This window comes from Patagioenas fasciata, chromosome 5 (genome assembly GCF_037038585.1).
Source record: "Patagioenas fasciata isolate bPatFas1 chromosome 5, bPatFas1.hap1, whole genome shotgun sequence".
NCBI classification, from domain to species: domain Eukaryota; kingdom Metazoa; phylum Chordata; class Aves; order Columbiformes; family Columbidae; genus Patagioenas; species Patagioenas fasciata.
Genome location: NC_092524.1, coordinates 70,399,750 through 70,682,531, shown reverse-complemented (window position 1 = coordinate 70,682,531; position 282,782 = coordinate 70,399,750). Strand labels below are relative to the sequence as shown.

The following is a 282,782-nucleotide window of genomic DNA, read 5'->3' as shown; positions in this document are numbered from 1 at the left end:
CGTGTTTCCCGAGGCGAGGACACGCCAAGCCCTCCCAGCTGTACCCTGCTTGGGGACACGGTCCCCAGGCCACCTACCGACTCTTAGTGAAGGGACACCCAGAATCATGGTACCCGGGGGGGTCTCCTGCCGTGGTCCTGGGGACTCCCCTCCGTTTATTTCCACAGAACAAACCATCGCAAGGACCACCTGAAGAAATCGCACCACGCTCCTACCAGAGCATGGAAAACACAAGTGCCACCAGAAACTCCACGAGACCCAGGGTGGAACAGGCTCCCCACAACATCAACGCGACCCCTGCAGGTCCTGGTTGAGGTGCTACAACATCTGAGGGCCTGGGCTCCAGCAGAAGGTTCCTGCAGAACCCCAGCACCACCAACCTGCCCCAGCACATCAGAGCAGGCACAGGAGCTGCAAAACACCTGAAGCTCAGCAGAAAGAGCCACGAGCTGCCACGGGAAATAACTGTCAAGCAGCACGGGAAACCAGCCTGTAGGCACACGAGTCGAACGCCGGTAGCGACTGCAGCATCTTTGTGAGCAGTTCTGTTAACACAGGGACAGTTCAGCTTTAGAAATGGGGAGTCTTTTCACCCAATGCAATGAATAGGAAAATAATTTGTCACAGAAATTAGATTTTCACGTGCAGCGATACAGACAGCTATTGGAATACACTTAAATGCTAAACAATCACTTCGAAAATTTAAATAAAGCTCCGACAGCAGTGAGCAAAGTCCATTTTACACAGGCCTTTATTACGCTGAGTAGCCTGCAACTGCTTTGTTCTCAAGCCCCCTACACAAACAAGAGGATGATGTTTTCCCTTGCAAAACATTCTTAAAGTGGTGTTGCTGGATCTACCTTTCATCAGACGAATCAAAGCACCAGGTTAAACTAGAAAGTACAAAGATTCAAGTTCTCAGAGTATAAAAAACGTGCAAAATGTGAACAAAAACATTCTGTCCGCATTACTTTTTTTTTTGCAGTTTTCCCTTAAAATTAACCTCCTGTTGAAGTATGAGCCCTATAAGCTCCTTCGCAAGATGCTGAGGTTTCAGACAGCACAGGACACGAGGCGATGCCAACCTCGGTCTGCAAGAACCGCAGTGGGTTCCCGGTGGCCATTGCTGGGGACAGGGCAGAGCTGGGGTCCCCAGAGGGGACACTCTGGGGTGCACACACAGGCAGGACCAGCAAGGACGGCTGAAAACCAGACACAAGTCATGGATCCTCCAAAAATTCAAATCTTGTGCTTTCAAACCCCCGATGAATCTGCGTGGGGACAGGACGTGCAGAATCGCCAGCTGCAACAGGCGCAAGCCGGGTCCACTCTATAGCCCCAGGGTCCCAGGAATGCAACTTTTATTCGTGAACAACCAGTCCTCATGCCAATTATTTCAAAGTACACATGAACTGTCCTGTACCCAAACCAGCGTGGTCAGCAGAACAAGGGCAGTGATCCTTCCCCTGTGCTCTGCATTGGGGAGGCCACACCTGGAGTGTTGTGTTCAGTTCTGGGCCCCTCAGGTCAGGAAAGAGATTGAAGTGCTGGAGCGGGTCCAGAGAAGAGCAACAAGACTGGGGAAGGGACTTGAGCACAAGCCCTATGGGGAGAGGCTGAGGGAGCTGGGCTTGTTCAGTCTGGAGCAGAGGAGGCTTAGAGCTGAGCTCAGCACTCTCTAGAACGACCTGAAGGGCAGTTCTAGCCAGGGGGGATTGGGCTCTTCTCCCAGGCACTCAGCAATAGGACAAGGGGGCAGGGGCTTCAACTCTGCCAGGGGAAATTGAGGCTGGAGATGAGAAAGCAATTCTGTGCAGAGAGAGTGGTCAGCATTGGAATGGCTGCCCAGGGAGGTGCTGGACTCACCAGCCCTAGAGGTTTGTAAACTGAGACTGGCCATGGCACTTAGTGCCGTGATCTGGTCAATGGGCTGGAGTTGGACCAAGGGTTGGACTGGATGATCTCTGAGGGCTTTTCCAACCCAGCCCATGCTGTGATTCTGTGAACACACCAGACCCTCATTAGCAGTGGGTTTTGTGCTGCCTTACCCAAGCGAGCTGCTCCAGGAGGGGAGCCCCGGGCTGCTCCTGCGCCGCACGCGAGGCCACGCTCCCCTCCAGCAGGAATCCGCAGCCCGTGTGCCGTCAGGATCAGTTCTGTTCTGCTCAAGCACTACTTCTCACTGCCATGAAAACTGAGCTGGCAGCATGAGGAAAAAAAACCCACCCAAAACACATTAGCTGCTAGAAAGGCTGTTGCATTCCTTATTTTCTGTCAGTCTTTTTTATTATGAATAATCCTTGGAGGGCTGCAGAGCCAGTCATATAACAGAAATATATTTATAAATCATCAATACATCAGCTGACAGGGGAGCGAAAAAAAATGTCCATCTATTTGCGGACATTATTCAAACCAGCTTGAGCAGAGCCTGGGGATGTCACCGTGCCCGTGCCACGGTCCCCAGCCCCATGCACAGCCCCACCACGGGCACCACGGGCCTGCGCCACTGCCCACCAGCAAAGCCAAACCAGCACTTTGGCTCGTGCTGAGGTCCAGCCCGTGCACTCTGTTTTTCTATCAGTTCCCAGTTTTGCCCCTGCCTTCTTCACCGTGCCCCAGGAACAGGCTGCTGCCCGCTCCTGGATGCTCAGGGTTGCTGCGACCCTGCGGAGCAGCAATGAACCCAGCGCGCTCCCTGTGTCTGAACGCTCCTGACCGAAGGGACATCACTGCAGGCAAAGGCTGCAGCATCGTCCTCCTGGCCCTGGCACAGAGCCCCGTGCCCCGTTGTGCCGAGCCAGGGGTCGGCAGGAGGAGGTGGCAGCACAGGGGTGAGGGTGGGATCTGGCAGCGGTGGGACGGCACGCTCAGGCAGGACCGAGCCCATGGTGGCATTGGTGCTGTTCCGTCACTTGCCTTTACTTCTTCCCAGGGAAGAAGTTGTTTGTAAATTCCAGTTTAACAGCCTGCTTGGCTACTGAAAACCACGTTAAAACAGGTCAGTTTGATGGTCCAGACTATTTCAGGGTTGACAAAAACCTCCACCAACCTCCACTTCTGTTTCGAAGCCCGGTAATCAGGACGAATTAAACCGGGGAGTAAGGCTGCCTGGACACCATGCCCTCTGCAGAAAGGGATGTTCCTCCTTTTCCTCCCCACGTGCTGATTTTCAGCCCACAGCCTTCTCAGGACCCACCGTCCCTTCAGGTGGCCCTGGCCATGGCCTTTGCTATGAGCAGAGACACGCTCAGGGCACACCAGCCCATCCCAGCCACCGGAACCTCAGCAGCGAGAGGGGCCATGGGCTGCGCCAGGACCTGCCCTGTGTGCAGCTCAGCCCAGGGGCTGCTCAGCAGAAACTCTCTGGTTCTGCCCCAAAACAGCTGACAGTGGCTGCCGTGGGAAGGGGGTCCTGGGGGAGGCGGTTGGACGGGCTGTACGGCACACAGACAGCTCACAGCGCCTCACTGCTCCAGCGCAGCACAGCGCAGCACAGCCTCCTCTACACATCACACGGCTGCGGTTAAAACGGCCAGATGCAAAGGAGCAGTGAACTGGGCTCACTGTCTTTGAAAAAGGGAAATCACAGGTTTGAGTGGCAATTTAAATGAACAATGCACATGGTGACTGCATTCCCATGAATGCTGCATGCTTAAAGGGGAAGACAGTAACGGCATTTCGGGGGGTACAGGACCATTTCTGGCTCTGCCACTGTTTCCGTGATCCTCCAATTCACCGTGCTGCTTTGCAATGTCACCGCCAGCTCCGGCCGTGCTGCTTCAGAAGGCGTCTGCCACCTGCCTCTTGCTTCATTTTCACTGTGAAATTCCAGGAGTTTCGGCAATCGCTATGAAAAACCCCCTCCCTCCAGCGCTGCCACATCCAAAGGCGCTGGAGCAGATGCCTTGTCAAGGTTGAACTCTCCAAAAGCAGCTGCTTACAGTCTGAGGCATCGCTTTGGAAGCAAAGCTGTCATTAGCAAGGCACTAGCAAAGCCCTCTCCTCTTTCATTTGGTGTTCGTGGGCGTTGAGGAAGGTGGGGGCAAGGGCTTGGAGGACACCTTCCTTTCCCAGAGCCACCTATTTGTTTTGCTTTCTCGAGAGAAGAATAAGAAGAACTGCACTTCCAAAAAAGCCTGCCAAAAGCTCATTACAGTAATTACACTACTCTTGACAGAGACTGAAGCTGTCTGCTTCCAAGAAAGCCAAGTATCATACATTTTGCAACAGTAATCTGTTAAGAGGTTTATTTCTCATCCTAGATAATGATTTCTAATGCACAGCATGAGAACGGGTAGCCCTTGTAATTATAAAGCCATCAGAAAGTCTGCAGTACCCAGCTCAGCCGGGCTGCACGCTGACGTGCACCAGGACGCTGGAGCTTTTGGGTTTGTCCCCGCGGTCTCCCTGGTGGCACCAACCTGGGACACGGCAGCTTTTCTCCAGTTTAAGGCTGTGCCAGACCCCGGTTCTCACCCACAGCAGCCGAAGTGGGGGGGAAATGAAAGACTTACAAGCAAATGAGAAAATCTGCTCTGGCTGAGCGACGGAGAGCATCCACGGGACGGGCCTGCACCGCTGTGACCTGCAGGTGACATTCAGCACCTGCCGGGCGAGGGGCGGGAGGGCAGCCCCAAAAAGTGTGGGGGAAGAGATGTGGACAATTTTAGCCCCACTTTTTACCCTTGTCCCCTGGAGCCTCCCAAACAACGCTTACATCCCGCTCTCAAATGCACTACACATCTCTGGGTAAAACAGATGTGACAGGCACAGATGTTTCCAGAGCGCGGCACAGCCCATGACAAACACTGTCACCACCAGCCAGGTTGCCAACGTACTTGAGGCATTAGGAGACGAAAAATCTCCTTTCTCTTTCCATTTCACAATTCAGCCAATCCCTGTGGCAATCGAGCCTTTAGAAAAGAACAGGAGTTTTTAGCTTGCAAACCAATTTACTATGTTTTAATAACCACGAGTTTCCAGTGATTGGAAGCCTGCTGCTGTTAGGAAAGAGAAACACAGTAAATGCCATTCAGATAAGCTATTTATAAATGGCACACTTCAATTAAAAAAATTAAAATTAATATTACAATAATTCCATTTACAGCAGGTGCTGCTGCGATTTTTCTCTGCAGAAAACAAGATGCACCTGTGCAGCACGGGAACAGAAGCAAATGCCTTGGCACAACCCGCCTCGCCAGGTTTAATTGCACTTTTGCTCAGATCACAGCCAAAAGCAGTCAGAGCAAAACAAGGACAGCCCGTTATCAAGGTGGAGGAGCACTTATGGACATTTTTAATATCTAGAATAAAAATGAAAACCCGAAGTGACAACACGTCTCGCTGAGCTGAGGTGAGCTGCCCTGCGCCAGCACCGCGCGGCCGGGCACCGCTCTCCTCCCGCAGCATCGCCTTGCTTCTCGCCCGGGGAAAAAACCCTTCCATTCCGCTTGTCTGTGCGGAAAACAACCCCTCAGAGCAGCGCTTGGTGACAGGGCAGCCCCAGCACAGCTCGGCTCCAGCAGAACCATGGCAGGGATGGCGCTGGGATGTCCCCAAGCAGCCACCGAGCTCCTGCAGAGCGTGGGTCCCTGTGCCTCCCGCCTCGCAGGGGAACTGCTCATGAACAACGCTGTTAGCTGCAAGCCCTTCATCCCGACGCCTTTTGCCAGGAGAGGAGGAGTTGGGAAGGCACCCCTGAGGCAGGACATGGGGACACTTAGAGCTGGACCTGACCTCCCTGGAGAGGAGCACCAGCCAGTCCTGTCACCTGCTGCCCTAAACCCGGAGAAGGTTTTAGACTGGTTTCAGGGCAGAGCGCTGGTCCTGCGCTGTCATAGAACCCCAGAACGTGAGGGGTTGAAGGGCCCTGTAAAGCTCATCCAGTGCAATCCCCCCATGGAGCAGGAACACCCAGCTGAGGTTCCACAGGAAGGTGTCCAGGCGGGTTTGAATGGCTGCACAGAAGGAGACTCCACAACCTCCCTGGGCAGCCTGGGCCAGGCTCTGCCACCCTCACCCCCAACAAGTTTCTTCTCAAATTTAAGTGGAACCTCCTGTGTTCCAGTTTGCACCCATTGCCCCTTGTCCTGTCACTGGTTGTCACCCAGAAGAGCCTGGCTCCATCCTCCTGACACTGCCCCTTTCCATATTGATCCCCATGAATGAGTCCCCCCTCAGTCTCCTCTTCTCCAGCTCCAGAGCCCCAGCTCCCTCAGCCTTTCCTCACACGGGAGATGCTCCACTCCCTTCAGCATCTTGGTGGCTGCGCTGGACTCTCTGCAGCAGTTCCCTGTCCTTCTGGAACTGAGGGGCCCACCTCCCTCAGGGTCAGACCTGCACGTACAGCCACCTGAAGACAAGGCAGAGCTGCTCACGTGGTAGCATTTTCAGGTTTTTAAGATTTTTTTCTACTTCTTTCCACACTAGAAGGAAGTGTTTTGAACGCCAGAAAACCCAGTCCAGGAAGGATCCGAGAGTCAAACCTCACTGCATCGCAGAGAAAAGCACATGCTAAATGCAACTTCACTCAGATATTTGGTAGGAACTGTCTCCTTGCAGCACCCACAGCTGCTCCCAGCGCTGGCAGAGAGAAGACAGAGAGAACAGTACCACCAAGTGGAGGCGAACGTGCAGGTGGAGCCATGGGAGCCGGGGAAGGTAACGCAGCACAGGCCTTGTAAATCCCTGAATGCTTCCTGGGATTTACTCAGGAAGAAAAGCACCACGTTAGATTTTCTGGTTATCTTCAACATGCAAGAGAAACGTTCCCTGCAGGGATTTTCCCTGTGCCTTGGAGATGCTCCTGGGCTCAGGATTACACACGGAGCACAGTGCTCGCCTGTACATACACGGGGATGGATGGATTTACGGAGCAGCTGGTGCGGAGAAGCATTTGTCTGCCGCAAGGTATTTTCCTCAGTCAGTTTGCCAGATGTCAGCTGCTGCTCCAGTGTTCTGGCTCCTCTGCCTGGACATTTCCAGGGAAAGCAATATTAGAGATTATTTCTCAAGGAGATAACAGGCTCTGCCATCACAGAGTGGGAACGTCCTGCAGCACTGGAAACGCAGCACAGAGCGGCACAGCCCCGGGGTCCTGCTGGAGCCGCTGCCCCACAGCACATTCCTGACTGGCACCCAGAACTTTGGTTTGTTTTCCAAAGCTGGCTTGTGATTTCAACTCTTGTGTTCAATAACAGAACCTTTCAGATATTTTTTAATACAGATGAAGTCAATGGGATGCGAGCTAAAAATGGTATTATTATTCTTCAAATATACTTATATAGAATATATACAGAAAAGATATATATACAATCTTCAAGAGATTATAAGAACCTGGACTATGCGAATGACCAAATTAACAGTGCTCAGATTCTTTCTTTTTCTTTGTGACTTTTCTCCCCCCCAAGGATTCCACGCACTCCTAAGAACAAAGGGCAGCGCTGGCTGCGGCGGCACCGTTGGAGAGCCCTGCTCACCACGGGTGCCACGAGCTGAGCTGGAGGAGCGGAGAAGGCACCGTGCCCCAAAGGGGTCGATACACTGACTGGGGAGCTCACCCCTGAACTGCCGCTGCGAAGCAGCACCAATTCTGCACAAAAAACAGGTTGCATGCTAGTTATTGCAAGCCAGAGATTTCAAAGACCTCACCTACCACCTAGGCAATTAAATGAGCTGTTGATATTTTTCAAACACACCTATCCTGCATCACTAATTATTGCACCAGATAAACACTTTTTCCCTGACTTGTTTATTAGACGCTGCTCTAAAACGCAGGAAGGCTGAGGTGTGAGCAGAGACCCAGATGTAAAAGGATAAACCATTCGAGAATGCAGAGAAGAAAGGCACCGCAGGCTGGGGGCTGGGACAGGTCCAGAGCCCCGCCAGATGATGGGGACCATCAGCAGGACTAGAGACGTGCCGGAGTTTGGAGATGGAGAGGATGGGGCACGAGCTGAGGGGGCTGCTTGTAATCGAGTCAATTAACGCTCGCTGGGACCTGGGGGACCCATTTGCAGCGGGCAGGAGGAGACGGTGAGGCTGGGCCCCCCCGGGCTGCTTCTGCAGCTCCTCTGCAAAGGTCTCCAGATTCCTCTCTGCCTAAATAATTCTGACAAAATGTCTGTCGCTATGGCAACAAGGGAAAACAAATTGATTCAAGAGGTGTCTGATATTCCTAACACAGAAATTATTGTTACCATGGCAACGTGCTTTACAAATGAATTGGAATATTTAGGAAACAATTAGCAATCGAAAGCGTGCCGAGGCCTCTCACCGCCCAGCTTCACAGTCCTCGGGCACCGAGTCCCAGGAGGTCTAAACTCGGTGGACTTCTCAGAATGGGTGACTCAGGAATTCGTCATGGACTTCAGGGAAAACAGCAAACAAGGCAAAGGGCAGTGACACGGCACCGGTGGCAGCTCTGCCGCCCAGGCACGGTCCCCTGGGGGTTACCACCGCCGCCGTGGTCCAGCTCTACTGCTTTTGGGCTTGAGCAAAACTGACTTTGGTTCTTCAGCTTGAGCAGCACAGCTTCGTGGCTGGAGGGGACCAAAGGGATGATGGGGAACACGTAACCCAGCCCTGGGGGAACACATAACCCTCCTGGGGACACGGGCGAGCAGTGCAGAGATCCGCCGGGGCCCAAAGCTTGTGTGACGTATTGTCATGGAGGCACCCCAAAACAAATAATAAGCTTAAACCAACTTCAACTCAGAACTGAAACCAAACCCTTGTTTGCCTCAATGTTGAAGAATCCCTCAGATGCCAAGAAACATCTCACTGGGGAGACTGATCTTTCACATCTGGGTTGGTCTGGATCCTTGTAGGAGGTGCATGTCTCAGCTGAACGTAGTCAGAGAGGAGCTGGACAATGAACACCTACTTTCCTTAAAAGGATAATTAGGTTCAAAATGCAATTAGGTAAATTCACTGAAGAACAACATACCAAGAACTTTTAAATACAAAAATATTCACCTGACTCAAGAAGCCCCCGAGCTGTAGAAACAGGGATGCTGGTACTGCCTACCAGCAAACATCACCATTCCCCATCCCCATCCTCATACTCTTCCTTCGGCATCTGCTGTGGCTGCTGCCCGGATCAGGTCCGAGCCCTGCTGTCACGGTGCTGGTGGAGACCTCCAGAAAACCGTATTTGAATTACAGATCTGCAGTACAGCAACAGCTACGAAACAAGATCCCTTCCCCGGCCGTCGTTGAGCGGCTGGTGTGTGGACGATGCAGCTACAGGATTCACACTGCAATTTGTTTCCTTTCATTTCACCTTTACCTCCTATCTGCTCTCGAGACAAGGCAGGTGAGCTGGCACATAACATCTTTCTCACACCGTTCCTACAACAGCCTAATGAAAAGCTTCACCTGCTAAAAGTAGGGGCCTTCACCACAAGCCAAACACAGCCAAATGACCAGTATTGTTCTGCTTTCATAGAAGGCGGCCAGAAAAGCACTTAGCAGAATTGACCACGGTAAATGTATTTAAATGCACTTCTAAACTGCCTTGGGAAGCACTTTGGGGACTTAGGAATCTAATAACTGGAGGGAATCCACATAGCAATTAGCCAGTGCTGCTGACACTGAGTGACAGGGCCTTGTCCCCACCCGAGCGGGTACCAATTCTGCAAAAAAATTCCAGTTTCCGACCCTCCAGGTTTTAAATCAACCCAATTAATCCAATACTCCATAGGCGTAATTGCAAGGAGCGGAGCATTGGCATGTTTCCTGGGGAGAACCATGGTCCTTGTCCCCGCGCCAGGGACACGGTGGGGTGGCTCAGCACCACCTCGGCAAAGCCATTCTGGTGGGTACACAAGGCTGGAAATGAGGGTTAACCAACCACCAGCTAAACCTGCAAGGGAGACACGGAGATAAACCAGAAATCACCGCTACTCCCGGTTCGTGGTACTGGTCTGGGGAAGACCCGACCCGCAGAAGATTCCCGTGGATATACAGATCAGCAGCCTTGCACCGTGATATCATGTTAAATTACAAATAGATAACCTTTTTTAGATTATTAACTTCATTTCATAGGCAGCAATATCTGACAATTGGGGACCTAATGCCACAGAGAAAAACTGAAAGCAATTTTGTAGAATATGATATAAAATAAAGCTAAACTGACATGACTAAGGTATAAGTCCCCAATATGAACTTTTTAATGCATCAGTAAGCAAACAGGACTCTCCTTCACATAATTAAGATTTCTGTGTTCATGATCTTCCCTGCTATCTTTGCTTAACAGCATGAAATTTCAAAGAAAGCTTCAGGCTCATAGAAGCACAGAAAACACACAGGTTTTTATTCACAGGAGCAGCAGCAGAAGAGCTGATAATCCCACTTCAATTTCCAATCCCTCGTACCCCTGAAACTCCCTTCCCATTTTGGTTTCTCTTCCCAGACCCGAGCAGACCTTCTGCAGCCACAGCTTTTTCCATTTGAAAGTTAAATTTCCTCTTTTTTTTCCAGAAAAATAAATATTCATTTTAACATTCAAAAGTCACCGCTACCAATGACCCAAAGAAACCCTCTGGCAATATTTAGACAGAAAGCAGCCATTCAATCATGGCACAAATTTCAGACCTGTTATCAAATTGTGCATATATACATACATGATCAGACCTATTAGAGCAACCGGTTTATACCAAGCAACTCAATGACTCTGGTTTGTCTGCTCGCTGAATATCCATGATCATGGCAAAATGTATTTTTAACAACTTACCAATTGTTATGCTGTAGATGAGCATTTGAAATGTATGCTTTGCTCTCTGGCTGGAGATACGTTACGTGGTACTTGCTGGAATGACTGGACAAACTGATAAACTCTTTTGACATAAGCGGTTGTGCATACGCATTTAGAAACCCATTTTCACAATCTTTTTGCATAGTCGTATCATTTGTTTTCTGAGTGAAATTTATTGTTGCGTGCAAAACCTATTGCCGAAGCAGTTAGAGAGGGCTTGGTTGAATTTAAACACCACCCAGCAGATAAAAAAACTCTGCACTTGCAAAAATCGGCAAACCCAGAGTGATAACAGATTATTTGATCCAGGAAGATGGATTAAAGTATGCTAATGCAGTTACAGTTTGGCATTCTTTTAATAGAAATTAGCAACACTTTTGTTCATCCACAGACATAAGGACGTTTCTTTATCAAACCAATCTTGCTTTCGGGCATGTTGCCCCACAGAAAACTGCTGGAGTAGGTAAGAGATTAAAAACTACAAAGAGTATCTCTGGTGGTGAAGAACAGCCTACTGCAACCCCGAGGACAGCATCAGCACCCTGATATCAGGAACGCTGAGCAGAAATCAGAACCAAAATCAAGATGTCCGATGTGAGACGAGGTGTTGGTCCTGAAACCACCCTGCCCTGGATCCTTGCAGGCAATTAAACCTTTGATAAGCTTTCCTTGCATAAATTCTGACTCACCTGCAGCACTCTTGGTGCGAGAGGGAAAAGGCAAAACCCTGTGTGGATCTTCCCAAACACATCCGAATGGGTTACTAGATCCTCCACCCTGAAGTCGCTGCGACCTCTTTGGTCCCCTGGGCTGTAAAGAAATCAACATTAAATTACCGCATCCTAGTCCTTCCATGTGCCATTTATCTACCTAAAATAGTCCAACTTGTCTGCTAAGGCATTAAATACTTTTGAAATGCAAGCAGGCAGCAAATGGATCTGGTGCGGGTTGCGCCACTTGCGGGCTTTGTTTGCACAAGGACCATATTGGCGGCGTCAGTCTCCACAACGCAAGGGCTGACACCAAGCTCGCTTCCCAGCTTGCATTCCAAGACGTTTGCATGCTAACGAGCCTTCTGAGCAGACAAAACGCCGGGAGGCAGCGGAGATCTGAGCCTGTGCTGGCACCGCCATTGCTGCCACCGCTGCTGTCACTGCCACCGCTGCTGTCACTGCCACCGCTGCTGTCACTGCCACCGCTGCTGTCCTGACGGAGCCGGGACGCGGACGGGAGTTCTGCTGCAGATGTTTCCTGCATCCAGAACACCACTGGGAGCAAATAAGAACACGGTCTGTCCCAAAACCAGCACAAATTCCCGGCATTTCTCAGAAAGCAACAAGAGCTTCAGGTGCAGTATCTTCTTACCCATCCACAAATCTTGATAGTTTTCTACTAATAAGACAAATTCTCTGTATGCAGAGCAGTGAGACCTGATTCTCCTGAGGTGGTTTCTAGGAAAGGGCTGCAAAGACATTAGAAAGAGGGCCTGGGGCAGTTGTAGTGCCAGGATTACGAAGCACGTGCTAAGTTTGGCACGCCTGCTCAACAAAAAGCGCTGCTGAAATGCTGGGAATTACAGCACGGGAGAGCGGACTGACGTCTCCCAGGCGGTTTGGAGCTCATCGAGGTGACAGACTGGATTACAAGGAGCAATCGACGCCATCGCAGGCGACAAGGCACGCATCTGGGGACTGTGCGCTGACAGGCCACGCCATCAGGGTTTCCTGCTGCCACATTATCTAAGGGTGCTTTTGCGGTTTTCCTGGTTGAATCAGAGACGCAAACATCAAACTGAATACAAATATATTCTGAAAGAGTACAATTGTTTCTTTCTCTAAGCGTCCTTCCTTGTGTATTCCCTGCTAATCCTATTAGCACACAAATAAGCTCTCTGAAGATGCTTTAAGTATTAACTAATCCGTGCCTGAGAGAAGAAACCTGTCCCTGACACCGGGATGGGGCAGAGCCGCTCGCTGAGCAGGAGCCCAGCCGGGATGCGCCAGGGAAACCCACCTGGCCACGGGTGGTTGAGCATGGAGAGACAAGGCAAGGCGGAGATGGAGAGCCTGTCACCGAGAGGAGGACCTGGCACAGGGTGCAGTGCAAGGTGGAGATGCAGAGCCTGTCTCCGAGAGGAGGACCTGGCACAGGGTGCAGTGCAAGGTGGAGATGGAGAGCCTGTCACCGAGAGGAGGACCTGGCACAGGGTGCAGTGCAAGGTGGAGATGCAGGGCCTGTCACCGAGAGGAGGACCTGGCACAGGGTGCAGTGCAAGGTGGAGATGCAGAGCCTGTCTCCGAGAGGAGGACCTGGCACAGGGTGCAGTGCAAGGTGGAGATGGAGAGCCTGTCTCCGAGAGGAGGACCTGGCACAGGGTGCAGTGCAAGGTGGAGATGCAGGGCCTGTCACCGAGAGGAGGACCTGGCACAGGGTGCAGTGCAAGGTGGAGATGCAGAGCCTGTCACCGAGAGGAGGACCTGGCACAGGGTGCAGTGCAAGGTGGAGATGCAGAGCCTGTCACCGAGAGGAGGACCTGGCACAGGGTGCAGTGCAAGGTGGAGATGCAGGGCCTGTCACCGAGAGAAGGACCTGGCACAGGGTGCAGTGCAAGGTGGAGATGCAGAGCCTGTCACCGAGAGGAGGACCTGGCACAGGGTGCAGTGCAAGGTGGAGATGCAGAGCCTGTCTCCGAGAGGAGGACCTGGCACAGGGTGCAGTGGGACTTGCAGCTCACTCACCACTCCTTGCAGAGGTTTCTGGAAGCCTAAAAATTGTCTGACAATGAGACTTCTCGGAGAGTCCTCATCCTTGTACAATGGAGAAAATAACCTCTGACAGCTAATGATTTAGACGAGGGAATTGAGTGTACTATCAGCAAGTTTGCTGATGACACTAAGCTGGGAGGAGTGGCTGACACGCCAGAAGGCTGTGCTGCCATCCAGCGGGACCTGGACAGGCTGGAGAGTTGGGCGGGGGATAACCTGATGGAATTTAACAAGGGAAAGTGTAGAGTCCTGCATCTGGGCAGGAACAATCCCAAGTTCCAGTATAGGTTGGGCCATGACCTATTAGAGAGCAGTGTAGGGGAAAGGGACCTGGGGGTCCTGGTGGACAACAGGATGACCATGAGCCAGCACTGTGCCCTTGTGGCCAGGAAGGCCAATGGCATCCTTGGGTGTATTACAAGGGGGGTGGTCAGTAGATCGAGAGAGGTCCTCCTTCCCCTCTACTCCGCCCTGGTGAGACCCCATCTGGAATATTGTGTCCAGTTCTGGGCCCCTCAGTTCAAGAAGGACAGGGAACTGCTGGAGAGGGTCCAGCGTAGGGCAACAAAGATGATTAAGGGAGTGGAGCATCTCCCTTATGAAGAAAGGCTGAGGGAGCTGGGGCTCTTTAGTTTGGAGAAGAGGAGACTGAGGGGTGACCTTATTAATGTTTATAAATATATAAAGGGTGAGTGCCACGAGGATGGAGTCAGGCTCTTCTCAGTGGCAAACAATGATAGGACAAGGGGCAATGGGATCAAGCTGGAACACAAGAGGTTCCACTTAAATTTGAGAAAGAACTTCTTCTTAGTGAGGGTAACAGAGCACTGGAACAGGCTGCCCAGGGAGGTTGTGGAGTCTCCTTCCCTGGAGACATTCAAACCCGCCTGGACACCTTCCTGTGCGACCTCACCTAGGCGTTCCTGCTCCAGCAGGGGGATTGGACTAGATGATCTTTTGAGGTCCCTTCCAATCCCAAACATACTGTGATACTGTGAAACAAAAGATCCTTGAGTCAGGTTTCAGGAGGACCTGTTGGGCTCGGATCTCTACCTGGAGTGAGTCCAAGGACACTGAAGGAGAGAATATCTTCCCAGCAGAGAACACACTGATCTCCTCGCCGAAAGGGCAGGATCTAGGTGGGAGAAGAGCGGACATCCTTGGGCCACTGGAGAGCAGCTGGGCCGTGTACCAGGGCATGTTCTCCTCTGTGGGGCGGGCAGGCCAAGAGGGGTGAGAAGACTGATCCCAAGCTGAGGCAGACCCTGAGGAAGAAGCCCAGCTCCCTTCAGTCAACAAGCCATGGAGGAAGGTGACAGATGGCTTTTCTTTTGTGACGGGATCCTCTCATGATGGGTGCCACAGGCCACTTGGGGCTGAGGGATCACACAAGAGGCAGCAACAGAGATGCAGAAGCCACCTTCTTCTACTGCCCCAGAGAGAAGCCTCTTCTGGAATTGCAGTCATGGCCAAAAGACTCTCACCTCCTTCCAGAAAGGATCTGGATCTAACACATAGAGGCATCCCCAAAATTGAAGATTTCCCAGATCCAAGGCAGAAACATGGGACAGCCTTGCAAACAAGAACACAGCCTCTCCTCCTCCTTGCTGCAGGCCTGAGGATTAGAGCCCTGCAAAGGGTGCATTTTCAGGCTCTCTCTGCTCCCTCCCAAGGCAATGAAGTCTTCTTGTACAGACTTCTTTGGATGAGAGAGATGCGCCTCTTTTAGATCAGAAAACATGTCTCTTGAAAGAGACAGAGTTTGAAGACCATCTGCTTCAAGGAATTCATTAAAGGAGCGAAGGAGCAGGAAAAACAAAACACAAACAAAGAGAGGAACTGAAACATCTCAAGGGGTTTCAAGGCAAACGAGGGCTGGAAGCAAGGCTTGAGAAGGGACCCGAGTTGCAGGTGGAAGCTCCCATTGAGCACGGTGGAGAGAAGCTGAAAAAGGGAGACTTGGCACACGCGCTGCGTGTGGAGAGGTGGGAGATGGGCGATCCCCAGGGTGCTGGTGGGGCTGAAGGTGTCTGGGCTCAGCACCTGCACCAGCATGCAGGACAATCTATCTCAGAGGACACCACCTCGAGCGATCCTCACCAGTGGGGATGAGCTTTGCACGGGGGTCTCTGTGCTTTGGACATCCCAAGTCAGGAGCGCCGTGACTCTGGCACCGGCTCGGTTACCGCGGGGCGGCCCGGAGCACGTCGGTGCATCAGTGACACTGGGTGGGAGCATCCACCCCCTCAGCGATGCCCGGTGTGGTTTGTCTGATGATGTGCAAACAACAGAACTCCCAACCCAAATAAGTAATCCTCTGCACCAAAGTAATCCTTTCATTACACTGAATTTCTTGTAAACCACAAAGGCTTAGGTAAAGCTGGTTTTGTTGCCTTAAGTTTCAGTCGTGGTCTAACATTTTCCCTTGGTCTTTCTGATTCTATTCAGAATTAGCTTCCCAGCCTGGCTGTTGAAATGCTTCAACCTTTCCACCAGTTCCTGCCGATTCCGTGATAAAACACCACGTAAAGGTGACCGGGGTGACACCGGGTGCTGCGCTGAGCACCCAGCAGAGATCTCACAGCTAGGGATGAGGTTCAGTTTTGCTGAAATATCTTGAAACGTGAAAATACACTAATTCGTCTAAGAGTAGTATTCAGAAAAAGTGTTAATTTGGAGCTAGGGAAAGACAAATTGGAACTTTGTTTCGGTAAAATGTGTATATTGTAAAAATCCCATGAATTTTTTATTAAAAAGTGTTTCAAAGGTATCAAACCAGAAAACTGATCCTGACTCAATTTGTCTGCTGGTTTTCTTCCAAAATGAAATCTACTTAGTTTCACATTTCTGATTAATTTAGAAATGCATATGCAAACGTAATCTCATTCTGCTGCTTTTTCCAGAAGAACCATCAGATTACCCCACAATCAGAGAGAGACCCAATGATTCCTCTTTCCTTTTGTTAGGTTCACACCTGACCCACCAAACTGAAACTATTTCCCAAAAGTCACAAGTTTGCTGTGACCAACACCAAGCAGCAAGGTTTACTTTGGGAATTACTGAAACCAAGTCAGTACTTTGTTTTCAATTTCGAAACCTCCGTTACACCGGTGATCCTTCGGTCTTGCAAAGGAGCAGGATGAGCCCTTGGTACGAGCGTGACTGCGGGGGAAGCTCTGAATCGCTCTTTTATCTCTCAAATTGTTTTCCTTCTGTATTCATTTAAATCCATATGTGGTCACAAATCCATGTAGGATACTTAATTCCATTTATCCACTTTTCATCTCCCCCCTATTAAGAAGAAGTCATTACCAGCAGGCTCTCGGGGATTTTACAAGTATCTCAGAAAAATGATGGGTGTTATTACAGCTGTCATCCCCCTGACTAATATCAGAAAATCTGCAACATTCAATCTTGCACATCCAAGCCCAACAATGAACATGTACTTCACTGCCTCTACTCAATTAACAGCAGCAAACGCTCCGTCCTGTGACAGACACCCCGTTCTGGCGGGTCGGCTGCACAACGGCAGCGAAGTCCCCAGCTCCAGCCTCCTGCTCACATCATTACAAAAACCTGTAGACCGTTGCAAGCTGCAATACTGATGTGCTTTCACCACACTGCTTCCTCCAGCCTTTATCTAAGAGCTCCATCAATCCATCAGGCGTTCATTTCATTAAGAAAAAGACCACAAGGCTATATTACTCCTCTCTTTTTTCTCTCCTGTAACTAATACAAAAATATATTGTATGCTAGGAGCACAATGATTGAGCATTAGTAACAGGAACAAAATGTAGCTGAAAGAGAACTTGAGAACCACCTTTAATTCACCAATTCCCTTCTCTACTCACTCTATAAATAAACTGGGGGGGTCGGTTTGTGTTTTTTATAAAGAATCACAGAATCCCAGAATGTGAGGGATTGAAGGGCCCTGGAAAGCTCATCCAGTGCAATCCCCCATGGAGCAGGAACACCCAGCTGAGGTTCCACAGGAAGGTGTCCAGGCGGGTTTGAATGGCTGCAGAGAAGGAGACTCCACAGCCTCCCTGGGCAGCCTGGGCCAGGCTCTGACACCCTCACCCCAAACAAGTTTCTTCTCCTCTTTCAGTGGAACCTCCTGTGTTCCAGTTTGCACCCATTGCCCCTTGTCCTGTCACTGGTTGTCACCAGAAGAGCCTGGCTCCATCCTCCTGACACTGCCCCTTTCCATATTGATCCCCAGGAATGAGTCCCCCCTCAGTCTCCTCTTCTCCAGCTCCAGAGCCCCAGCTCCCTCAGCCTTTCCTCACACGGGAGATGCTCCACTCCCTTCAGCATCTTGGTGGCTGCGCTGGACTCTCTGCAGCAGTTCCCTGTCCTTCTGGAGCTGAGGGGCCACAACTGGACACAAGATTCCAGGTGTGGTCTCCCCAGGGTGAAGGGTGCCTAGATGCACAAAGGTTGGCGATTTTCCAAGGTGCATTAATGACTGCCTCACAACCACCAAACACTGAGATTTGATTCACAAGAGCTGCACCTCAGTGTGGACTGAGATGGGCTTGGTGGAACCCGCAATGTGGCTTCTCCATTCTTCACAGGAGGATCCCACGGGTGGACGCACAGCCCTTCTGGCACCCACAGCCAACCTGACCCAAGGTCCAGTCACAAACAATTAACTGATTAACTTCATGATTCATTAAACACTAATGACTCCAGAGGTTCAGCCGCCTTCCCTACATGGAGCAACAGATGAACATCCACACAAAACATGCGTTTAAAATCCACAGACGTCACATTTGTCGCAGCAAGAGACCCCAGTGCTGACACTGGCTGTGACACCCAGGGGCAGCCCCAGACTAAGACCCTGACATCAGCACCCAGAGCCTTTGGGACAAAACCATCTTAACTTAAACAGTTTAACTGCCTTTTTTTCTTATTTTTCCTGTAACAGTTAGATCTAAATTAACAATGATTAGACTCCTAAGACTTAAATTATAAAAACATTACATTCTTGGCTCTACTTACATAGGTGTTCATCCTCTTTGTCCCAAACCAAGACTCCCTTACGCATGTGAATGGAAAGCGAGGCTAAAGCTCCTCTCTGCTTTAGTCTCCCCCTCCCAGGCCAGACCCAGGCACAGACGTTTGGTGTTGAAGTCGGTCTGTCCCCATCTGTCCCCATCAGGGTCCGTGTGCTGAGCAGGGGATGGGAACCATGTCTGGGGACTCTTCTGATGCAAAAGGCCTTCAAACTCCTGGGTCATGGGAAAGTTGAGAGTTCTACCTAAGTTTCTATCCCAAAAGCATTGGCAAGAAAATCCTTAAATCAAAGAAACCCCCAACGTTTCCAATATTTCTGCATGCAACAGAAATCCAATTTTAAAATGTTAGGCGCATCCCTGGAGGTTGTTGTTATACTAAAGTGTTTGAATAGATACTGTACGCTAATAACTCACAACTCTTCATACCAGTAACTTCACTGTTTTTGTGATCCCACTCAGGTAACCTCTGGTGCAAGAGAAAAAGGAGCAAATTACAAAAAGGGAGAAGAAACCCCCAAGGTTTATCAAGACTATCGGATCAATAGATTCAGTAAATATACAAAGAAATTTTTGGTTTATGCCATATGGTGCAGTAACCAGCACAAGCAGAGGGTCCTTACAAGCTGCAGAAAGTTGAGCTCTGCACTTCTTGCACATGGAGACCCAGGACAACTCCCACCTCTGAGGTTTAAATGGGGCAAACCAGCCCTGAGGTCCCATCACCCGCAGTAAAGCTGTAGGAGAAGCTGCCCCTGCTCCTATCCAGAGCCCTCGTTCTGCCGCAACATACCCCGAACCATCCCACGAGGGCTGGGATGCCAGACGTGCTCCTGCCTTGCCAGAGCTTCTACATTTTAAGTTAAAGGAAACGATTTGTGGTTTCAACATATGGTATTTTTGAATATTTTCAACTAAGCACAGACTATGGCATCAGGGAGCCAGCGTCATGTTTTATCTGTGAAACGTTTAGGGTATGAAAGCACACACTGCACAAAGGAGATGTGCTCTTGTCTCGTCTATTTTTTTTATTATTATTATTTTCAGTTCAGAAAACTCTTTCAAAAAGAATTCCTAGTGAAGCGAAACACCCAAGGGGCATGTAAATCTGCACTGAGATACAGCTGCCAGCGGGTTTCACTCCAGATATCCCGGTTATAACGTACTGCAAAACTGGATGTATAGAGATTGTGACGGGGAAGGCACTGCAGGTAAACATTTAAAATCGGCTTAGAAAATACACGTTTAGCTACAGTGAATATGTGATTTCATCCTGCTAAGATAGTTACAGTCCCAAACTAACACTGTCTCCTAATTAGAAAAGCACTGCAGAGCATTATAATAAGTAGTTTTCCAGATCTGAAGCGTTCCGGATTGTTTCTATTAGAAGAAAAATTGAGGTCATCAACTGTATCATTGAAAACATCCTTAAACAAACCAGATTCCGCCAAAGAGTAAAAATTAAATAAAAGAAAATCCTGTTTGACTTCAATACCAAGTCACTCTCAAGCAGCCAACTTCTAGATTTCCCGTCATTTTTTCCTGGAGAGCGGAAAACTGATTTTGTGGTGTATCCACACAGGTAGGCACATACTCCTTACCACACAACAGAAATAACCTGAGTTACCACCTGCTCACACAGACCTGAATCTTCGTGAAATGCAACCCACTGCATCAGGTTTTTGTGACGGACAGAAGTAATTCCTCTGCTTGTGCGGCTGAACCAATATTCATGATTAACGCCAACTTCCCTTGAGCTGTAGGCACTGATTTCTCCAAACGCTGCCGTGGTTACCACTGGGTGCGGGGTCCCCGTGCACACCCAGCTCCCTCTGCCCAGGGGGGTCCATCTGGCTCCTCCAGCCCCAATCCCCTACCTTCTGCTCCCACGCTGCTCCTTGGGCAACCTCACCGGTCTCTAAACCCTTTGGAGACCACAGTTCTCGTCCATCTCCCGTTGTGGTGCATGCACAGGACACCAGGTGATGGGACAGGTCCTTGACACCCATGGCTGATGGGCAGCAGAACAGCACAGAGACATCACAGGTGTCCCCCAAGCACGGTACCAACAGCGATGTCCTCCAGCCTGGCTGAGCGTTTTGGGGACACTTGAGAGGTAGAATGCCATGAGCTGCTTCCCCTCGCTTCTGGTGACCAACGGGTTGGAAACTGCAGAGCAAAGAGGCAGGAAAAGGGACAGACAGACGATGCGAGTGCATGGCGAAGTGTTAAAACAACCCAAAACAAACAGAACAACCCCAGCCCAGACCTGCATGCCTAGCAGCACAGACCTCTCAAACACCATCCTCCAGAATTTGGAGCTCTCCTAATCAGGTCTGCGTTAGCAGAACGTTATTTTTCTAGTGTGTTGGGGTTTGAGGAGCCTGCAGGCACCTGCACATTGTGCAGCAGTGTCAAGACTCTCATTCAATAGCCACGGGACCATTGAACAAGCAGCACAGCTCCTGCCCAGGTCACCTCTGAGCACCTGGGGGAGCAGGGGGTCCCCCAGCACCCGCTGGGCATCATGTCTCCATCCCTCGTAGCTGCCAGATAAACGAGCAGGGCCCAGAGGACACTGTCTCACCTCCTTTTATTACCTCTGCAGCTCCAATTTGCAAACATTTCCCACAAATTACATTTAAAATGTATGAAATGTCACCGCTCGTGCATTTAACTGTCTCGGAGTGACTCGGTGACAGATGGGATGCGTAAGACTGAATTAGATGTGTTGACCAAAAGCATTAATCGCTTTTTTCCTGCTAATAAATAGGGCCTGTATTCATATGTGGAAGTTATTTAAAGTTCATAGATTTCCAGCAGCATTTGCTAAGCTGGGTCTGACAATTTTCTCTGAGTTAAATATTTATGCACCAGGCTCTGTTTTGATTAGAAGCAGCGCTCACTGTTATATACCAGACAATTACGCCATTAAGCCAACCCATGCAGATAACGAGGTTTGCTCCAAAATGGCAGCGGCAGGCTGGTGGGGGTGGCCGGGACGGTCCTGGCTGGAGCATCCTGCACCGCCATGCCCAGCGGGGCCGCAGCGCAGCCAGCAGCCGCTTTCCTCCTGCTCATCGCTCCAGAGCAAACACCCGCAGCGCCGCAGAGCTGCGTCTTTATTGTGGAAACCATCCCGGGCAGCCAAGAACTGTTTTTTATCCGGGTGAGGAGACAGAAATACTTGGCAGCCCGTCCTACACGTGGCAGAGAGCTGTCACGAGCGTGAAAGAAAATACGGTCCCACCTCAGCTGTGTCTGATATGAGCCAGAAAAGCATGAGAAGCACATTGCAGCACACTGAAAGCGGCGCTTTTTCCTATCTGAAATGTTTATCTCCATTTCCACACCACAAACTGAGCTCCCCATGACCGGCATGTTGACGAGAGGCTGAGCAGGATGATTTTACAGATGGGGAAAGGAGACAGAGTGAGACCATCTCACCCAGCAACACACACGGCTGCTGTAAGAAACAGCCCCAGGTTTCCCATGGCCCCAAACAAGGTCCTGCCCCCCAGATGGTTCTTCTTCATTGATTGAGGGTACACACAGATGAAGTCATGCAATCAGCTTCTCCTCCCAGCTCATGGTTCCAACATTTAGGGGGTCAGCTCCCCACGGCCAACACAATCAGATTTTAGAGGGTTTCATTCACTCACTTCCCACAAGACGTTATTAGCAGCATGTAGAGTTAATTTATCCTCCATGGTTGTGCTCGATGGGTATTTAATCGCACGCAATTTCGGCACGGCAGCGTTTGGCGTCGTGCTGCACCGCTCAGCTCCGCACAAACCATTGCCCCAGTCAGCCGTTTTCAAGAGAAAAAACAGAAAAAATCATCTCCTCTTGACTTATTTCCACCCATTTCACTAACAATGAGAAATTATTACTGAAATAAAACATTAACATTAAACTCTTGCCTGCAGTATCTCTCCCCATTGAGTCTATTTTCCATTTTTTAATTGAATGGAAACCACTAAAGTTGCTGTTTTTCAGTTTGAAACCGAAATTACTTTAAAAAGAACAGTAAGTTGGTGACCTAAGGTTGATGATTCAAGTGATGAGGAGTCACTTGAAGGGGACGGACGCACATCTTTAGACACAGTTAATTCAACGTTCTCCACTCAACACCTGAAGCTGTGGCCGCAGCAGGTGAAGGCACAAGTTCACTGCAAGGTCTTGGCACTGGTGCCGGAGAAGCAGTGGAAGCAGCTCGGTGTTCTGCTCAGCAAACTGGGGTGCAATGGTCAGAATCCAGTTTTGCTTGCAGGACCAGCTGCTGTGGGGACTTGCACAGAATCCCAGAACGGACTGGGTTGGAAAAGCCCTCAGAGATCATCCAGTCCAACCCTTGGTCCAACTCCAGTCCATTGACCAGATCACGGCACTAAGTGCCATGGCCAATCTCAGTTTAAAACCCTCCAGGGCCGGTGAGTCCAGCACCTCCCTGGGCAGCCATTCCAATGCTGACCACTCTCTCTGCACAGAATTGCTTTCTCATCTCCAGCCTCAATTTCCCCTGGCAGAGTTGAAGCCCCTGCCCCCTTGTCCTATTGCTGAGTGCCTGGGAGAAGAGCCCAATCCCCCCTGGCTAGAACTGCCCTTCAGGTCGTTCTAGAGAGTGCTGAGCTCACCTCTAAGCCTCCTCTGCTCCAGACTGAACAAGCCCAGCTCCCTCAGCCTCTCCCCATAGGGTTTGTGTTCCAGTCCCTTCCCCAGTCTTGTTGCTCTTCTCTGGACCCGCTCCAGCACTTCAATCTCTTTCCTGAGCTGAGGGGCCCAGAACTGAACACAACACTCCAGGTGTGGCCTCCCCAATGCAGAGCACAGGGGAAGGATCACTGCCCTTGTCCTGCTGACCACGCTGGTTTGGGTACAGGACAGGACACCATTGGCCTTCTTGGCCACCTGGGCACATTGTTGGCTCATGTTGAGCTTCCTGTCCATTAAAAACCCTGCAGCAGAAACACGGTGTCTGTGCAGGTCCCTGCTTCTCTGCCTGCGAGCACATATTTCCCTGTGCTGAGAGAAACAGGGAAGGCAGAAAAGTTGTCTATGAGGCCCCAGAGACCGCTGTGTGGGTTTGTGCTCAACATCTTCAGGGAGCAGAAGGCTTTGCTTCACCAAAAGAGATGATTTTCTGCGCACACAGAAGCCGCGGTGACCGGGCAGCGGGACAGAGCAGGCGCTTGCACCGAGCTCAGCTCACACCTGCAGCCGCAGGGCTCGAGGACTAAGGATGGGCTGCAATTGAAATGCAGAGCACAGGAGCAGCCTGCAGCCTTCCCACCACCTCCCCAGAGCCAGCGAGCTCACAGAAACACGGTTTGAAACCACCCCTCTTGCAAATCAGGCTTTTTCTTTCAGATTTGAAACTCTGAATGTTTCCTTTGCAAGTCACAGTCCCCTGGCTGCTCTGGCAGTTTTTATTCTCCATTGGGAATTTCCTCTGTGACAGAGTGAGACAAATTAAGCCCGTACACATCACGTGGGGAGCAAGAGGCTTGGAGAGGCATCGCCATGCAGTTTGCATTACCTTTCCATTTATATAAGAGACTGACAGGCTGAACCAGGCCAGCCATCCACCCACGGGCGCAGGGTGATCCCGGGAGGAGTGGGGTCCGTGTCCCCACGCCACCCACGCGACGCTGCGGGGGACACGGCCCCTGCGCCGCCCCACGCATCCCCAGCACCACAGCGCCGGGAGAGCCACGAGCAGCGCCGGGAGAGCCACGAGCAGCGCCGGGAGAGCCACGAGCAGCGCCGGGAGAGCCACGAGCAGCGCCAGACCAGGCAGAGAGCACCTTGCACGCAAAAATATGAAGCCTGGCACAGCAGAGCTTCCATTAAGGAAAAGCTCTGTGTCACCCAGGGGCTTTAACGGGCTGTGAAAGTGGCTGCAGCTGCTCACCTGTGTCCAGCTGTGCCTGAGACGGAGCTGAGAACACACATTTCCCAAAGACAGCAGCACCGCCAGCCTCCCTTCAGGAACGGCTTCCTGGCAGGTGTCCTCAGATCATGGCGTTGCCAGGAGGTGCCACACACAGAGGAGAAAAGTCCTTTGGAAATGGAGAGAGAGCAGCTCACTGCCATCCCCAGCCCCACATTTCGGAGAGAGCCCCAGCATCCTACAGAATCACAGAATGACAGAAGCGACTGGGTTGGAAAAAGCCTCAGAGATCATCCAGTCCAACCCTTGGTCCAACTCCAGCCCACTGACCAGATCATGGCACTGAGTGCCATGGCCAATCTCAGTTTAAAAACTGCATACAGAACCAACATTGCAGACATGATACATCATACATGCCGCTTTCACCCATGGACAGCAGAGCCTGTCCCCAGCCCAGGGACCAGGCAGACAGGTCACTGCACACACCGTCCTGACCCCACAGCCCTCGGGGCCCCCTTGGCACCCCTCAAACCCACCTGGAGAGAGAGCAACAGCAGGACTTGACACCCTGGCTCGGGTTGTGAGAGGGCTTGTGCCTGAGGAAAACACCACAGAGGTGCTAAGGACATAAAGGGACACTTGCCAGCCTGTGTAAAGGGGGAATGACTGAAAGAAAGGTCGGGGTCCCTCATCCATGTGTAGCAACCCCACAAGCACCAGCTGGCCCAGCAGGACCTGCTGAAGAGTCTCAAAGATTAAAAACAAAGCTCACATACCTCAATTTCTCTTCCTCTGCAGACAGTTAATGGGAATGGCCATAGAAAGACATCTCTTCCCCAGTGCTTACTTGCACAAAGGCTTTTTGGCAAAATCTTGAAGTGCTTTAGCAACGTCTGATTCACACCAGGGTGCGGGTGCAGTCGCTGCACAGACCCACACGCGGAGTCACGTCCCTGATCGGGCTCTTTGCCCATTGCCTGATGAAGACCAGCTCATCTTCTCCAGCACGACCTGGGAATCTGAACTCTTGTGATCCCAAACCTTGCTGACACTTACACAGCCATCAAAAACATTCTTCAGAGTATTCAAACTGCTTAGCAGATACATAACCCGCTTACTCCTTGTGGCTACAAATCAGGTCTCCATTACTTTTATATTTCTAACAGAGCTTTCTGAAATCTGCATCCATTCTTAAAATCCCTTTTTGACCTTTATTATTTTCCATTATTTCTGCCAAAATAGTATTTCATACTTCACTTTACATGTCCCCTTGTATGATAGCATTTGCTGGATGATTTTTGCGAATGCGACTGTAAGAATTTTCACCAAATGGTGATAGAAAGAACGAAGCAACACTTTTAAACCGAAGTTATAGACTGGCCTAAGTGTTTCTCCAGTGCTCGCTGCTCTGAAGTGAGGTGAGGATACACGACCTGTTACCCACGTGCCCCTTCCCAACCTCCATCCCCTGGGAGCTGCAGACATCCGGGATGGCTTCAAGCAAATAGCAAGAGTTGCTGATACAACCAAGTGAGCAGCAGAATGTGCTTCAGCAGATGGACTACGGGCAGCAAACGGGAAACGCTGCACCTTTGGGAAGCAGCAGAAACGTGTTCAAACAGACCAATTGTTATCAACAACACAAGGGGAATTATCTCTCTTAACGTAGAACCACATGCATAACTGTCTGCAATTATAAAAGACTGAAATATAGCAGTAATCTATAGCCATAAGGTGAGATTTCCATCTTCATATGACATGAAAAATGCACCAGACTCAGGTTTGCCCATAAACAAAATTGTTTTTTTCAGCTCTCCCTTTAGTGTGAAATATCAATCTTTTTGTGGCTTTTATTACACAGAATTTAGCTTTTGTTCTTGACAGATGGCTCACATCCAGTCTGAAGCACAACTGTATATCATCCCCATTATATACACATCTGAATTTCAGAACATATATTTTAAAAAGACAGTAATAAATGGCAAAGATCACCTGGTGAGGTGAGGCCGGTCAGAGAGCCCGCTTGACTGGGGATTTAAAGTGAAAGGTTTGCCACCCGCAGCCTCTCACGATGCTTTGTGTCCGCATCACCGCGTCTGCTCCTTTGGCAACCGGACACTGCCCCACCACCGCACAACACAACGGGAAAGAAACCTTATTGAAAGCCAGCTTGCAAGTACCAGGGCTGGGCAGGGGGAAACTGCACAAATTGAGAGGGTCACTGATTCTCTTCAATTTTTGCCAGTTTTACTGACGTTTTCCAAACGCCACATGCATTCTGGTGAAGCAACACTCTGCAGGGGCAGAGACCGCAGGGTCCCATCTCCATGTCACAGAGGAAAGGTGCAGGTACATCCCAACCACCCAGCACACCCGCCTCCCACCAGCACATCCCTGTTCCCAGGCTGGCATGGAACAGGATCATTCTGGTTGGAAAAGACCTTTCAGTCCAACCATAATCGTCCCCACCCCGTCCCTGCTCCATGTCCTGAGAACCTCATGTCCGTCTGTCCAACCCCCCAGGATGGTGACTCCAGCACTGCCCTGGGCAGCCTGTTCCATCACCCTTCGGTGAGCCCAACCTGCCTCATCCTTCCCCACTCTCCCCTTAATTTTGTATAAGACCTTTGAAACAAGTTACTGAAACGTTTGATCTATTGTTCTTTCACAACAAGAAATAAGTTACATCATGAAAATATATCTGTTAATCAGATTTTTCCATCCAATTTAATTCACCTGCCTCTTTAGTTACACTCCCCTTCTTGTACTACCCACTGCAGAGGTCAGACGTTCGACTCGATATCACCTGGACCTTGCTTCCCCCCAGGACCTGTGGGTGATGTGTTGCCTACACCCGGTTGTACTCCTTTGTACCATATATCCCATTTCAGACCTCCAACACCTGTCAGATCCACAGTATGTTCTGCCTTGCCATCTGCAGATGTGCTCAGGCCAGCTGGCACAAGGAACACGGGCAGACGTGTTGATCTGCTTTAACTTTAAGGCAGGTCAGGCGTCACATCATCGCCACGCGTGACAAGATTGGTATTAATAACTAACCCCTATTTGAAAGAGTTGATCAATGCCCTACCTTCCAACAGCAAACACCGTCATTTAGGAAATGCTGCACAAAGGCAGCTGTGCAGGGCACCCAGCTCCTGGGTCTTGTGCACCAGGACCAACATAAATCATTGTCTTGAGGTTTATTGTTCTGGGGACAGACAAAATGAAGAATGTAAATTTGCCAGGCTCAGTCAATAAAATTATCGATTCAAGAGAAAAGACAAATTGGAGCTGTAGCTGCCAGATCTACTCTTGTGTTGGTTCAGTATCCCACAGCAAAACCCCTTCCTCACGCATCGGAGCACTCCAGAAACCCCTATTCTGACACCATTCTCTGCTGCTGCAATGAAATACAATGATTACATTAGAGCAGCTTCCATAATCAGTCACAGAATGTGTGATTTCCCAAGCACCTGCACAAAAATAGCAAATTTATCTATGGCTGTATTTCAAATAACAAAGCAAGCAGCTTTTAAAAAAATGGCATTTCAAACCTTTACAATTCTCATGCAACCTGAGGAATCTATGGTGGAGAAAGTATTTACAACATAAACGGCTATGATGAATCCATCAAGAATTATTCATCCCTTCTATTCAGAACTAAGTTTCAGTTCCCTAAATTAAAATAAAATGGCACCCATTTCATGTATTACAAGCTGCCCATCTTTCCATACTAGCGCAGTTGTACATTCAGGTTGTTTTTAAATTTTAAAGCTCCTGTTTTGTGTTAATAACCTGGACAGAACGCTCGACATCGCGTGCATGTAGCAAGGTCTCCTACGTTTCAGTAAGCATTTCCCACAGCAAATATCCTGCCCACGTGCCTCAGAACACACGAGAGACGCCCAGAGCACAAAGCAGGGTGGTTGTTCTCGGTGCCGACTTGTGCAGGTGGGACAGAGCTGTCCCCATGAAGGGTGACGTGGGGCAGGGACCGCAGCCCTGCCTGCCAGAGTTACCCAGACACCATGAGACGGGACTCACTGCAATCTCTAATTTGCAAAGAAAAAGTAAGAGCTTGAAGTCTATGAGAGAGGAAAAATAAATGCTGCCAGGATGAGCAGGGCTTGAGAAATTTGCTCTCCAAGCAAGTTGCCCAAGTGCCCATATCAGAGCCAACACCCAAATGCAACGCCACAGACAGCCCGTGCCTCACCCCATGGAGGTCTGGGATTAAGGTGCAGATTGAACTTCTGATCAAACAGATTCACCCACAGAATCGCAGAATGGACTGGGTGGGAAAAGCCCTCAGAGATCATCCAGTCCAACCCTTGGTCCAACTCCAGCCCATTGACCAGATCATGGCACTGAGTGCCATGGCCAATCTCAGTTTACAAACCTCCAGGGCCAGTGAGTCCAGCACCTCCCTGGGCAGCCATTCCAATGCTGACCACTCTCTCTGCACAGAATTGCTTTCTCATCTCCAGCCTCAATTTCCCCTGGCAGAGTTGAAGCCCCTGCCCCCTTGTCCTGTTGCTGACTGCAGACCCATCAGTAATAACAAACCCCACTACTTTATGCCGCTTCCTTTCACTGTTTCTTCAGCCACTGTTTTTAAGCATTTTCTCAGTCATTGAAGACATAGGATTATTCTTTGGCAAAAGAGATGTGCAAAGAAAAATAGGTACTTAATGCACATAGGGGAAACTTACAGGGCAGCCGGGAGCACCGTCCGTCGCACTGACTCCTTCTCTGCAGCCATTCAAACCCGCCTGGACACCTTCCTGTGGAACCTCAGCTGGGTGTTCCTGCTCCATGGGGGGATTTCCAGGGCCCTTCAACCCCCAACACTCTGTGACCTGCTGGAGGAGGCTTCACGCTGGCACAACCGCTCAGGTACCCACGGGGCCTTTCCCAGGTGCAGATGTGGCTCCGGGCTGGGCTCCTCCGCCAATCTCCTCAAAACCACCCTGAAATGGGTAAAACACAGGTGTCCCCACAAATCCACTTAGTACTGCTGCAGGTCCTGCAGCACAAGCACAGCGTGCATGCAGGGATATTTATTTTCCCCATATATAATTTACATTATTCTCTAACCTGTTTAATTTATTTAGCAGTTGTCTGAAATTTAAAGCAGGCTGTAGTTTCCAAGCTATCCCATTCTTCATTTTCTGAATGCACACACCACAGCTGCTCTGTCTTTACCTTTTGGCGAACACAGAGTTTTTCATTAAGAAGTGGAAATTTTAACAATACTCTCAAAGTAATCCTCCTTCATAACCCAAGACCCTGCTACCACTTCCTTTCCCATGCCCTTAACACTCGGCCTAAAATTAAGGTACTCAGGTTTTAGCCCATGCATCACAGCTATTTGGTTAAGCCATGGACAAGTTATCTCATGGATCCCAAGACCCAGCAGATGATGTGTTGTGTTTTGTGAACATCTCGGGGATGCAGGGCCAGAAACCCGGGGTCCCGGGGTGCAGCCGGCAGGGGATGCCAAGACAGCCCTTGGCAGAGCACCGAGTGCTGCAAACCCCATCCCAGAGCAGGACCCCTCCTGCACGAGGTCCCGAGCTGCCAGCAGACACGTTTCCAGTCTGATTTCAGACAAAGAGCCAGGGAGCCCTGCAAGGGAACGGCAGATCCACCACTCTACTTGGAAGCCTCAATTTTTTGTGAGAAACAGCCCTGCGTATAGAACTGGAATTTGTGCTCCGCTTGTGACCTTTCAGCGTTCGGTATGTCTTGTCTTTATTTTACCTGAGGGTTATGTCGTCATTACAGGCACCTCCATCCAGGCGGCTTCCAGCACTGATGCCTCTGCACCTGCCTCGGAGGGGACAGGAGCAGGAACCCGCTCCTGCAACCGGCTCTTGGCACCGGTTTCATCTGCAGGCTCCAGGACTCTCCCGCACCCCATGTCCCAGGTTGGGCAGCCTCCCAGTTACCTGCATTTCTGCTCCGCTCCCGTGGTGCTGGTGCTGGCTGGGGAGCAGCTCACGCTCCTGCAACACCCAGCAGTTATTTGCATTAACGCCCCTCGGAAGATGTGCCTGTCCTGAGCTCCTGACTTCCAAAATCTTATACAATGATGCTTTAGCAATGCAGAAACCCAGTTGTGACAGGGGGGTGTCCCTTCCTTCAGCAGCAGAGGAGGAGCACGCATCCCCATGGGGCAGAGGGGGACCCAAGGATGGGGCGGTCAGTTTGGGAGGGCACCTCCTAGCTCCACACTGTACTCATGCATCACACATTATTCACTTCATTAGTCTGGTTTGTATGCCTCATTTCACATGTATGAAATAGTAAATGGACTCCCGGAAAATCTCTGATTAATGTATGTCCTGGTTTTTTGCGTGGTGGGTTTATGATTATATAGCACAGGATTATCACAGAGAAACAGATGTCAGGGTGTCACCCCTTGACTGAACCCACCTCTGTTGTTCTGTGGGTGTGGGAGGACACAGGGGCAGCCCCTCCAGCCCCAAACCCATCAGTCCTGCCCAGCTGAAAACCAGAAACCAGGAGGGCTTTGCCAAAACCACCTCGATGCTTTCCATGTGCTGACCTACAACGTAGTGCGATCCTGGCTGGAAGCAGCCTATACCAACTGAGACATAAGTCCTTTCATATGGAGACTGATTTAGTTCCACAATAAATTACAACAGAATGCTTCCTCTGTCTCTCCCTGGGCTGCCAGGGAGAGGTAATTGAATTTCAGCTCTACATAGTGGACATTCAGCAAAGGCTTCAGCAGAGAAAGGAAATCATTGCTGGATAAAAATTTAAATTATGTGGTATGATCCTGGGTTTAATGAGTGGAAAGGCCAACATATATTATGCAGGAAAAAAAAATAAGTTCTAGATTATCGTTAACTTCAAGGGAACAGCATAGAATTGAAAAAAATCTATATTCGGAAATGATTTGAAGAGGGTTAATTAAGCTGGTTGGTGCCCTAAGCCTCTCTGCAGCGCTCAGCCCTGACCACTCACCCAGACAGGCACTTTCAGGCAGGAAATTACTCTTTTCCACTTATAACGTTACCCAAAGCCTCCCCACTGGCTTAGCAGTTGCTTCCTCTCAATTGTTATTTAAATGCATCACGCACCTTCAAATTATTTCTTCCCTTAATGAAGGAGATGCATCTGCTTCCTCCTCGAACATTCAAACCCAATTTTTCTGTTGCGCTTTCCAAACCTGTAATTTCAGCAGCTGTGGCAACTCTCCAGCCTACAAACAGAACCAAACAGGAATTAGAGGCGTCTCCAAGAGCAGGGGGTTTGCTGCCAGACAGCGAGGATGGGCTGGGCATGGATTGGGGTAAACGAGATTACCTGCTGTCCCAGTTTAATTAAAGAAGGTGCTTTCTCCGGGCCAGGAGGCTCCTCTCAGAGCAGTCTGGGATGCTGAAGCTGTCCATCCCACCCCGTCTCACCCCAGTGCCGCTGGCTGCAGCGCCCTGCTCAGCATCACTGAGCCCTGGGCACTGTGCCCCAGCACCCCCAGCCCCAGGGCCTGAGGCAGAGCTGCCCAGAGCCACCACTCATTGGGAGAACAGATGTGGTGGGAACAGCTGGAGCCCGCGGCATCATCCTCGGGCATCTCGCAAAAATAAGTCAAATTGAATGTGAAACGGAAAGTTTGATCAAAGCGAAGCAGGTCCTGAGCTGTGCTGCACTGACACGCGGTAAACAGAGAGAACGCGGGACTGAAAACCTCTGCAGGGAGCTGAGGTGTCAACAATCTTAATTTAATTGGTGGAGGAAAAAAGCAACGGGATGCAGCACTCCATCCGAGCTCTCAGGGTTGTTAGCAGGTATAACACCAGAGGATGGCTGGGGAGGATTAGTCTTCACATTGTAGTTGTTTGTCCTATTACAGTTGGAGATCTACAAACCTAACACGACATTAGTTGGGTGTTCAAAGCGAGGAGATGTTCCAGTGACAATGGCTTGTCTGGTGTCACCACCCGCACTGCTACAGGTGACATGCGCCCCACTGCCTATTTTCATACTCCTCTTCATATTGACTTCCCTGACTCCAATTCTTTTTCTCTATTTTTTTACAAAGCTTTGCCTATAAGGCAACAAAATGCAGATTCATTCCCACACATCCGTGGCACCAAAAGCAGACAAGCATCTCGCTATCTGTAGAGCAGACCTGGGACATATCTTCTAATTTGGAATGGTCACTGTGATTGCTTACTGCCATCATTCTGCTTCAGGAGGAAACCAAACAACAGCTGGCAGCTATCAGAGAACTAGAGATGCAGCTGTTTGAGGGGAAAAGCCTGGCTTTGCCAGCAGCACCTTTTTTTAACCCTTTGCATTTCCAATGCTTTTACTGTTCATCTGTATTTCATAAAAGTGTTTATTTTTCTTCTAGCCTTTCCCGCACAATTAATCACTCCAAGGGTCTGTAGTTGAAGCCTGAAACCATACATACCTGTCCATCCTTGCACGTGACATTGCCGGTCTCTGCTGTCAAGAGCTTTCATTTTGTGGGCCAAGCTCTTTCCCAAAATTAAGAAAATAGAGCTCAATGGGGCTCCCAAAACAAGGACATACAAAGGAAGAAGCAATAAACATGAAAAAGACAATTTTGTTGTGCACAGGGCACCACACCGAGCATTTGTCTCCCCAGAGCCCTCATTTCAAAGGGATGGGGGCAACGTGCAAAGGTGCAGAAAAGAGCTGGAGAAGCATTTGCTGGAGAAATGTCCATAAATGAAAGAAGGCAGAGCTGCAGATAGGAGAGAGTCCTGGGGATCACTGTTCTTCACCCCGAGGAGAAAGGCAGAGCAGGGAATGGGAAATCCCAAGGGGAACTCGGGTATCATTGCTACCCGTGAGTACCATTAACCCTGTTCCATGTGTCAGGCTGGAGCCCTGTGAACCCCAATGTACACACACAGGTTAGGGGCTTAACACTTATTAGAAAGATAGTACGCTTGGTTTGGTAACCAATTATATTAATGTTATTTGCACTGCTTAGTTTTTCTAGATATTTTCCCAGCTCTATGTTTACCTGAAGCCACAGTTTGTCAGTTTATGCTAATTTTTCTCAAAACTACCTTGCCACAATATATGTGTGTGTGTATTTCTTTTTTCCAAAGATCATATGGTGACATAACAGCGTGCAAATCCAGTCAGGAGTGAGGGATAACACGATAAAAACGTGATGTTTGAACTTAATGTCTTCCCTACCTACCTGTGCTGCAACTTGTTCAGATTTAACTCTGCTGCTCTCCCAATCTCTTCTACACTCCATTTCTCTATATTGTGAAGTTTATCCTGTGGGAGTCTCAGAGGAGGATACATGAAATTATGTGATCTACACACATCGGCTATTCCTGGCACTGACAACTTCTGATTCCATAAAATATCTACGCCGCAAAAGAGAAAACTGAGTCTTTCTGCTCAAAAGAAGGAACAGCGGGAAAGAAAATACTGAGGCTGGGTTTCAGCAGAGACGGAGCCGGACACGGGTCCTTGACCTCGGAGAACAGATGATTCATAATTCAATACAAATAAACAGGACAATCAAGAACTCAAGGAAGGGTCAATCTACCTCCTGAATCTGAACATCTACGACCCATCTTGTGTTTCTTCCCTGCCCTTTTCTCAGCCACCTTACCTTCAGGATTGATGTAATTAAGAGTGAAAAATCACCAAGAGCAAAGGGGCAGGGCTGCCTTGGAGGAGTCACCTTTGCCATCGTCACCCACCGCTGCCCTGACCATGCCAAACACATGATGGGTTTTCCCACAGCAGAAAAAGTGAGATTATGGGAAGAAAGAGGAGCAGGAAAATAAAAGCTTTGAGCCTGGAAAGAATCTGGGTGGCTTCGACCATGAAAGAAAATGCCTGCTAGATCCAAATAACAGCAGCTCCCTATCTCAGCAGCCAGCATACACAGCAATTAACCCAGCTGGAGATGCCCCAAAGTGGGCTGGAGAGAGGGGCTGTGGGGACAGCGCGGTGACACCAGCTGCCACCAGGCAAAACACACCATGGTAGCTTGAGGGGAAACAGCTATTTCCCTGTCACGGGGACCGTTACCCACTTTTTGACAAAACCCTTCTCTTTGCCACCCGTGACCCAAATTCGCGCCTTTCAGCACACGAGCGCTGCAGCAGGACCCCAAACCAGGCAGCTCACACCAAATATCCCAGGCGAATTCTGCTGTACTTGCGAGAACCCCAGCGCCGTGCAGCTCCCACGAGGGTGCCGCAGAGCCCGTGGCAGCCGGGCTGCCCGGACACCACGCGTAACACGCGGGCAGAGGTCTCTCTGGTGGGATGTAGGGGTGCTGAGGTCCCTCAGCCCAAGGAGACCCCGGCAGGTCCCAGGAGGCCACGTGCCGCGGCTCCGTGTGCAGCATCCTCTCCATGACATCCAACGAGCTCTCACACCCTGGCTCGCAGCCCTGCACACCGCTGACCGGGACCTGCATCTTCTGCCTTTCGAGTCTCTGAGCCTGCACGTATTTTGGCCCGATATGAGAATTTACTGATGCATTTTTACCTTTCGTCTTCAGCCCCTTGGCTTCTTTCAGTTTGGCCAAAAAAATCCCATTTGACAATTCCTTCAATCAAGAACCTGATCGCTCCCCCCATGCATTTCTCCTACCTGGTAGTCCCTATTTCTACCTAAACCAGACTCGGCTCCACCGACCAGCCCAGCACAAGCCCAGCGTCCCGCAGCCTGAATCCACCAACCCCTCTGTATTTGAGGCATTCCCCGTGGGTCAGACCACACATTTCTTCACTAATGACCTCACCCCTGACCCGAGCCCCCAGGGAAGCCCCCAGCACCAACACCATTCGCAGGTGTTGCTTAGTTTTTAATGAGAAGTTGGGCTAGGCTCTGTATTTGAGGCACAGCCTTGTCCTTATATTGGTTATTTCAAAGGCACCCACCAAGCAGGGCAGCAGCAGCAGGATAACCTGTGCTTTACGTGTGCATTGCACACCAAGCAATGGGCTGAGCACCCCCAGCACAGCAGCACCGGCCCTGACCTGGCACAGAATGTGTATTTTCACAGCATATTCTTAAACCTGACAGAAGAAAAACAAAAAAAAAGTAGTGTGTAAACAGCCAAATCAAAAATATATGTACTTATGAACTAACAAGCTGGAGTGATGAGAACTGGGATGGTTTTAATTTTTTCAGAGATATGTAAATATATTTATATATGCCATTGCCCTTTCTCCTTCCCCCACCAGACTTTGAAGCTCTAAGTGATGTTTGATTTTTTTAATAATATGACTTAATACTCTAGCTCAATACTTGGAGGGTTTTTTTAAAGTCGTGTAATCCTCTCAGCTTAGCTTTTTAATTAAAAAAAAAAAAAGAAAGCAAACATCTGAGCTGGAATAGGTTAGTGACTCCAGCGACTCTGCAGAAAGGGTATCGCCTTTGAGCAAGGCAGGAAATTCTTCAGATTGCTCAGGTTTCCATTTGAAACACTTCACCTCCTGCCACGCGCCCCCTTCTCTCCTCTTCTTAATGGAAAAGCACTTTGACTAAAATGTTTTCAAAGATGACCACGGCCAACGCCAAGCACCACGCCACGGCCAACGCCAAGCACCACGCCACGGCCAACGCCAAGCACCACGCCACGGCCAACTTCTAAATTGTGGATCTGCTTTTCTTGACCACCACTACGACTCCAACCAGCTCACCACTAAGTTATCTCAGGCCAGGGCCCCCTGCTCCCCGCCAGGTGCCCAGCCGGGTCACCTCGTGCCATGGACTGTTACTGACCAAGCTTGACCATGGACAGACACCTGTGGGGACAGAACTAGTGACTCTGTTTAGATCCCCAAGCCCAGCCTGCTGACAGCCAGCTCCATGGCTCACACGGCATTTGGGAACATTTTGGGCGAAAGAGGGGTGGGACAACAAGGAAAAGACAAAAAAATCTCCTTCCTTCTTGTCCATAAAGCAGAAACACAGCAGGCAGGAGGTTGGGTCACTCATCCACCGGCACTTTCTCACATGTCCAGCTTCATCCAGGACACGAGTTATAAAACATCAAGGAAAGTAATACTTAAAAATGAACACTCTTACTACACTGAAATTTAAAGTGTTCCTGTTAGATGAATATAATATTAAGGTTGCAAAAGGCATTTGGACTTCTATAACAGCTGTTATCTGTATAGACTTGAGGTCAGCAGTGGCCACGCAGTATATGGGTAATGTCATGATACAAGTCACTCTGTCTGTTCTTTGGCAGTAATGAAAAACAAAATGCATAGAACTGGCAATTGATCTGCTCGTTTCCATTACAACTAGCATTTCTTCAAATGAGATGGCTGGAATTACGGTACCTACCAAGCTTCAAGGACTAGAGTTTTCTGTGCCTAAAAATGGGGCTGAAGAATGTATTTCCAATTATAAGCCACCAGCTTGCGAAGTAAAGATGGTTTAGTGACCTTGGGGGTTCTCTGTGAGGGTCTTCAAGCTCTGTCAACCTGAGAAGACCAGGCTTTTATTTAGTTAGTTATTTTTCCCCTCTTTAAATCCTTGCCTTACTTTTGGGGATCACATCTGGGTCAGAAGCAGTGAGAATGGGAATCCCAGCAGGAGCAGCTGAGCCAGGACCACTTGGTCTCACTCTGCCTGAGGAGAGGAAGGTCCTGAGGCTCAGCTGGCCCAGAGGCCCTAACGTTTGGATCAAAGAGAATAGGACTGATGCACCTACAAGGGACTTGCACCACTTTCTCCTGTTGCTCCCCAGTTTTGGCAGGAGCTCTGCCCCATGGAGGGCGCTTGACCCGCACCCCACAGCGGGACCCACCAGAGGAGGGGTCAATGCTGGACAAACTCTCCAGGTGTGAGTCCTAAAGCTTCTCCCTCCTCACAAAGTCTTACTCCACAATTCTCACATGAGACACAGCACAGGTCTGGAAGAAATTAATAGCTCAGCATCCTAACGAATAGTTGGATCCACTGCTCCCACAGCAGAGAAAAGCGATCATAATTCCCACCTGAAAAGCACTCTAAAAGTCATTGAATGCATCATTTCTGCTCCCCGAATACCAGGAAAAGCTCTTGGATCCAGATGAAACATGAGCAGGAATGGTGGGCTCCATGATTTATCTTCGGAGCATACAGAACAGCAGCAGCACCCTGACCTCATCAACCTCGACCACGTTGGCCACGAGCTGCTGGCTGCTCCATCTCCCAGAGGTGCTGCCACACTGAGAGCTTCTCATCACCATCCCATATGAACATCTCCGATTAATTACTCTCCTGGGAAGAGCCAGTCCCAGCAACAATAGCCAGAAAGCACCGAGATGACCAGCTACACCACCCAGTTTTAAACATCACTGGCTCTAGCGTGAACATGGCCCCGCTGCCTCCAGCACACCTCCCTAGCTACACCAAAAGTACTATATCTTTCAGCCAAGTATTGCCAAAGTGTGGCAAACAGAAAAATGCTAAAACTTAAAAATAATATAGCATAGTTAATTATTAATAGTTGTTTATGAGTTTTGTCTGCGGTCCCAAGAGTCAGCTCATTTCTCTGAGTACCAGCTGATGGACTGCTGAAGTCTGTCTGCCAGCACTGGGTCCTTGTGGCCAGGAAGCCAATGGTACCTGGGGTGGGTTAGAAGGGGGTGGTCAGTAGGTCAGAGAGGTTCTCCTGCCCCTCTGCTCTGCCCTGGGGAGACCACCCCTGGAATATTGTGTCCAGTTGTGGCCCCTCAGTTCCAGAAGGACACGGAACTGCTGGAGAGAGTCCAGCGCAGCCACCAAGATGCTGAAGGGAGTGGAGCATCTCCCATGTGAGGAAAGGCTGAGGGAGCTGGGGCTCTGGAGCTGGACAAGAGGAGACTGAGGGGGGACTCATTCCTGGGGATCAATATGGAAAGGGGCAGTGTCAGGAGGATGGAGCCAGGCTCTTCTGGTGACAACCAGTGACAGGACAAGGGGTAGTGGGTGCAAACCAGAACACAGGAGGTTCTACTTAAATATGAGAAGAAACTTGTTGGGGGTGAGGGTGTCAGAGCCTGGCCCAGGCTGCCCAGGGAGGTTGTGGAGTCTCCTTCTCTGCAGCCATTCAAACCCGCCTGGACCCCTTCCTGTGGAACCTCAGCTGGGTGTTCCTGCTCCATGGGGGGATTGCACTGGATGAGCTTTCCAGGGCCCTTCAACCCCTCACATTCTGGGATTCTGTGATTTTTTTGGATCTGCTGTGTTCTGCAATGCCTGTTTGCTCACCCTTGTTTCTGAGAGGAGTCACTTGTCCCTGCAGGATCACTGGTGTTTGACACAGATTTTAACCCAGGGCCACATTCTGATTTCGCAGCAGAACCACATGTAAGCACCAGCTCCAAGGAGAGCTCGGTGAACACAGTGCCAAGCAAAGCACAGAATGAAAGCTCCAGTTAAAACACCAGTGATGCAGAACGCTCAGAACACAACAACTGCATGCAGGTTTGCCTTTTTTTTTTTTTAATTTTCCCAGGCATTTTCTAAGTCTTGAAGTTTAGAAACACCCACCCTGTAGCTCTCAATATTACCTGCTGTTTGTGTTCATGTCAGTTTTTCCGCTCTTCTTCCCTCCCCCAGGGCTCGGAGACAAGTAAAAGTTTGGATGAATCAGTTACCAGCCCAGCTCCTGATATCAAAAGTCTCCTACAAAGGCTGCTCCCTCACAGGGGACCCCTCATCCCTTCTTGGCCAGCAGCTCTGATTCGCATTGAAACACAGGTAGTAAAAAGAAAACTGCCTTAGCTGTCATCTCGCTGAAAACACCCACCAGCAGAGTCAGAAAGAGCCGCGTTCCGCCCTACTTCTGGACCTAAAAGCAGCAGGTGAAGAGAAACAGCAAGGAAAGCATGAAAGCCTGTCTCTCGAGCCAGGCTGAGCTGTCTCCTCCGACTGTTAGAAGATACAACCAAAGAGGCTGCTACACGTTTGCACCCAAGGCCGGTGGTTTAGACAAGCTCAAAGCACGACCTCCAGTGTTTAGGGTGCCAAAAAAGTCATGCAAGTGACCTAAAAGTTCAAACCTCTTGACACCTGGAAGGCAGGTTTGGATGAGTTTGGGGTTTTCTTAGTTTTGAGTTGTTGCAGTAAAAGTCCTACCAGCATAGAAAGCCTGCTGGATGTTGGACAAATGCAAACCACCACTACACCCTGGAAGCCAGGCTTGTTCCTTCATCTTTCAACAAACTGACCCTGTGAGCATCAGCAGCAACACCGAGCAGGCACCAGCAAAAGCCCTCTGTCACCCAAAGCTCTAGGACAGTTGCCATCAAGTTACTTACGGCACCACAGAAAGGGATATTTTAGCGTATAAATATAATTGGACTCCACAAAAGGATGGCAAGTTGCAAACAGGCTCTTGTAGCAAAGTGCTCACAAAAGCTGCCAAGAATTCCCCAAAAAGACAACACGTGCTTTTCCTTGCCATCTTTTAGCAATGTGCACACCAGTGCTGGAACCATCAATTGGATTAGCAAGAAACCAAAAACCCAGGAGCCTAGCAATAGGACACAACTCAGAGCAGGGCGAGAGCCAGCCTGCTCAGCCCACACTGAGCAAGGGCTCCCAGGGCGTGGGACATGGCACACCAGCACGGGAAGAAGCACACAGGGCCTCGCAGAGGTGGAACAGAGCAGGAACAAGTCACAAGGCTTTGAGCAATTGTCCTTCCTCTTGTCACCAAGAGCAGGGCTGCTCCACAGGGGACAGCGGGCCAGGGGCTCTGGGTGACCACAGCACAAGCAGAGCCCTCACCAACCTGGTGCATCCAGCAGCATCCCAGCCAGGACAGACTGCAGAGACATCCCCAGAGCTGGCCGTCCTCAGGCAAGGTAGGGGACCAGCCAGATCTAGAACCCAGGGCAGCAGAAGACAGAGCAACAGGTCTGGGCTCAATCAGAAGACCAGGAACACCAACAGCAAACACCAGCCAGGGCACAGGCTGGAGCTTAAATAGAGCTCGGCTCATGGCCAGGGCAGGTGAGGATGCAGGGTGGTGAGGACCCAGGTGGAGCTGGTGAGGACCCAGGTGGGGGTGGTCAGGACAATGATGACCTACAAGGGCCACGCACACGTGCTGAGGGTTTGGCGTTGCTGCCATCAGCTGTGTGCATCGTGCCCCAAAACAATCAGAAAGGTGATGGGAGTGTTGGGGAACAAACAAACTCGTGACTTTGGTACTGAACTCATATCACAACCTTCCCCAGAACCCTTTATTTCCAGCAGCGAGTAATAAACATGCAGTCACCTTATAGTAAAAGCCAGAAATTAAGAACTTCTCAGTGGCTCTGGGAAAGAACATTTCAGAGCCTGTACCACAGACCTTACTGTTGCACCTACACTGAGCATCTGCTACATCTGGCTTCTTGTTTTTCCGAGCCTCCTGAGATGGCCAGACAGGGCAGAGCCTGGTGAGATGGCACCCAGGGGTCCCTGCGGAGGGTGACACGATGAGACGGGTGATGAACGGTTGGTCACGAGGAGTCAGCGTGAGCAGGGAGGGTTCAAGGATCGGCTGTGACCCAATGGCAGCCGCATCCCAAACTGTGCGTTGTCTCTGCGGGGGCTGCATCCACCCCTGCAGATTTCGGCTGCTGCCACCCTGTCCCTGGACAGTGAGGGACACCTGCGGTCCCCTGCCCCCACAGCCTGCTGTCACATCCCCTGTGGCCAGTGCAGCGTGACCGACTGCTCGCCATTTCGGGTCTTGCTGGGAAACTCGTCTGCTCACCGTTATTTGGCACATGTAATTAGTCTTACTGATTACTCAGGAACTGTGGGCACAGCTCGTGCAACTTCAACCGGTGCGGTTAATGTTGCCATCCATGTCCCATGAGCCATCGCCTCACGACTGTGACCCCCGAGAGACAAAACCTGCGCATCATCAGGCATCTCTGTAGCAGCGCTGCTGTTTGCCAGCCGCGATGGCAGGGGTGCTGTATTGTTTGTAAGAGGAAGAAAGCACAGGGGAAGCAGAGCCAGGACCCATCGCAGGGTCTGAAACCTGCCCCGGGCAGCTGGACAAGCCCCAGCACCCATGGGTGCTGAGCACCCCTGTCCCAAGGGCCGGAGGAAAAGGCTTCTCCGTGTTTAGCCAGCCCGGCTCCTCCACAATTTACCCGCGCGGTCTGGGGGAGCTCAGAGCAGACCTTCTATGGGTGATCAACACTTCGGGTGCTCACCCCAGGACGTGAGCCAGCCCCCAGCTGCCTGCAGTTACTCCAATGCGTTTCAAATCTCCTACCCGTAGCCTTCATATGTGACAGAATTCATATCTGGAAATGTCCAAATGCATTTGGAAGCAAACACAGCCTAGCACTTTCTCTGATGCTTTTGTCATGAATTATCTGCCTCGTGCAGACAAAAATTGCACGCACGCTAATGCATAAATTCCTTAAACTATAACCCCATTGTATCATCAGCTTGATGTTTCTGAATCTATATATCCACCTAAAGGCCAACCCATTTCCAGGATTAAAGAGGAAAACAAAAATAACTCAGCAGCTTCCAGCCAGAAGAAAAATATATTCCTCACTTCATTAATCAAAATGTAGGTCACTTGCCAAATACACACACTATTAAGAAAGACGAATTAAAATTTTCTCTTAATAAAAGCCACAATTTCAGAAACTTGGTTTCATGCTTGAAAGCTGGTCTGCAAAAATTTCAGTACAGTCAGGCGACTCTGATGCATTGCGAAGAATTAAAGCCTCTTCCCGTCCTTTTAATGGGGATGTAAGGATGGGAAAAGCCTTTTCACGGGACATGCCCCGTACCGCGATGCTCTCCTAGGGATGGAACAGGGGAAGAGCTGCGCTCAGCTCCTGGGACATCGTGGCGGGCACGGAACAGAGCTGAGATGGGAGCAGGAGGAGTGAGGGCAGGGCAAGGGGGAGGAGAGCATCTCCCACCATGGAGGGCAACGCTGTGCCCACCTGGTACCTCTGAGCATCTCCCACCATGGAGGGCAACGCTGTGCCCGCCTGGTACCGCTGAGCATCTCCCGCCATGGAGGGCAACGCTGTGCCCGCCTGGTACCGCTGAGCATCTCCCACCATGGAGGGCAACGCTGTGCCCGCCTGGTACCGCTGAGCATCTCCCACCATGGAGGGCAACGCTGTGCCCGCCTGGTACCGCTGAGCATCTCCCACCATGGAGGGCAACGCTGTGCCCGCCTGGTACCGCTGAGCATCTCCCACCATGGAGGGCAACGCTGTGCCCACCTGGTACCTCTGAGCATCTCCCACCATGGAGGGCAACGCTGTGCCCGCCTGGTACCGCTGAGCATCTCCCGCCATGGAGGGCAACGCTGTGCCCGCCTGGTACCTCTGAGCATCTCCCGCCATGGAGGGCAACGCTGTGCCCACCTGGTACCGCTGAGCATCTCCCACCATGGAGGGCAACGCTGTGCCCACCTGGTACCGCTGAGCATCTCCCACCATGCAGGGCAACGCTGTGCCCACCTGGTACCGCTGAGCATCTCCCACCATGCAGGGCAACGCTGTGCCCATCTGGTACCTCTGAGCATCTCCCACCATGGAGGGCAACGCTGTGCCCACCTGGTACCGCTGAGCATCTCCCACCATGGAGGGCAACGCTGTGCCCATCTGGTACCTCTGAGCATCTCCCACCATGGAGGGCAACGCTGTGCCCACCTGGTACCTCTGAGCATCTCCCACCATGGAGGGCAACGCTGTGCCCACCTGGTACCGCTGAGCATCTCCCACCATGGAGGGCAACGCTGTGCCCATCTGGTACCTCTGAGCATCTCCCACCATGGAGGGCAACGCTGTGCCCACCTGGTACCGCTGAGCATCTCCCACCATGGAGGGCAACGCTGTGCCCATCTGGTACCTCTGAGCATCTCCCACCATGGAGGGCAACGCTGTGCCCGCCTGGTACCTCTGAGCATCTCCCACCATGGAGGGCAACGCTGTGCCCATCTGGTACCTCTGAGCATCTCCCACCATGGAGGGCAACGCTGTGCCCGCCTGGTACCTCTGAGCATCTCCCACCATGGAGGGCAACGCTGTGCCCATCTGGTACCTCTGAGCATCTCCCACCATGGAGGGCAACGCTGTGCCCGCCTGGTACCTCTGAGCATCTCCCACCATGGAGGGCAACGCTGTGCCCGCCTGGTACCGCTGAGCATCTCCCACCATGGAGGGCAACGCTGTGCCCGCCTGGTACCGCTGAGCATCTCCCGCCCTGGCCAAGCCACTTCAACACACATAGAGCTCAAAAGGTGATGAAAACCCCAATCAGGTGCTCTGCTGCCATCCAAGAATCCTTCTCCCTGATTTGCTTTGATGAATTTGAAACATTGTGCTACTAATCTTAATTAAAGTTGCATTTCTCAATATTCAAGTATGTTGCCAGAAAATGTTCAGCTGGGTCCTTCCAGGGGAGCATGGAGAAGCTTTTTAAGTGTTTAGGACTTGTCTTCCTATTTTCATTCTTAAAAGGGCCTTTGTGTTGTTCACTCTTTCAGATCTAGACTCCAGGCACTCAGCTTTTGCAACTTGTGCATTTTTGTTTTCCATCATAACTGACACAGTCTTAAAAAAATGGTTATAATTCAAAAGTTTCTGGTTTTCACTCATCCCTTGTTTTTCTGAGCTGTCTCCTGGGTTGGCTATACTTTCAATGCAAATTTTCTGTGGTTATGCAAAAGGATCTAATTAGATTGATTGATATTGTCATATCAACAAAACCCAGACCTACTTTCAAATCCCCATGACATACGAGTACCAGGCAGTATTATCACTGCAGGTTTTTCCTTTGGGGACTCTGCTGTGCACTCGTTATTGTTTCAGAAACGGTGGCTGCTCCTCACGCCACCTTGCTTGGGGATCCTATTTCTTTAATCAGAGCTTTCGCTTGTGGTGCTAATAACTCAGTTTTTGTGCAGCTGCCCTTGCTGCTGCCGAGGTAGGAGAGCGGTGCTGTGCCCACAGGCAGCAGCAATGCCCACACTGCTGCCACGGCCAGAGAGCAGCGCCTGCTACATCTTCCTTCAATATACAAATTTGGGAGGTTACACGCCGAGATCGGTCCCGATTCCCAGAGACGCAGGAGCCGGCTGGTCCCCAGGTCGGACCATTGCCTGCCCCTCCCTGAGCGAGGGTCTGACCCCCAGCATCCAGAACTGCCTTCGCTGCAGTTACGTGACACGGAATTTGGTGTGGGGTCAACATCTGGAGTGCGGCGGGGTCAGAGGGTGCGAGGGAGCAGCGTCCCAGCGGAGAGCAGCGGTGCTCTGCTGCATTCGGCCACGCAAAGGGAGCAGGACAGCAGCCTCATCTCCTCCTCATCCTCACCCCCGGCTCTCACCGGGGCGATGTGGAGCTGGGCTGTGTGCTCTGCTCCCTGCAAAATCCACTTGGGTAATTGGGTGGTGGGAGGGAGGTAAGAGGAGCGCAGCAAGCTCTGTGGATTTTCAAACAATGCAAGCCCCTGTGAAACAGCCCGGCAGTGCCTACGAGCCACAGCCCCCGCGCCACGGGACCCCACGGGGACAGGACCGCGGGCCTTGGGTGATGATGGGGATGGGACCACAGACATCAGGTGGTGCTGGGGACGGGACCACAGACATCAGGTGGTGCTGGGGACAGGACCGCAGACATCAGGTGGTGCTGGGGATGGGACCACAGACATCAGGTGGTGCTGGGGACGGGACCGCAGACATCAGGTGGTGCTGGGAATGGGACCGCAGACATCAGGTGGTGCTGGGGATGGGACCGGAGACATCAGGTGATGCTGGGGACGGGACCGCAGACATCAGGTGGTGCTGGGGACGGGACCGCAGACATCAGGTGGTGCTGGGAACGGGACCACAGTGTGGGAAAGTACAGTGGGTCTGTGGAATCCTTGACAGAGAGTATGGAAACAGAGATCAGCCTTGAAGATATTAAGGTTTACCCTTGAGAAGGGTGGGAGTAAAGGAGTATCCGGAGATATTAAGTTGTACCCGTGAAAGAGAAAGGAGTAGAAGAGTAACATGGATGACAGCAAAATTAGCCAAGGAGATGTTACTGTTGTAACTTGTAACCAATAGTGAAGAGACACATGAATTGGTAGAACTGTATAAAAATGCACTTGTGGCAATAAATGACATCTACTACTTTCATCCTGGAAGAACTTGGTCCATGTCGTTTGTCCGTCTCAACTGCAACAACACAAACCTCAGGTGATGCTGGGGATGGGACCACGGGCATCAGGTGATGCTGGGGACGGGACTGTGGGCATCAGGTGATGCTGGGGACAGGACCACAAATATCAGGTGATGCTGGGGACAGGACTGTGGGCATCAGGTGATGCTGGGGACAGGACCACAAATATCAGGTGATGCTGGGGACGGGACTGTGGGCATCAGGTGATGCTGTGCCTGGAGCTGCCCCTGTCCCACTGTTGCAACGGGGTCTCTCCTGCTGCAGGGCAGCTGCAGGAACAGGCACTGCCAGGATTTCACACAACTAATTAATGGCTGCACAGGTATTAAGCAGCTAAGAACACAGACTGTTGTTAACTCAATTTGCTCCACACCACTGAGCTTGGACAGAGAAAGCAACCAGTGTAATTTTCACAGCAGGAGATGTGGTACCTCTTGCAAGTGGGAACCAGCTGCTTCAAGGGAGGCTGGTTAAGCCCAGCCTATCATCTAGGCATACAAGATATGGTATTATTTATTTTTTATGCGATAGGAAAGTGCAACTGGACACCAACAGAGGTTAGGAAATGATCTCCTCAGTTGCACTCACCTCTGGGCTGCACGGCGACGTGGTTCACAACGGGACAGAATCCGTGGGCTCACGCTCCAAGATCCCCACTGCCCGTGGGGGACGAGCGCTGGGCAGAATAATAAATAACCTCATCCATCCACCCCAAACAACCCCCTCACTTTGCTGGAGTTTGTGAATTCTCCGAGGACCTCCCAGGGCATTTTTCTCCGCGCAGTTTCTCGAGGGCTGTGTTTCAGCCTCTGCCTTAGATCAGCACTGGTAAGCCCAGCTTCCTCCTCTCCAAAATGCAAAATGCAGCCCGTGCTCGGGACCTGATGTTGTGGTCACTGTGAAGGCGGCAGGGACAGCAGGTGACTTATTTTACCGGAGGGTCCATGCTGAGAGGAGCAGCGGACCTGGCCGCTGTCCCCAACCCTGCCACCAACACCACGTCACTGACAGCTCTGCACCCTCTTCCCCCTCTGCAAGAGAAGGGAGAGGGATGCTCTTATTCACAAAACTTTGCAGAGAGGCTTGGGAACTCATGCATAGAACTCCAACCTATCAGCGGAACTATGGAGGTAAATACTTGTCTGACAACAAAAAGAAGTGCCCAGATTAAAGAGTGCTAAATAAGTTATCATCTCAGCTCTGTTTTGCTCAGATGTGAGACCGGAGGAGGCGTGGGGACATATGTGACATGTGTGGGGACACACATGACATGTGGGGATACATGTGACACCCGTGGGGACATGTGATGCCCAGGGGTCTTCACAACAGATGAGGGGAAAGGACTGATCAGTGCTGATAAATGAGGTTAAGAGAGAAAGCTCTAATTTCCAGTGAGAATAAGAAGCACCGAAGCCTAAAGAAATAAGCAGAATAAAATATTACCCGGTTTGGGAAGCTGCTGGTCACCCACCTGAGGAAATCAAGAGAATAAAGATAAATATACTGCATAAGAAAAGCATCCAGCCTTAGGAGAGCTGGCATTCTCCCAGCACGAAGCATGAGGAAAAGCTCAAGAAAAAGGAGCAGGTAACTGTCCAGTTAAAAGTGCCTCTAGCTCAAAGCTGTGTTTCTTATTACTTCTTATTATTACTGCTTGAGATCTTCGTATTTTACCCCATTTCTGCTGTCCCAGTGCCAAAGATCATCCAGCATCTCTACGAGAGGGATGTTTCCCAGCCCATTGCTACCAGCACATGCCCTGGGCGTGTTCCTGACTGTTGTACCAGCAATGCCTGCAAAAGCCTGAAGTAAAACCGGTCCTGGCTCTTGTCTTCCTGAAAATCCACCTGTAACTCCCCTCAGCCCACAGCTCCCACTAACACTGTTGCTTCTCATCTCTCCTCAAGGCAATTATTCATCGCCTTGGTCATTTATGGCTTTTCATTATCATCCATCCTCTCCTATTTAAGCAGTAATATCCCATCTGGTATGGTGGCAAATGGTTTGTTCCCTTAGTCTCTATGTTTAACATGAGCCATCCTTATTGAAAAGAGATAGTATGGGTAACTTGCTTCGGCCAGTGTGCAAATGAACTTTAAACTCTGTCCATCCTCTGCGCTTCTTTATTTACTTTTTTTTACTTATATGAACTTCTTATTTTGTGTTTCCCATTGCCCTGATGAGCCCGTCTTGAGGTACTCGGTATTTCTCTGTGCATTTCCTGACCTGCTGCTGAATTTCACTGTTGTTTTCTATCTTCATTTGTTGAAGACTTAATCTCTTACTGAGGTGGATTTGCATTCGTTACCTCGAGAGCCAATTCTGCACGGTTTTGCCGCTGGGGACTCAAATAGACTGGAGTTTATTCCACATTCAACTACCTGAGTTCTCGCAACCACGTAACTCAGTGACAAACTCGGCGTTTCTCAGGTTGTCGCTTTGCAATCCAAAGCTTGGTTGTGAGCCCGGTCCCTTTGTAAACAGCACCGCTCCGATCCGCCTTTGTAATCCTTTCCAACGCTATGATTTGAACTGAAGTGACTTTCGAGTGTTCGGTTCAGGGCCGGCTTTTTCTCAAAAAAGACACCAATTTTACAATGTTTTTCTCCCTGCTTACCCAAACACTCAAAATACCATTAGCTCATATTGATCAACTGACCGCCTGCTAAATAAATCATTTGACTACTATGCTCTGAAGTATTATTGACTTGCCATTATCGCTGCAACTTCTTTTGTCTTATTTAGCCCTGAGAAGATAGTCTCTTCTACTTATTTGATTCTTATTACCCATATGAGGGCAATAAACGTGCGTACTTCACCGCCCCCATGCCCTCCCCCAGTTTCCTGCCACTCCACAGAATCATTTGATTCACTTTTACCTTTTCTATAGTTTTTAACCTCATCAGCCACCTGTTCCCCCTCTGTTCTCCAGCCCTCGCTGGTCATTATTGCCATTTGATTATGGTCTCAGGACCATGAAATCATAATACCATACCAATGAGAAATGTCACCAGGGAATGTCAAAAAATAAAGTGTCTAATTCTCCTTAAATATTTTGAAAATACTATTCCAAATGGAGGGAGCAGCGGCTGTTGGCAAAGCTCCTCTGAATTAACACTGCTTAAATATGCCAAATTTTGCTTTGATCTTATTAATTCCAATCGCTACCGAAGCATAGCTTTCACTCTCTTGGGTTTTTTCTCCCCAAAAAAAGATCAAAATACATCTTGTGACCAGCAATTAAACAGTTTGTTTCTGAACTCCACCAAGTTTAATATTCTCCTTGAAATGTAAAGGTGGGGAGCCTACTAACAGCAAGTGCATTATCCATGATTTCTGCTGAGCTTAAACTTTGTGCGGCGGCACATTAATGGGATTTTGACTTATTTAAAGGTTTCTGAGAAGGGAAAAGGCAGAGCAATGTTGTCCCTAGGAGAGGTGATGTGACTTTTAGAGCTTCCAGCAGAATGGTCTGTGGGATGGTCCTGAAATTTTAAGAAACCCAAGAAGACAGCAAATAGAGCATCGCAATGTTGCTCTGCTTCCGTGGCATTTACCCGCGCTTTAATTGTGCAGCAGGTGCTCTGTGCAGCTATAGACCCTGTATTATGGAAATGCTTCATTACAAACCCACTATGCGGGATTTCCCAGGCTCCAGCTCAGCCCCAGACCCCCCAGCCGCCGCTTGCCTTGGACTTTCTCTTTAGAAAATAACAAGTTGAGCGCTTTGTATGTAGTTAGAACATCAAATCGAAGAATATTAGTTTACCTTCCAGACTCAAAGCCAGAAGGGAACGTTGGGTAATTTATTCCTGCTCCCTTCACAGCAGCACTGGGGGCTGTGGTTTGTGTTTTTCCTGGAGCTCTTTGATAAGCCGAGCTGAAGCGGCTCGCTCCGAGGGCGGCCGCGCTCCGTGTGCATCGCACCGGAGATGGAGCCGCTGCCCGCGTTATCAGGGGCTCGTCCCAACAGCTCAGCAGCAGGGGCTCAGCAAGCGAAACAGCGCCTTGATCCAGAGATCCCTTATCTGCCCATGGGGAAGGCATTCTGCGCTTCGCACAGCTCCTCAAAGCACCGTTCCTCAGACGGCAATGGCCTGGCAGCAGCGCCCATGAGGAGCTCAGGCGCTTTCTCAGGGGAGTTTGTGCTATTGCGCAGGGAAAAGCATATTCAGGTGTCTCCCGCTGTTCTCCTGAAGCACCAGGCTGGAGCGTCCCACTGGGTGCAGACCTGTGGGACCACGGTGGGTCCGTGGATCCCCGACGGAGGGCATGGGAACAGAAATTAGCCTTGAAGATATTAAGACCTACCCGTGAGAAAGATGGGAGTAAAGGAGTATCTGGAGATGTTAAGGATGTACCCATGAGAGAGAAGGGAGTGAAAGAGTGACATTGATGACAGCAAAAATAGCCAATGAGATGTTACTGCTGTAACTTGTAACCAATAGTGAAGAGACACATGAATTGGTAGAACTGTATAAAAATGCACTTGCGGCAATAAATGGCATCTACTACTTTCATCCCGGAAGAACTTGGTCCATGTCGTTTGTCCGTCTCAACCACGACACAGACCTGTGCTCATCCCCCGGCTCCTGCCCAGCCCACCCCAGTGCCCGTGTCTCCAGCTGTCACCACACTGTCCCCCCAGCTCCATCAGCCAGCTCGGTCGCCCCCGCAGAGCCGCTCTGATCTGTCCATGAGATGATCGCCCTCTGAAAGGAGCTTGGAGCCAGGGGGGTCGGGCTCTGCTCCCCAGGAACAAGCGCCAGGAGCAGAGGAAACGGCCTCAAGTTGCACCAGGGGAGGTTGAGGTTGGATCTGGGAACAATTTCTTCCCCAAAGGGCTGTGGGGCATTGAACAGGCTGCCCAGGGCAGTGCTGGAGCCACCATCCCTGGAGGGCTGGACAGACGGACATGAGGTTCTCAGGACATGGGGCAGTGCTGGGGTGGGTTATGGTTGGACTCGATGATCTTGAGGGTCTCTTCCAACCAAACCGATTCTATGATCCTGTGCTCAACAACATGCATTTATTCTCTAATAACGTTCAGAAACGTTCTGTTTTGGTGTTTCATCTCGCTGCTGACTTTTACGGCATTCTCATAAAGCTTAAAAGCTTATCTTGTGGTGTAATCAAGCTAAAAAGTCATGTTATCACAACAATGTGATTGCTTATGCAATATGTTAGAGGCATTTAAAAAAAAAAACACATATGTTCGGTCTGCTATAGAAGAGCAACAGGATGCTGTAAAGCTGATGCCTGTTGTTAAATCTGTCGTAAACTATAATATTTTATTTAACTCGGAGTAAAACTCAGCTGACAAAAATACTTTACGGTTGCCTATTAATGCGAATAGGAGCCATGCATCATCACTAATGCAGGAAACAAATCATGAGGGCCAGCTGTTTAATAAGAAATATCTTTGGTACTGTATTTATCTTCGCCATCCCCCCAACAGCTTTATCTTGTGTAAAGATTCTTCCCTCGTCTTGTTTGTACTGAATATTTGATGTCACCGCCAAATGTATTGATTTCTGCTGAAGAGACAAGTAATATTTCCCCAAGTTTAGTCTGGTGTCAGAGTACAAACAAAATGGGTAAAACTTATGCACTTACTTAAGGATCATTAGACTCAGTACTTACACACATGCACGCTCACAGGTATATGTATGTAGTCATATAGAAACCCACTTACAGCAAAGGAAGGGCTACGTTTTCAAACTATGTTTCACAAGAACATGAAGTTAAATTCCTACATCAGCAACAGCAGGGAAGTGTTCGCAGTGCGAAGAGGAGCCGAACGCGCACCCGGTGTGGGGCAGGTTTCAACCCAACCCTCCCAGCACAGCGCCTGTTTGAAGCATTGGTGTCCCCCCGCGGGAGAGCAAACGGTCCCGGAGCACTTCGATTAGAACACCTGGGGACCCAGCAGGACCTGCGCGCTGGGCCCCAGAGAGGACATGGGAACAGAAAAGAGTTCATTAAGGCTGTTTGGGGCGGGAGGAGGTGGGAGGACGGGGCTGCCAGGGATGCGGGGGTGGATGCTCCACCAGCCCCCTGTACAGATCCCCCTCGTCTGCAGCAAGCAGAACTCCTGCCACATTTCCTCGCAGCACAGGGCAGCACTAGGATTTCTCCTTCCCTCCCTGCATTCTCCTCCCTCTCCCGTCGGCATCGTCGGTCGGGCTGGAGGGACTCGAGCTCACACAGCCTGTTCCATACCCGACCTTCGGGCCCTCCCTCGCTGCAGTTCCCCGAAAGCAGAGCTGCAGCAGAGCCGAGGGCTGTGCAAGGACACAGAACGACAGGTCCCCTCCCAGGGCTGCCTTTGCCAGGGGGCTGGGGGAGAATGACGCTGGGAGATGCCATGGAGTGGTGGGCAAGGAGGACGCCAGCCAAGGATGCCAGAAACGAGGGACCGGCGCCCCGGGGTGTGCACGGGCTGGTTGTCACCGATGGGAGGTGAAAGGGGAGCCCATACCCACACCCACCTGTCAGAAACCGCCAGGCTCAAGGGACTCAAGCTGGCAACTTCCATCTCTCCCCAGAGACTGAAAAGGTCACTGCACATCAGCTGCTCCGTCGTCTTCCGTGCTGCTGCGGTGGGGGAGCATCGGGTCTTGTGATGCAAATGCAACCTGTGGAGGTTGCCAGCAAAAACTGATGGGATTTGTGCACGTCTGAAGGGGAAGCTGTCCAGACAAGCAATGAGCATCTCTCCTCCCAGCGCCCGGCTGGCTCAGTACTCACAGCACAGGCAATTCCTCTGACCAGTATATCAGAAATAACCACAGGTTAACCCAGAAACAAAGCGGCAGCTAAACGGAGCAGCTGCCTCTGACCTCAAGGCCTGATCTTTCCGCCCAAGCTATGTAATCTGAACAAAACGATGATCATTTATTATTCTTCGTGATCTCATGCATAACATCGTACCAAAGTGTCTTCAGCAGGCTGTAACAGAGAAAAGCAGATGGAAGCCAGAGATGTGCTAATTAAGCTTGATAATAGAAATGTTAATTAAAAAACACTGAAGAGGAAAGGACATTCTGTAATCTCCTGGTGCTTTTAAGCGATGTGAAAACGTCCAGCTGGAAGAAGCCAAGTCTGTAGGAACCGGCAGGGCAGGACCCGCAGGGATGGGCTCTGCGCTGAGCTCTGACCACACCGAGGGGCAGAAGGTGGGACCCGTCCTGGGGACACAAAGCACTTGTGCATTGGGGACACTCTGGGAAGGAAAACTATCAGAGTGGCTCCACCTCAGCCCTGCATGTCCCTCAGTGCCATCCCCCTGTGCCACCAGTGTCACTGTGACCATGCCACAGTCTGGTAACCTGCCCAAGGGCTGGGATCATTACAGGACCTGTCTGAAGGCACAAAAACCCCACCGCTAGGCTCTCGTTTCCGTGTCCTGGTGTTTCGGATGTAGAAAGCAGTTTGGTATTTGTTCTGGCCTCAATCCACGGAGCACAGAGCTGCAGCCGGGCAGGTTCGGGGCCAGGGAAGATTGATGGTGTTCGCTGGACAAATTACTCAGCTCCACGCAAGGCAACTTGGTTATGGTGCTTATTAGCTGAAGGCGAGCACGGCGCCGCCTGAGAGGCATATCAATTAGCAGGGACGAGAGATATTTCAAAGATCCTCTATAATTTATCTGCGAGCTGGATTAAATCAGGGCGCAGAATTTTGCCGAGTCAGCAAGTCCCTGTGTTATCTCGGTGCCTCTCCAAGATGAATATCGAAACCTTTCCTGGGCTGCTTCAAAATGAGTTCAGCTCAGGCACAACTTAATGAAACCAAATTGTCAATGGGAACGTACTCATCAGGGTAACCCTTTGATCCTGTAAAAAGCTGCTGTGCTAACCGCAGGTAATTAAAGCAGGGCGCCTTGGCCACTGGCACGGCTGGGAGGGGGATGCTCTGGCAGGAGAGCGATGGGGTACGCGCTGCAGAGGCTGCAGCCCCAGCTGGATGCACAGGTGGGTGGGATCCCAAGCCTTCCAGCCTCCCTTTTCCATGCTTTCCCTTCCTGCTGCACCTCTCTGTGAGTCACGTCAGGGCGCAAGAAGCTCCCCTGCTTGACCAAGGCCACAGCAAATGGAGACCATGTTCACCTTCCTCGCTGCCCCTCCTCTCCCTCACCCTCCTGTCCCTGCACGGCATCCCCCTCCATCTCCCACCCGTTCTCCTGGTGCAGCTCAGAGGTGCAGAGCCGCTGAGGTGTTCAGAGACCCCGTCCAGCCCCCTCCCACCCGCCTGCACCCCCTCACACCCAGACTTGGCACCCGGGTGCTTGATGAGCCCCTGGAGAACACACAGTGTGTTCTATAGTGTGGGAAACACAGCTAAACTGCAGTGCCCAGAGGAGCACGTGTAACACAATCCATACAGCCTCCCTCAGTTAATCCTCATGTAGCTTTTAAGAAAGCATCCAGTCTTGATTTTATTAATTTCCAGTGTCAGACAATCCATTACAACTCCTGTTACGATGGTGCAGTCCTTTGTTACCTGCAGTGATTTCCTGCTTCCCAGCTGAAATTGTCTTGTTTCAGCTTCCGTCACCAGATCTCATTAGGTGAAAATGTTCTGTATCAGTAGCAATCCTACACTTATGTAGGTACCTGGGGCAAGGATCAGGTTGTCTCTTAACTCTCTTGAACAAACTATCCTTTCCTAGGAGACATGCACCCTCTTTCCTTCTGCTGGCTCTCCCCTGAGCCAATGTCTCTCCTGACTTCCCTGATAACAAAGCTGAACATCACAAGCCAGAAACACCACTGCTCAGCACAAGGTAAAACCATTCCCCCCACTTGCTTCTCAGGTGCTTCAGACTGAAACCAAGCGACACAAACCAACGCAATGCACGGGGGAGTAATCCAAAATTACTGAGCGCTCAGGCAGCATTTCCCAAATGCAGGTTCCCTGTACCCGCTGGGACATTGTCCGTCCCAGCACACAGAACAATGACCCCCAGCACACAGAACAATGACCCCAGCACACAGAACAGTGACCCCAGCACACAGAACAGTGACCCCAGCACACAGAACAATGACCCCAGCACACAGAACAATGACCCCAGCACACAGAACAATGACCCCAGCACACAGAACAGTGACCCCAGCACACAGAACAGTGACCCCAGCACACAGAACAATGACCCCAGCACACAGAACAGTGACCCCCAGCACACAGAACAGTGACCCCCAGCACACAGAACAGTGACCCCCAGCACACAGAACAGTGACCCCAGCACACAGAACAATGACCCCCAGCACACAGAACAATGACCCCCAGCACACAGAACAATGACCCCCAGCACACAGAACAATGACCCCAGCACACAGAACAGTGACCCCAGCACACAGAACAGTGACCCCCAGCACACAGAACAATGACCCCAGCACACAGAACAGTGACCCCCAGCACACAGAACAGTGACCCCAGCACACAGAACAGTGACCCCAGCACACAGAACAATGACCCCCAGCACACAGAACAATGACCCCAGCACACAGAACAGTGACCCCCAGCACACAGAACAGTGACCCCCAGCACACAGAACAATGACCCCCAGCACACAGAACAATGACCCCAGCACACAGAACAGTGACCCCCAGCACACAGAACAGTGACCCCAGCACACAGAACAATGACCCCCAGCACACAGAACAGTGACCCCAGCACACAGAACAGTGACCCCCAGCACACAGAACAGTGACCCCCAGCACACAGAACAGTGACCCCCAGCACACAGAACAGTGACCCCCAGCACACAGAACAGTGACCCCAGCACACAGAACAGTGACCCCAGCACACAGAACAGTGACCCCCAGCACACAGAACAGTGACCCCCAGCACACAGAACAGTGACCCCCAGCACACAGAACAATGACCCCCAGCACACAGAACAATGACCCCAGCACACAGAACAGTGACCCCCAGCACACAGAACAATGACCCCCAGCACACAGAACAATGACCCCAGCACACAGAACAGTGACCCCCAGCACACAGAACAGTGACCCCAGCACACAGAACAGTGACCCCAGCACACAGAACAGTGACCCCAGCACACAGAACAGTGACCCCAGCACACAGAACAGTGACCCCAGCACACAGAACAGTGACCCCCAGCACACAGAACAATGACCCCAGCACACAGAACAATGACCCCAGCACACAGAACAGTGACCCCAGCACACAGAACAATGACCCCCAGCACACAGAACAGTGACCCCAGCACACAGAACAGTGACCCCCAGCACACAGAACAGTGACCCCAGCACACAGAACAATGACCCCCAGCACACAGAACAGTGACCCCCAGCACACAGAACAGTGACCCCCAGCACACAGAACAGTGACCCCAGCACACAGAACAATGACCCCCAGCACACAGAACAGTGACCCCCAGCACACAGAACAGTGACCCCCAGCACACAGAACAGTGACCCCAGCACACAGAACAGTGACCCCCAGCACACAGAACAATGACCCCCAGCACACAGAACAGTGACCCCAGCACACAGAACAATGACCCCAGCACACAGAACAATGACCCCAGCACACAGAACAGTGACCCCAGCACACAGAACAATGACCCCCAGCACACAGAACAGTGACCCCCAGCACACAGAACAGTGACCCCAGCACACAGAACAGTGACCCCAGCACACAGAACAATGACCCCCAGCCGCAGCCCTCACGCCCAGAGCAGCCGCTCTCACCGGGCACCCAGCAGAAAGAATCGACGTGCGGGGCCAAGGGCTCCTCGGTTCCCCCCCAGAAATGATCCCTCCCCACGGAGCAGGGGAGGCTCCATCCCGGGAAGTCTCCTCCGCTCTCCCTGAGCTCAGGGGAGGCTCCGCTCACAGTCCCGCTGTCCCAGACCCCCCCAGGGGCTCCGGCCCCGTTTCCAGCCCGGCCGGGTCTGGCTGTGGCCATGACGAGCTGGGCCAGGAGCTGAGCTGGGCCTGGGCCCCTGGGCTGAGCACCCGGCTGTGACCGGGGTCCTGGCCCTCCTGTCCCCTCCTGTCCCCAGCCGGGGTGGGGAACGGGGGAGTCAGCAGGGCGGGGGGACATGATGGTGCATAGTGAGGACAGGGACAGTGTGGCACAAAAGGTGCTAACAAGCCACCAACCGCCCAACTGACAGTTCTGGAGCTCATCTGGGGAGTTGTGGGGCACAATGGCCACACAAAGACTTGCAGAGACAGAGGAAGAAAATATAGCAGTCTTCCTACCCATTAAAACTGGGAAAAATGCCAACAGAGACTTGTGGGATGTTCCCCAGGTCAAAATCCAACATTTCTTTTTAGCTTTCAAAGCAAACAGCTTAGCTCATCTTCTATATTTGGAAAAAGTGGGATGGAGATGCCAGACGAAAACTCCTACTGTCACCTAGCACACAGTTCGGCTGGGTGACATCTCCTTGTTACCAAGTCACCGAGGCAGACACCAGCACACCCGCACCCGTCCCACCCGCTGCGCAGGGTCCTCGCATGCAAAATCAAGCTCTGTCTCTGCAGGGGGAGCTTCTGGACTGCACCAGAGCGCGAGCATCCCCGGAGCTCTGCCAGGTCTCCCCCAGCTCGCCTCCCACGCTGCACATTCACCGGAGTCCTCACTTCTTTCCTTCCCTTTGCTGCAACCAATATTCTACGTAAGGAACGTTTAACGAGGAACTGATGTTTTTACATCATTGAGGACCTGGAGCCTGAGCCCAGCAGAGGGGAAGGACCAAGAGACATCGGACTATGAATCCTCAATGTAACACAGTCTCTTCCCGGAATGTATACTGACACCTGTATACATACTGATACCTGTATTTACAAGTTAATTTAGGGGGAAGGGTATTGTATGTAAACTGAGGCAGGGTTGGGTGGTCTGTAAACCCTGCAGTACCACCCAATGGGCAACAGGGGAGGGAAACTGCAGCCAGGATTTTTGGGGGATATAAGCAGGGCTATTATGTGTGCCTGTCTTTAGGCAGAACACCTGGTCTTGCAAAATCGTTATTAAAATACGCTTTGCTGAGAGATACCGCCTGAGCCTTTTATATTTGCAAAAGAATTGTTTCCTACATTCTAGATGTTTCTGGCAGCCGAGCATGCTCTGCTGCTCACAGGCACAGCCCCGTCCGCATGGCATCGTTCCTCTGATGTGACTTAACTGTCATTAAGACAACGCATGCATGGATGGAAAGCAAGCAAAACAGAGCTTTAGAAGAGACCACTGGGATGACAGCCGCTAAATGGAAAAATCTGGTCTGATCAGGAGTGCAAACCCCGGCTGGCGGGATTTACTGAAGGACCGGCAGCCCAGAGCGAGGAGCTGTGCTGCTGCCTGACCTCTGCCATGGAGCACAGAGGATGCTCTGCCCCACAAATTCACACCCAGACACCAGGAGGGACGCTTGTGATGTGCCCCATGGGACACCGGAGGGTAAGAACGACCCACTGCACACCCACAGTGTTCTTGTAGACATGGGCTGGCAGCAGAAAATAGAACAAACCCTGCACTCCCGTGCTCCCCCTTCTCTTCCTCGGTGTCTCAGTGAGCACGGATGCTGCTACCTGCTTAGCCAGGTCTCCATGGCAACCGGCCAGGCTCCAATTAGCTAATGGCAGAGATAAGCCAGAGAATACTTAGGAAATTCTTATCAAATCATTACCGCTATTCCAGTTTGCTTCATTTCACAACGTACAAATATCGTCCTCCTTGTGCAGAAATTACATGAGGACGCACTGCAAAGTGTTTGGTTTGTGGCTTGGTTGATTTCCCTATAACCAACCTGAACAAATCAGAAAAATTACAGAGTGCTTACGGGCACAAGAAATTGAAGTTTCATTTAGGTCATTACAAAAAGTCCCTATTAACTCACCTTGAGAAGAGCGCATATTAAAATGGAAATGCGTCTCTTCCTTCGCTGCCTGTATCTGCTCACTAAACAGGCTATTTTTCATGCCACACGCTATTGTAAGTGCAATAAGTTGGTTACCGTGTGTGTTACTGTTCACTGCTTGTTCTGTGGCTCCGGGAGGAGCAGACTCAGCGTGTCCCATCACACGCCGTGTGGCTTGTGGCCAGCGGCTGGTGCTGCTGCAGCCGCCCGGCTCCCGGCCCTGCCGCCTGTGCTTTGCCACGTCGCTCTGCTCCTACAAAGCCATTGCAGCTGTTCTGGTGGTATTTTCCATTTTCCAAATATTGCTACTTGAAGCAGCCAAGCCACAGAATTTTCCCTCATATCTCCTCATCTGCTGGGTAGTTGCTGTGTCCCCGTGGCTGGTGGCCTTTCCTGGAAGCAGATGCGATGCTGCCTCACATCGATGTCCTGGCCACCAATCCATCTCAGGCTCCTCCTCTTGCTCGTGTGAACTGAAACCCGGCAGCCCCAAAGCAGACAAATCTGAAATCAATTTTCTATTTACTGGCGCCTTGCTTAGCTTGATTTGTACTTTGCCGAGGTAATTGAGAACCAGTGATTTTCTCCACTTTTGGAACAGTTAGTGGGTGCAGGACAAGAGCGGGCAACACATGCCAGTGGCGCAGCTGTGGGAAAGTCTGCCCTCAGCAAGGTGGCTACGTGTCCGTCTTCCAAATCAACCCTCTGCAAGTTCCAAACACCCAGAAGCTGGCTGAAGAAACTAAATATCTGTTCACAGTCTGCCGTTTGGGAAGGGATGTGAACTGCCGCTCTGAATTCGCTCCTGTGCAAGGAGGACGAGGCTCGTCTCGAGCTGCCGCACTGGCCCCCTTCGTGTTTCAGACATGGAACCAGCATCAGAAGAGGAGAAACACACAAGTGTCAGGTACTGCAAGGATGATTTCTGTGGGATGTCACCGGAGCTTTGCTGAAGGTGACGCCTGTGCCCGGCTGGGCCCTGGAGCAGTGACACGCGAGGATGCTCCCCAGGTCCAGCTGCGGTGTTTGGAGCAGACTCTGTCCCACCAAAACGCAGCGTGGGGATTAACTAGGAACAGTCCTGGGCTCGGATGGAGAGCTGAGCCCCGCAAGCCTGGTGCAGCCCGGTGGGTCGTTCCGCCCGCTGTGGGAGACGGGAGATGTTTCCCTGCTGCAGAGCAGCTCCAGCCCTGCAGCGGTGACTCCAGGGGAGAAAAAGCACTGCCCAGGTATCTTTTTGCTGTCACAGCAAAAAAGAAATAAGAAGAGCTCAGTGCTGAAGCATGCTGAATAGAAAACAAGTTTTTAAGCCTGAAAGCAGCCTTTTCTATACTTTCTTCTTTTACATAGAGAGTCTTTACAGTTCTGCGGCATGCAGAATAGAAATAAGAGGAACCCTGGGGTGGTACGCAGCCTCCTAACAACACAGCGAGAATGAATTGCTTTGAGCACGTTCCTTATGAATTTTAGAGGAGGTAAAAGGGAGAAGTTTTCTCTTTTTAGGCTCCTTTTCAGTGCTTTCATACCCGGACTCGCCTTTTCGCTCAGACGCTTCCCCGCGTCCGGCGGGATGCGCAGCGTATGCTGCGGAACAGAAAGCGTGCCCGGGCTCAGCCGCCCATGGAAAAGCAATGTTATTAAATTGTTCTCTTTCTTCTCCCTTTGTAGCCCACTGATCCCGAAAACAAGGATGACTGCTGGCTCACTGCGGCTCAAGCATCCCGGGCGCTTGTAAAGGAAATTGCCTGCTTGATCCAGGACCCGCGAGCCCCAGCAGATAAAAGAAGCTGCTGAGCGCTGGGTCAGAAAAGTCAATCCACCGCTGTTTACCGGGCTTCTCCTTCTGAAACGTGGCTCCCACTTCAAAAGAGATCCTTATTTAACATGTGCGGCGCATCCCCCATCCCTTCCTATCAGCTGGAGAAAGAGTCGCAAAGATCTGACCCCCAAAAACCTGCGCGCAGAAGATGCCGATACAGAAGTGGCCAGATGTTCCTCTTGATGGTGGGTGCTGCTGCCCTGGGGGGCTCTCCAAAAGGTTTCTTGGGTTTGCCCCCACTGGAGAACTCGTTTTGTCTTTGGGGAAGGAATTTGTTGCCTACAACTAAAGGAAAAATAGCAAGAAGGACGGGTATACATCATTTGTGCACCACATCTCTTTAAAACTCATTCTTTTCTCATTCACGAGTAAATAACCTGAAGAATTATGTGAAAATAAAATCACAGCACAATAAAAATAGCTTTTTGAAGAGTAGGTAGAGACAATTTCCAAGCAAGAAAAATAGGACGCTGGGAAATAACTCAATATTCAAGATATCAGACCATCTTCATCAACCTGTATTACCAGATCAACTTGTCAATGGAAAAATCTTGATTTAGTGTCTTTTGCAGAAGTTCCATGACTTAGTTATTGAAATTTTCCAGCAAATAAAGCAATACACATTGACAAATCAGCATCTTATTTCAAAACATCTGCTCAGGGGGTTAATTTGAAAGTTGAATAACATATGACGGTTTTTATCAGATCATTGAATGACAAGTTTAAACTTCAGTTAAACATTCAGTCTCCTTTTAATATGGCACTTTCGCATAGCATAGCAAAGTATATTTATTATTCAAAGAACAATGTTCGTGTGTGGGAAAATAAGCAGAGGAAGAAGGAAGTGTAATACGAAGAGTACTGAGTATATTTTAGCTGTATTGCAAGCTGCTTTTGAGAATAATTACTCACCCAAATGTTGTCTTTGGGAGAATTCTCTTAACTTGGAGCATATAGGGTGATTATGATCTATTATGATTTCCCTGGGCCCCCATGATCGTTCCTGGTAAATGCCCGGTCGATCTCCTGTGCAAAGACATAGGGCCCATCTAGCACATTCAATGCATTTCCATGGGATCGGATCACACGATCGTTCCCATAAACTGCTAAACTTCATATTAAAATAAAACACATCCCTTTTTTCTCCTCTTTTCCTTCTGGGAACCATTCCAAAATGTATTCTTCTGAATGTCAGAACCATACTTCTACTTTTCAGCCTAAACCCGTCCATGGAAGTTAAATCCATTTGTCCTTGTGCCGGCACTGTCCCCTCCCCGGTGTGCCGCCCTCGCCACATTCCTCCAAGGCAACCATATCCTTTCCAGCGCCTGCTTTGCCTGTCCAATTAAGCCGTCCTTTGGCCTCACATCGGGGGAGAAGCTCTCCCTTCGGACGTGTTTTACACAGGGCTATTTTCAATTGGGCACCAGAAGGACACTGAGGTTGCTGGTCCAGCTCGCAGCGCCACCTCCTCCCACCTCAGGACCTGGGACCACGTTTATTCTCAGCCCTCCGTGACTCCACAGCTCTGGTTTAGCGACGTTTGATGCCTTCTGCAGCTCTGCTGTGAAACGGAGCCCAGCACGCCCCGACACCCACCTGTCACCCCGCAAACAGGCGAACAAAGAAGCGAGGAGTGACCGAGCTGTCCTCGCTTGCACGGAGCTCGGTGCTGCTGAGTGCAGACTGCGCCTCTCCGAGGCTCCTTCCCTTCGCTTTTAATGGAACAAGCTGAATTCCTCTGTGTTATCTGCAGAATACACGTGTATATGAAACAAAGTACAAGGAGCTAGTCTGAGAGCGTTTAAAATAGTAATCTAGAAGCATTTTACTGAAGTACGCCTATGAATAAAACCCGCACGTTCTCACAGGTAAAAGGTATTGTAAGCGAAAATAAACTCCAGTACCTGACGAGCTCCTCATGAGCGAACCAGGCTCAGCGCTGAGCACCAGCGCAGGCGTGGAGACTCCAGAAAAGGCTGCGCTTGGAATCAGAGGCGCGTTTCACCCATCGGCTCTCACGAGGGAGTGCGGAACAGTAAAGTGTCCCGGCTTGGACTTCAGCCTTGTTCCTGTTCTCTTTGCTGTTGGAAAAGGCTTCGAGCAGTTTCTCCGGTGTCGCGCGCTCCAGCTCCTCCCGGCGCATCCCCGGTGAGCACACAGCAGCGGTGTGTCACCCGCTGTCCCACACGGCCGGACGGGGTGTCCCTGTCCCCGCAGGCTGGCAGCCCCGGGACCATCAGCACATGTGCCGTCCCCACTCCTGCCAACAAGATGTGGCTCTCAAGAGGCGACACGGAGAAGGTCATTTCTCCCAAGTACACGATGTCTCTGTTCAGTGTTATTGTCATGGCAAGAATGATTGCATTTCTCGCGGAAAAAAAGTGGTGGAATAAGTAGCTGACTCCTTTCTTCCACTGCCTTTTAGCTGAAGGCTTAAAAACCATCAGGTATGCTAATTATCCAGGGATAATTAACAGGGAGTAGCTCTCCAGCTCATGTGCACCAGAGCCCCGCGCAATGGGCAAGAGTCAAGACAGGAGCCCTGCCACCGAGTTCATCCTCTAATGATCAGACAACTCATTAACACGTGCAATTACTTCTATAAATCGAATAAGAACACAGCCTCGGGCTGGTGTACCAGCTCTTGGTTTAGTGCAGTGGCGACCCTGGGTGTGACGATCTGGACAACATGTCCTCAGACACCAGCCCATCCCCGGTCTCTGGCCCAGGGCTTGGCTGGTCCACGGGGCAGTTACGGCAGCAGAAAGCTGCCCAAACCGCGGCACCAAGCTATGGTCCTTTAGATACGAGACGGTCTCTTATCACCAGACCCTGTATGCCGCTTCCCTCAGGAAATGCTGCACGGCTAGGAAGAGAACGAAGGGGATGCAAAGCAGTTGGAACAAGGCCAAACAAAAACAACTCAGAATCCTCTGTACAGAGAAAGAAGGCATCTCGGCCCCCTTGTAGCAATGACGGATTAATGGGTTATTTAGCTTGCAGGAATCAATCCTATCGCAAAATGCATCTGTAACACAACTTGCAATACCCGCCACGTATTCCAATGCAGTTAGTTCAAAGTGATGTGTACTTTAAAATGGAGTGATGTGAAAGAATAGGAAAATATCTTTTCCATAAACTCCTGCATGGCCTGAGTGCCACCAAACACAGAAGCTGCTGCACCCCCTACATTGGGAAGACGACCTCATGCACACAGAGTATTTGGCAATGTCTTGGATGAAAACCAGCCCTTCTTTAGGAGCCAAGCACCGCTGCCCCTTCAGACTTTGCGGTTTGGGTTGAACCATTGCCCTGCCGTTTCTGCTTTGTCCGCGGCTGCTGTGGCAATCATCTCCACCGACACTGTGCGACAACCAACCAGAAACTCACCCGCGGACTGGGTTTGCCACTCTCCCATGGCCCTGGTCGGTCATTTAGAGACCAGGAGCAGTTTTTTAATGGTGTGCAGCCACCATCAGCTCACCCAGCACCCCGGGAGCACCCTGGGCGCCGCACACAGGTCCCACTACCCCTGCAGCTGTACCAGCATCTGCCTCGGGCAGCGGCAGCAGGGACAGGTCTCAAGGACACGGGTGTCTCTGCGGCTGCAGAGCTGGGCTGGCACAGGTCCCCCTTGGCCTCAGCAAGGAGCTTAAAAATTGCTGCTTCACTTTCCCCATAATAAAGATTTTTCTCCTCAAGAGGATGCCACAGGAATAAATTTGTTCATGTCCATAAAGGGCTTTGAAGATGGAAATTGCTAAGTATCATAATTTGTATTGCTTAATTACACCAGGACTGAAATTTAAATTAGAAGCAGGTTTACCTTCCGGGGTAGCATTTAATAAGCGTAATGTGTTTTCTTCTAAGCTCTCTTCAGTTTATCATCCCCCACCTGCCCACGCACTCACCTGTGAGCAGGACCCAGCATCCCTCCCCAGCCATCCCTGCCCTCCCGCACCGCTCCGGTTCTGCTCCACCGCTCAGGTTTAACGAGGTGTAACGAGTAAAGATGGATCAAAACAACCAGCAGACTTTCAGCATCTTTAAAGCTAACGGCTGTGTGAAAGCTCATCAGCAAAGCAGATGTTGCGTTAGGTCCGCAAACTGGTGCGTGGCACCGAACAAACCCAGCACCCCGCCATGGCCAGGCCAGCACTGCAGACAAACCTGCCGCAGGATTGCTGAGCACGGCTGTGGCTGCTGTTGGATTCCCTCAACGGTGATGGAAAAATGTGGTCCAGGCACCAGCAGAAAGGTCCCTTTACCAGGGTGCACATTGCTGTGCTGCAGCCACCTCCATCAGGCACCAGCCATTGTGACGGCAGTGAGAGGATATTTCGTTAATACGTTTCACATATTGTTTCGGTCGTGATGCAGCAGCCAGATTAGGGACAAGGCATGGGAGAGGCTGCTCCCCCCTGCAGCCCTTTCTCTGTTCCTCCTGCTCCCCGCTCATTTGTGGAGCCCCAACACCAGCCCCAGGACGCGCCAGCCCCAGGACACACCAGCCCCAGGACAGACGCGCCAGCCCCAGGACACGCCAGCCCCAGGACGCGCCAGCCCCAGGACGCGCCAGCCCCAGGACAGACGCGCCAGCCCCAGGACGGACGCGCCAGCCCCAGGACGCACCAGCCCCAGGACGCACCAGCCCCAGGACGCACCAGCCCCAGGACGCGCCAGCCCCAGGACGCGCCAGCCCCAGGACGCGCCAGCTCCAAGACATGCCAGCCCCAGGGCTCACCAGCCCCCGGACACGCCAGCCCCGGGACACGCCAGCATGCCACCAGCTCCTCGTCATCACACAGAGCTTTGCTGGCAGCACCCTCACTCCTGTGTCAGCACCTCTTGTCCAAAACTGGTCCTAGGCAGGCACCAGAGCAGATAACACCTGCCAAAGGCTCAGCTCCCTCCCACCTGGAAGAGAGAACGCTGCTGTAGAGTGGTGTGTCACGTCCTGAGGGCTTGGTTTCTTTGGGAACGCTACCTACAAGTGGCAATGGAGACCGTACACAAAGTAGAGGGTTGGTCTCCACCGTGCTGCATCTCTGGCACTGCCCATCCCCGGTGCAGGGGTGCCAGCAGGGACACGGTGTGTCAAATGAGCTCAACCCATGCACCACATCTCGCTGGCTTCCACACAAAGTGTGCAGGACACAGTGATGCTCATGGTCTTGCATGTCCTGGCATGCCAAAGGGACCGGTGCCCGCAGCAGAGACCAGCCAGGGTTAGAAGGGCAGCACTCAGGACTTCAGCAGCCAGAACATCCATGAGCATCCCGAGAGGGACAACACGGCCCTGCAGAGCAACAGTGTCAGCTCTTACGGACAATGTGCTGGTAGGAGCCCACGTGGTGCTGAGTGCAGGGGTGTGAATCCCATCCGTCATTCCCCTCATCATTCCCGACTGAAGCTCAGCTTCAGCTCAGTGCTGAAGATCAGCACGGTAATGCCAATCAGAAAAAGAAAAATTACGTGCTCAAAAGAGGTTTTTAACAGTATGTAATAGAGCCAGAACCGACACAATTAAAAAACAAAGTATTGATTGCTGTGCATTAAGGTAAGTCCCTGCTTAAGCTGCACTCCATTTGAGGTCAAAATCCTATGGAAAGCAGAGTACATAATCATTTTTATTGGATGAGAGAGGCAGGCTGCAGAAATTATTAATCTCTTTCACTGATGCCATTTCAGTACTTCTTCCAGCTGTACCAATTGAGCTCAGGAAATAAAATAAAATAAAACAAAATAAGGGATCTAATTAAAAAGAAACGCTCTGAACTGACTTTTGCGGAATGAGGGATGGACGCAGCTCCATCGCTGCCACTCAACACGCTGGTGCCTTAGCAGTGCCCCAAAAGTACACAACTAGAGCATCGAGCTGAAATCCCTGCCACAGGGAGGAAAGCTCTGCTATGTGTGCAATGCTCTCAGGAGGCAAAACGCCTCTCAGGCTTCCCCGGCAAACACAAACACAGCTCTGCCCGTTAAACACACAAACACAGCTCTGCCTGCCATGTCGGGGATTTCGGGCGCCTCTTACCTGCAGATGAAAACCATTAGAGGAAGGATCAACAGCCACTTGCCTTCCCTAGCAAATGCCCGGCTCTGCTGCTAACTTATCAGTGAGCAACCAGCCAAGGAACATGGGAACCAGGCAAATGGCAAAGAAACCAGAACTGTAAGACCTGCTCCAGAGCACTGTGAACAGCGTAGATCCCGTGGCTGCCCCCGAGCTTGCTGGGACCTGTGCAAGGAGACCCCGACAGCTCTGCCCTGTCTCACGGAGCAGCGTCTCCATCGGTGCAGCTCTGGGGTAGGCAGGGAGTATGGAGGGATGGATGGAGGGATGGATGGAGGGATGGATGGAGGGACGGACGGATGGATGGACATTCACCATGGCTGTGCTGTGGCTGCGGTCCTTGACAGGCCTGCATGGAATTTGGTGCCTCCAGGAGGCCAGCTAGGTATAGCCCAAGCTTCTCACTTCTTAAGATCAGGCTTTCTTAAGCGGCGCATTTATCATCAGTGAGTGATTGTCCTTTAGCTACAAGCAGGAATCCTCTATATAGTCAGAAAAAAAAATGGAAAAGCACAAAAAAAGAGGAGACTTCAAATATCTCAGGCAGACGTATCTACCTGGATTTCACCCAGACACAACCAAACTGCACCTCAGTTCCCCATCGTACTCTGTTCACATCCCAAAGCGCAGCCTGGCCTGTCTCCCAAAGGAATGGGCTTCGGCTCAGGGATTTCCTGGTGACAGAGCCACGGCTGCTCTCAGTTAACCCCCACGTGAGGTGGGGGTGTCCCCGCACGCAGAGCCCCGGCGGTGCCAGCGCCAGCTCCCCACCGCTCACACACACTTACCGCGATCCCAATGCTGCATCGCTTCTATTTCCTAAACAAAGAATCAGGATGACTATTAAAGCTGAAATGAGGCATTATGAGAGCTTTTAGATTTATACAGTCAGTGCCTTGAAAGAAACAGATAGCTCCATTATAACGAGAAATAAAAACCTTTTCCAGAGCCCGTTACAAAAAAAAAAGTCATCAATGTTGTCTGCTCTACAAAAAAATCTAATTTAAGCTTTATGACAAACATGACAAATGCACACTTCTCAGTACCATTCATGAAGCACAGTAATAGATTGAAGAAACAGCCATAAGTAATGCACTAAATTTTGTTAATTAAACATTTAATGCAACAGAGCTCCTGAGCTGGCATGGGGCTTCTCGGCAGCTCTATTTTTAGTGCGCGCTGAGCCGAGCAGCAGTTCGTCTACCCACACTCGGAAATTATGGACCTGGAGTTAATTAGGAATCTGGAAGTGCTACCTGAGAGATTTGTTTCACGCAGCACGAGCGGCTGGGCAGGGAGCCCGGGGAGCAGCGCCCTCCGTGCACCCACAGCTGCTCAGAGCCCCGTCCCTCTGCCTCCTCCTCCTCGCGTCCCCCCAAACGCGCCCCCGCCATCGGCAATTGGGCTGAGTTCAAGCAGCAACCCCAGGGAAGAACAAAATAAAATATCCTTCTTCTTACGACAGCCTTATTAGTGTGTGTGTTCAAATGCATCAACCTAATGAGGCCGTGCCATTACAGCAAACTGCTGGTTTGAGCATTGGTGAAGCCTCAGAATATCGGAAGAATTTGGGGGGGAAAGAAAGGCTATTAGTTAAACACAAATAGTCACAAAGTCAAAGCGAAGACTGCCAAAAACCACATTGGTTTCACTAATAACTGCTGTGCAAAATGTGAAGGGGAGGATTTAAACATACTCATATTTTATTTCAAGGCATGAATAGCTACAAGCTACTCTCAGAGCAGCACAGACCGTATCGCACTTACACAGCACAGGCAAGATCTATCACAGCTCTCAGACGGGAACATCTGAACCACACATTAAATTAGGCAAGATGAAAAAAGGCACATTATTCTAAAATGCCAGAGACACTCGGCTTCCTCTCCCCTTCAGAATGCGGCCGGTTCTTGCACATGAGGCTCCGGCTGAAACTGGCCACGGTGAGAATAAACGGGCATGGACGGCAGGGAGGACACCGGGACGGCTCCGCACGCCCTGGCGCCCAGGGATTCGGGGGCAGAAACATCTGATAGAGACATTTTGAAGTACCTATCCCTAGTAAGCTTTCAGCATTTCTGTTGTTCTTGCTATCTGCAAATAAAGCCTGGGGAAAGGTAATGCATCACCGGGACTCGGGAGAGCCAGCTCCTGCCTCCAGCAGATCCAGACTTCAGGGATATCCCTGCTTCTCGGCCTCTCTGCCTGCAAGCCACATTTGCATCTTCCTAAGAAGGAGGTTAATGGGTATATATTATCTAATAATTGGGCATACTCATAATTGCAGTGAGCTATAACACAGACGAGCAAAAAAACTCCTCAAGAACCATGTAGGTGGAAGAGTAAAGGGATATATCTGTCTGTTCGCCTACAAAAGAAGTCTCCATCTTCCCACCAGCCGCACAAAACGCTTGTGGAGCAGAGCCCAGACACCAGAGCTTGTGTCAGTAGCCAGTGTCACCACAGAAGCCAACAGCACGGTGAGGGTGATGAACCGGCGAGCACACCCCGTCCCGCTTCCAGCAACCAACACGCCCTTTCCTAAAACCATCGCTCGCCTGCAAACACTTGAACAAAGCAACCCCCTGATTGCGCTTGGATTCTATGCTGTCTCTCGGGAGCCGTGTCCCCTCCAGGCAGCCAAACACTGTGCTGACGGCCCCAGCTTCTGACCCAGCTGCTCCAGCAGAAGCAGAGGGGACGTCCACCCTGGGCGAGGGCCGAGGCCAACAACAAATAACACCCTGAAGGCAGCTGAAGCCATCTGAGAACTTTTATCACAGTAACTACATGGTGGCAACACAGTGACGTGTAATTTATCACTTGCCAAACACTTTGATGTGCTGTTAATAAAATACATTATATAACAGCTTGTTATTTTTAAGGAGCCCAGAGCCCCTTGCAGCAGAAACCACAACCAGTCATTTATTCAAGACCAAAATATATTCAAAAGCATTCCCGCTGTGCATTGAGCAGCCTGTTTGTGCCTGATACTCCAGCAAAACTGCTGAAGAACACTTTATCCCTGTGTAAAGATCTCCTTTATAATGCTGACGGTGGCAGCGACAGCCGGTTATCTGCTGCCTGCTCGGCAGCCAGGACAAAAGAGTTTCGAAAATGCAGCTTTAACTTCCCAACACCTTCTGGTTTCTCAGTGAAGTTTTTTTCCTCCAGGAAGTTCCGCAGCCTTTGGGGCAGGCGGGCTGCTCCCTGCCCACGGCCCCGGGCGAGCATCCCCATGGGCGAGCATCCCCACGGGCGAGCATCCTTGGTGGGATGCAGCCCTCAGTGCTGGGACCCAGCTTCCGCCCCCCGTGCTGCAGCAAACAGCCTCCTCAGCTAAGCAGCCACACCACTCCAGCTCTCCTCCAGCTCCAAACGCCCCTGGGGTTCCTCCCCCACGTTATCCTTTTACCGCCGGCTCATCCTCACGGAGCTCAGGGACCCCTTTCCCCGCCGCTGCAGCTCTCTGCTCCCCAACTCATGCCGAGCGGTCGGCATGGTCAGACCTCTTGGCTTCAGGAGGCTCTGCAATTCCTCCCTTGCATTTTGGGGGTTCTGGAGCAGGCCCTCAGCCTCCTCATGCCTTTACAAGCAGCAGCAGATGCAGACTTTGCTTGCAAGGATTGCATCCTGAAAAGACGTGCTTGCCTCCGGGGACCAGCAGGTAGGATCTTCTCTATAGTTTAATTACTCATTCTAATGACACACATAAATACCCTTTAAAACTATTTAGCAAATACGTGTAGAATCTTTCCAACTGCAAAATGACACTTGGCTGAATTAATGAGCTGCAGAAAAAGCGGGATTTACGTCTGCCGAGATAAAGGGTGAGAGCGCCAGGTACAGCTATAAACCTTGCCCACGTAAGGACAGCACAGGAGCTGATGCCAGGTGGTGGGTACAGAGGAAGGGCCCTCAGGCCACTGCTCTGCACCGCATGGGAATTTGGCAAAACAAGGGAGGAGTGCATGAGCAGCACAGCATCGGTCACACAGAAAGAGGTGCGGCCATGAAGGATGCAAACAAAGCTTTGGCAAACCGAAACCAAAAGGGTTGGTGCCTTTGGCGAGTGTCAGCACCAGGACACCCGGCCCACAGCCCCAGGCAGCGTTTCGCCTGTACCCCCCCGGGCTGCGGGGCAGCAGAGCCGAGACTGACGCGAGGCTGTTTCTGGGCATCGCCTGCCCGGCAGCGCTGCTGGCGACACCGGCGGCTGCTGAGCCAGCCGGAAAAGCAGATTTTAAATAAAACATTTTTACTGACACATCAGCAAAAGGCTTGAGAATTGCTTTTTATAAGTACTACCCTTTGCTGAAGGGTTCAGAGTCCCAGGGTTTAGGAGCATCTTTTCTTCCCAGTCTCTACAGCAAGTCCTCATGCTCTGTATCCAAACCAGCGTGGTCAGCAGGACAAGGGCAGTGATCCTTCCCCTGTGCTCCGCATTGGTGAGGCCACACCTGGAGTGTTGTGTTCAGTTCTGGGCCCCTCAGCTCAGGAAAGAGATTGAAGTGCTGGAGCGGGTCCAGAGAAGAGCAACAAGACTGGGGAAGGGACTTGAGCACAAGCCCTATGGGGAGAGGCTGAGGGAGCTGGGCTTGTTCAGTCTGGAGCAGAGGAGGCTTAGAGGTGAGCTCAGCACTCTCTAGAACGACCTGAAGGGCAGTTCTAGCCAGGGGGGATTGGGCTCTTCTCCCAGGCACTCAGCAATAGGACAAGGGGGCAGGGGCTTCGACTCTGCCAGGGGAAATTGAGGCTGGAGATGAGAAAGCAATTCTGTGCAGAGAGAGTGGTCAGCATTGGAATGGCTGCCCAGGGAGGTGCTGGACTCACCGGCCCTGGAGGTTTGTAAACTGAGATTGGCCATGGCACTTAGTGCCGTGATCTGGTCAATGGACTGGAGTTGGACCAAGGGTTGGACTGGATGATCTCTGAGGGCTTTTCCCACCCAGTCCATGCTGTGATTCTGTCCCTGGCTCAACTGCTTTGGTGGCCATTCCTTTGGGCTGCCACCCACTTGTGTTCCCTGACAGCAAATCATCCCTCAGGGTCCATCAATGCCCAAGGGAGACGGGAGGCGCAGCACCAGAGGAGCTGTGCGCCCCCGGACAAGGCAAGAGGGGCTGGGGCAGGAGGGTCCAGCGGTCACTGCAACACCAGGACGCACAGGGACATGCCTGTGGGTCAGACACTTCATCCCTCTGGTCTGGGGTGCTGGGCTTGGGCTGTGCCACAGTGCCCAGGCCACCAGGAGCCTCGGGCTGAGCTTGCCCAACCACCAAGGTGGACCCGCCACACCATGACCAGCAAAGCCTTCCCTGGCTGCAGCAGAGAGCCGTCCCCTCTGCCTTAGGGCAATGGAGCTGGGGAGGGGCTGGAGCACAAGTGTGATGGAGCGGCTGAGGGACCTGGGGGTTCAGCTGGAGAACAGGAGCTGAGGGGAGACCTTCTGATCTCTGAACTGCCTGAAAGGAGCTTGGAGCCAGGGGGGTCGGGCTCTGCTCCCCAGGAACAAGCGCCAGGAGCAGAGGAAACGGCCTCAAGTTGCGCCAGGGGAGGTTGAGGTTGGATCTGGGAACAATTTCTTCCCCAAAGGGCTGTGGGGCATTGGAACAGGCTGCCCAGGGCAGTGCTGGAGTCACCATCCCTGGAGGGCTGGACAGACGGACAGGAGGTTCTCAGGACATGGGGCAGTGCCAGGGGTGGGGGAACGGTTGGACTCAATCATCCTGAGAGTCTCTTCCAACCAAAGTGATTCTATGATTACAAAACCCTCCAGCAGTTCATTGTGGAGGGAACACTGCTCATTAGACAGCAGCGCTAAGCATATGGTTTGCAGTTGTGAGCATAAGGAAATGCTGAGCTAATTGCTGCACGAGGAGTGGGAGGACTCTTGGCACGGAGCTCCAAACACGGGGAAATGAACCTTCTCTTCTCCTCAACACCCTCCTTGCAGAAGGCCCCTGTTGCCCTGAAAGCAGCAGCTGCTTCCACGAGCACTCACGGTGCGCACGCTGAGCCCCACGCCTCGGCATGGGGGACGAGGATGGGGGGGAGAAATGGGACAAGAGGACCCCAAGGGGACCCTGAAGCAAGGCAGTGAGCTGCAGTTGGTGGGAAACTGTTTCTTTGGCAACACGGAAAATCAACATATGAAAAATACCATTTGGAAGAGCCACTGTAAAGTCAGGGCTGGGCGCTCACCTCGGTTTTGGGCTGTGCTTTTCGTTAATGCCCACTTCTTCCCCAGGGGATCCACAGCGGAGCTGGGCACAGCCCCGCAGCGGCAGCCAGCGCTGGAGCAGCCCCAGACCCAGAGCAGCCGGGGGCTTTCCCCGAACCCACCAGGATCCACAGCTGACTGATAATCAGTCAGAGCTGACGCAGGAAGATGAGAAAACATGGGAAGATAATGCACCACAAAAGTAAAATAAATCTGCCTTCATTATTCAACAGCCTCGACGAGCGTAGCGCTTCAGCACACTGCAGGGACCAGCTTCACTTCGTGCCCAGCCTGGGTGGGTTGTTCCCTCACAAGAGAAATTTCATTCACCCAGCTCCCATCTGCCCTTTCATGTGTTCCCATCACCACGTTTCACCTGGAGTCAACTCCACCAGCACCTTCTCATGCAACATTCCCACCTGCACCAGTGAAGCTTCTGCCTGCATGAGGGCTCCGGGGTCCAGCTGCTGTTCACACCGTCACATCTCCAGTTCGCAAAGCCCAGGGCTCCTGGCAAGGGAACTCCATCCCTCCCCTCAGCTGAAGAGCTCCCATTCCCGCCCTGGGCACCCCTGGGTGCTGCCTCCTTAGGGCAGCAGTTTACGAGACACTTTGAGGCTGGAGAGTACAGAGAACTAGGAAGAAAAATTCAGCCTGACTTTGACTTGCAGACAAAGGTCACAAGGATAACTGCAGCCACTACCGTTTTTCTTTTTTTTTAATGATTTTTTCTGGTTTAGGTGGGTTTATTCCTTTTGACACCTTGCAGCTCGGTCTTTCCTTTGCCATTATTTTTGGTATTTGCTTTCCTTCCTTTCCTTTTTGTATCTCAGAGGATGGCTCTGGTCTCTCCCAGCCCCACGCTGTCTCTGCAGCTCCTCTTCCCTCCCACCTGCAAGCGTCTCCTCCCCACTGCTGCTCCTCACCCGCAAAGCAGCTCCTGCTTGTCACTGAGCTTGGCAGCATCCAAACCAACCCCGGGAAACACTCGGGCTCCGTGGTGCTGCCATGTCCACGGCCCCGCCAGGCTGAGGAGGAGCTGGCCCAGCACCCAGGCACGTTTCATGCCGATGCCCACGCAGACGGTGTCCGTGCAGTGCGTCTCCGGCAGCGATGCAGCTGAGATGCGGGGGTTGGAGCCCACCAGCAGTGAGCAGTGTGCACAGACCTGCACAGCTGCCAGCATCGCTCCAACCTGCTGGCAAGGGCTTTACAGCCAGCAAGTCCATGTCTCTTCCTGAAGTGTATCAAGAGGAAGGTGTTCAACGGGATAAATTACGCTGGAGCACTGGTGGTAATTGTAGCAGCAGCACCAACCAAGCCAAGCTGTTCCATTGCTCTAGAGGTGACAGAACCGCGGGCAGGGGTGCACGGGGTGTCCCAGCAAGGCTGTGGGAGAGCAGAGCAGCCAGAGCAAGCCTGGCCTGGCTGGGGGAACAAACAGCTTTCCATGCACTAGAGGGAATGATTCCTGTTAACCTTCACACTACACTTTGGTCACCTGGTTCCTCTTCGAGCCGCTGCAATCGCAAGCCCGGGCGCTCCTCACAGCCGGGGTCTCCGCTGGGACTCCCGGCCGTTCCCGGTCAGTCGCGCTGAGGCAGCTGGCGGCTGTGCGGGGACACGGCCCGGGGAAGCCCCGGCACATCCCCGTCTGACGGGTGAGTCGGGGGGCCACCCCCGTCCTGCTCCCCCGACGTGCAGTGTCTGTCTGCCTCCCCGCAGCGCCCCGCTGCCCTCGGCGCCCGCGCCGTGCTGCCGCGGCTCTGCAGCGCAGACGTGCTGGTCTGTTGGCCTTGATTCTTCAGCACTTTGCCTGTTCTCGTCTTGACCCAGAGCCCTTCCTGCAGAGAAACGACACTGTGTGTCTGCTGACCCTTGTGGGCCACGTCTCTGGGTCTGGCCGTGCTGGTACCTCTGGTGCTGGGGGAGGCAGCCGGGGGCACGGAGGCGGCTCCTCCTCTCGCGGCTGCCCCACCGCTGGGCTGGGGCTTGTGTCCCACCACCTGCCGCACGGCTGCCGCTGGACCACCACACACCTTGGAGACAACAGCATCCCCTTCCCTCCACGACTGTTGCTTGGCGGGGTGCTGGGCTGCTCCATAGATCTTCTGAATTACAGTATAGCCCGTTTTTGCATCACAGCAAATGAGGATTTTCTCCACGCTGCCGATCCAGGTCTCCTGTTCTGGAGACTGAACGTTGTGTGCCCGCCCAGCTCCTCCTGGCCCAGCTGGGGAGCCCTGGGGCAGCTGCACGGTGTCTTCTCCTCTTGGCCATCTTGTTTTCTTCCAAAGCTCAGTTGTTCTCTCCCCCTCCATCAGCTCTATTTTCTCAAGGTTGCTGTACTCCAGCACCAGGCTGCTCTCAGAGGGTGACACACGGACCTGGCTTTGTTGGTCAGGTTGTCCTGACTCCTCTTCTGCAGGCTGGTGGGGCCACAACTGCTGCTCTGATGCCTCCTCCCTGCCACGCTGTGACTCCTGCCCCGACACCAGCCTGATGCTGTGTTGTGACTGTGGTTCTGATGTCTCCTCACTGCCACACCGTGACTCCTGCCCCGACACCAGCCTGATGCTGCGTTGTGACTGTGGCTCTGATGCCTCCTCCTTGCCACACCGTGACTCCTGCCCTGACACCAGCCTGATGCTGTGTTGTGACTGTGGTTCTGATGCCTCCTCCCTGCCACGATGTGACTCCTGCCCTGACACCAGCCTGATGCTGCGTTGTGACTGTAGCTCTGATGCCTCCTCCTTGCCACACCGTGACTCCTGCCCCGACACCAGCCTGATGCTGCGTTGTGACTGTGGCTCTGATGCCTCCTCCTTGCCACACCGTGACTCCTGCCCTGACACCAGCCTGATGCTGTGTCGTGACTCTGGCCTCGATGTCTCCTCACTGCCACGATGTGACTCCTGCCCCGACATCAACTTGATGCTGTGTTGTGACTGTGGCTCTGATGCCTCCTCCCTGCCACGATGTGACTCCTGCCCTGACACCAGCCTGATGCTGTGTCGTGGCTCTGGTCTCAATGCCTCCTCCCTGCCACACCGTGACTCCTGCCCTGACACCATCTTGATGCTGTGTTGTGACTGTGGCTCTGATGCCTCCTCCCTGCCACGCCGTGACTCCTGCCCCAACGCAGTCTTCATGCTCTGTTGTGACTGCTGCTCCGATGTCTCCTTGCTGTCACGACATGAATGCTCTCCCGACACTGTCTTGATGCTGTGTCGTGACTGTGTCCCCAAAGTCTCCTCCCTGCCACGACATGACTCCCGCCCCAACACCGGCTCCACGCTCTGTCGTGACTCTGGCCTTGCTGTCACCTCGCTGCCATGTTGGGACTCCTGCCCTGATACCAGCTTGATGCTGTGTCGTGACTGTGGCCTCGATGTCCCTTCGCTGCCGTGACATGACTCCTGCCGCAACGCTGGTTTCATGCTCTGTTGTGACCGCTGCTGTGCTGTGTTGTGACACGACTCCTGCCCTGACACCAGTTTGATGCTGTGTGGTGACTGTGGCCTCGATGTCCCTTCGCTGCCGTGACGTGACTCCTGCCGCAACGCTGGTTTCATGCTCTGTTGTGACCGCTGCTGTGCTGTCTCCTTGCTGTTGTGACACGACTCCTGCCCTGACACCAGTTTGATGCTGTGCTGTGACTGTGGCCTCGATGTCTCCTCGCTGCCACGTCGCGACTCCCGCTCCGATGGCAACCTGGTGCTCTGCCGTGACAGCAGCCGCGGTGCCACCTCGCCGCCACGCCGTGACCGCTGCCCCGACGAGCCGGGGCTGCTGTCCCGAGACCCCCGCGCCAGGGCCGCCTTGCTGCCGCGCTGCACCTCCTGCCGTGACAGCGGCCTTGCTGCTTCAGGATGTTTATCTGAAATGTCCTCTTCTGTCCCACATACTGATCTCGTCTCTATGTTGATGCTGCTCCTGGATCTTTGAGCACGGGATATATGGATTTCTGCCGGAAACCTCTTTCTCCAGACCTGGCTCGTCTGCTGGCTCCTGTTGGTGACTTGTCTGCCTCTTGGGCTGATCCAGACGGTCCCCTCCTCAGGGCTGTAGGTCACCCTCTGTCCCGTCCTTGTTCTCTGCCCAGAGTCCATGCTGAGCAGTGACTCCGGCCGCGGGGGCTGCCAGCCGCTCTGCCACGGCTCGTCCCCCGGGCAGGACTCTGTCCCCAGGCTCTGCCAGCTGCCCCCGCTGGAGCTGTGCTGGAGGCTGGGACGGGACCCCTGCCCGAGGGACGGCTGGGACACGTCCTGCGGGGGCTCCCGCTCCTGGGCAGCTCTGCGGGTTTGCTCCATCTCAGAAAGCTGCTCCTTGAGCTCCGGTCTTTGAGCAGCACTCCCGTCACTGCCAGCCTGCGGGACCACGTCACCCATCTCCCTGTGTGACCCTTGGCTCTGCTGGGCTTCTGCTGCCCCCGCTTCTCGGGCATCAGCTGCTGGTTCTGTGCCCGTCACATGCTGGCTGCTGCGATGGTGCCCTGCAGGCTGCTGCAGGAGAGAGCATCCGCACCCACACGTGGTACCGGGATGGGGTTCCTCGCTCCACCGAGGCTTGTGGGGCGGTGGGTGGTGGCGTGGGGCAGGAGGGTGGCGGTGGCGTGGGGCAGGAGGGTGGCGGTGGTTCCTCTGCCCGCTCCTGCTCTGCAGATGTTCCCAGCACTGTGAGGTCACAAACCGGCCCCTGCCTGGCTGTTCCCCCCCAGCCTCTCTGCTGCAGCCAGACCATGACCCCACAACCCCACAGCTGCCCCAACTTGTCCCCCTATGCTGCCGCACAGCCGCCCCAAACTGGACACCCTCACCGAATCACAGAATAGAATCATGGAGTCATTTTGGTCAGGAGCAACCCTTAAGATCATCAAGTCCAACTGTAACTTAACTCTGGCACTGCCCCGTGTCCTGAGAACCTCCTGTCCGTCTGTCCAGCCCTCCAGGGATGGTGACTCCAGCACTGCCCTGGGCAGCCTGTTCCAATGCCCCACAGCCCTTTGGGGAAGAAATTGTTCCCACATCCAACCTCAACCTCCCCTGGGCAACTTGAGGCCGTTTCCTCTGCTCCTGGCGCTTGTTCCTGGGGAGCAGAGCCCGACCCCCCTGGCTCCAAGCTCCTTTCAGGCAGTTCAGAGATCAGAAGGTCTCCCCTCAGCTCCTGTTCTCCAGCTGAACCCCCAGGTCCCTCAGCCCTCCCATCACACTTGTGCTCCAGTCCCTCCCCAGCTCCGTTCCCTTCTCTCCACTCGCTCCAGCATCTCAAGGCCTTTCTTGGTGTGAGGGGCCAAAATTGCCCCCAGGATTTGCGGTTTGGCCGCCCCAGCACAAAGTACAGGGGGACGATCCACTGCCCACCATCCCCTGTACTCCATGCACCCCCTCATCGTTGCCCCCATCACCCCCAACCTTCCCCAGCCATTCTCCACACATGCTGTTTGCTGTTCCCTGCCATGCTGCATCCCCCAAACCTGCATTAACAACCTGCCATTTTTGTCTTGCTTTTGTTCAATTGCAAAATTCATTCAGGTTTTATAAACCTTCAGCTCATCGCCCAGCTTGTTTGTTTTGCTCAGCTTATTCTGGAGAAACATCTGCTCTGGAGTATTTGAGCAGAGGAGGCTTCTCACAACCTGCAGCTGACAGGGACTGCAATTCATGAGCCAACGCTGCTCCTTAGCAAGCTTGCGCTCTTATGTATATAATTTAAAAATAAATTAAGAACCCTGTGGCTGCCTGCAAAGATGCAGGAGAACTGTGTGCCTCATTCGTGCTGTACGTACAGCTGAAAATCCCCTTTTAATTTGCTCTGTCACGGTTAAATATTACTGCTCATACCGCATATAACATCCTCTACGGCAGCAAGACAAAAAAACATTGTCTGGATAAAGAAGTACAGAAACAAATTTCCACCCAAATCTCGGTGCAAACCAAACCCCACTCCTAGTTCATGATACATGATCAAGGTTTTATTAATTCTAAGTCAGCACGTATATATAGAGCTATAATGCAACCACTGGTTAAAAAAAATAATAATAATAAAGATTTTTTAGGGAATTAACAATGTAAGAACACTAAATTACTGAGGAGAAAAGCTCCCATGGAAGCAAATGAAAACCGAAGATGTAGGAGTAAGAACTCCAGGCTAAAGCTGTTGTGATATGCACCCAAATAAACTTCAAAACATGCATAAGAGACAGGACCTGGTTAAACTAACCTGGAACGGGTGGTGCTCTGTAAGCAGGGCACACATGGCACACTTGTGCACAGCAATATAGATCCATAACAACCAGACAGAAAGCATAGGCAGGAAGAAATTCATGTCTGCAGAAAGGTGAGGTTTGGAATTGGTGTTTTTCTTCCAAACCTCACAAAATTCTTTAATTTTTTTTTTTTTTTTAACAATGCATTCTATTTCTTTCCACTGATTTAGAGCAAAGCTGTGGTTACCTCTGGTTGTGCAGCAGCTCACCTGAGCACCACCCCAGCAATATTTCACCCCATTGCTAAACGCACTCGGCGCAACAGCGTCAACCTGCCGGGAGCCCCGAGGCCACCGCAATACCAGCACTGTGGGTTTACACAGCTCAAAACCCAGCATACTGAAGATGTTTCCAAACACGCTGCTGCAGAAAAACGTGTGGTTTTCTCCCTCCTTTGCAAGATTCTGGTACTCCCCGTGGGACTCAAACTTGTTGACCGTGGAGTTAAGCACATGGCCTACGTGCTTAGGGCTTTCGGAAAAGCCACATAAAACTTGCAATCTGCACGTACTCCCTGTGGTTTGTCAAGGCTTCCCGAGTAAAACCCCCAATCCGTGCCAAGCGTGTCCCAGCCCAGGATGGAGGATCTGTCACCCTGGCCGTCCCCAAGCCCAGCACTCACCCGCTGTCCTCGGCCACGAGAAATCCTCATCCTGGAAGAGACTGCAGCAAGCTGGTTGTGGTGGGGACGGGTGGCACGAAGGGGACGCTAACCAGTCCTCCAGGCTGTGCGCTGACCCACCAGGCTGAGACAAAAGGATGGTGCGGTGCTATCATTAAAGCACACGTGCAGATGGAGAAGCTGAAGCGGGTGAGGGTGGCCGGGGTGCTCACGCTTCCGCCACCGTCTGCTCAGGGCTTCATCCTCCATCTCCTGTTTTATACTTCAGAGGTGGTCCTTTGGGGAGAGAGATCACCGCCTTGTTTGACGCTTTGTGGAAATGAGTTTGCGCTTGCTGAGCACTAAATCTCCACTCCTCGGCCAGGGAATTCGGAAAGCGCTTTTGCTGGGGACTGAGGTCCTGAGCTTGTATTTTCTCCCTATATAAAAAAAGAATAAAAGCAGGATAATTCTTCCCTCTTCTCTCTTTCTCTTCTCCTTTGAGTTACTATGGGCTGTTAGAGGTTAGAGCTAGATATCTGTTTATACTCAAATATATGTACATATATATAAAAAATGCTATCAATCACTTCGATATTTCGTTCTTTGAAAGTAGGCCAATAACAATATCAATTTTTCTCATCTACTTACAAAATAGCTCCGAGGTAAAAGGTCTCAAAATCACAATAATTCCCTGCCAACAAAGTTAAATTGAACTTTTGAGGTAGCCACATGGGTTCTCGCTTCAAATGGCAGAGGAGGAATGCACACCTACATGGCTTTGATGGGGCCTTTCTGAGGTTGGTTGGATGGTTAAGTTTGGTTAGGTTTGGGATTTTTACCTAACATTTTATAAAAACATCTGAAAATAGTCTGGAGTATCTCCATTGTATATTACGAAGTACTAGGGGGTTGATCGTTATCTTGGATTTCAATTAACCAACATGAAAACCTGTGAGACAAAACTGTAAATCAATCACTCCATCTTCTGAAGAAGCTGCACCAACCACTTGAGCTAAAGAGAGAATATTCCTCAGGATGGATATTCCTTTGTTTTCCTGGTGCAACACTGCAGCACTAACAATGAACAAAGAGGGGCTCAGGCTCAGGCTTAGGCTTAGGCTCAGGCTCAACAGACACATGGAAGCAGCACAGGGCCACAGCAGCGACTGCATGATGTTCTGCAGGAGGAGAAGGAAGATGCCAATGTTTATACTGAAATAAGAATACAGCCCAACAGCTGTTTACTGCGCTAAACCCTTTTTCACATGGGATACAGGCAGCCAGATTCAATCTGTTCCAACACACCTATCGCTCAGAAAACAGAAAATCCTCGGAATTTTCACCAGGAAATCTCACTTTCGTATCATCCACAGGCACGCTGTTTCCAGCGCTTCTGTCTCTAACAAAAAACCCCGAGCATTTCAGCTTTACTGCGATGAATCAAGCTTATCCCAAGCTGGACGACATCTGAGGGTGGGTGCACCCAGTGCTCTCAGGGCTGCCTTCCTAATTCCTGCCCATTTCTGGAAGCCTGGCCACCGAGATCATCTCCAGCAGAGCTGATGTGGCCGCTATCTCAGAGTCAGCAGAACTTGTAGCCGTTCTTTCTGTGGGCAGCCCAGGACGCAGGTTGCCCAAGGACGGGTGTTGATCTGCTTGCGGGTACCGGCCCCCTTTGCTTTGTGCTGCGCTGCACTCGCAGCAGCGGTCCCTGGCACCCAGGCTGTTGCATGCACATACAGCTCTTGGATATCTGCTTATAGGATGGATGTGTGCTCCCCAATCGTCATCTGGACCTCACACACAATCTGCCTTCACAGGAAAAGCCTGACAAATGCTTCGCACCGCACTTCCAGCTTGCAGGGTCTGGGCTGCGTGAGGAAGCCCCGGTGCAGAAATCACCACGTTCCTCCACGAGTTGACACCCTCAAGCAGCAGGTTGTCACCTGCCCACTCTTTCTGCTCGTGTCCCACATCCAGCAGTCTCAGACTCTACGATATGGAGGATGGAAAGCGGAAAAAATGATGAAAAGGAGAACTATGTGCTCGAGCAGTGCTGCTCACAAACTGCCGTAATTGGATTTGCGAATGTAATTACAGCTGGAGTGTAGAAGGCCACGGTCGAGCTCTGTGTTGTATTTGTGAAACCGTGCAACTGTGTATGAAGAGAAGGCGGCAAAAATGAGCCAACTGCTCTTACCTTGAAACACTTTGAGAAGATACCTCCCGACCTAATTCTACCTCACTGAGGTCAACAAAATCAGAGCCTGAGGCGCTCCAATTAGAAATCTCCAAAACGTATTGAGCTTTAAATAAGAGCACATTCACTGTTAGAGCAATCGCAGATCTTGCGTTGTAAAGGAATCAGCCCAATGATAAAAATACAGAAATAATCAGAAATAATTTAGCTGAGCTACAAAATTTCACTACTGCAATAGGTGATGTAAGCCAAGCAATACTGGGGGACAGCAGGTGAACAGCTGGCAAATAAGGGAGGTGAGAAAAGTCAATCAAGCAAAATGAAATAAATTGTTAAAAAGTAATAAAATTAGTTGGCTCACGCTGCTATGGCAGAGAAAGTTGTGCCTCAAAAGCCTGTTGCAGCTCCTTGATGAAGCAAACGAACATCTCTGCGCATAAAGGTGGGTGGGTCAGCGTAGCGTATTGGGCATTACAAGGTTTTCCATTAAAGGCTTTGGAGGAAAGAACCTGCTGTAGGGCAGGAGGAAAGCGTCTCCTGGGTCACTTTGCAGGGAGATAAAGACAAGCAGTAGGTCAGCAACGGGACGTCACACAGGGCCAGAGGGCGCAGGGAAGGAAGCTCGGCAGGGCTGTCACCAACACGCCACACAAGATGTGCAAGGGGGGAAAAGTCGCTAACATGACAAAATTATCAAAGTTATTCACCGTCAAAACTGAAGGTGATGAACAAAACATTTCACAGCAGAGAACGACTTGGTAAGAGGAAGGTTGATGGCACTGAGTGCTGATCAACCTAAATAACGCAGATGGGAAAAGCACAGGCTCCCAAACCATGGGCAGAGCCCAGTGCCCCAAGAGGAGGCAGGAGGAGGAAAGGGGTACGGTATGTCAGAGACCATAGAATCACAGATGGTTTGGGTTGGAGGGACCTTCCCAGCTCCCCAGTGCCCCCCCTGCCATGACAGGGACATCTTCACCAGCTCAGGTTGCTCAGAGCCCGTCCAGCCTGGCCTGGGATGTCTCCAGGGATGGTTCAGCCACCACCTCTCTGGGAACCTGGGCCAGGCTCTCACCGCCCTCAGGCCCAACAATTCCTCCATCACGTCCAGCCTGAATCTCCCTCCTTTAGTTTAAAACCATCGCCTCTTGTCCTTTCCCAACAAGCCCTGCTCAAAAGTCTGTCCCATCTTTCTTATCAGTCCCATTTAAGTCCAGAAAGGCCGCACTAAGGTCTCCCCGGAGCTTCTCCTCTCCAGCTGAACCCCCCAACTCTCAGCCTGTTCCCCAGCAGAGCTGGTCCAGCTCGGATCATCTCCACGGTGCTCATCCACAGCACACGGATTGCTGCTGGGTGCCCAAACAGACCAGCTTTGTTCAGCCTGGGAAACGGACACTCTGGGGATGGGATGGGATGAGACAGAGCAGGGAGACCATCTCCGGGGCTTGGGAGACACAGAGAGCAAGAAGAAATTCTCATTACACAGGTTATAGGTTACCTTCTGAAATTATTAGGCACTAAGCTGAAAATAAAGCTTAAGGAGGAGTTAATCATATAGCACATAATTAACTTGAGGAATTCACTCCCCCACAGCCTGCTGCAGAAACCGAATTAGATGTAATTTCCAAAGGTAGAGACAGACTCAGGAAAAACAGACCCACTGGTGGATATTAAGCATGACACGGCTGCTCTGAAGAAACGCCAGAGGAAAAATCTCCTATATTTTTTTTCTTTTTTGTCCTTATAGCCTTTTCCTAAACTCTTTTACTGCCCTGTCTGAGAACACGTCCCACAGCTGTTCACCCAGCCAGCTGTGCCCTAGTGCTTCCCACAGAAAACACTGCTACTGCTCACACAGACCTACGCTTCCGCCTTTGAAATTCAGGCTGCGCAAGCCACAGTTACCCATTGAAAAATGAAAATATTTTCCTATACTGTAATCCGCAGCTTTGCTTTCTAGTCTATAGTGAATTCTACTTTTTCCAACATTAGCGATTGCCAGGTTTCTGAGTGAAAAATGCCACATGCAAACAGTTGAAGGTTCAGATTAACTGTCCCAGCGTGTAAACATGATTCTGATGGAGCCCTGCTTGGACTCCCAGCCTTCCTCTCAGAGTGACTCTTGCCTGATAAATATTTCAGGTGATAGAAGATGATCCTTATTACACTGAGGCACGAAGGAGGCAGAGGCGGCTCGTGGTGCCTGCAAACCCGCACGGCACATCTTTCAGATGCACGTGTCTGGTGCAGAGGAGATGTCCATTACAGCGAGGGATCCCATCCCACCGCACTCGTGAGGCCCCCACTCTTCATCGCTGAAAAGCCGGCTCGGCTGCCGTGGGGATGCTCGGGGCGGCCCTGCTTCACCCAAGCTCCAGGAGCGATGGTTATTCAGGTCAAGCTGGTTTATATTTCTCTGAAAATATATCTCTAATATATTTTATTTAAAATAGATGCAGTACTCTCCATTTTCAAAGTGAAAAACAAGGGCCCGGAGCAATCTGTAGCTGCAATTCAAATTCAGACACAAAAAAAGGAGAATCTTATGCCTTTTCCACGTGGTGTTGACCTACATAATCCTTGTGTGCCCAGCCCTGGGGACACCGATGTCTTTTTAGATCCACCCCTGCCCGACCGTCCCCTCTCTCTGGGTTTTAAGTCCTCCCATACCAGCACAGCACCAGAATTTTTAGGAGCAGATGGCACACAAATTCCATTAAGAACAGAGGATTTTTCTAACCCAGAATGGTTGCTCGGTACGAAAGGAAACCCTGTGACAAGACAGTCACAACGCAAAGGAGTGGAAATCAGGTAGAGATGCAAAACTTTGATTTGCACCTATATATTTGAATCTGCTAATTGTGCCCTCTGGGAGCTGAGCCTTTTGAAACCAGCATTTCTTTAGACGTACATGAAATAACTCCTGGCTATCTCAAACACAGTCTTTATGAATAAAGTAAACATATGTTGATCCGTTATTTCTGGAGTAATATGCCATCTGCTATTTGACAACAGGTTCCTCTGAGTGTAGTGATTAGCGATGGGTGAAAGTAGAAAGCCATTTTCTATGAGATTTTGCTCATTTGCAGACATTTTGTACAATCAGAATCTAGCAACATAAGTCTTGAAAAATTGTCAGGAGGTTATTTAATCCAACCCGTGGCACTGAGGAAAGAACACGCCACCAGACATTGTCCAACCTGTTCTTGCAAACAGCCACTGCTGGACACACCACATCCCCCCTTGTCAGTCTCTTGATGCCAAAAGACTTCTCCATTCTGAACCATTTCTGTCGAAAATGAAGTTTGCAATTTTTTCCAGATTATTATATTAAAATATTATTACAGCAAGAACCAGCTGGGAGCTGAAAGCTCATTTCATCACGTCTCCTCAGCCCTGCCCTGGGCTCAAGCGCACAGTGACCAAAGTCCCACACGGGAAGCACTGAGCTTCACCCTCGTGAAAAAAAATGCCTTTGAAGGAGGATTTTTACCCCAACAGAATCTCATCGCTCAGTTCTAACCTTGCTCATGTGAAGCCCACAGTGGCTGGACAAGACCTCACAGAATCACAGAATCCCAGAATGTGAGGGGTTGAAGGGCCCTGTAAAGCTCATCCAGTGCAATCCCCCCATGGAGCAGGAACACCCAGCTGAGGTTCCACAGGAAGGTGTCCAGGCGGGTTTGAATGTCTGCAGAGAAGGAGACTCCACAACCTCCCTGGGCAGCCTGGGCCAGGCTCTGACACCCTCACCCCCAACAAGTTGCTTCTCAAATTTAAGTGGAACCTCCTGTGTTCCAGTTTGCACCCATTGCCCCTTGTCCTGTCACTGGTTGTCACCCAGAAGAGCCTGGCTCCATCCTCCTGACACTGCCCCTTTCCATATTGATCCCCAGGAATGAGTCCCCCCTCAGTCTCCTCTTCTCCAGCTCCAGAGCCCCAGCTCCCTCAGCCTTTCCTCACACGGGAGATGCTCCACTCCCTTCAGCATCTTGGTGGCTGCGCTGGACTCTCTCCAGCAGTTCCCTGTCCTTCTGGAACTGAGGGGCCACAACTGGACACAAGATTCCAGGTGTGGTCTCCCCAGGGCAGAGCAGAGGGGCAGGAGAACCTCTCTGACCTACTGACCACCCCCTTCTAACCCACCCCAGGTACCATTGGCTTCCTGGCCACAAGGGCCCAGTGCTGGCTCATGCTCACCCTGCTGTCCCCAGGACCCCCAGCTCCCTTTCCCCTACACTGCTCTCCAATAGCTCATTCCCCAACTTACACTGGAACCTGGGGTTGTTCCTGCCCAGATTCCAGACTCTATACTTGCCCTTGTTCTATTTCATTAAATTTCTCCCCGCCCAACTCTCCAGCCTGTCCAGGTCTCTGATGGCAGCACAGCTTCCAGTGTCACCACTCCTCCCAGCTTGGTGTCACCAGCAAACTTGCTGACAGTCACTCTATTCCCTCATCCAAATCATTGATGAATATATTGAATAATCCCTCCCTGCAGGGAACTCCCTGAACCACCTTCCCAGCTCTCTACCGGTTGCGTGATTGAAAATTCTGCTCCTGCCTCGGGAAGCAAACAGGACCTGTCTGTGTCTGACATGAGACACCATTGGAACTTCACTTTAGATTAATTTGATGCCTGATTTAGGCAAAATTCTATCATTTTTTTGGTAGTAAAGAATGGTTAAAACATAACTGAATGAAACGTTGAAACAAAAATTCAATACAAACTCAAAAGAATCGCTGTTATAATTTCACAAATACCAACTATGACCAGGACCCCAGGATCGCCAGCTCCTCTCTGAAAAGCAAGTTATGATTTTGAAAGATTTAGGCAAATAATCACTTCCGTTCTCACTGAAGTCACGGGGACTGTAATATCCTCCAAAGCAAGAAGTGCACCTGCTTTCCGAGCAGACTGAACAAAATGGAGATAAAATACACCAAGTCTCAACAAATATACAGCCCAGCACGTTGGTAGATCATTAAAACTGTAGTGAAAACTTGCATCCGACCACACCGTGGAACACTTTCTCATTTTTCAACTACAATAAACTCGAGCAGCACCTGAAAAGCCCTTCCCATCCTAAAGCCTGAGCAGGAACAAAGCAGGGAGGGTGACAAACCCGGAGCGCACCACGGAAAGCCGGGAATAAAAGTGCTTTTCACATCAGACTCTCGGGGCTTTCAGCATGGAAGAGATGAAGAAAACACGTCAAAAGCACCCGATAGTCCTCGCACCAGCGGGGGCTGGCACACCTGATGATATCAGCATGGGCATCTGCTCCTCGTTCATGGCCACAGTAGAGAGAAATCAATACAGCAGCTCTGATTCGGCATCACCTGCTGACCCACCTGCATTTCAGCGGAGCTGGGTGGCCACAGACGTCACCCGCAGACCCCACTTGCCACAAGTGCTGCTTCTGTCGTGCACGGGTTGCTTGAGAGCCCGTAGGAGACGAACAAGGGGGCAAAACAGAACAGAGCATAAGAAGAGTGTGTGATTCAGCTCAGGAGAAAATAACACAAAACTATCGCTATTTTTTTTTAATGTAGACTATTTCGGCTGCAATGGACCTGCAAGGATCATCGAGTCCAACTGCCCAGCCACTCCAGGGCTGTCCAGAATTCAAAGCATGTTATTAAGGGCATTGTCCAAATGCCTCTCAAACACCAACAGGACTCGGGCACCAAGCACCTCTCCAGGAATCCTGTTGCAATGTTCGCCCAGCCCCTCCGAGCCCCAAAACGGGGCTATCGTGGAGAAAAACAGCAGCTGCCACTGGTGCGGGAGCTGTAGGAGTGGGGGAGTCCCACAGCAAACCGATTGGAGTGAACAGAAGTGATCCGGCAGGTGCACAACTACCATATCAATGTCTAAAGTTTGCAACATGAGTCATGCGGCCATAAATCATACAGGAAAATAATAAAACTTGAAGAGTGTGCCATGGCAAAATCAGGACAAAAGTATATTAGGACTTCCAAGAGTGGGCAGAACATGCATTAATTATAGGCCCAAAAGATTGCTGTGAGTTACTAAGATGACAGTATAGAGTATTAGTCATTCCTTAGATATTATTTTGCTCAGTTTACTCGTTTCCACGGCACGTAAACGTTCTGATTTAACACTTAATGATGGGCTCACAGAAATATGTGTGCAGCACTTTTCTCCCAATAATGATACTTTTCACATTTCTTATGGCCGTAAGCACGCAGCTGAAGAAAGGCTGGAATAATCACATCATACATTACAGCCATTTAGTTGTAGAAATGGAGCATGAAATAAACACTTTAGTTCATTAGTCCTAGTAAGGCAGCACAGTGTGAGTCCGCTCTCCGTAATCACCGGTAATCTGTGCTCAACCTGGTGACACGCTTTATCACCAAACCTGCGAAGCAGCTCGGGGTCTCATCCTGGAAATGCAACATGTGCCCCCAGGAGATGTTTTTTTGGAGGAAAGAGGGTGTATTTTGTAACGTGTTGTTTCCCCATGGCCACCCCGCAGCAGGCGATGCCAACAGCGCACAAAGCTGGTACCCACAGCTCTGGCTGATCCATCACCTCAAACAGGTGGTTTGAAAGTACCGGGGAAGACATGGTTGTCCTTGTTTGGGGTCTGTTCAATCTGCTAATTAATAGATGCAGCACCCATGCTATCTAATGCAGATGCAGCGACACGCTGGTGCCTGCGAGTGCACTGGAGCATCAACCACGAGCTGCACGTCCATGATGGGGCTCCACAGGGATGGGGACGGGGTGAGGGGAAAGTCCTCCTGGCTCTGTGCTCTGGGCAGCTTGTCCCCTTGAGATGTGTTTTCCCAGGCTGGGTCCTGCTTGAGCACCACGATACAGAACGGTCACTTCCACAACAGAGATGCTTTTCCGGGATTCAGGAGATGCCCTGGACTGTTTGGGAAAACATTGCTCTGTGTTTCTTCCATGACTAGGGCCAAGCTATATCTCCATTCTGAGGTTTGGTGTTTCAAAAACTGAGCTATAACCCATCTCTGCGCAAGGCTCTGATCCCCTAAGCTTCCAGTGGCCTGAGAGCACATTCAGCCCTGAGACCTCAGCAAGAAGGGCCACAAACAGAGCTTCGTATGGCACGTGAGTTCCTCCATCCTGGGTTTCTGGGGTCTAAGAATGGAGACTCAGGTATGAACCAAATTAGCCAAGAGCCACAGCAGCTGCTGATCCCCGTGTGGCCCTTCTCTTCCCCACTTTACCGGTGCATTCCTCCCGCTCACAGCGTGGTCCTTCTCCAGGAGCATGGTCCTTCTCCAGGAGCACGGTCCTTCTCCAGGAGGAGGGGACGCCAGCGCTTTCAGGGAAAGTCAGACTTAATGATGAAATGGGCAGGAAACAGCCTCACTTCACTGAAAGCAAACTGAGTAAGATCGACATGCAACAAAGCAACTAATTTGCCACAGTAGCCCAACCTGGACCCATGGGTCCCTCCAGCTCCCAGTACAGACCAGTGCCACCAGTGCCAGCCGCGGCACGGCCAGGGGAGGGATGGACCCACCGCCCAGCACCCGCGTGGCCCAGCTCGACACCAGCACCAGCTGCAGGGGTGTGCCCAGAGCCGCTTGGCGTCCTTTCCACAGACCAAACCCTTTTGGTTTACATCCATCTGGGTTTATTTTATGTGCCATCTCTGCCTGCATCCCTGCACGGCCGTGGGGACCAACTGGGACCCCACGCTCCTCGCAGCCCCCATAGGAGAGAACATGGCAAAATACCTACAACAGTGTCAACAAAGAGCTGGTCTAACCCAAAAGCCTTGGCTTTTTGTTTTTTACTATTTCTTTTTAACAATAATCTGGAAATAATGAGAAAATTACCTTTCCCACAGAGGAGCAGGAGACTGTTGCAGGCAGTCCAGGACAAGAGACCATTTCAAAACATACTCCACAAGATATACGCATATTAGCTACAGCTTTACTCTGTGGCTCAAATCGCTCTGTCTTCTTGGGGAAAAAATGAGACGGTTTCCATCAGCGAGCAGGAACTACATCTCCTTTAACAATTTCCTGCCAAACCATGTCAAATGTAACTCCTGTTCCTGTGTTCTTTCAAGACCTGAACCCAGTAGAGTAGCAAATGACCAAAAAGAAGTGTTTAGAAGGACTCGTTTCCATGCTCTGCAGGCGCTAACCTTGTCTCCAAAAGCCAAGGTTGATGCGTCCCATGCCAAATTAAACCGAAGATGTATGCAGTAATGAAAAGGGTAGCATTCCATGAAAACACTCACTTTTCAGTTAAAGAGGCCATGGTTTATTAGATATGCAAAAATTACAATGTCAAGGTAACTTTGCAAGTTAAGATATTTTCCTAAATGCTCAAGTATCTCAGCCGAAGGGAGAAGCTGCTCAAGATTTTCATCACTTGTTACCTGGACACTCCGAGGAAGAAAAATAAAATGCTCTGTTGAAAATAAACCATTTGTCTCTTAGAGCACGAGGGAAACATCCCCTGATGGGGGAACGGAGCATCCCCCGATGGGGGGGAACGGAGCATCCCCCGATGGGGGGGAACGGAGCATCCCCCGATGGGGTCCCAGCAGAGCGGGATCCCCACAGCAGCAGTGCCAGAGCAGAGCAGCTCACCATGGCAAAAACTTCCCCAACCTTCAAAGATGTTGCTTCCCGACACAGAATAAAAGCCTCGACCTCCAGATCTGCATGTGATATCTGACCTATTTACATGAATTCCCTCGCTGCTGGCAAGAAACAAACCAGAGCAAGAGCTCGGTACCAGTCTGCATAGCCAGAGGAGAACCCGAGGGAGGCAGAGGACGCAGATCCCCGGGCCGGGGGAAGCAGGAATTAAATGCAGTGAGTGGTGGGGGTGAACCCCACGGGGTTCGGTGCGATGCTGCACCCTGGTCGCTCCCCATCATCTCCATCCGGAGCAGAGGGCAGGAGACAAGGAAAGGCAAATGGTGTTTTACTGCATCTGTAAAGTGAAACCGTGCATGAAGAAACAGAAAAAAAGGAGCAGATTCAAACTCATTGCAAACCAAAGCAAGCTGCAGAGGACATTCCATCATTATTTCCTTTCCGAGGGAAAACGATATTGAAAATCTGCAAGGTCTGAGATTTGCATCTGAGGCCAATACGCTTTCCCTTTCTCATCTCCATTCCCCTTAAATCTTTTATAGGAGTCGTTAAAAAATGCTGCACACTACTACAGTCATAACAAATAAACTTATGCCCATTAACAACTGCCTGGAGCACAACAGGAAATCAGACAGATATATCAGTACCCCTGCGCAAAACGAATGCGCTGGCAGGAAGAGCAGGGCTTTCTGCACAGCCCGTGCCAGGGACGGCAGCGACCTGCCTCTCCAAAACAACATCTTCCTGCCCCCCGTGCTCCACACGGCCCCGGCTCCCACGGCGCAGCCCCAGCAGCTCTTCTCCTCCCTGATTATTGCACTAAAATGGGAATTGGAGCACGCTGCGCAGCCCAGGTGAGAGGCAGCTGTGCAGGATGCTCGCACATAGGTGTGCAGGACATCCATAGGCAGCTGTGCAGGATGCTCACACATAGGTGTACAGGACATCCATAGGCAGCTGTGCAGGATGCTCGCACGTAGGTGTGCAGGACATCCATAGGCAGCTGTGCAGGATGCTCACACGTAGGTGTGCAGGACATCCATAGGCAGCTGTGCAGGATGCTCGCACACAGGTGTGCAGGACGTCCATAGGCAGCTGTGCAGGACGCTCACACACGGGTGTGCGGGACATCCATAGGCAGCTGTGCAGGATGCTCACACGCAGGTGTGTGGGACATCCATAGGCAGCTGTGCAGGATGCTCACACGCGGGTGTACAGGACATCCATAGGCAGCTGTGCAGGATGCTCACACGTAGGTGTACAGGACATCCATAGGCAGCTGTGCAGGATGCTCACACATAGGTGTGCAGGACATCCACAGTCAGCTGTGCAGGATGCTCACACGCGGGTGTGTGGGACATCCATAGGCAGCTGTGCAGGATGCTCACACATAGGTGTGCAGGACATCCACAGTCAGCTGTGCAGGATGCTCACACACGGGTGTGCGGGACACCCACAGGCAGTGGCATAACCTGCAGGAGGCTCCGGGGAGAAGCCACTCGCTGCGGTGCCACCAGGAGCAGCGCGGTGCTTGCCCGTGCCGCCTCCTGCACCAGGCTCTCCAGACACGGGCTGCGCTCAGAGCAGCCGATGCTTCCGAGGAGAGCTGCAGGAACGGCCCACGACAGGTCGGTATAAACCACGTTTGCTCCGCGTGAAGCGAAGCAGGGGCTTTGTGTCGTGTGCTGGTTTGGAGTGCTGATGGACCCCGGGGAAGTGCTGCTGTGATTTATTCATATCCTAGCAAACCAGCCTTCATTAACTACTGAAACTTGCATGTGGAAAAAGCATGTACTGTCGGGTGCTGTCTAATGAAGAAAAATGAGGCAGGCAGCACATGCATGGCAGTGAGAGCTGGATCTCTGGCTTCCCTCCCCGGGCACTCGCTCCCTCCTCCGCGTTGCTGATCAACATGAAGAGTCTCGCAGCACTTCCCTCCCAGGATACATGGCCTGTCTCCTCTCAGGATGCTGCCCAAGGCTGGTACAGGCAACGTCCCATCAGCCCCAGGGATTTCATGCCATTCCCAGCTATACGTGGCCGCATCCTTCCCATGCTGCGCAGGGGCACAGCGCTCGGGGCTGTTCGGAGCTCTGGGTGCTGCTGAGCACAGCTACGCCACGGGTTGCCAGTGAGCTTAGCATCCATCACGCAGAACGGAGAAAAAACCCTGGCATTATCTTCGCCTTATTTTCAGTGCAGCAGACAAGATATTTCTCCGCTTCAGGCCACGCAAATTACAGACGGTGCAGCACTGCATATAAAATGTTGTGCCGCATTCAAAATTCACTTCCAGTTTCAATGCAATTGAGGTTTAGCTGGCTATTCACAGGGAAAGAAATAATACAGACTGGCAGCACATGTTTAGTGCAAAACAGCAGCCGAAGGCCAAATGGTTTTGGTGTCCCCTGTGTTTTCCCACGCAGGAGCCCATACGGACATCGGGGGTATGAGCGCTCCACTCTTGGATGGAAATGTAACAAAAAGTAGATGTTGAGGTGTATGTTGCTCAGGTTACAGGAGCCCAGGCCAGTTTGGGATGTGTCTTCACATATGAGATGAACCACGTCCTCTCCCCGAGCCCTGTCCCAGCAGCACTGAGCACCAGCGGGTCTGAGCATCCTCCCACCCGCAAACAGCCGCACACCCCTTCATTAAGCTCTCAGTTTTCTTTAACTGAACTATTACCCGTGCCTGCTCAAACCCCTCTTCAGGAGTACTGATGTTTATCTAACAGATTGAAAAATTATTTTAATTCTCAGGAAATAGTATTTCCTTTTTCCTTCCCTGGCAGCCTGACATAGATAACAAAACAATGAACAACCCGCATTCATTTCATGCGTTTCTGAACATGTTGGCAACCACTGTCAGAACATTTAATTGTGTTGCTCTCTAACGTTAGTGTTGCCTATTTCCACAGTCACTCCGTGGAGCCCGGCCATGGCCAACATAACCTGCCTCAAGTCATACGCAAAAGATAGCCCGGTACTTCATCCAAATTTGATACCGAAAAGACCTGCAGAAATAAAAGCTTAGGATATACAAGGCAAATGTTGTTGCACCCTTCTTGAGCTCTTCTCTGCACTTAAAAGCTTGCTTGTGGTGAATGGGTCGGAGTCTGCTTTCCCTGGCCGTAAGCAAGTCTAGAAACCGCACTCCATGTGAAACACTCACTTATCTTTGACTAATTTCACCGATATCAGATGTGAAACTGCCACCGGGTTCATATGTCTCAGCTTCACTTACCTGGGCTCAGCAGATAATAATAAAGGAAATATTACCTGCCTACAGCACCACCTGTACACTCGCACTGCTCAGCACCGCTAATCAATCCCGCCTAGGACGGCTCTCTGGACCAGCCGTGGGGATGCACAGGTACCGGCCATGAGTCCTCGACCACCTTTCCTTCCAGGCAATTCATCTGCCTTTGACATTTCATAGTTCTCCAGCTTCATAAAATTCATTTCTTACTTGTTTCATGTAAATCAAATTGCATGAGACTTCTGCCTTCAGATTATAAATGATCACATTAAACCAGAAGATGCTCTTGGCCACAGTGAGTCTAAAAAAATGTGATTTTGTACAGTTGTTCTTTTTCCTTTTTTTTGGTGAACAGTCAGTTTTGTACGTGCCCAAATCTGGCCATTTGCACATTTGTCTACATGCAGACTGCCAGCTGGGGACCACTGCGTTCTGCTGAGAGCTCAGCGCAGGGCTGCATCCAGCCCAACCATCAGCGGGACGTGGACCTGCTGGAACCGGCCCAGAGGAGCCACAGGGACGATCCCAAGCTGGACCAGCTCTGCTGGGGAACAGGCTGAGAGAGGTGGGGTGTTCGGCTGGGGAAGAGAAGCTCTGGGGACACCTTAGAGCAGCTTTCCAGTACCTAAAAGGGACCTACAAGAATGGGGGACCTACAAGATGGGGACAGACTTTTGAGCAGGGTTTGTTGCCATAGGACAAGGGGTGATGGTTTTAAACTAAAGGAGGGAGATTCAGGCCGGACATGAGGAAGAAACTGTTGGCCCTGAGGGTGGTGGGAGCCTGGCCCAGGTTGGCCAGAGAGGTGGTGGATGAACCATCCCTGAGACATCCCAGGCCAGGCTGGACGGGGCTCTGAGCAACCTGAGCTGGTGAAGATGTCCCTGTCATGGCAGGGGGGACTGGGAAGCTGGGGAGGTCCCTCCAACCCAAACCATCCTGTGATCCCATGGCTCTCTTTTGGCACAGTCACCGCTCTCCGCCTTGTGCCTTGCAGGGGAGATGCTGCTGCTGCACCCCGGGATGTCCCCTCTCCAAAGGGTCCGAACCTCCTGCCCTCCCAGCACCATCCGACTGTCACACCATGGGGACACAAACTGCTTCATTTTCTGCGCAGCCTCAAACAGGCCATGAACACGCTGCTGGCAAACACCCTGTCACTGCATCGCCAACAGAACACACTTCTTAGACTCAAAATAAGTCAGAGCAGCACGATGAACAATGACAATAAAGTTTTGCTCCCTTTTTCTATTTCCTTCCCCCAGCCCCAGCCGCTGTCACATGAAGCTGAGCACTGCAAAGCAGGGAAATAGAACAAATATGCACCACGTCACAAAAAGCCAGGGGACTCTGCATCCATGTAGGTGCCGTTCCACTTAGTTATGCTAGAAGATCTTTTTTCTAATGATGTTAAGATACAATATGGGAAGATATCAGTGGGATTCCAAGGGCTGGCTTGTAGTGTCCCACAGCTGGGACAGAAAATGCTAAACCAAAACCCAGCATCCAGGAAGGGTTTTTGGAGCTTAAGCCATGGGTACAAGCCAGTCTTTAGGTCACGCTCAAGAAGGGAAACTCCTTTGGTCAGGTATCTGAGCAAGATCCCCATCCTCCCCGAGAGCATCCTGCAGATGGGATCACCGCACACCCCACCTGGAGCGGGGCCCCAGGCACCAGCGGCCACTGGTCCAGCCCTGCAGCCCCAGGGAAAGGGGCTGAGCCCAGTCTGCCCCAGCCCTGCTCACACTGCGCGCCTGGGCTGCCTCAGGCTGCTTTCTCCTTGTTTCCTTTAATTACATGAGAAAATATCTCCCTGATCTGAAGGTAATCAGCAAAGCAACCTGGGCACTCAGGAACTTTGTGAAAATAAATGTGGGAGGCTAAATTAGTTTCAGCATTTTTAAGTTGCATAAGTGCAAAAGCAAAAAAAAAACCCTCCAAGAGCAGCAATAACAAATATTCCCACCGAGCCTGGTTTGCCGGAGGCTGCAGGGGGAGGAGGGAAAGTCGAGCAGGAGCTCAGCCCCAGCGGTCCCAGCCTACAGCTCCCAGCCAACTCAGCGGAGCCAACACGGCTCCAGATCTCAAACACCAAGCGCACCCACGGGCACCTGTAGCCACTGCCCCAGTCCCACCCGCCCTTCAGCCACCTCCGTATCAGGGCTGACCCACATTTGGGCATAAAATGAGACATTTAAATAGGTGTTGGTGCCCCCTCTCTGAGTGCTCCTGGGGAGGATGCCGAGCAGGCGATGCTCCTGCTGCAGCATCATGGACCACTGGGACTTCCAGGGAAAAACCTGGGCATCTCCCCCGGGGTGGCAGGACCAGTGGGACAGCATTGGGTCATTTAATCCAGGGGCTGTCAGATGCATCCTTGGGGGAAGAGAGAGGGAGAGCAGTGACCAGCTCAGCACCTGGCAAACCCCACACCACGGACCCACGAGCGGGAGCAGCTGCAGAGGCCTCGCTGCAGACTGCACATGAGCCCGTAATGGGCTCTGCCCATTGCACCTGAAATATGCTCCATCTCCCTGCTGGCAGCCCCTGAGGAGCCTCCGCTCACAGGGCTGTTGGCAGGACACCAACATACACAACGGAATCGGTGCCCTAAATCACGATGCTTTAAACAAACAGGACTGAAGGAAGTATGGAGCCAAAGCCTTTGATGTATGAAATGTATAAATAGGGAAAACACTGTGGGTTTTTTGTTTGGCTGGTTGTCTTTTGTTTTTTACAATAATGGTGGTGAACCACCGTCCCAGGTGCCCAGAGAGGTGGTGGATGAACCATCCCTGGAGACATCCCAGGCCAGGCTGGACGGGGCTCTGAGCAACCTGAGCTGGTGAAGATGTCCCTGTCATGGCAGGGGGGCACTGGGGAGCTGGGAAGGTCCTTCAACCCAAACTATTCCATGATTTTATAATCCCGTGATCCCATGTTGGCAGGTACCGTGCAAGTGACGCCATCACGCAGAGCCCACGTGCGCAAGCAATACCCGTGACCACCGCAACACCAGCCACGTGAAACACGGTCACAGCGTGATGGGAGCGAGACGGGAAAAGGGAACGGCTACATCTCCTGCGACGTCACAGCATAACTAGGAGTGTATATAGACATGTGCATTGATTATATAATATTACCATGTACAAATAATATTTTGATCTCTTACTAATATTTGGGGGGAAAAGAAAAGCACCAAACACTTCCCCAGATTGCCAGCTTTGACTATGAAATCCCAGTCCCAGCTCCCTACAAACAGCCGTTGCCTGACAGGGGCACAGGACAAGCAGGGACGAGCTGCTGGGTTTTCGTTTTACCCATGTAGTTCTGCTTTCAGCAAGCTTGAACCAAAAGAGTCAAGTGTCACCACAAAGTGTAAAGTCTTGCCAAAGACCACGACGGTTTCTCTCTTAACCAGGTTCTTCCAGCAACGCTATTGAATGATTTCCCGTGGCAAACACCCAACGTGTCACCCATGTCCCGGCTCAGCCCCCGGGGACCCACCTGCTGCTGTTTCCAGCTTCCCAGCCTGCAGGAACCAAGCGCTTCCCACAAAGTGATGTAAAGCCCCTCAACAACCTGTAATCAACTTCAAATCTTGTGCCAATCAAAGTGATGATCCAGGGAGCCCCTGGAGAGACAGAGGCTGGCGATGCAAGCAAACACCACAGGAAGACTTCAGAAGAGGAATAAAGGAGGAAAAACCCAGCAGCTCTCGTGTTTGAGGGCTGGCCAGGGATCAGCAGGGACTTCCGAACCCCCGAGCCAGCAGAGCACAGAACCTCTGCCTAAACTCCCACTATTCCTAGCTAAAACACTTCTTATTTCTTTCTTGAGGGTAACACTTAGGCAGACACTTGGAGGGGCCAAAATGTCAACCAAGGTCCCCCCAGCACGCCTGGAGACGCTGGAGTCAAACACAAACCTCCTGCTCTCACCAACATCCCGCCTGTTTTCAGGCATTTCTTTACAATTAACTTCCCTGTGCAAGTCTATTAAAAAAAGTGTGGTTTATGGATTTAATTAAAGTACCGCATATGAGACCTTGCTAATCCTGTTCATGCTGCAACTGTATTAAAGTGCTAAAAATCAATATATTTGAGCTTAAATATTTTATTATGGCAAGCTGTTAAATATTAATGACGTAACAAGCAATCAGTGTCACCATTTCTGCTTCTTCCACAGGAAACGTGCAGGAAGTTAGAAAAAAATGAACAATATCCCTGCTTGGTTTGATGGGCAGGCAGCCGGTTTTCCTCAGTCCAGGAAACAAATGTCACTGGTGATTCACCCAAGTCACAAAAGCACCTTCCCATGGCTGCTCCCCCTCGTTACAGGGGACACGGGGAGCAGAGCGGTGACAGGGACACCCATGGGCACCAACCTGCATGGTTAAACCCAACACGCGTCCTTGGGCCGTGTCACCCACTGGGACCCCCAGCGGCCGCGTCCTCCTCCAGCAGCTCTGCGGCCACAGGGACACCCAGCGCTCATCCCAATGGCTCCAGCAGCAAAAACACCCATTTTCTGCCCTTCTCAGGATTTTTTGCTGGGTTCTCGCCCAGGTGGAAGCTGGGGGAAAGCCCTGGGACACTCAAAAGCAGAGGCAGCTGCAGCCCTGCCGGCTGAGGGACACACAAATCAAACCTTGAGCCTTCCTGGGGCAGATAAAAGGGTATTCTGAGCATTGAGTCTGCCACGCATCTGATGGAAAAGGTCACAGCCCGCTGCCAAAGGGCTGGGGAAGCCTTCCACCCAAACCTCGTCCCTGAAATACACAATTCTTAACGACACTCCTGCTCAGAGACTGTCAAATTATACCGCACAAAATGAATCACAAACGCGGGTTGTGTAATCACATGTTAGAGAGATCCGAGTTTATTAATATACATGATCTTGTAAACCTGGCTCCTGCAAAAGAGGCAACGAAGGAGCCAATTTGTTTGTGATCAAATGCTCATTCCAGAGCAAGTCAATCTTATTTCTGTCCTGCCGCCTCACAAACAGCACGTGGCAGGCTGGTTTGTGCCCAGGATGAGCGCTCGGCTGTGCCCGGATCCCCGGGGAGGGCAGCGGGGGCAGATGCTCCCTGGCAATTATAGAATCACAGATGATTTGGGTTGAAGGGACTTTCCCAGTCCCCCTGCCATGACAGGGACATCTTCACCAGCTCAGGGTGCTCAGAGCCCCATCCAGCCTGGCCTGGGATGTCTCCAGGGATGGTTCAGCCACCACCTCTCTGGGAACCTGGGCCAGGCTCTCACCACCCTCAGGGCAACAATTCCTTCCTCACGTTTAACCTGAAGGATGCAGCGTGCTGGGAGGAGGAGCTCCCCAGCCATGGGCTAGGTGGACCAGTCTTTTGGAGCACTTTCCATGGCTGATCATAGTTTCCACCCCACTTAAACAGGGTTAACAATCTGAGTATCTGCAGATGTTGGCCATGCAGATACCCACACCCACAGCCTGACCACAGCCCCTCCTGTGGGGACCCAGCACCCCGGGTGCTGGTCATGGCACGGGATACAGGTGGGCACTGGGAGCATCTCTAGGTGTCCATCTGACAGCAGGACACAGGGATGACACGGGGACCGTAACATTCTGTGTGTGGCAGGACGCTGCCGCGAGCAACGCCAGCTTAGCAGCTTTATGCAAAATTATTAAAGGCCACATAGACTCCCATTCCCCCTGTGGTATGAGGACACACATCTCCAGTGCCATGGCCAGGACTGCGGGTGTCCCTTGCCCTGCTCACCCGTCCTCACGCGTGCCACCTGTTTGTTGTGTTATTTACACCCTCCCAGGGACGTTCATGCACCAAGTTTCTGTCTCCGACTTGTTCAGCAACACCGTGCATCTAATTTTTAATCTGACTAATAGGGTTGAAATGTCACACTAATAGCAACCGCTGTGCCTCATGGTTTTCCTCTATCATTCAATACTTCCTTCTCAGGTAATTAGAAATATTTATCTCCTCCTGCACCGCATGTTTTTTCACTGAACATATTCTAAGTAGATATTTCCAAGGGGTAAAACAGCACTGGGGATGGGTATGGGAACAGGCAGCACAGGGAGGGCTCTGGAGCACCCCCTGTGCCCAGCTTGGGGCCAGGGGGACACACCAGCACCCCCTGCGCCCAGCTCGGGGCAGGGGGGACACACCAGCACCCCCTGCGCCCAGCTCGGGGCAGGGGGACACACCAGCACCCCCTGCGCCCAGCTCCGGGCAGGGGGGACACACCAGCACCCCCTGCGCCCAGCTCCGGGCAGGGGGGACACACCAGCTCTCCTCCAGCCACATGAGGCCACTTGTGGGTGGGAGTGAAAAACCCTGACCATGAGTCCCAAACAGGAACAACAAACTGTCACCAAACCCCTGGCAACTGCGGGAAACATCACTGGGTCCCATGGGCAGCACCCAGGGGTCCCTGCCCCCGCACCACAGCTCTGTACTCTGCAGAAACGCGGGTGTCCAATCCTGGGGACACACAGTTGGGTCCCCCCATGGGATAGGGACACTGGTCTCTCACCACCCATGGCTGAGGGAGCTGGTGCAACCCCCAAATCACATCGTTCTGCTGTCACTTGTCACTAGAGCTTTGCCAGAAATGTTATTTTTACATTTCAGTTTGTGTTTTCCTTGGTTTTTTCTCCTCTAAGAAAACAAGACCTGGGGAAAAACCTTTCCAGGTTTTGGATGTTCTGAAATAAATAAAAGCAACAAACTGATTCTGCTTTAAAAGTCATTAAAATGTTAAAATGGAGAGAAATCAAGTGTCTGTAATCATTACCAATGGAAGTGGTTATTTTTCCTACTCTGGTTAGAACCTTCTTTGACACTAACAGCATCCTTCCTGCCCAATGACATCCTCCCCCATTACCCTATTTTTTCACTGTACAGAAAAGCCCATCCCTGCCCCGCTCCTGACACGCGCGCCCCGTGGTGCTGAGCCCCAGTTCCAGATGCTCCTGAGGATGAAGGACGAACACGGCTGATGGGACCCCCAGCCCATGTCCCATCCCCATCCAAAGGGGTTTCACAGACATATCTGAGCTCTCGGCTCTTGTTTTTGCCCGGATCAGCAGGTTTCTGCTCAAACACCTGCGTGACCCTGGGCCGGGCAGCAATGCTTCACACGGCAGCATTACCAATAAAACCACCGCAATCTGCCTTTGCTGGTCACTTCTGTCCGTGCCTGCTGTTGCCAACCCTAACCCCCACAGCAGCCAGCCCTGCTCTGTGCAGCTCCCTGCAGGCGCTCTGGTATCAATCCACAAATACCTTCTTACCTTATGCCATCAAAAAGCCAGGGAGCATCACGTGCAGCTGCAAACGCCTTTTCATCTCCAGAGCTGCTTGCTGTGGAAAATTCTCACCAGCACTAAGCCACAAACCTGCTCTGTGCCAGGTTTAAACCTGCCATTTAAACCACCTGAGTGATCCCCCCAGGTGACCCCATGCTGCCCATCAGCCGCAGGTGCCACCAATCCGAGGTCCTTGTCACGGGCTTCTTTCCTGCTCGGGCTTGTGGTGACACTGGGGACATTGAGCAAAGGCACCTTTTCCCTGTCCAGGAGGATGTGCAAGAAGCACGTGTGGGAGAGGTTCAGTGCATTTTGGGAAAGCTCAATGCATTTTGGGAAGACTCAAGGCCTTTCGGGAAGACTCAGTGCCTTTTGGGGGGAGTCAGTGCGTTTCGGGGAGGCTCTGTGGCTTTTGTGTAGGGTCAGTTCCTTTTGGGCAGGCTCAGCGCGTTTTAGGGAGGCTCAGTTCCCTTTGGGGAGGCTGGGCGCGGTTCGGAGCCGCTCAGCGCGGTTCGGAGCGGTTCGGTGCGCGCCCGGCGCTGCTCTCCCGGCCGGGCGGGCGCTCCGGCGGAGCTTTGCTACCATCTGCCGGGCACCGCACTGCTGGGCGGCTCTGGGGCCTGGGGGGCTCCGGGCGGTCGAAGGGAACCTTGACCCGCCCCTTGGTTTAATTCCCAAACCCGAGCGTCACGTCGGTCCTGATGCCCGCAGAGGGTCACAGGCACAACCCGCCACCATCCCGGGGCAGCTTCCCGCACCCCTTTGGGCCTATTTTAATAAGACACAAGCACCAGGAATCAAAGGAAGTGTTTTACTGATGTCTCACAAACCAAAAAGCCATGCTGACACACAAAACGCAATAAATACCTGTCCAGCTCTGCCCCTGCACCCTCTGGCTGCAGGACCCCCGGCTCCAGGACCGCTGCACCCCACGGTCCCAGCACAGGGACCACCTCCGAGGAGATGCAGGGTGTCATGTCTGTGTTTCTATATTTCGTTTAGAAAAGATGGAGAGTGACAGAAGCTGGCGCTGCCTGCAGGGCCGCTGGGAAGCCCGGGAGATGGTGCTCGAGGAGGCTGGGGCTCCCAGCACACCCCTACACGTGTCTCTGCACACCCGGCTCCATCTGTCCTCGGCACAGTCAGGCGAGCACTTTGCTCCTGCTGCTGTGAGGACCAGGCGGGTTGCTGACAGCAAGCTGGGAATGTATTTCCCCATCCTTGCCCTGTTTTCCTGCTCCTGGAGCGCCCAGCGTTGTGCAGGCACCTGCGTATTCTACATAGTCTGATTTTCTGGAAGAGCATCAGCATTTCTCAGCCAGGGTGTCACTGTCACAGCTCCACCAACACCCCTCCGCGAGGCAGACTGTCCTGGCCACGTGCATTTTGCCTCATGTCTCCGAGCCACTGACCCCCGGCAGGAGGGGGAGCAGCGGAACAGCCCAACTGCAGCAGCAGAATCCCCTGCTTCCCATGCTGCTCCTCTGCGGCACAGGACAGACGTCATCCTCCTGGGTACATGGAGCCACCCAACCCCACGCCAGCGCTGTGCTGGATGGGGCAGTGGGTGGTGCTGCACCGGCAGGCCCCAGGGCTCCATCATCTCCAGATCAGTTGGGGGGCTGGGGGTTCGGGGTGGATGGGAGTTTTTTCCGTGCCGTGACCAGCACCCCCGGCCAGTGCTTGCAAGAGGCAGTTTTCCCGGTGCAGGGCCAGAGGACAGCACCACGGGGTGCTGCGTCCCAGCGAGGTCCTGCTGGAGGGTCCCCATGTCCCCATTGTCCCCGCACAGGGTGGGTGAGTGGTGTCCCTCTCGTGCGTGGCCATTCCCATGACAACACGCTGCCGCGGCGCAGACACAGGATAAACCCTGATGGAAATGACTAAAAGCAAACTCCATCGTCTGCTCCGGTGACAGAGCCAACGTTAGCGCTCAGCTGCCCGCGCTGCTCCCTGGGACTGGGCGAGAAACAGAGGGAGAGAAGAAGTGACCAACGGTACGTTTACTGTGACTGTCCCCGGACACGGCTCCTCCCTCCTGCCCAGCTCCTGCTGGTGCCCGTGGGTCAGACCTGTCCACGGCATCCCCAAAACGCTCCAAAACCACCGAAGCACTGGAGGCAGGAGGAGCTGCAGCTCCCCCCGAATTCCTGCCCTGTCCTCCTCCCATGAAACTTGTAATTCACTGCTTGATGGTTCAGAGAAATCCTGTGGTTTGCATTATTATTCAGCACAATCTCATCAGCTTTTATCCTTTAGCAGTGACCTTATGATAGTAAGTTAAGCCTACAGAAATAGCATTTGTAATTAATCTATTTCCATAAGATTAGCATGTCAAATGTCACAGGGATACATGTAAGATCCCTTCCGAGCTTAAAATCCCTTTGTCCAAATTGCTTTAAAACTGTGACAGTCTCATCAGCAAGCAGCCAGCTGGGGGGGGGGGCAGGGAGGGCTCCCATGGCCCCTCCTGCCCGGCCCCAGCCCTCCGCAAAAATCACCCACTGCGGTCGGTGCTGCCAAAAAACACTTCTGCCCCATCCACCCAGCGTGGGCAACGCCGAAGAGCTGCTGAACTCCCCCGGAGCAAGGGGCCAGCCCAGCAAGGGGACAGTCCCAGCAAGGGGACAATCCCAGCAAGGGGACACTCCCCAGCAAGGGGACAGCCCAGCAAGGGGACAATCCCAGCAAGGGGACAATCCCAGCAAGAGGACACTACCCAGCAAGGGGACAGCCCAGCAAGGGGACACCCCCAGCAAGGGGACACTCCCCAGCAAGGGAACACCTCCCAGCAAGGGGACACTCCCCAGCAAGGGGACAGCCCAGCAAGGGGACAATCCCAGCAAGGGGACACTCCCCAGCAAGGAGACAACCCAGCAAGGGGACAATCCCAGCAAGGGGACAGCCCAGCAAGGGGACAATCCCAGCAAGGGGACACTCCCCAGCAAGGGGACAGCCCAGCAAGGGGACACCCCCAGCAAGGGGACAATCCCAGCAAGGGGACAATCCCAGCAAGAGGACACTACCCAGCAAGGGGACAGCCCAGCAAGGGGACACCCCCAGCAAGGGGACACTCCCCAGCAAGGGAACACCTCCCAGCAAGGGGACACTCCCCAGCAAGGGGACAGCCCAGCAAGGGGACAATCCCAGCAAGGGGACACTCCCCAGCAAGGAGACAACCCAGCAAGGGGACAATCCCAGCAAGGGGACAGCCCAGCAAGGGGACAATCCCAGCAAGGGGACACTCCCCAGCAAGGGGACAGCCCAGCAAGGGGACAATCCCAGCAAGGGGACAGCCCAGCAAGTGGACAGCCCAGCAAGGGGACACTCCCCAGCAAGGGGACAATCCCAGCAAGGGGACACTCCCCAGCAATGGGACAGCCCAGCAAGGGGACACCCCCCAGCAAGGGGACAGCCCCCCAGCAAGGGGACAGCCCCGGAGCAAGGGGACAGCCCCCAGCAAGGGGACAACCCCAGCAAGGGGACACCCCCCAGCAAGGGGACAGCCCAGCAAGTGGACAGCCCAGCAAGGGGACAATCCCAGCAAGGGGACAGCCCAGCAAGGGGACAGCCGTGCGCCTCTGCCATAGCACGGGCTGAGCCCGGTGCTTTGTCCCCCGTCAGCCCGGCCCGGCTCCGGCACCGCTGCGCGGCAGAGGCGGTGTCACCAGTGACCTCTTCCGCCGCAGCACTGACGCACCGTTTGAAAAACAGCCAGAGACAGCGCCCGGACATACCGGGGGATTCACTTTATCTTTGTCTCGCAGGAGAACATTGTGCGCAAAGCCCTCCCTACCTGCAAGGAAAATCCCTGCTTGATTCCCGCGCAAGGTGTTCTGGAGTTTAGTGCCGTGTATTCTCGCGGGGTCGTTAGAAAACACCCCAAATCCCTTCAGGTCTCTCCTGCCGCTCCTCACGCAGCTCGGGTGCCCCCGCTCCCCCAGCACTCACACTTTGGCTTAACCGTGCTGCTGGCTCACAGGCTGCGTGGGCTTCACACCCCACGATGTGTCCAGCGCCCCATGATGTGTCCAGCGCCCCATGATGTGTCCAGCACCCCATGATGTGTCCAGCGCCCCATGATGTGTCCAGGACCTCATGATGTGTCCAGGACCTCATGATGTGTCCAGCGCTCCATGATATGTCCAGCACCCCATGATGTGTCCAGGACCTCATGATGTGTCCAGCGCTCCATGATGTGCCCAGCGCCCCATGATGTGTCCAGCGCCCCATGATGTGTCCAGCGCTCCATGATGTGCCCAGCGCCCCATGACGTGTCCAGAATCCCATGATGTGTCCAGCACCCCATGATGTGCCCAGCGCCCCATGATGTGTCCAGGACCCCATGATGTGTCCAGCGCCCCATGATGTGCCCAGCGCCCCATGATGTGTCCAGCGCCCCATGATGTGTCCAGCACCCCATGATGTGCCCAGCGCCCCATGATGTGTCCAGCGCCCCATGATGTGCCCAGCACCCCATGATGTGCCCAGCGCCCCATGACGTGTCCAGAATCCCATGATGTGTCCAGCACCCCATGATGTGCCCAGCGCCCCATGATGTGTCCAGGACCCCATGGTGTGTCCAGCGCTCCATGATGTGCCCAGCACCCCATGATGTGTCCAGCACCCCATGATGTGTCCAGCGCCCCATGATGTGTCCAGGACCCCATGATGTGTCCAGCACCCCATGATGTGCCCAGCGCCCCATGATGTGTCCAGCACCCCATGATGTGCCCAGCGCCCCATGATGTGTCCAGGACCCCATGATGTGTCCAGCACCCCATGATGTGTCCAGCGCTCCATGATGTGTCCAGCGCCCCATGATGTGCCCAGCGCCCCATGATGTGTCCAGCGCCCCATGATGTGCCCAGCGCCCCATGATGTGTCCAGCGCCCCATGATGTGCCCAGCGCCCCATGATGTGTCCAGCACCCCATGATGTGCCCAGCGCCCCATGATGTGTCCAGCGCCCCATGATGTGCCCAGCGCCCCATGACGTGTCCAGAATCCCATGATGTGCCCAGCGCCCCATGAATCCCTGCGAGCAGAGCCAGCCCAGCCCCGCACCGCTGCTCCGGAGCACTGACACTGAGTAGAGCCCAGAGCCAGCCCAGCCTTGCACTGCTGCTCCGGAGCACTGATGCTGAGTAGAGCCCAGAGCCAGCCCAGCCCCGCACCGCTGCTCCGGAGCACTGACGCTGAGTAGAGCCCAGAGCCAGCCCAGCCTTGCACTGCTGCTCCGGAGCACTGATGCTGAGTAGAGCCCAGAGCCAGCCCAGCCCCGCACCGCTGCTCCGGAGCACTGACGCTGAGTAGAGCTCGGAGCCAGCCCAGCCTTGCACTGCACTGCTCCAGAGCCTGGAGCCAGCCCAGCCCCACACCGCTGCTCCGGAGCCTGGAGCCAGCCCAGCCCCACACCGCTACTCTGGAGCGCTGACGCTGAGTAGAGCTCGGAGCCAGCCCAGCCTTGCACTGCACTGCTCCAGAGCCTGGAGCCAGCCCAGCCCCACACCGCTGCTCCAGAGCCTGGAGCCAGCCCAGCCCCACACCGCTGCTCCAGAGCCTGGAGCCAGCCCAGCCCCACACCGCTGCTCCGGAGCCTGGAGCCAGCCCAGCCCCACACCGCTACTCTGGAGCGCTGACGTTGAGCAGAGCCTGGAGCCAGCCCAGCCCCACACCGCTACTCTGGAGCGCTGACGTTGAGCAGAGCCTGGAGCCAGCCCAGCCCCACAGTGCTGCTCCGGAGCCTGGAGCCAGCCCAGCCCTGCACCGCTGCTCCGGAGCGCTGACGCTGAGCAGACCTTGGAGTCAGCCCAGCCCCACAGCGCTGCTCCAGAGCCTGGAGCCAGCCCAGACCCACAGTGCTGCTCCAGAGCGCTGACGCTGACCAGAGCCCGGAGCCAGCCCAGCCCCACACCGCTGCTCCGGAGCGCTGACGCTGAGCAGAGCCCGGCGCTGGCTCCACGTCTCCCAGCTCACCCCGTGTCACAGCTCATCTTGCAGCATCTCCAGGGAGTATTCAAATGAATTTTTTTCCGTTTTCTCACTCTATTTCTCTTTTTGCTCTTGGAAATACAGGATGACACTGCGATAAGGTCTGTCACTTTACATTAAACCAACCAGACTGGTTTTTATCCTGCAATAATCTGAATGCAGATAAAATGTGATACCCCTGGGAAGAAAGACGCCATCAGGAGGAAGAAAGGGACCGAAAACCAGACACCTGGATACCTCCCGGGATTAACCAAGGGCTTTTCAACTCTATAGCATCACGACAGCTTTTTATTAAACCAAACACCAGTCAGACCTTGTTGTCTTCAAGTCCTTATAGCAGGGCCTCTGTGGGGTCATTGTGTAAAAGAGATGCTACAGGTGGTTTTGGAAAAACATCCTCACTGTGAGGTTTGTAACAGCAATTCAGAGCAAAACCCTAAACCTGACCCTACGCTGTGCTGGCGTTGGCCCCTTCGGCGCTGTGCCCAGCTGAAGGGGGTCTTAAGGAGCTTGGGGAAGAGCCGTGATGAGTCTGGAACTAGAAAATGGAAGTAACTGAATACTTGCAATACTCTTGCTAAAGGTATAGTCAGATTTTCAGGGACCTCAATCTTTAAATTGAGGTTCTTATACAAAGATATGCATTATTTGGAAATTGTTGGCTGAGTAGAACGGAAATAGGGCTAGAATATTACGTTGGCTGTTTCTCACTTTTGGTTTTCTGGACGCTAAGCACTTATTAAAATCTTTATGGAAGTCCTTGGAAAGAGAGGCTACAATGTGCTGAGGAAAATTGTATAATTCTGCTTTTTCATGTTATGACTTCAAAACTCATCATGAAATGTGAGTTGCCTTTCCATACCCACTGTCTGTGAGGAAACTAGTGAATGGTCCTCATCAGTGTACGTGTTTTGTGTAATCAGGATAATGTGAAGACATCAGTGAAGACAAACAGACCTCGGGAGCTGTGGGACTGGAGATCATGCAGCGCAGAACTGGAGACCCCGATGTCTCTGTGCACGCTGCGTTCTTGAGGTTCCCCCGGCAAGGACGAGCGCAGCAGGCGGGTGGAATCTCCCACCGACGCTGCTGGGAAGGCAGGGGCTCACCGGGTGAAATGTCACCAGCCTGTCCCCACAGGCTCATCAGCCACGCTTCGGGGACAGCAGGGACCCCCCATGTCCCCGGTGTCCTCCTGGGGGGCTCTCCCCGCTCCCCAGCTGCCCCCCAGAAGGGGTTTGGGTTCCTGTAAAGCCCAAGGTGTTGCAGCTCCGTGTGAGCGCGGGGGAGCAGTGCGGGGGCACCCCTGGGAATCGCCGTCCTGCCGCCTCCCCAGCTGCCACCACTGCCAGGCGCCGCGTCCCCCGCAGCTGCAGCACACGCTGTCTGCCGCCTCGCTCCCAGCGCCGGAGCCCTTCCGCCCGCCACCCGGCTGGAATGCTGGTGGTGACCGCCGCGCACTATCCTTCTCACCCAAGGCAGGACAAGTGTTCTAAATGCTGCAGTGATTCATGGTAATTAGAGAAACTCTTGCAAATACTCTTCTCTTTCTGCATCCTCCCCGCGCCGATGTGGAAATACAAAGTGTTTGCTGTTAAAGATGGTGGGAACAGGACCATGAGCAAGCTGGCACCCCACAGATGTGCCTTAAAACACCACGAGCAGGACGCTCACCCCAAAGCACAGTTTGGTCCCGGTGCAGGGCGGACGGCGCCGGCACCGCGTGTTGGTCTCTCTGCCCCGAGCCCGTGCAGATGCTGCTGCTCCGGGGAGCCCCCGGGTCTGCTCCGGTGCACGTGGGACCTCCACACTAATGAGGCAAAGCCAAATTTCCACATGTGGCACAGCTTGCAGAGCCTCCCCCCGCAGGATTCCACCACCCTTTCGTTCTTTCCTTCTTTTTCACAGCTCTCTCGCTGGGCTTTGGAGAACCTTGAAGAATAAAGACACGACTGTGTTTGTTCCCTGGTTGGGTACCAGCCTGAACCGAGATAGTTTAATCTGAATAACTGCAAACCCTTTGGGAAATTCATGCTAAATCTGTAAAGTATTATTATCTCAGGCTCTCGAAATTGATCTGCACGAGTAAGTAAAGTACTTTTTCATTTAGGACAATTCAGGATTTAAAACAAACAGTAAGGCAGGGAAAACTCAAGACTTACTTTGTGTATGCACTGGTATACCTCAAAATATTAACTTTGATTTCCAGTACACCTGGGAATGAAGTAGAAGTTGGAATGGCGTGTTTAGGAGACACTTGCCTGGCAGTGAAGCTGGATGTTTCCCAGCCAGAACTGTGATCCTGTGATTCTGTGATTCACATCTCCATGCCCATGCCGGGCTCTGGGGCTGCAAGCTCATGCTGCTGGGTCCCTTTCCACCCCAGGTGGGCTGTTTTGAGCTCTTTTTCAGCCTCGCAGGGCAGCCCTGGCAGGTGAGATCTGCAGAGAGAGACTGGAACAGGCTGCCCAGGGCAGTGGTGGAGTCACCGTCCCTGCAGGGTTGGACAGACAGACATGAGGTTCTCAGGACATGGGGCAGTGCCAGGGGTGGGTTAACAGTTGGACTCAATGAGCTTGAGGGGCTTTTCCAATGGAAACAACTCCATGGCTCTGTGAGCCGTTGCCAGCCCAGCACTGCCTGAGTGCTGCTGTGTCCCTGCCAGGGCTGGGCTTGAGGGGACCCCGGCAGCATCGCAGGAAGGGGCCCCAGCAGCGCCCGGCTCCTCTGTGCCCATCCCCCAGAATCACAGATGGTTTGGGTTGAAGGACCTTCCCAGCTCCCCCAGACCCCCTGCCATGACAGGGACATCTTCAGCAGCTCAGGTTGCTCAGAGCCCCGTCCAGCCTGGCCTGGGATGTCTCCAGGGATGGTTCATCCACCACCTCTCTGGGAACCTGGGCCAGGCTCTCACCACCCTCAGGGCCAACAACTTCATCATACCCACCTGAATCTCCACAGGTCACATCCCCTCCCTGAGCCCTTGGAGCACTCGCTGATCGCTGGGGGTGCTGCCAGTGCAGGGGTGCGGGTCACACCCCACAGCGCTCCCCACACCGCGGCTGCCAGTCCCGCACTGGCTGCTGGGGACGTGCCCACCTTTCCCAGCAGCTCCCGCATGGGGACAGGTGGCAGGGAAGGAGCGGGCGGCCAGGCAGGGCTGGGGACAAGCAATGGCACCAGCTGGGGCGCTGCTAACGGGATGAAATGTGTGCAGGGTCCCGGCAGCGCTGCGCCCGGGACAGCGGCGACGGACACCCCGACACCCCTGCCCGCGGCTCGGGGGAGAATCCCACAGCCGATGTCCCCTTGTTGGCGTCATTGAACTCGCCAGCGCCCCCACGGGCAGGGGTCTTGGCTGAGTGCAGGGGGCGGCTGGGGGGGCTGAGACCCCACCCGTGCGCGTCCCTGCGTGAATCAACACTGCCACCCAGTGCCCGCCAGCCCCACTGCAGCCGCCGGTTCCGACACCGCAGCCAAACAGCTCGAGATTAAAAAACAAGACTCCTCATTTTCCTGAAAGCAGCCTCCGCAAGCCCGTTCCGCTCCTCGGGGAAATGCTCGCGTTTGCTCCGCTCTCTCTGAACACCGCGAATTCCAGCCGACAAGGAGGAGCTGCGCATCGCTGGAGGAGCTCAGGGCCTCCACACCCGCCTGGGCACCTCCGTGTTCCCTCAGAACCTCCCCATTCCCTGGTTCAGGCACCAGCACGGGCAGGGACAAGGGACACCTCCTGTCCCTAGAGCCCGAGTGGCCCTCGAGCACACAAGCCCGTTGTTGGGGAAGGGGGCAGCAGGAGACACTGCCCAATTTCCTTCATCTGGGGCTGGGGGAGCTGAACTCCACTCCTTGACCCAAAAGCTGTCCCTGAGCCTGCCGGGCTGTCACACATCCTGAACCCTGTGTCACCCGGGCCACTCTCTTTTGCAGCATCTCTGATGCAGCCACAGCCCCCAGCACTCTCGCAGCATCCTTCACACAGCAGAGCAGCACCCAGAGCATCCTCCCTCAGAGCATCCTTTACAGCACCCAGAGCATCCTCCCTCAGAGCACCCTTTGCAGCACCCAGAGCATCCTCCTTCACAGCACCCTTTGCAGCACCCAGAGCATCCTCCCTCAGAGCACCCTTTGCAGCACCCAGAGCATCCTCCTTCACAGCACCCTTTGCAGCACCCAGAGCATCCTCCCTCAGAGCATCCTTTGCAGCACCCAGAGCATCCTCCTTCACAGCACCCTTTACAGCACCCAGAGCATCCTCCTTCACAGCACCCTTTGCAGCACCCAGAGCATCCTCCCTCAGAGCATCCTTTGCAGCACCCAGAGCATCCTCCTTCACAGCATCCTTTGCAGCACCCAGAGCATCCTTCACAGCATCCTTTGCAGCACCCAGAGCATCCTTCACAGCATCCGTCACGCAGCAGAGCAGAGCCTGAAGCTCGGGGGTGGTTTGGGTGCCTGTCTGAGAATGTGGGAGTGTAAAAAGGGTAAACGTGAGTATAAAATAACCTCCCTCCGCCTCTCCTCTCACGGTGCCGTGGGCACACCCGCCCTGGGCCGACACGCTGGCGTTTGCCAGCCCCCGCGTCCCTGCTTTCAAACCACGGACAATTTGGAGCTGACAGACCAGGGTTTTCAGCATCCCCTGGTGACTCAAACATTCATCTGGGCTGGGAGCAGAGGAAAGCGAACACTTTATCTCATATTTTTCCTGGTGATATACATATCAGTAATTTGAAGATACTACGTATTTATTTTGGGTGTTTATGGAGGGATGGGAGTGATGGATGCAGCTTCAGGTGCATTTTTCAACCGTACAGCTGGGCTCAGCACCCCCAGACTCAGCAGTTACCCCATCCTGACCCTGCTCAGCACAGCTGGAGCATCTGTGGGCTCTGAGAGAAACGTGTCCCCCGGGGCCACCCTGTGCTGGAGCACTGGTGCTGGTGCACAGCTGGCAGCGCCAAACCTCGCAGCGCCGGTTTTAATCAGAGGAAAATTTGGAAGTGAATTAAGATAAAGTCAGTTCATCCAGGTCCTGGGAAGCAGGAATTGTTCAGAAATCCCTCTGTTGTGAGGAGGGGGTATTTCCAGTGCCGGGAACTCCTATTAGAAAATGCAATTCAGTAAATGAGCTACCGCAGCTTCACAGTGAGGTCCAGCGGGGAACCCCCACTGCCCTGAATCCCAGTCATCTGGGGGTGATGGTCGGACTTTAAACCTTCTTGCTCTTGGCATTTTCAAGTTTACCCCAGAAAACTTTCCAAAGAACAGGCTGTGGCTGTTGTTGACAGGTATGTACTGTTTCTGTTGTGCTAAAGCCATTTCAAGACGGAACCAGAGCATCAGTTTGATATCGAGGGCAGGGAGGGCAGCGGGTCAGAGGGGGAGCGGAGGGAGGGGAGGTGGTGCCAGTGGCCACCGATGGGGAATCGCTGGCCCAGGGTCCCCAGCCCGTTCCCCTGCACCCGGTGTGATGCTGTTTGGTGAGGGGCACAGGGGCACAGCCGCTGCTCCTGCCCCGCTGGGCATCGCCCCACGCATCCCATCCAGCCTGGCCTGCAAAGGCATTTGGATTTATGAAAAAGACCTAAATTGGCCCAAAAACCAGCATCCATCACTCACTGCTGGCTGTTTCTGCGTTTCATGTTGTAATTGTAACAAGTGTTGTTGTGGTTTTAAGTTTGTTGTGGGTAAGTGTAAATTAACACGGTCTCTGTAGCTGCTGTTGGCCTGAAGCAGCAGCAGGTTTGCAGCTCTCTGAGATGCTGAACCCCAGGGACCAGGGTGTCCCCAGAGACCCTGACTCTGCCTGGGCATCCTCTGCCACCAGCAGCTCTCCCAGGACCTGTGGTCCCGCACAGCACACACATCCCCCAGGGCGGGCAGAGCCAGCTGCAACCAGCCCTCATCCTGCTGGGATTCAGCTCCTCATCCTGCTGGGATTCACCGCCTCATCCTGCTGGGATTCACCGCCTCATCCTGCTGGGATTCACCGCCTCATCCTGCTGGGATTCACCCCCTCGTCCTGCTGGGATTCAGCTCCTCGTCCTGCTGGGATTCAGCTCCTCACTTTGCCCTTTCTCTGCTTAAAAAACCACACTAGCTTGTCTTCTGGGAAGCTCAAACCTTTCCTGTTCGAAACGTGAAAGCCTTTCTCTGGTCAAGGGGTGCTGGAGCCAGCAGAAGGACCTGGCAGCAGCACTAGCCACCGGGCAGCAGCACTAGCCACCGGGCAGCGGCACTAGCCACCGGGCAGCAGCACCAGCCACCAGGCAGCAGCAATAGCCACTGGACAGCGGCACCAGCCACTGGGCCGCAGCACTGGGCACTGGACAGCAGCACTAGCCCCTGGACAGCAGCAATAGCCACTGGACAGCGGCACAAGACACCAGGCAGCAGCATCAGCCAGCGGGCCACAGCACTAGCCACCAGACAGCGGCAAGAGCCACCAGGCAGCAGCACTAGCCACTGGACAGCGGCACCAGCCACCAGGCAGCAGCACTAAGGCACTGGACAGCGGCACTAGCCACCAGGCAGCAGCACTAGCCACGGGGCAGTGGCACTAGCCACCAGGCAGCAGCACTAGCCACGGGGCAGTGGCACTAGACAGTGGGCAGCAGCACTAGCCACGGGGCAGTGGCACTAGACAGTGGGCAGCAGCACTAGCCACAGGGCAGTGGCACTAGACAGTGGGCAGCAGCACTAGCCACAGGGCAGTGGCACTAGACAGTGGGCAGCAGCACTAGCCACGGGGCAGTGGCACTAGACAGTGGGCAGCAGCACTAGCCACGGGGCAGTGGCACTAGACAGTGGGCAGCAGCACTAGCCACGGGGCAGTGGCACTAGACAGTGGGCAGCAGCACTAGCCACGGGGCAGTGGCACTAGACAGTGGGCAGCAGCACTAGCCACGGGGCAGTGGCACTAGACAGTGGGCAGCAGCACTAGCCACGGGGCAGTGGCACTAGACAGTGGGCAGCAGCACTAGCCACGGGGCAGTGGCACTAGACAGTGGGCAGCAGCACTAGCCACGGGGCAGTGGCACTAGACAGTGGGCAGCAGCACTAGCCACGGGGCAGCAGCACCACGTGCGGCCCGGGGTGCCGTCCCGTAGCACAGCACGGTCGGTGCCGGGGCAGCCAGCAGCAGAGTCAATAACCTCTTGGGCGACACGGCAGCTTTCTGGGGGAGGCACAGGCCCACTGTGGGGAGCCGATTTTAAAATTCAGCGGATGATAACACGCTGCAAGGCGTAAGACATGAATTGCATAGCATCAGATCTGTTTTCCACCGCTCCTGCTACTTTTAGGCAGCACCAGTATTAAAAAGCCTGCGGGAGGAAGGGCTGGGAGCAGGGGGCAGGAGGGGAATATCAAGGCCGGGGAGCAGGGAGGAGCGCGATGGAGAAACCCGGCCCCCAGCTGGACCCCGCTGAGTCGCACCCAGCCAGGCTGGCTTCGCCGTGACAGGGGACAGCGCTCCCTGGAGAAAGAGCAACCTGATGGAGGAGGTGCAGCCTTCTAAGGCAAATTGGCACAAAACCCAAGCTGCAGCACAGCTGCTTCTGTGCTTTAAGGCTGTTCTGTGCAGCCCACGGGCGGCTGGAGGAGCCTGGCAACAAGTTCCAAAACAGACTTTATTCTGGCTGGAAATGTGCAGCCAATAAACCGACCAAAAACAGGGTTTATACAATTAGTTAGCACTCCAACAACATAAAACAAAGGTTTGGATATCAGTTGAGGAGGTTGTTGGGGTGCAGCAAAACGAAGATAATGAGGATCCACAGCGTGCATGCACGCACTCACAAGAAACAAACCAGAGCCCTCTGACTCCAGGATACTCACAAGAAACTATCACTTGCCTGGATTAGGCAAGGACTACACTCACCTGGCTAAGCAAAGACTACACTTGCCTGGCTAGGCAAGGACTCACACTCGCCTGGATTAGGCAAGGACTCACACTCACCTGGCTAAGCAAGGACTCACACTCACCTGGCTAAGCAAGGACTCGCACTCGCCTGGATTAGGCAAGGACTCACACTCGCCTACCTAGGCAAGGACTCACACCTGCCTGGATTAGGCAAGGACTCACACCTGTCTGGATTAGGCAAGGACTTATTCAAGGATATATCCAGTAAATTATCACTCACCCAAATGAGGAAGTGAGGTGCTCCCAGTCCTGGGAAGTTTCCTTAGACGGTGTCCCAGTCCAAGGGGAGGGCTCCGGCACAGACCCACAGCTCCCAGAAGACCGCACAAAGGGGACCCTCAGAGGGAACCCCGTTTATAGTCTGATCAGATCTGGCTGTGGGCATTCCAGAAGCTTCTCTGGGCCTCTCCTCTGCTAACAACCCTGTCAACTGACTCTGGGTCCCACAAAAGAGCCATTAACTGCCCCGTTGAAGGCTGCGGTTCTCAAAGGGAGAACTGCAACTGCCAGAGCCGCTCACACGGTGCAGGACGTCTGCCGGTGTCCCTGGGGCAGGCAGCCCAGACCCAGCCTCTCCTCACCTCTGCCTCCACACGCAGCAGCTGCTGCGGGCAGGACAGCGCACACAGTTACAGACCGTCGGGATGTTACGGATGTTACCTGCCCCGAGGCTCCGCTCCCAGCCCGGCTCCGACCTTCACATCGCTCCCATGGCTGTGAAACCAGCAGCGACGGCCCGGGCAGGACTGCAAACCCAGGCGTGTGCTCAGGAGGATGCATTCACCCATCCGCCTCCGCGCAGCACTCTGGGCTTCTCCTCCGCTTGCAGGAGCTCCAGTGCCTGATGCTGAGTTATTTCCATGCGGTTTCTGCTGGTTCCCACTTCGCTGCAGTATTTCCCTGCTTGGTTCGTGCAGCAGCCAGGCGATTCCTCCGCCCCAGCTCAGGCCTGGCGGCTGCAGCTGAGACGGTGACAAGCTTCATTTCAAAAATTACTGCATCACAAATTGATCTGAATAGATGCCGGATGCACGGGTGTGCAAGGAGGCCATGCTGTGTACAGCTTCCCTGCTCTAAAAAGCTTTAGGGAAGATTTAGTGGTTTGTAACCTACGTGGCACAGAGGTGACCTCAGAGCACAGGGTCAGACAGACAACGAGCATTGCCCTGGCAGCAACACCAGAGCAGACCTGCAGTGCTTTATTCGCTGGTGCAGGCAGAGACTGGGGCACTTGGGGAAAGGTTTTCATCCCCTTTTATTTGCATCTTTAAACGCTTTCCCAGAAAGAGACAAATCACGTTGTGCCTTTGGGGTGCTGGTGCCAGCAGAGGTGACAGGATCGGTCCGTGGGGTCCACAAACACCCCAGAAGTGACCACAGCGGGGATGGAGCAGTGCTGGCGCAGGAAAGGTCACAAAAACACACCTTGTTTCCAAGGGCAGCCGAGCTGATGTTCCCCATCCGTGAGGAGCTCCATAGCTGTGTGTTGCTTGAGGCCAAACCCCCGGAGGTGCTGGTGCTCCACCAGGTCAGACAACGGGGCTCCAGAACCCTGCAGGTGCCCTGGACATCACCGGGTGTATTTTGACCCAGGCAAAGAGTCTCTTTTCCGCTTTTTCCCTTCTTTCCCTTTTCCCAGGGCACTGCTGGGGGGGCTGCTCAGACATCGCGTTCCCCCACGCGCTCTGCTCGCCCACACCAAAGAGCTGCGATCGCTCCCACGTGCAGCGGAGCAGAACACGCTGTTTGTTCCCCAGGCTTCTTCCTGAACTGCAGATCGGTTTGGGGTTCTGCTGCCTCAGACTGTTAGACCGTCCCACAGACAGCAGCTCCTCCATATCCAGGCTGTGCGGCTGCATTTGCTTCTCCCTGGCTCGTGGAAGCCTCTTCCCTCAACTCATGCATTGGCAATGGTCACAGAATCACAGGATGGTTTGAGTTGAAGGGACCTTCCCAGCTCCCCAGTCCCCCCTGCCATGACAGGGACATCTTCACCAGCTCAGGTTGCTCAGAGCCCCGTCCAGCCTGGCCTGGGATGTCTTGAGGGATGGTTCAGCCACCACCTCTCTGGGAACCTGGGCCAGGCTCTCACCACCCTCAGGGACAACAATTCCTTCCCCACACATTTCTCCCCAGCCCCTTGCTGCCTGCAGTAGTAGCGCTGTTGATCAGTACAGACCATTGTATTGAGTTTTGCATACACAGAATATACCTACTAATAATGCAAAATATCATGTCTTTGCCTTCTTCAACAGGCATGGGCGAATTCTGCAAAGCAAATCCAGGTCCACATCAGAATGAAACACCTGCTGCATCCTGACGTTTGTGATGGGCTGAACAACTGCTCCACAGCCTGGAGGTTTTAGGACTAAAATATGTCTCCAAATTTGCAGCTCAAAGCTATCAGTATTTGAATTTCATCTCCAATTAACTAAAGCACTCAAGCATGCACTTAACTCTAATGCTCAAGTAACATCACTGAAAGCAATATCATTTTTCTACTTCAAAATGCACAGGACTTGAATTTCTAACAGCACCGCCTGGGAACACAACCTGCTGATGCACGCCTCTGTGACAGGGGAAAAACAAGGGCTTTTCTGTCCCCTAGAGAATCAAAGGGCACCAGCTACTTCTCTTCTAGTTCAACACTACTCTTCTCATTCTGAAAAGCTCAAGTTCTGAAACAAGCCCTTTCCTTTCCCCCCACATTCCCCAGCCCGCACTGTCACCCACCCTCACCCAGAGCGTCACCTCCGGAGGGGCTGGGGAGCGGGGACAGCACCAGGTTGGCCATTACCCTTCCCGAGGACACTGTCATGAGAACAGGTACTTACATGACTCCTCAAGCTAAGAAAATACTGGTTTGCTTTGGGAGGAAAAATGCCCGAAGTTACGCTATGCGGTGACCTTGCTGCGGCATCATCCTGCGCTGGATGAGTCCTGTCCCTGCTGCTGGCACCGGCACAGGGGACAGAGCCACCAACAGCTGCAGCCAAAACGGCCCAAATGTGAGGGACTGTGGCAAATGGAAACACCGCACAGTGGGATGCAGACTGGGATGGACACACGGACAATCTTGTTCAGCAGAGAGCACAGAGCCGGGCAGAGCCGAGAGCTGAGCCAGGCTGAGGCCTTTATTAGCCATTGACAGTTTATAGGATTTACAGATACGGGCCTGGACTATGTTACATAAGGTGTTTTTCCAATAATTGTTATTAGAAACACCCACACTGATGTTATGTTTGTTTCAGTTACGTTCCCACTCATTCACAGACCAGGCCAAGCACATTCACACATCCCATGCACTTGAGGGTGGTTTTCCAGCCCGAGATACCATTCTCACAAGTCTGGGCTGTAACTCTTTACAATTATGAGAAACATACTTCAACACAATCTGTCCAAGGCCCCTCATATTTTGCTATGATCTAATCACGTTAGCATTATTTCTTTGACCGTCCAGATGGTCAATGTTAGTGCTGATCTTCCTTTACCATCCAGGTGGCTGGAACCGCACACCTTGCTTTCCCACAAGGCTCTGGGCAGGGGGAGCCGCTTTCCGGCCGCGGGCTGGTGGAGCCGGTGTGCCCAGGGCAAACGGCCTGTTTACTAGACTGCAGCTCTGCTAACGAAGAAAATCGGGAAACGCGGGGCTGTCTGATCCGTGTGGGGCTAACAATGCAGCACGGCTGACGAGACGGCCAGAACGGGGCAGAGGATCACAGTGGTGTTTTCCAAGGAAGAGTTAAATTCAACCTTTATGTGCTGAGAAACAAGAAAGCGGTTCTGAGGAGCAGAGCCCGGTGTGTTCCATGGAGCAGAGCACTGGTGCAGCAGTGCGAGTGGTGCCGGAGCAGAGCCCAGTGTGTTCCGTGGAGCAGGGCACTGGTGCAGCAGTGCGAGTGGTGCTGGAGCAGAGCCTGGTGTGTTCCGTGGAGCAGGGCGCTGGTGCCGGAGCAGAGCCCAGTGTGTTCCATGGAGCAGGGCGCTGGTGCCGGAGCAGAGCCCGGTGTGTTCCGTGGAGCAGGGCGGTGGTGCCGGAGCAGAGCCCGGTGTGTTCCGTGGAGCAGGGCGGTGGTGCCGGAGCAGAGCCCAGTGTGTTCCATGGAGCAGGGCGCTGGTGCCGGAGCAGAGCGCGGTGTGTTCCGTGGAGCAGGGCGCTGGTGCCGGAGCAGAGCCCGGTGTGTTCCGTGGAGCAGGGCGCTGGTGCAGTAGTGCGAGTGGTGCCGGAGCCCAGCGCTGGCCCTCGGGCAGCACGGCTGAAGCTGCACAAATCAGCCTGTACTGCATGCACTTAAGGTGGGCTCAGAAATGCTATTTTTTTAAAAATAAAGCACCTTTTTTATTTTTTCCCCATCTCTAGTTAATATTACACAGCTAAACCCCCTAAGTTACCCTCCTCTCACCATTATGTTCCTGGCCATCCTAAAGCTAAGGTGAGTGTATTAAGTACCCTCGGGACCCAGAAGGCTACACCAGCGCTATGCAGTGCTGCTGGAGGTCAAATACTATGCAAAGTGTTTGTGTTTTTCTGACACAGCCTTATTTTTATCTAAACAGATAAAACTTTACACTAAAATAAACGGGCAGAAATCCTCACTCGCCCTGTCTGCTTGCCAAACATGTCCTGAAGTGTAAAACCTGATTCTATGACTTAAGAACTACACCAGTGTCTAAGAGAAACCTTCAGAACTAGGGAAAGCTCAGACTAAGTCCTTGATGGCTCTTACCTCAAAGTGTTTTGTTAACATAGTATTTTTTTCTCCAAGAAACCCACTTTAATATTTCCCTTTTGTAGCAGCTTCAGCACAACTTGGACTGCAAAGGCGGTGTTCGCACAGCCTACACGGTGACAGGTTTTCTGGGCAGTGCTGCTGAGCACCAGCACTGAATGGCACCTCCTGCAGCAGCCACCAGAACCTGAATTCAGGCCTTGGGCTGGAAAGGGAGTTCAGCACACTGATGTACAAAAATTAACCACTTCTGACTGTATTTAGATGAAGCCAGGAAAATACTGATTTCCTGGCACAACTGCCAAGACTTAAATTTCCAGAGAAAGGGGTACCTGGTGGTACTTCATGTAAACCTTCACCCAAAGTGAAACCACCATCTACTGCGTGGACCTGAAGAGCTGTAAACACTAAACTAAGATTATGTACCTGCGAAGCCCTTTGGCCTGAACAGCCCATTCTCTGCAGTTGCTCAGTGACGCTGGGTCTGAGGAGCTTTCTGAGCACCAGGAACACGGGAACACAGGTTTGTGTGTTCCTGCCATGGCAGCGATTCTTCAGGGAGGTGACAGCTACAGCCACAGGGACAGATGGGGAACAACAGCCCACGCACTGAAATCCTCTTCCACGCGAGGTATCGTCGCTTGGGAATAACAACTCACAAAGCTGTTCCTGTGTGAGAACACTCAAGCTACAGCATCATTTACATTCACCAAAACCAAGTGTAACAATAAGTTTTCGCTCAGGTTTATTTACTAAATCGTTTCACATTCAATGGAATAGTTACAACAATACTTACAGAGCATTATCACAAGAGCAAACGCGTTGAGAGCGCTCGTAAAGACCCAGAACGCAGGTTACGGTTGTTTTCCTGTTCAACTCAACTGCGGCTTTTGTAAACAAGAACAAAACCAGAACGCTGCTAAAAACGATGGACACACAGAAACATTCACCGTACACAAAGCTACGTACATTACTTTATACTCCCAACCAAAGCACTCTGGTCAAGTCTGAGTACAATTTGGTATTCTCTGTACAATTATTAAATCCTGCTAAAAATTATAGTTACCCTTGGGTTTAAAATACAGCACAGCGCATAAGGCAAAAAAATAAGAATTATCATCCAGTTCTTGGAGTTGAGTTGAATATCAAGAATTTAAGGCAAGCTTGGACATTTTGCATTGTTTCTATAGTGAATGGGGACTTACGAATGGGAAATCCACAGAGTGACAGGCTATGTCCCAGGAAAAGCTGCTGTGACGCGTGCTGGACACGTGTGCCCTCCAGAAGTTCCAAGCAGACTTTCTGAAAGCAAAGCATCCCAGTGGAGAGGCCGTCAGGAAGCTTACGGACAAACCTGACCTAAAAGAGCAGAAATTCAGCATCTGTATGTACACATATAAACTCAGACCCATTTTAAAGTGCTTCACAGATCATTTTGAGTGATTCAGAAATAGAACTGGATGATAACTTACAGTCGTATGATATCTTAGTTGAAGGTCCTTAATTTTTAAACTGCGAGACAGACATTACAAGGAGAGTATTGTTCCTTAAACGTAGATTTAAACTGGTTGTCGCGTCTGATCTTTGATAACCAAGCACTTCAGTGAATGGGACGAGGAGCACCCGAACAGAAGAGAAGACGGCGTGACTGCAGTGACACGACCCCGCTGCCGATACACCGCTCCATCCATTCCGAGCTAAACACCTCATCTAATACCAGCAGCACATTTTATTGGGTATTTTCCCCATTCTGCAGACCAAGCCTGCGCACTCAAATTGTTGCTGCTGCTCTGTCAACTGGAGCGACACCACAACACGGCTCCATTGCTATGGGCTCACCTGACACGGCCACGGCCCAGGAAAAGAGAGGAAACCTGGTGCAATTTTAAATGCTTTGACTTCCACAAATGACAGATGTTTCTAGAGATCGAATAACCATCCACATCACCCTGACCTGTGCATTTGTTTGTTCTGGTGAAGTCAAAACAGTTTCTACACCTTGCACCACTGTCTACTAACAGTCCCCATCAGAACACCTCGGTGAGCATCCTCCCCCTGGAATCCAGAGGCCTCGAACTCCAGAAGCTCCAGTACATCCCAACTGTGTGGAAAGCCTCCCATCAATAGGAGGCATTAACTTCTCTTTTAAGTAAAGAATTTACCTTTTTTTTCAATATTTGTTTGTTAAGCATTTTTATCTCGGGTGTATATTGGAAGAGACGGTAATTGATGGCATCTCTGGAACAGAGTGAGAAGTGAAACAGGATGGGAAACATTCAGCTTGTGCCTCCACCTGAACGGCAGGAGAATGTGGAAACGTCTCCCCCAAACCTCCCACGTACAATCGTTTCACTACTTCAGTCCTATCAGAGTCACCAGAATAATCCAATTACGCTATTATTGCTATAGAACCAGAATCCTTAGCGAGTCAAATAAACTGCATTGAAAATGCTGACATTGTTAATTTGATTTGCTTTTAAAGTCCTACTTAATCCTGACAAATCTGAAGAATGTGTGCAGGAAGTTATGATCTGTGCAAACACCTGTTGTCTATAAACAACGTTTTACGGTGCGAACACCCTCGTGCTTCTGACTGTTTGAAATCAGAATGTTCGCATGCGGAAGAACGAGGCCCATCAACCACCCCTGCCCATCGCTCACCCCTGCCCATCAATCACCCCCTGCCCATCGCTCACCCCCTGCCCATCGCTCACCCCCTGCCCGGCTGGACCAGCTCTGCGGGAGCTCACCGTAAATGACCTGCACCCAAACCTCCCCTCTGCGTACTTACAAAGAAATGGCTTGTGAAGCAACTACTGGAAATATTATTGCACCTCCCAAAATAATACTATATGGGCTTGAAAAACAAGGGGAAACAAACATGAATTTAACATGTTAAAACAAAGGGAAAATAACTCTGGAGGCAGAAAAGTTCTTCAGTACCAGGCTTGGCAATACACGTACAGACAACAAAACAGAAATTCAAGGTGAGCATGGCTCCTAGCTAAAATCAGATGACAAACTAAAGCATTCTAAATCAGCTAAAATTCATATTTATTCACTCACCTATTTTAAATAATGGTCATAACCTACTGCATCACTTTCTATTTCTCTGCCCAAATTCTCACTACGTTTAGTGCTCTCACAAAGCTGTGTCGTTAATGACAGGAGCGGACCCTCAGCACCAGTTCCTCACTCAGGACACGCTCTGGGGACGAGCAGCTGTGCCCCGAGCTTCTCAGCTGCTGCAGCTCGTGGGAAAGGCAAGATTGTGGGAAAAATCCCGGGGGGGATCACACTGTTCACTTCCTATTTATGAGAATAAGGACAATAAATGTAGATATTCTGAAAAAAAAAACAGTAACAGAGGGATCGGCGAGTACGTTGTGTTACTCCTGGCAGTTTTCATAGGCACGAATGTATCAAGCGAATAAGAACGAAAACCAGCAGAACGCTCCAAACGCCCCTGCTGTGCGCACACCGCACCCAACTCGGAACAGCCGCGCCGCTGAGTCCCGCCTGTAGCACCATTGGGGTACCTGCACACTCTGAGAAAGCAATCAGACATTCCTATAAAAAAGGAACTTACACGGAATATGGACACGAGTGTGCTTGGGAGAAGGATGGGATGGGTCTGGTTTTGAGTGTTTGTTTTATATCGTGCTACGAATGCTGCTGTGGCATCTTCCGATGTATTATTGACATTTTTCCTTGCGTTACCATTGAACACACAGAGCTGACCAGCAAGACAAGGTCCTTTAAGCTCCCACTATTTATCCACAAAAAGAAAATATCGGGGAAAGTACAAAATGTGATTTCACCAGATCCAAAGATTTTGTGAAGAGGCAATAGGTTTGCCTTGCAAATGTCTTTAAGTCGTTACTAATTACCATCCCAGCCCTCCTACCAGTACGCGGGTGGCAAAGGGGAGTGTGCAGGCAACATACTATGGCATTTATTATTTACAAACCTTGAGATCCAGAAACAAGGCAGCCCTTTAGTTACTGTTCATAAAAAACATCATGAAGCACTGGCATTTGTTTAATCTGAAGACCCAGCCAGACGAGCGGCAGCAAAGCGCGCAGCCCCACGGCGCACTCGCGCACCTCCCAGCCCAGCCCAGCACAGGGAGCTTCACGTTTGGGGTAGACAGGAGGAAGAGAGAAAGGCTCTAGAAGTGAAAGGGTTGGATACATGGTAAGTTTTCTAACCATATCCCAGGCATGTACAGCACTCTCTCAAATTCACTGCCATCACCAGGACGCGATCTAAACCCAGCTGGTGACGAGCTTTCCGTTCCTTCTGCCCGTGTCACTGAAGGAACAAAGGCCAATTACAGGAAGAAAACAAATCCTTCCTCGTGTCAATCCCAACTCCATCGCGTTCCTCCAACCTTCCAGCTCCGGCAAACGCAGCTCACGGGCTCTGCCAGCGGGGTTCATTTTCAAGCACGTTAAGCTCCATCTTCGCATTAGGTCCACAAAGTCCTACTTTTCATCAAAGTGCAGTCAAACCAAAATTGCATCGACAGTACATCATCCCTGCGGAGTCCAGCCAGGTGTCCGCGATGGGATCGTACTTCTGGACAGTGTTCAGGTAGGACGACCCCGAATGGCCTCCGACCACGTACAGGTAGTTATCAATTACAGCTGCGCCAACGCCTGCGGGGAACAAGAAAAAAGCTGCACTATCACCAAATGTGGCAATAAGTAGTATTTTTGATCCTAAGCTGAGCGCTCCCCCCAGCCCAGAAGCTGAACAGGTAAGTTCTCACAGCCTCCCCTTCTCTGGGCTGTCTTTAAAGCAAATGGGTGTAAATGAAGAGCCCGTCCCTGTTCAGGTCTTACACTCCTTTTCAACTCTTCTCACGCACTTTCCTGGGACAAAACAACGCTCTTCTGTCCCAATGCCCCTTGTCAGGGAGACAGTAGATGCACCGCTGCGTCTCAACATAAAGTACAATACAACACTTACCACAGAATTGCTGACACTTACTCAAAATTAACAAAAAAATAAAAGGTAGGGTAGAAATATTACTTCATATTATTTTTGTTACAGCTTAGTATCAATAAACTAGACTCTAATTAAATTTGAGAAATCAGTACTTTCACAAAGCTGATCTAGTGATCTCTAGTCCAATTCACAGACAAAGGACAATGCTCTGCAGACAAGTCAGGGCAAATCCATTGCAGCTGCTGTAGGCTCAAACAACAGTTTCTTTCTGAAAGGATGTCCCTGTGGAGCGTTCTGCACATCCTACCTGTTCTGGGTTCCTTCATGGGTCGACACACAGTCCACTGATTCTGGTGAGGATCGTATCTCTCAATGCTCGATAAGTGAGACACACCGTTGTGTCCACCTACTACAAAAATGAAGCCCAGCATGACACCGACACCAAAGTTGATTCGTTTGTCAGCCATCGAAGCCACTGTCTCCCACGAGTTCATACTTGGATCATAGCGCTCCACGCTGCAAAGACAAACAGCTTGTCAGGCTTGGATTTTAGTGACGTTTGAATTTCACTCCACAAGAAAGCAGCATTTGTCGGAGGTACACCTAGTTCTGCCAACCAGTATTACACACCCAGGAAAAACGCAACACAAAGAAAAAGGGCCTGAGCTGATGGAAAACTCTGTAGCATGGTGGCTTTGTAGCACCCAACGCAGCACACACGAAACTAAAGCCAGTGATATCACCTATGAAGCATCAATCGCATCTCAGTGTCCTTCGACAACGAGTAGTGCTGCCAAGAAGCAGTTTTAACACATCTCATCCTGACAGAGCGACTGCAGTTCAGTCGCTTCTCCGATGGCCTTGCGCCACTACCCTGGGTCCTCAGGTGACAGATGGAAACAAAGCGACATTTTTCAACGCTGGCTTCAGAACTGAGAGCTCTTTCAAGGATGATTGCTGCTATTTATAAAAAAAGCAACTCATGCAAAACTGAACACAATGCGGATCTGAAGTGTGTCTATTTGTATCAAAAACTTCCTGGAGGCTTGCCTGAAAATAACACACAGAGGGGAAAACGTGGAGAGCATCTATCTCCAGAAAAGCAGTACAGAGCTTGCTGATCAAAACACTAAGAACAGAAAAGGCCTTCAGGATAAAATGAAAATTAATTATAATCATTATTTCTTTTAACCAGCAGAGCTGCACGATGGTCAGAGTTGTTAACACGCACGCGGAACTAACCCTTTGCTTCACAAACCATTTCATCTAAAATCATAGCAAGTACAGACAGTAAGTGCAGTTAATGATTAGTGCAATGTTGTCAGACTACACTGTTAAACAATCAATGCATCCCTTCCTATAAGCAAGAAAGATTTTCATTTTCATTCTTTATTCAGCTATTTAGGCTTGTAGTTTATTCATTTGCTTCCTGAAGGACATATGGCTCATTTGTTCCTATTGAATTGAAGAGTGCAAATGATTTCTTTGCATAACTGAAGGCCCCTGTCCACCCACAGAGCGATGTGGAACAGAGCAACTGAAGAGCGTGCTGGTACCAGGGAACCTCCTTGCGAGCGCGAGCTCTGAAGCCAGCCTGCTCCTCCCCAGGAGACAGATTACTGTAAGATTCCACCTGAGGTATGTATTTGTTTTGCATACACCGAGCAAGCAAAAAAGTCCTGTTGATTTCAAGTTGGTGTTTTCAACATCAGAGCTGACCTTGCATGCCCCTATTCAGCAGGTTTGCAGCACAAGACTCGTGGTGAGCACGCCTGTTCTGAGAGCCGCGGAACAGCTGCGCAGCACCGTGTCACACACGAGTGTGCTGCACAGCTACTCGGCTCGGGGCTCGGCAAGTGGGGTGTCTTGCACCACCTTGCTTAGTTATATACACATATGTCTTTGTCTTTACCCTTTTCCATTCTCAGGGGTTTAAAAACAAACCAAACCAAACCCTCAAACAAGCCAGCCCTGAGCTGGCACACACACAGGTAAGTTAAAACAATGATTTCCCAGTTGAATTATCAGACTGATGTTGCAGAACCAGGATTAATGAGGCCCACTGTGGATTACTGTTCTTAAATATTTTTGTAATTGGCTGCTGAACACAAGCTCAACAGTGAGTTTGGTCGATTTCAAGCTTACAGCGTCAAGCTCCACGCGTCAGAAGCACGTACCTGTTCATGTGGGCTGGACCATAACCCCCAATGGCGTAGATCATCCCGTCCAAGACGGCTGCAGCAAAACAGCTTCTTGTTTTGTTCATGGGGGCCACCAGCTGCCACTCCTTCACTTTGGGAATGTATTTCTCCACCGTTCGTAAATAAGACTGCCCATCATAGCCACCCAAGGCGTAGAGCTCTCCCGCCAGAACCACCACTCCCAGGGTACTCCGGCTCTCAAACATCCTTTCCAGAGACGTCCATGTGTTCGTGTCGGGGTCCCAACACTCCACGGAATTCTCGTGCTTTCGGTAACTGATGCCTTGACACACGTGGGTCGCAATCCCTCCCACAACATATAATTTCTGGTCTAGGACAGATACTCCGAATTCATAGCGGGGAATGCTGAGAGGTGCCAGGCCTATCCAGGAGTCATTCTGAGGAAAATACATTTCAACACTGGAATAGAAAAACAAAGATTCTGTGAGCAAATCGAACCTTCTGGAGCTCTGTGATGTGCACATGGGCATCAAGGAACAGTCTTTAGATTATTAAATGTCCTGAATGATGTCTGCTGTTCCTTCTAACAGCCCAAACATCAGCTCAAATCAAATGCAGTTACTGCCCCAAAGAGCTAAAACCCCAGGGCCCCCCAGCGAACACTGTGATGCAGCAACACAGCCAGGAGCCACAGCACTGAGACCTGAAAGCACGGGCAGGACAGTGTCACGGACAACGCGAGGGGAGACAACACAGCAGCTTTTGGGGACAGGTGTGACTGGGGTAAGCTGAAGATACAAACCGTAGGGATACACAGGGTAAAGGGAAAAGCAAAAAGAAGAGCCACAGAGATGGGAGAGAGCAAAAAAGACAATTACAGAGGAGAAAGCACGTCTATATTTGCAAACATACATTTAGAAAGTACCATTTGCGGTTTTACAAATATCTATTTTACATGCGCTGTATAATTTAAATGAAATGTCAAAGTAGAATGGACTAATTTGAAAAGCCTGTTTTCAAAATCCTGCTTATTTGCATTTTCTTTCTATTATACTCAGTGTTAAAATATGGTGGGTCTAGCCTATCATGTATAAAGTCTAGTCAACCTACATAAATAGTTTGGCGAATAAATTACTGAAATGATTTAAAAGAATAGCTGGTACACAGGAGATCCGATCTGCTCAAGCACACGAAGGCGCTGGAGCGCTGGCAGCACCCAGCAGGGCCGCGACACAGCCGCGCCCACTTACACGGGCTGCACTAAATACACCCTAAGGAATCTTGTCATTATGAAAATAAAACAGCCCTCCTGCAAGTACAACGGAAAAGCAGAAAGAGAATAGTGGGATTGAGGTTTCCTAATCCCCAATTTTAATTGTATTAGGAAGTATTTGTTTAATCGATCTGCGACTTTTTTTGGTATGTCAAGAGCAATTGTTTAAACTTAAGTACGGACTGAAACAATAGCTTAAGAAAGACTGATATGAATAATGAATTAAGGAAGAGGAAATTCCTGTCTGCACTAAAACAGTTAATAGCAGTAAACAGAATTTTGGTTTAAAAAAAAAGAAAATCAAAAGACTTCGGTATGTAATATGACTGCAGTCAGTGAAGAACCTGCCAAAAAACAGAGCTGAGGAATCCCAGAGGCCTACTTTATTTGCTCAGTCTTTTTATTAAACACAAAACCTGTTTACTTTTTAAATCTATAAACCAAACCACGCCCAGCCTCCAACATCTATTTCAGTATCGACTCGTTATTGTGAAAGTTAACTTTAATAACTTTGACAACATATCTGAGCACAGGGAAGAAGAACATGCAGATCTTCCCAGGTTTCTCAGGGTATGTGTGTATCTGCAAGCACAGAACTGGCACAGAAGATAACATCTCTGAGTAAAACCTCATCCCAATGCGGCTGTGGAACCAGGCTGGGCGGTGTGTCTCATACGGGAAGAAAACTGTTCTATTACATTCCTTTTGCTCAGCTGGTTCGCCTGGGTGATGTACTCCAGGACCCGCAGAGGACGTTCATGTTGCAAACTGGGTACAGAACGAGGGGTACTCACCCGTTTCTGCCAGCACAGACACGGACACGTACTCAGCAGTGGAGATTAAAGCCGCAATTACACTCTGATCAAGAACGTGACACTGCTAAGAGTTACCTCTTCACTCCTCTCTGATTTAAATCTATTTTCATTCCAAGGGCTTTTGAGCTATCAGGATGCATATTTGTCATATTAAGCTAAATTTTATTATTTGATTGTTCTGGAATAATAATAGATCAGGGAAAAATTATGTAAAATGAGAAGACCTGGGAGAGTAAAGTAGTAGCATGCAGACTTATATTAATCACTTTTATTATCAAATTCTCAATGAACAGAATTAAAATGGTAAGATTGTATAGCTATTTGTGTTGGCACAAACAAAACCCTGTAACACTGAAGATGACTCATGAAATCGAAAAGTATTTTGAACTCAGTGTTCGTCCGTGTTCAAAAAAGCTCTAGTTAAGAGTTCTCGTGACAGAAAAGCAGTAACCACAGCCCTGCAAACCACAGCTCTCCAACACCTGTCTGAGCCCCGGCCCAGGGCGATAACAAACACACCAACACCGCACTACTCAACTTCTGCAACAACTTCACCACTACTTACCTTTCCAAACATGCAAACAGCCCAGCTTTTCCTCCCACAGCACACAGAACTTTAGGAGCACAGCGAGGTCGTGTCATCAGCATGGTCTGGTGGGACAGTCTGTGTTCGGGCATGAAGTGGTATTTTAGGGCCTCGTTTAGCAGATGTTTACACGTGTGGTCATCACGAATGAGATGGTTTGCTTCGTATAACCGCGTAAGAAACTTAACGCTCAGCAGCGGTAACCGCACGCAATGCAGCAGCTGCGCTAAGTACTTCTGCCGCTCCTGCACGTCGTATTTGATCCAGGACTCTAGTGCATAAAAAACAGTTTCTTCTGTCACGACATTCAAGCAGTCATTGGAAACAATTTCATCCAACTCCGAATGCGTAAGCTCAAAAAATTCTTCCGTCTGACAAACATCTTCAAAGTTTTGACAGATGTACTTGTTAGCAGCCAGGTAGAGGTCGTGGCAGCCGTACGTCTCTGCAAAACGAGAAATCCCGATGCAGTTGCCAGGGTCGAGCTGGCTTTCGAGAAACGCGCAGCACTCCTTCACGACCAGTTTGATCTGGAGCAGGTTGGCAGCCGGAAGAAGCGACTCGACCGTGTCTTGCGAGATGAAGACGGTGCCGGTGTAGGCGTACTCCACGATGGCCTGCAGAGCCGCCTCGTCCACGCACTGGAACTCCACCTCCGCGTTCTCCTTCTCCGACAGGTTCCCAGTGAACATGGCTTTGAAGTAGGGGCTGATGCTGGCGAGCACCACTTTGTGGGCGTGGATCTTGACATCGCCCACCCGCAGGATAATGTCACAGAGCTCGTGATGCTGGCGAAGGAGGTTCAAGCCTTGCAGGAGCTGTTCGGAATGCAAGTGGGTTAAGTTGGCGAGCATGTAGGTTGGAGACGACTGGTCCATCTGTGACAAACAGAATTTTCAACGCGTTACTCAGGGCTCCAGCTCTACAGCTTCATTACTCATGCTACTTCGACATGCCACACATAACATTTAAAAAATATTTTTCCATTTTTGCCTTTACCTTAATTAGATTTATTACTTTCCAATTTACTTTTTTGGCCCTTGTGCGCTATGCTTTTTCATGCAAGTTAAATCCAGGACAATCAAATGTTTATTAATAATGTATGCTATATTAATCCTTGACTTAAAATCCAAACCATACCAATCCAAACAAACTCCCCCCTTTTTATTTTTCTGTTCTGGAGTAAGATGTATATTATCTGAAGCGTTGAACACATTATAGGATTCTACATCAGATATGTGACAGAACTGAACAGGAACTGAAATAAAGCTAAACAGAGATAAATAAAGAGTAGAATTGGCTTGTGTGAGACAAAGTTTTGCAAGTCCTGACACCCCTTCCTGCTGCGGACGTCCCAGCCTGCCCGGCCGGCTGTGGGGCAGGCAGGCCCTGCTGTGCTTCCCACGCAGCAGGGACCAGCTCCCCGTTCCACCCCCGCTGCACAAAGAGGCAGAAAAGTCCCACGGAGCCCTGGGCTGCAGCTCCACAAAACCCCCAAATGCATCTTCTAAAAAGATTCAGTTTGCATCTTGAGAACTGAAAGCAGTAGGATACCTGCTCTAATTTCAGTCTCATAAAAATTCCAGTGGTGCTGCCCACCACTACCTGCTGGAGAAGCATCTTAGCTCTTTATTGACACTGAATTATTATACCAGGGAGAGGGTGGAGGCTGTGAACGTGTCACGATCCTGGACCACAAGGAGATGCAACTATTGTTCTACATGGCAACCACCCAACTTCTGAACTGAAAAGCTGATTTAATTGTGATTTGCTAAATGACTACACAAACTGCAATATCTCACTTCTTTTATCGTTACTAAGAAGTTCATCACTTTTGCAGCTCCTTAACTGTCATGTAATTTGCAGTGAGCCCACTTACAAAGTGCTTAATCTGAAAGAATAAAATTAGTTGCCAACAGAACATAATAGCACTGACAGAGAACTGAAGGCTTAGCACTAGGGATAGAAAACCTCTTATCCATTAAAAGATAAGCTCATCCCTCTCCTATTATAACCCTATACTGGAAGAAAAAAAATCTCTAAAAGAAAGTACTTTAAGCAGATCTGCAAAAGGCAAGATTCCATACAACATCTTCCACATAACATTTTTGCAGCACAAATTAAACGGGGGGAAAAAAGAGCTGTTCAGCAGCTAAGCCACTTTATTTTCCTTCTGTGGCTGTGCTCAGTTCATAACTTATTGTACGTATATGCACAAATCATAAAACACAAGGCAACATCACATGGCAGGAAAAAGGAACGGATACAGTTCAGATGCAAAACTCATAAAAACAGTTCTAAATAATAACTTTTAAGCTATTCCACAAAACCAAAACTTCTGGTCCCATCTGGGCAGAGGTGCCTCCTGTTGCACCTCGCAGGCCTCCTGCGTGGCGATGCTCGTCCACCCCGCGTGGTTGCATGTGTTTGGTTTATTGCTGAATGAGAAATCAGAAGCTGGAACACCAACCAGGCCTGAAGAACGTAATCTAGGAAACGGTTTGTGCCCACAACACTAATCAAACGGGGCTCTGGGCTATCAGATCCTTGCCACAGCCTGTAGGTAGCACTTATCTTGGACAGTAGGGAGATAATGGAAATCAAAGGGCTAACCAGACATGTAAATAACTAAGCTCGCTTACTGAAGGTATTTTCTCTTCTAACCCCCCGGTCAGTGAGGGAGAACCCGGCATTCCCCTCACACGACAGCAGCAGGAAGAGCCGCTGACACGTTTCTGTTTAGGACAGAACTGAAGCGCTCGCCAGTTCCTCATTTCGGCTGCAAAACGCTCGCGGGCAACAAGCTGCGGGGCCGGTTGTGCCCGTCCCGGGCTCCGAACCCGAGAGCCCCGCGCCGGGCTCCCATCAGCTCCGCACGGCGCACACCGCCAAACCCGCCTCCGCACGCCAAAGAACCTGCAAGAAATCACTTCCCAGCACCAGCTGCCTTGCTGGTGAAATGTCACGCTCCCCGCGCCCTTGTGCGGCAGCTCCAGCCCGGCCCGTTTCTCGGGGCATGTCCCCGCACACCCGCGCCCGCCGCCCCCAGCCCACCGCCCGCCACACACCGAGCACGGACACAGCCCTCCCCTCCCCCCCGCCCCACGAACAGTTGCGGGACCGCTCCTGGCAGCGCGCGGGGCCGGGGGGGCCGGGCGGGCCGGTCTGACCTGCGGGCGGGGGCACAGGCCGCGCCGAGGCCCGGCCCGCCGAACCGCCGCTCGCTCCGCTTCTCCGCCAGCGCCCGGCAGCGCGGCGTCACTTCCGGGCGCCACCGCCCCGCGCCCTCTGCCAATCAGCGCCGGGGAAGCGCCGCGCACCCACAACCCCCGAGCCCGGGTGGTGCCACTTCCCACACCGCGGGAGGGGGAGAACGTGGCTCCGCTCCACCGGCGGGGCAGCCCAGGCACCTCCCGCTCCCGCCCCGCGGCTTTCTGGTGTGCAGCGGCGCATCCGCGCTCAGCAGCGTCGGGGGCGACGTGAGGGAGCGGTCAGACGTGCGCCGGTCCCCCCCGCCCGCCGCGTCGTGGGCGGTGCCGCGCAGGCGCGCCGCGCGCCGGCCCCTGGCGACAGCGGTGTTGTGGCGCGCGGCGTTGCCGGGGCGGGTCCGGCCGCCCATGGCCGCGGCTCCAGCGCTGCGCCCCGCGCCATGGAGCACCCGGCGGGGCCCGAGCGGCGGCTCCCGCCCTGCCCCGGCCCCGTTCCCCAGCGCCCCGAGCGGCCGGCGGGGCAGGAGGGAGACACCGCCGCCGCGGAGCTGCCGTGGGGGCCGCGGCCGGCGCTGTGTGGAGCGGCCCCGCGCGGGCGGCGCCGCCTGCCCGGCCGCCCCGTCCGCCCGCCCGCCGCCCCCCTGCGCGCCCTCACGCCGCCCCCCGCCCGGCGCGGCCCCGGGGAGCTGTCCCGCAGCCTGGCCTGGCAGCGGCAGGAGGAGGAGACCGGCACCGAGCCCTTCCCGCGGCCGCCCGGGGAGGACGCGCCACCCCCCGCCCAGCCCGGCGGCACCGGCCTGAAGTTCGGGCTGCTGCCGCCGGAGCTGCACGCCCGCCTGCTGGACCAGGAGGACTACCGCAGCCGCACGCAGGCCGTGGAGGAGCTGAAGAGGGTGGTCGGAGCCGCCAGCCAGGCCGCCGTGGGCTCCGCACCTGCCCCCGGCCTCTTGGGGCTCATCGGCCTCCTCTGCGCCCTCCTGGATGACTCCAACTTCAAGGTGGTGCTGGGGGCGCTGGAGGTGATCCACCTGCTGGCCCTGCGCCTGGGCGACCGGGTCCAGGCCTTCCTCACACCGCTGGTGTCGGCTGCTGCTAAAGTGCTGGGAGACAACAAGCTGGCCGTGCGGCGCGAGTACAACCGCCTGCTCCTGCGGCTGATGCGGACAGCGGGGCCGCAGCCCGTGCTGCGCCTGCTGCTGCAGCAAGAGTACCTGCAGCACAAGAACTCCAAGGTCCGCGAGGAGGTGGTCAACATCTGCATCGTGGCTCTCCTCACCTACCCGGGCGAGGAGCTGGACTTGGCCAAGCTGGCGTTTGGGCTGGCTCCAGCGCTGCTGGACGGCAAGCGCAGGGTCCGGCACGCTGCCATGGAAGCATTCGCTGTGCTGGCGTCTTCCATGGGGCCGGGCAAAACCGCCCTCCTCTTCAAGGCGGTGGATGCTGTGGAACTTGAGGAGAACGGGGATGGCGTGATGCACGCGGTGCAGGCCAGGCTGGCCAGAAAGACCTTGCCCAAGCTGGTAGACCAAGGCTTTGTAGAGTATGCCTTGCCCTTGCCATCGTCTGGTCGCAACAGGGACTCATGTTTGCCCCCCGGGGCAGATACAGACTGGTTGTTGATGGGCAACAGGACTCAGAGCGCACACAGTTACTGTGGGTACCGCGTGCAGGACAATGCTGTGCCCAACTCCAGCTCCCACGGTGCATATGCTGATGAGGGAATAAGTCCAAGAAGAGTCCTGAGTGCGGGTAAAGGAAAAAACAAGCTGCCTTGGGAAAATGAGCAGGCTGGAGATGGGGAAGGTGGAGCAGGAGTCGAGGTACCTCTCACAAGGAGTGTGGAGCAGGTAGGTATTTGTAGCTCACTGGGCTCGTTTATTCTAAGGCATGCTCTAAAGAGAGATTTGAAAGGTGCCAAAGGCTTATTAACTTACAGGTATTTGCAAGGTATGGTTGATACTGCTAGTATTTTATGTGCAAGGGTCTTTATGTGTATGTCAATCTGGGAAGGCAGATTTGAGGACACCTTATGTCAGGTTTAACACCACAGGAACCAGACAACATATGTAAAGAAAAATAATCTATTTTTAGGTTACCTGGACTCAAAGAGGCACTTGTCACATCTGGCGCTAGTGACCTGTCCCTGACAATGGCTAGCCAAATTCCAGGGGATGCATGCAAAAGTGGGAAAAGGGCTTCTGTTGTACAGTTGTGTTTGAGTGTACCTGGTGGACCGTGAGGATTTTCCTGAACACAAAAGCTGTTTGGTTCTGTTCAGGGGGGGCAGAGCTCTGGAAGGCAGAGCTCTGGAGCAAGGCTGAGCTGGCACTTCTTGGCAGCGTGCTGACCTGTAGAAAAACCTGGGGCTTGCCAAATGTCTATGTGGCTCTTCTTCCTCAGTCTGATTTGACTGGGAGAGTGTAGGAAACAGCAGTTCTGGGTTTGGATTTTCCCACTTCCTGACCGTGTTGGCAGCTGCAAAGGGAAGGAACCTTTGGGAAAGTGTTCAGGTCCCTTTTATGCTGTCAGTGTTCTGTTCTGGGACACATACTTTGTAAACCATCCATGTGTTTAAGACCTGAGGGTGCAGCTGCCTGTGTGGTTGTGGTTTTTGGTGGGTCTTGTTTTGTCTTTAACTGGGCAGGTTTTAAATTTATCATAACTTGATCTCCGGTGAGTGAGTTGAAGGCAGTGGACCTTTTCAGAACAGACTTCCTCACTGCCACCTTTTAGTATTCAGAATTTATTTCTTAGTTTCTTAGTAACTTGTTCCTGAATGGGATGAGGTCATGAACAGTGCTGCTTTGTGACGACCAGTTTTTAATGAAGTCCTAATGGAAAGAAACATGAGTTAATGGTGGTGTAGTGTAAAACCCTTAAGTTTGTGTGTATACTTGTACACACACAAGCTCGTTCCCTTTGTTGGTGCAGGTATTGGCTTCACTCAGACTCCTGAAGAGATCTGCATCTTTGAGTTGATGGATCCGGCAACCAAGCTCCCTTGGGTTATCTACAGAGCAGATAGGGTGTGGACAAACAGTTGTGTAGCAAACACCTCTCGAGCAAGAAGGTTTTTCTTACTGAACCAGCTTTTCGCTGTTAGCTGACACAACTCGTGGCGATGAGAGTGGACTGGCAGCATTCTGCAGCACGCTGTGCTGAGCTCTGAGCTCTGTGCTGCTGCAAGCACAAAGCAACCAGCACACCCCAAAACCGGCTGGTGCTCGGGACGGTGGATGGGCCTCTGCCGGAACCAGCCCTTTCTGGAGGTCACAGGTGCTGTGGAAGTTGTCCTTTTAAAAATTATTACTATTTTTTAAAATCTTTTTATGCATGTGTTTGTATTTATTCCTGTAAATTGGGAGAGTGGCCGGATTTTCCACTCCTGAAGCAAGTTTCTGTTTTACTGCGTCTGTAAAGTGCACTTAGAAATGGTGTGAACTTCGAGTTAAATTTGACCTGGGGAAATAGCTACATGTTCATGGCTTTGAGTCAGTGATAGTGGGGTACTTGGTTTACTAAGGAACATGCTTGATAAATGTGGTTTTGTATGTGTATTTTCACATGTGTAGCATGAACTTCGTGGGTGTAAATCCCCCCATGTAATATTGGGATGCAAACCACCCCAGCTGCCAGGTGCCTGTGTGCCTGAATCCCTGTGGGATGACAGGTTTTCTTCTTTTCTCCTTGGTAGACTTTACCATAACATCATGCAAATACTTCAAGTTTAAATGGATGTTTTCCTTTCCCGATCGTCTTTATTTTTACATCCCTGTGTATTATGCTGAATATTTAACTTTGTTCCTACTCATGAACAGATGTGGAAGTTATTTTTGTGCTGTCTGTGTTTGCAGAATTGGAACAGAATCCATTCCAGCCTTTCTGGGTGGAACAGTGTTGTGAGCAGAACCGTTTGTGGCCACCGGCGCAGGTTCCATTCCCAAGTCTCTTTTCCTTGCTGCTCTGCAGGGACTCGGGCTGTGACATTAACCACTCTTGCTTTTCTTTTGCTGCTGCCATGTACTATACCATAGGTGGCAATGAAAATACTTCTGCAGGGAGGAAATCCCGTTTGTCATGTACTGTATTTATTCCTCTTCAATAAGAACTAAATTTTTTGCACTAATGACTGTTTTTCTGACACAACCTGTGTCTCCTAGAGATTCCTTTTGCTTCTGTCTCTTCCCTCTGCCTTCTGACTCGCTGTGTTTGCCTCTCACTTCCATTTTACGTTGTTTTCTTGCATATTGAAGTTGGTAGAAAGCAGATAGGCAGCTTTGAGGTGTCAGAATTTGAAGACTTCATAAGCTGCACTCTGCCAAGGGAAACATGTAATGCTCCTTTTGCGCTCTCAAAACATGTCCAAATAACCAGAAACCTCCAGAATTCATTTCACATTGCAGTTTAACTCCACGTAGCTTTTTGTTTATGTGCAGGTAAGTACTGACAGGAGTAATGTGATGTCACGTTTGATAGGGTTTGGAAGCTGCCCGTTTTAACTTGGATGTGGATGAACACAGCACCGAATTACACCTGCATTCTCACCAGGTTGCTTTAGTGGTATCGGTTCACCTGAACGCTGTGAACAGTGTCAGGAGCGCTGTTCCCGTTGTTACGAAGACTCGTCTGAACGCTGATACGACACAGCACCTGATATTTTGTGTTCAGTGGGTTTGAAAAACGTGGTTGGGTCCATGGGCAAATTCAAGCTGTTTCTTTGAAGAGCGTACGGCTGGCAGACGTAAGGCTTTGCAATGAGTCTGCAACTGGCTTTTGGGAGCGGGGTTTAACAATTGCTGTGGGTTACACAGCTGCCCACCTGCTGAGCTCTTTCACAACACGTTAAGTGCAATGTAAGTTGGCTCAAGGAGTGACTTTACCTCTCTGAACAGTCCCCGTTGAGTCTGCTCACACTGCTGAACCATCGTACATCTACCTCCCTGCGATAGCGGTTGTTTAACTGATGCCGGTGGCACTTGTTTGTCACTCAGAAATAGTGCTGGCACTCAGGTTTTGCTGCAGCGTCTGTAAAAACGGTTTGGCTGTGCCGGGGCTCCTGTGAAAGACACAACACGACCTAATGTGGCTCCTGTGGCTTTGCCCTCGGTGAGGGAAGGAGCAGCCTTGTTTACAAAGAGAAGTGTCGTGGGGGCGTTTTATCAGAAGATAAGGTGCTGCTCATCATCGTGTGGAAGGGAGAAAGGAGCAGGGGTTCCGTGTCGTGTCCTCCGTGGTGATGGCCTGGGCAGCCCCTGCTGGATGGAGAGCCGGTCTGTGTCGGGGGGGCCACCAGGGACCTCCCAGGAGGAGGCCGGTTGTTCTCAACACTTCACTGAGTCCTGTTGGCTGGACCCACATTTACTGTAATGGGAGTTGAAACGACGCAGTGGTCTAAGTATTGAAGTATTTACTGGATCGCTGTGGGCTGACAGCATCGTGACCCTGTCCGCACATCCTGATGGTTTTGTCATTACCCTGTCCACGCTTCTGTCGCTGTCCATCTGTCTGCAGAGGCTGTAAAGTTCCCCGGCGCAGGGCACATCTTTCTATCTGCTCTTATCCCGGGGTGTGTTTGTACCTTCAATACAAGGAGACCGGTGTTTTTGCTGAAGGCACACTGGGATGAATAAACCTGGACGGTGTTTCCTCTACTTGAAGACATTCCTTATTAGCTGAAGGGGTTTGCCGTAAGCTGTGTAAATGAAGCTCTTTTTCTTGGGGCATTTAGCAAACAAAGTAAAGGGGAGAAAGCAAGCTAGCCCTGCATCTCCTCTCAGCTGTTTCCAGTAAGGTATATCATGCATAAAATTCAGATAGTGGACTTGTTTATATGAATGTAAAAAATTAATAATTAATTTGGACATTCCTTTGAAATGAATTTGCTTAAAAATTAACTTTTGGAGTAATTCTGAGCCTGAAAGAATGCATGAAATGAGCTTAATGTTTGAAGTTGTTTTTCTACTAGTGTTTTTAGGGTCACGTTACAGAGCGATTGTCCAAGGCCACGTCTAGACTTTCCTGATCAGATAAGAGATGAAGTAAAACATGTGTAAGTTAACGTGTGCTAAAAATACAGCGTCGATAAAGCACGTTCGTTGCCTCCAGGGGTCTGTCTGAAGGCAGCTGCTGTCAGCGCCGTTAAACGGGACTGTTGATGACACCTTTCCCTGCAGTCCCTGGCGTCCTTTGAGAGCGGCTGTGTTTCGTAGCCGTGTGTAAGCTCAGGGTCGCCAGCCGTGCTGCGGGGTTGGGGTGGCCGGCAGCACAGCCCCACATGTCCTGTGTGCCCGCGGGGACACGCGTGCTGCCCCCTCCAACTCTGCCTAATGCCCCTTAGCGAGAACCCCTAAAGCGAGAGGGGCTGGGGCTGCCCCCGTCCCACCTTCCAGGCGATGCCGTTGTTCTGCGATGAGAAAGGAGTGTTCTCCCCAGTAGTGATGGCAGGAAACACGACTGATGGGTAAACACCACAGGGCCTTTCTCAGGAATCTGGTAGCTCCAGCACTTCTCCAGGAGCCGGGGAGCAGTGGTGGGAGCAGTGGTGGGCACAGCGGGACGTTGGGTCACCCAGAGCCACCTGGCCCCGGCGCTGTGGCTGGCACAGGCTCGGACACACGGACACGGGGTTTGCTGGCAGAGACCCGGTGCTGGTGCTGGGGTTCAGCGGTGCTCTGCCTGGACAGGCACTCAGGGTTGTGCAGCACTCACCTCTCCAAAAGGTCATTAAACAAAACTGTAACACCGGTCTTGGTTTAATCCATGGGTCTTACTTCTGACAATTAGTATCCTCTGGGTAAAGTGCAGGGTTGCGTACTTCAGTGTTTTAAGTACTGGGACTGAAGGCTCATGGCTTAACTCTAACTCCATCTGTAGTTTGGGGTACAAAAGCTCTTCCTAAAAATCTCAGTGCCACTTCTGCAGAGCTTACGAGCTCCCCTGCTCTGCTGAGCCATGGAGAACCCGGCTGGCTGCCCAGCCCCAGCGAGCTGTGCTGGGGTCGCTCAGCCCTGCCGTGCTCCCCTGGGAAGTTAGATAAAGTCTCAATTCACTATTAAATATGGTTTTTCCCCATATGTTGAGGGGCCCCATGCTGGCTGTTGAAAGCAGGGCTCTTTTGGGGGGGAGCAAGAGCATTTGAACGTTTTACTGAAGTTTGAACCCATGCTATGAAGTGTTCACAAACTACGCACATTTTCACATAACTACACTGTGTTATTGTTCTCCATTTACATGCGCATCTGATAACCAGAAGGCTTAATAGCTGGATGTTATGAAGACCTTAGTGAGTGTTCAAGTGCCCTGTGAAATGAGTTTCGTGGAACTCTTTGTGTTCGTGGTGCTCGGGAGGGTTAAAGGGCTGGGGCCTCGGGCTCAGGGCTGGGAGCTGTGGTTTTTTGCGGGCTGGGGAGTGTTTTGGGGAGACACCATTCGGTGTTTGTGCCGTTGCTGGTCTCGGCCCTGGGACTGTGGCGCTGGTGGCTGCGGGGGTTCGATCAGGACCTTTCGTCTGGCGATGTCAAGCGTCTGTCAGCGATGGGCCGCTCGCGGGGCCGTGCTTTGGTAACCCCGTTAATGTTCTCATGGGTGGATTCAGGTATTTGTACGGTGCTGGTGGTACCAGTGGAATTTAAATGAAGCTGAAACCTTTTGAGAAATGCCTTCGCCAGGATCTGCCATCTACTTTGGCAGCTTTAGGTTTGTCTGCTGTCACCCTGCATGCCTGTGTTTAGCAAATCTCTAGTTACTCTGATAAGAATACATATAAAAGAAATGGGTTTTTGTTGCTGTGGCTAGGATTGGAACACCTGAGCAGAGCTGTACAGTCGTGTCAGCATTGTGTAATTTGCTCCTTCTGCATACATTGTTTTGTCTGTATGGAAAGATGGGGTGTTGGTAATTTGTACGAGTAACATTTATTCACAGGCTGGAAGATGTGTGGATTGAATACAGTGTTTGCTGGCTGGTTGATCGCAGAAGCGGGAATGCCGAGCTCCCATCTCCGCTTTTATCCAAACTTGTAATAATGCGGAACAAATAATTTACCCCGTTTTTCTCCTTTGTGAGGTACACCTGGTGTCCTCGGGGTCCCCGGCCGATGACAAGCCAGCACAGCGCTGCTGCTTACCCATTCAATTCAGTGTGCTCACTGCAGATCCAGCGATCAGAACTTGTTTCTTATTCTTTGCAAAGCTTCACTGTTTGCAGGTCCGATCTGCTGAAGCCTTTCACTCCTGCTGGGTTCCTGCTGCCGTCTCCCGTTAAAAACAAATCTTCTTGATTTGGAAAGGACCTGATGCTTTTGTGGAAACTCTCGAAGTTTTTGGTCTATGTTCCATAGCCATAAAAATTTCTATTTTTAAGATATTTGACCAAGTAGAATGTCATAATGATTTAAAAACAATTAGAGCGTGCTCATAGCCATGCTGCTCATCTCATGACTCTGCTGCTTCACGTTTTGAGTTCTGTCCGCGCTTTGTTTTGTGATCCCCCTTGAAAATATCAAACATTAAATCAATCCTCATCGAGATAGGAAGTCAGTCCCCACCAAGATAGATAGGAAGTCAGTCCCCACCGAGATATGGAATCAAACCCCATCGAGATACGAACTCGGGGCACTTGGCTGCAGTGGAAGTGCCGCAGTGACCGGACTCCAGGCGCCGTGCCCTGTCCGGTTGCAGCCCTGGGTCCCGCTGGGGTGCCCGGTTTGCACCCGCCCCAGGCGGGGAATGCAGGAGGTAACTGAATCGCACTGGTGGAGCTGCGCTGTCACGGTGCAGCAGCTTCTGTGAAGTTCCCCGTTTGAGAATCCGTCTTTGTGCTGAACCGAGATGCGCAGTGAAATTAAGAAGTGCGTGTTTATCAGTGAATGTGCTGTGTATGTGTCAGATGCAAACTCCCCGCTCGCACAAGCGCTCTGTTGAGTAAAGGAGGGTTTTAGGCTTGACTTTATGCTGCTCTTTCCAGTACTGAATAAATATTTCCATTTCTGTTCTGGCTTCTGTTTTGGGCTCAGTGTGAAGCTTTGTCTGTGAAAGGGGAGAGCAGAGTTAAAATAGCCTGGAAATGGTTGAAATTACTGATTTTGCTATTTCAATCAGAAACCAAGAAACCTTTATTTACAGCATGATCTTTTCTTCGCTAAATACTTACGTTATTCAGATTTTCTTGTTACAAGACGCCGACATTACCAAACACAGCGTCCAGACTCAATCCGGAGCTGTTTGTTTCGCACCTCGGGGAGCCACTGACTGTTTAAACGTTTACATGGCCTAATGTGCATCATTCAAGGTGTTAATGGAATTTTTGTTGCTTTTTCTTTTCCCTCAGTGTGAATAGTGTCAGCCTGTACTAGGGTGAGAGCTGGAAATGAGTTTAAATGCTTTATAATGCTGAAATGCCAAATCCCACTTGGTTCTGTGGGTGGGATAAGGCTCGCGGACACACTCTTGCTTTTTGTTGTCTAAGTGATAGGGAAAAAAACCCTTTATTTTCTATCAGTTGTCTTGAACGTATTGGCAGTGGTTTGTGTAGGTTTATTGCAAAGAAAGGCGGGTTTGGCTGTGCTGGATGGCAAGGTGAGGCGGGTAACTCTGCTTGTACGGAAGGGCTGTGCGTTGGCTTCACGCTCCTGACTCTCTGCGCTCTCCGTTCCCTGCAGGTCTCCACGTGCAGTGATTTCCTCCACGCTGCGAAGCTGCGGCCGCCTCCAGGAGCCCCGCTCAGCGACCAGAACCCGTGCAGCAGGAAAAGAGCTTCGAGGAGCTTACTGCAGAACTGCGTGGGTTTGAGCTGGGAGCACCCCTCTGTTTGCGCTGGTACGTCACACCGCGGGAGAGCCTTTCATCTGCTGTTTGCAAAACGCTTTGAGAAGAACCCGAGTGTAAATTCGTAGCTTCATGAACACAATTTATCATTTCTTGGTTATTTGCTTTGTTATTGATTTTCTTGTAGCACAAAGAGCTGGCTACTGGGTGCAGGAGAAGCTGTTTGCCAGTCTTGCTGTGTGCACACACATTTTCATTATTTCACACAGACCCAGGGGAGCTTATGGATCAGCTCTTTTTGCAGACAGCGAGACCAGAAAGAAATAGTGCGGTTATGTGACCAGTGTGTTGGAGGAAAGGGCTTGGAACATCCCTGAGATACGGAGCTGTCTGCTGCTTCTGCAGCGTTAGGATCAGCAACAGAGCAATTCAGACCATGTTCTTTCACACCGTAAAATACAGATAAAGCAGTACATTAAATGAAAAGGAGACACAGAATTGTGCTGACTTTAGAGCAGGAATACATTGCTGGCTGCAATGGCAGTTGGTATCTAAACGGGATGCTGTCACGGCATTGGTGGCAGGGTATGAAACACCAAGCTGTAAACCAGGCAGCGTGTTGGGAAGATCGTGTTTCTGTGGGTCGGCTGTTCAGAAGAGCAATCAGTGTGTGGCTCTTGTAGCTTTGCACATTTTCTCTTTTTGCTTTGTGCAAACAGCTGCGGTGCAAAGCTGTCCCAAGAGTAAGCTCTGAAGGTTGTTTTAAAGGTTAGAAACGCTTTGATGTTTTTGCAAACCACGTCTATAGAAGAGCGTAGGGGTAGCGCTCCACTTCATTTGCGCTGGCAGTGAGACTCAGGGACTTGTTTCAATAGCCGAAGGGCACGTGAAGAGAGCGGGCAGGCCCGGGCCTGACTTGTCCCTGCCCGCCGCGGCTCCGCTCTCGGCTTTGCCGACACGCGCCAGCGTTCCTCACTGCACGGAAGGAACTCGCTGTGTTCTGGGGCTCTAAGGCCTTGTCTTCCCTTCGTTGTCACATCTTAAATGAGAGAGCCGCTCTGGGTTTTTGTTTTGGCCCCTGCAGGTCTCGGTTGGAGAAAAGCCCTGGAAGAACAAGCAGCCGTTCTTGCAGCTTGTGCCCATGAACAGTGTTGTGAGGTTGCTTGGAAACTCCTGAATGAAATACTTTGAAAGTAGTTCTATCTGACACTGGAAGTTAGATAAAGAGTCTCAATTCACTATTAAATATTATGGTGTATTTTTTTGTCGAATACCATATGTGAAGTATTTATCTAGTTATTTCTGTGTTTCTTTCGGAAGGTGCTCTGGGCTCCCATCAGCCACAGGTTTCGGGGAAATGTGGAACACTCGGGTACTCACAGACACGCAGGAGGAGCGGTAGTGTGGACAGTTTACAGTTTTTAGGATTAAATAACTGTCAGCAGGACAAAGGTAGGTGGATTCTAACTCTGTCATAAGCCAGTGCATGTTACTTTGGAAATGCCTCTTTATTTCTATGCCGCCTTAAGAAATAAAAACTATTACTAAAAGGTTGTTCAGCCCCTGTTCAGCCAGATCTGTACTTCCCTCCTGTTTGTAGTCGTGAGTTTGCAGCCCACACGGTTGTATCTGACTCTGTGCTGTGTAACAGAACCTGAGCTGGTTTTGACAAACTGATTGAGAGAGTTCTGTTAACGTCACCAGTCAGGTACCAGCAAGGGCCAGGTCGGAGCCTTGTCCCCCGAGATGGTGAATGTCCTTCTCGGGTCCCCGCGAGGTGTGGGGCACAGGCCCGGTGTTGGTGCACGGAAAGCTTTTTGTTCTCACGCCATTGCTGTAATTTCTGGGCCCTGTGTGCAGCTCTTAGCAGACGGGTACCGCGGTGCTGCCGTGCCAGCCGGTTCCTGCTGCTGGGTTCAAAACCAGGCTGCGGGTTTGGCTGAGTGAGGAACGATGCGATTTGAAAAACAAAGTTAGCTGATGTGCCTGTTTGCTTGGGTAAGATGCTGACCTTCGGTTGTGACTATCTATAGACGCTGTATTATTTCATTGTACACTATTGCAAGAGCCATCAAAGAGGCTAATTACGGCAAATACTGTTTTCGTTCTCTTTGCTCAGTTTGTGCCAGCCTAAGTTTTTCCAGCAAGTCCCAGAGAAACGTTTGCAATCAAGCGGAGCCCACGGGGTCCCTGCAGGGTCCCGGCGCCACCCAGGGCACATTCACGCTGCCGTCCCGCGCCCTGCGCTCCCCCCGGCACAGCCCCAGGCGCCTCTCCCCGCCCACCCGCTCCCCAAACGGGCCCCACGAGAACGGGCTGAGCTTCTCCAGCTCCTGGCCGCTCAAGAGCTTCGAGGGGCTGCCCAAGCCCAGCGCACCCAAGCACCTTCTCACTCCAAAGCCAGCAGACAGCACAGGTAGGAGTGATGTCAAGAGAGGAAAACAGATTTCAGGTTTGCATCGTGGGTGGTTTCAAGCGGTGGCAAGTAAATGGGGAATTATGCAATGCCCGAATTTCTGTTAGAAACTGAGGGTTTTATAGCTGCTCTAGTCTCGCCACATCACCAGAGGCTTCTTTTAGAAAGGGAGGTCTTTGTATTTCAGTGGATTCAAATACTGGCGTGTTTTGTTCCTTTCGTCTTTTAAATATGTGAGACAATCTGCACCAGTTCTGCTTTTCTTAAAGGCTTTGTTCAAATCTGCTCCTACTCAGCCAAACAAAACACCTTTATAACAGGAACTAAAATTGCGTGCCTAAGCATGTTTTCCAGTTCTCACCTCCTTGTAAAAGGAGTTTTCGGGTGTGACACAGAAACGAGAGGTGGGGTTCGTTGTGGTGAGTGCAGGGCTGAGGTCCGTTTGTGCTCCGCAGGGCAGGACCCGCGGGACGCGCGCTCCGCCCTGCAGCCGCGGCCCAGCCTGCTCGGGCGCCGCGGGCTGAGTGGGGCCCGGCCCGTGCCCCCCATCCCCCGCCTCGCCAGCCCCCTGCCCGACAGGATGCAGCTCATGGTCACAACGCGGAGGAGCGAGGAGTGCGAGGACGTGTGGCTGAGCGACGTGGAGGGGAAGCTTGCGGCGCATCTGTCAGAGCTGAACGTCGATGACGAGGAAGTGGACCAAGAAGAGGTTGGTTTAAATGGGACATAACGCACTTCTCCCCGTTCATGTATTGTATCTTTCTGAACAAGCGTCAGGAAATAATGTTTCTGACTTTAATTTTGTGGCACTGTCTTCAGTACAGGAGATTTCAATGAGGTCATAGAATCCCAGGTTGGAAGGGACCACAAGGATCACCTAGTCCAGCCTTTCTTGGCAAAGCCCAGTCTAGCCAAGCTGGCCCAGTGTCCAGTGCTGGAGAACCCCCCGATGGCTTGGTTGTTCTCATGGAGAAGAACCTCCCTCTTGTGTCCAGTCCTCGGGTGTCTGCCAGAAAAGCCGATGGTGAATCACACTTCCCGAGTTTGTTCCGGGCATCGTGATTTCCCACGTTTTCCTCCAAGTTCAAGTTGTGATGTTCTCAGTTGCCGTGGTACAAAGGCGGAACTCTGGGCCTTTACGCAGCTTCTGTTTGCATTGTATTGATCTAATTTTAAATTTCACATCAGATTTAAGTGATAATCCTTTCTTCAGTTATAACAAAGGGCCCTAAATAACCAATAACTTCCATGATGAAGGTTAATTTGGCTCAGCCCAGGAGTTTCCTCAGCATCCCGGCTTTGCTGCAGCGGGCAGTCCTGATACCCGCGCACTGTGACCCAGCTCTTGGAATTCAGTCCTTGTTCCGTGGGGTGAAACAAGAACTGATGTGAAGCTGGGTGAAGGGGGTGTCCCCTGCGGCTGTTCGTGTGACACAGGCACGTTGGGCATTGGCCTTGGCAGCTCAGCACCCTCCTGGACCTGGAAACACACTGGTAACTGTGTATTCAGTACATGCCACTCAAGCAGAAAATATTGAATACCACTGGATAATTTCCAGGGGCGGTTGGAAGTTGGAACTGCATCCACACTACCCTCACCAGCACAAATCAAAACCATTGCAGCGTAGGTACGATGGGATTTTGTGTGATCTTCCCCGCATGATCCCATGCAACGCATCCTTAGTTCTGTCACAGTTCACAGAAATCCCGTCTCTGGTCTCTGCGGGTCTGAGAGCAGGTGCTGTTGCACTGAGTGGCTTTGCCCAACTCTCTCCATCTTCCATCCTCCGGTCAGTGCTGAACGGAACTTGAGGTGGGAAACAGACAGAAGGATTTGTTTTAATTCTCACGTGTTCAGCAAGAAGAGGAGAGGCTGTGCAGTAGCACGAAGCTCTGGTCGTGATGGATTTTCCTGCCTGATTGGGTAGGAGCTCTGCTTGCTGGGCACCGTTTTCAGGATCCACTGCTGCATGTTTTGCAGCTTTGTGCGGTTCCGTTGCAGAAGGCCTGAGGTCCCGGATGTGTGCACTACCAGCCCTCAAACCCTCCTTTAGTTTATTAAGAAAGATAAGAGCAGCTGAAGGATTTTTGCAGGAATCTGTTCTTGTGTTTTGCAGAGTGAAGCCAGGATACAGTGTCACTGTGCATTTGCATTTAACTGCAGGGTAATTATTCTTGTGAAGTAAAGCAAGGGAAGGGATCATTATAATACTGCATAACCCACATGGAGTCATGTGCGCTGGCTCCCGTGAATTGAACTGCACGCTCAGAAATGTATTTGCTTTTGCTTAAGAAAGGTTTTTCCTATGCGGTGAATAAAACCTGTCGTTTTGTTTCAAACCCCATTTAGATGCAGAACTCCCTCAGGTCTGTACGGAACAGCGCAGCGAAGAAGAGGGCGAAGCTGAGCAGCAGCGTTTCCGATCTGGAGAGCCCCGACTCCACCGTCAGACCGGAGGTGTCGGCGGGCTGCCCGTCCCGCGGCTCCTCCTGCAGCCAGAGCGGCGTCTGCAGCCGGGGCTCGCCCGCCTCCCCCGAGCCCATGGGCCCCCGCGGGAGGAGAATCGCGTGAGTGCAACTCCCACCCAGCCTCTGCCCCTGCTCCTTCCACGGGAGTGCAGCTCCCACCCAGCCTCTGCCCCTGCTCCTTCCACGGGAGTGCAGCTCCCACCCAGCCTCTGCCCCTGCTCCTTCCACGGGAGTGCAGCTCCCACCCAGCTTCTGCCCCTGCTCCTTCCACGGGAGTGCAACTCCCACCCAGCCTCTGCCCCTGCTCCTTCCACGGGAGTGCAGCTCCCACCCAGCCTCTGCCCCTGCTCCTTCCACGGGAGTGCAGCTCCCACCCAGCCTCTGCCCCTGCTCCTTCCACGGGAGTGCAACTCCCACCCAGCCTCTGCCCCTGCTCCTTCCACGGGAGTGCAACTCCCACCCAGCCTCTGCCCCTGCTCCTTCCACGGGAGTGCAACTCCCACCCAGCCTCTGCCCCTGCTCCTTCCACGGGAGTGCAACTCCCACCCAGCCTCTGCCCCTGCTCCTTCCACGTGAGTGCAACTCCCACCCAGCCTCTGCCCCTGCTCCTTCCACGGGAGTGCAATTCCCACGCAACCTCTGCCCCGCTCCTTCCACGGGAGTGCAATTCCCACCCAGCCTCTGCCCCTGCTCCTTAACAGGCATGAAATCTGGCAGACGTCTTTTCTGTCAGATTGCTTAAGGGCTTGGTGGTTGTTTTCCTATCTAAAAGTAGATTGCTCTATGCAGTAGCTGCTTAATTATATTATTGTAGTTTGTGCTGGCTTTGAAATCAAAAGAGATCCCTGGTGCAGCCATAGGAACCCGGTGCACCACGCACTGCATTAAGACTTTACCCTCCCACAGAAGGTGTGTGAACCACAGCCTAAAGAAATTAGTAAGAAGAAGAACGAGCTCAGAGGAAGGATCAAGTTTGCTTATTATAGCCTGGAAACTGAAGAAGAAATGGTTTGGGTTTTTTTGCCATAAGAGGAAGACAATGTAGATGTTTCTTACTGTGAATCATGGACTGTTTCATTTTATTACTGACAATTGTTAATGTAAAATGCCCTTGCAGAGATTTAGATGGGCTCTGACTAGGGTATAGCTTTGTTCCTATGAAAATTCGTTGTATGTTTTAACAGGTCAGACGCCTTTCCACTACTGGGCAGCAAACCCCAGCCTGCAAGGACATCTTCCACAAGAACCAGAGACCCACGGGTGGCAGAATGCAGCTCCAGCACAGGTATTTCCCGGTGCTCTTCAGGGTATGTCCTGCTTCACTGAGGCAGCAGAATGGTCACCTCACGTGGCTGTTCTGGTTCAATGAGCTCATGTCCCTTCAGTGCTTAAGAAAAGGTACTTGCTGGAGCCTGCTTGGTCAAATTGAGCTTATAGTGTGGTACTAGAGGTGGGAAAGGAACCCCAGGGTTTCTGTCTTTCTGTGTCAGGATGACATGTGTTAATGCAGGTGCCACGCGCGAGTGTGTGCAGCTCAGAATCAGTGCAGGATTGAGAATTCACTGGACACCAGCTGGGTAAGAGCAGGAAGGGTCCAAACGTTGCCAGCAGTTCATTTCCTGGTAGGAAATTGAAGAGCTGCTGTTGTGTTTTACACCCACACTGAAGTACAGGTAACTACAGGTTTCTGTAATGGGCAGAAACTGATTCTTTATGCTTATGTTGAATCGATTTTGATTCAGCTGGATGGAGGAAAGGGGCTGAGGCAGCCATGTCCACCCAGGTACTCGCTGGTCCTTTCCCCGAGCCCTGCTCTGCTGCAGCCTTTTGGAGCCTCACAGCTGTGCGTTTTTTCCCAAAAGTTCGCAAAATGGAGTTCAGTTGAAACTGGAGGGCATCTTACCAGTCTAAATGTGCAAAGCCATCACATTGAAAAGCCAACAGTTGCTACTGAGACTCATGGTCTTTCTTCAGGAGTTGAACTTGCTGCTCCCCGTCTCAGCTCAGGCCGCTTTCCTCAGGATGAATTAGCAAACAGGCTTCTCAAGGAACAGCATAAATCAGGAAGCAAATACTGCACGTACATAGCAATTCATGTTGCGGTTAAGCATTTTGCATTCATTGTATGAAAAGGCTTTCTGTGAGAAGTTGACCTTCAGTGTAAATACTGAGCAGCACGTTGACTTTGCCCACTGAGCCGGTTAATCACTGCGGGAGAGCTGGCTGCTGCGGTGAGGTGCCTGTTAACCCACGGTATGTGTGCACTAACCGGTAAGGAAAAGCCTTTTGCTCCTGCTTCTGGCTGCGCTTGGCCCATCACACCGGTCAGATCTCAGTCTCTGGATTTTTAGACTTGCAGAGCTTGTAAAGATCAGTTTGATATTTAACCGCTCACATCAGCTGAAAGTTTTATTTCTAGCACTGAACATAAACCCCCTTTGCTGTTGTCCGTATTTGAAAGGCTTTACACTAAAAAACGATTGTTCAAGCTTTGGGTTAGATGTTGAGCTTGGGTTTACCTGCAGCTGAAAGCTTCCATGTGTGAAAGATGAACAGAACCCCAGCATCTCTTGAAACACCCAGATTTCTGAAATGAGTGTATTGTGTGCATAAACCAGCCTGGGGCTCTGAAAATGGAACAGTTTACAGGAAAAGCTATTCCTAATTTGGTTTTACTAATTGTTTTCCGTTTGCACGGCCAGCATTTGATGACAAGGGCGCTGCTCAGGTTGGCATCGCCGGTCAGCGTTTGGACGGCAGCAGCGGGTGTGGGGATGACGAGAACAAGGAGCAAGGAGACGTGTCACGTACCCCTTTAAAAGGTCAAAATACAGAACACCAAAGAAGTGTGAAGCATTCGAGAGGTTTGTGAGTTTGCTGTTTGTCTGAGCTCTCATTTATGGCAAAAACCAAGCCTGTGTCCAGCCTTTGGTAAAACAGGGTTTATAGCATTTTGTAGCATTTCAAGGTGTTCAGCCAGGTTTCCTCTCTTCTACCCCTTACTCTAGCAAGTTGGGGTTTTTTTTTTTAGCATTAACTGAAATTAGAGTGACAAGTAAATTAAAATTAAAAGTCAAGCGATAGTACATGGTGTGAAAAAAGGGACCAAATTATTTTATAGCTCAGTGTGAACTGAACAGCTCCAGGAGTGCTGTTGTTCATTGGTAAAATTAAGAAACTTTAACTGTTATACTTTAAAATGACACCATGAAAACTGAAATGTAATGCATAGTAGGAGCTACCGCTCCCTGCGTGAGAGCCGCCGTGTGTACGGCGCAGAAGTGCCTCCGGCTCTGCAGAGCAGGAGCTCGGGGGGTTTGAATGTGAAAGTCAGTTTAGGGGCGCACGGTTTGATCTCCCTTGGAGCAGCTAAACCAGATATCAAGTAACCGCGGTTTAGTGACAAACACAACATTAAATAACAAATTCCACGTGTTAACAGACATTGAATAACGAAGATCTTTGTCTCAGGAAGACTTTCCTCTGTCTCTTGTTTCAAGACTAAACCTGACAGGTCTGCCTGTTCTCAAGGTTTGGTAGGAATGGTGGAGCGCTGGTTTTTGGGAAGTGTTTGAAGCAGATGGTCTGGGTGAAATAGCAAAAGCAAAGGTGCCCTTCTTTAGTCACAAACTGTCATTTTTATTTGCAACGAGTGTATCCGGTATGGAAGCACCGGCTGAGGAACTCGAGGGGCTGCTGATCTAGGTGGGACACGGCTTTAAGTGCTGATGGGGGAAAACATTTGAGCAAATTCTGTTCTGATTCAGTTACGCTGAATGACATAGGAAACGGTTCTGTACTTCCACCGAGTGAGTTAGAAAGTTGTGTTTCTTTCGGTGAAACCGGTTGATTTAAAAATCCTCTTACAAACATGGGTTTTCTTCATTGTCGTTCAGGAGAAATTTCATTTGCTACCTGTCTGCTGTGGGTTTGAAGGTATCGATACTCAGTAAATCCTGACAACTCCAGTAACTTGAAAATACACTCATTCATAAAGTGATGAATTTAAATGTCAGTATGACGACATTTTAAAAGACTAAAACATACCCCAAAGCGTAAAGTACGTGATTGATGTTGTGTGATTTCTTTAAGGTCTTGCGGAGCCCATGTCTGGTTTTCCCCTGATGAACGATCCAGATCTCATGTCACCAGGTGTCCTGCGTGAAGATGCAGTTGCAGTTGTTGGTAAAGGTATTGCAAACCAAAATTATCTCCTGTAGCTCGTCATGGTTTTGAAATGAGGGAAAACGTACTTGTGTGGAGCAGGAAGAGGAGAAGCAGATTCCTCACAGCGCTTTTGATTGGGAGCAATCTCCAGTTCAACCGGGAATACCAGGAGTTCTGCTGGGAGTTCTGCAGTTCCTGGAGATGCTGTTCATTCCAACAAGAGGAACGGCAGCAGATTGTTAAGGCTGGGTCTCAGTTCCAGCCCAGCGTGCACATGTGTATGTGCGTCTGTCCTACTCAGCAGAGTAAGGCACGAGTACCTTTGGGTGGGAGTTTGCACCAATAGCGCAGTAGCAATGGCTTTATCTTCTTGATTTACTGTTGGTTTTCTTTAGTTTTTCTAAGTTCTGCCAAATAACAGGGTTATTTGCACAACGTGCTGTGCCTTGCAGGTGTTTTTGGGAGCCCCCCCGGTGCCCGAGCCCCCGCGCAGCCCCTGGCTTGCGCTGCCAGCGGGGGGGACCCAACGGAGCCAGCGGGGAGCGGCGACCAGCAGTTCCACCCCGAAAACCAGAGACAGGTGAGGAGCGCAGCACCATTCTGTTGTCCTGCTCCGTGGCTTTATGGGTGTGAACACAGCTGGGTATGGGTTTGCGCTCCCTGTGCTATGGTAAACAGGAGTTTGATTAAAAAGAGCAGTGTAGGGGAAAGGGAGCTGGGGGTCCTGGGGACAGCAGGGTGACCATGAGCCAGCACTGGGCCCTTGTGGCCAGGGAGGCCAATGGTACCTGGGGTGGGTTAGAAGGGGGTGGTCAGTAGGTCAGAGAGGTTCTCCTGCCCCTCTGCTCTGCCCTGGGGAGACCACACCTGGAATATTGTGTCCAGTTGTGGCCCCTCAGCTCCAGAAGGACAGGGAACTGCTGCAGAGAGCCCAGCGCAGCCACCAAGATGCTGAAGGGAGTGGAGCATCTCCCGTGTGAGGAAAGGCTGAGGGAGCTGGGGCTCTGGAGCTGGAGAAGAGGAGACTGAGGGGGGACTCATTCCTGGGGATCAATATGGAAAGGGGCAGTGTCAGGAGGATGGAGCCAGGCTCTTCTGGGTGACAACAGTGACAGGACAAGGGGCAGTGGGTGCAAACTGGAACACAGGAGGTTTCGCTTAAATTTGAGAAGAAACTTGTTGGGGGTGAGGGTGTCAGAGCCTGGCCCAGGCTGCCCAGGGAGGTTGTGGAGTCTCCTTCTCTGCAGACATTCAAACCCGCCTGGACACCTTCCTGTGGAACCTCAGCTGGGTGTTCCTGCTCCATGGGGGGATTGCACTGGGTGAGCTTTCCAGGGCCCTGCCAATCCCTAGCATTCTGTGACTCTGTAAAACAGGTTAATTCGTAGCTCGGATGACTTGCAGTGCTATGCAAGTCCTTTAATTTATGTTATTCTTTGGGTTCCATTATAAGGTGAAGACTAAAGCTGAGTTAACAATGAGAAGTCATTTCTCAGCATCTGGTTATAGAATCATAGAACCATCTTGGTTGGATGAGACTCTCAGGATCTTGGAGTCCAACCATAACCCACCCAGCACTGCCCCGTGTCCTGAGAACCTCATGTCCGTCTGTCCAGCCCTCCAGGGATGGTGACTCCAGCACTGCCCTGGGCAGCCTGTTCCAATGCCCCACAGCCCTTTGGGGAAGGAATTGTCCCCAGGTCCAACCTCAGCCTCCCCTGGCCAGGCGCTGACTGTGCACACATTACTGTGCTTCTTATTTACCCGCTTTGCACACACTGAGAACGCAGCTGCTGTTTCTGCTGCTTGTGCAATGTTATATGAAGCCTAAAGCAGAAGTTTCCTGTAGTTCAGCGTTATTTCTCTAACGATTGTTAAACTGTGTGAATATCTGCCCCAGAACGCGGTTTCCCGAGGAGTGGTGCTGCGTCCTTATGTTGGCAAATGTTAAAAATTTCAAATGAAAATCACAGCCTTTCTGAAAGCATTTGAAATAACCTATTAAGATTACTAATACTTTAAGTTAATGGTAGACGGTGTCTTAATTTTCTGATCGTCACTGAAGATGTGAATAGTTGGCGGGATCAAAATCAAAGGAGAAAATGGGAGAGTGTATTAAATGTTACTGAGTTTTCAGGAGGAATTGTAATTGTCTTAATAATTCAGGAGGGAAGGGTCAGATCCCAGTGGTAAAGACAATGGTTACAAAACCCCTCTGTGCTTAAACGTTACTGTAGAATGTATATTTGTTACGTAAAATTCTAGGAAACTATACAGCACTGCTGGAGAAACAAAGACCTTTGCTTTTAGACCTGAATTCCTGAACCATTCAGGTATTTTAGAGTAAATTATTTCTGTTAAATGCTGAGACGTGGAGTGTTGTTCTCTTTGCCAGTGGGACGCTCATTGTGCAGAAGGTACCCGTTCAGCTATTGCAGGGCGAATTTAATATTTGTATGAGGAATTCCCTTTCACTCCGTAGAAGGGTGCGAACAGTAATTTTCCATGCTTGCCTTAGAGAGCATCAAGAAGTTACTGGGTGACTCGTGCATTATGTTGTACTGTGAAATATAATGGTGCGTTCATGTTCGCAGGTCAAAGTTGCCTTGTCAAAATCTGCCCAGGAGAAGATGAGGCGGAGGAGAAGGGAAGAGGAAGAACAGGAGGAAGAAAAGGAAGAAAACCCTTGGGACAGACGTAAACTGAGTGAGCCAGAGAAAGCAGCAACAGAAAGTGAGGATTAGGGTTTGTCTTAATAATAGACTATTAAGTGCTGCTGAAATGGAAATTACAATTCTGTGATAACTGCCGAAACTCGTGACTCTTCAGTGCGACGTGGGTTGTTACTAGAGTAAACTTACACTGCAGTTGGCTCTTCAGTCGTTGGTTGTCAGGTTTGTAACGTGGAGAGTGAAGTGCTTGGGGGAGGTATTTGAAGGACTGTGGTTAAGAAATATTTCAAAAGACAAATTAGGACTGAAAATAATAGCTTTTTCCTTTTTCTCTGATTTGTTGTTGTTCTTTGGACATTTCCTTCTCTTTTCTAGACTTAAATCTCTGTGGGGATCTATTAACGTCATCAAGAAATGTATCTTTGTCGTTAGAAAACGTGGCCTCGAATCCTTCATTAAGGAGAACATCCAGTTTGAAGAAGACAAGATGTGCAGCCCCACTGGATCCTGGTGAGCTGGTACAACAGACTGAAGGCTCTTAGAGTGTTTGGATTCCTACAGTTCCGAAATACCATCAGTTTAATATGGTTTGTTTGTCCCCTGGGCAGTCCTGAGGGGCTCTGGTAGTTCGGTACGTGGGGGGTGGTGAAGGGTGTTTGGATGGGTCACTGCTCCCTTGAAACGTTTTTCATCCATAGTTTGTCAGGAAGATATTTGACACATGAGAGCATTTATTTGCTCAGCAACTTGTATAGTGTATTAATGGCAAATGGACTCCCTTCTGTCTCCAGAAAAAACATTTCCGGGTACATTTTGTTGCAGAAATGCCTTTAAAATATGCAGTAGAAATCTTTTCAGAATAGAAGCTCGCACTCATGATGGTCAAAGGTCTCCAGGATTTCTCAAGTGCCTCTTTGAGTTTTCCTATATTGTGCTTCAGCACATTGTGCGTCTGTGTTTACACTGGGAAGTTGCAAATGCAAATGTAGGGGGTTGTTTGAAGTGGTGGTTGTTTGTGAAAGAATTCATTCTGTGAATGGGATGCAGCAGGATGGACCTGGGAGAGCTGTCCCTTTGGAAGCCGCCTCCCTCGGTACAGCGGACTATAGATACCTCAAACTCTTCCTTCCTTCCTTCCTTTGGATTAATTGTTTTCCTCAGATGGCGCTAATTGTTTCTTATGGTTCGCGATGCGCAGGTGAAACTCCTCCCGGGGCCCGCGGGCGCTGCAAGGAGCGGAGCCCACCGGTGGCGCAGAGCCCGGAGATGCTGGCGCCGTGGGAGCTGCAGCCCCTGGCGCGGCCCGAGGCGGCTCTGGCGCAGGCGCTGGCGCTGCTGGCCGGCGAGGACTGGTACGTGCGCAGGGCTGCCTGCCTGTTGGGGGCCGTTCATCTGGATAACCTAATTAAACAAACAACAATACCCACACCATCAGAAATAGTGAGCAGGATGGCAAGTGATCACAGAATCACAGGGTGTCAGGGTTGGCAGGGCCTTGTAAAGCTCATCCAGTGCAATCCCCCCATGGAGCAGGAACACCCAGCTGAGGTTCCACAGGAAGGTGTCCAGGCGGGTTTGAATGGCTGCAGAGAAGGAGACTCCACAACCTCCCTGGGCAGCCTGGGCCAGGCTCTGACACCCTCACCCCAAACAAGTTTCTTCTCAAATTTAAGTGAAACCTCCTGTGTTCCAGTTTGCACCCATTACCCCTTGTCCTGTCACTGGTTGTCACTGGCTCCATCCTCCTGACACTGCCCCTTTCCATATTGATCCCCAGGAATGAGTCCCCCCTCAGTCTCCTCTTCTCCAGCTCCAGAGCCCCAGCTCCCTCAGCCTTTCCTCACACGGGAGATGCTCCACTCCCTTCAGCATCTTGGTGGCTGCGCTGGGCTCTCTCCAGCAGTTCCCTGTCCTTCTGGAGCTGAGGGGCCACAACTGGACACAAGATTCCAGGGGTGGTCTCCCCAGGGCAGAGCAGAGGGGAAGAAGAATTGATGTAAGAGAAAAAAAGAAAATAGTTGTTTTCAGTCCAAGTCTAAAGGGTAACTGTTGTAAAATGAGGATTGAGAGCCTTGTAGGGCTGTCCCAGTGTGAGCCTGCGGTGACTGGAAACACCGCACAGCGGGACACAGACAGGGATGGACGCACAGACAGATCTTGTTCAGCAGGGAGTGCCAAGCGAAGCAGAGCAGGGAGCTGAGCCAGGTTGAGCCCTCTTTATTAGCCATTGAGAGTTTATAGGATTCACAGATACGGGCCTGGACTATGTTACATAAGATGTTTTTCCAATAATTGTTATTAGAAACACCCACACTGATGTTATGTTTGTTTCAGTTACGTTCCCACTCATTCACAGACCAGGCCAAGCACATTCACACATCACACATATGGGGCGGTTTTCCGGCCCGAGATACCATTCTCACTGGCCTGGGCTATCACTTGTTACACTCACAAAACCCACACTTGTGTACAATCTGTGCAGGGCCCGTTAGCTGGAACTGCTGTTGCCATGTAAGCCCCGCTCTGCAGAGGCCCCCGCGCTGCTTTCTGTGCCATCCAAAGCTCCCCAGCCTGGCCAAGGGCTCATGGCACCGCTTTCTGTGCCACCCAAAGCTCCGCAGCCTGGCCAAGGGCTCATGGCACCGCTTTCTGTGCCACCCAAAGCTCCGCAGCCTGGCCGAGGGCTCATGGCACCGCTTTCTGTGCCACCCAAAGCTCCGCAGCCTGGCCGAGGGCTCATGGCACCGCTTTCTGTGCCACCCAAAGCTCCGCAGCCTGGCCGAGGGCTCATGGTGCCGCTTTCTGTGCCATCCAAAGCTCCACAGCCTGGCCAAGGGCTCACGGTGCCGCCTTCTGTGCCACCCAAAGCTCCCCAGCCTGGCCGAGGGCTCATGGCACCACTTTCTGTGCCACCCAAAGCTCCCCAGCCTGGCCAAGGGCTCATGGCACCACTTTCTGTGCCACCCAAAGCTCCGCAGCCTGGCCAAGGGCTCATGGCACCACTTTCTGTGCCACCCAAAGCTCCGCAGCCTGGCCAAGGGCTCATGGCACCACTTTCTGTGCCACCCAAAGCTCCGCAGCCTGGCCAAGGGCTCACGGCGCTGCTGCTCAGCTCGGCGAGGAAAGGCTTCCCGTGTGGGCACCAGTGCCAGCGGCGGGCGGGACGGGGAGAGCGGGGTGCTCAGATAGTCCTGCTGCACCCTGAGAAACACTCGCTTTGGAAGAATTGCCTGTGTTACATATCATTGCTTTATTTTATAATCTGTTTGCTATTTGTTTTCTTAGAATTCTCTGTTTAGATATTTTTAGGAAAACGTGCACATGTTTTGAACTGGGATCTTGTTTTGCACAGGGAGAAGAAGATCGAGGGTCTGAACTTGGTTCGCTGTCTGTCTGCCTACCACGCTCCTACTCTGGCTACAAAGCTGCACGAAACCAGTCTGGCTGTGGCAGAAGAGGTTACACTTTACTCTGAGTATTTCACTCTAGACGTGTGTGTATGTATTTAACGCTCGGTGAGATGGTGAAACGGTACGTTCACCTGTGCTTAGCCTTTCTCTGTTGGACAGCCTCCAAAGGATGAGTCTGTCGTTCAGCAAAGCAGCTCATACTTCAGATACCAATAGTTGACTTGATTTGATTTGCTAAGAGACTGAAAAAATGTAGTTTGTAACTTGATAACATTTTCATGTGTATGTATTTTAACTCTCACGCATAGTGAATCAAGTCAGAAATGTGTTTCTCAGTTGCTTTTAATGTTACTTAAAATGTACAAAGGGAAACATGAAGCTTTACTTACTTTGCAGTGTATTTTCTAAACATTATTCATTGTTTGTCTGGGTTTCTCCTGTGTGCAGGTCAAGAATTTACGCTCAGGTGTTTCTCGAGCTGCTGTGGTCTGTTTAGGGGATTTGTTCACCCACCTGAGAACGAGCATGGATCAAGAACTAGATAATGCAGTAAAGGTCCTTTTGCACAAAGCTGGTGAATCCAACACATTTCTAAGGGAAGAGGTAGACAAGGCTCTGAAGGCTATGGTTACTAATGTGACTCCAGCACGTGCACTTTGTTCTCTTATAAATGGAGGGCAAAGGTAATTCTTACAAAGACTTTTTAAACACGTAACTTGTGAATAGATAAAATTTATCAAATATAGGCTTTTTTTAAAAAAATGAATCCAGATACTAAAGGCAGAGTTTTGAGAATACAGCAAGTCAGCTCTGGAAAACCCAACCACCAACCACACCACAGTGTTTGCTGGCGTAACAGTAAAACGTGCCCGCTCTGTTTCTTTCTGTACATTATGGAAAGCGTTGGCTGTTGATTTTTGGAGCTTGGTCTATTTTCCGGTCATTTTACCAGACATTAGTGGTTTTATCCGGTGTCACTATAGCGTTCTTAGGACACTGCTGTTTTGTTCTGCCTAGCAAAGCTCACACAACATTCTCGTTTTCCACTTGCTCTGCAGCCCGATGCCCGTCTTTTCCAGCTCTTCAGCACTACCCTTGACTGAGGAAGATGATTTATAACTTACGATTCTCTAGCTGCAACTATCTTGAGCTGGCTTCACGTTCTTTTCTAGACTTTAACAGCTGGTTAACAGTCTCTCTGGTCTGCGTCTTGACTGCCTTGCTGCGGGGGTGGCCTCTGTTTTCTTGCGTACCTCGACCATGAGCTGCTCCAGTTTCTGGTGCATGGAGTTGGCTCGAACCTGTAGCTCAGCTCAGCCTGGGGTAGAAGTTACGTTCCTCTCTTTCGCTTCTCTTGCTCTTTTATCTCCTCGTTCACACTAACAGCAATATGTAAGCCTTTAGGCAGCCCAGTACATTAGATATATAGACCTACTTAATCTCTATTTGTCATCACTTAGATGACGTTTAATAGGTTTCATTTCTCATAGCCTATTCCTTCCATTAAATACTTCAGATTCTACATTATAAATCACTCTTTAAACTTTCTGCACAGCTACAAATCATAAGAGTCCCAACTCAACATGTTTCCAATTTGGTTTCCTGGGAAGCCGGTTGTTGTGGGATATATTGATTCTGTCTCCTGAAAACCGGTGAGAACCATCCCACAATTACCAGAGCTTCAAACGGAAAGGCAGATATCAGCCCTACAGACTTAAATTATGTATGAAATACGCTGGCATGTAGTTGTTTTGGTGAACTGAAGAGCAGCGACAGCAACCACGCATGGCTTTAGTTCAGACGCCGTGGAACATGGCCTGTTTCTGTTCTCCCGTCTTCTCCTCAGAAATCCCTGGCCAAGCAATGCTGATCATAACCCGCTAAATCTGATCCCGCTCTGCAGGGGCTGTAAAGACTGACCCCTCCAATTTGTGAGCTCAGACATGTTCAGATACCTGAGGCATCAAACCGGTCTGAGCCGCGGGTCTGAAGGCAGCACCAGCGGCAGGGCTGATCTCTTGGCGGCTCAGTGCGGGCAGCGCTGGCGCTGGGGGCGCAGTGTGTGCAGCGGGTACCTCGTGGCGCTGGGACCCACAGCCGCTCTGCCCCTGCTCCCAGCCGGCCCGGGAGGCGCTCCCAGGGCTGCGCCCTCTCTGCAGCCCCGAATACACAACAGTCAGGATGGAACTCTGGGAGAAAAGTGACACCTCTCTTCAGTATGGAACTGAAAGGTGCTGTTTGACACGACTGTGTCATTACACACAGGGTGCATTTTCTAAATTGGGTTTATACGTTGGGTTGCTTATATTCACCACAACTTCTCTATGCACATTAATGATTATCATTTTGCCTACAATTTATAAGACCTTTTAAAATTTACCTATTTCAACCCACTTCAAGCCAGATGTGATCGCAAGTGTTAACACTTGCAACCCTCATTAGACGTATATACTGATTCTTCATCAGCTACAAAATTGCTTTTGACTTTGCCAACAAGAACAATTAGAAATGGTTTTGTTTTTGTTTGTGAGAGACCGCTCTAAAGCCACTGGGAATAGACGCTTGTTCCAGGAGCACGATCGCAGGGCTAGAGCTGAAAGGGCATTTCGGAAGTTTTCAAATCTTGTGTCTTATCTGAGCCGTGTTGAATTCTGAGGTCTTATGTGCACACACAAAAACTCTCCAACTATTTGGCATGGGCAGTGGGTGTTCGAGGGGAGCGTCCATGTAGCAAGCTCTGCAAGCCAAGCAGGAGCCAGAGCGGGGCTGTAGCTGTTTCAGGAGCAGCCTGGGCTGTGTTCTGGGTTTAAATGTTGCGGTTTAGCTAGAGCCGGTTAGCTGGTTTACACTGGGGGTTCATGTCCAGCTCTGCTGGAGCCCCTGCTGTGCTTTCCCAACCTCAGCTCTCCCTTTGATCCCGTGCTTCCCTGTGAGCACCGAGCCGGCAGTGCCTGGCTGAGCGGGGCTGTAACACAAAGATAACACAAAATCGGAGAAGTTGGAGTCTGCAGAATTGTGTGCGACTTTGAAACAACGTGGGATCAGCGGGTGCAGCAGAATTGATAGGCGAGGTTAGGTTGACGTGCAAGTTTGAAAGCTGATTGCAGCTTTTCTGCCATTCCCATCCACACAGGTGTTTAAGAGCCCCTTTTGTAGCCAAGGTACTTCTGCAGGATTTTTAGAAGTCGACAGTGGTTTAATTTTAAATTGATATACACAAAACATGTTTCTGAGCACAGGGACTACTTTCTCATAAAACTGATGGAAAGAACACATAGTAGTGTGCTTCCTAAAATATTTTACAATTATTTTAAGGAAAACTAGAAATTAAATTCTATAAAAAGAAAACGACCGTCTTTAGTAATCCAAAAGCTGCAGTTAGAGGTTGAGACTGACTTTACACTAAAAGGATACAAGTTTTCTTTTTTCATTCTACATTCCTGTAGTTCAGGATGTCAGGTGAATGTAATGAGGTTTAATCCAACGCGTTATCCTTTTAAATGGAGTTGATTGTCTTTGCTCCATGATGTCGTTTCTATGCAGCCAGATGAGTACCTGCACATGAGCAGTATCGTGGTTGCAGGTGATGCTAAAATGACGAAAGAGACGTTGCGCGCTGCGTTGGGCAGAGCGCGTGGGGCGGCCGTGGGGCTGCCCCGGCCCCGCACTCAGCAGCTGTGTTCCCCGCAGCCACCTGCACTCGGCGGTGAGGAGGTGCACAGCCCAGCACCTGGCGGACACCCTGGAGAGCATGGGGCCGGAGCGCGTCCTGGCTGGAACCAAAGCTGGCGCCGATCGGGTCGTACCTGCCATAGCCAGGTTTGCACAGGACAGTTCACAGCAAACAAGGTGAGTGCAATCAGGATCGGTTTGGTTGGAAAAGACCCTCAGGATCATGGAGTCCAACTGTTCCCCCACCCCTGTCCCTGCCCCATGTCCTGAGAACCTCATGTCCGTCTGTCCAGCCCTCCAGGGATGGTGACTCCAGCACTGCCCTGGGCAGCCTGTTCCAATGCCCCACAGCCCTTTGGGGAAGAAATTGTTCCTAAATCCAACCTCAACCTCCCCTGGTGCAACTTGAGGTTACTGGTTAAGATAAGCACGTTCCAGGTGGCTGAAACCTCTGTGCAGCTCAGGGTGTTCCTGTGCAGGGACAGAGAGCAGAACCGCGGAATCATTTCAGTTGGGAACAGCCCTTAAGATGTTGGAGTCCAGCTGTTCACCGACAAGGCTGTTAGGACAGCAGAGGTGACAGGGGTTCCCCGGTGGCTGCTGCAGCCTGCCTACCCTGCTGAGGAAGAGGAGGGGCCCCAAGGACTCGGGTCAGTGACAGGGTTGGGTTAGCGGTTGGACCACGGGAATGCGGGCACCGGCTCCTCGCTGTCTGACTGACGGGGCAGGTCCAGCCTATTTAAAGACCGCTGAAATGGAAGCCTGTTCTTATTAGTTTGCTCAGTTTTTGATTAAATAGTGGTTGTTGAGCATAGTTTGAGGGAGGATGAAAACGGCGCCTGGTTACACAAACACGTAAGAGTCTTCCCACGCTGTCATATTTTGGAATTGCACACCTGTAATTATCAAGAGTTGCAAAGCAAAGCCGTGTTCATGGGTGTGCGTGTCGTGGTCTGTTCCCTGCAGGTATTACGGTCGGAAGATGCTCTTCATTATGATGACTCATCCCGATTTTGACAAAACGCTTGAAAAGTATGTGCCACCCAAGGATTTGCCTTACATTAAGGAATCCGTTAGCAATCTGCGTGAAAAGGTACGTGGCAAAGCTCTTATCAGCTGAGAAATGGGAACTTGCGGCTGTGAAGTGTGGCCAGTGGATGTGCAGGGCACGGGAGGAGTGTGTTGGAGGAAGTGAGGAAGCGCGGCATGGCAGGGTGCTGGGCTGCCCTGGGGGTGCCAGATTGGCTTTTGCAGGGTCTGCAGCAGCGCAGCACCACGCCAGCTGTGCTCGTTAACAGTTCTGCCTCTGTGCAGGGGCTGGGGGAGATGCCGCTAGATACACCCTCAGCAAAAGGAAGACGTTCCCAGACGAGCAGTGTTGGACATTCGAGGTCGTCGTCGACTTCCCGAGATGCTCTCAACACGACCGACAGGTAACGGGCTGCGTGCGGTGTCTCACCTGTTAGTGGCACGGCCTCCAGGGAACAGCCTCACCACGGCAAGACAGCCTAGAAACAGTCACAACGGGCTCGTGAAAATTAAACGTGCCTGAAGGAATAGGGAAAACATGACATGTCCCAGATAAGCCTAAGTGGTCAAATAAAAATGGCTTTGTGCATTTTGAAATCAGTTTGTTTATTGACAGCTTCTGAAAGGACACACAGGCCACAGAACACTTGGAATTCACCGCAGTGAATGTCCCCATCAGTTCAAGTTATTGCTGTTCAGACTGTGTAGAAAAGTGTGCGTAGTAGCAGCTGCAGTACAAATGATCTGCTTGTGCACTTACCTGCGCTGTTTAGTTAGATCCTACGGGGGATGCTGAGGTTTCAGAACATACTCTGTCTGTTTTTAGTGTTCTGGATTGGTCTGCTAATAGGTGTTCTGTTGAACTGAGAGAGAAACCCCTCAAAATATAAACCAAGCCAAAAAACTGCATCCAAGAATGTAGAGTTCATAGGGTCTGGGACGGCCTCTGGGTTGAAGAAATTGTATCTGTTCAGGAACAGGTTGCTGTAATGCACGCTCCGCTGTTCAAAATAATAACTCATTTCACATTTGATGGTAAATTTTACCTTGGCGTTAAAGCTGCTTGTCTGCTTCCTTCAAAGAGGTGCTGCGTACTGCACTACGCCAAACACTGTGATTCAGGTGCTCGAGCGGCCTGTGACGCAGCGGCAGGATGGGAGATTTTGGTGTTGCCTTTTGCTCTCACAGAGCCAATAGGCTGGAATTGGAAAATGTAATAAAGGTGCTTATTCCATTCTGCATCAAGGACTTGTGTTCTCAGGTTAGGAATGAGCTAGCGACGTTACCTGGGCTGCTCTGTAGATGCAGGGTAGTATCTGGACAGTGATTCCACTGATCTTTCAGTTGTCCGTGACTGTTTTGTTGATGAGACGCTACAGAAAATGAGTCTCAAAATCCTCCGTGAGGAGGAATTCCCACCTCAGTGCAGCGCGTTGCTTCAGTGCCACCCAGACTGGGATCGGGGCTTTAAGTGCTTTGAGAACAAAGGATTAAATGGCAGTAACTTCTTTCTCTTTGCCACGTTGCTGTGCGGGAAGGTCCCGGCTGCTGTGGTGCAGGGACATGAACAGGACACCCGCCCGCTCGGGGCTGCTCTCCTGCATAGAAAAGCCTTTAGAGCAGAATGGATCCCGAGAGTTGAGGAGCAACACTTACTACTGGGTGGTTTGTTTGAAATCGCCGTGTTTCAAGTGAAGTCCTTTTCACCAGAAGGTTTTCTGTTTGTTTTGGACATTTGCACTTCCATGGGGAGAGAACGTGTGAGATGCTCGTGTTTCAGCTGGCATGCGTGTTCACTGAGCGACTTTTTCCTTTCCAATAGAGAGACCACAGAAGCCCGTGAAGTCACAAGAAAAACAGTTCCTCGTAATTCACTAGAAAATGAAGAATATGTTAAAGACATTATAGGCTTGTTGAATGCAAAAGACTTCCGTGATCGAATAAATGGCATTAAGCAGCTGGTCTCAGATACGGAGAACAATCAAGGCCTTGTTGTTGCCAACATTGTAAAGGTAACTGCATGAGAACATTTTATGTCAAACATCTTTAAAGTTGTGTCTCAAAGTTTTCTGATAAACTCTTGGCTCCCTCTCTCAACACGAGTGTCTGATGAACAGCAGAAGGTGTCGGGGCAGGTCAGGTGCTCTCAAGGGGGAGATATTTAAGCTACAAAGGTAGAAAAGGAAGTAAATAGGAGGAAGAAGCTGAAAGTTTTCACTTAGGGATGGCATTTATTGAGCTATTTCTGGAATACTGTGTGTAGTTTTACATGCCACGGCTCAGTAAATATCAAAATACTGGAACGGGCCACAAAAAAAGCAGCAAGAATAAATCAAGATCTGAAAAACTGTCTCTGAAACACGGCTGCAAGTTCTGCCTGTTCTGTTTACCCAGGAGAGGGTGAGCAAAGGTCTTTATGATGATAAACTGGAGTGTCCTTCCTCATAGGAGAGGAGAAAAATCTATGGTGAGTCCAAGAGTTGTAAACCACAGATGGATGTAATGGAAGCGGCACCAGGATTGTTCAGTCTTTGCTGTGGATGTGTGAAATATTCTGTGACACCTTGCGATATCTTAACTGTGAATGTGTTTGTAATCTGTAAAACATTCTTTCTGCTTAATAGAGCTATGCCTCACTAAAAGTAGCTGTTTGCAGAAAATCTTAGTCATACTGAAAGGCAGAGATGGCCAGTTCACCTCCCTTACCTTGGAAAGGACTGACTCACGTTCAGATGAGATACAGTTAATAATACGCGGTCTAAAAATAGGAAATGTTGCTTTACCCGCTAAAAAGGAAATACCTCAGGTGTTTGCATAGCAGAGCTGTCTTTGCTAAGATGGACAACTAAAGCGTAACAGTAAAGTGGGAGACACCATATCCAGCGCAGACACCCGGTGCTAACTGAGATTAATGCTGTTCGGATACTTTTTCAGATCTTCGATGCTTTCAAGTCTCGCTTACATGACTCGAACAGTAAAGTCAACCAGGCTGCGCTGGAGGCGATGCACAAGATGGTCCCGCTGCTGAAAGACAATTTGTCACCCACGATCAACATGTTAATCCCTGCCCTGGTGGACAACAACCTCAACTCCAAAAATGCAGGGATTTATGACGCTGCCACAAATGTTATTGAGGCTCTGTGTCAACATGTAGGTAAGTAACTGGCTCTCTCTTAGTTCTGAACGCTGCTTGCTCAGGGCGGCTGTGGTGTCTCCGGCCTCGGGGATCTCCGAGGGTCCCTTTGCCCTCAGCCGTCCTGTGGTTCTGTGTGCCAGGAGCTGGAGCCTGTGAATGTTAAACGCGAACGAGAACGAGATCCTTGCTGGTTCGTGTATGCCACAGCTGGTTTCCTTCCTCCAGCGTTTGGGCTTTGGAGCGGGACCTTAGTATTTTTGGTAAATGAAAGTGCTACGTTCTACCAGATGCTAGGAGTTAGTTGTTAACGGTATCTTTTTATTCTTTTCTGCCCTTAAATAGACCACTATGCTTTTTGAAGTTAATATATCATAAGTAAGGCTCTTATTTACATGTTTCCAGATTGTGTTTATTCCCAGACTGTTTAATTTTCTGCTTAAGGATTCTAATGTGTTTTGTTCCTTGCATTTAGACAACTATTTGCTCCTGCAGCCATTCTGCACAAAAGCCCAGTTTCTGAATGGAAAGGCGAAACAAGACATGACAGAAAAGCTTGCTGGTAAAGTGATGTTTGACTGCATGTTTGGTTGATTGTGTAGCATCCTGATTAGGCAAATTCGTCACACAATGGTGGTGGATGTATATTGTCCCTTCTGTCACAGTACATTGGGGACACTAATGATGCAGATTTCACGCCCTTCTAATGCAAATAGAAGCTATTGCTGACAAAAGATTATTATTATATAGTCAGAGGGAAGATGTATAAATACATGGAAGATGTATAAATACCTTCGGCTTATAATTTCAATATTCAGAGAGAATGAGTTTTGTTTTGTGATGAGTTTTGTGCTGTCAGTCACTGAGGAGGTTGCAAGTTTTGGCGTTTTCAGTGAACAAGGGACATCTTTATGGGAAATAGGCTTGAAGGAAACAGATACTATTTGCCTGACTTTGAGGGTAGTTCTGTGTGTAGTACTGATGAAATCGAACTAAATAAAATGGAAAGTCTGTTCTTGAAATATCCCTAAATTGATGCTTTCAGAATGTGTTAATCCCCAACCTTCAAACAGTTCATCTCTTGCTGGGGTTTTCTGGAGTAGTTTGTATTACGTTTCAAAAGAGTCCATTCTAGCAAAAAGGCAAACATTGGCGAATGAAATACTTAAAGCATGACGTGATTCTCTGAGCAAGGAAAATGATTCATCTTATATGTATATTTATAGTATAAGTTTACTTTATTCCTTGAACTCAAATACTTACTGCATATTTCTGAGATAGTGGGGAGATCATAAAACACCAGACGTTACGCAGTGCACTGTGAGCAATGAAGGTCCTTAAGATAATCCTAACTTAACAAAATTCAAAAAACCCCTTTTCTTTTGCCTGTTTTAATTTAATAGAAAAGTGTAATTATCAGCAGCACCAGTGCTGCTGTGTGACCTCTCGAGAGACAATAAAAGGGGTGTTTGTAGGGAAGGCTGGATCTTTTCTGTTGTGTGCAACAACAGACAAGCTCTCGCGTATCGCAGCCATTCCTTCGCTAGCTGCTTTGAGAAGGTGATTTGACACAGAGTGCTTTTATAAACACCCCTCGCAGCCCGGGATCGCTTCTGAATTGTGTCGTATGACACACGCCGCTGGATGACCTGCTGTCTCTCCCGCAGATCTCGTTACGGAGCTATACCCGCGGAAGCCTTACGCCGTGGAGCAAAAGGTTCTGGTTGTCCTTTGGCACCTCCTGGGAAACATGACGAGCAGCGGCTCTTTGCCCGGAGCTGGAGGAAACATCCGCGCGGCCACAGCCAAGTTAGCCAGAGCACTTTTTGCACAGATGGGCCCGAGTCTCCTCACTCACGCTGCGGCCCAGCCGCCACACGTCAGGAGGAGTTTAGAAGAACTTCTGGAGATGGCGACCTAAAGGAGCAGCCTCTGCACGCGTGGAACTCGCTGAGCTGGCAGTGCCGGTGCGTCCCCGGTGCGGGTCGCTGCGGGCTGGGCTGGCAGAGCTCTGGGTGTGCTCCTGGTGCTGTCACCGGCCGGGGACACAGGACGGGTCCCTTCTGCTCTGCATGTGTGTTCAGAGCCCCCGCGCAGCTCCCTGTTCGTAGTGAATTAACACACTCACCACATCGCCATGTTTGAGTTGTTGAGCCTTGCACCAGTCAGTGGAAGAGAATCACAGCGGTTACTATACAGTACAACAGGGTTTTGTGTGATTATTGGTGAAAAATACGTATTTTTCTAACACACTTCGCATTGTGCAGTATTACTCGCTGTGCCCGCTGTCCGTTCGCTGTCTGCACTGAGGGAACCAGCCCCAACCCTCCCTGGCAGCGCCGGTAAAGCTGCAGCCTCACCCCCCACCGGTACTGTACGCGTTTTACACAGGAACCTGAGGAGAATAAACGGATTTATTTCTGTAGCACTGCTGCCGCCTCCGTGTCTGAGAGGATGGAGGTGAAAGTTGGGAACCACCTGTTGGAGTGCAGTGGAGGGAAAGGGAGCTGGGGGTCCTGTGGACAGCAGGGTGACCATGAGCCAGCACTGGGCCCTTGTGGCCAGGAAGCCAATGGTACCTGGGGTGGGTTAGAAGGGGGTGGTCAGTAGGTCAGAGAGGTTCTCCTGCCCCTCTGCTCTGCCCTGGGGAGACCACACCTGGAATATTGTGTCCAGTTGTGGCCCCTCAGCTCCAGAAGGACAGGGAACTGCTGCAGAGAGTCCAGCGCAGCCACCAAGATGCTGAAGGGAGTGGAGCATCTCCCGTGTGAGGAAAGGCTGAGGGAGCTGGGGCTCTGGAGCTGGAGAAGAGGAGACTGAGGGGGACTCATTCCTGGGGATCAATATGGAAAGGGGCAGTGTCAGGAGGATGGAGCCAGGCTCTTCTGGGTGACAACCAGTGACAGGACAAGGGGCAATGGGTGCAAACTGGAACACAGAAGTTTTCACTTAAATTCGAGAAGAGACTTCTTCATGGTGAGGGTGGCAGAGCCTGGCCCAGGCTGCCCAGGGGGGTTGTGGAGTCTCCTTCTGTGCAGACATTCAAACCCGCCTGGACACCTTCCTGTGGAACCTCAGCTGGGTGTTCCTGCTCCATGGGGGGATTGCACTGGATGAGCTTTCCAGGTCCCTTCACCCCCTGGCGCTCTGTGTCTCTGCGAGGCGAGAGCGACCGGCGCCATTTACAAGCGGGAGGGGGAAGGGGAGCGCGAACCGCGTGCGCGCGGGGGGCGGGGCGCATGCGCAGTGTGGGACGCGCAGGCGCCATCCGCTCTTCCTGGGCCCGGCGGCGGCGGGAGGCGCGGGCGGCAGCGGCTCGGGCAGGTACCGGGGCGGGCAGGGCCGGGGCGCGGGGGGCGGCCGGGGCCGGCGGCGGCGGGAGTGGGGCCTGGGGCGGCCGGGGGGCTCAGCCGGGCTGGCTGCGGCGGCGGACGGGAGCGGCGGGCCTGAGGGGAGGACGCGGCGCGGCCGGGGCTCCCGCGGCCCGGACAGCCGCCTGCCGCCGCTGTCCCGGCCGGCGGTTACCGGGTCGCGGGAGAAGCGGCTGCGCTTGGCGGAGCACGTTTTATGCGTCAGCATTGTGTTTTGGGCACTAGAACGTGACTCGTGGGGCCGCAGCCGCGCCGGGGCCGACCCGGTGGGTCCCGCCCGGCCCGGTGAGTCCGGCCCGGCCCGGGCGGCCGGCGGCTCCGCGCTGCTCTCCGTCCACATTTATAAACGCCTCTGCTGTATGGAATACACCTTTTAACTGAAACAGGCTGAATACATTGGTGCAAAGGTCATAAATCTTTGCACGTGTAGAAAGAATTGTATTAACTTTCATAATCTTTACATCTGCAGACATCCACTCACCTGCTTTTTTCAGGTGTTTGGGCTGCTGTTTGCGTAACATAGCCCTCTTGTGCCTTGATTTGGTAGTCTGTACCGAGGTATGGAATAGCAGCAGCTGTTTTAATGTCGCGTATATTCTCTGGTAAAGGCAGTGATGCTGCTTGCTGAACTTACAGAGCATGTTCTTTCCTAAAATCAATATTTGAGACACATCTCCAACACACACTAGAGAAACTGTCATTGATTCAGGCTTTCCGAGTGACCAGGCGGTGGGGAAGAGCTGCTCGTTAACAAAGTAAACTGCTCATCTTGCTCCAGCGTCCTCTTTTCCCGTAGAGCAAAAGCCGTAGAGCGCTCTGTGCAGTCACATCGCCTCCGTGTGACTCTTGAATGGCACAAACTGTTCATTTTTATGAATAGTTACCCTATAAGGTTAAAAATTACGAATTCTTTAGCTTAAAGAAATTGTGTTGATATGATTGCCAGGTGACGTATGCAGTGGAGAATAGAAATGCCTGCTTTAGAAAAGCGGTTATTAGATAGTTGCAGCGCAGGCCATGTGGACTTTTTGGCACTACTTTACCATTACTTGGCCTTGTGAACTCCCAGGAAAACATGACCTGTTATCTCGCACATTGAAGCTGCCGGAGATAGGGGACAGATGTTTGTCTTTTCTGTCGGTAGTTTTTTTGCCACTATAATATTGCTGGCTTATCGATGTATTTGTTGAAGTGAAAGCAAGCAGTCTGTTTGTTCTCTTGTCAGGCTTTCAGCAGGAAAAGATTCTGGAGATAGAGTGGGGTGGGGACTTTTTAAATGCAAAACTTATTTGCTGTTATCTCCTTTGAGAAGAACTGAAGGGAAATAGGAGCGGCAGCTGCTCCAGGGCGTGAGGGTGATGGTCTCACGCTGTTATGTGTTCACAGTTTGAGCTATTGTGTTCTGCATGGGTATTGCGCTTCCTGGGGTCCCTCCATCCTTAGGACAGAGCCTGGAGGTGGAGAAGGTGGTGGCTGAGGGCTGGCTGGGCTGAGCAGGACCCAGCCCAGCTAGGCTGGACTCAGCTGCACTAGGCTGGACTGGGCTGGGCCAGCATTCAGAGTAGGGTGGGGCTGGGCCTGGGCAGCAGCGTTTGGCAGGAGATCAAGCTGAAGATCAAGTGAAGATGAAGCCCGTCCTGAGGGGCAGGAGGAGCCTGTGTGTGGAGCCAGTGGCTGATGTGAGGGGAACCTTTTTTATGGCCATTTGGTGCCACTTAGTTTAGACAATGGTCGTAATTGGTGTGGACCCACTCTAGTGCTGATAGGAATTCTTTTCTTTGCAAAGTTATCACCTGAACCAGTTCAGCTGGGTGCTGAGGGGATGTTTTAATGCATATTTATTCTGCAAAGAAGTTTTATTTGTACTAAGTAGGAGACTTAAATTTGAACATAATTTGTTATTTGGAATAAAATTCCACTAGATCATACAGGAGAACTGTATTGGTTCACTTTTATACCTCACTAGCTAGTTGTGATCGCTCGCTTTTTAGAAAAAACACAGTGATTTGTAGGTGCAGGTGTTAAAATGTGTGACTGCTATTACAGTGTTCTAAGTTGTGAATACGGCTCCTGCGTGAAGCAGATCTGATTGATGAAGGTTTGTGGTGAAATACGTGGGTGCCTGCAGTGTTTGGGAGACGCTTGGCTGATAATTCACAGCCAAGTTCTGCTTGAGTCCTCGCTGATGCTGTCGTTTCCGCAGGATCTGGTTCTGCGCAGCAGCAGTAACCTGCGCCATGGAGAACTCGGATAACCCCGAGGAGGAGAAGCCGACTGCCAGCAACGAGAGCACGGACAATGGCGCCGAAACAGCGACAGAAGAACAGCATATGGACTTCAGTACAGAAATTATGAGTGTGACTGAGATGGAGCAGTCACCTGATAGTTCCCCTGGCCTGAATGAGGAGAACACGGAGGAGAGTGAAATTCCAAATATCGAGAGTTTACAGACAACAGATATTGAGGCTGGCTTCCCGCCAGACTTTGACAAGTTCTGGAAAGTGGTGGACGACAATCCCCAGGATTTCACAGGATGGGTGTATCTGCTGCAGTACGTGGAGCAGGAGGTTAGTGCATGGGCCCTTGGTCCTTAGCCTTCCAGAAGGAAACAAAGTAAACCAAGCCAAGTCCTGGATATTCCAGTGGCAAGACTTGAACTGCACGTCGGGCTTTCACAGATTCTGTTTGGAGACAGTTGCCTTTGCCAGTGTCATCAGCAGAGATCACAAAATACAATCGACCCTTTTAAAGACAATATTAAAACAATAACGGTTTTTAAAATAAAGTGAGGTGCTTTTTTAAGGAAAGGACTAATTTCTTTTATTGTGTATTTCTTGCAGAACCACTTACCAGCGGCCAGGAAAGCGTTTGACAGGTTTTTCACGCACTATCCATATTGCTATGGGTATTGGAAAAAGTACGCAGACCTTGAAAAGCGCCACGACAACGTTAAGCAGTCGGATGAGGTATGTAGGGAGCTGGGCCAGCTCTGCCTCGGCCCGGTTAGCCAAATAATGACCAACCTCCCGCGAGTCATTTGGCTGCCAGTACCTGCCGTGTACGGCCAGGTTTGTAGGGATTTTGTTTGCACTTGTCACGTCTGTGGCATTTGTAGCTAATGTTTTTTCTCTTTGTTGGCAGGTGCGTTAAACCTCTACAGTTTGTCAAGCTTTGCAGTGCAAGCCTCTGTATTACACTGCAGCTTAACAAGTAGGGCAGGGCTTTTCTGTCACTTACATTTATTACTCATTTTCAAAGCAATATAGTTGGTTTGCTGGTCACAATTGCTACATCTTATTGCATTTTTGGTCAGACGCTGTCAATGATGCTCTAATGGGTCTGTGCCCTATGGTCTGTACCCCAAAGCCTGCCCACACAACCTGGTCAGAATGCAGGGACCGCTGCGCTTTGAAGATCAAGACTCTGCACGTGGAGATCAGAACATTGCCATGTTCTATCCAACCTCCACCCAAATGGTAATGGTAGATTATTTAAACAAAATTCCAGTAATTAGTATTTCTAAGGTTCACCGGACAACACAGTGTTGCCTCTCTCTTAGGACACCAGTGAGTATTTGAAGTACAGTTCCCGTTCTCTTCATAGGTTTATCGCAGAGGGCTTCAGGCAATTCCTCTTAGTGTTGATCTTTGGATACATTATATAAACTTCTTAAAGGAGACCTTGGACCCTGCTGACCCTGAAACTAACAGCACTATTCGGGGGTAAGTTGAAAGCAGCCTGGGTGGTACGAGGAGCCCGTACCCGCGGTCTGTAGCACTGCGGTCGAGTTAGTCAGCTGGAGCTAAGGGCGAGCTGATAGCAGCCCGCAGGTGCCTTCAGGATTGTTAGGAGATGGTGGAACCAGATTCCATAAGAAGGGGTAGAGACCTTTAGACTAGACGGTGGGCGATGCTTAGTGCAGCGCTGGAAGAGGTTTCTCATAGAAATTTTTAGAATTTAGTTCCTTGGAGGTTTTTGGAGTATGGCTGGAATGTGTTCCCCCTTGTTGCTGGCGGAGGTGCTGCTTAGAGTAAGAGGTTGGACTAAAGCTTGACCCAAAACCTTAGCCAAACTTACACTGAAGCAGCTTCTAGGTGTATGATCGATGTATAACTTTGGTGTGTGGAACCGCTATAAGTAGCGGGTTTGGAATCTTTACGAAATAGAACTTGTAAAGATTTTGTATTTTCTTGATATCTTGAGTTCCTGTTGCCTTTGTTTGTTCTGTTGTGGTAGAGCTGGAGGAAAAAACATGAGAGCGAACCTTGTAAAATTCTAGAGATCTCCATACAGATACCTGGAAAATACTTTGAATAATGAATATAAGTGTGGTTGTGAGTAAATGAGGATGCTCCTGATCTTTAGATAAATAAGAGACACAACTTTTCTTGTTCTCTCACCACATCCAGAAACAACTGTCAAACTGTTTCATTTTCAGAGCTTATGAACACGCAGTCTTAGCTGCGGGGACAGATTTCCGCTCTGACAGGCTGTGGGAAATGTATATAAACTGGGAAAGCGAGCAGGGAAACCTGCGGGAAGTCACGTCCATATACGACCGCATCCTTGGGATTCCAACGCAGCTCTACAGTCACCATTTCCAGAGGTGAGGAGAAAACAGACTTCGTTAACACTGAGTTTCTTGAGCGCTCGCTAACCTGCTGCTGTGGGAAAACGTTCACTCAGAGCAAGAGCTTGAATTAGTTACTGAATTTTATATACTGATTTACTTATTGGTGCGCTCGTACGGTTTGATTGTTTTAAAGTACGCATACACATTGTAGGAATTTGGTTTTAGTTAAATTCACCAGTTCTGCTGTGAAATAAAGGGAGGCCTTGCAATTGAGAGGAAGAAGAGAGGATGTCTTTGGAAAATCAGAATGAGAAGTTTTGGGCTTCAGTTCCTCATGCGGTGCTCACGGGTGGTGAAACTGATTCAGTTGACTGAAGAGCAGTACGTGGCTGAGTTTTAGGCAGTAAAATTCTGCATTCATATGGAGAGGTCAAGAGGAAACCTCCGTTAAATTCTGCATCGGTCTTCCCCGTAATTTCTACAGATCTTTTGGGTTTGAAAGCGAGGTGTCTTCCTCTAAAACCAGTCTTGTCCTGTGCCATCCCTTTTACATGGTAAGAGGGCTGTCTTTGCCGATGAAGTTCACCCTCCTTTCATTTCTCTTTGAAATGTGAAGCTTTTCAAGTCTGGTGGATGGTAGAAGTTGCTTTTTGTCTCTGTTTTGTCAGAAGCTGCATCCTCAGTGTTGCTCTAGATGAATAAAATAATGCCAGACCCCACTAGGGTTTATTACCGTGCTTGGTTACGCAGAATATTGCAACAGAAATCATCAAATTTATGTTGACTTGTTTCTGCCTGTCTTAGGTTTAAAGAACATATACAGAACAACTTGCCTCGAGACTTCCTGACCACGGAGCAGTTTGTGGAGCTGCGCAGGGAGCTGGCGTCTGCCAACGGCCATAGCGGGGAGGACGCGCAGCCCGCGGACGACCTGCCCTCGGGCACCGAGGAGATCACCGACCCTGCCAAGGTGCCCGCGCACAGGGGCTGGGGCTGCAACACTCGTTTGGTTGTGGGCAATTTTGTCTGTAGTTGAGGTGTTCCCAGAGTTCTCTTGCATGTCAGCGCTGTTTGGCTCACGTGATAACAACCTTTGTCTCCAGAACACACCTTTCGGGTGTTTTCATAGGTATTGAAGAAATGGAGTTAAAAAATTAAGGAAGCGATGTGCAGAACTTTGGGAATGAATATCAGTAGTTCCAGGTTAAAGGTTAGGAGCTGTGGTCTGAGAAAGCTCTTCATCAGCAATGTTCTGCGTGGCTTTGTGGCCATCGAAGGCCTAAGAAAACTCCGAAAATGTACACGGGCTGAAACCAAGTTTGACTTGGATCCAAATTCATCTCTGTTCTCAAATCATCTTTAGCATAAGAGCTTGACGATAGAAAACCAGCTCAGTGGGGTTGTGCTAAGGGCCAAGGCGCCTTCAGGGCAGCGTCCATCCCCTGGCTGTTCGGGGTCATGGTCGATGCATCTCTGCATCTTCTAACTTGTGCATCTTGCTGTCCTTGTAAAATGCACTTGCAAAGGTGATGCGGTGTCCACCTGTGTTACATTGTTGAAAATTCTGTTTTTAGCTAGTCACTGAGGTAGAAAACATGAGGCACAGGATCATTGAGATTCACCAGGAGATCTTTAACCACAACGAACATGAAGTCAGTAAGCGGTGGACGTTCGAAGAAGCGGTAAGTGTGGTTTTTTTCTGCGTAAGGCAGTGTGCACAAAAGGTTTAAACATAAGGCCGGGAGCTCGGAATGTCGAGTAACAGTTAGGACTTAGAGTTGAAGCTGTTGTTGGGCTTAAATATACATGTATGAAATTCTGTGCCTGTCACTGCTGCCTCATGTGTCCAGGCTGTTGCACAGTAATAAGGGGATGAAGGTAATTGTAATGGGAAAGGTAAGCCTGTCCTAAAAGGAGAGTGAGATTTCTGTGGTTTTGTATTTTAACATTACACTTTCAAGCCTGAAATCAGTTAACTCATTTTCCAAAAGTAACCATCACAACATGCAGCTCCTATGTGTGATGTATTAAAAGTAATTAAACAAACTAATCATTTAATCACTGCAAATGTGGAACTTTTTCTGCTTTTGAAAAAACAACCTGGATTTTTAAATTCTCAGTCTTTTTCCTGTATTGCATAACGTGGTTCTTGTTTTAAATTCACTTCTTTTTGAAAAGTACATGGAAAGTCTGTCCCAGGTGTTGGACACAGGCTCCTTAGCGGTTCTGTGATGTCAGCTCTGCCATCTTGCCTTGTTGCACTTTGTTGGACTGTGAGGAGCTTGACATATAAAGTTAAATGTGTCTTTATAACAGACAGCAATTAGGGAGATGGACATCAGAGCAGGAGAGCGCTTAGACCTGCTCTGCTGTTACGTGAGCAGGAACAAGGCACCTGTGAGTTTGTCCAAGTGGGGTCTAGGGTTCCATAGTGGGATTCAGCGAGGAGCAGGAAGGGGGTGATGTGCATTAAATTTCAGGTGGCCTTGAAGAATTGAATGTTGCTCCTGAATTGTTGTAAGTTCTTTATCCATTTGTATGGATGTCTCTGAGGTGGAATTGCAGTACGGGAGAGAAATGATCAGGTAAAACTAAAGATGAACAGTGAAGAAGCAGAAGCTCTCTGGAAGGAGGCTTTGTGTTTAGCTCAATGTTTGAATGTCTCTGCTGAGCTCAGTCCCAGCCAGCTCCTCTTGTACTCCTCAGTGACAATGCAATTGTGTTAGCTTTTGGAAGCGCCAGTTTAATGTGAATAGTTCATAGGAGGTTCAGCTTGATGCCTTGCTTTCCCTTGCCGTGGTTCTCAGCCCAGTGCTGGGTTTGGTTGGTGGGACGCGCTAGCCCAGCAGTCAGTACTTGAGCTGGCCGGGTGTGCGTGCGGGGGCACCATCCGTTGCTGTTCATGACATGACCACAGGGAGAAACTGCACTGATTCTTCCTCAGCTTCTCTAAACACTTGTGCTCGCAAGTCACTAGTCCAGAATGTGACTGTAACATCTGATCAATGCTTGGGTCACCCCAGCAGGCTCGAATAGATAACGATGGGTGGTTCTGAAGCCCTGTTTGTTGCAGTGGAATGATTTGAGCAGTGTGTGGCTCTTTGTGTTGTTGAAGCACGTTGGTGGTGGGCTCGGGAGTCACCAGCGGCCGTCCTGTGACTCTTGCAGATAAAGAGGCCTTACTTTCACGTCAAACCTCTGGAGAAAATTCAGCTGAAAAACTGGAAAGAGTACTTAGAGTTTGAGATAGAGAACGGCACTCATGAGCGAGTTGTGGTCCTCTTTGAAAGATGTGTTATTTCATGTGCCCTCTATGAGGACTTCTGGATCAAGGTAAGGGAAGCGCTTTACCACCCATCTCCTACCGATTGCACACCTTGACCTAGTGACTAACCGTTGCACTCTTGTGGAACGTTGTTCATATATAACTATATCTGTTGCATTAGGAGATGGTCTGCTTGCAACCAGATTTGACTGCTGCATATGCCAACTTCGTTGCCTCTCTACGTCCTTCCTTACAGAAACTAGTCTAGTGGTTCAATAAAGGTGCTGAATGGGTTTAAACAAAAGAATTTTATCGTTCTGTCCTGGTTTTAAAGACAAATACAAGCTTTACATTTCCCGTCTCTGCTCTGTTTTCGACTGTAGTATGCCAAATACATGGAGAACCACAGCATCGAAGGAGTGCGGCACGTCTACAGCAGGGCTTGCACCATCCACCTGCCCAAGAAGCCCATGGTGCACATGCTGTGGGCGGCCTTCGAGGAGCAGCAGGGTAAGCGCTCCCCTCGCTGCGCTGGGAGGGCCGTTGGGAAGAGCCTGTGGGGTGCCTCGTGTCTTAAAGCATCTTCACCGTGTTTCAGGCAACATCGACGAAGCGAGAAGGATCTTGAAGACCTTTGAGGAGTGTGTTCTAGGGCTGGCGATGATTCGCTTGCGGAGAGTGAGCTTAGAACGCAGGCACGGGAACATGGAGGAAGCCGAACACCTGCTTGAAGAAGCTGTTAGGAACGCCAAATCGATTAGCGAATCGTCATTTTACGCCATCAAGTTAGCTCGACACCTCTTCAAAGTACAGAAAAACCTCCCAAAGGCAAGAAAAGTGCTGTCAGAAGCCATAGAGATCGACAAAGTATGTGTTCCCTCCTTGCTGTGGTAAAAAACCTGCTCTTTTTCTCAACCTTTAATTTTTTTTATATATATGGCAACAATGATGACAGGAATTGTAACTGTACGTAAGGTTTCCTTACCGCGTGGAGACACCAGTCCCTCTAAACTGATGTTGCCGTATTTGCAGCTGGCAAATCTGGAAGTTTGCAAAGTTCTTCACCAGAAGCACCATGTGCTTCATACCTTCCTGTTTCCTTTTTAGAACCTTAAATATTGTAGGCGCGTTCACATCTGCGGGTGAACAGCATTGCTTGTGTAGACAGGACTCGTAGTATTTGGCACTCCAAATACTACTGGCTTACTATTAGCCCAGAGTGACACGTGCTTTTGTGCTGTTAGATCACTTCAGATCTCTCTGTAGAAAGAAAATCTTATTGACTATTCTAACGTGTGTTTATGATGTAAACGTTCTGTATGCATCTGGTGAACATACATTGGGCTCTAATACCGCAGTGTGACACGTGCGACTTCTCGTACATCTTTTGCACAGGAAAACACGAAGCTGTATCTCAACTTGCTTGAGATGGAGTACAGCGGCGATCTCAAGCTGAACGAAGAGAACATCTTGAGTTGTTTCGATAAAGCTGTCAAGGGCGCCTTGTCTATAAAAATGAGGATTACGTTTTCTCAGCGAAAAGTGGAATTTCTTGAAGATTTTGGTTCTGATGTGAACAAGTAAGATGTAACCTTTGCGGCGGCCAAACGCGGGTCCCCTAGAGAGTGCTTGTGGGAGCAGGGAAGGAGTAGGGCTAGTGGTATCCATTGCTTGGGGCTCTGCTGAGGAATAGCTGCTTTTCTGAACCAAACTCCTGGTTTTAAATAGGAATATCTTCTCAAAAAATGATCATTTTTTTCTGAGATACCCAGCGCCTCATAGAGTAAAATCCTGCTGCCCGTAAGTGCTGCCTGTGGTTTTCTCTTGCTGAGTTTATAGTGGGGGATCCTCAAAGTGAACATGCTGTGTTTTGTGACGGCTGTCATTTGGTGCTCTGTACCCTGTCAGCTGCTGCTTGAGGTTCCAAAACGGCACAGGTTGGATTTTTCTATGTTCAGAAGCATTAACGATGCTGTACAGTTATGTGGGAGCATCAGGTAAATTAATTAAAACTATATCTACTTTTTTCCTCTTTATTGTCCAACAAGCACTTGTTCCTATTCACATTTAGCAGGTAATTAACTTGGAAGGACTAACGGTGAGTTAGTTCTCAGCTGCGTGTGTTTTTATCGATACCTGTCCCTGGTTTCCGCTGGCTCTCATCTTCTGACCTGCACCCCAGCCAAGCGCTGCGGGTTTGGGATCAAACAAAACGAGGAGTTCAGCTCCCAGATAACCCTGGAGCACAGAATAAGCACCAGAAATGGTTTTCAGCAGAATTTTGGCAGAAGCAGCAGTTTGCACATGATACCTTGTAAACTGGTACAGAGCAGATCAAATGATATTCAGCTATTAGTAGGAATTTTAGCTGGGAAGTAGAATTATCCCCCTCTCGCTCAGCAACATATGGTTATACTTGATCATTAATAATATGACTCTTGTTTTGTGTTAAATACACCCGTGCTTCCCCTGTTGTTTGGGAAAGGGCTGTAGGTGATACTGTGGCGCTGTAATAATTCTGTATAGTGGTGATTTGCAGTATTTAAACAATGCCGGTGTGGCATGGCCGGCGCCAGCGTGCGGCCGCGGGAGCGCGGTCACCACGAGAAGCAGCTGCACACAAATAGGTTCATACTTTATAAAGGAACTGCACGAAGTGGGAGAGAAGTTGAGCAGGTTGGGAATTTCTGAGCTACCAGCAGGTTTTTCACTCTGCGTTGTGGAATCCCCCTTCACATGAAGCTTGTTGGCTTTCCCATCTTCATGGTGGGTCGCTGATTAAAATTGGTTGATGATTTTGGTTTAGAATGTTGTTGTAGTTTTAGCTTGAAATGGTCATTTTAAAGTGTTTGCTCGTGTTTGAAATGCTCCCATGAAAGCGGTGAGCGAAGCTCTATGTGTTCTTGTCTCCTTCAGGCTTCTGGATGCCTATGATGAGCACCAGGCGCTCCTGAAGGAGCAGGAGGCCTTGAAGAGGAGAGCGGAGAACGGGTGAGGGGCTGGACATGGGAAACACTCTGAACACCCTGCAGAGAGCGAGCTCGGACACTGCTTGGGTTTTTTCTTTATGTGTGTATATATATATGTGTGTGTATATATATATACATACATGTATTTTTCAGCTTTAAACCTACTGCTTGCAAGGATAAGATCTCTGCTTTTTCATTACTTAAAATATAAACTAAATAGGGCTGTATTGTTGGATAAAATATTTGCGAGCAGGTTTATTGGAAAATACCTTTCTCAATTGTGTATCACAGAAAAATTAGAGAGTACTGGTAAAAGTGATTCTGTGTCTGAGCAGGAACACGCTCTTGGTGCCTCAGGTTGAGCAGAACAATTCAACAGTGTTCTGAAGCACAATGTACTGCTGTCTCTCTCGAAATCAAGTTCCGTTATCCTGCTTGGACAGGGCACCAAGTTTAAAAGTACTACTAACCCTTAGCCATTCTAACGTGTCTCACACGAACTCACGCTCACAGTTTGATCACAAACTCCATTTACCAACAAGTTTTCCCTTGGCAGATCCGAGGAGCCAGACGAGAAGAAGATGCTCACGGACGACCCGACCCTGGCGTCGGCGCAGATGCTGGACGGGGACATGCAGGTGAACCAGGCAGCGTACAACTACAACGCCTGGTACCAGGTGGGTCTGCGCTCGTGTTCTGAGCGTCCGCGCGTTGCGGGGAGGAAAGCCCGGAGTCAAAACTGAGCTCCTGCTCTTCTTGGTTCCTCCATGGGCTGTGACACGCAGAATCCCAAAATGTCAGGGGTTGGAAGGGACCTGGAAGGCTCATCCAGTGCAATCCCCCCAGAGCAGGAACACCCAGCTGAGGTTCCACAGGAAGGTGTCCAGGCGGGTTTGAATGTCTGCACAGAAGGAAACACAACTGTAAAATAATTCCAGTGCAGAGCAAGGTGAGGGGTCTGGCGGCAGGGATGTTGCTGCCTGAAGGCAATAGACCTGGGAGTGTTTTGCCCGGGAGAGTCACCTCAGGTGTGTTTTGATAGTTCCTTTCCCCAGCTGGTAGTTCCTCTAACGTCTCTGTAGGGATTGCACTGCACTAGTACATAGTGTGTGCAAAACCAGCCTGTTCGCTAGCTTGTCTTTGGGGCCGCTCTTGTGTGATGTTTGTGCTGCCCCTGAGAACGTGTGGCTGCCCCATCCCTGCGTGCAGCCGGCTGCGGTCGGGCCGTGGGGACAGTCTGCGCGGTGGCCTCTGCTGCTGCAAAGCGCTGGCTGTGGGGACAGCAGTGCTGGGCATAACACAGCTCAGGGGTGCCAGGACACAGCTCTGGGTTGAACGCCAGGGCACCTCGGGCTCCCTCCTTCGTTCGAGGTCCTGCTGGGAGTGGTGCTGCATGTTTATTGAGGAAATGGAAACACGACAGGCAACCTTTGTGCTGAGCCTGGTACAGACCCGGCCTTGCAGCCGAGCGCAGCCCTTGGTTCAGGTCAGGACCGAAGGTGGCTCCAGAGGGGGAGCAGCCCAGGCCCTGCCCTGCGGCCACGCTCGCTCACGAGGTTCCGACCCCAACGTGCCGGGTGTGACACGGGCACCGCGCCACCGCCGCGCTCTTCGGAACGGTTCCGGTTACAGAGGGAGCTTGGGTGACGTCCCTGGAACCGGAGCTCGCTGTCCGGTGTTGTCTGTGCCACACGAGCACTGGCACTCACGGCGTTCGTTTTTCTGTTCCTAGTACAACTACCAGAACGCGTGGAATTACGGACAGTATTATCACCCGACTTGATCTGAAGAGGGAGTGAAGTTCGCTGTGCTGCAGTTTCAACAAAGATGGAATTAAAAAGAAGTCTATTTTTCTAAATTAGGGATATGAAAGAACTGTTGTAATACCTGCTTTTTGGTCTTTTGCATGTGAGGTGAGCTGATGTTCACGAGGTACGTGTGAAGCAAGATTTGTGTGCTGGTAACTGATAAGTGGTATCTCTGTACAATTCTACTTTACCATAAATGCATTTTTTAAAAAATTCCCTGCACTAATTTATGGAGATATCTGAAGAATTTTTTCAGCCTCATAATGATTCCATAGACTTAATCAGTTAAGCTGTAGTTTTTTTCAGGGGTTGTTGTTGTTTCTCCCCGAAGCTGTTGTGAGCAGCGCAGGAGCCAGGCCCCGCTCTGTCGCGACACGGCTGCTCTATCACGACACGGCTGCCTGCCCCGCTCCTGTTGCGACGATCGAAACCCTTCAGCCTACACTGGCAGCCTTTGCAAGCTGCGACACCTCTTTTCTATTCTGTGTGGGGGTCAAAAGTGAAAACGCAGTGCAAAATGATGTTGCATTCTTTTTTAAAAAGCACAAACTGTGTTGGGATGATTTTTGTATTTAGTTTTTCATGTACACAGTGTGAGCAGACTTTTTTCATTTTGATCAAAGTGATCATTCTCATTTTTGTAATAAAAGCAAGGAATCCAGTAGTCCTCTGAACTGTCTTGGGTTGCCTTTCAAGCCGAGAGGCAAACGCCCGCGTCTCTGTTCAGCGCCTGTTCTGTTCCAACACCCGTGGCTGCGGCACAGAAACCTCTGCGGCGCTTCCAGAAAGGGGGGGTGGGCATCACAGCTGACACGGCTACACCCACCTTGAAAGGACACTTTTAGTGGGGTTTTTCCCCCCTCACTTAAGGCAGCGCCTCTTCTAATACTTTAGGTTAAATTGCTGGGTGAGTGCTGTTCTGCCAACCAGCAGCTACCCAGAACACGAAGCTGAAGCCTCACATGAGGTATCACAGTGGATTCTGCTCAGGAAAAGGCCCCTCAGCAGGGCAGGGGTAACGAAACCAGCCCGAGCCGCTCCGCAGGGCTCTGCGCTTTAACTTGCGCTCAGGTGGGTGCAGTTCCTCCCCGCAGCAGGAGAAAGGAGGTTTAAGGTGGTCAGATACACAAACAAGTGAAGGCACTTGCATTATAAACTAGGTTTGCTTTAGTGGTACGGTACTGTACAGCCGTTGGGGGAGGGAAAGCAAACTTGATTTCAGTACAAGGCCACAGTTGTAACTAAATCCTCAAGTCACAAGAGCAAAACTGCATTCTCAGAAGCTTTCTTGATTGTAAATGGATTCCCAGCAGCAAAGGAAACTTCATTCAATATCCACCAGTTCCACTTCAAAGAAAAGTTTTGCATTTGGTGGAATTCTGTTTGCACACGTTAAGGAAGCTTTAAAAAAAACAATCAGACAAAAAAAAACAGACCCACAAAACAATCCCCCAGTTAACACACAAACCCATGTTAAGTGATTTACCACCTGTTCCCCATGTGTCAGTTTTATATTTCACCGATCCATTTTAACATCCTGGACTTGGCGTGGACCCACAGCTGCTCTCTAACGTGACTTGTGGTGACACATTCAGCACCAGTTCCACACACCCCCCTTTATTTAGATCCTCTGGAGATGAACTGCCCCGTTCTGGGACACAGGCACTGGTGTCCCTCTGGGATGAGCTTACTCAGCCCTGCTGTCCTACTGAGAGAATTCCTGGACAGTCTTTGAAATTATCATGACGAAGGATTTGGGTGTGAAAGAACAGTGGTCCCTGCCACACTGCTCAGCATCCCTGTCCCTGCTGCTGCAGCTGGAGGACAAAGCAGGCACAGAACGAGTGGCACGCTCTCCTCCGCGGGACTCCCCGCGGGAGTTTGTCTCCAAAACAAACGGGCAATCACATCCATCCACTCAGTTAACAGATCTTTTTTCATATGGGAACATTCTAACCCTGCTATGAGTAACAAGCCAATGCTCCCCCCATTATATCCCTACCCTTTATTCCACCAAGCATTTCTGAGTTACTGAACGAGCAACTGAGTGGGGAAGGATACTTGGCATCGGGCTGCCCTTTCTTGCCGTACGCCCACTCTGGTTCGATTTCCAGTTGAGCCTTCTCTCCTTTACTCATTGTTAAGAGAGCTTCATCCCACTGAAAGACAAAACAAAAATAAGAAAAAGGGCTTTTCTAATGTATTGCAAGGAACACGGTGCAGTAGCACGTCCCTCCCCAGCACACTCGCCCACCGTGCCGTGGTTTCACGTTCTGACTGCGGAAATGCTGCCCTTGGCTCGTATCGCAGCTCCCACATCAGCCTGCGCCCTATTCACTGCGCACACTGGAGAGTTAACTTTGTGCAGATGTCAGTGAACTGATAAAGTAACGTGCTGGTCTGAGCGTAACCAGTTTGGGAATGCGGTTTGCAGCCAACGGCCACACAGAACAAGGGGGCTGTCTCTGCTGTGCCACCGGATTAGCGTTTATTTAACGCTGATTTAAAGACTGTATTTCAGTGCCTGTCCCTCTTCCAGACTCCCAAAGCCATGTTCAGCTCAGTGCTGTATCAACACTCCCCCAAGAACAGCTGCTGCTCACGCCTGTAACCGCTCCAGGAGCGTATCTGACACCATGCGAGCAACAGGCGACCGCTGCTTCTGCAGTACTGGCCCCCAGCCCAGGGACATCGTCCCTGTCTCAGTTCCAGCCCAGTCACCCATAAAGGCCTTTTTCCTGCACAGCAGCAGCCTGAAAGATGATGCTGGGTTGGGCTTGGTTGGTTTGTTAAAGTCAGGTGAGCACCAGCTCCTCCTTGTGTTATCTCGCGCAGACAGGCAGCAATTTCAGCGCTGGCTCGCAGCGGCGCAGCCCCTGGTCTGCTCAGCACACACGTTGCTGTGTCTGACACACCAGGGCTGGGGCTTCCAGATGTGAGGCAGCAGCTGGGGGAGCAGACGCTCGATTCCTCCACCCAGGGCTTTTAGTCTGCCCGGATGTTCCATCCCTCCCGCAGCTCCCGCCGGCGCACTGCAGTGCTCAGTGCTGCACAGAGCGCGAGTTACAGCATCAAACTGCAGCTCACGGCGGTCACGACAGCAGCCGGAGCTTCAGCATCCAGCGCAGAGTCAGGATCAACTGAATGGTGCGCAAAGAGGCACAAATACCAAAAAGCTGCTGAGCGAAACCGATCTTGTGAGAGACAGAAGCCCCCCGAATGAACAGAGATGGATGGAGCCCCAGGAGCCCCGTCACCCTGTCTGTAGCGCAAAGCACTACACAGAAGCAAAAGGCTGTGATGTCCCCAGGAACACAAAGCTGTTCCACACACTGCCTGATGAGGGGAATGACACAGCAGACAGAGGAACGCATCCGTAAATCATAAATGTTACACCCTGTGGACAGAAACGCTTTCAACTTCCCTTTGCACCTCCACAACAAACAAGAACAGCAGCTCAAGACTTGCACCCAGGTTAGACACCCTGCAGAATGAAAGCGTTTTGGGTTCTGAGGGAGCTGGAAATGCTTTACTTACACCTCTGATTACTTTTCCTACGCCAACTTTGAAACTGAAAGGCTTGGCTGCTTTTTTCTTCTTTGCGCCTGAAAGACAGTTTTATGTTGATTTGTTTTAACATCACACCAGCATACACCACACTCCTATCCAAAATTACTGTTATGATAATGCTTTATATAAATACCTGTTCTTACTGTATTATTTTTAGCCCACTGTCAGATTTTTAGGGGAAAATTCAGTGCTGTGCACTAAAAACATAATTAAATGTTCAAGTTGCACCAAGAGCTAAAGCTGATGAGCATCCTTCAGATACTGATCTGGTGAACCCAAAAGACGCATTTCTGAATTATTAAAGTTGATGGTACGAATCATAAACACGTTAGTGAGAATAAACAAGTCAACACGGAATGTACAACATCACACAGTAAGTACAACGAGTCACAGAGCATTCCAGCCCTGCTGTTCCTCCCGGCGCTGGACATCACTACTGCAAAAGCACTTCCAGCGTTTCAGAATTTCATAGACCTAAGTCTTTTGGTTGAGACACTGTCACCAAAAATCCCAGCATGCTTCTCCGCAGTGGCTGCAGTACAGCAGACTACTTGACTTCACTCTTGTTCCAGTGCCTCCACGTTTAAGGGTTTATTACAGGAGCACCCCAAGACGTGTCTGGAGAAGCTGACTCCACTGTGGGAAGTCAGGCTGCACAGATAAAGGAACCTCGCCAAGCGGGAACGTCTTTCCTCCAAAGCAGTTTCAGCACGGATTAAATCCCCGCATTCCACATGATCTACAGCCTGGAGAACGCCAAACGTGAGCTCTGGCTGGATGCAGCTGCGTAACTTTACACCAGCCAGGCCTAAAATACTGCCCTGCATCTGCTCATGGAAAATGGGGCTCCGGGGGCAGCTGCGGGGCCACCCCGCTCGGCTCAGCACACAAAGGCCAGAGCAGTTTGTCAGGACTCCTGCCATGCGCATCTTCCAGAAAGGAACGCTGCCTGAGGCTGATTAACGATCACAGCTAATGTCCCCTGCCTGCATTCACAGCTAAAGCCAAACGACCTTACTTGTTTGAACGTTGGTGTCGAAGACTGTTCCATCCTGTAGTTTTCCCGTGTACCAGCAATGAACAGTGTCTCCTTTCTTTGGAAAGTTGGTTTTATCGCCCTTCTTCAAAATTGATTTTGTGTACTTTGGTGGCCCCTAGGTTTATAAAAACAGGGTTGTGACTGCTGCATTGACCAGTCCCACACCGACCACACACAAGACAAAACAACTACTTAGTTTGTGGAACTAAACAAACACATGCAGTGTTACATCCCAGAATGTCAGGGGTTGAAGGGACCTGGAAAGCTCATCCAGGGCAATCCCCCCGGAGCAGGAACACCCAGCTGAGGTTCCACAGGAAGGTGTCCAGGCGGGTTTGAATGTCTGCAGAGGAGGAGACTCCACAACCTCCCTGGGCAGCCTGGGCCAGGCTCTGACACCCTCATCAGGAATAAGTTTCTTCTCAAATTTAAGTGGAACCTCCTGTGTTCCAGTTTGCACCCATTGCCCCTTGTCCTGTCACTGGTTGTCACCGAGAAGAGCCTGGCTCCATCCTCCTGACACTGCCCCTTTCCATATTGATCCCCAGGAATGAGTCCCCCCTCAGTCTCCTCTTCTCCAGCTCCAGAGCCCCAGCTCCCTCAGCCTTTCCTCACACGGGAGATGCTCCACTCCCTCCAGCATCTTGGTGGCTGCGCTGGACTCTCTCCAGCAGTTCCCTGTCCTTCTGGAGCTGAGGGGCCACAACTGGACACAAGATTCCAGGTGTGGTCTCCCCAGGGCAGAGCAGAGAGGCAGGAGAACCTCTCTGACCTACTGACCACCCCCTTCTAACCCACCCCAGGCACCATTGGCTTCCTGGCCACAAGGGCCCAGTGCTGGTTCATGGTCACCCTGCTGTCCCCAGGACCCCCAGCTCCCTTTCCCCTGCACTGCTCAGCCCCCTTGCACCCACCTCCTCCACGGCCTCCTCGCTCTTGGCCGCCTTCCCCTTGCTCTCCTCCGCCTTCGCGGGCTTCGCCTTCTCCGCCGCCTTCTCCTCGCCGTCCGATCCCTTGAAACGCTGCGGGGATGGGGACGGGGCAGTGCCGGGTGAGCCGCCCTCCGAGCGCCGCCCGCCCGGTCCCCCCCGCCCCGCACCTTGCTCCGGAACAGCTGCGTGTAGGCCGCGATCAGCTGCTCCTTGTTCGCCGTCTTCGCCACGTTCTTCACTTGCCCCAGCAGCTTGTGCTCGGCCAGGAACTGCGGGACACGCCGGTGAGCGCTCACACACAGACACACACACAGACAGACAAACGGACGGGCACTCACCGCCTGCGCCGCGTGTTCCTGCAGGAACTTAATGATGTCTTTCTTGGGCAGCGCCTCGCTCCGCAGCTCCTCCGCGCTCCAGGGCTGCGCCGGACACGCCGCCGCCGCCATCTTCCCGCCCGCCACCGCCGCCACCACCGCCGCCGCCTCCTCCTCCTCCTCCTTTCGCACCGCCCAAGCTACCCGGCGGGCGCCGGGACGAAGGGGGTGGGAGAAGGGGCCGCTCCGCCCTGCTCCCGCAGGGCGGAGCGGCCCCTTCTCCCACCCCCTTCGTCCCGGCGCCCGCGGGGATTTTAAGCGGCGTCGCTGGGAGAAAATGGCGGGCGGCGCGCGTCCCCTCAGAGCGCCGGGCGGACTCGCGGCGCGACCGCTTGAGAAGCGATGAGCGGCGGGCGGCAGAGCACGCTGCCCCAGGCCTGGCGGCTGCCGGCCCGAAACGCTCCGGAAAAGGAGAAAGAGGAGGTGGCAGACGATGAGCTGCTGTTGGCGGCGGCCGCGGCGGACCCAGCCCCGGGGTTCTGCGAGGCCGCGGGCTCCATTTGGATCTACCCCACCAACTACCCGGTGCGCGGTTACCAGGAGCGCATGGCCCGCGCCGCCCTGCTGGGGAACACGCTGGTCTGCCTGCCCACCGGGCTGGGGAAAACCTTCGTGGCCGCTGTCGTCATGTACAATTTCTACCGCTGGTTCCCCTCCGGCAAGGTGCTGTTCCTCGCCCCGACCAAGCCGCTGGTGGCCCAGCAGATGGAGGCGTGTGCCCGGGTCATGGGCATCCCGGGCCGGCACATGGCCGAGATGACAGGTACGGGGTCGGGGTGGCCTCGGAGGAGCTGCTGGGTTGAAAGGCGAGGGCAGCGGCCTGAAAAGACGTAGTGGAGGAAAAAGAAACAAACACAACTCTGTTTTTTGGGACCACAAGATTTCAAAGGGGTTGATGTGAGATCCTTGCAATAGTTAAAACCCCAGGTCACCAGTGTGAGGGAGGTGGAGCACTGGGATGTGTTTTCTGGGGTTCACAGAGCTTTGGGGTTTCCACACAGAGCTGTAAGTGTCTGCACTGAAAATCACAGGAAGCCCTGAGCTGGAGGGACCCACAAGGACCATAGAGTCCACCTCCTGTCCCTATACAGGACACCCCACAGGTCACCCCATGGGTCTGAGGACACTGTCCAGTCTCTTCTTGAACACTGTCAGGTTGGGGCTGTGACACCTCCCTGGGAGCCTGTTCAGTGCCCAGGGTGAAGAACCTTTTCCTCATGTCCCACCGACCCTCCCTGGCACGTCTGCGGTTCCCTGGGCTCTGTCACTGTCACAGAGAAGAGCTCAGCCCTGTCCCTCCTGCTCCTGCTGAGGAACCTGCAGCCCATGAGCTCTGCCCTCAGTCTGCTCCAGGCTGAACAAACCCTGGGACTTCAGCCGCTCCTTGTATACTCTGTATGAAACTTAAGCCAAAGAATAATTACCCTTTTTTTATTTAACGTTCCTACAAACCCCATGATCTGTAGTCCATTGCTCGCTGAAGTAATAGCCTTAATGACTGAGTCCATAAGTGCAAACCATTGTCAGAGGTGTGGGTTGGGTGTAGGGCTGCAGGAGGCTGCGGTCATCCCAGTCTTCTAACGTTGTTTTCCACAGTTCTGGGTTTATGGTGTGGACTGTGGGGTGTCCTGTGCAGGGACAGGAGTTGGACTCCATGATCCTTGTGGACCCCAACTCAGGACATTCTATGATTCTATGGATTTACTAGTTTAATGCAAAAAAGTCTTCATAGTCATTGCATACGCTTTTTTTTCCCTTCCCCTGCAAATGGGACTAGCACAAAGGTGTGGGCTATTTTAAAAGGCACCTGTTTCCCATCTGCCAGCCCTGTCTGCCTCTGCTTTCGCTCTCCGGTCATGGGTTGTGTCTTCTTAACAGCAGAAAGGTTGCTAATGTTATTTCTTTAATTTTCAGGGGGAACCCAAGCCCTCAGCCGGAAGGAACTGTGGGCTACCAAGAGAGTCTTTTTCCTTACGCCTCAGATAATGGTGAACGATCTGTACCGTGGGACGTGTCCTGCTGTGGAGATTAAATGTCTGGTTATTGATGAAGCCCACAAAGCTCTTGGAAATCACGCCTACTGTCAGGTAATGCAGCAGTCACCTCATTCTTATCTCACAGTTACAAGAATCTGCCCCTAAAATCACTTCCAGGATCTCCATGGAGTGTCACTGTTGTCATTGCTGCAGGGAGATTGTCCCTTATGTCCTTTGCATTGTCAGTGCCCTGGTTTTAAGTAAAGCCTGGATTAGAACTTGGTGCGGTGAGGTGGGAAGTTCTTTGATGTCTCAACAAAATTTTGATTTTTGTTTCAAAATGTTTTTTTGACTGGGGCAATTAAGAAAAGGTCCCGATGCTGTTTCTTTCAGGAGTGTTTGTATTCTCGCGTGTACTGTGTTGTGTTGTGCTCTGTTGGAGTCACTCTTCAATGGGGGCAGGTATTTTTATCACGAAAAAATGTGGGCTTTTTTGTAAAGTTCTTCATATTAGTTAAATAAGTTCAAGATTTCTTTTTGAAATTGGGTTTTGTCTTGATTAGCAAAGAGTTTGGTGTGTTATCTCCTTAATCTCCTCCTATCAGGATGTGACCTGAAAGACAGTTACAGCTTTATACCCTGGAGAAGCTGCTAGGGTGTCTCTGGAGTGGTCTCGTTGCTTACTAGCCAAGATTTGTGTTCAGTAGCTTTTGCTTCAGCTATAGCTGAGCAAAGTCTCTTCTGTTCCCCGGTGTCAGTCCCCAGGGCAGTGAAGCTGGCAGGTTTGTTCTCTATTCTAGCGAAAGCTTCACATGAGTCAGTAGAACTGTCAGCACAAGTAGAATTCCTCGTTAGTCTTTGTTCACTTATTCTCTGTAGATTTTATGTATACAATTAGTAATTTTAGTAGTTTTTTTGCCTTCCCCATGCAACGTGAGATGGTTGGTTGGAACGCACAGTGTTCGCTCTGTGGGAAAATGAAGCAGGGAGGCAGTTGGGTCGTTGCTTGAGTGTTCAGGAACCATTGTATGTGTCCCAGCTTGGGTCCTAGGGAGGGCTGTAGAATGAGAACCTGCGAGGTCCGAGGAATATTCAGCCATTCCCCAGTTGCTAATGCAACATTTTCAAGTGAGACTTGACTGGCCGCTGGTTGGCGTGGTGGTTGTCATCCAACTTCTGTTCCGATTGCATGGGACTGATCATCCACGATTTACTTTCTTTTGGGTGGTTCTCCAAACCTGTGTTTTGGCAGACTGCTTGAGTTAGCGTGCTGTTAATCTTGTTGTTAAATTAAGATAATTTACCAAGGTCGCTCTGCTGAATGGGACTGGGTTAACATACTTAATCACGATTAAGTGTTTCTGGATAAAATGGTTATAAACTGAACACTTCCTGGCTCCCATTTGAATTGAGGTATACTCCTTTTAGAATATTTGTTTAAGCTTTTTCTACTTACTGCGTATTTTCATGGCTATGGTTTGTATAAGCAAATAATCTCCTTTAAGGATGTTATTAACGGAAACTTTCCTGTCCTTAGGTTGTAAGGGAACTAATCAAATACACAAATCAGTTTCGGGTCTTGGCCTTGAGTGCCACACCGGGCAGCGATACAAAGGTGAGTCAAGGCTCCTGGCATGGCCGCAGTACTCAGGTTTCAGTAGAAGCTATCTTAATGCCATTTGATACAGTGTGGACACCATACAGGATACTGAAATCTGTTAGAATTCCACATAAAAACTGAATCTCTTTACAATCCGTAAGTTGCTGAGGGTTTGTCTTTTTCATGCCAAAGACTCTGTATTATCAATATTTATTTCCTGACCTTTCTAAAAGGAAACAATACCTTGTGCTTTGGGGAATACAAACCCACTTGAACAGCAAAGGATGTCCTCCCAGTGGAGAATGGCTTTCGTGTTCTGTTCGGTGTAGTCTATTGGGTAAGGCTGAGTTTTCAGTTGATGGCAGATGCACTAAATCCAGTTTAAGCTCCTGTTCCAGGTTATTGCTCGTCAGGTGCCTCATGACGCCCCCAAAGCCAAGGGCAGAGCTCCATTACTGCAGCCTTGTGCACCGCATGCTTTTTGCATCCTCAGACTTACCATTCTGGCTCTTCCTGTACCACTTGGCAGCTTTAAATGGATACTCTTTCATTTTTCATCTACAAGTAGTGGGTACCTTTTCCTCAGAATTACATTCCAAGACTGCTAAACCATGGAAATAGTCACTTTCATGCGGAACTGACTTGCATTGTTGGAGTCAATATGGTCTTTTTGTGTGGCTTCTCCCGCAGGCTGTGCAGCAAGTGATTTCCAACTTGCTCATTGCGCAGATTGAGGTGTGCACTGAAGACTCTCCAGAGATCCAGCCCTATTCTCATGAGCGACTGGTGGAAAAGATCGTTGTTCCCCTCGGTGAGGAGCTGACAGAAATCCAGAACGCTTACATCCGGGTGAGTCGCTGCGTTTCCTTATTGGTAAACAGACAGGGCCACTAATGGTGTCATTTCCCTTCTTTTTTCACGTCTCTTTCTGAAGTAGCAATAACTTGTAAAGGTAACACTTTCCTGTGCAGTTAACTTTGCCTTTGGGTATAAGGAAAATCAGAAAGCGTGGTTTCAACTTGAGCAGCTGCTGTTTCACTTTGCACCAGTGATAGTTGCCACCTTGCAAAAACTTCAAAAGCTCTGATGGAAAAATTGAAAATCAAATTAGTTTCCTCGTCCTATTTGGGGAGTCCTTGCAAAGCTGACGCGAGGCCTAAACTCAGGGGTTCTGAATGTGGCTGAATTTAGCGGTGTTGAGATGCTGAGAATGACCATGCTCATGTTGTCCGGGTTATTGTCAGCCTTATGAAAACTGCGTATTGAGGGAAATATTTTCTCTGATTAAGAATATTCTTTAGAGCTTTAAGTCATCTGTAAATGTACTTAGTTCTCCTTGAATTTTTTGTATGTTTGTTTGTTTTTTGGAGGGGAGATTGTTGGTGTGTGTGGTTTGGGTTTTTGGGGGCTTTTTTGGTGTTTCCCCCCACCTCTTGAGAGCCTTTTCCTTTTGTTTTTTACCAATAGGTAATGTTCAAATATAGGACAGGTGAGCAGGAACCAGAACTGTTAGCCAGTCAATGCTGACTTCATGGTCTAGTAGACAATAGTGTTACATCAGATACCACTTGGAAAAGTTAAAAATGTATGCTAGTTTTTGGGGAAGAGGCATGAAAAAATTAGGATTAAGTTAGTATTGATCGTTGGCTTCAGAGTATGTTTTTGGTTAAAGCTTAGTGAGTTTTGGTGTAGTTTACGTGAAGACCATTGTTCCAATGAACTTATTCATGTATTTTCTAGATTGAATTAGATCAGCTGTATTCAAACCTGTAACTCGAGAGTGTGTGTAAATGAAGAAGTTAACCAATAGGTTTGCATCACTACAGGTGCCTCTGAATGCTCCTATGGAGTGCAGGGATTTAATCTGAGTTGTTCCACCTGAGATTTAAACTGAAATAAGCACAGGTTAGGCTAATCTGGTGTCATTGAGGAGTATAGACAAACTCTGACTACATTGTGTCGTCAGTGGTTTCTATTTCCTTTCTTCGATCTGCTATTTGCATTTGTATTGCTGCTGCTCTACTGAGAGACAACTCCTAACAACGCTGGGGTGAGGTACGGGTTGTGTTCTCCTTGGCCCTTGCTGAAAGAGTCCGTCATGAGGTACGTTCTGACCAGCCACAAGATCTAGGAGAGAACCCCAATAGGTATGTTCTCTGCAGTTTGCTTCTGAAAGCAGTGTGGGTTTTTGGAAGTTATTGAAGTTTTTTGGGTCTTGGAGTGACCATTTCAAACTTGGGTCTGAAGTGGCTTGTTTAAAATCATAATAGCAACTTGTGGCTTCTGCAGTTCCCATTCAAATAAAGACAGCAAGAGGACTCGTGTCTGTTAGAGAAACGAGAGCCAGGTGTATCTGCACAGTAAAATCATCATCTTTAATGTTGACAAACAGTAAACACGACAACATTTCAGTGAAAACGAGGGACAGTGTAGAACAGCGCAGCGTGCCAATGCTGGGAAATGGTGTTTAGATTGGTGTACATACAGTAAGCAAGGCCCTGAGTATCACAAGAGCTGGAATAACCTTTAGGCACTAATGCTTGTTTGAAAAATACACAGTATGCAGGACAACATTCATCTCTTAAGGCTTCATCATTGAATCTTCCAAAACTATGGGTCAATTCTGTTTTGTTATTTCCTTTAACTAGTGTAAATCAAATAACTTCAAATTGAGAAAGGAAATCCATTAATTAATGGCTTACAAAGCAGAGCCACAGGTGGATAATAGAATATTCTAACAGGAGTTACATAATGAAGCTTGACATAGTGCTTTCAAACTTCCTCCGTGAAGTATGTGAGTGATAGTGACGTTTCCTTGGCATTTGCTGTGTGACTAGGAAGGAAACTTCACTGTGTGTCAGTGAAACCACAATTCTTTGTGCCCCTGCTTGCGGGGCCGTTTGCAGAACCTGGTACAACGGTCTGTTGCCATAAAGTGTATCTTCAAACGAGATTAATTGGTTCTTTGCCGGCAGCAGAAGCCATCTAAGAGAACTCAAAATAAATACTATGTTGGAATTCACAGTTTACATGTAACAACACTGACCACATCGCTGCAGTGAGGACACCAGCACGCTCAGATAAACACCTTATTTCTATATTGCAGTAACAGTGCATCTATCACACACCACTAGTAGCTGAGTCACAGGAGTGTTTAGGTGAAGATTGCCTATGGAAAGAGACATAAGACAGAGCAAATGTGTTGAAAATATAAAGTATGTGCAAATGAGTATTTTCTGGTGAGAGGATTTAACTGCTTCAAACAGCTATTTGACCTTTGTTGTGCCAAAGCATTAAAACAATTTCTATAACTGGCAAAAGCAATCAAATTGCAGAGGCTTCTTTAATTTGTCATAAAATCCTGTCAAAGAAAGGTGAAAATTGTTTTAATTTGCTCTTATGAAAATCTTGGGGGGTGGTGAGGGCAAACCACAAGCTAAGCTGTTATTGAATGCCTCCCCGGGCCTTCTGCTCAGCTCAGTTTAAAACGCCTGTGATTGTTTTCCATTGATTTGTTGGTTTCCCATTAAGTCTGGCTGGCATTTCCAGCCCTGTGAGGAAACATTACAAATAAATACAGAGGAATGTAAATAGGAATCAAACAGGAAACAATTCTACTTATTGAAAAGGAAGCCTTTCTTTTGCTCTCTGAGACTCTGTTTTGAACAAATTGAGAGGCATAAAAGACATGACCAGTATCTCCATTGTCTTGTTCTATTAAATAAGCAAAACTGTGACGTGCATTTAACTTGGCACATCAGACAACGTGGTCCTAAGTGTGGCCACAGCTGGCACAAGCATTTGTACCAGATTTGGTGGTGTTCTGGCTGCAATAAGAGAGCCCCCAAATGCACAGTATTTTTAGAGATTCTACCCCTCCTCCATCAGTTTAAAATCCAATTAATTTGTGGCAATATGAATGTCTGTGCTGGCCTAGTGCGGGGTATCTGAACAGCCAGGACTAAGTGAGAAGTGGCTTGCTTTGTTTTTTCCCACAAAGACGATTGGTTTGTGTTCAAAGGAGGAGGTTTATTTTCCTCTCCTTGCCGTGTCCGCAGCAGCCCCAGAGAGCCCCTGGCTGACCTGGAGCCGTGCAGTGGGGCACCGCTGCGCTCTGGTCCTGCTGCTCAGCGAGAGCTTCCAGGTTAAGCATCAGGTCAGTTTTGCGGAGGGCAGAGCCTTGTGGAACCAGGAGGCCTGAAGTTTGTGACACCTGTGTGTATTCATCACAAGTACCACATAAATCCACTTTATTTGCCAATTAACTCCAAGCTGGCAGACACTGACTCTAGTTGCCGTTTTGTATGTTGTAACTGAGTAACACAAAAGCTATTTAAAGCCTAAACCCTGTAATCAATACATAGTGCTGGTGATACACTCAATGAAATTCTACATAAAAAGACATCTACTTCTATTCAGGTTAAACTCTACCATCATATCTGTCTGGGGAGACATTAAGAAGGGATTTTTGAGAGCAAAACTGTTTGCTACCCCAATTCTAAAGTGCAGTAGGTGCTTGTTAGTGAGTGCCGCTTGCAGGCTTTCCGCTGCCTGTAGAACTGCGTGAGCTTGTCTTTGGAGCGCAGCGTGCTGCACCGGCAGGCGTCTGCTTCCAGAAATACCATATCCCTACGGGTAACAGAAACAAACTGCAACACGGAAACTAGATACTAAGAATTCTCACAGTGAGGGTGGTCAGAGGGTTACGGGCTCCTCAGCTCCAGAGGTGCTCAAACATTAATATGACATTAATAATGTGGCGCTGCTAGAAGAGCATAAAAAAGTACTGAAAAAATTACTTGCTTCAGTGTTTTAACATTCAGCATGGTTAGAAGATGAAAGTGTTCAGAAACAAGTGTCAAGAACAACTGCTTTCTCTTTGGGAATGCCAGACAGCGCCATGGGATTACCGTGAGTGTGGGACTGAGGTAACCTGGAACGTTGGCTGCCAGAACGTTAATGAGCACTAGGACTGTTCTGCCTTCTTGGTCTCTCCTCACAGTTAATAGTACTTTGGTTGAACGCTTTTTGAGGTATGCACTGAATCTCTGTGCTGCAAACGGTGACATTAACAGCAGTCAGCACTGGCCTAGTCTTACTCCTTGGTTTAATCCTGGGGTCTAAATCTGGTAGTTCTCTTCAGAACGTTATTTTTCTGCATGTGTGAGGTGAGGTTAATGTGTGTCCCACTGCAAACCCCAGGAGGGTGTTTGTGTGGCCGCTGCAGCCCTGGGTGCAGAGCAGGGACCTGCCCAGGACTGTCCGGAGCCACGGGCCGGCTACAGGAGACACGTCTGTCTCCCTTATCTTGGAAAGAAAGACAAGGTGAACTAACCTTCAAAGTGCTAAAAATCTCCATAAAAGTTGTGTAAAAACTGTAAAAGTTGACATAGGAAAGCGTGTATTTTTCAGGTATTACCTCGGTTTGATTGTTAAGGTGGAGTGATTGCCTTGCTCGACGGGCTAAAAGCCCCATTTCTAAAATCCCGGAGGGTCTGACATCTGGTCTCACATGATCCACGCGTAAGGTTCTGCCAGCAGATGGGAGCGGGGGCTACGGCCTCTGCAGGAACCAGATCTCGTTGTGGCGGTTGGCAGCGGCCGGGTTGGTGTAGCCTGCGATGATGAACGTATCCTGCAAACATAACTCGGGGCTATCCAGAATTTCTGCCAACAGGTTTATTTCTCTCATTATAGAGTCTTCATTGGTGATTCCTCTGAAGCTCCTGTAACAACCAACTTCATATCAAGTTCTTTTTAAAATCCACAGTTTTTCCAGAGCCTAGAAACGCCTCCTTCTGAACTACTTAGTCATGTTTCACAGCTGATACCTGACTGTGATCTCAAATGGATAGCAGGTTCTTTTTAGCATTTGTAGTGAAATGCCAGGTGCTTTGGTCCCAGCTACACAGAACGGTCTGTGTTTTGAGATGCTGTTGGATCTCACATCTTTGGATCTCACATGCATTGCTTTCCCCAGGAGGCTGACAACCATTATTTCCTGAATGTCGCAGCCTCATAAAGCACATGGCTTTTAACAATTACCAAAATCCAGTCTTACTGTTTGTTAGCTTTTAGAACTTGATTTAAAAGAGGTAACATGCCCAAATAGAAAACAGCATGTTTTTACTAGAACAAAATGAGAGCGCTTCTCACCTGCTGTACACGATGGTAGAAGGCCATTCTTCAATGATGATGTCGGAGTCGAAGGGATGCGGCGGCTCATCCTGCAGCACCGGGGGCAGGTAGTACGCCACTGTCACCGACCGCGTCATCTCCGACTGCGACTCGTTCGTGTGGACTATGGTCACGATGGGCACGGTTATCCCCAGGTACAGTCCTGAGGAGACAGGCACCGCTCTCAGAACATACAAGAGCAGGTCTACACAGCGTGCTTGACGTCTGAATTAAGGCTGAATAATGTAACGTGAGTGCCACAGAGCATGAGGAGTTTTATTACTGGAAGGAATTCAGTAGGAAGTTCTAGAAAATGGGATTGTGCATTCCAGGTGGAAGCAGCATCATCTTATGCCTTGTAGTGTGTGTGTGTGTGTATCTCAGAAACCTACATGTGCAAATGTGTGTGCATGTCTAAAATGCAGTATTTGGTGAGCTCTCCTGTCTTCCCGTAGGACAAGGAGTTTGGCTTAACTTCTTTCTGTGTTTGTCCTGTAAACTGACCTAGTGTCATGTTTTAAATATTTGGGACCAGAGAATGCAGGCAAGAGAAGGGAGCTGCGTTGGGAGTTGGTTTGGGATTCGCTGTCACCAAGCACGCTGGGGTACTTTGCAATGCTATAGGAAAGGGGTGGCTGTTCTGCTGTGTGGGTCGCGGTGGTGACAAGGAACGGGAACTTCGCTCCTGTGCACACTTGGAAACCACGACTGTGCTGTTCTGGAGCCAAAGTTATTGTTAAACCATGTTACAGTATTAAAGGAATGGGGAAAGTGGGGAAAATACTCGATTAGGGAAAAGATTTAATGATCAATGTTTTTAGTTTCTTGAGAGATAAGGGTTGACTTGGTTACATGTGCTATTACAGAACAAAACGCTGGGCACTTTTTAGTCAACTGGAGAGTGGAAAAAGAAAGAGAACTGATGGCTGGAGGTTGAAACCAGATGAAATTGGGTTGGGAACTTAGGTGCACGTTTCGTGCAGGCACAAGCTATCAAAGACATGGTGGACTTGCCATTATTTTAAAGCATTTGGGTTAAACCTGGCTTATCTTTCTGGAAAGTATGCTTCAGGCGCACATTTCTGGTGTCCATTCAGACATGCTCAAGTTGAGTATCATGAACTAAAATGAAGGAGGCAAAACATTATGGTCTCTTTTGGTGTTACACTCTGAATAGGATCTTAGAACAGGTGATTTCAGCCCTGTCACTACAGTTGTGCAGCAGAAGCCTGTTTCATAGCGGAGAGCCTGCGAAATGGGCAGAGCCAGCTCCCCGCAGTGCTTGGGAAACGCTAATAAAAGCTAATAAAACTGTATCCCAATTAGCAGCAGCGAGTGCGTAAGTACAGTGGTTTGACTTGAACGTAGAATTGCGGTACCAATTACCTGAGGAATTCTGCTCACAAATGTACCTCATAAGCTTCATGAATCCAAGGCATATGCTCTGCTCATACTGTTTTTCTTTCATTTTTATACAAGCCCATTTGGCTTTTCCATACTGACGTTTTTCATAAAGGAGATCTCCAAGCTGCAAACACAGGAAGATAATAGTTTTCTAGTTTAAATTAATCACCCAAACAGATATAAGTCAAACAATATTTCAGTGCTTTACTCGTAGCATAGAGAAATCAGCTGCTGTAGGTGTGTGAGCAGAGAGCAGCGAGCATGAAGAGTGGATTTCAAGTCCCGGTGTCAGCTGTAGCTGAAGCACGTTCTGTTGAATTGTGAGTGCACACACGCTTCATTTCCAGCTCCAAGCTGGCGCATAATAAATCGGCACCCAGAGCAACGCAGCGTGTGCATCTCACCTGAGTACAGGACCGGTTGCCTGGTTTTCAGCTGCCACTGACATAATCTTGAAAGGAACATGTGGATTTTAATCCTTCCTCATATAACTCAAGAAGGGCCATGCTGCTTATTTTGGACCAAAATTTGTTTCAAATGGCTTTCAGATATTTTTCCTTTAAGGAACTGCAGTATTACACACTTAGTTGCAAATTACACTGAATAACCTTCTTTTTTAATCTGCAGTAATTACAGTAGCACTGAGAAATTGCTTTGAAACATTTAGTTACAACACAAAGAGTCAGGAGTCCCAGACTGCTCAGATGAAGTATACTCAACCAAATGGTGATGTTTATAAATCTGAATGGTATAGATCTACTTAAAAGGAATGCGACAAGAATTCTTCATACATGGTTAGTAAATATTTCTTGATTTGTCACGTATTTAAGCTCAGACACCTGTCTGCATGTTTCCTGACCTGTTAACGATCTGCTGGACGTCAGTTTCAGTTTTTCACTGCAGGATAAGTTGGGTTTGATAGGACAGGTTTGCAAAATGCCGCTTTGGTTGGTAATGACTCCTGATACAAAGGTCCAGCTTTGCTTTTAAATTCAGTTATTAATCTCTTCCAAGTATTCTCTGCTAAGGTTTTATTGACATGCTTGTGTAAAGAAGCAAATGCATTGATTTAAATGAAGAAAATAGGCATTTTATTTCAAATGCCAAACCATGAGGGGTTTTGTTAAATTAATTCTAAAATGTCAAAGACTGTAATTCCTGGTCGTCTTCTGACTTTCCTGGTAGTTTCTACTTTACAAAAAGAAAAACTCACGCATGCAAAACCAGTGAGATGTTAAAAGTGAAATGCAGCTATCCAATTACAATGTTCTGCACTCCCGATGCTGAATGGTGAAACGGTTAAAATGGTTGTGTAAAGCAGCACGTTTGCACCGGGGGAGCGGTACCTTCTCCTTGCGCTGGATGAGGGTGAAGGGGATGCTCTGTCTCTCCTGGGGGCTGTTGTTCCTGGTCAGCTGCTGGATGGGCTCGGCCATGTCTGCAAGCAGAGAACACAGTGATGCTCGGAGCTGGAGGAACCACAATGAAATGGGGCTCGTTCTGCTGTCCCTCAGCTGAACCTCAGGGGCCTGGTGTTGGTGACAAGGGTAGGCAGGAGGAAAGTGTCCTCTTAAGTCAAAGAAATAGGAGATAAGGAAACTTAAAATTGCTTCGTGTGTACTTCACTGAAGAACTGTACCTTAATTGCTTTGTGTGTACTTCACTGAAGAACTGTACCTTAGAAAGATGTTTGTTTAACAAAGAAATTAGAACAGATTTGCGTTAACAGAATTGCTTTCTGCCACATGGTAGTTTTATACATGCACTGTCTGGTTAGATACCAGGTACATTAGAGGAAAGCTTTTATTTCAGTTTGGAAGGGGCAGAAGGCTGTTGATTTAGAGTGAATAGTAACTCTGCAGCAGAACTGAAATGTAACTTAAATAGTGGTGTGAGTAGCGCAAAGCAAGTTTTGGTGTTTGTCAGGTTCCATCGCACCTGCCAGAAACAGATAAGGGCGGTGCGATGTTCTCGAATGGCTGTAGTCCCCACGAAACATTGGTAAAGATGACATGAACATAACAGCTGTATTTGGTGAACGGGGCACTGTGCGGTTTGCCCTTTAATTAATTGTCAGACTTCCCAGTCGAGCTCAAATGGATAGAAAGAGCAAATATATTTTAGTTGCATACCTAATACTAGCATATTCTAGTACCTCTGTTCTCCCACAAGATTGTAACTTAAATATGGCTGGATTAGGTGTATTTGCAGCTATGGTCGCATTGACATCACTTATAGCTGCAGTTCATAAATAAAGTTGATGCCTAACAAACAGGCTTGGAAACTCTGGCTGTGATGTTAGCCTTAGGAATGGGAACAGAGTGGAAAGCTAGGCCCTTGCCTTGCAAAGCCGAAGAAATGTAGGCGTTTGTGTACTTTGACAGGATTAGAAACTTAGTTTTTCTGTATGGCGTTTGAAAGCCTGGACGTGAATTTCTGCTATGCTGCCTCGTGGTGTCAGTCAGACGTGCCAGAAAAGGACCGAAGCTTCACCTGGACCATCAGCCCTTCCCTTGGGTGTTTTCAGTGCCTCAGTACCTTGAGTGGCAAAGGCAGGAGGCCTGAGGTGCGGGAGAATTAGCTTGGCCTGGGTCACTTGGTAAATCTGTAGCTGAGCTACAAACCTACATCTCCGGGCATCCAGTGCAGGGGGTTTAGCTCTAAGACTATTTGGAACAGTATGATCCTTTTAATGAAGGGGAGAAGGCTACAGTTTAGTTAGTTTTAAACATTAAAAAAAAAAAACAACAAACAAAAAAACCCAAAAAACACATAATTGGGAAGGATTAAAAATGTAAGCAATAACCGACATAAAATGTATGTCTGTGGAGGCTGCAGAAAAATAAAAGCAGATCAGACCTCAGCAGGGAATTTTTCCATAGAGTACTCAAGAATTAGGAAACACTTTAGGACTCTAGAATTGTTAACTCTGTTTTTTTATTCCTTCCTTTCTTTCCATCCTTATTAATGCATGGGGAAGAAGTTACAACTAATTAAGTTGTTTCAGGAGTCTTATTCTTCAGTTCATGAATCCATGTCTGCCAGGCATGACAGTATAATATATGTTATAAATATCTTAACATGGCCAATACTTAGATTATACTGCCCAAAAGCAAGGGAGTTGCTTCATGCATTGTCTGTCAGTCCAGGCTTGCACACCTGAACACCGGTGTGACAAAACAAGGCGAGATGGGTTGCAGCAGCGTGGCTGGGTAAGGCTTGGCTTGGTGACAGTTCAGCATCGTTATTACAGTTGCTGCTATAGGTAGGTATTGTGAAAGAGGCAAATCTTTTCAAAGACATTTAGATAAGGCACATTTGACAAGACTTGTGCATAGCAGCGAGGTTGAGCAGTATTTAAATTGCTGTGTGTCTCAATTTGTGCCTGAGACCTGCTGGGAGTGCCAGTGGGGTGGGATGGACCTGTGAGCTCTGCCCTGCCATAGCGCACATGGTGACTCCAGAGCACCGGTGCTGGGAACCAGCGCCTGCATGCAACGCGCCCTGGGAGAGCAGCACCTCGGGAGCGCGCTTGCTAGAGGATGCTCTTATATTGGAATTAGATTTGAGGAATTTAAAAGTAGCTGCTGTAGCATATTTTCTGTGTCTACTGGGAGTAGATAAAATGGAGTTCTCAAGCCAAGAAAGTTAGATTATACCTTCCTGCACTTTTAATTTTCTTTTCTCTTTTTGTCGCAATGTTTGGCATAGACCAGCTGGTCCATAGGATTAAGATCTCGTTAACAGTGGTAAATTGGCGTGCACAGACACCAGGCTGGCAGTCAGGAGTCAGCCAAGTGAAGCTCCGGTATGTTCTGATGAGGTGATGTCTGAGAGCAGCTGCTGGCCGGCGCACAGCAGTCCAGAGGGTGACCTGCCCCCCGTGGCCGGGCGGGCTCCTCCTCCCAGAGTCCCTGCCATTCCTCCCCATGCTCCCCGAGGCTCCAGAGCACTTAGGCTGACTGGATAGTAGCCACAGATATTAACGGTTGAGTTGGTCTTTGAATGTGAACCAATCTGGCCAACTCTTAGGCTGCTCTGGCTGAGATGTGGTCTGTGAGACAGCCCTGGACAGCACCTGGAGAAAACTCTCTTATTTAGATTTTTGTAACATTTGCTTAGCATTGCAAAGTAAACCTTTTGTAATACAGTAACTAAACTGTGGCAAAATACTACTTTGGACATATTTCCTAGGCTTAATATCCTGCCTAATAAATCTTGGCGAAAGAGGGCATTGAAATTCCCGCGTATCGGAGTACCAGGTAATTTCATGGGAAGGGATCTTGTTTTCTGCTGCACAAAGCTACTGTTGAGGCTCTTGGGAAGATAAGATGAGACTCCTAGGTGTGACTGGAAAAGGAGCTTGTGCCCTTTGCTGCGCTGGAACGTTTTGCAATGCCAGTTTTGTTTTGGTAGTGTCCAGTGCTGTGGTGTTTAAGGCTTTGCTGCCGGCCATCCTCTTAAAGGGGATTTATGTGAACAGTGGCGATACTCACAATATCTGCAGATGGGCTAAAGTTTCTGAATCAGCTGTCTATGTTACTCTCTGCTGCTTGTTATGAGTTGCCTGACTTGTTACAGTGTTTCAAATTCTTGAGTCTTTCTCAAAAGGGAAAGTAAACAATTTCTTCATGCTATAAGCCCGGGAGGCATGCTGTCAAATTCCATCTTTCACTTGTTTACCCCGTGCCATCCTTCACCCGTCTTTCTCTAAAGAACTAACCTGTTGAATAGCTACAGCAAGGGGAGATTCTTAAGACAAATGCTTTCACAGGTAGTGAAATTTAATATTAAGACGGAAAACTCGAATCAGTCCTTTCTAGTGTAAACAGGTCAATCCGCTACTACTACAGCTGCTTCCCTAAGTTGGAAAAACCTTGTGAATCGCCCTGTGTGAAGCTTTAGCTCGGAGTGTGTGCCACAAGTGTTCACTGCGATACCCCTTGCTGTGCCCCCACGGGGACAGCCGGCCTGGGGTGCGGGGGCACCGGGCTCCTCCCGGCCCGTCCCCCCTGTCCCGAAGGGCCAGCTGGTGAGCCCCCGGGCGGGCTCTCCCGAGGGGAGCGGTTTGCAGATGCCAGCCCGTCGCCGTGGCACCGCTCCGGTCCCCGCGGGGAGCCCGTCACCAGCAGCGGTACCGCGCACGGGGCTGCCGAGAGGGACCCCCTGCCGCCGAAGGGCAGGAATAACCGGGAAGGTTACGGGACCGGCCGGTAAGCTCGGAAATACCGCCTCCCTAATCCCCCAAGCCCAGCGAGCTGCTGTGGGCGAAAGCGGCTTAGCCCGGGCCGAGCGCTGCCGCCCGCGGTCCCGCCGGCTCTTACCCCGGGGCACGTCCACCTGGTGCCCCCTGCCCACGCTCTGCCAGTAGCTCAGCAGCCGCTCCTGCTCCTCGTCCTCCATGCGCTCGGCCTCCTCCTCCAGGCTGCTGCCGTTGCTGTGGTACGCGGAGTCCGGGCTCTCCTCCGGCATCCCGTCCAGGTCCTCCAGTGTGATCATGGCCGAGCCGCCCGTCTCCGCGCCGCTCATGCGGCAGCCGCCCGTCTCCATCGCGCCGAGCTGAGCCGAGCCGAGCCGGGGAGCGGGCTGGAAGCGCTGCCGCCGCCGCGCCGCTTTATCAAGGGCTTGCCCGGCCCAGGGATTGAGGGCGGGGGGGCGAGCGCTGGCACACGCGGGGGCGGCCCCCGCCTCTGCCTGCCCGCGCCGGGGCAGGGCCGGGAGGGAGGAGAGACGGGCCCGCTCCGCGCTTTCCCGTGCGCCCCGCTGCGCGCTCCCACCGCTCCAACCGCTCCCACCTGCGCCCCGCTCCCTCCCAAACCCCGCTCCGCGCTCCCTGACCCCCGCTCCCCGCCCTGCGCCCCGCTCCCTCCCAAACCCCGCTCCGTGCTCCCTGACCCCCACTCCTCCTGCGCCGTCCGCGGCAGACCCGGCAAGGCACCCTGCTCACTCCGCTAGCAATTGGGATGCTCTGTAGCTTCACCCGGGGCTGTAGGATCCAAACAGTATAGATCTTAAAGGAATTTATGTTTCGTATGTTTTTTTTTCTCTATTAACTCACATTCTCTTTCCTGCCTGTTCTCTACATTTTTTTCCCCATGTCCTGTTAGTCCTTCTTTATTGTAACTTCTTTTACATTTTCAAACCATGGTTGACAGACAGATCTTTCTTTTATTCAGGAGTCACTCCGAACTGGCTCAGGTGAGGAGTGCAAAAGCTCTGGGTCACTTTGTCATTGAAAAGTCCAGTGTAGGTAGTTGGCAGCTGCCTAATTTGCCGTTGCCCAGGCAAGCTTTCCTGAGGAAGAGGTCAGGGATGGCCATGACAATTAAAGCAGAATCTGAATTGGTGGTCTGTGTGGAGCATGTGGTTCTTTTTGTAGTCGTCTTTCGTTCCAGCTTTAAATTTGACGTGAACTAAGTGGTTTGTTCGGTGTTTTTTTTTTGCACAGGCAGGAAAGGGGAACCTGTGGACTTTCAGAATTTTGGAGTAATAGGAAAATAGTCCTGTGCCGTGCACTGTTGAGACACGTGCTGGAGACCAAAGGCTGGGGATATAACTGTTGGCTGTGATGGGTGTGATGTGATGCTTCATCTCCCACCCCCCGTTTTGCCTATTTTTAGGTTTCTGATCATGCTCAGCTTTGGTTTCCCAGTCCCAGGGGCTGCTCTTGTGTGACAATGAAGTATTAATTGCCTTAGAAGCCAGAGGTGCGCAGGTCCTGGCGATGCAGTGACGCTCCAGACTGAAGCCCTGCTGCTCCTATCGCCCCTTCTGCCAGCCCCAGCTGACCAGCCAAGCACTGCTGTTTGGTGCCGAGCTGCAAAGGGAGGAGCAGGGGCCAGCGGGAGAGTCCTGAGAGATCTGTTCTTTCCCGGGATCGTAGCATGCAGGGTTTTGCAGAGGGGTGGAAGGCAGCGGCTGCAGTCAGTGGAGCAGGCGGTTCCAGCGTGGGGACGTTTGGCCTCAGCCGTGGGCAGCGTCAGCACCACGGGCTCTGCTCCATCTCCAGCTCACCCACAAGGCAAATCCTCGACAGGTGCTGCAGATGATGTTTGCTGAAGTGTTTGGTTGTCTGATGGTTTGATTTCTTGCTGCCTTGAGCACAGACTCACAAGCTGCATTGCAAACATGCTGAGGTGGACGGTATTTTCTGGCAGTTACCTGATTTTTACTTGTTAGAACTTGCTTTTTGCGGCAACTACATTACTGTGAGTAGGTACCTTGAAGTAAAGCACAACGTGAATTGCTCCACATCACAACTAGTGTCTAATTACACTTAGTGCAGTGCAAATGCTGAGTTTGGTTTTGAGGGTAAGGAATTTTCAATGTAATTTTGGCAGCTGGATTATTGCTACCCAGCGAGGGCATCCTGGCTCTTGCAGGAAACCCTTGTTCTGGAGGTGACTTTGAGGCAATGGGCAGAAGCTCTTCCTCCGCCTATCCTGCGTAAATAATTCTGACAGTTTCTCACAGAAAACAGTCACAACTCTTTTGTTCAGCCATTACTAATGATAATGAGTAGTTGCTTAGGTGCAATGATTTCTATTTAGAGGATTGATAGGCATCGTTGCTGGGGATGGGGAAAAAACCAACCAAAACAACAACAAAACCAAACAAAACACAAACCAAAACTACACAACAAATAAAAAACTAGAGACATTGTCTAAAATCACAGCTAAATTTCTCTATTTGTGAGAAATGCCGGTGGGTATTGACCATTACCTGCGAGAAAGAGACAGGTAGGAGTTTAAGGTCCTGCTTTAAAGATCCACCTGCACAAATCCCTGTGTGTGGTTTATTGTGGTCTGCTCAGTAATGACACCCGAAGCGCTACATCTGGGGAGCTGTGAGGATGCGCCAGGTCTGGGTGCTGCTGCCAGCCGAGGTAACAGGCACTGGTTGTCGATAGAGCTGAACAAAGCTGGATTTTGTTGTATGTGGGGTTTTCCCCCAGCTCATTAACTTGGTGTACGGGTGCTGGCTAATCAATAGCCACTCTTGAGATCAATGGGTTTGGTAGCGCTGTATTCCGGGTGTTTCCTGACAAGTTGTATCTTGGAATATAAAAGACAAACAAATATTCAGCCTTGCAAATGGAGGACATGAAATGCCCTCAGTAGGTGCTGCTTTCTGCCCCGTGGCAAAGGGGTGCCGTTTACTCTCACCGAATGGCAGACTGATATGGAAAAGCCACTTGTTTCTTATCACTTCTCGGTGAAATTAATGGCAAAGTAAAAACTGTAGGCTTTTTTTTTTTTTTTTGTAACTTCTAAGAAATGAAAAATGCTGTAACAGGAGAAAACCAAGATATTATAAAAGGACAAACTCTTGTATCTTTCTTACGAGTAGCAACTTCAATATGTAAGAGATCCCTGGGGAGACTGTCAAGTGTCTGAATGAGTTAATGTAGACTTGACAACAGGACTTTGAGAGGTGCCGAGATCGTTACTGGGTTGAGCAGTATTGGCTTTGGACAATTATAAGATCAACCTAAAAACACTGTCCCCCGCTGGGTCCCTGTTGCTTTAGTTTCATTATTGGAACGGTAAGAAAATGTCAGTAGAAAGCTTACACAACATAGCACTTTTCTGCCTCTTGTGTAGAGTTTGTTTGCCATGACTTGGAAGTTTTACAGGGAGAATAGCCAGAACTGAGCACCGATTGTGGCTCCAGATGCCGTTCCCAGTGCCTTCCCTGTCATAACCCCATGCTTTTTTCTACTAATTGTCCTCTTTTGTGTCTTTGAGGTGCTATACTATGGTTTGAGAGGCTTCATCAGATGTTCCAATAAACTCTTTTTGCTCTCAGGTGTTGTGTGAGCCTGGGAAGTTTCTCTCCCGTCAGCGCAGGTGTTTGTGAGCGGCCCTGGCTCCGGTGCCGCTGTCACCGGGACCCGGATGGAGGCTCAGGGCTGCCTCAGCCTGGGCTCCCCGCGGGCAGACACCGAACGCGGATGTGGCTTCCAGGAGCACTTGGTCATTGCACTCACACTTGCCGAGGCAGCACACTTCGTGAAGCCCAAACCTTTCTAGTGTGTCCTAAACCCAAGCAATGAACGCTCTAGATCTGCACTGAACCTTTACCCGGAGCTGCGCAAGGCCCTGGGTGCTCTCGTGCTTCCTGCAGAATCTGTTTGCTGTCCCCTGGACACTGTGATCACAGTTCAGTTGTGAAGGGTTGTGATAAGTCCACCTCTGGAGCTGCCTTTCCAGCGGTGGGTGGTGGGCTCAGAGCCTGCAGGAGCTCTCCTCTTTCTCTTTCTTCTCTTGCTTTTCCCCCTTTGTTGAACACTTGGCGATCTGGAGCGGAGAGCAGTGCTGGTGTGTGCTGTGTGACCGCATCGAACCCCTGGGTTTGGTCCCCACTCCGGTTTGCTGGTCCTGGTTGAGCAGGCTGGGGTGTCAGTGGGACTTATGTGCTTTCTCCCAAACCCATCTTCTCCGCTCTGAAAGAAATGCAATGCAGTTACAGTGTTTATGCGTGGGAGATTTCTTGTTTTTCTTCGTAAAGAGTACTTGCAAATCTGCAGTAAAATAATTAGGCGTTGGCGTTTGTTTACAGCCTTTGTTACTGTGCCAAGAGAAAACAGATTAATAGCAGTTTTTGGTGCGAACAGCTGGAACAGCCAGCGCTCTTGGCCGTGCCAGCTCTGCTTGTAGCACACGCCGTCCCCAGCTAACGTGGGAGCTCCTGACACACGTCCTGAGCCAAGCTCGGGGACAAGCTCCAAACAGACAGCGTCGTTTGCTGCCCAGGATCCCCCGTTCAGCAGAGCCCTGCGTGTGCTCGGCAAGTTCAGTGCCGTGTGGGTTGTCCTCTCTATACTGGTCATAAATCTGTCAGCTTTTTGAACTCCATTTACTGAGCTAGAAAAAACCCATAAGTCATAGTAAGCAATTAATTTGAATTGATTCTACAGTTCTGTTTTTAAATGGGTAACATAACACTTAAATGTTTTGGAAAGATGGAGGCGACTTTCCAGAAATATTATCTTTTTAATTAAAAATAGAGGTACGGACGAGATAAATGTAATTGCTGGGAGTAGGGCTGGTTTCTCTATCTCTCCTAAGTAGGTTATGTTTACTGTTCCTTGTTAGTTTGGAAGCTCCAGGTGACTGGATCCTGCTGTCTCTCCTAAGAGTCTTCCTCGCTTTGTTTTGCAGATGATTAAATCAGACGGGGTGTACATTGGGCACACAGTGACAGTGTCATTTTCTTACATCTTATAAACTAGGTCAAGGGATGAAACATAAGAGTACACGTAACTGAAATTTCTTTTTAAAAGCAGCTGTGCAACAAGTCTAGGAAATAGAAAGCAGTGCTGAAATACTGTGCTTCTGTGGGCATCGCTTTTTAATGAAAACGTTCTTTTCTAGAGAAGCACATTTGTGTTCAGAGGCTGGCTCCATTTCCACTCCTTGAGACACGGTTTGAGCTGCATCTTCAGCATTCCCAGTGTCCTCCTGTCCAGCTGGTCAGGGTTTGGTGGGAGGGTGGGATGCAGCAGGGCATTCAGAATTGAGCCTGGATGTGCTGGATGTGCTTTTGCGCTGGCTCCAGCGCGCTGTGGGATGGACCTGGGGCAGCCTGGAACCCCCCAGTTTCCTTTCACCCTTCCCAAGTTCTCCCTGTGCTTTTGAGTCTTTGGGGAGTTAACGCTGCTGGATCTGACGGGGACAATTATTCCCACCCTTTTCTTAGAATTTGCCACTTAGTGCCACAAGGCACTGCACACGGGGGATACCCAACTGTAAAAGAATCCAGGCAGAGAGGAGTTAAACTAACCTGCCTCTGCATTGATGTGGTATAAGTAGAGTGTGGTTTTAATAATACTCTTGCAGCCTAACAGATTCTAAAAACCCAGCACACACTAAGTGTAGTATTGTTACTTAGTGTGTAACATGCATCGCACTTTACAGTCAACTTTCTTTCCCTGTTAGGGCATTTTATCTTTGCAAGCTGAAGACCTAATTAGATCAGCATTGTTTGAGGCCTGAAAGTTAGACCTGGTTTTATTGATTCAGTTGGACTCAGTTTTCAGTGGGCTAAAAGAAAAGCAATAAAGGGGTTAGGCCTTTGTTATGCTATGGGTGTTCAGATGCCCAGCAAAGCTGGGAAGTGCTGTGTGTCCGTGGCTCTCGGAGCCGGCTGCTGCCAGCCCAGCCCAGCCCAGCCCAGCCCAGCCTGCCATCGGAGAAGCCCCTCGTTGCGCACTGAGATGTTTTGTGCCACCAGCCAAGTGGGCCAGCAACTCGTAAGTAATTTTGGTAGGACAAATCTGATTACTCCAATTATTACAGAGTTAGCACTCATGCACAACTAAGTCTATGAAAAAACTCCTGACCACCTAAGGCTGAGAAACAAGGAGGAAAAACAGGATTAGGATGAATTAGTGCAGGTCAGTTCCCTTGTTCCACCCATGTGGAAAGCAGGTACATGTGATGGATCAAAACAAGTTGCCTGTTGGCACGGCTACTGAAAGAAGCGGGGCACTCCAAACCTTCCAACCTGTTGGCCCCTCGTCCGCCTGCCTTAACCGAGACTGCTCCAAGGTGAACACGAGTCTTCCTGAGCCCCAACCACCGCTGAATCCAGGTTATCAGTCAGAGGGAGCCGCAGCACCAGCTCGGTGCCTGTCCACTCTGCCAGCACTCTGCACGGGGTGCTTGCACTTCTCAGTTATCTGGTGGATATTGAGTTATCCTGGGGGCAGGAGGGTGTTCATCTATAGGATGGAGGGCACAAATCCTTATGGAACTAAGTTGTGATAGTTCTACTGATCTTAGGAGAAAATAAGTTTGCCTAGAAACATGCTGATAACAGAGAACCTCATGGTGAGGCAGAGCAGCAGGTGGGCATCCGGTACAGCAAATGCACAAATCAATACAGCTTGGTTTGAAAAATCCAGTGTTTCAAATAAAATAGATGAGCTACGTGTGTTCTGTCGTGTAAGATCTGTAAAAACATACACTTCCACGTCTCTTATATACTCCTGTGCTTTGTTTGCAGGTGCTAGAAACGTTTGCTGGACGCCTGATTAAAATAGGAGTTTTAGCAAGACGGGATATTCCCAGCCTTACAAAGTACCAGATAATTCTAGCAAGAGATCAATATAGGAAAAACCCTTCTTCACAAAATATGGTAAATGTCTTCATTTGTTCCACATTGTTAAAGTAGCGAATAGATAGTAATACTCCATAGTGTACAAAGTTTCCTGCTGCATTTTTAGTTACTTTCCTTTTTAGCATTCTGTTTCCAGCCCCAGAACAAACCAGGCTTACTCGTGCCACATTTCTCGATGCTAATGTGGGAAAGTTAAGGATAAGATGAAGAACTCCATTTCCAAACTGAAATTGCCTTGAGAACTTAGGCTGTAATTACTGAGTGCCGAGTTCACCCTTTCCCCTCAGAACTGCATTACTGCCTCTATTTTCTATAAATTGTCATGGAGAGGCCAAATTTTGCAAACTGAAAAAAGACAATTACCTTAAAAAAGAAAGCCTGGGTACCTTACAAAGAGCATTGGGCAATAAACTTCCCAGCAGGCAAGACGGCTGTCCTGATGGACATTTTGTAGCCTGGGTAGCCAAACGCTGTCAGGATTGGAGTGTGGCTGCATCGGGGAGTGACGAGCTGATCTGGGAGACGAATGCAGGTATTTGGAGGAGGGAAACAGGTCAGCTTCATTGATCGTGAGGTTTTGACAGATGACTCACTGTGCATCAGTTGGCGCTTTGGCTCTGTTTCTCACACGTCAGTCTTACTTTGTCGTCAGGATTGCGCTGTAATTCCTGCTGCTTGTTGACTTCCTAATTGTAATGATGGACCTGCTCTGTTTTCACAGGGAATGCATCAAGGCATCATTGAAGGAGACTTTGCGCTTTGTATCAGTTTATATCATGGTTATGAGCTGCTGCTGCAAATGGGCTTACGGTCATTATATATCTACCTTTGCGGAATTATGGATGGATCAAAAGGTGAAATGTCTTCAGAAACATCCTTCTTCTGTCTCCTCTCCTCGTCCAGTTCACCTCATCTCTATGGCTAGATCTGCACAAGACAGCTTATAGAATGGATGGGTTCAAATAAAGTTGGTATTTTGTCCCACTTCATCGCTCCTGGAAACAGGTTAAAGACAGAGTGTATTTGGGAAAGCCAATGTGTTTATATGGCAGCAGCTCGCAAAAAACCCAAAGCACAAACAGCACCCAGAGCCAGTGGGAGTAACATCTTTGGAGAGACAGAGAATAGCCATCATCAGTTTAAAGTGAGAAACCGCTTGGTCTTGTAAAGCATTCTTCCCCTATAGCAAAACTCACATGCGTGTGACTATTAAGTGGTTTAGCCAGGTTGCAGATGTGTCCCCATCACATTAGAATTTCTCTCCCAGCTGTGCAACATCTGCCACGCTTACCAGGCGAGGTAGAAAGTTGTTTTCTCTTCTGGCCTCAGTTTATGTTCCTAATTCTGTCGGTGGCTGCTGTGAGCCTTTGGCAGCTCTCCGCAGTCCTTGTGAGGGCTGTGGGGCTGCCGGTGCTGTCCGGCAGGCCCGGTTTGGCACTGCCGTCTCTGGGGGGGGATTTCCACCTGGCAGTGTCAGCGCAAGAGCGGGCGGGAAGGTTCTGGCTGCCCCGTTGCCCACAGTGTAGCCCACGGTGTAGCTTGGGGCTCTTGCTGCAGTTGGGTTTGCCCTCTGCTGTGTAACTGTGTGCTGACTTACAAAAGCTACTTTGCCCGCAGCACTTCTTCATTAATATGGCACTGCCTTTCCTAGGTGTGAGCCAAAAGCGTACAGTGCTTGCTTCACATTATCGAATAGCTATAGGATGTATTTTATAGAAGGCATGTGCTAACAATTTCTCATTAATCTCACGCTTTTGACATTTTTACAATTCATGACTTTCACGCCATTTCTGATGGTATAGTGCTGCTGTTCGACCTGGCACAGGAGGACATTCCGTGTATTTCAGAGCTGCTCAGATCCCTTAAATCCCTGTCTGCTATTGAGAGATGACTGATGGAAAATAGTTCTAGTATTATAAATAAGTCTTCTTGCTGCTGTTCTGCTAAGACTGGTTTCTGGTTTGAGCAGAACAAAATTCTTTTCCACATTGATATAAAATAATTCAAGAAACTTCTTAATTTTATCTTTTAGTCTGGGTTCCCTTCTCTTTGAGTGACTGGCAGCGTTTCCTACAATCACAGCAGGGGCTGGGTTGGAGGGACCTTCCCAGCCCATCCAGTCCCACCCCTGCCATGAGCAGAGATGTTGATGCCAAACAGTGCTTGTCACAGTTTCTAAAGCCAACATGTGTCTTTTTGCTCTTGAAGGGAGCCTGCTGCTTCTGAGGAAGCTTGTCTTTGGGGTAGCAGAAATGGGATTCACTCCAGAAGGTAAATACTAAGCTATTTCTACTTTTTACCAAGGGCTGACCCGCGCGAAGAACGAGCTTGGTCGGAACGAGGACTTCGTGAAGCTGTATCAGCAGCTCACAGCCATGTTTGCTGATGCATCTCAGGCTTTAGCAAATGGGAACGTTTACAAAACAGGTCAGTATTTCCCTTCCAGGGACTGAATATTTCCTTTCTGTTTAAATACCTCTGCATAGTTTGTAGATGCAGGAAGCTGCTTGTTGTGATGCTCTTGACTGGTATCATTGACTCAGATTGTTTCCCTAGGTCCTTATCTGTCTCCTTTCTCTCCGTGGTTTTAGGTACCTCCAAACAAGTTTTCTATGGGTGAAGTTTTTAATTCCATTTAAAATGAAATGTTAAATTATTACTGTTTGACTAGATGTCTTTTACAGTGTGACTGTAACAAAAGTAACAACCCTTTCTCAAACGCTGGGTTTAACAAATGAGCTTCCATAAGTAGCTGACTGATTTGTTGAGGCGAATGCAATTAGAACCAGTGTCAGGGATTTGTGTGTCCGACTCAGAGAATTATAATGGGAGGAAATGCAGTTTACTAACCCTTCATACTACTTGCAGGTTTCCTTATATCTTTGATTTATTTCCTTTTCAGTGTCTGAAAATAAAAAGGAATTTATCTACGGTCATCCAAAACTAAGGAAATTGGAGGAAATTGTAGTAAAGCACTTCACATCCTGGAAAAAGGGATGTTCTGGTAGGTACCAACAACTCAAAGGAACAGTATCCGAACAGCTGAACCTGTGGATCCGAACAAGCAATATCCTACTGATGTAGTTCCTAAGCCGTTCAAGTGCTTTTTTGTTTTCCGTGTTTGTGTATCTCTGTGTGGAGAAGTCCTCTTCAGAAGAACTACGCCATAACATTTCTTTAAGAACAGTTAAAAACGCTGGTGCACTCATTGCTGGTGATGCTCCCGGTGGCAGATGTGCTCTGGAATCCCTCTCTTGGCGCAGTGCTGCCGTTCCCTCCTGCAAAGTTGGATGCAACAGGGTTGTGGAACGTCAGGATCACAGTTCTGATATCCAGCCTCTTGCTAAGCATGACAAACCTTAATTACCGTCGTCTTTCTCTCATTCTTCTTCATCCTGACCGAAAGGGAAAACAAAATCATGTCAGACAGTAGCCTGAGATTACGAAGCAGAATATTCCGAGTCAGTCAGATACTGCTGCTTTTAGGAAGTTTCAGCTTCTCGATCCAGTTGTTGCTTTTGGAAGGGTGACATCAGTAACGGTATTTTTTTGCAACTTCTGTTTTTTTGTCTGTGTGTATTTGGATCGTGGTGCTCTGTGAGCTCTGATAGTTTCTGATCTGCCCTTCTGTTTTGGTTGCTTTTTGTTTTATTTCTGTCTCAGGAGCTGGTTTGTCAGAGTGCACTTTAAAGGGCTGCTGCTTTCTAGTAGGCAACTTTGTTTCCTCATTTCAGATTCTGTTCATTTGTAACATGTCCAAATGTATTTAATCAAATTACTTCTTTTCTTTCTTCTTCCCCTTCCATCATCCTCCTCCCTCCTCTCTCTGTGCCTGGGTCTTCTTTCCTACAACACCACCATTCTATCCTATTGCCTTTTCTTTTCAAATTCTGTATTCTGTGCTGGAGTTTCTCTAAGTTTTGTGTTTAATACTCTTATCTTTTGATAGCATGGATTTTGCTGTCACATGAATCCCATCAGATATGTTTTTCCTTGCAATGTTGGTCAGACATGTCTCTTGATATCAATGACGGGTAACTAATGTACAAGTGTTTGGCTCCGTGTTTTTGTGTCTGTGCGCGTGAGTCTCAGAACTGAGCAGGTATGAACCGTGAGTCTTTACTATTATAAATACGTAATTATGGTCTGGTCACAAAGTTGGAGGCTCTCTGGTAGCTTCAGGAATGTAGTGAGGTCCAGCTTGTGTCTCCTCAGCTCGTGCATCTCCAACCCAAATGCACTGGGCAGGTGACAGAAAGAGTGAGACACTGTGATTTCATTTATTTGCCTCATTATTCACTGTGTCACAATGTCCATTTGAGCAATAACCCCAAACCTGTATTTCTACCCTTGCTCCCTGTTTCTGGGAAGTAAACTCTAAATTCACACGTACACAAGTAGGAACACCCTAAATTCTGTTTTGGACTCTGACACACCCGTGTCCTGATTTCTCCCTCCTCCAGACAAGAATTTGTCATGAGTCTGTCAATAAAAACTTGAGTACTCATTAAGCTTCCAGACTTAATTGTGTATATCTTTGCACCATCAGAAGGCTCTGAACGAAAAGCCTCAATCATTATGTGAGCGGTGGAAAACACACTCGTGCAGGTGTGCAGCATCTCTAGGGGCCAAGCAGGAGCCAAGCAAGGCCCTGGACCCAGCTCTGCTTTGTCCCAGCTCCGCGTTACTGTGCTACTCTGGATCATCAGCCACCGTGTTCATGCCTGTTCAGCTTCTGAAACCAGTAACTGATTCTGCAAAGCATATTCCTTGAAAAGCCCCGCACTTGAGATGGAAGAGCATTAATTAGAAGTCATTAGCCATATTGGGGATACCACCAGCTCTTTTTTCCCCACTTGAAATGAAAGCTCTCCCGTAAGAATTTCCAGGAGCAGTGCCAAGGTGCCTGTGACACTCAGAGCCGGGTCTAACTAGTGAGGAGCCAGGCATCTAACTAGTGAGGAACCAGGTCTAACGAGTGAGGAACCACGTCTAACTAGTGATGAGCCGGGCTGAGCTGGAGCTCCTGACTATGGAGCGCCTGGCCCTGCGCAGGGAACGCTCTGCCTGGCCCTGCAGAGATGCTGGCTCAGCATAATGAGCTTCTCCCAGCTAATCTTCCACTCTGGGTTGCTTGTCAGATTGATTATGGGCTGCTCATGTCTTCGGTTTTCTGAGTCTGGTTTTGGAGATGGTCAAGGGGGTAACGGCAGCAGTAGAGTATTTTTTACGGTGCAGGGACAGATGCTACTGAGCATTATTGTTGTTAAAGTAATGAGAATATGCTAGAAATAGATATAGTATAATGTTGTTTAGAGTAAAGTTAGCAGAGGAGAACAATATGAACTCGTGTAAGTAAGGGACAGCCAACCTGCGCTTGTTCCAAGGTGTGTTGTCAGTCTGCTGGAGCTGTGTGATGCTGGAGCTACAGGCGTAGCATGAAACTGGTGTGAGCACCAAGTGACTGTTCTTCGTGTGTTCAGGGAAACATCGTTCTATGCATCCAGCCTTGAGTACTTGAATTCCTTGTCTGAGCTTGCTTTGAATGAGATAAAGGTGGTTTGTGGAGAATTTTATAGAAGAGGAGATGTTTATCTGTGGGAATGTGTCTGATTTCATCCGGGGGCTGTGGCTGGTAACGTGTGCGAGCTGTGCTGGTTTCGGTTATTCGTTATCTGCTTTGAGAGAGTCTCTTCTTTAACACGCTGGGTTTTCGCTCTGTGACAGGCACGTTGCTGGAGTGTTTGAGTGGGCTAAAGAGAAGCTGACTGTCCAGGCGCACGGGTTGCTCACACAGCCTGTGCTCATGAAGGCAGATACCTTTATATGTTTAACAAAAGAGGAAGAAAAAAAGGTTGCGTACCTAGAAGACAAAATCCATGAGAGAATAACATAAGAAGTGTGGGTTGGGTCAAAAGCGCCTTACTAAGAAACGGTCATTATTTTTCCTTTTTTGTTGAAGAGGCAGAAGTTATCTTTGCTATTGAAATGGGAGACAACATGCTGTAGTAAATCACAGAAAGCTGGTGTACGGCTCCTTTATTGCAGTGACAGCGGTTTGTTCCCTTAGCGTGAACCTCAGCTGACTCGGGGTGTTTAGGCAGCAGATTTAACAGTCACATTGGAGACCCTTTGGAAGAATGCATCTTAAACTTTATTTCAGTGCGCTTGCCATCAAACCCGAGCTTTTCAGAGTAACATTAGTAGTGGTACCTCAGATATAAGGTATTCTTACCATAGTTACTGTGAATTCTCCTAAATCAGAACACGGCTTTGATGTTGAAGAGGAACGGTTGGAGCAGGTGCATAAGGGAGCGTTTTCTGGTAGGTTGGTCTAACTAGGCTGAGCGGCTCCTAAGTGCCAGTTTCTCTGCAGTATACTTGGACAAAACCTTCCCATTGAGTGAGACGAGAGCTGTGAATGTGCAGCTTGTGGGATGATCTACCCACAATATTTTATTGGTAATTATTTAAAAATCCGGCTCCTTAAGCAGGCGAAGGCACGACAGAAGGCGCCTCTGGCGGAGCTGCGGACACCAGAGTGATGATCTTCTCGTCGTTCCGAGACAGCGTGCAGGAAATCGCAGAGATGCTGTCGCGGCTCAGCCCGCTTGTCAGAGCCATGACGTTCGTCGGCCACTCCACGGGAAAGAGCACAAAGGGCTTCACGCAAAAGGAACAGCTCGAGGTAAAGAAGAGATGAGATCTGTGCTAGGAAACAGCGATTAAAAGTATTAATTGTGTAAATAATTACATGAGCATCAACGCGGGTTGTAGGGCAGTGACTGAACATTGATGCCGTTAGTAAATTCCTATGTAGTTCAGTTGCTTTCAGAGTATCTAAAATTACACTCGCTCAGAATGCATCAGTTGAAATATTTGATGTATTTACATTATTTGAACAACTGCTAACTTTATTTATATATTTGAAAGTCTGCGGAAATATTCAAATACTTGCTTAGGGCATTCTTTTTTTTCTTGTAGGTAGAAAAAATAAGACATATCCTTAAGTTTTGATTTAGCACAGTTTAAAAACAAATGAATTGTAAAGTTGGGAAGATCAGTTTTAGAAGAATGCCGTGGTTGGAGGCAGAATAAGGTGTGCTTTTTTCCTTTATTTTAGAATTGAAGATCTGATGTGTTGATTTTGATAACATTAGCGTGTGGTTTCTGATCATCTTCTGTCTGAACCTGGAAAAACTGCAAAGTGTATGGTAGGGGCCTTGTGGCTGACCTGTTCACTCTGATTGGAATCCTTTACTCAGGTGGTGAAACGCTTCCGTGAGGGCGGGTACAACACCCTGGTGTCCACCTGCGTCGGGGAGGAAGGTCTGGACATCGGGGAGGTGGATCTCATCGTCTGCTTCGACGCCCAGAAGAGCCCGGTGCGGCTGGTGCAGAGGATGGGCCGCACGGGCCGCAGGCGCCAGGGCCGCATCGTCCTCATCCTCGCCCAGGGCCGCGAGGAGCGGGTGAGCATGGGTTTGCTTCTCTCTCCTGTCCTGGCTTTGGTACAAACAGATTTCTCTTTTAGTGAATGTGCCTGTCAGCTCAAGCTTCAGATCAGCTGCATTTTCCTGAAAGCCAGATCCATGTTTTGGTAGACACAGCAATGGAATGCGAGGTCATTGATAAGGATGGATGGACATCTCGGGAGAGGGGCAACGAGAAACTGGTGACCAAAAACTGACCAACTGAGTATAACATCCCATTCACCTGATACTTCATATAAAAGTGGGAGATCACCAGGATCTTGTCCCTTTTCCTTATGGCGACATTAGCAGAGGACCTTGTGAGTCGTCCCTGCGAACCGAGGCCAGTGCCAGACTGAATCCAGCTCCGGTTGGCTGCAGGGTCCAGTCCAGGACTTCGGCTGCCGGCTCTGCAGTTGCCGGGACTTTCCAGATTGGTTTGGTAGAGTTTGTATCATTTTCTCTATTTTATCAGCAGCATTAGTAAGGACAAGAGGTAATGGGTTTAAGCTGGAGCATAAGAGGTTCCACTTAAACTTGAGAAGAAACTTGTTGGGGGTGAGCGTGGCAGAGCCTGGCCCAGGCTGCCCAGGGAGGTTGTGGAGTCTCCTTCTGTGCAGACATTCAAACCCGCCTGGACACCTTCCTGTGGAACCTCAGCTGGGTGTTCCTGCTCCATGGGGGGATTGCACTGGATGAGCTTTCCAGGGCCCTTCCAATCCCTCGCATTCTGTGATGATTCTATGATGATTCCATGATTAGTAAAACATTTTGAATTTTCCCAGCTCTCTTCTCTCTGTCCTTCTTTCCCTCCTGATCACCTGTCCTTAGTGGGAAGGGGGGTTGACAATACACCTGCCGTGGTTTTATTGTCACCACGCAATCAAACCTCAACACCTCTGAAGAAAAAGTGACTCGTTTATTCCATTCCAGGAAACCATTGACTGTGCATTAAAATCACAGCAACCCTGAGCACTCCTGGCCCTGCAGGAAACCAGAATAGCCCACGATATTCTAGAAATAAGTGCGCTTTCTCAATGTGAAAGGCTTCAGACCTTTGTTCTCAATAATGCTTATTTTGTAAATGATGAAGGGGGACTCTGCAAATCCCGGTACGGAAGGTGGTGTGGAAGAGCGAGGCCGGAGCCCGGGGCTGCTGACGACACCGCCCCTGCCCGCGCGGGCTTAGCGCGAGCAGGCTTGCGTGTGAGGTTCTGAAGAGATCAGCTTAAGTGGAAATCTACTTTTGCTAAATTCCTGAACCTCAGCACTCAACGCGCAGTGTAATTAATTAATCGTCTCTGAGCGCAGGCTGCCCCTTGGGAAACCAAAGGGCCAGGGGCAGCCTGAGCCATGCTCTGGGAGCCGGGGCCACCATGCGGGCAGGAGGGGCAGAGCCGGCCCCCTTGGCATCGCTCCTGGGGGGCACTGGTTGTGGAATAATAGCGAACTGCATCTTTACCATTTCAGCGTGCACCCCTGTTTGAGCACAGGGTGTTTTTAGGGGTACCTCGCTGTTCTGGCTGAAAGCTGATTTTGTTCTTCCCTGCTTTTGTTTGGTTCTGAGCTGGATCGGCTTTCATGACAGAGCAGCCTGAGACCGCTGTAAGCTAACTGTAAGCCCAAAATTGTAGAGTCTTGCTATTATTTCGTTTATTCCGGTTTCTGGTTTAAATCTGTAGGTAGCAGGGATTTAATTCAAAATGAGAGCCCCAAGATTCCTATCTGGGAAAAAAGCTGCTTTGAAGGAATGAGTTCAAAGTTATCAAAGTGGATGGTGTTTGTAAATAGCTGTTTTCTCGTGCTGCCCATAGAGAGTGGGAACGACTGCAAGTGCTGCTCTACAATGGGAGTTTGAAATGGTCCCCTACGTTCCTGCAGTTCCAGTTAAGTAGCTGGATTACAGGGCTCTTCAGGTTTTCTCAGAGATCTCTTGAAGCAGAACTCTGACTGTCCTGAAGGCGGGACACTATTTAAAGAGTCTTGTTTTGAGATCATGAAATAAATCTGATTGGTTTGCTTTGGCTTTATTTATTTTTTGATTGACCCTCCTAGATCTGTCAATGTGGAGATTCCTCCCCATCACATAACTTGCAGCTGAGTAAATCATGGTCTCCTATTCATTATTGGGATCTTTTTTAATCAAACCACATCAAATCAATTATAACGCTTTTGAAGGTGTTTTATTGGAGCAATCGGAGTGCAGGTGTGGGAGTTTGCGTGTGACAAGGGCAGCGCTGGGTGCTGTCCCTTCCCCTCGCCTCCCCGTGCGCAGAGGAGGGCCCAGCGGAGCAGGGCGAAGGAAACAACTGCCACAGGGACTTGGGACCAGGAACACTGGGAGGGAACCCACCCTCTTTCCTTAGTCTCTCCATCTTTGTCTCAGTTTCTCTGTTGCACAATAAGAATGGAGTGTAATTAAAAGGCCGTGGAGCACATATGACATTAGCCAATAATCTTATGCCTTTTTTTTGCTTGACCTCCTTTCTTTGTTTCTGATGTAACCTAATTGACATCGGCCCTGGATCCGTTGTGGGTTGTGGGCTCCCCTGGGGAAGGGCTGTGGTTCCTTTTCTCTCGAGCGCTGTTCCTACTTCTGATCCGTGTACAGAGCATGGAAACTGCGCATTGCTTTATAGCTTGTAGTGCTTGCAACCTGAACAGCAATCGCTGTTCTTTGGTCCTTCCTTACATTTTATTACATTTGGTTTGGATGTTTTACCTGGGGACAAAATGATGATAATTCGAATTTAATTTGACTTGGATATTTTACTGTGGAAGCTCTTTAAAAGAAGGAAAAAAAATATAACTTGGTAGCTATGTTGTGATGTATTCGTTATCAGATTTTCAATGCAACCTTATTGCTTCCTCTTCTCCTTCTCTTCCTCTTCTCCTTCCCTTCCCCTTCCTCTTCTCTTTCCCTTCCCCTTCCTCTTCTCCTTCCCTTCCTCTTCTCCTTCTTCTCCTCCTTCTCCTCTTCTTCCCCCATCTGCTTTGGTTACCAGAATATGGGGCACACCACAAGGCTTGAACTTAGAGTTCGAAGCCATGACCAGTGGGTTATGCTGGCCTCACTGACAATATCCGCAGAAGAGGGGATGTGGTTGGCTCTCAGGGCCTTGTGTTGTATTTTGTTTTAGTTGTGTTTGAGGAAGAACAGAAAAAAAATCAAAATACCTTGATAACAGAACATAAAATAATGAGAAACTCCAGAGACACTCACATGTTCTTCTACTTTTGATCAAGTCATGTGAAAAAACGATCCAGCAACGTATGATATGTTTTCTCTTGTGCAGACTTACAATCAAAGCCAGTCCAACAAACGGAGCATCCACAAAGCTCTGTCGGGAGACAAAACGCTTCATTTCTACCAGCACAGCCCGCGCATGATTCCAGAAGGCATCGATCCAAAGCTGCACAAAATGTTCATTACTGCTGAGAAATATGACCCAAGCGATTCAAGGATGCTTTCCAAAGAGAGAAGATGTAGTTCCCTCCAGCATAAATCTGCTCTCTTTCCCTGTGTCACCGGTAAGAGGATTATGGTGTTTCTCTAAGCACCGCCTAAGCTGCTATCTCACGCTGTTCTATTCCCGCACCCCAAGCTGTGCGCTCGCTCGAGGGCTGGGGCTCTAGCAGAGATGTCAGTTTGTCAACTCCAGCCTCTCGACCGTGGTACCGTGCTCAGCGCTGCTTTGGTTCCGCATCCTTGTCCTTCAGCATCCTAAGTCACCCTTCTGACTTTAAATAGCTGCATTTCAAATCAGATTTGTTTCGTCTCTCTCCAAAGAGCTTCTCATGGAGTCGATGACTGAAGGTCAAACTCCAGCTGCAAATGGAAAAGGAAATGTTAATGATGTTAATGCCTTGTGATGAATTCTGATATGCCTGTGTCCAGTGCCATAGTTGTCACCTAATGTTTAGTGATTTTTCTGTACCAAATCTGGTTTGGAGCTCCAACAGTTAAGCTTAGTGTTTCTATTAATACAAGAAGAGTATGTCTTACACCTTTGTAAATGACAATAAACCAGAAATGCTTGAAAATGAAAGGATTTTGAGGGGAGGAAGAGGATCAATGAAAGGTGGGATATTGATGAATTACACACATCTTTGGAGGAAAATTAATCTGAAAAGAGAAATGGCACTTTAGCTGCTAGTGACATGGCACTGGAATGGTCAGTAACCTGAACAACAGTATAAGAGAGGAAGGAAGAGCGAAGTTTTGTAGATAGTTGGAAATTGTCGTGCTTGATCATTTCAGAATGTTTGTAGGTCTGCTGTAGAGCACAGAAAGGAGAGACAGTAAGCACGTGAAGAAGATAATATGCTGAACGTACCTCCTGCTGAGGGAATAGCGCTTCCCAGGCCGTCATCGCCAGGTGTTCGTATGACATAGGTTGGTGACCACCACGGCTGAGGCACGTGGAGCGTGTGGGGTCTGTGGTTGTGCGGGTGGTTCAGTGCCCGCCTCGCCAACCACTGCGCGCCAGCTTTCTGTTCAACCCCCTTGTTACTGTCTGGAGCAGGTGGCTGCTTCTGATCGTAATGATAGCCACAATAAGTCTCAAAGAGAAGAGGAAGAAAGGTCTCTATTTTTTGCATTTCAGCTCCATGTTTCACTGTCCCGTTCCAGTGCAGAACACAGCAGAGCCAGCAGGACCGGTGCTGTCTGCCCCTCGGGGCCAGGGCCAGGGCTGGGCTGGCTCTGCTCCCGCTTGAACCAAAGGGAAAACATTTGGGTTTTGGAGAAAAACATGGAAAATAGCACTAGTGGTTGTAGTGATACGTTCGTCTTTGGTAGTATGTTTCACTTTAACTCATCAAATGTTCTTAAAGATCATTAATTACTATTAAAAAAAGCACGTACTACTTCACGTTTTTTGAAGTGAGTCAGAACTATTGTAGTAGCAACGGTGATGATTTTTTTTAACAGTGACGTTAAACCAAGTCAGTGTTGGTGACTTTTCCCAGCTGTGAAAGACCCTGTATGTCCAGGATTGAACTTGGCCTCTGAACCGTGAGGGCTCTGCTCTGGGGTCCCTAACAAACACTGTCACACCGTCCCGTGCAGACAAAGTCTATGGCAGGTGCAGTTTGAGGGGCTGAGGGGTACGGGCTGATCCCTCCGAGGTGCCGTTAGTTCGGAGAGGGGTGGTGGCTGCAGACTGGTCCCAAATCCTGTCTGCAGGGTCACTGTCAAATTAACTTCACTGTTTTTCTCCAAGCTTCGCCCAGCTGGGCTGGAAGCAACCACGTTCTTACCACGCTCTTGCCACTGATGCTGCTTCGCTGTTCGCCCTGACGGCCGCTGTGGGGGACCAGGCGTGGGTTTGGGCAGTGCTGGCTGCCAAAAACTGTCCCGTTTCCTCATTGTCACCGGGGTGTCCTCGCTCAGAATCAGGTGTTCCCAGTCTAAATCAAACTCATGAGCCTCTTTTTCTTTCTCTGCTTCTGCTGAATTTTCATAGTTTCTCTTTTCTTTCTGTGCTCTTGTTCATCTGCACGTCCTCAATAGAGGAGATGAGTTCAAAATGACAGATATTTTTGTCTTAACAAATCAATGTTGCTTCCAGTATGTAAAGAGTAACTTCAAAAAACCAGGCTTCTTTGCAGTTTGTTCCCCGAGGTCCCCGAGACGTGTCTAGAAATTGAAGCCATATACTTTCTGTGTTTGCTATACTGGCTGCAGGGCCCACGGGTATTTGATATATGTATCTCTCTATTGACATCTGTCTGTCCGTACCTTTGTTTATATGAAGCCTTCCCCAAAACAAGCGTTTAATAGATAGATTTATCCATAGTTATAACACACTCAACACAGTTTTAACACTTGTTTCTGACAGTAGATTCCCTATATCTGGTGTTGCTTGTGGCACAGAGAAGGTATTTTTTCTTTGGACTGGTGTCATATAAAGTTCTTTTTATTCTGTTTATGCTTTTTCTCAAAGTAGGGAACATTTTCCTGGTGTTTTCCCCATATAGGCCAAAAGCAAGTGCAGTGCCATGAGAACTGGTCTCTGTCGGCTGAGGAATTTGAAATATGGGACAGACTTTACAGGATTAAGGAGAGTGATGGAATAAAGGAACCGATATTGCCCCAAACTCATTTTGAAACCTTGGAAAACCTGGAAGAAACACCGGTGAGTTTCACCTGAATGTGATGTTGGCTTCGCCATGAGGCCTGAGGGTTGTCCTCAGTAACCAAGCTAACCAAGCTAACCAAGCCCTCCGTAACCAAGCTAACCAAGCTAACCAAGCCCTCCGTAACCAAGCTAACCAAGCCCTCCATAACCAAGCCAACAAAGCCCTCTGTAACCAAGCTAACTGTGGATTCGGAGGAGGTCTGTATTAAAAATGCAATTTGGAGAATTACAGGTAGGTTTTTGAGGTTGAGAATTTAGGAATTAGATGCTTGATCTGGGTCTTTGAGACTGGGTCTGTAAATGAAAAATGCATTTAAATGCATTTAAAAGTCTCTCAGTAAGTTATGTTCCTTCTCTGAGTGGTCCGTGCAGGATGTTGTACTCATGGAGATATTGTTGCCACACTTTTTATTGCCTTGTTCATGTAAATATAAAAATGTTATGGAAAGAAGAGCTCAAGTTTTCCAAGCTCTTCTTTGATTCGGTGAAAAAATGAGCAGCTTTTGTGTCATTTCACCACTGAAAACGAGCTGTCTTCTATTGAAAGTCGTAACAACACCAAGTATGGAATTGGTTTTATTTTAGACCTGACTTAAACCTTTATGATAAAGTTTAGATAATCTTCTCCATTCAGAGTATTTGTTGTCCCTGGCAGAAAAGTAGACATCAGTTTTGCTAAACAATTTCCTGATTAAAATCTCATTACCAACCTTAATTTCAAGCCGCAGCAGCACGAAGAGAAAGCGACTCACGAGCTTTCCTTGTCCGAATGGAGAATTTGGCAGAACCGTCCTTTCCCTACGTTCGTGGTCGATCACTCGGATCGTTGCTGCCACTTTATCAGCGTCATGGAAATGATAGAGCTGATGAGACTGGAACAGGTGAGGTGTGCGCGCCTGGCTGGAAACGTGCCCGGTTCGGATATTGAATGTTGTGAGCGCTCCAGTTCTGCCTGCTCAGCAGAAAGCGGGGACGTGTGTGCCTGGGCTGGGCATTGGGAATGGATCATGTGGATTTAATCGCTTTCAACGTGTCTGCTCCTGGTGTCCTGGAATTCTTAATCCTTTCCACAAACGTCGTTTAAATACAGGTAGTGTTGCCTTAAAAAGAAAAACCCCACCCATCAATCATTCTTGTTTTATCGGATCTAAGTATCCATTTTTTACAAAAAGACATTAAATACAAGAATTATGTAGCCAAACTATTCCAGATCATAATAGGCATTGGAAATAATTTCGTATCATGTATGTACATTAAATGCATCCCATAGAAATGATGCAGGAATGTATTACATGTTTAAGGTGGTTGTGGTTTGAGGCTTTTCGGGTTGTTTTCTGTGAAAGCTTTAATTAACAACCTAATAGCTCCTGGGAATGAAAGGCTGAGAGGAGGGCGGTCAGACAAGCATGGATGAAAATCATTTGGGAGATAAGAATTCTGTTTGCTAACAGTTATGGGAGCGGACGTGCCTTCATAATTGAAGGCGCAAACAAGAGGGCGTGTGTGGATGAGGGTCTGTGGACAGCACCTGAAGGCTTCGGTTGTCCACCACACTATTTGCTCCTCCAGTTTAGCTCTTCCGTGTTCCACACATGTTGCTTTTTAGTGTGTTGAAGTTTTCTAGGTCATCAGAATCTGTTGCTAAGCTGCCAGTTTCCTGAATAACCAGACTAATCAAAGAGGAGAATAGAGACATTGTAGTTGCACTCCTTGCTAGGAGAGTGTATTAATGGAGAGCTGTAAATAGACTTGCAGGGCTCAGATAAGCTGCTGCACTTCATCACCGAACAACGGCCTACTTGACTTGTTGAGTGCGTGTTCTGAGCCGGGGCCGAACACGCTGCCGGAGGCCTTGGGGGCAGCTCAGAGAGCTGGAGAAGCCAAGGGGCAAAGAAATGCTTAAAAAGGTTAGAATTGCTCTCCTAATTGAGGACTCCCCTCCTCAGCCCCAGATCGGGCACTTGAAGCATCCGTGACGTAGACTCCTCTTGTGCAGGTGTATTGGTACCAGCAGTCTGTTCGGGTTCCCCAGCACCTTCAAAGTTGTAGGTGCTAAACCAACATCTGGCACCCTTAAAATGATTTACAGAGCAAATCCGTTAGTCACCGAGCGAGTCTTCGTTCTCCCCCAACTCTGCCCAAGTAGGCGGCAAGAATTACAAGCGAAGCAGATATTGTGTTTGCTTTCACAAGCTTTTGCAGAGGTGGGAGTGAGACAGCCCAGCTCACCTCCCTCTGCTCCCCATGGGGTAACAGCACAGGGTGTCCCTGCAACAGGAAGGACCCCAAATTCTGCATTTTACATTGCGGCCATCCCGTTCTGCGTGGCCCTGCTGGTGGTGACACGTGCCATCGCAGCACACGAGCTCCCTTCGGGTACCTCAGCACCTCGCAGTGCGGCAGAGAACCCGCAAACAGTCGCCACGTTCTTGGAAAATGCTGGAAGATCTGCGTCAGAAAGGAAGGGATACTGCTGTTCACTGATAACAACTGCGCAACAGTTGGCTTTCACGATTTCTAATTTAACAGCTAAAAGCTGGGTTTGTAGGTAACGCTCTTGCACTCAGAAGACTGGGACTGCCTGTTATTCAGCTGCCTCCTAGCTCAGCGTTCCGAGCGTCATCTGGATTGATTTCCAGCCAGCTTTCTCTGATCTGTCTTAACTAGTCATAGGTGGAGATGCTGAACTTTCTCATCGGGTAGGAGAGAAAACATAATTGGGTGCCACTGGCACGCTGCAAACACCTTCTAATGACTCCCTGAACAGGAGAGCTTACAGCGTGGCACATCGCCCTGCTGAACTCTAGGGAAAAACAAAGCACCAGCACCTCTGGCCATGGCTGGCAAGGCTGGCCAGGCAGCAGCTGTAATCAGCACTGCACCCCCTTTTCAAACTTCAGTGGTTGTTGGCCTCCTTATGTCTAAACCAAACTGTCAAGGTTCAAGGACATCAACCTTCACCATAATGGTTTCACAAAGAGCAAAGATGCAGCGTGTCAGTCTATTTTGTCAGCATCAAGGGTGATTTCTTGGACACGAGTTGTATTAATATTTTCTTAAGCCACCCTAGATTTCTCAGAAAGGCACGGACAGCCTTCCCAAGACAGGATATGGAAGGGCAGCGGGTGATGTGTCACCCGTTCGGTGGAGCGGATCAGGATCTTCACAAAATAAAGCAAGCTTTGCCACATCGCCCATGGCCAGAGCAATGGGGAGGCGTGGACGCTTTACTTTGACAGTAACTACTACGTGGATTTTATTTGTTTCATATTGGAGAGTGCTTGTTCTTAGAATAAAATAATAATTAAAAAAATGCATGAGTAGAGGAAAATGAGAGAAGCGCGGGGCTTTGCAGGCAGTGTGTTGCATTTCCGCACAGCTCCCAGGGCAGGTTTACCCGGGCGGGTCTGTCCAGGCTGCGTTCCCCGCTCTGCGGGTGCGTTTGAGCTCATGCTGCGGCCGGGCCGGGGCGTCCCCAGTGCACAGCGCCCCTCGGGCTGCTCGGGGTTTAAACCTGGTCTTTGCACCCTCCTCTGGCCCAGGTGGTCTTGGTGAGGGTTGTTTCTCCAGCAAGTTTCAATGTCAGCAGCTTTGCTTTACTGCAGGCTTTGGATGTATTTTTAAATCGTAGGAAGTACTACTGTTAATTAGCACAATAGCATCAAGGGATGTTACTCCAGCCTCTGGGAAATTGACCTTTAGCAGAAGTTAAGCCTGTAAAAATCTGCCTGAAATGTTAGTCTTGTATGAAGATAAGTGGGTGGAGAGATGAACTGTTTTAGCTGAGATTCAAAGGTGTTTGTGTGTATGTGCGGTGCGCCCGGGTTCCTGCTGTACATATTGCGTCGCCAAATGTACCCCTGCTGGGCTGGCTGACCTTAACTTATCTTCCTAATAGCAGGTGGATTTAAGACAAATTCAAGTCAAAGCTGTTTCCTTGAATAACTAAGATATCGAACTTCAAACCACAGCTCTATTGATTATTTTCCTACTGAGGGGTAGAATCCAAAACCAGGCAGATCGGTATTTTTCTATGAATAACCAAATGATCCAGAAGTTTCTGATGAAACTAATCATTTATTGGGAAGAATCTCATGGAGAGATTTGTACTAACTGGACACAAGGCAGCTCAGGTTTTGGTGTGTTTTTATGGCTAGGGAAGTAGCTCAGGAATTCACCGATGTGGAGCTTTCCTTGCCTTGTACTCATTCAGTGACTCCCAAAAAGCTCCTGTGCAGTTGCGATTTGCATAGTAGGTTAACAAAGTCCATTAAAGGCTTAGATATTTTTAAACAGATGAAGTGAAAACGTTTGGGATTCTTTTTTTAATCTTGTATTTATATGCTCTTGCAAACTTAGAGAAGCTGGCCCAGTTGAAAGAAAACAGAGAAGAAGCCAGCCCAGCCATGAACCCGCGCCAGGCACGTCCCCTGCAGCAAAGCCCTTAATGCTGGCCTGGCTTTATTGCTACAGCAACGCGCGCCGGGCAGATGGGGCTGGATTTTCCGCGAGCTGTGAGCGGGGATTTCTGTGTAACATGGTAACAAATCAAGTTGTCCTGATGCAAAATAATTCAATAGCTTTGAAGCATTTTTGAAAATTAAACTGTACTGTTTGGAAACAAGGTCAGGGCAAAGTAATCGCTCTGACTGACATGCCGCTGGTCTGTGTTTCTGAGGATACGTGGTGGGGAATCTGAAGTGCATTGCTTTTCTGGTAGGCAATTCTTAATGACTTCTAAAAAGTGGCAATGTTGAATGTGGGAGCGTCTGTGTCCCATTTCAAACCTGCCAGCGTGAGGTTGTACTCAGAGCAATCGTTCTCCTTAGACAAAAGAAAACCCAGAGACTCCTCTTAGAAGAATCGTCTCTTTTACTCCAGTAGTCCCTGGTACAAACACCCTGTGGGAAATGGGGTTTACAAGATGAACCTGGAACATCTGCCGCTAAAATCATCTGTCATTGGCATCTGCCTTAGGTTCCCCTGAAGGCTCCATCAGGTGGAATGCCGGACAGCATGAAAATGTTCCCAGGGTACCCTGAAACTCCAGAGAACCCACAAAGGCTTTCTGTGAACTGGGAGTTTTAAACCAGACTGGTTTGGGGGTGAAATGCAGGGTTTCCAGCCGGCTCTGACTTTTCCAGGGGTCACTGAGTGCAAAGTTAAAAAGGGCTCAACTAAGTACAATTTTTGTAGGTTTGTTTTTGAAGACCCTCATTGCCAGCGGTGTGTCTGGTTAAAATCCTGATCTGAGATGTGGCGAGAATTCCTCGGCAACAACGAATAGTTGAAGGCAGCAAACACCACTCAGTCACGGTGTTTGTGGCAGGCAGACTGGGGATGTGTGGGCTGCTGGCTCCGGTTTATAGCTTTGGCGCTGGATCTGGAACAGCCGCGAGCAGGTAATCACAGCCAACACTGTGGCTTGGGATCCTCCAAGCTGCGCAGAGGTGACCCAGCTCGTTCTCCATTCAGACAAACCAACCGCTGCGTTTCCTTGCTGGAGGTTCGCTCTGAGCGGGGAGGCTGCTGGGAGCAACCTGCAAGAGCGAGGGTCTCAGTGCTCCAAATCCTTTACCTGGGCCCTGTTGATTCTTGTTGCCAAATGACTTGAGCCTGAATGCTAATTGAGACCTGGGTTAGATAGTTCAGACCCTTAATTGAAGGTGCTTTCTGTTTGTAATGATTCTGTGGGGTTTTGTGCTCACGGTGAGAAGGAAGCAAGAGGAGGCAGAGGGTTTGGGGGTGTCCATGCGAAGGACAGGGGGACTGAGCATGTTGTGTGGCACCTGGGAGGGCTGAGCAGTGGCAATTCGTGATGGTGTATCTGCTGTTTCGGGGTCACTCAGTGTTCATACTGATCTCTGATGGTGTCTCTGCTGTGTTTTGGGGTCACTCAGTGTCTGTACTGATCTCTGATGGTGTCTCTGCTGTTTCGGGGTCACTCAGTGTCTGTGCTGATCTCTGATGGTGTCTCTGCTGTTTCGGGGTCACTCAGTGTCTGTGCTGATCTCTGATGGTGTCTCTGCTGTTTCGGGGTCACTCAGTGTCTGTGCTGATCTCTGATGGTGTCTCTGCTGTTTCGGGGTCACTCAGTGTCTGTGCTGATCTCTGATGGTGTCTCTGCTGTGTTTCGGGGTCACTCAGTGTCTGTACTGATCTCTGATGGTGTATCTGCTGTGTTTTGGGGTCACTCAGTGTCTGTACTGATCTCAATGGTGTATCTGCTGTGTTTTGGGGTCACTCAGTGTCTGTACTGATCTCTGATGGTGTCTCTGCTGTGTTTTGGGGTCACTCAGTGTCTGTACTGATCTCGATGGTGTCTCTGCTGTGTTTCGAGGTCACTCAGTGTCTGTACTGATCTCGATGGTGTCTCTGCTGTTTTGGGGTCACTCAGTGTCTGTGCTGATCTCTGATGGTGTCTCTGCTGTTTCGGGGTCACTCAGTGTCTGTACTGATCTCGATGGTGTCTCTGATGTGTTTCGAGGTCACTCAGTGTCTGTACTGATCTCGATGGTGTCTCTGATGTGTTTCGAGGTCACTCAGTGTCTGTACTGATCTCGATGGTGTCTCTGCTGTGTTTCGGGGTCACTCAGTGTCTGTGCTGATCTCTGATGATGTCTCTGCTGTTTTGGGGTCACTCAGTGTTGGTGCACAGCGCTCCATGAAATCCTCCCGCACCCGTTGTGCCGCAGACTCGGGCACACCAGCCACAAATACTCTTTCCACCCAACTGAATGATCACACTTTTCTGGAACATGTGCCGTGATGATGGAAACCAAATGAAACGTCAAGTCTGTGATACAGGATCGCCAGCTGGAGTCTGCAGGCAAGAGAAGCTTCCTGTGCGTTCTGTGCTCTGGTATATATACCTTATTTTCCCAAAAGTAAGACAGAGTCTTATATTAATTTTTGCTCCAAAACTGATTACTTATTTACACGTATAGCTGCCTGGACACTATTTAAATAGACTTTTTAAATGAACCCTAACTAGGGCTTATTTTTGGAGTAGGGGTTATATTTTGAGTATCCTCAAAAATCCTGACCAATCATGCTAGGGCTTATTTTCAGGGTAGGTCTTATTTTGGGGAAAACAGGGTAGCACTGTCATAGCAGCTGCTACGCTGTGGGTCTTTGTGGCTGCTCTGTGTGCTCCCAGTGTCCCCATCAGCAGAGCCCTGGGCGCGTGGTGGACTTGGGCTCCTGGTGCCTGCTGTGGGTTCGTTCCGCGGTTGGTTGGTTTGGTTCATTAGAGGTGTGTGCATGTGCACGGTCACTTTGCATTTAGCTTGCTGGATTTAAAGCCGCTCTATACTGCTTTTCACAAACTGTCAAAATATTTATGTATGTGAATAATGGGTCAGTTGTTCCTTGAGCTTTGACAGGCGGCTCATTTGGCAGAACGTTTACAGTGGGTGTGCCAAGTGCAAACTGCCAGTAATCCATTCATATAGTCCTGGAACTCCTGCAGGAGCTACTGTACACCAAATGCCTTTCAAGGCATTTATGTTTGAAAGATCGTAATATTTTAATAATTGTTTATAATATTATAATAACACACCGGTGACAAAGTTTAGGGCAATATAATCTCATTTATTTAGGACACTGAACTGCTACTGTAGTTGAAAAACTGCTTTTGGATGCAGGGGTCCTGTTGTCTGCTTGGATGTATTTCCAGTATTCACACGGAAATGCAGCGAGCTTAGGAAGTTATCGCAGGAATGCTTTGCTGCCCATATTTTCATGGGAATTCCGTATGGGTACCCAGGTCATTACTGTATATTTCCCTGTGCTGTGGGGGTCTCCCCGGCTGTGTGTTTCTGTTACACCACGATTACAGGTCGTTTCTGTGACAGTGTTCCTAGCGCAACACCGAGCACGGGGCAGCCCAGGCTGAGCTCGCCCGTCCCAGGTTGTGCCTGTTGCCGACACCTGATGGCGGAACACCCTGCAGCCCGGTCGGGCACCGCTGGCACTCCTGGTGTCACTGCTGATCAGGAGGCTTCATAAAACAAGCAGGTACCAAACCACAGATCAGTTCATTTGCTGACACTTCAGATGTTCTTGAGCATTCAGTCGTGCCTGCGTAGCCCCTTTAACGATACCTGTCCCCATACTGCTGGGGTAAGTAACCCGTGTTTTGCTAATAAATCTTCCTTTTTCGGGATCTTTTGGGTGTATTGATGGCAGTTGGCTATCAATAACGTGACACCGTTGGGAAGGGAAACATCGTAGCCTTTGGAGAAGGGAATTGTGGTTTCTGTGTCCCTTAGGCTTCCTTCAGCAGTCAGCTAAATATATGTTTAATGGTCATCTCATATAATATACTTGAACTTCCTAAAAAGGTTTTTGACAGTGTTCCTTCCCCTGGTGTGTCTTCTGGAATAGGAGGGATCCATTAATCTGCTCGTTAACCAGTTCTGGTATCAATAACGGCCTGAACTCCGGTGCAGGGAGGTTCACACCGAATCACAGCAGCGGGAAAGTCCTTTAACCTGTTTGTAAATGGTTTGGAAAAGTGATCATTTTTACAGCAATAAAACTAAAAGATGGCCATGAAAGCATTGCAACATTTCCTAAAGAACTGGGTTGAAACCTCGCTGAAGTTCCAAGTTGATTGGAGGCAAAAGCTGCTTTTGCCAGAAGGGAGTTCTTTTGGAGACTTCTGTGTGAACATTAGCTTAATGATCACTGTTCCTCAGAAAAAGGGATTAGAATTTTAGAGATCGGTGGGGAAGGAATATAAAATAAAGCAGAAAAAATCATATGATAATCAAAATATGTCACATGCCCGTATCTTGTGTCTAGGGAAGGTTTATCCGCTGTCCTTAGGGCCGTTGCAGGTGTAGTTCTAGGCAGTATAAGCTCAGAGGGACTTGTTCTGGGGAAGGAGCGCTCTGGAATGTCTTCATTTCTGTGCTTTTCTCAGTTCTTGCTCCTATACAAGTCCCCCAGCCTTTGGGGGTTTGTCCTTGTGTTCCTGCGCTCCAGTCTGGTTCTCGGGCACTAACAAACGGGTTGTGGTTCGTGTCAGAAGAGACTGAGCTGTCCCCCTGCTCTTGCCTCCGTTCCAGTCGAGCTTTTGACTAAAGAAGTCACAACTGTCAAAACAGAGATTGTAGCTGTTTACGGACTTACCGCTCCACTTGTCAATGGAAAACCACCAGGGTTTTGGCAAACATCTGAATCTCGTTAGGTGTGCATCCAAAGCAGCTGATGAGAAGAGAGAGGTTAATTTTGATTTTGATAATGGGCGCCTTAAATTTAAATACTAGAAAACAGAGCGCATGTGTGTGTGTGTGCATATACGTATGTTTATATTTTAGAACTGAAAATGTTAATATCTTAGGTTTGCTTTTCCGTTTAATTTTCTATCTTGCAAACGTGTTGTTTTTTAGACCGAATCAGTAACTGTAGGCAGGGTCATTGATTGAGTGCAGCGGTGTAAGCGAGTTGCCTGTTCTGCTCTCGCATGACCTGTTTACTGAGTCCTGGTACACACGGGAGCGTACCAGGTTATGGGAGAGCTGACCAGGTAGTTCCTACAAGTCCCACACATTCAGGCTGAAATGTGGCAATTACAATTCTGCCCTTTCACTCCATCAGTGTTAAGCAGACTCCCTGGGAGAAGGTGTTTGTATTTGGATTGACTCGGTTGAACCAGAACAGTTATATAAGTCGGTGTAAGCCTGCCATCAGTTAAGTTACTGAAGTTAGTTCTGGGTGCTAAATCAGTCCTGGCCACCCTGCTGGCCCCGGCTTTTCTTCCCCACCCGAGTCAGGACGTAGCGATGGGTACACGCCAGGGCCTAATGAAGTTCTTTGCTGTAACAATTCCTCACTCCTGTTTTCTGTGTTGTACCCAGTTACTCCTCCGTGCAGGAAGTTCCCTGCTTTGCTCTCTGTCGAGGTTCCTTTAAGGATTTCGGCAGGGGTTTTGGACAGGCTCTCAGGAAGCGGAAGGATGGTCGGCCCCAGAGCATCTCCATGGTTCTGCTTCTCGGTCTCTTCACAGAAATCTGTTAGGTTTGTAAGGGGTGCTTTTGTTCTCAAAAGCAATATTGGCACTTCTGAAGAAGATTGGTCCAGTGACTCTATTGTCTGCTACAGCTTCTACTAACTTACTCGCTGTGGAGATAAGGTGCTTGGCTGTGTGAAATGATTTGCTGTTATCTGTTCCAGCTCTGGGCCAGCTGGGATTTGAATTATCCTTCTGCCTACTCGTAACCCTCAACTTTTTCTGCAGATTTGATTAGTTTTGGGCTACTTAAAAACTGCAGAACAATACAGGGCCAAGAACGATTGGTGCTGCGCCTCTTAGGAGTGTGTGGGGTGGGCAAGAGCATCGCCTGCTTGTGCTTCAGTAAGGTTTAGTGGCCTGGCAGCTAATCAGTCTTTAATCCATTTAATATACGTTATGTTCTTGTGATGCTCAGATACTTCAATTGGAATATTATGCAACTTTCAATCGTTACTTACATAAATCTAACCAGATCGTTATCAACACCGTTACCTGGTCAGCCAAATGTGTAACCTGCTCAGATGACATTTGTGAAGTTAATTGGAGCAGGTCGTGTTGGTTGGTGTTTGTTACTCTGATTTCATACAAACGCTTCTGTCTCTTGACAGAGCTTGAGGGAAACTGCTTATTTGGAACCTGCACATACTCAAATCAGCCTTTAACCCTTTCATGGTATTTTTTTCTTCAGTGTTCTCATATTAATACCCTAAGGCAGCCTGTGCAGTCTGGGGATCTCCTTGGAGATCTCTTTTTATAACATCCTACCTTTTAGTTTCTTCGGATGTGTTTGTAAATGCGCAGCCCGAGCTGTGTGTAGCAGCTGTGTAACATCTGGAGTACGAGCGGAGCAGGTGTTTCCCAGCCCTTTGGAGATGAATGTGTAGTGGCTGAAGTGTCCCTGCCGTGCTGACCCATAGAAACGCAGACGTTGTCACCAGGACACGGGGACGTTGCTGGGACAGGGTTGGTGACCGGCTGTGCTCCCGAAGCAGAATGGGGCAGAATGGCTGTCCAGAGTATTTTCCAAACCTGGTTTTCCTGTAAGGAGTCTGACGGTAAGAGGCTGTCACAGCAGCTCCGGCTGTACCCTCTGCAGAAACCGTGGCAGAACTGGAGAAGGGTGCGATGGGACTGGAAGATACGGGTGTTGGAGTTTGAGTAGTGAATATCAGCATGAGCAGAACAAGCTGCAGTAGAACTGCTCTCAGAATATTCTCATGGCTCAGCGAGGAGGGTTCAGGAGGTTCTGATTATGAGGACCTCGCTTTTTCCTGCTTATATATGGTTGGATTTTGGAGAATGTCACTTGCATAGGAAGCAGGTAACCTCTTATTGTAAGAGTCAGTTTTATCACCCACTGTTGTATGAAGGTGCAGTGTTCAATTCAGGGATTAGTAAATCTAGAGATTCATCTGACTGAACTGCCAAAAAGAAATAATCACAGCTTCCATTTAGATCTTACATCCCCATTTTTATTTTCCATTAGTGAGATAGGTTTGAACTCTGCAGGAGTGTTTCAAACCATTGCTTTGAGAGCCCCATTTGACCCTCCTGTTCCTTGGGAGACTGCATGCTTTAATTTTGAAATCCTGCTTTAAACGAGAGAGTGAGAAGGACAATAAATAGCTTTTCAGTCCGAGCAGTCCTCATGTGGATACCTGGCTGGGACTGAGGTCAGCGTCTACTCTGCTTTTTTCAAGTGTGTTTTTAAGAGCCCTGGTTGCCTGGGTCAGTGCCTTTTGAACAGATTAATGAGCATCCATGACAAAAGATAAGTTCAGAGTATATAGGTGAGAAGTTGTTAATGTGCCGTCAATGGCAGGAGCCAAGTTACAAGGGACAGCAGAGAACAGAGCGCTCTGGGCTCACTTGTGCTCAGATGAGGGTTTTTCTGCTCACAGCACCTTTCAGAACACGCTGGTCCCCCCAATGGCGGGGACAGCAGAGCTTGCACACCGTGCTGGCAAAGAGCAGGTGATGCTGTGATTGAATCTGTGATTGCTTTTCTGCTCACAGCACCTTTCAGAACACGCAGGTCCCCTAATGGTGGGGACAGCAGAGCTCGCACACGGTGCAGGCAACGGGCAGGTGATGCTGTGATTGAATCTGTGATTGCTGCTGCTGACCTGAGAACCGCGGCTGAGCTGCTCGGCGCAGGACGCTGGGCCTTGGTGCCCTGGTAAAGTCTCTTTATTTATCTGCGGTATCTTCTGCTCTTTCTAAAACATTCAGGTTCAGGTTTGCAGTTGCTGCCAGCAAACGCTTGGTTTGAAGGTTATGGTCTTCAACTCAAAGCGCTTTCCTTTTCCTCTTTCCTTTCTAGTGAGCCTTAAGAGTGTGAAAACATTTGTCACTTGTTCTAAATATCCTTGTAAGCCTGTCAGTATTTATAGTAAATTCTACACTGTGTTTGTCTGCAGGGAGACTGCGGCTACGAACTGGAGCTTCGACCTCACCTGCGTATGGAAGACGTGACTGTTCAAAGGAATAAAAGCCACCTTTCCGCGCCCAGCTCCACGTCTGATCAGAAAGCACGCTCAGCTAGAAAAGACATAGCACACAGATCGAAAGTAAAACCGTTCCTACCTGATACCGGTGATAATGGAAGTGAATTCTTTACCACATTTAAAATAACAAAACCAAAGGCTCCTAAAAGAACCTCCAGAGCAGATTTGGAAGTGGCCGTGCTGCCTTCAGAGCCCGGCGCTCCGGGTTCTGGCTCAGCCGGCAGGCTGGTTCTGCTGGGAAGTGCCGACCGGCGCAGCCCAGACCACGAGGAGCTACAGGTGACGTCTGACTTAAATGGATGCAGTGACCTGTGCGACAGCACTGAAAGTGCTGTAATCCAGGAAAGTGCGGCGATAAAGGAACATGAAACTGTAGATGAAGCCTGTAGGTCACCGAGGATGAACCACGCAGATTCGGGTTATAGTAGCTTCACAGCTGAGAAATCACCTGTGTCCTCTGACTTATTTTATCTGTCTGAATCATACGTGAACTCTTTTGCACTTGTGAGACCATCTGAGGAGCCTCCTTGGTTAGAACAAGTATCTTCCCGTGTGAAAAGGCTTTTATCACAATCTCCTCCCGCTTTGAATAAACTCGATGATTTTGAAAACGTGATGAGAAATGAAGAAACAACATGTCCTTTTCAAAAAGGTATTTCTGATCGCGATTCAGAGAGACTGCGGGACACGGTCTGTCTTGTGTCATCACAAGGTGACCGTGCACTGCAGCTCGTTGAGCACCCCAAGCTGGACATTGGCAGTGAATTGTGTGCTCCTGTGAGTACCTGTCTTCCAAAACCTGTGTCATCTCCTGAGGCTGCAGCTGTTGAGGACAAGGAGGAACTTCACTGGAATGACAGCTTCGACAGCCTGTTTGACAAGGAAGAATTCACAGAAATTCAACAGAAAACTCCAACAATGAATCACGCGCTGACAAGTAACCCCTCAAAGTACTCTGTTCAAAAAGATACAGAAGATCTTGACATTAACAAGAAAAACGTGGTTGTTGTTGGACAGCAGAGTGTGCATTTATTTGAAGATGACCCCGCGTATGACACAGGGGACAGAAGCTCTTCCCCGAGCACCGGGCGCTGCGCTGGACCGGGTGACACCGAGCGCCTTCTGCACGACGATGACGATCTCTATGACTGTTCCCAGGAGCTGTTTTCTGTTAATTTTGATCTGGGATTTTCCATCGAAGAGTCTGAGAATGAAATCTTGGAAGAAAATATAAATACTAATACCAGAAAATTAAATGGTGCCTTGGGGAGTCACGTAGATGTTCAATCCACTAAAGATGAAAAGAAATTACAGGATGATAGCTCCAGACTTGAAACATCGCCAAAACGGGACGGCAGAAGAGACGTTTCCACACCGCTGTTGTTCCTGAGCAGGAGTGATGGAAAAGGGGCCGGGGGTGGCAGCACTTGGCCCTGCTCCAGGCCGGGGGACAGAGATGGGGCCAGGGGTGGCAGCACTTGGCCCTGCTCCAGGCCAGGGGACAGAGAAGGGGCCGGGGGTGGCAGCACTTGGCCCTGCTCCAGGCCAGGGGACAGAGAAGGGACCGGGGGTGGCAGCACTTGGCCCTGCTCCAGGCCAGGGGACAGAGAAGGGACCGGGGGTGGCAGCACTTGGCCCTGCTCCAGGCCAGGGGACACAACGGGTAGCGGGTCACCTGGAGCTTCGGCTGCTGCACTTTCCACCCCAACAGGTAGAAGGGGGTTGAACAGTGAAGCTATCAAAAGAACTCCTCTGAACGTGTTCTCTAGAGCCAGGGAGGACATTCCGGACCTGCCCATGACAGATCAGGTGGATCCCGGCCCCCGCAGGCAGCACCTGGGGAGTTCGGCTGGGGATGCACTTGGTTCCCCGTTGGGAAGAGCTGGAAACGCCGCAGACACCACCCTGCGCAGCTCACGGGTGTCTCCTGCCCCAGGTGGGGATTTCACAGGGGCAGTTAATTAATGTCTTTGTGCTTAAACAAATAGAATCCAGTATCTTTTGGATCCTGCATTTGGTTTTATGGCTTCGGTGGGAAGGGGGAAAGGCAAAGAGGATAATGGTTGTGATACTGAAGTACGTGGGAGCTGGAGCTGCCTCTAAAGCCCTCTCTTAATCCCACTGTGTAACCATCTCGATGGGCCGCTCTTCGGTCCCTGAATCCCTTTGTGTTCTCCTGTCGTTGTTCCCGAGGAACCGATGGATTTCTGTCGGTTTAGTTACAATCAGAAGACTTCAAGTGCAAATGAGTTGTGTAACTTCAGCACAGACCTGGACAGTGTTAAACACATTGACTATTTGTAGGCTCTGTTCTGTTTTATTTCCTCCTCTCTCTCCCCTTCCTTCTTTTTCTTGTTTCGGACCAACAGACTATAAAAAAAATATATTCAGATATTGCCAATATATAAATGACCATCATTCTTCACTCGCAGGTCACTTACAGGTGGTCTGCACACCCTTTGTTGTCTTTATCTCTGAGTAACCTTGAATTACTTACAAAGTAATGTTACTTTCAAAGTAATTCAGGCTTGATAGTACTTGTTCTAATTCATAGGGTACCTTGGGTTTTTCTGAATGGTTTTGTTACTGTCCTTAAACATCAAAGCAAAGCACGACCCAATCCTTTGGGTGGCTAAAGCCTCTTTTCTCCCTTTTCTTTCAATTTGTCTGATATGGTATTTTCTGAAGATGATGGATTGCCGCCTTCTGTCCTGAATCATCACACCATCAAACTGATAGGTTAGTTTGACAAACCAAAAAATAGTGATCTGTTTAATAGGAAATAATTTAAAACCTCACCAGAAACCCCCAAAACTGCAAAAAGAAAGAGATTTCTGGTTTAGAAGTGCAGGGTTAATCCTGAACCTGGACTGGGTCATTAAGGGCTTTGTCTGGCCAGGTCTTGAAAACCACCCGGACAGTGGGTGCTGTAGGAATGGCACTTATTGGTATTTAAATATGTTCTTGTACAAGTGGAATATTTGGGAATTTTGTGCCTCTCCTTAAAGAACTTCAGACCTTTGTTGATGTGGGCAGACCCAGCGCTCGCTCCCGGGGTGAGCATCCCTGTTCGTCCTGCAGAACGTGACAAGGATCCTGGATTTCATGTATTTCATAACCACCTTTCACTCATTTCCTTTGAAAAGCAGCAAAGGCTGCAGGTGTGTGAAAAGCAGCTGGGAAGAGGCCGTTGTAGTGAGTTCTGGCTTTGTTTCAGGCTCCCAAAGGGATCTGTGTTACAAAACGCTTCCAGAACTGCAACTCTTACTCAACTTTGAGGGCTGCTTCTCCTGGTTCCAATTCCCCTCACTTTCTCTGTGCCTGCCTGTGGGGTAATCACTTCCAGCCAGGCTTGCCGGGGAAGAGATTTATTGTACATCCCAGCTGGAGATTATTTCTTTTGATTAACAAGGCTGAAGAGAACAGTATTTGCCACGTAGATCAATAAGTAATCTCCTTTGCAGGTAGTTTGATAAGAGAGACAGATTTTGATTGCTCAGTTATAGCAGTATTGTACTGTGAGCAATGCATTTTCCTCTGAATGCTGTTTACTGTTCGCTCTGCAGGAACCAGCAGTGAGAGTGAAGAGGAGATCGTTTGCCAGAGGAAAAATAGGAAACAAGTGAATGTTTTGAAGTCTCCTGACGTGAGTCTCAGCGAAAAAAAACCCAACATAATGACAAGTGAAACACGAAAACATAAATCCTCTTTGCAATTATCCCGATGTCTGTTTGTGTAGGTTATGAACGACAGTGATTTTGAATCGCCCATTCGTCCCATCAGGAAACGTCGACAGCCGCTTAACATGGTTAGTGAGTGCTGGGGTGAGATGGGAGAGGAGTAACAGACCCACTGCTGGAGTACGTACTCAAACATGTGCTCCTTCTGCAGCCCCTAGGCAAGTGCTCTCATTAAGAACACTTAATGCCATCCGACCTAAGGCAGGGCAGAATGTGAGTGCTTTCCTCCTCACAATTCCTTCCCAACATCTCCCAAGATGCACTTGGAGCTGTTGTGTGGCAGTGAATTATTGTCACAGCCAAATCACCTTTCACACACAAAGGTTTGAGTTTAAAGAAAAAGGTCCATGTTATGTTCAACTTGACTTTTCCTCCAAATAACGTGGTTTTCTGTTCCTTTTGTGTTTAATAAGATGATTAGCATTGTTGCGTTATTTTGCCGTAATAAATCAATCACAAAAATCATGTGTTGCTTAAAAAAAAAGTAGAAGAATGCCTGTGTAATTAAAATATTGCTTATAAAGATGTAGAAGAATGCCTGTGTAATTAAGATATTGCTTGCTTGGGTCTTATTAATTGCTGTGTTTGTGCCGTGTTCCCCTAGTCGGACACGTCCAGCGATGACAGTGCGGGTGTCCACAAGAACTCCAGCGGGACCACAAAGAGCAGCTGGAGCAAAAAGCAGCTCAGATGTGTGAAGCGGCAAAAGGTGAAGAGCGGATTTACACCCAAGGTACGTGATGCTCGGTGTCTCGGGATGCTGAGGGTCACATTCGGAGCAGTTTCCATGGAGCTGCAGTGCAGATAAGGGCTGTGTTTTGTGTGTGTGTAAGTGCACATTGGCAGTGGTGCAAAACCTACATCAGAAGAAATGTGTCTTTGGACATGAACAGCAGGTTGCCCAAGAAAACCAAAAAGGGACACTTAGTGAGACTCTACTCTCTGTTCAAACTGCAGGAAATAACTGAAAGTATCCTCTAATTTTTCTATATTCAAATTTTAAAAACCCCAAAAAGGTCAGAAGTGTTGAGCACTGGTTCCACAAACCGAAGGTGAACATTTACTGTCATTGAGTCCCTCATTCTGGAGCTTGTGTGTATTCTATGGTGTGAAAAATGGAGCTTCTGTCTATTTTACAGCCTTTGTAGGATCTCCTGATACAGCTGTATTGTGGAAGGTGTGCAGTTAGGCAGTGTTTATTTTTTAGGCCATGGTTTAGGAGAGTTCAGGCTTGTAGCACTTTCACACAAGTTTGCTGCAAACATTTGAGATGGAATCTTGAGACGCTGCATACTGATCTCAACCTTCACATCCCGTGCCCAACTCTCAGAGGAACCTGCAAGGCCCCGCACAATCGTGTTGTGAAGCAAAGTCACAATTGCATCACAAGTAAAGATACTCAAGGAGCAGTCAGGCTTGGGATGTTCAGGTACTTGGCCAGAACCGACACTATTAGGATATTTGATTGTATGAATTTACCACCTCCGCTGATGGTCTCAACTTTGAACACCTGAAGACAGAAATGGTCCCTTGACCCCAAAGCTTAAATGTGAACTTTGTGTTTTACCCTAGAGTCTGTCAGTGCATCAGGAATGGATGCGGGAGACCATGCAGGGCCAGAATAATATATTCATAGTAAGGTGAAAAGCTCTTAAACGTGTGTGGATGTGGTCTACTAGGCAGAAGTTACTGTTGTCAGGGCTCTGGGGCACATTATTTGACAACCAGTGACAGGACAAGGGGCAATGGGTTCAAACTGGAACACAAGAGGTTCCAATTAAATATGAGAAGAAACTTGTTGGGGGTGAGGGTGTCAGAGCCTGGCCCAGGCTGCCCAGGGAGGCTGTGGAGTCTCCTTCTCTGCAGACATTCAAACCCGCCTGGACCCCTTCCTGTGGAACCTCAGCTGGGTGTTCCTGCTCCATGGGGGGATTGCACTGGATGAGCTTTCCAGGGCCCTTCAACCCCTGACACTCTGGGATTCTGGGATTATGTTGGATACTTTTAATGTTTTAAAGATAATCATCATTGTGGAGACTTCTATATAGTATCAGTATTTTATATTCTGGATTACAAAGAATGGGGTAGATGAAAAACCCATTTTTCAATTCTGTTTAAGTGTTTTTTATGAGACTAAAACGTTCATGGAGAGCGTGTTCTATGTGTTCCATGTGTCCCACGTGTGCTCTGCCTTCACACACCATCTGAGCTGAGCATCCCCGGTGATGCCCGTGTGAGGACTCAGGGCCAGGGCAGGTGCAGGACCCCAGGGCGCTGTGATCCGCGCCGTGTTCCGGTGAGCACACAGGGGACCCGCAATAGCTGAATGGGGATGGAGAGAAGGCCAAGGTGACCCAAATAGCCGCTGGCACCCAACTCAGAGATTCAGTAAATAATTGAAGAACCTGGGGGCTTGTTGTTTCCCGAGTGTGCCCCGGCCCTTGACTGTTAATGTCTGGTGTCACGGCTCTTTTCCCACTATGGGGTTTGGCCTCTCCACCGTCCTTCACGGCGAGAAGGATTAAGGCTAATTGGTAATAGCGCTGGGAGTTCTTTCTGTGAACAGGTGACCCCAGCGTGGTTCAGAATAATCAACAGTGTTCTAGAAAAGGAACTGTTAGTAGTGCCTGGCGTTCAGGCTTGCTGACTGCTGCAAGGACTCGGGGCAGTCTGAAAATCAGGGCTGTCACTTATTATACCACGAGATGCTCCAGTCTTCCCTGTACTGAACGAAAATTTACAGCATTGTGGGTTTTTTTCCAAAATATTTTGAAGGCAAACAATTATTTTGGAGTAATTGGGATAAATAATCATTTGTGTGTGTGTGTGTTGTTTTCTTTTCCCATGTTTTACTTCAGTACTCTGTAGCTGAAATGATAAGAGAGAAGTTAGCTTAACATAAAGTATCTCTGACAGAACATCTTCCTGAACCCATTGGCTTTGTTTCCTTGTGCTGTTGTGAATGCTTTGTTGCCTGTGGTTGCTGGAACTTAGCACTGAGCTTTGTGTCGTGTCTCCTGCGCTGCGGTTCATGTGTAAGTGCCGCATCTGCCCTGAACGAAAAGCCCTTTCTCAATAATGAGGTGCATTTTCTGATGACTTTGTGAAACAATTAATCGTAAATCCCAGACAGAAGGCAGCAAACCAGTGTCAAGTCTGAAGTCTTCAGTGGACTTGGGCTGGGACTAACCCAGCACGTCTAAATCGAAACAGACTTTTGAAAGCAAATAAAATGAGTAAAACTAGATTTATAAGTGACAAAGTAATTGGGAGCCAGCTTCCAACTGAAGGTTGGTTTGTTTGGTTTTTCTTCTAGAAAGCAGCCAGGCAGTTTCTAGATGAAGAGGCTGAGCTGTCCCAGCAAGATGCAGATGCTGTGTCGTCTGATGAGAGCGACGATGCACAGAGCGAGCTGAGCTCTTCCCTCGCCCAGTTCCTGAATGACGATGCGGAGGTCACGCAGGTGTTAAATGGTGAGTGGGTTGTTCCTGGTTTCCAGAGGGGCCGTTGCTTAGCAAAGGTGTGCGATAGCAGGGCCGTTCATCAGCCTGGGGCAGCTAACAAGCAGTAACTTCCTCCGCTGGGCTAAATCAGGTGCTTTCCATCATCTCTTTGTGCCTTTTCGGATGCAGAGAGTTCCTCGCTGGAGTCTGTGCTGTGCAATAGCTGGTTCTGAGCATCATCCGCCCCAAACACCCCGATATGACCGAGCAGAGACACTGTTTTCCATTTCACTTAGAAATTTCTACATCTTTCAGGACTTGTGTTACAGACAGAACTAAAATATGATATGAAATAACAAGATGAATGTTAAAGTTACAGTGCTGACACTGACAGAGCTGAGGCGGCGATGCTGGTTTTTGGCCAAGGCGGTTTCCCACCCCTGAGCTTATGAGCCTCGTCTTTCCCTGGGGTATTTGTGGGATGGAACCATCTGATTACCAGCTGAGATTCCCAGATGTTGCTGAGGATTCTCCTGTGGCACTGGGTTGTTCCCTGTGAGATCCTGCATGGGCTTCAGTAACCCCAGCGCTTCCTCGGACGGTCTGGAATGAGTTGTGTGTGTTTTGGGAGAGAACAGGGAAACCTGGGATGTGGGTTTGCTGGGTTCCCGCTGCCCTTCAGGGCTCTGCCTGCTGAGAAGCTGCTCCAGGGCAGAGCTGCTCCTCGGCTTTGGGATCCTGCACGTCTGCAGCATTTCAGACTCTTGTTTTGTGAAACACAGGTTTTTGGGAGACTGCAAAGGGATTTCTTAATGTGGAAAACATGATGTAACAATAAAAAATCAAAAACTATATCCTTACTAATACTGTGTTCTCTTTTATCTTCCTGTTTTAATGGAGACTCTGAGATGAAAGGGGTTTACCTGAAATCTGTGCGAAGTCCAGCTCTTGGCAATAGATACAAAATGGTTCATCGTGAATTCGACAACATGGACATTTTCTCGCAGGTATGAAACGAAGCGACTGCTGCCCTTGTGAAACTCTGATTGCAGGTGCCCGCGTTTAGATTCTAATCCTACTTTGAAGTGTAGTTTGCAACATATTGTTGATAAATCAGTTCTAACAAGAGATTTGCATCCCCCAGATTCCTGAGCAAGACCAGGCATATGCAGAAGACAGCTTCTGTGTTGGAGAGGAGGAAGAGGACACCTGCAAAACCAGTGAATCTAGTGAGGAAGAAGTGTGCGTTAATTTTGATCTCCTGCATAACGAGAGTTTTACTGGCGGCAGAAAACAATATCTCACCCGCCGCAGGAAACAGCTAAAGCAGGCCAGGATGGAGGAGAGCTGCTCCGAGCCCAGGCCAAAGAAGAAACCAGCCCGAATTATTGTTCTCAGTGATTCCAGCGGGGAAGAAACAAGTGTCAGGCAAGGGAAGGCCACGAGAACAGACTGTGTGGGGGCAGAACGGGAAAGCGCTGCAGTACCCAGGTCATTGCCTGCAGTCTCTGCTGCGCAGCGCAAGCAAACTGCTGGGGAAATCGGTGTCCATCAGCCTGGGGAGAGTAAGAGCGAGAAGCTTCTCGGCTCGAAAGCTTCGGTATCCCAAATGCTGGATTTTCAGCCAGAGCGTCCAGCCCTGAGCACACACGTCACACCCACAATCCCGGGTTCGGGGAAGGAGCGTCTCCAGGCTGCCCCTCAGGTCAGTGTTGATTCACAGCAAGGCACTGCCTCTCCCTCACGTTTATCGAAGAATAACAACCCTGTGGCAGGGTTGTTTGGAGGGTTGTGAGCAGGACGGCAGCAGAGAGCCGCTGCTGCTGGGAACGGAGCTGCCCGGCTCGGCTTAGCTCCGCCTGCCTCAGTCGCCTCCCTTGCCTTGGCTTTAGGAAGCTTTTGTACTCGTGGGTGTCACGGTCCAGTCGGTGATGGACTCGTGAGGGTTCGTTTACCTTGACCTCAAAGCGCAAATTAAGGCAACCAAAATGGCAAGGGGTTATAATTCACACAGTGTTACTTTATCATTTTGCCCATAAAGCAGCACAAAATAGAGAGAAAGGAAAAGAAAATGGGGGGAAAAAAGGATTATAGCTACCACCGGACGAGTCCCAAAGGCGTCCCTCTGGTCCCCGGTCCCGTGGAGTCCTGCTGGTCCTCCGTCATGATCCTCTGGTGGGAAGATCTCAGTGATGTCCATTTGGGAGTCATCTTTTATCCTCCTTCACCCCCTCGCTCCCATTGTTTGAGGCCAATCTCTGCCTTTGTTTCTCAATCCAGGCTTAATGCGCAGGCCCAAATGTCCCCGCTTTTCTTGCCAGGACCCGTCTGCGCCTGCGTGTCCAGCGGTCAGGGGTCTCTCTCTGGTCACTGGGTGACTCAACCCCTTGGTGAGCTCCTGGCCATGCTCCTTGTCCTTGGCCATTGTTTGGGGAGTAGGTGGGGCAAATACTGTTCCGTCTTCAGACCAACTCTCACAGCAGGACAGCTGGGAGAGTATTTTAGCGGTCAGAAATTACAGTTGTGGATTAGACAACGTCTTGAGTCTGACAGTCATGGAGGAATATGGATCTGTTTCAAATAGTAGAGAGTGTCCCCTAACTATTTGGGTTTTGTAGTTATAAAATACTTGTTCGCTGTCCTAAATTAAGACCCTGCATAGTCTGAGGTTGGGTTCCTGATCTCTTACGCTTTTCTGCCTGACTTGTGTTGTTTACAATGTTCAGTTTTGTTGAACTCATTAGCAAAGGCTGCATGCCTTTGTCATTCAAGCTGCTAAGTAATTAACTGATGTGGGAGATTGCTTATCGAAGTGTTAATCTGAAAGTGTTTATTTTTTGCAAAGTAGTTTTAAAAAACTATTATTATTAATTGGAGTTTTCAAAAAAAAGAGTGGAACAAAGCACTAAGCATCGCTATTTGAAAAATGTATTTGTTTTTATTGGCCGGTTTTTCTTTGGCCTGGTGCTTCTGTGATCTCTAACAAACCCTGTGTGTTCAGCATTTGCAGGTGGACAGTTCTTGGGAGAACAGACGTGGGGGAACCGCGGTCCCGCCGTGCGCTGCCCCCGCCCGTCCCTGCCCGCCGGGGTCCCCGGTCCCGCCGTGCGCTGCCCCCGCCCGTCCCTGCCCGCCGGGGTCCCCGGTCCCGCCGTGTGCTGCCCCCGCCCGTCCCTGCCCGCCGGGGTCCCCGGTCCCACCGTGCGCTGCCCCCGCCCGTCCCTGCCCGCCGGGGTCCCCGGTCCCGCCGTGCGCTGCCCCTGCCCGTCCCTGCCCGCCGGGGTCCCCGGTCCCGCTGTGCGCTGTCCCCGCCCGTCCCTGTCCGTCGGGGTCCCCGGGCGCGCTGTGCGCTGCCCCCGCCCGTCCCTGCCCGCCGGGGTCCCCGGTCCCGCTGTGCGCTGCCCCCGCCCGTCCCTGCCCGCCGGGGTCCCCGGTCCCGCCGTGCGCTGTCCCCGCCCGTCCCTGTCCGTCGGGGTCCCCGGGCGCGCTGTGCGTGCTGGCGGCCAACCGGGAGGTGTCCTCGGGCCCGCGCGTCATCTCCTCCCTGCACGCCCACGGCATCCCCGTGCAGCTCTGCTCGCTCCGCACCGGTGACTACGTGGTCAGCAACCGCATGGCGGTGGAGAGGAGGCTGCGCTCCCAGCTGCTGAGCTCGGCCGACAGGAGGGAACTCGCGCAGCGGATCCAGCGCCTGCGCGACGCGTTCGAGAGGGTCTGTGTCATCGTGGAGACGGACAGGAGCAAACCAGGTACGGGGGTGCTGCTCTCTGCTCAAGCCTGCGCTGCCCATGCTGGATTTGTGTGTAATGTGGGACGGAAGACCCATATTTTCGTCTCTGTAGGTGTATTACATTAATAAGATCACCAGCTGAATGTTAAAATCTGGTTTGCTTTTGAGGACCGTTTAATATAGGCAGAGATACACAACTGGATCCAGAGGGATCCAGTGCTCACTAATGACCGAGTCAGGGAAAAGCAAGTTAACTTAAACACTCCTAACTGAGCCTGTGCAAAAAGCCCAACTTCAAACAGATTTCAACAAAGGAACAAGCACAATCTTATCTGTGCTTGGCATTACAATACTAGTGGACCCAACCCCTCCTTGTCAGCAGTACCCACCGAGCGGTGCGATACCCCCCAAACGGAGCGGTGCGATACCCCCCAAACGGAGCGGTGCGATACCCCCCAAACGGAGCGGTGCGATACCCCTCAAACGGAGCGGGGAAATCCTCCCAGCTCAGAACCGGAGAGAACCGCAGCCCTGCTATTGTGGAGAGCAACCCAGGCAGTGGCTGCTGCTCGAGGCAGCAAAGGCCGATCAGCTGAATGCAGTCGGTTCTTAGAAAAAACCAAAAGAGCATTTCTGTGGAGCGCTGCCTTGGGAGGGCTGCGCGGGGCCATCGCCCGTGTCAGCAAGCACAGGATGCACGAGGCTCAAAGCCGCCTCCTGACCTGGTCAAACGTGTGGAAAATTCAAGACTTTCTTTAATTTATCTGGTTTGGACAAGGCCTTTGTTTGAATCCTACAATTATGCGATCAGACAGTTTTACTAACGTAGTCTGTTCTCAGTCAGAGGCCTGACTTGCACCTGCTTCCCAGGAGATGGAACTAGAGCTCATGGCTCCAATTAAATTACAGATGTTTGAGGATATAAAACTCCACTATTGAAATCAAATTGTTGGGGATGCAGCTTTGGTTTTGTGACCTAAATCTGATTTATTGGTAGTTCAGCAGCGGTCACTGAAGATGTGGTTTCTCAGAGGGGCTGTAGATGATAAGTGGATTGTGTTTGAGCTGCTGAACCTTTTGACCCCACTGCTGTCATTATTTCCATCAGTTCTGCCCCGTGTTCTCGTTCTGCTGCTCCCGGGTGCTGCTGGGTTCATGTTCCACAGTGCTCAAGTGCATCGTTACTTTCGCAGCTTTACCCAGTCTCTTCGGATTTGTGTGTCCTGTGATTCATCGCTTACTGTGTGTTCCTCCCCATCACTTCGGTTCAGTTTGCAATTTCAGTGTTAATGCCTGAACTCTCCCTCTCAAATAACCGAGTAAATCCTGCTCCCCCGACCCCTCCTGCCTCCTTTCCTTGAGATATTTTATCTTGATTTTGGTGATGAATTCTCAAAGCAGGGGAACTTTGAGCTGTTTTGCTTTGTGAATGATTCGTATTATGTTTTTCACAGTAACTTAGCGCTTAATCTCGCTGAGGTTTGTGTGTTTGACCCGTGCAGGAGAGCCGTCGCGCGCGTTGCAGAGGCCGCAGCACTACGACGGGACGCTGTGCGCCCTGCTCCAGGCCGGGGTGCGGCTCCTCTTCAGCTCCGGCCAGGAGGAAACGGCGGCGTTGCTGCGCGACCTGGCGCTGGTGGAGCAGAGGAAGAGCGCGGCCATCCGCGTGCCCACGGAGCCGCAGGGCCACCAACGGGACCTGCTCAACGTCTACCTGAGCATCCCTCGGCTCAGCTACCCCGCTGCCCTCAACCTGTGCTACCACTTCGCCTCGCTGCGGAACATGGCCAACAGGTAACGGCGCGCTTTGCAGCTCATCGTCCTTCCCATCTCACCCGAGCCCTCCTGCTGCTCCTGCCAGCGCTTCCCTGGCTCCGCATCAACCCTGTTCTTTGTGCGTTTCTCTTCAAGCTGCGTGATCGTCACAGATCAGTGATTTAGGGTCCTGTGCTCCCCCCCTCCCTCCTGCCCTGCATTTCCTTTCCCTCTCCTGAGCGTGCTGCTGTGCTTGCAGCCTCAGAACCCCGGGCAGAGCTGATGGCAGCAGCTCCTGCTCTCGTTGCTCCCATCACCCGCTGGCAGTGTCCTGTTGTCCCTTGCAGCTCCCCGCAGGCCATCGCTGCCGCCGCCCAGGTCAGCCCGCAGAAGGCCGAGGAGATTCACCGCTACCTGCACCACGGCTTCGACGCGCAGCTGCTGCCCCAGAGCCTCTGCGCCAAGGGGACAGGGCCCGCAGGGGCCCGGAGCTGAGGGGAGGGACCTGGGCTTCTGATACTTTTAACTGCACTTTACTGAGTCCTGATTCACTGTAAAATATGTAAATAAATCCTTGCCCACAGCTCCGCTGCTGTTTGTCACGCTGCTGTTGGACAGGGGCCTGGGTGGAGTGAGGCAAGTGGCTGGTTCTTGTTTGCTGGGTACGCTCATTCCAGAACTTCTTTAAAAACGTGAATAATGGCTGATGTCTTTAGGCAAAGAGGTGGTGGCAGAGGGCAAGGAGCCCATGGGCGGTTACTGGTCACGACTGCAGGACTGGTGCCCAGCTTTCCAAGAAAGAAACTGGATCTCCACCTGTTTCTTGTGCTTCTTGCCCAGAGCACTGGGGGCTTTGCTGGGTTTGAAGTCCGGACAGGCCCAGGGCACCGAGTTCTCTTGTCCTCGGGTGCCAGCTCCCTGTCCCTTCTCCTGGCTGCTGCTGCCACACTGTGGCTGCCTGGAAAAGCCTTTTGACTTTTATTCCCTCCTCTCCCTTCCTGGAGCACGTTCATGAAGAGGGAAATCGTTCAAAGAGAGGTCAGTGACTGCTGCCAGACAGGGAGGGTGGCTGGGGTCAGCTCATCCTGCCTGGTTAAAAACCAGAGGCTGAAAATAACCCAGACCCAGGGATCGCTTGGGAACGCTGCCAGCCCCCCCCAGAGAATCCAACTCACACAGGAGTAAAATAAGCTTGTCCTTTTTAGTTACATAAAGAATGTAAAAATTCAAACTCTCAGGAGAGTTTAATTAGTTACAGCCTACCATTATAAATTTATTGTACAGCAATATTTCATCTTAAGTGAATTAAACGTTGACGGTACTTGGTGTCCAAGTACATTTCTGCCTCCCCCAGGACAAACAGGGCAGGGAAAGGAGGAGCCCGGGCAAGAAAGTGCCACTTTGTACACATGGAAAAGGACAAACATTGCAGGACAGGCAGCAGGATGGGAATGGTGTTAAAACACATAAAATCACCGCAGGTCAAGCTTAAACCGAACTCAACATCACAGCAACACCATGGCGGAGGGGTGGCCAGACCCCTTCGCTTCGCAGGAGAGGGGTGCAAGAGTTGAACTGGTAACATCCACAAAGTTCATTAATCGGAAAAATAGGAATCGTCCTTTTCTTCATTGGATGAGTCTCCTGCCTTGGCCTCAAAGAGCTTCCCTACAACACTCGTCTCCTTCACTTCTGCAGTAAGAAAAATGGGATTAGTGTGTGCGCCTGAGCCTGAAAATAAGTCACAGGTGGTCCGAAAAGCAAAGACACCTGTGAGAAACAGACTGCGGAAAAGTTATTAAACGCCCAGATTGTGGACACCAAACAAGGCGGTGGTGACGTGGAAGTGAAGGGGCCCGAAACAAAGGAGAAACAACGAGTACCTAAGAACAAGTACTTACTTTGATCAAAAGTGAACTTGGTTCTGTGCGAAGCTGGGGTCCCGATCACAGCTCCGGCCTAGGGAAAGGACAAGAGATGCGCTCAGAGCTGCTCCCTGAGCACGGGAACTGTGCCCCTGGTTTAGTGCGTGTGTAGCAGCCGCACAAGGCACCGTTCTGCCGCTGGGATCTCAGCTTTTCATGGGAAAGCCAGAAGAGTTTCAGAACTCAGGCTACTGGGGGAACAGACACATCAATTCAGGGACACCGTGATACAAGGTGAGAATTACTGTTACCACAGAATTCAAGAGCAGTTACAAATCCTGAAAAAACCCATATATTTTATCCTGGCAATAAATAGCTTTTTTCTAACAAAAAGAAACTTTCTCCCAGAGCAATAGATAGAAAATCCAGAAGTTTAGGGGAGCAGGAGAAGGTTCCTGTTTTCCATCCCAAACAGCCTGTGATCCCAGGATTGCTCGGGAACACTTTGCATCGCTAAGGCCCAACCAGGCGACATTCAAGGCAACCGGCATTACCGCCTTCTTCTTCACGTTGTCCCAGGTGCGTCTGCTGCCCTGCGCGTTCTTCTGCATGCGGAACACGTGCCGGTCGTAGTCGTTCCTGCAGATGGAATCACACACGTCAGCGTGCGTGCCGCCTGTGCAATCCGCTGGTACGGGTACAGGCGTTACATGTGCAGCTCTAATCCAGGGGAAAATTAGCATGGCCATTAAAGACAGTCGTTGGTCAATTAAAGATAACAGCAGCTCCAGGTGTGTAATTAGATCACATGCAGGAACCCATCCTAAGTGTCAGACAAAGCTGTGTCACCTTCCCAGATGAAGCTCAGTTCTTGTCTGTTAGATAAAATGCCACTTACTCTGCAGGTTTCAAGATGATTCTGGTTTCAGTAAAGCCTGAAGCAGTGGGTTAAGACTCAGAGCGGGCAGAGCCTCCCCTGCTGAGCGGAAGCCCAAAGCGCTGGCGCTGTTCTGGAACAGCCTTGGCTGAGGAGCTCCGAGGCTGCCAAAGGAAAGCGCTGTTGCTGAACAGCCCCCAAGGAGCACAGGATCTCCTGCGCATGCTCTAAGTCGGGAACTGAACTGGGCTCCCGGTTCCAGGAGCGATCTTGCTCAGAAGAAAAAACCCGCCTTGAGGCAAAGGAGAAAGGCGAAGGTGAGCAGAGGCCAGCCCCAGTTCCTACCTGTTGATGGGCACCAGCATCCCGGGGCTGATGTGCTCGCACTGCGGGGTCTTCGCCAGGGAGAACACGGACGAGGCGGGTGTGATGGGGATGTCCGTAAGGGTGAAGACGTCATCGTCATCTTGGTTTCCCCGGAACATTGGCAACTACAAAGCCGCATCAGAGCAATCAGTGACTGCTGGAGAGGCTTCTGGTGCATCTGTCCCTGCGTGGCAGCCGGACACGGCCTCTCCCGCCGCCGGAACCCGGCTGCTGCCCCCTGCCCCTCACCAGGAGCCCCTGACTCTTTTCCTCCATCCGCAGCCGCTCCGTTCCCTCACTTGAGTTGTTTTCGACTCCACCGCGTCCCTCACGAGGCGCAGGAGCCGGCAGTGTGCCCAGCACCCACGCTGTGGAGCGCCAGGACGCCACGGAGCAGCCAAATGGTGCCTCCGTCCTGCTCTCAATCCTCCTCCCGTTGATGCCCAACACCTTGCTGGCCTTTTCTGGCTGCTACTGCACAGTTAGATAATTTCTGATTACAACCACGAGCTGAAAGCTGCCCCTTACTACTCAGGATTCAGGATCACACTGTGAACTTCTGGTCCTTCCATTTTGAAGACAAAGAACTGGAAGAGTTCAGAGAGGAGGGACAGAGGAGCAGAGCAGGTCCTGGGGAGGAGCTGCGCCCGGCCCGGGACAGCTGGTCACTGTCTCTTCCCCATAAGCAGACAGGGACAAGTCAGCAGGTGCAAGCACACAACAAATCCAAGATTGTGCTGCTTCGCACAGCAAAGAATTCAGGTGTGGAGCTGAGCCCAGGAAACCGCAGATGTGAAGGGTCTGCTGGGGTCCAGGGGGCTGCATCGGCTGGGGAGGGGGATCCGCTCACCGCTCCTAAACACACAGGGTTCACCCGCAGGCTGTACCTCTCACCACACACTGCACAGGGGGCAGTGTCTTTGGCACAGCTCATGCTGGGCAGGATGAATTTGGAGAACCCTTTTGAATGCTGCCTGAAGCGGGACTCTGCCAGAAGAAGAGTCTCCTGGAGAACCCCTCTGCAAAAACAGCGGCTGGGGCATGGATGCCTCCATCCTTTCATAGGAAATCCGCTCACGCTACTCATGGGGAGTTCTCCATCGCATGCTGCAATTTATAGAAAGCAATGAAGATAGCGCTGCTTAAATTCTGACTTTGCAGTGAGCCACAACGTGCTTCTGGATGAGTGTCAGAATGAGAAACGCACTGCAGCTACCAAGAACACCCACACAAGAACTACTGCATCAAGAGATGTACGGGCACAGTTTGGAGTCCCTGCTGAGACCGAGGTGCTGCTGTTAACAGAGCCAGCCTGGTCAGGTAACAGCAAAAACCAAGGTGCACCACAGAATCCCAGAATGTCAGGGGTTGAAGGGCCCTGTAAAGCTCATCCAGGGCAATCCCCCCATGGAGCAGGAACACCCAGCTGAGGTTCCACAGGAAGGTGTCCAGGCGGGTTTGAATGGCTGCAGAGAAGGAGACTCCACAACCTCCCTGGGCAGCCTGGGCCAGGCTCTGACACCCTCACCAGGAACAAGTTTCTTCTCAAATTTAAGTGGAACCTCCTGTGTTCCAGTTTGCACCCAGTGCCCCTTGTCCTGTCACTGTTGTCACCCAGAAGAGCCTGGCTCCATCCTCCTGACACTGCCCCTTTCCATATTGATCCCCAGGAATGAGTCCCCCCTCAGTCTCCTCTTCTCCAGCTCCAGAGCCCCAGCTCCCTCAGCCTTTCCTCACACGGGGGATGCTCCACTCCCTTCAGCATCTTGGTGGCTGCGCTGGACTCTCTCCAGCAGTTCCCTGTCCTTCTGGAGCTGAGGGGCCACAACTGGACACAAGATTCCAGGTGTGGTCTCCCCAGGGCAGAGCAGAGGGGCAGGAGAACCTCTCTGACCTACTGACCACCCCCTTCTAACCCACCCCAGGTACCATTGGCTTCCTGGCCACAAGGGCCCAGTGCTGGCTCATGCTCACCCTGCTGTCCCCAGGACCCCCCGATTCACAAGGTTTTACCGATGGAACTGAACCAGCAGACTTGCCAACACCAACCAGAACAGCACATCCACAGACAGACTGGTTTCCCAGGTTTACCTTTACTCTACTGTTTTGAAAGGGCGTTGCGGTGAAAATGTCGTCGTGGTTGTCCTTCGGCAAGTGGTCCAGGAAATCGCGCATCTGCTGCTTTCTTTTTAAGGTTCCCACTTTGGCAGTTATTGGAGCTGGCTCCTTCTTATCTACATGAATCAAAATGTTAATTATTCTAGACAGCAGTCAGGTAACAGTTTTAAAATTTGCTAAGTGCAATCACTGCTGGGGACACAGTTCATCTCTGCTTTGTGGAAATGTCTCGTAGCTTCTTTGTGACCCCTTTGAGTTCTTATACGATTGTCCTGGTTTTGTTAAAAAAACGAGTTTCTCTTTTAGTGAATGTGCCTGTCAGCTCAAGCTTCACATCAGCTGCATTTTCCTGAAAGCCAGATCCATGTTTTGGTAGACACAGCAATGGAACACGAGGTCATTGATAAGGATGGAGGGACGTCTCGGGAGAGGGGCAATGAGAAACTGGTGACCAAAAACTGACCAACTGAGTATAACATCCCATTCACCTGATACTTCATATAAAAGTGGGAAATCACCAGGATCTCATCTGTTTTCCTTATGGTGACATTAGCAGAGGACCTTGCGAGTCGTCCCTGCGAACCGAGGCCAGTGCCAGACTGAATCCAGCTCCGGTTGGCTGGAGAGTCCAGTCCAGGACTTCGGCTGCCGGCTCTGCAGTTGCCGGGACTTTCCAGATTGGTTTGGTAGAGTTTGTATCATTTTCTCTATTTTATCAGCAGCATTAGTAAAGCATTTTGAATTTTCCCAGCTCTCTTCTCTCTGTCCTTCTTTCCCTCCCGATCGCCTGTGCTGAGTGGGAAGGGGGGAGAGGGAGGGGCAAACGGGGGAAGCGGGGAGAGGGGGTTAACAATACACCTGCCATGGTTTTATTGTCATCCCACAATTTAAACCCTCAACAACAATTTATGCTTTCAAAAAGAATTTGTCTACTACATCTTAATCAGAAGCTTCCTCTAGAGCCTTGCACGGCCATTGTGCCGTCCACCAGCTGGTTTATTACCATTGTAACAGCATTACCCACATGTGGATCTCAGAGAGAAAAGGCACTGGGATACATCCCACGAGTCCAGATGCGCAGAGCGCCGGGCAAAGGCTGCGCTGAGCAGAGCCCCAGCGGGCGCCCTCCCCACGGCCTGGGGCTGCTCAGCTGGGACCGGGGCACGGACGCCTCTGTCCTCCACAAACCTGCGTCCAGTTACCACTAAACCCGTCCGAAGGAAAGAACGGGCATTGTCACTGCAGGGCCGTTCTGTCCTCGGCTTTCCCTTACAACTCACTTTGGGGGCAAATTTAGAACATCTTCCCAAGACCCTCATCTTCAGACAAAAGCTAAATAGCTGCTTACACAGTCAATAAAGAATTGATCCATAGTAGAAAGTTTTCAGAAGAACAAAGTGTTTCTGAACCTCTGCTAAGATTCATCATTCTCGCTTCCTGCAAGAAAGGCACTGAACTGCCTGACTGCCCAGAAAGAGCCTTTGCAGAACCAGACTTAGTCCTTTGCTGCAGTTTAGACTGTCTCAGCGCTCAGAGCCCCAGGTGACCCCAGAGGCCCCAAACGTTGCTCTCCTTACAGCCGCTGTGGCAGAACGAGCCAAAACAACCATGTCTTCCGAACACAAGAGGCTGATAATGTCACATGCTGGATGAAACAGGAAAGAATGCTCTAGAGGAGATGGGCGTGGGGAAGTGAACGGCTGCACCACAGGGTGCTGGGAATTGTGATTCCGTAATAGTCAAAACAAGATGGTTTCCAATTATACTCCAAAATAATCCCACCGCTATCCAAGCTGAATAAAATCCACAGCAAAACCGATGCCCAGCAGACCCTCACACAAATTCTGCAACCACAACAAACGTTTCAAATGAAGGGAAAACAAAGCGCGTTGTCCTGCACTGGGCCCCTCCGTCTGCTGCTTCTCCGCTCTGCGCAAAAGCGGAGCTGAGCGAGCCCAGGGCAGCGGGCGCTGCGGGGATGAGCTGGGCCGGGGGCTCCGCGCAGGAGCCGCGCGTCCCTGCCCGCGGTGACCGAGGGACCCGCAGCGCCTCGCTGGGACACAACAGTGATCCCGGTGCTTTCAGCAAGTGGAGCCTGGTGACAGTTCAGCCACCGAGAAACAGCACCAGAGCCTGTGCCCGCAGCCGTGGAACCCGGGAAGTGTCACCTTCCCACGGGTGAGCGTCAGCAGGAGGAGCTGCGCTCAGGGCCGTCCTCACCTCAGCACCGAGTCATCATCACCTGCTCCGTGTTAAACACCTGCACCAGCAGCCTGTGCCTTTCATCCCAGGGCGTATTTGCCATCTGTAACCGTGAATTACTGACTCCAGACAGAGGAAACAGCGACGGGTACGCCGGTGCCAGACCCCAGGGAACAGAGCTGGACCATCCATCCCTGCGCTGCTCATTCCCCTGCGCTGTCTGTCCGTCCCCTGCGCTGTCTGTCCGTCCCCTGCGCTGTCCCTGGTGCACCCGAGCACCCCGACAGCCTTTCTGGATCCACAGCTCTACAGGCAGCTCATTACCTACCAGGCTTCAAGAGCCTCCTCAGACACAAACAGCCACGTTCTGCTCACTGGCCAAGCCAATTTAAGCCATCGTGCTAAAAACTAGAGAACTCTAAAGAGATCCTTTTCTTTTCTTGTTACTTCAGTTATTTATGACATACTCCAAGCTCTGCCACAAAACTCTATACTACAGCAGATAACCTCTTCACTACCGGGCCCTGATGTGTCTTTGTGTCTGTATCTCCCATTACATAATAAATACAACATTATAAATTATTTAAAGACAGCAACATACCCAGAACCAAGATGTCGGTATTTTTCTGTTCTTTCTTCTCTGAAGCCTTGGGTTTCTTGGCGTGCGGTTTGGGCCCCTTGGCCTGCTGTTCTTCCAGGTACTTGTGGTGGCATTCCTCGGCCGAGCGGGAGCCCACGGCCATGGCCACCTCCACCCAGAAGCCCTTCTTGTGCTTTGGGAACGCAGCGATGGCCCTGCCGAGAGAACAGAGCCACAGCGCTCGTCACACCCGGGAACCCGCGCTGCTGTGCCACGGGAAACACCCGGGGACCGGCTGCCCCCAGGAATCACCGCATGGCTTCGGTGAAGAGACTTTCCAGAGCATCCAGTCCAACCGCTACCCCAGCACTGCCCCATGTCCTGAGAACCTCATGTCCGTCTGTCCAGCCCTCCAGGGATGGTGACTCCAGCACTGCCCTGGGCAGCCTGTTCAATGCCCCACAGACCTTTGGGGAAGAAATTGTTCCCAGATCCAACCTCAGCCTCCCCTGGCGCAACTTGAGGCCGTTTCCTCTGCTCCTGGCGCTTGTTCCTGGGGAGCAGAGCCCGACCCCCCTGGCTCCAAGCTCCCTTCTGGCTGTCGGATGCGAGTCTTGTCCCTGGTGTCTTATCCAGGTGCTCTACAAGTTCCCTGGAATGATTTAAGCTAACAGCTCACAAGATAAACTCCCTCCTTATTAGTAGCAGGTGCCCCCCATCCCACAAAACACGGGCTTGTGCCTTTTCAGCTTTTTAATCTAAAAGAAACAAATCCAAACATGGTCATTTTATTACTTAACACATATATTAAATATTGCCCAGTAGCTTAAGGAATTGGACAATGCATTAACTAAAAATGTTTGCAGTTAATCTTCCCTTTGCAAGACTCACACACATAAGCATGTCATGGTTAACATTTTTCCTGTTAGAGGAGACAACATGCTACCTCTGGTTTACCGTCTTTTTCCTAATTCGTTAACAAAATTTATTTTGCAAAAGGGAGCTAAAACATAAAGGAAATCTTTAAAATAAGGTGAAAGAGGCCGAATCTGACACTCCAAACCCTGCGTACGTTACGCCTCCCGCCGGCCGAGGGAACCTCTGCCCTGTGAGGACGGAGCAGCCACTTGCCTGTAGAGCTTCTGCAGTTCCTTTTCAGACCACCCATCAGTTGCCCTTGGAAAAGGTGCAGAAATCCCTAGAATTCTTTCCCTCTTGGGTTTTCTTGCTTCTGCTGCTGAGGACTTGGCATTCTGAGCAACTTGACAATTTAGGTTTTTACCAGATACTTTTGAATTCCTTTGTTTTGTTTGAGATTGCTCTTCATTGGCTTCAGGCTCTGCGTCAGACTCGAGCAACCTTAGATGGTTGAACCTGCTCCTCGTCATCCTCGCGTTCTCAGGCAGACAGGAGGCGCTGGACTCGCTGGAAGGCGTTTTCCCTTCCCGGGAAGGGGAGCCGCGGGTGGCTCTGGGCGCGCTGTCCCTCGGTGGTGCGGGGCAGGAGCCACCGTGGTGCGGGGCTGTGCTCTGCTCACCCCACACCCTGCGGGCGTCCCCCCAGGAGCTGCCACCGTTCGAGGAGGACTGAGAGTTTTGAGTCTCTTTTCGAAATAAAGATTTAGTTTTCCTTTTGATAGCCAGGGGGATGTCTTCGCTGGATTCCTCTTCCTCATCTCCGCTTGACAATTCTGGTAAATGCTTGTCCTGACGTTGCTTGGCTGACCTCAAGGAGTACTTGTAAGCCTGCTGATTCACGGTCAGGTCTCCATGTCCTTTTCCTCTCTTCTCCTTTGTCATTCCCGTTCTGCTGTTAGAGCTACGTTTGTTTAGTACTGCAGTGCTTGAGGGAGTCAGCTTAGCAGAAAGCTGCGGTTTAGTTTTTGTACTACTGATTGCACCGCCACTTCCATCATCATCTGAAATTAAGCACCTGGGCTCCCTGCTTCCAGCAGACTTGTTGAGTCGTTGGGAACCTACTCCTTTTTCACTGTTTCGCCCTGAAAGAGAGGAGCTCAGAGTCATATCGCACCTGGCCAGGTAAATCCACCGCGTTCTCAGCCTGCTGCGTGCAACACGTCCCGCGGTCCGTGCGCTCCTGTGGGCAGCGGAGCTGAGCGGCACGGCCCCGTAACCACACACAGGGCTAACGTGCAGCACGGGGAGGCACGCTGGGGACAGTCGCGTGGGGACACAGGTGAACTAAGCACTGTGTCCCTCTGAAACGGCAAAACGGCACTGAAGAGACAAAGCGGTGACGTGAGGAAACATTCCATCACGTCTGTGCAGGTAGCACGGGTTGTGTGCAGCCCGTTTCCACAGAGCTGCGCTCAGTGAGCCTGGGGTGTCCTTCCAACTCTGTGGTTCTAACCCATTTCTGCTGTCAAGGGAGCTCCATAACTTTACCAAACATGAGAGAGTAAAACCAGCACCCACTGAAGCTTCCTGAGACCACTGCCCCTCTGTTCCCATCGTGTGTCTTGGAAGGATTAAGTCAAGCTCTTCTGCCCTTGTGTATGCTCCTATGCGCTACAGAAGGGAACGTGGAAGTATTGAGCAGATAGGGAATGAAACAGTGAACATAAAACGTTGTTGAAATGCTGCGGCTGAGGTTGAGCAAACACCAGCATCCCAAAAGCTCTGCTTGTGCTACAAAGGGCTCTTCTGCAGGAAACATTACAGTTGCTTTAGAAGAGAAACTTCTGTTTTATATTTACATTGTTTTCAGGGCTCTGTCATTCCCCAAATCTTTTTAAAAGTCAAGGTTTTAAAACTCTGTTAATACACTTTTTTGCCCACATAGGCACTTAGTGTACTGTAATTCATCCAGCGTACAGGCAGAGCCGCAGCTCACCGGCCCGGTGAACACAGCAGGCTCCGAGATCCGCAGGAGCAGGGGCTGCCAACAATCAGAACCCTTTCATTTCAATTGCTGCCCAGAAATCTGCGTGTTCCCGATGTGTAAATAAAGAAGTGATTTACAAGCCTCGTTTGTATCTGGAGCTGTAGAACTAGGAAACCAGGCATCGATGCTACTCTGATAAGTCTTCATAGAAGAAGCAATCGACCATTTAAAGATTTAAACAGTTTCTTTGCATTAAGAGGATGTCACCATCCTGCTCTGGCACCCAGCTCATAATCCCACCGATTCTTGTCAATAACTTGAAAAAAACCCACAATTTTTTTACCTTTACTTTGGCTTTTTGGTCTTTCCTCTGTCGCCCTCATTACGTGCTTGCTTGCTTTCTTCTTGGAGTTGGAGCCCGTCATTTTTTGGGATCTTTCGCTACTAAACATCTTCAAAACAGAACAATTTGATGTAAACCTCTGCAAGGTTACACATCAAGCCCTGAAACAGCCAAACGTTTTCAGCATTGGGAGATTCCCAAGTCACTTCCATCGTATGCACTGAATGAGCTGTGCTGGACACAGGCGTTCACACAAACACACGCAACCAAAGCTACTTGGCCGCATTCCCTTTAGAGTTCAATATTCTAAACCACAATTGAAAAATCTCTACGTATTTATCTTTCAAAAATACCCATATTTTTTCCAGAAGTAATTCCCCAATATCTCCATTTTACAGACAACAATGATTATCTGGTCATACAGAGATTAAGACTATCTGGGTTTTTGTTTTAAAATGTTTTAATAACGTTTTAATAATGTTTTCAAGATTTCCTGCTTCTTCAGGTCCTTATCAGAGCTGGACTCTTCCTGTTGGATACCAGGTTTATTCATTGTATTTAAGATACATTTGAGTAACAACATGGAAAATAATCTTACCATGCTTAAATAATCTACTCCTCCTCTCTCTATAGTAACGTTTAGTTGCTGATCCACGAGCTCACGTTGCCCACACCAGAAATTTAATGGTGGTTTAACAAGGCGGCCGCTACGCGTGTAAACTCTGTCTGGGTCGCTCGACACGAACTTGTGGTTCGGTGTCATATCTACAAGAGAAAAAACACAACCAAACAAGATTTCTTCCAAACAGCGTATTGGAAATTCCGCTTTGCAGGCTTCACAAGCACAGGAGCAGCACTGCATTTAATCCAGCTCATCTGCGCCCACTGCATGGGACATACAAAGCTTACTACAGTGTTTTGTTGTGCTTTTCAAAGTGTTCAAGCTCAAAAGAAGTCAAAGTTAAACCCCAAAGCTACTTGTGACCCTAGGAAAGGCAGGATTGTATTATAGGGCAAAGAAACAAAGATGCATCATTGGGTTATCACTTTATGACCCTTTCTTCCATGATCCATCCATCTCTAGCTGTTTTCACTCCCTGGGCCTTAACTGTGGCAAAACCATGGAGATGCCATAAAATAAATCTCCTGGGGAAAACAGCTTTCAAGAACCCAGCCCTTTTTGCAAAGAAAAGGGTTATTAAATACTCACAAGCATTCTCATCGTACTTTGGCAGCACTTCATAGGTGGTGTTCCCGATCTCAGCTTTCTTTGCTCCTCTTGCTAAATCTTCTGCATGTTTCAACACATCCGTACCCACCTCCGAGTCCGTGTCTTCATTTTCATCCTCACTAATATTCCGTTTCTGTTCTTTCCTAATGATTTGGAGTTTAAGGAAGGAAATAAGAAACAGCAGGAGCAGTTGTCCCTTAACAACACATTGACTCAGCCACGTCCCCAGCGCGCAGTGTCCCTGCGCTCGCACACACGGAGCCACCACGGCCACCAAGCCCTTCACTTGTGTTTGAGGTGGCGTAAAACACACCAGAACAACATCAAACCAGTATATTGAAGAACATGAAAGGGTGGTCTTCCAAAGCAGTGACACTGTTAGCCTGGCACGTAGTCTTCACGTACACATCGACGGTCTTTTGTATTCCCCTAGCACAGTGCTCTTAAAAAGCAAAATCTCAATAACTACTTGAAAGAAAACCACAATGCAACAGAATCTCCAAAGAAATTACCTTCTCCTCTCCTCAAGTAGCTCCTCAACGTATTCCTTCCACTTCTTGGAAAACCCAAATAAAAATTTTTTGGTGAAACGGTAGGGAAATCCTGTTTGAAACAGAGGCAGCATTAGCAGTAGCTGAGCAACGTGTTTAATCAGAAAGGGTAGAAATACCATCCAGCGGGACGAGGGAGGGGTTTGTAAGCACCTCCGAAGCTCACTACACCTTCAACACTAGAGGGAGATGGGCTTCCCCAGCCCGGGAGAGGAATGTTCTTGTGAGAGGAGTCGTGCACACAAGAGCTGTTCATTACAGCTAAGTCAGAGTATCCAGCAACAATACTATAAACCTGGGAAGTTCCCGAGGTAGTACAGATACAACAGAACGACCCTCATCTTGTCTCTAAAATTAGGAAACAACCCTGCAAACCAAGAGTTGTGCTTGTCTTCAGTTTCCCCTGTGATTCATGTATCAGTATTGAATCTGTTCAGGGCATTTTCCACACCAATCCCACAATGGTTTTGTGTGTTGGGGACGTTGGGAGCGAGGGTGAGCAGAGGAGGAGGTTTTGCCGCAGTGCCAAGCCTGAAGATCAGAGGAACTGATCATTAACTCTCGGGCTTCAGAAACCTCTGCAGTACTTGAGCCGCTCTGCTCACAAGTCTGACCATCACTTTTCCTCCTCAGAACAGTAAAATACAAACAAGTATGTACCAGAGGAACTAATAAAAACCATTTCAAGCCAGAGAGCAGCTAAGCCAGGAATTTCTCAGAGTACAGCCCAGTACTGCAAAGGAGGAGAAAAAAACAGAGCCGCAGACACATCTTTGGGTGCCTCGTGCTGGACCTGAAGAGCAGAAAGTGCGTATCTGCTCATTTAAAGAGCGGGATCATGCACAACGTGCACCTGTATTAAGGCAAGTGCTATTCCATCCATGCCACAGGTGATCTGCACCTTCCTAGACCTGCCCGTGAGCACTAACGAGGCAGCTCATTTACTCGTGAACATGACAGGATGCAAGAAAGACAGAATAAAGCCTGACCTTCCTTTAGCTTTGTGTGTAAATTAAAGTTCCTTTAATATTCCACAAGCTTCAAAACAACCTGAAGCAGGAGGTTTTGCTGGATTGGGTATAACGTACCACTTAGACCCTAAAGATGGATCAGTATACTGAATTCTAAAGCATTGACACAATAACCAGTCTGTCTCCAAACAGAAACTCCATGTGCCCTTGCAGGGCCGGTCGTTCATTACTGAATAGTAAGACACAGAATGCGAACACCAGAGTCATCTCAATAGTGTATAAACAATCCTTATTTTAATGTCTTAGCGTTATTTAAATGCCAGAAGATTGACCAAAATTACATAGGGTCAATCTTAATTAAAAAAAACAACATGTTTCTTTACAATAATGTGTTTGTTGGCCAGGTCCATTGGGAAAGCCCTCTGAGCACAGCTCCCTACCAACGCCAGCTACGATTAACGTGATCTGGAGTCGCTCAAACCCCACCGAGCCCAATTGGCAGGAGGAGACAAACCGTTCCTCTCAGCGGTGTGTTCGGTCATTAATCTACAGCCCTCCTCGGTCTGTAGTGCTACATTAAGAATCATCTTCTTACCCTCCTTCCGCATCGAAGCTGAATCCATCCTGCCCTGCAGCAAGTAGACATTGCCGGATATGGTTTTCACTTGGTTGTAACTTATGCGTTCTACAACTGCATTACTGTGCCAAGTCATGTTTTTCCTATCTCTAAGAGAAGATAACAAGAGGAACAGAATTAAAACATTGTTCTCATGAAAGAGCTGGAATACTGATATTCTATATGAGACTGGCAGCGTTACATGTTTTATGAATGACAGACACTGGCAGGATGCACCAGGTTGTCTTTTCTCAGCTTCCAACAGTTAGGGAGATGTGGCAAGAGCCCGAGCCCAGAGCCGCAGCCCCTGGGCGGGAGAGCCCGTGGAGCCTCTCGCTCAGACAATCAACACCCACCCACGTGTGAACGTACTTGCGCTTTCCTTCAACACATATTGCAGTGTTACCGTCCATCACTTTAATTCTCCAACTCGTCAGGCAGACAGCTTTCTGTTACCAAGAACAAAAAAGAGAGTCATTTTTCAATGAGACTAAGCTATGCAACATCAGCAAGCAAAATAAAAATTCACTCCTTTATGACTCCAGATATTTAGGTACCATTGTCCACACCAGAAAAACTGAAATCAACCCTTATACACACAAACACTGAAGCATAATCGAGCTGCAGTCTGACGCACAAGAGAAGACAGGGATTTAAATGATAGAAACCTTTGAGTAATTTAATGGTGACTTTCAGAAGCCAAAGCAATCGGCTGAGGCCTCTATCCAAAAAGCTCCTCACAAAAATACCAACCCTGTGCCACACTCCTACGCTTTGTCATCTGTCCTCCCTTCCTGCTCAGAAAAAAGCTACCCATGAAAAATCAAATGTATTTATTGGCTACATTACTGTTAAAATTCAGTATTGAAATGGCCGTGTCTGATACTGCGAAGTACCAACACTCCCAAGGCTGCGGTACCTTCACTTTGCATTGAAGTGCCAGGAAGCCAGTTGCACTTGAGCTGCAGTTTGGAAAGCTCTGTATGAAACATTACTTTGTTTAAAAAAAAAAAAGCTGATCAGAAAACAATCTTTTAACATCTGAAACTGTGGCTATTTCTCCCCACAACTTTAGGTACTAAACTCCAGCTCCTCGCTGTAATGACGTTTGCCTTTTGACCACGGAGGATTTAACCTGAGGGCTGGTACCAGACCTGTGCTGCCCAATAACAAGTCCTGCAGCATCATCTTCTCAGCTATAAATCTTTAATATTAATGGATATCTGCTCCTTATCTAAATAAAAGCTCAGCAGAAAGGTAACTTTTTAATTTTTTAATACAGGAAAACATATCAAACACACTTCACAACGGTGAGGCAGAAGAAAGCAATTAACTTGCTTAACAGGAACTAAATAATTAACTTGTTTAACTTGCAGAGGACTGCAGCCCCACAGATTTCCCCAGGGAACAGAGGGAACGCAGCCCCGGGAAGGCGCTTCCAGCAGCTTCAGAACCTCTGCCCGCCCAGAGACGCGGTGAGGGAGCTGCAACACTGCCAACATGCACCCTACCGGAAACATCTGCGGAGCGCTCTCTTAGGAAAGGATTCTCGGCCCACTTAATCCAGCAGAAGCTTGGATATTCTGTAGGAAAGCCCAGACCTTCTCTCACGGTGGGCTGTACAGATGCAGTTCAGTTTAGAACCGTGCCCAGGCTACCACTAGGAAAGATCTGTCCTCGGCTTTGTGCTGACCAGGAGCTGGACTGGCCACCGGCTTGGTTCATGACCATCACACCAATGCGGGGCAATTAACACATTAAAGAGACGGGGAAAAAAAATCCTTTTGATGAGAAAGCATTTACCAGTACAATCTAATCATATAATGGTTTGGTCTCTTCTGAGTGCTTGCTACTTTTGACAAGAAAAGAAGAAAGAAATCGCAACTCAGAGCTGCAGCAGCCCACAGGAACGCGTCAATGCCCTAAAGCATGAAGCTCTCCCACCTCTTTGTCTGCTCTCCCAGCAGCGGGCTCTGTGCGAGGCTCATCCACAGGCACCTTGCAGCCTCTTGTCGGCTTTTCCTTCCTCGGAACGTGGGCTTCGGAAGCAGAGGGCGCAGTGGCACACGAGCACTGAGAGGCCTTTGCAGAATTAGTCTCCAGTGTCTTTTCTACTCCACGAGCAGCTTCCTTATTACTTGGCCGCAACTCTCTTCTGTCTTGACGAGGTTCAGCACGTTTTGCTTCTCCATGTCCCCGCCCTTCTTCTAACCAATTCCCATTTTTAAAATGGGGAGAGTTTAAAGTCGCAAAATCAGTCACTGTGTTTTGAGACATCTCATCATCAGCATCCACTGATTCTATAAGGAAATTATCCTGCTCATCCTTATTAGCAGCCACATGCTCTATAGGATCCTTCCTGAGCTGCTCAGCAACAGCAGACGTGACAAACGGCTTTTCTGCGGCTGCGGAAGGAGGAATGTTCTGCTTGACTGGGTCTGAAGGCGTTGGATCTGCGCAATAAGAACAAAAAGTAACGGCAAAGTAGACAGTGATATTAGAGAATTAATAAAAATACAGTGATGAAGTTGCTCCATTTTTAATCAGAGGAGATTATGCTGATTAGCAGCACAACCTATCGCAACTGTTAACGTTAACAGCGAGCCGCTCTTTGGGTTTGTTCGGACTAGTGTTTCCTCACCACCGGATCGACGCTCCTGCTCTTAAGGTCTTATCCCACGTTTCCCCCAAGCCAAGCTAGCACACACCATATCCATTAATAGCACATCTCTACCAGTCTTCCTGTCTTTTCTCTAACGAACCCTCCTTGCAGAACAACAACAACTTTTTCACAAAAACAAACATCACATCCAATTCCCACCCTTCCAGCCTTCAGGACCGGGGCTTCTGGCCATGCGGCTGCTACGCCAGGAGCTACAAGCACTGGGGGTTGAGTTTTCAGGTAAACTAAGTTCAGTTTTGAAGCTGAACACTGCGGATTTTGGCATGTGTAATTTTCTCCATCTGCATTTGCAAAACTGAATTACAAGACACATGCATAGACGGGGTTGCTATCAAATAACTATATGAAAAAAACCCAAATAATAGAGAATTTCTCACAGAACAAAACCTTTCCTCTTTAGGTATTAAAAGCTAAAGAAAAAACAAAGAGTAGCAAATAAGGGGTTTAGGATTTTTCCAAGTTCCACATTCAAATGGCAAAGCGTTGCACCGAGTCTGAGGAGCTCTGGGCCGGCTCGGGAGCTCACGAGCAGGCAGCTTTCGATGGCAGAGACCGCGTGCCCAACAGGCTGAGGATGGTAAGCGTCAAGGGCAGAGCCCGCGGCCCTAAACCAGAGCTAAATCGAGTCTAATGCCGCCTCTGGCTTTGCAAAGGCACATTTGCAGGTTTCTTGCTCCATTTTCCACCACACGCAGACAGCAAAGAAAGAAAAGTGATGCTCTGCCAAAGCAGGCTGGAGATCTGATACAAGAGCAGAGACCCTGGAGTCAAGGAAGCGTTTTTAAGAGCAATACCAAGTACCTTTTTGTCGCTGCTGCAGTTTCCGCTTTACACGCAAGAAGAACTTCTGAGGGGATTCCATTAAAATCGGGTCTGTGACCAGTGCTTTTCTGGTTTGCTCCTTAAGAACCTGAGTGTGAAGTAATTCTGGAAAATAACAACACAAAAACAAACACACAAATCTTTAAAGGTGGGGGAGAAAAGCATCTTCATGTAGGGAGCAGAGAAAGCAAAGCACACGCTGCATAACATACTGAATTCCATTGTACAAGGCTTTTTCTTGTCTTTCCCAAGACGGATGTGCAATACAACCTTCCCCTTTCCACCGGGGGTGAGCTGTCACCTGAGCTGCATGGGAGCAACACCCTCAGGTGTGTGTGCATGTTTGGTGTCACCCAGCCTGCAGAATCAACCGGAGTTTGGAGGTGCCTGGATCAGGGTTGCCCTGATCCAGGTGCAGGACCTTGCACTTGGCCCTGTTGAACCTCAGGGACCCACCTCTGGGGCTTGTCCAGGTCCCTCTGGATGGATCCTGTCCCTCAGGTGTGTCACCCGCACACTTGCTGAGGGTGCCCGCGATCTGTGCCGTTGATGAAGATATTAACCAGTACTGGTCCCAGTGTGGACCCGAGGGATGCCACTTGTCACAGTGTCCATCCGCACAGGATGGATCTGTCCCGTGACCTGCCCAGGCACAGAGGTGAGGCTGACGGGTCTGTAATTCCCGGGGTCCTCCTTGCTCCTCTTTATTAAATATAGGGTACGATGTTTTCCTTTTTTCCAGTCACCATAATAATGGTTTAATCTCATTTTAAGTGTCTCCGACAGAAGTACTAAGAGTAACAAGTGGCTTTGTGTCACAGCAAGAAGATTTTTTCACATCTAACCATAAAAGGAGGGCACTGCCAGCTCCGTAACTGCAAGTTCTGTTGAGAGCAACTCGATAACCCCCAGTGAAGGCTGCACACGGCTGCCTGTGCCAGGGCCCGGATAAGACAGGCTGAGCAGTTAGCCCAGTCCTCTGCAGTTCTGTCTTAAAATGAACTCACACAATTCCCCACCCAAAACGGGATGACAGAAGTTTGGTACAGGAGATTCCTGGGTACCGGATTTCAAACGGGAATACACGTAGCAGCAAAGCAGAACCTTTCTGATGAACCAGCCAATATGCCAGGGGGTCTGTTCACAGCATGACAACAACAGCACCACGGCAACCGGGCACAAGAGGATGCGCTGTGGGTCCCCAGGAAACACACCCGAGGGATTTCAAACCCCAAACTATTCTTCCATGAACCTTTCTCCTCTCTATATTGACTGCAGGGAGCAGTTATTGGTTTGATTTTTTTTTTTAACTTATACAGTGTAATTCTATTTTTCAAAATGTTGCAAACACCCAATCCCATTCAAAAAAGAACAGAGGGAAGAGTTAAAGCCAGACTGCACAAGAAAGGGAGAAAATACCATGGGAGGGAAACTTCTGAGGCAAATAAAGGCGAAGGGAAATCAACTATGGTACACACACATTTCAGCATTTAACCTCCCCCACGGAAACATCAAATGAAGTAATCCCAGCCATGTGTGGGAAAAATAACACCTATACCAGTAACTTTTTTAAGCTATGAACACACACTGGCTGCTTTCCACTGACCCTGAAAGAACCACAAGCGAAATGCAGAGGAAGCCACTGCGAGCCGAACGCTACACACGGGAGAGGCCGCGGGGAAGACAACGGCACGCACCTTGCCTAGGCCGGACCGGCCCCTCGGGGGCCCGCGGGTCCTGCCCGCCCTGCGCCCCGGGCCGGGGCCGTCGCGGGGCCCGCTGGGCGACCGCGGGCGTCAGGATGGAGTCGGCGCTGCAGGCGCCGTGCTGTCCGCGCTCCCGCCGCCGCTGCGCGGCCTTGGCCTTGAGCCGCTGGAAGACCTTGGCCGGGGACTCGTGCGCGGGGGGCTCCCCGGCCCGGCGCTTCAGCCGCCGCTCTCCGCCGGGGCTCAGGTAGGCCCGGAGGACTCCGGCATCCAGCCGCTCCCGCCCGGCCCCACCGCCCGCCGGCAGCGCGGGCTGCCGGGCATCTCCCGCCGCTCCCCCAGCGCCGCTCTGCCTGCGGCCCTCCGGCTCTGGGCCGGCCTGCGGGGCGCCCGGGCATCTCAGCAGCTCCTTCAGCGGGGTCAGCGTGTCGGCGGCGACGCTGCTGAGGGACACGGAGCGGCACGGCAGCTCCTCCCGCCGGGCCAGGGTCCCGCTCATCCCGCCACAGCCCGGGCCGCCCGCCCCTCAGGCGGCGCCCCCGCGCCGCTAAGATTTGAGTTGGGCCGCCGCGCCCGGATTGGCCGCCAGGGCCCGTGGCGTCACTGCCCGCCCGGGCCGCCAGCACCAGCGCGGGGGGAAACGCTGCCGAGCGGAAGTTGCGGAGCCACGGTAAAGGAGGTGGGACAGCGCCGCCCCCCCGCGGAGGTGGTTCGGTCCGCCCAGCTGCGCGCGTGGCCGTTAGCGGAGCTGGGATCCCGGGAGCCGCTTTCCCGGCGCTGCGGCGGCCGCAGCCGGGCTGAGCGGAGGGTGACCCGGGCGTGGGGCTCTGCGGGAGCTTTGTCTCCCTTAGCCCGGCTGTGTGCGAGCGTTACCCGAACGCCGCCCCGCCGGCGTCGGAGGGGACGGGGTGGCACGGAGCGGGGCGCTGAGGGGCTCCCGGAGCGGTCCGAGCCCGGGGGCCGCCGGGCTCCTGCTCCGCAGAGGCAGAGCAGAGCGCCGTGTGCGCACCGGAGCTCGGAGCGTTCGGCACAGCGGGAATCCCCCGTCGGTGTTCAAAAGACAGCGGTACCTCCAGTCCGTAGCTGTGGTGTAAATGGGGCTGCAATTACAGCTCTGAAAGCGGGCGAACTGCTGTCTGTCCTAGGAGAAACACCAAGTGATGGTATTTCAGGAGGGAAATACCTGTGTGATCCGCGGAACGGACCCGCAGCAGCCCGGCTCTGCCGGCCGGCGGGCAAGCACGGTGATTAACTAACGGAGTCAGGCGAGCCAGCACAGTGATTAATTATCTCACGGGATCGGGTGTGCCTGCGGCTGGAGCAGCCCGGGGCTCGGAAATGGAGCGCTGTGTGAGAAATGACCTCGTGTTTGCTGCTGTTGACCAGGTGCCTGCTAACAAATAACAGCTACGTTAGAAAACAAATACGTAGTTACGCCACATATTTTGGGGTTCTATTTGGTGTTTTGCAGCCTTTTTTTTTTTTTTTAATGAAAGTCTTTGGCCTTCTTACAGCAAATGCATGTGCTAATTAGCGGCCCAGATTGTGTAGCAGACAGTGACCCTGTGCTTGCAGCTACCCAGAATTTCTAAGGCGGAGGAGAGCCGCAGGTGGGCAGCTGCCGGTGCTCGGAGTCAGAGGCTGCTCTGCCTCTGAAAGACAGAGCGGGGCGGGAAAGAAAAGAGCTGAGTGAGAAGCACATTTTGCAAGAATGGGTTTGGAGCCCCCTGGTGAGGGTTTCAGGTCCTTCAGAGCTGCTCCCCCAGTTATAACAGAACAAGAGTAGCTGCTGCAGAGATGGAATCCGCCCGGGCGGGTGCTGCCTGTTCCGCAGCGGGGTGTGGACACAGGCGTTTCGGGAGGTGTTTGTGCCCAGGAGGGAGCTCTGCGGGCTGGACGGGCTCGTTGGGTGTCCGCTGGGTTTATATTTTACGTGTTACATGTGTGATTGTGGTTTGTGTTTAATTGTCCGTGCAGCTGGCGTGATTGCAGCCTGGCTAGCACAGCACAGCAAGCCTAAAGCAGCACGGCAGTCTTTAATACACCGTAATAATATCAGTTTTTAATCGTGTGTATTGCAATGGTTCCGCTCCTCTTATAAAGCAAACAAAATATAATCTGATCAACCCACAATTTATTCTGTATCCCTAGTGATATCTTATTGCTACTATAGTTACTTTGATACTTATCAGATTGGCTTTTGTCTAAGAAGATTCGTTTTGCTCCGGTTCCTTGCAGAAGCCATCGTGTGTCTTCCTTTCAGGAGAAAACAAGTAGGATCCACAGAAAGTTGAGGGAGTTGTGGTTCCTTCTTTGCAGTCCAGGAGAGGTTTGTGAGAGCTGGAGGTGTGGTTCGGGTAGCTGCAGATGCCCATATTTATTGTAAACTTCGTTAACAAAGTACATACCACCAGACACCTGGGGAGCTTCCCAAATCACATTTTGTGAATAGTTTCATCTCGTTTCCTGATTCTTTGTTCCATAAAAGAGAGAACAGGTTGATTATATAGTTAAGAAAGAATAATCCAGGCTACGTACACAAAACTACGAAGACAGAATGAATCGAATAGCCTGGTTTTTGCTGGTGCTGCGTGTCGTTGGACAGCAGCTGCGCACACGGGAGAGCTCAATCTGCGGTACATCTGGAGCTAGAAGTGCAAGTTCTTTAGCTCAGATCCACAGCTCCAAGCAATGGCCACTCGATACTCTTATCAGGTCTTTGTGCTGTGGGATTAAGAGGAGATGTATATTTTGCTAATTAGAAGGCATCTGTTTAATCTCAGCAGTTACAAGGAAGGACCTGAAAATTGGCATCCTGACAGCTGGTTCTCTTTGGGGAGGCTGCTGATGCCAATAAAGATCTCCCTGGAAAAAAGGATTAATCACAGGGCAGCTCTTGATTGGGTTATAAAGGAATTTCAAGATGCTTTTTTGGGTGTTCTGCCTCAGTTTAATACCCAGTGGAGATGCGATCGCCACTGAGCCGGGCATGCAGCCCCTAGTGCCACTGGTGTTCCCTGCGGGGTCACCCGCCGGCGTCACGGGCTCCTGCACAGACAGAGATGCCGAGTGCGCCTGGGGAATCCTGCTGGGCTGGTGCTAAAGAAATTGCAGTTTTGCACTGTTGGAATTTGCTGTTTGATATTGGAATACATTCTTAAATGCATTTGGCTATGCTCATAATTTTAAGGCGCTTTTCTTGCTTTGTTTTTTTTTTTACTGCCAAAGTATTACTTGCTATTTATTTTAACTATGGAAATGTTAGACAAATGGGTCACAAAGCAGAGACAGGAACTGCTAACAGACATACAACACAGCGGTGGGTCAAGAAGTTCCTCAAAGGAGACAAGAGCCTTGAAGATGAGGAGCAGAGTGGTGGCCAGTGGGAGGTGACAATGACCAATGGACAGCAACCATCGAAGCTGAGCCTCTTGCAGCTGCATGAGAAATTGCTGAAGAACCATCCTACAGTTATTTGGCATTTGAAGCAGATTGGGAAGGTGAAAAAGTTCGATAAGCGGGTGCCTCAGGAGGTAACTGAAAATCAAAATAATTGTTGGTTTCAAGTGTCATCTTATTCTATGCAACAAGAACAAACCATTTCTTAATCAGATTGGGACACGCGTCAAAAAGTGGATTTTAGAGAACAACCAGCTCAGCGGTTGGACCGAGAAGAGCCCCCGAAGAGTCAAACTCTCACCAGAAAACGGTCGCTGTTGGCTGCTCTGCTGCCAATCCCATCCACTCCAGCTTTCTGGATCGCGGTGAAGACGTCACCCCCGAGCAGCCTGCTCGGCAAATGGATGGGATGCGCCGAAACTCGCGGTGCCGGCAGCCGGGATTGCTCAGCAGAAAGGGCCCGCGTCTCCGCGCTATCGCCCGACTGCGTGCGGCACAACCAGCGCTTCTAACGTTGAATGGATTGGGCTGCAAAGCTTTGCCTCATCCACCATATCCACCTTACCCCCCGCCAACCGCCTGCCCCTTCTTCAAGCGTCTCGACAGCTTTCTCTGCCATCAAAGCTTTGCTAATTGAAAATGGAAAAAAAAATACATTTCTCCTAGTTTTTGAAATGAAGAGCTAGTAATTTCACTCTCTCTTGGAGTGTTATGAAATTCAGCTTAATCTGCATTAATACTGCCTTTTAGCATTGGTTTAGGAAAGAGCCCAAAAACCAACATTGAGCTCCAAAGAGCTATTACAGAACAGTCGCAGGCAGTGTGCTGGAGATCCTTCTTTTATAGAGAATAATAAATGTTAATGTAGTCCTTAGCATTTCAATGTCATGATTAAATATTCCAGAGTCTTATTAATTGAATATTTTATATTCCTGCAAATGGCCTTGATCCGCACAACAGCATACTAATTCCAAAGCGCCATTCGAAGGGAAGGGAGGGAGAACATTCTCCAGTTCCTTGAAGGGAGCAGTGCAAACGAGCCTTTTTGAAATGAATGTGGCGATGTGCTCTTTGGCTATTTACTTTGCATGAAGCAGCTATGTGGGGAAAATGTAAATGTGTTTGTGGGGGGGGTTTTGAGGTCCTGAAGCCATTGGCACTGCACAGAGCAATGTGAGCAATGGGGTATGCGGGGGAATGAACATTGTGCAGATAGCAGCCGTGGCTCCTTTCAGACACCGGCATTGCCATTCCTTATTGCGAGATATTAATCTTGTCCCCCATGTTACAATATAAAGAAGTATCAGGCTTCTATTCTCCTGAAGTCATAAAGAGTTAGAAGGTAATCACAATCTCCCAAAGCAAATCCACAGCCCTGTTTGGGGGATGATGATGTTCATTTTCTCCGCTGGAATCGACTGCCCGGTGCCATTCCGGGCGGCGTGGGGTGGAATGCTCCTTCCTCACCGGTGCTTTTGCTGGCCGAGCTCGTGGCCACCCTCATGTCCTGACGTGCCCCAGCCGTCCTCGCGCCTCGAGTTGCATTCAGACGGGCTCTTTTGGGACCGTCACACTTGCATTAACCAGCTCTGTTGTTTTCCTTCTAGCAATATTTTCCTTCCTATAGTAAAGAGGTGATAATTTCTTTGCCAAAACCTAAGTAGCCCAAATCTGCAGCAAGAAGTTTTCCTTTCTAGTTTAAATTTGTCTACAAAAATCTGGGTTACTTTCAAGTTAATTGTGATAACATGAAGTTCCCCGCAGTGAGGGGGTTTGGGGACACTGTCACTGCTCTGCTGGGCTCAGTGCAGCACCCGTGTGCTGCTGCTGCTGTTAAACCACACGCTGCATCCACCTGCTGGCAGCAGTTTGCTGTTCCCGCTCCTTAGGTACAACCGTGCAGACACTGACGCCTCAGTTTCCTTGCGCTCCGCTCACTCTTGTTGTAGAACATCACAACTCAGTGCTCGCCTGGCAGAGCTTTAATGCAGCATGACAGCAAGGCTGCATTATTATAAATGTATCTTGCTTTTCTTCACCCTGTTCCCTCTTCCTCATGTGCTAACAAGAGTAGCAAATAAACAATAAATAAATAAGCCATTGAGGTTCTGCAAGAGGCAGCCACTTCTGAGAGAGTGATCTGCTGCTTCTGTGCGGCTGTGGATCATCAGTCCTAATTTTGCCCCACATTAATCAGTCTGGACCGCAGACCTTTACCCAATGAGCCCCTGACAGTGCAGAACTGCAGCGGGATGGAGCTGCGGGGCAGCGGGGGCGTTTGCCCCCGCCTGGCTCTCCAGGCACAGGAATCTGGGCACATGGAGCCGCCAGTCACTTTCACATAGAACCGGTGGATGAGAATAGCATACACAAGTGTTTCTACCAGCTTGCTGGCCCATGAGACTGAGCACTGTCGGCATGGTTTTCCGTTCTTTCTCCCTCCTCTTTAGATGAAATCCAAGTTCACTGCAGCGCTTTTCAGATGATGAGAAGAAAACCTGTTAATGAAATTATTTCCAAGGGACGAGAGCATCTCGGCTGGCTGGAGATCAGCTGGGCCTGCGGCTTAGACAGTGTGATAGGAAATCAGTGTGAGAAGAGGAAAGCACTAATGCAGGAAGGAGGAGAAGAGCCGCTGTGGGTTGCTATGGCTACTGGGGACCTCTTGCTCCGCATCCCCTGGATGTCTCCGTCCCAGCAGAACCGTGTGTGTGTGTGTGTGCCGGAGCCGTGTGTGCTAGAGCCGTGTGTGCTGGAGCCGTGTGTGCTAGAGCCGTGTGTGCTGACTGCAGCACCATTGTGACCACAAGACCAGCAAGTCCCGGAGCAGCTTGGTTTCAGGGAACCAGTTCCACTGACCCGTGGTTCTCGGTGCTGTTGTGAGCAGCTGCTGGGGATGGAAGCACCTCTGTTGGGTTAGAGGAGAACGGTGTACAGAGGGACTGCCTTGCCTGTGGGCAAACCAGGGCCTCCCGGGGGAGGTTTCTTCCAGGCAAGGCTTTACTCTCATTCCTGCTGCCCTACATGAGCCTGCGCTTTCCCCTGCCCCCCAGCTCAGCTCAAAGCCTTTGTCTAGCAAAGCACCCCCAGCAGCTCTGAGCTCGGGGTGCTCTGTGCCCGCACCGTGCAGTGCCAGAGCCAGCACTTTCTGAGGAACCAGCTCTGGGGTCTTTGTTGGAGTGGGACACAAAAGGACACGGTGCCCACTGGTGAGACCTTTCCTTCAGTTCTGGCTTTGGAGTCCTGGGTGAGTCCCTCTGCACCTTGAGGCTGAGGGAGCTGGGGCTCTGGAGCTGGACAAGAGGAGACTGAGGGGGGACTCATTCCTGGGGATCAATATGGAAAGGGGCAGTGTCAGGAGGATGGAGCCAGGCTCTTCTGGGTGACAACCAGTGACAGGACAAGGGGCAATGGGTGCAAACTGGAACACAGGAGGTTCCACTTGAATTCGAGAAGAAACTTGTTGGGGGTGAGGGTGTCAGAGCCTGGCCCAGGCTGCCCAGGGAGGCTGTGGAGTCTCCTTCTGTGCAGACATTCAAACCCGCCTGGACACCTTCCTGTGGAACCTCAGCTGGGTGTTCCTGCTCCATGGGGGGATTGCACTGGATGAGCTTTCCAGGTCCCTTCCAATCCCTGACGTTCTGGGATTCTGTGGTTCTGTGATTCCATGAGCCTGTTGCTCGTGTGCCAGGTCACCCTGCTGAAGCAACGGGCTTAGCAAAGGCAACTGGTTCTTTGCTGTGCCACAGCGTCCTGCCTGGCTGTGGGAAAAGCCACCCATCCTTCGGGAGCTCAGACACTCCTGAATTGCTTCTCAGCACCTCCCAGCATTTTACATACAATATTTTACAGTCATTCTGTCCTCCATTCCAAGTCGATGTGTTTTAGAAGAGCGAGCAGTAAGTTTAGCTTTCTGTGCTGGTTTTATATCCCGGCTAGCATTTTAATTTTATCGTTGACATTTACTCTTGCGATGTTTTGCGGTGGACAGCTTGTCCTGGTTAGAGGAGGGCGCCCTGCGCTGCAGTTTGTGTGGAGAATCACCAGTGCACAGGCTGTGATTTCAGCGCTGCTGGCACTGATCCGTCCTCGTGGTGCTGCGGGGCAGTCGCTGTACCGGGGCGTCATTCACAGACCTGGAGCAGACTGGGCTTTACTGGCACATGCTCCTCAGACTGGGCTTTACCGGGACATGCTCCTCAGACCGGGGCGATGGCTCCATGGGCCATATTTGTGCCATTAAAATACAGATCTAAGCATCTGTGCTTTTGGTGCAGGTAATACCAATGGGATACTGTCTTATGAAAAAGAAGTAAAGAAAGAGTATCCCCGTGTCCTGAGGGGATGTTAATCTGTAAACTAATTGTGAGGAAATTCTGGACGGACTTTCTTAACTCAGCATCCTCTAATTAATTCTTGTTGCTCCCTTCTCTTTCGTAACTCGTTTTTACTAAAGCCAGCATCTGTTGTCTGTTTGAAGTTGATTAAAAACACTCTTTAATCTTTTTTCTAAAATAGTTATTAAATTTCTAAAAGAAACCATAGCACTGCAATATCCCTCCTCTTCGTGCCTGCTGCAAGCAGGAGGAGCTCGGATGCAGCACGTTTTGGGAGCCGGAGCTGGAGCTGGAGCAGGAGCCAGAGCAGGCACTGGAGCAGGAGCAGGAGTGGGTGCTGGAGCAGGAGCTGGAGCCAGAGCAGGAGCCAGAGTGGGCACTGGAGCAGGAGTCAGAGCAGGAGCAGGAGCCAGAGCAGGCGCTGGAGCAGGAGCCAGAGCGGGCACTGGAGCAGGAGTCAGAGCAGGAGCAGGAGCCAGAGCGGGCACTGGAGCAGGAGCCGGAGCCAGAGCAGGCACTGGAGCTGGAGCAGGAACTGGAGCGGGCGCTGGTGCAGGTGCAGCTCAGCCGGGCTGGGCCCATGTGCTGTGCATCACACAGCATTAAATATATTAAATATATGCCGTTAGATACACCCGTGTTAGCGCTCAGGGCGTTGGGGCTGGTTTGCTCTGCTGAGACGTTTGTTCAGAGCTCGTCTGGATTCTCCTAAATGCTTCAGTGGTATTTTCACACCCTCTTGAGAAGTCCCGCGTCCCCCAGGCGTTAAGATGGGCTTTGGTAATGCAGCGCTTTGTTAGAACTGGAATGGTCAGACAATCAGAGTCATTTTGGTTGGAAGAGACCCTCAGGATCACCAAGTCCAATCATTGTACTCGCTGTGGAGATGTCATTGACGTCTGCTCCCAGAGCCCGGCTTACACAGGCTGCTGGGACCATATCATACCACGGATGTTCTGTGTAGGGCTGGACTGTACAGCGAACTACTGCATAACAATTTATTGCAATAAAAATATTAACTGTGTTTAATGACATTGTGTCACCCCAACAGCTGATGAAGAGGAGGAGGCTCTTGTGCAATTCTGACCACGTAAAAAGCATGGTGCAGAAGGTCTGCTGGGAAGGTCCGTTCAACCCATATCACCCTGTCATTCTGTGTCACCGCAGTTTCTGGCTGAAGCCCACACCAATCTTTTCTCCTATTCCTGGTCTCTCAGGTTCTCCGTTTCTCATCTCACTTATTCCGAAGTCTTCTCTATTTTTGATGCTGTTTCCATCTGTTGGTGCTCAGTAAGAGGTAAGAGCAGGACCGCCTGTTCTGTCCCAGCTCGCTCGGGCGCCATGCGGCTCTGCAGCTCGGTGGCAGCTGATTCTCAGACCTCAGAGTGAGCAGCTGCACAGCACGGGCACCAGGACCCCAGCATGGGCACCAGGACCCCAGCCCGTCCCGGAGACAGCGATGACGTCCAAACAAACGAGCCGGCTGGGCAGACCAGGCTCCTCGCAACAGGGACGCTGCATCTTTGTCACCATCCTGCGTGACTCGGGATTCGGTGAGGATGTGTTTGCTTTGTGACTTGGGATTCAGCGAGGACGTGTTTGCTTTGTGACTCGGGATTCGGCGAGGCGGTGGCAGTGGCGGTGGCGGTGGCGGTGGCTGTGGTGGTGGCGGTGGCGGTGGCGGTGGCAGTGGTGGTGGCGGTGGTGTTTCACAGGGTCCACACTTTCAACTCTGCTTTGTGTCTCAGTGATATTCTAGTTGGCTTTTCAGCAAAACTGAATCCTAAATCTTGAGATGGGCACAGCTTAACAGTGTTCATTCCTAGGTGTTCGACCACTGCAGGGTTTTGACCTTGTGCAAAAAAAAATTGTCATTAAAGACTATCTCTTTATGACTGTTAAAGCCACTAATGAATGCAGTCCCAGTCTGCTCAGCCTTCCAGGATATGATCAGGGTGTTAGAGCACTCTGCTACTGCTAATGAGGATGTGGTAATTAATGGCAGTCTTGTCTGAGCCAAGTGGGAAATATTCAAGATCATGAAGGAAGCGACGCGAGAGTATCAGAATACAGGACCTGGACTTGAGGAGAGCTGGTTTTGGCCTGTTTAGGAGAGTGGCAGGTGAGATCCCGTGGGAGGCAGCGCTGGAGGACGACGGAGCCCAAGGACGCTGCAGGTCTGTTGGATCAGCCTCAGGCACGAGGACCATCCATCCCAGCCTCAGGAAGAGGAGACCCAGCAGGAGACGAGGCCAGCGCGGCTGAGCAGGGGTGAGCGGTAAGAACTGCGTGAGGAACACGTGAGCCAGTTCTGGATGGGCTGGGTGACTTGGTGACACAGGTGAGGCCGAGGCACTCCGGACCTTCTTTGCTCCTGTTTTACCAACAAGGGTCCTGGGCCTTTGTGCTTTGTGAGGGGCTCAAGGAGGAGAAAATCTACGAGCAGTGTTATCCACTATCTGCTCAGGGATTGCTTGTGAAACCTGGTCCTTACCAGTCCATGCGTGCAAAGGTGCTGACAGAGCTGGGTGGTCCTTGCAAGGTTGCTCTCTGTCATCTCTGGAAAGTCGTGATCTAGTTGTGATCTAGTCGTGATCTAGTCATGATCTAGTCATGCAACCAGAGAGGCAGATGTTGTATCCGTCTTCAAGAAAGGCTGAAAGAACAATGTAGGGAAGTGTCCCTGGGAAAATGAGGCAGTGAGTTATCTCAGGCTGCACATCTGGGCACATGAAGGAGAAGGTGACATTATGTCTGACCAACCTGGTTATTTCCTATGATAAAATGACTGCATGTGCCCATAAAAGGAGCACAGTGAATGGCAGTTACCTTGACGTTAGCAATGTTATTGACACAATATTCTTCTGTCCTACAAGACCTGTGTTTCCAAGTTGGACGTTGCGGTCCAGGAGGGTGGATAAACAGTTGAATAACAGCCCGATTGTCTGTGGGGCTCGGAGGGAGGTGGTGGTTCCGGGCTGTGCTCCTGTGGGCTCAGAGGAACAGGGTGCACAGAGATCTTGCACACAGAATCCCAGAATACCGGGGGTTGGAAGGGACCTGGGAAGCTCATCCAAAACAAACTCTACCAAACCAATCTGGAAAGTCCCGGCAACTGCAGAGCCGGCAGCCGAAGTCCTGGACTGGACTCTCCAGCCAACCGGAGCTGGATTCAGTCTGGCACTGGCCTCGGTTCGCAGGGACGACTCACAAGGTCCTCTGCTAATGTCGCCATAAGGAAAAGGGACGAGATCCTCATGATCTCCCACTTTTATATGAAGTATCAGGTGAATGGGGTGTTATACTCAGTTGGTCAGTTTTTGGTCACCAGTTTCTCATTGCCCCTCTCCCGAGATGTCCATCCATCCTTATCAATGACCTCGCATTCCATTGCTGTGTCTGCCAAAACATGGATCTGGCTTTCAGGAAAATGCAGCTGATATGAAGATTGAGCTGACAGGCAAATTCACTAAAAGACAGACTTGTTTTTAACAAACCCAGGACACTGGTCCATCCAGGTTTCTCAGCCCTGTTCCCTCCTTTCTCTGCCAGTTCTCATCCACATTTTCCAGCTCTTAAGCCAGACCTTAAGCCTCGTTGTTATTTGCTGTCATTCTTAGAAACAGCCTACTGATCGCAGTGGAGACGTGGAGATCAGCTTGGGACTGACCTAGCGTAGGAAATGCAAACTGAGATGCTGAACACTTGTCTGAGGTGTGAGCGACGAAAACGAGGGAGCGCGATGGGAGACACGGGGTGAGCTCCTGGTTTGTTGGGGAGCGGGGCCGGGCAGCTGCTGTGTGCATGTGTCATGAGCCACCTGCCCCTCGCCTCAGCCAGCAGGGAGTCATTTAACGGCAAAAGCTCTGAGGCATCTGATGGAAAACGGTAAAATAAATAAGAGTGAGAGTGGGTACCCAATCAAACCCAACAGCTGTTTCCGCAGAGCCGGGTTTTGTGTTTTGTTCTGCAAACGCAAACTGTTGATCCATGCAGCGCTCTCATTGTCTGTCTCAATATAAATAAATAACAATAATAATCCAGTTGGTGCGTAATTCAGTTCAGTTCGTGTGAGCTACGTTCTGACTTTCCGTAACACAAACAGAAAGTCACGGCTGTGCTGTGTGTGTGCTGCGATAACCCGGCTCAGCAGCCCTGGGGAGCACCACCAGACCCAGGGGTTCCCCACATCAGCTTCTCCAGGTCACGAATGCCCGAGCGACTCCTTTATGCAATTTCCTACCATTAAGTACAGCAGAAGCAAGTCAGCCTTGGTAGTTTATTTACAGATCCTGTGGATGTGCAGTTCTCGCATTCTATTAACGAGGGCAGATACGGGAGGAACTTCTTATCCATTACGGGCATAAAATGCTGTGCATTTTACTGGAGGCTCTGCTGTGGTAACCTTTGACAAGTGATTAACGATTCAGCTAGCAGGGTTTTACTGATGTCTTGGTGCATGTGTACTTAACCACTTCAGACTCGTTCAGCATATTAATTTGATTCTGTTTATAATCAGAAGCCCAAATGTTCAACATCACCATACTTACCATGAACCGCAAAACAAGCATTCTTTATCTGGAGAGCACATGCTGGTGTGGCAAGTCATAGGAGGTGATGAGGCCAAGGCTTCTTTCTTTCTTGTCATCTTCTTCTCGTTCGATTCGCATTTTGGCCACCGCTTTAGGTTGCAAGACTGGAAATGCCCCCTGGGCTTCCCTCCCCACTGACCCCTGGGAGCATCTGCTGGTGAGCGCTGACGGGCATGGGGTTGACTGTGATTGCACACGGGGACAGCAGCCGTCACCAGCAGGGATTCACTGACTCTTCAGCAGAGTCTTGATCGTTTTCTTAAGGTTCCTTTGTTCTGCTCTGTGCCATGGATCTCTGGTCCAGGCGTCACAAGTGACACCCTAGGCATCATTCATGTTTCTAAAGAGCAACATCGAGAGGATGAGGCTGCCAGGATCTGCAGTCTGCCCCGTCCCTCTCCTGTACCTCTGCAGACCAGGGGGTTCACTGCTCATTCCTGCTGGGTCTGGGTTGTGTACGAGAGCTGACAGGCAGTGTGGTCTCTGTGTCCCCTCCGCTTGGGCAGCGCTGGGACAGGAGGAGGAGGATGCTGCATGAGGAAGGCACAGGGCTGGATGGTCGCTCACTGCTGCCGTGGCTCTCGAGCAGCTCATAGGCATCTTTGGAGAGTGAATTCTGAAGATGCTCCAGCCATACGATGCACACAGAGACATGAGTCTCCGGAGATGTGAAAGCCATTAATCATGTGGAATTAAGGCAGTTAATCAAGTCTCAGAAGCTGACAAAAAAAATTGTCCCTGAGGCTTTTTACCTTGAATATCTTTGGAAAATGATAGTTTCAGCGTTCCACTTGGCTAGCTCTGTAAGCTAATTCACTTTCCTCAGCAGTAGCCCAAGGTCAGCTGTGGTGGGGCGGGAGATGCTGCTCCGCTCTGGTTCAGCTCGGAGCTCCGCGGTGATGGGCACGGCCGGCTGGTGGCACGGAGGTACGGCCGGCTGGTGGCACGGAGGTATGGCCGGCTGGTGGCACAGAGGTACGGCCGGCTGGTGGCACGGAGGTACGGCCGGCTGGTGGCACGGAGGTATGGCCAGCTGGTGGCATGGAGGTATGGCCGGCTGGTGGCACGGATGTACGACTGGCTGGTGGCACGGAGGTACAGCCAGCAGGTGGCACGGAGGTACAGCCAGCAGGTGGCACGGAGGTACGGCCGGCTGGTGGCACAGAGGTACGGCCGGCTGGTGGCATGGAGGTGCTGCTGGGTGCTGTGACAGAAGCTCGGCTGGGGGAAACAGCACAAGAGCTCCAGATGTCAATTTACCTCTGCCTGAAACTTGAAATATTTCAGTCACAAACCTGCCAAGTGAGACCCCGTGTGCGGTGACGCAGAGCGGCGATGCGGAGCGGGGCTGTGCCGGAGGCGCAGGCGGTGCTCGTACTCTCTGCATTCCGAGTTCACACAGAAACAC

General features: G+C 50.3%; 7 protein-coding genes and 1 non-coding gene across 15 annotated transcripts; 4 read left to right on the top strand and 4 right to left on the bottom strand.

The window, feature by feature from the left end:
* Positions 1-120,274: 120,274 nt before the first annotated feature.
* Positions 120,275-132,848, bottom strand: KLHL28 (kelch like family member 28). Of its 3 annotated transcripts, none has more exons than XM_065839379.2 (5): positions 132,506-132,848; positions 129,315-130,213; positions 126,677-127,120; positions 124,807-125,015; positions 120,275-124,207 (listed from the first exon to the last, which is right to left on the bottom strand). In XM_065839379.2, the coding sequence occupies exons 2-5, from the start codon at positions 130,211-130,213 to the stop codon at positions 124,044-124,046; spliced, it is 1,716 nt and encodes a 571-aa protein (XP_065695451.1). In that variant the 5' UTR covers positions 132,506-132,848; the 3' UTR covers positions 120,275-124,043. The 3 variants fall into 3 exon arrangements, with proteins under 3 accessions (XP_065695451.1, XP_071665943.1, XP_065695450.1); XM_071809842.1 differs by having other exon boundaries at positions 132,446-132,793; XM_065839378.2 differs by lacking the exon at positions 132,506-132,848 and adding an exon at positions 131,978-132,379.
* Positions 132,849-132,934: 86 nt separating this feature from the next.
* Positions 132,935-167,701, top strand: TOGARAM1 (TOG array regulator of axonemal microtubules 1). Of its 2 annotated transcripts, none has more exons than XM_065839548.2 (22): positions 132,935-134,391; positions 142,203-142,359; positions 143,629-143,760; positions 144,428-144,724; positions 145,180-145,433; positions 147,075-147,292; positions 148,378-148,478; positions 149,896-150,057; positions 151,286-151,384; positions 151,813-151,940; positions 153,955-154,093; positions 154,465-154,542; positions 155,231-155,384; positions 157,385-157,490; positions 157,890-158,125; positions 161,133-161,291; positions 162,081-162,207; positions 162,429-162,547; positions 163,966-164,155; positions 165,078-165,297; positions 165,752-165,838; positions 166,944-167,701. In XM_065839548.2, exons 1-22 carry the CDS (start codon positions 132,985-132,987, stop codon positions 167,195-167,197), a joined length of 4,824 nt encoding a protein of 1,607 aa, XP_065695620.2. In that variant the 5' UTR covers positions 132,935-132,984; the 3' UTR covers positions 167,198-167,701. The 2 variants fall into 2 exon arrangements, with proteins under 2 accessions (XP_065695620.2, XP_065695621.1); XM_065839549.2 differs by having other exon boundaries at positions 132,936-134,391; positions 154,408-154,542.
* An 819-nt stretch (positions 167,702-168,520) lies between these two features.
* On the top strand, positions 168,521-181,926 carry PRPF39 (pre-mRNA processing factor 39). Of its 3 annotated transcripts, XM_065839550.2 has the most exons (14): positions 168,521-168,600; positions 170,851-171,214; positions 171,488-171,613; positions 172,251-172,369; positions 173,086-173,253; positions 174,025-174,190; positions 174,795-174,902; positions 176,389-176,553; positions 176,869-176,995; positions 177,084-177,352; positions 177,881-178,065; positions 179,402-179,476; positions 180,011-180,131; positions 181,187-181,926. In XM_065839550.2, exons 2-14 carry the CDS (start codon positions 170,885-170,887, stop codon positions 181,235-181,237), a joined length of 2,010 nt encoding a protein of 669 aa, XP_065695622.1. In that variant the 5' UTR covers positions 168,521-168,600; positions 170,851-170,884; the 3' UTR covers positions 181,238-181,926. The 3 variants fall into 3 exon arrangements, with proteins under 3 accessions (XP_065695622.1, XP_065695624.1, XP_065695623.1); XM_065839552.2 differs by lacking the exons at positions 168,521-168,600; positions 170,851-171,214; positions 171,488-171,613 and adding exons at positions 171,787-171,857; positions 171,961-172,123; XM_065839551.2 differs by lacking the exons at positions 168,521-168,600; positions 170,851-171,214; positions 171,488-171,613 and adding an exon at positions 171,793-172,123.
* On the top strand, positions 177,423-177,508 carry LOC136102852 (small nucleolar RNA SNORD127). The gene has a single exon (XR_010651497.1). It is a non-coding gene; the product is annotated as a small nucleolar RNA SNORD127 (small nucleolar RNA).
* Positions 181,927-182,406: 480 nt separating the features above from the next.
* Positions 182,407-187,300, bottom strand: FKBP3 (FKBP prolyl isomerase 3). Of its 2 annotated transcripts, XM_065839553.2 has the most exons (7): positions 187,142-187,300; positions 186,971-187,072; positions 186,786-186,893; positions 185,851-185,986; positions 184,800-184,867; positions 183,324-183,421; positions 182,407-182,641 (listed from the first exon to the last, which is right to left on the bottom strand). In XM_065839553.2, the coding sequence occupies exons 1-7, from the start codon at positions 187,250-187,252 to the stop codon at positions 182,587-182,589; spliced, it is 678 nt and encodes a 225-aa protein (XP_065695625.1). In that variant the 5' UTR covers positions 187,253-187,300; the 3' UTR covers positions 182,407-182,586. The 2 variants fall into 2 exon arrangements, with proteins under 2 accessions (XP_065695625.1, XP_071665944.1); XM_071809843.1 differs by lacking the exon at positions 186,971-187,072 and having other exon boundaries at positions 187,142-187,285.
* Positions 187,301-187,395: 95 nt separating this feature from the next.
* FANCM (FA complementation group M) lies at positions 187,396-249,854 on the top strand. 2 transcript variants are annotated; one of them, XM_065838726.2, is made up of 25 exons: positions 187,396-187,943; positions 189,095-189,267; positions 190,694-190,771; positions 191,447-191,605; positions 210,347-210,478; positions 211,182-211,314; positions 212,765-212,887; positions 213,363-213,464; positions 216,952-217,148; positions 217,726-217,932; positions 221,229-221,463; positions 223,915-224,072; positions 224,798-224,956; positions 236,517-238,539; positions 239,292-239,342; positions 240,170-240,249; positions 240,343-240,411; positions 240,948-241,076; positions 243,660-243,816; positions 244,687-244,793; positions 244,931-245,491; positions 246,788-246,903; positions 247,276-247,535; positions 249,019-249,310; positions 249,619-249,854. In XM_065838726.2, exons 1-25 carry the CDS (start codon positions 187,523-187,525, stop codon positions 249,764-249,766), a joined length of 6,270 nt encoding a protein of 2,089 aa, XP_065694798.1. In that variant the 5' UTR covers positions 187,396-187,522; the 3' UTR covers positions 249,767-249,854. The 2 variants fall into 2 exon arrangements, with proteins under 2 accessions (XP_065694798.1, XP_071665942.1); XM_071809841.1 differs by lacking the exons at positions 223,915-224,072; positions 224,798-224,956; positions 239,292-239,342; ... (8 more) ...; positions 249,019-249,310; positions 249,619-249,854 and having other exon boundaries at positions 236,517-236,724.
* On the bottom strand, positions 193,107-203,967 carry LOC136102006 (heme-binding protein 2-like). The gene is made up of 5 exons (XM_065838728.2): positions 203,662-203,967; positions 199,684-199,775; positions 198,320-198,461; positions 196,913-197,096; positions 193,107-196,482 (listed from the first exon to the last, which is right to left on the bottom strand). The coding sequence occupies exons 1-5, from the start codon at positions 203,885-203,887 to the stop codon at positions 196,311-196,313; spliced, it is 816 nt and encodes a 271-aa protein (XP_065694800.1). The 5' UTR covers positions 203,888-203,967; the 3' UTR covers positions 193,107-196,310.
* A 642-nt stretch (positions 249,855-250,496) lies between the features above and the next one.
* MIS18BP1 (MIS18 binding protein 1) lies at positions 250,497-269,614 on the bottom strand. The gene is made up of 16 exons (XM_065840027.2): positions 269,038-269,614; positions 267,320-267,445; positions 265,780-266,288; positions 264,208-264,284; positions 263,815-263,945; positions 262,210-262,300; positions 261,677-261,840; positions 261,065-261,231; positions 260,467-260,575; positions 258,411-259,278; positions 257,301-257,494; positions 254,471-254,613; positions 252,359-252,504; positions 251,691-251,775; positions 251,173-251,230; positions 250,497-250,963 (listed from the first exon to the last, which is right to left on the bottom strand). The coding sequence occupies exons 1-16, from the start codon at positions 269,543-269,545 to the stop codon at positions 250,869-250,871; spliced, it is 3,471 nt and encodes a 1,156-aa protein (XP_065696099.1). The 5' UTR covers positions 269,546-269,614; the 3' UTR covers positions 250,497-250,868.
* Between the last annotated feature and the right edge of the window lie 13,168 nt (positions 269,615-282,782).

Coding starts and splice junctions, on each gene's coding strand:
- FKBP3 (XM_065839553.2), bottom strand. CDS start 187,252: ATGGCGGCGGCGGCGTGTCCGGCGCAGCCCTGGAGCGCGGAGGAGCTG. Junction 185,987..186,785: donor GCGAGGAGGCCGTGGAGGAG/GTGGGTGCAAGG, acceptor TTATAAACCTAG/GGGCCACCAAAGTACACAAA. Junction 184,868..185,850: donor CGACACCAACGTTCAAACAA/GTAAGGTCGTTT, acceptor ACTGTCTTTCAG/GCGCAAAGAAGAAAAAAGCA.
- KLHL28 (XM_065839378.2), bottom strand. CDS start 132,109: ATGAGGAACTGGCGAGCGCTTCAGTTCTGTCCTAAACAGAAACGTGTC. Junction 130,214..131,977: donor TAGAAGAGAAAATACCTTCA/GTAAGCGAGCTT, acceptor TGTTTGTCACAG/ATGGACCAGTCGTCTCCAAC. Junction 124,208..124,806: donor CATGAAGGAACCCAGAACAG/GTAGGATGTGCA, acceptor TGTTCCCCGCAG/GCGTTGGCGCAGCTGTAATT.
- PRPF39 (XM_065839550.2), top strand. CDS start 170,885: ATGGAGAACTCGGATAACCCCGAGGAGGAGAAGCCGACTGCCAGCAAC. Junction 171,215..171,487: donor TGCAGTACGTGGAGCAGGAG/GTTAGTGCATGG, acceptor TATTTCTTGCAG/AACCACTTACCAGCGGCCAG. Junction 174,191..174,794: donor AGATCACCGACCCTGCCAAG/GTGCCCGCGCAC, acceptor TTCTGTTTTTAG/CTAGTCACTGAGGTAGAAAA.
- MIS18BP1 (XM_065840027.2), bottom strand. CDS start 269,545: ATGAGCGGGACCCTGGCCCGGCGGGAGGAGCTGCCGTGCCGCTCCGTG. Junction 257,495..258,410: donor GAACTGCAGAAGCTCTACAG/GCAAGTGGCTGC, acceptor TTCTCTCGGCAG/GGCCATCGCTGCGTTCCCAA. Junction 251,231..251,690: donor ACAACGTGAAGAAGAAGGCG/GTAATGCCGGTT, acceptor TCCTTTCCCTAG/GCCGGAGCTGTGATCGGGAC.
- TOGARAM1 (XM_065839549.2), top strand. CDS start 132,985: ATGGAGCACCCGGCGGGGCCCGAGCGGCGGCTCCCGCCCTGCCCCGGC. Junction 134,392..142,202: donor TCACAAGGAGTGTGGAGCAG/GTAGGTATTTGT, acceptor CGTTCCCTGCAG/GTCTCCACGTGCAGTGATTT. Junction 162,208..162,428: donor TTAGCAATCTGCGTGAAAAG/GTACGTGGCAAA, acceptor GCCTCTGTGCAG/GGGCTGGGGGAGATGCCGCT.
- FANCM (XM_065838726.2), top strand. CDS start 187,523: ATGAGCGGCGGGCGGCAGAGCACGCTGCCCCAGGCCTGGCGGCTGCCG. Junction 217,933..221,228: donor CCCAGGGCCGCGAGGAGCGG/GTGAGCATGGGT, acceptor TCTCTTGTGCAG/ACTTACAATCAAAGCCAGTC. Junction 238,540..239,291: donor ACGGGTGTCTCCTGCCCCAG/GTGGGGATTTCA, acceptor TATTTTCTGAAG/ATGATGGATTGCCGCCTTCT.
- LOC136102006 (XM_065838728.2), bottom strand. CDS start 203,887: ATGGAGACGGGCGGCTGCCGCATGAGCGGCGCGGAGACGGGCGGCTCG. Junction 199,776..203,661: donor CCAGGTGGACGTGCCCCGGG/GTAAGAGCCGGC, acceptor CTCTGCTTGCAG/ACATGGCCGAGCCCATCCAG. Junction 196,483..196,912: donor TCTACCATCGTGTACAGCAG/GTGAGAAGCGCT, acceptor TGGTTGTTACAG/GAGCTTCAGAGGAATCACCA.